The 288358-nt window shown below is 40.1% G+C and overlaps 4 protein-coding genes across 9 annotated transcripts; 2 read left to right on the plus strand and 2 right to left on the minus strand.

Moving 5' to 3' along the window:
• Positions 1-13660: 13660 nt before the first annotated feature.
• Positions 13661-78347, plus strand: camk2d1 (calcium/calmodulin-dependent protein kinase (CaM kinase) II delta 1). Of its 5 annotated transcripts, XM_029526830.1 has the most exons (20): positions 13661-13995; positions 16475-16569; positions 47030-47089; positions 49840-49894; positions 51576-51641; positions 54646-54718; positions 59564-59666; positions 61190-61273; positions 62361-62455; positions 62594-62716; positions 62823-62906; positions 63086-63128; positions 65217-65257; positions 68190-68249; positions 69675-69719; positions 71107-71155; positions 75413-75488; positions 75580-75674; positions 76141-76369; positions 76866-78347. In XM_029526830.1, the coding sequence occupies exons 1-20, from the start codon at positions 13934-13936 to the stop codon at positions 76867-76869; spliced, it is 1542 nt and encodes a 513-aa protein (XP_029382690.1). In that variant the 5' UTR covers positions 13661-13933; the 3' UTR covers positions 76870-78347. The 5 variants fall into 5 exon arrangements, with proteins under 5 accessions (XP_029382690.1, XP_029382693.1, XP_029382691.1 ...); XM_029526833.1 differs by lacking the exons at positions 54646-54718; positions 76866-78347 and adding an exon at positions 53114-53186 and having other exon boundaries at positions 16499-16569; positions 65217-65266; positions 76141-76373; XM_029526831.1 differs by lacking the exons at positions 68190-68249; positions 69675-69719.
• A 369-nt stretch (positions 78348-78716) lies between these two features.
• ank2b (ankyrin 2b, neuronal) lies at positions 78717-195592 on the minus strand. Of its 2 annotated transcripts, XM_029526828.1 has the most exons (52): positions 195377-195592; positions 148604-148705; positions 141967-142065; positions 139108-139206; positions 138783-138881; positions 137985-138170; positions 133877-133900; positions 131780-131878; positions 130595-130693; positions 130080-130178; positions 129099-129296; positions 128826-128924; positions 127920-128018; positions 127692-127790; positions 127384-127581; positions 125408-125506; positions 124771-124869; positions 123116-123313; positions 122807-122905; positions 122547-122645; positions 121529-121627; positions 121342-121440; positions 121114-121186; positions 116936-117077; positions 116592-116603; positions 115612-115699; positions 115232-115335; positions 114226-114264; positions 111947-112171; positions 110609-110707; positions 109063-109217; positions 108761-108972; positions 107970-108174; positions 107767-107863; positions 107423-107651; positions 106907-107032; positions 106649-106771; positions 105943-105969; positions 105725-105746; positions 98393-100405; positions 97780-97857; positions 97500-97631; positions 97256-97405; positions 96289-96523; positions 88671-96132; positions 87469-88353; positions 86390-86479; positions 84930-85013; positions 84680-84844; positions 82390-82578; positions 82147-82238; positions 78717-80989 (listed from the first exon to the last, which is right to left on the minus strand). In XM_029526828.1, the coding sequence occupies exons 1-52, from the start codon at positions 195461-195463 to the stop codon at positions 80764-80766; spliced, it is 16257 nt and encodes a 5418-aa protein (XP_029382688.1). In that variant the 5' UTR covers positions 195464-195592; the 3' UTR covers positions 78717-80763. The 2 variants fall into 2 exon arrangements, with proteins under 2 accessions (XP_029382688.1, XP_029382689.1); XM_029526829.1 differs by lacking the exons at positions 98393-100405; positions 105943-105969; positions 110609-110707; ... (1 more) ...; positions 116592-116603; positions 133877-133900.
• Positions 195593-246907: 51315 nt separating this feature from the next.
• Positions 246908-267368, plus strand: aco1 (aconitase 1, soluble). Its single transcript, XM_029526251.1, has 21 exons — positions 246908-247038; positions 248251-248370; positions 248474-248642; positions 248969-249106; positions 249196-249265; positions 249343-249526; positions 251457-251596; positions 251703-251874; positions 252041-252141; positions 252462-252578; positions 256697-256856; positions 256944-257079; positions 260183-260267; positions 260460-260616; positions 263056-263180; positions 263270-263374; positions 263736-263878; positions 264331-264478; positions 264783-264905; positions 266083-266268; positions 266362-267368. Exons 2-21 carry the CDS (start codon positions 248262-248264, stop codon positions 266476-266478), a joined length of 2685 nt encoding a protein of 894 aa, XP_029382111.1. The 5' UTR covers positions 246908-247038; positions 248251-248261; the 3' UTR covers positions 266479-267368.
• A 2013-nt stretch (positions 267369-269381) lies between these two features.
• On the minus strand, positions 269382-274004 carry paqr9 (progestin and adipoQ receptor family member 9). Its single transcript, XM_029526389.1, has one exon. It carries the CDS (start codon positions 273736-273738, stop codon positions 272578-272580), a length of 1161 nt encoding a protein of 386 aa, XP_029382249.1. The 5' UTR covers positions 273739-274004; the 3' UTR covers positions 269382-272577.
• Between the last annotated feature and the right edge of the window lie 14354 nt (positions 274005-288358).

Raw genomic sequence — 288358 nt, forward strand, 5'->3', positions numbered from 1 at the left:
ACTTACAGTGATTTGTATGAACAAGCCGGATCGTACCCATGGGAACCAGCATTTACAATACAATAGCTTGCAATAAAACACAAGTCAGGCACTCCATGTATTATGAGCTACAGCAAAAAAATCTGACATCAGATTCTTATTTAATTGCATTGTGCTGAATTTCCTGTCCCATGGGTCATGGGGAAAAGTTAAACCCTGGGAATTCACATTTGCTTTCAGTTATGGGCATTAGAATCTGTCATATGGTGAAAACTTAACACTTTTTTCCCTGTAACTGAGCTGTAAGGCAATACACCAATCCTCCTCACCGTGCCGCCTTATGCTAACAATGCCAATATGTGTTCATCAGAAATGATATGAAGAAATAAACCTAAAGACAGGTTTGATTAAAGTGGTCTGCAGGAATATGATTTTGGGACATTTTTCAGCTATGGTACTGTTCTAGGTTCTTGCACGATCAAGGTGCAAACTGGCCAAATCATGGGTAGCTAAATGGAAAGCTACATGACTCAAAGCATGACTCAGTTGGACCTGCACTGTGAAGTATCTGTCTTAAAGTCAATGAAACAGAGAGAAATATCAAACAGCAGCAGTCCAAAAGGATCAAAATTAAAGAGTCTATGAACACCAAAAATTTATCCAGTCATAGTATTATACTCTGTCCTCTACAGCAACTTGGCTGCAGTGGGAGGTAGCTGAGATTTATTTATTTTATTTATTTATTTATTATATATTTTTTTTGGGTAAATGCTTGTATATGAACATGGAACAGCTGCCCTCATGTTTTTTAGTGATGTCATAGGAAGTCATGCGAAAATAATGTCCTAAAATCAATTGTAAATAGATTCTGGTTCTATAAAGTGAAGCCAATGCTGCAGAGTGCTAAAACCTGTTTTCTATTTTAACTAATGACCATCAGGAGCGACTCCACTGGTGGTAGAAGAGAGACTTTATTGAAGTCTATAAGAAAATTCATCCAATTCTAAGTCATCTTCAATACAACGCAATGTTATTTTTTTTAAATGACGGTAAATGAAGGTTAAAAGAAATGAGACCATAAAGCAGGGGAAAGATTTGAGTGCGGCTGCTGTGTAACTTACAGACTTCATTATACAATCAGGACAGAGTACAGAGCAGCTCAGAACCAGCCCTAATTCCTCCTTGTGTTTCATAGCACAATGTGGTGACATCATAACTACAAACCGGAGGCTTCAAAAATTCACAAACTGATTTGTAACCTCATGGTGGATTGCCAAATGCCTAGTTAATGTATCCTTTTCCTCGCACCAGTCATAAGCATTCACATGTGCACAGAACAAATAGCACTTGCTGGAAAATATAAACGTATACTATTGTTATTATAGACCCACTGTGAGTTAGAGCAAATCTGACATTTATGAAAGCCCACGAGAAAGATTCAGGTGTCTGAGAGTAAATTTATGGAAGTCCCTCTTGGCTGGTCGTCTCTGAAGACATGGAGATTTCCTGTAATGTGCAGTTTCACCCCTTTGCAACCATAACTTCTCTTGGCCTTCAGCAGAAGTCTGTCACTGCCATTTTCTTCACTTCATGACATGTAACCCAGTTTTGCTCTACTGCAGGACCACAACCATAATATTATCTTATACCTTCTTCTTCCTGTCAGGAATTGTGTTCTTTTCCTGTCATCTAGTCTCTTGTTCCTTTCCTGCAAATATTCAGTTTCCTTTTCACTTTATTCTTGTCATTATTTTATAATGATTTATTCCTGCTTAGCTTTTTTAATCCCACCTCTTTTCTCTCTCTCTCTGCTTGGCTCAGCGGAGGTCCTGCAAAGCTTTTGCTCAAGTTCAGACCTGTGGAGTTAGGTTGATACACCAGCTGCGTTGGAAGGAAGGTGTGGATTTTTGACACAAATACACTGTTGTCCATCTATCACTTCAGCCCGCAGGCCTCCTCATGCCACCTCCATCTCAGAAAAATATCTGCCCTCTGCCACTTTGCTTCCCGATATCTGCAACAAATGAGATTTCATAGTAAAGCTTTAATGTCACTTTTTCACCCTCTTGTTGCTGATAATTGCTGATAATTGTTTGCTTGGTGTCAGGCAAAGAACATATCATAAGTTTCAAAAAGCTGGGTGCTCCTGATCAGAGCATAAATACTAAACAGCAAAAAAGACTTGGGGGCAGAATGATAAAAAAAAAAAAAGATAAAAAAAGGCCCAGCAGCTTTCCAGAGATGGTTCTCTCTTCCAATCCTTTATTCATGGCATAATTGAGAACATACCAGCAATTACAAAGAAACAGCCCTGTACTTATAAAGTATTGAAGTGTTTTGGAGTCAGAGCCAGGAAGTCTTTCCTCCTTAACATCTTCATTCTTTTTCCCCCCTTTTTATGGGCAATATGTAACCAATACAATATCCCATAATGGTTTTATAATCCATGAAAGGGATGTGACATATTGAGAGGAAGAATAAATCAAAACATTTACATACACTATCAGTCAAAAGTTTGTACACACTTTCTCATTCAAATGAATAGGAATGTGTGTCCAAACTTTTGACTGGGAGCATATACAAATAGCCAAACAATGATGGTGCAGTTAATCAGTTACCTCCTTAAACTGTGATTGTGTGGTCATGGTAGAGACCAAATCAAGAAACTGAAAATATAAATGATTCGGACATCCCTGCAACAACTTTTGTTTTCCTGTTGCCTCAGATGAAATTACAGCTTCAGACCTAGTGAACATCTGAAATATGACTCGTTCCTCCTAATTATTCAGCTGCACACATTCACTCCCATGCCTGATTAATATTTATAGAATAAGCATGAAGGCTTCCCTGCACTTGTCAGCCCGGAGCTATGTGTGCACCTCTCTGTGAGTGTTCAAACTGTGATGTGTGTGTGGAATTTATGCAATTTATGCATCAATCAGCATTGCTCTGGCGACATGATCCACGCTTTAAACCAGGTTGAGGGGGAGGTGAAGGTCCAGCTGTGGTCTGTCAACTCCAACTGGATCTGACACGGCCTCTGAGCACCAAGATTGGTTTATGAAATCCTGAAAAACACAGTTTTAACGTTGCAAAGAGAAAATTTTCAATGATATTAAAACTCTTCATTTTCTGATTTGATTGTGTTCATTGGCTTCACTTTCAAGTTACATTTTATCATGTTCCTGGCTTCGTTTGGTGAAACCTTATTTGGAGGAGCTGAGGAGGAATGAGGGTTGGATCTGACCTGCTCTGTACTGATTCGTATAGTCCGTCTATCAGACAATATGCCCCAAAATTCATCCCCTGCTTTATGGTCTATTTACCTCTGAATGGAACTATCATTTAAACAATGAACATCGTGTTGTACTGAAGACTTGAAATTTGAGTCAAAAATATAAGCTCATTAAATATTTACTGAGCAAGAAGACCATTTTCACGTCGACATCAAAACAATGGGAATGCTTTTAGAAACCAGTGCAGTCCCCCCTGAACGCCACTTGGAAAAATGTAGGTTTCAGTATTGGCTTCATTTTCAGGCCATCCTTCAGTTCATTTTCATAGACAGTCTATGATTGTGTTCTGTTCTTTAGCTGAAAGCAAAAGATCAGTATGTACAGTGCATTTGCTAATACAATTTATTGAAATGCCTAATTTTATTCAAATCTTGTGATGGTGGAATTCTTCAATTTAATTTCATCCACATCAATGTAGGAGAGAAAGGGAAACGGTCAGGGTTAATGTCAGGATGAGTTAAACAAATAGGATATAAAAACCTGGTCCAAGACCTCAGACTAGACTGAAGAGTAACCTTCCAACAGGTTGGCCAAGAAAACACTGGAGCTGGTAAAAGATCTGAAACTGTCTGTCCACCAACAGAGCCCGGCAGTCTCCTTGATCCAGATGTGCGAAGCATCATACCCAAGAAACAAGACCTGAGTCTTTTAGTCTCCAGAGAAGACAGGAGGAGTGGCCCCCTCCTGACAGCTCCCATCTGCTGTCACACCAGCCCTCTCAGCTGTTCACTGTATTGGCAGAAACCCAGTCCTCTAGAGAACCCCTTCTTCTCCTCTGCCAATAACGGAGAGAAAAAAATGGATAGATTTCAGCTACCAGACTTTAGATACATGCCAGGGTCTGTGTGAGAAATCAGAGGCAGTGAAAGATGGGACACTGTTTAGTGAGGTCATGGTTTGAGCCTCAGGAAGACCTTTTCATTCCCTCCCAGAGGAACGTGAAAGGCACGTAAAGCCAGGATACATTTTGTTTTACAATCAGGATAGATCCTGGTCCACAGTAGGGCTAGTGCCTGGTCTAGTACAGTCAGGACAGATCCTGGTCAGCACAGTTTACTGTGTCTTTTTCCTCACAGATAGCTGTTTTTGAAAAATCATTAATGCTATTCTTTTATTCTGCTTAAGTGAACTTAGACTACACTTGTATCTGGTATTACCTTTTCTAGGAAAACATTTTGAAATTATGTTGCAAAAAGTGTTGTATAAATAAATATTATTTCCTTATTAATAATCGTACTAATTCTATGAGAATTACTGACATTCTGTACTGAATCATTTATAATTGTAAGTTATGAATGATCTAAATAGATTTCAGTGAAACAATCATTCCTGTTTTGAACTATTTCAGATTCAGAAGGAGCATTAATCTGCTACCGCTTATCTGTTTCCAGCTCGTGGGGGTTGCTAGATAAATTCCCAGCTTACTCTGGGTGAGGGCAGGGTGCACCCTGGTCAGGTCGCCAGTCCATCACAGGGCCAAAGATACAGAGACAGACAGAGACGACCACTCACACTCACACCTATGGACATTTTTGAGTCACCTTTTAACCTAAATATGCATGTGAAGTAATATGAGACCATGGTGGGAGGAAACGCATGCAGGCACAGAGACAACATGCAAACTTCTCACAGAAAAGCCCCAGGCCCGGGAACCAAACCCACAATGTTCTTGCTGTGAGGCAACAGCATTAACCACTATACCGCTATGTTGCCCAGAGTGAATATTCAATCTGTCTTTTACAGTAATTATGCTCAAGTATTTAAACTAGTTTTCTGTCAGTGATCCTGAAACTCAGCGGTCCCCAACCTTTTTTGTGCCACGGACCGGTTTAATGTCAGACAATATTTCCACGGACCAGCCTTTAAGGTGTGGCGTATAAATGCAACAAAATAAAATTATACGATCGGCATAAAAACTGTGCTATTTTCTAAATGTCATAATAAACGTGAATCCACTGTGCACTCGTATGCAACTTTATTAGCAGCGTCATCGTAACATCCTCTCTGTCCCCTACCCTGAACCTAAATGCAGCTTTCTTTTTCATGGAAGTCACAGGCTCTTCTTCTGTCTCCTCACTGGGCCTTTTCCCCTTCACAAAGAAACTATCCTTTTTTAATCATTTCGCTAGCTTGTGGGTTTAATTTTAGCGGTAACGTATCACGTGACCGAGACAAGCTCAAGAGTGAGTCATAGACGGATGTAACGGAGAGAATCCGGTCATTTTTCAAAATAAAACATAGCTCCGATTCAGATAATAAATAAAACATAAATAATGTATGTTATTTATTCTTTCTGCGCCCGGTTCAAAAGACCCACGGACCGGTACTGGTCCGCAGCCCGGGGGTTGGGGACCGCTGCTGTAACTGACTGTCAAAGTCTGATGCTGTGCATCTGTGCAAACTTAACTGCTAGACCTGAGCCTAAGTCTGTACAAGTCTGTACAAACTGCTGCAGAAAGATAGCTACAGTGGGAGTAACATCCATCCATTCACACACATTCAGGACAGAGCCTAGTCCACAAGAGTCAGGACAGGTCTTGGTCTACTGTAGTCAAGATAGATCCTGGTCTACGATACTTAGAATAGATCCAGGTCTCCTACAATCAGGACAGGGTCCTGTCTACTACATTCAGAAAAGATAAATCCTGGTCTACACTCCGGATAGATCCTGGTCTATAGTCCATCACACACTTGCTGAACAGAGCACTTCTACACCAACATGTCTCAGGAAAAACACAGTTTTTCGACAAATGATCTACCAGATCAGAGATTGCCATCATAACAGGCCTTCAAAAGTCCCTTGTGTCAAATTCTAAGTGCACTTAGTGCAGAAGAACATTACTGAAACTTTTAAGGCTCCTCTCCTGCAGCCTTGTGTCTCTTCATATGAACTCCACATGCTGTCCGCAGCTCTTGCCAAGGCTGAGAGGGGGAAAATGTCTGCTGTATGTTACAATATAAACCCCCGTCTCCACAATCTCATTCCTCCATTGAACTTAATGACAGTGAGTAATATGAGACCACCTGCGATTCGGGGCTGAGGGCTGGGGAGGTAGGAGGGAGTGGTCTAAAGGAAGAGACATTTATGTTGCCAAAGTGCCACGCCTTCTGTATAACACTTTTCTGTATGGCAGAGATAAAGCAGTAAAGAGAAACTATGACACAATAATGTCTACACATTAAATTAAAATTTAGACTGTAAGATTATTTTCATTTTTCTGCAGAAAAAAAGAAGGACATAAGTTTTACAATATTTTTCTGTGAATTCAGTTTCATTCTTCAGCCCATAGAAGCACATACAGTATGTTTCTAAAAATCCTGTCATATTTAATCAATTGGTGTTTATCACTCCAACATTGTTTATACAGTTTTTCCCCTGAACTAGACAACAAACCTTGTCAAGACCCAATTTGTCAGCATGTCACTGACCACAGTCAATTCACTTAGGAGTCAAGATAAGATTTGAATCAGTCTGACCCTTTGATTGGACCATTGCTGTTTTTCTTCTTTGTGTTTATCCATTGATTGTCATCCTCTACATAGGACACTCCTATTGGCTCCAGAACAACCTCACAACACGTGTGGAACTTTCTGATGTTTTTTATTTTTTAATTATGGATTCCAGGGTTAGTGTATATATATACATATATACATATATATATATATATATATATATATATATATATATAACTGAACAAAATGCATATACATATATATATATATATATGCATTGTGTTCTTGTTTTATGAGCTACTATCCCCTCTTACAGTGAGTCTTTATTTAGTGGCATATAATTCACTGATGTGCCAAATCTGAATATGTGGTGACTTAATGTGATATTTTTTTTTAAATCACAACATTGGAAGGAAAAACACAAAATTTGCTATCTAGCTGCAGCTAATGTTCATAGAGAGAAACTGCTGAGGCACAGGTCCAACAATTAAGTTTGCACAGATGAACAGGGCAACAGTTTGCTGAGGGCACCACCAAACGTTCAGTCAGTTACAGGATCACTGCCAGAAAACTGCCTTTTCAAATATTTACACATTTATTACGTTTTCCTGTGGTAGTTAAGCATGTTTTATACTGTTTACTATTTGCACATGTTGCAGACTTTACATCACAGTATGGCTCATAACTCATAACCACAGCTTGTAATTGATTCACATAAATAAAGACTTGATCAATTAAAAGGTCAAAAATACTTGTTAGAAAGCAGTTGCAAAAAACTGTATCTACCTGTATGATCCTTTTTATAGTGAATCACTAAGCTGGAGGATAAAACCAATGGATGATGATGTTGAAGACACTCAGTGGCTTCCCATCGAAGCTTAGTACAACTTTAAGACCATGATTTGTCTTTGTATTGCATTGTTCTTTTCTGACAGGATTTATCCCTGCCATGAACCAGAAGTGGAGAAACAGTGCTCTCTTCCTGTCGTGTACCAGAAAGCAACCCTGCGATTTCACAAATCTATCCAACAGCTTAAAAAATATTCAGCTCAAAATGAATCAATTTGAATTCGTGGGATGGCGAGAGACTCAGACAATGTCATTTACAGATAAGCCACAACATTATGACCAGGTGAAGTGACTAACGCTCATCTCCAGCTCTGTAACTCTGTGTAATGTTCCTGGTCTGCAGTGGACAAGAAGGACATAAAAAAAGTGATCCAAAGGAGGAAAAACACTGATTCACTGAACCACAGACAGGGTCATGCAACTCTTTGATTGTCCTGGGGAGTGAAGACTGGACCGTGTGGTCTAATCCAACAAATGAGCCGCGGTTGATCAAACTGCAGAAGAAGTTCATGTTAGTTCTGATAGAAAGCTCTTGGAACGCACAGAGCTTCACAGTTTGTTATTTTTGGGGCTGAAAATCAGTGTGTGTATGTGTGCCTTACCTTGGGAAGACATGGCACCAGAGTGAATTATCAGAAGAAGACAAGCTGGTGGAGACCATATGATGCTTTGGTGAATGTCCTGCTGGAAAACCTTGGTTCTTTCATTCATGTGAATGTTACTTTGACACACAGCATCAACGTGGTTCAGACCCAGTCCAGCCCTTCAAAGAAACAATATTCTCCAATATCAGGAACAACGACCAGTTCAAGTCATTGACTTGGATCCAAATTCCTCAAATGTCAGTCCAATCGGACCAACAATTCTGATCCATGGAGGCGCCACCTAACAACTTCTGGGAGTTCTAAGATCTGCTGCTAATGTCTTGGTTCAGGTACTACAGCTCACCTTAAGAAGTCTAGACAGGATCAGGGCACACAATATTAAGCAGGTATACATGATGTTACGGCTGTAGCAGCCATCAACAATAATAACAATGATGATGAATTACTACTTCTATCAATCATCCAACAATTGGGTTTTCATATTTGACGCTGAAGAACTGAACCTGGTTCTGGCAGAAACTCCCTCTCTGGAGAGGGAAGGTGTGGCGTTTTAATGTCTGTGTGCAGTCAGTAGGGGGCAGCTGCTGCCAGTTTTAGGATCTACTTCTTTTCAGTCTAAAAATAGTTCATTGTCATAGTGATAGTGCTGATGCAAAGACACAGACACCTTCGTTACTATTCTCCAACAGAATGCAGCATTCATGGTTCCTCATGAATCATCTCAGTGTGCAGAGAACAGAATGAGAGCTCATGATTACTAATGCTGAACTGTGCACACCCAGAATGTGAACCACACCCACACACACATACACGTGTTACGATACAGACCCACACAGAGTTAACATTGGATATTCTGCTTTTTTATAGAGAAAGCAATCCTTATGAATGCCATAAAAATGCTCTATATTTATAAATATTGAGCATATATCTGTGATAACTGATAGAACAAGGATGAATGAAACTGTATCAGTGTACCTGCATTTAGATAAAGATAGAAAAATGTAAATATAAACTGCACGTATGAAGCCCGAGTGTTAGGAGTCACTCCAGAATGATGGGTTATGTAGTTTTCTCAGCCACTTTAATGCAGTTAGCTCATATGAAACATCAGTCTCACAATTCTTAGTGCAGTTTTTGCAGCAGATTATACTTTCCTGACACGCATCAGCATTTCTCACTGTGTTTGTGTCAGCACATGGAAGACATTCTCTCATTGTGTTAAGGCCTTTCTCATCTGGCAAATCATGAAAACAGTTTCTTATCCAATAGAGCAGGGGCGTCAAACTCAAATTCACTGTGGGCCAAAATCAAAAACTGGGACAAAGTTGCGGGCCAAACTCAATATTTATAGAAAAATGGACTCCAACTGTGCATCTTTTCCCTTCCCTCCAGATATGTAATGTTGAACCTTTTCATGTGGAAACAACTTTAGTTTTGCATAAACATTGAATCTGGAACAACCAAAGCTTCATATTATTAACACATGAGAAATTAAATTTGAAATAAAACATATCAGTTATATTCATTTCTTATTATGTCTCTCTCCAGCTGTAGCCTTTCAAGTTCCTATTTAATGTAAATCTTTTTTAACAGGTCAAGAACAAAACAACCAAAAGTAATAATAATTTCCTTCAATGAAAATTCATACCTTGTATAGAAAAAATATGAAGACAACATTCATTCAAGCCCAGTTTTCTCTGACTTACTCTGATGCACATTGGTTCGAGAACTGTGAGAACTATGGGAGAACTATGGGAACTGTGCAGCACCCACAGTCTCTTTCTTTGACTTGAGCGTGTCACTACACTGGAGTTCAGTCAGCTCCATTTGGAGGTTGGCTGTTGCACTTTCCACGTCAACCGAAAACGGAATACTGAGCAGTCCAAATCTGCGTTTCTGGGCTTCAAAATCGGCAAATCGCCGGGTAATCTCGGCGCTGGGTACGCTGAGTTTTTCAGCAAACTGTCCACTAGGCAAGACGGCGGGTGAGATAAGTTTGTCCGATGTGCCTGGTAGAATGGATTCTATATATTGTTAACAGAAAAGGAGCGGATGCTTAACGGTCTCGGCTGACGCGCAGACGCAAAGCAATTTGGGACTTATAGTATTTGCGGTGTATGCACTATATAATGGTGGGCCAGCTCTAATACATATTTGGTATGATCTCGCGGGCCAAATATAATCAGATTATATTTGCCAGATTTGGCCCGCGGGCCCGAGTTTGACACCCGTGCAATAGAGTGAAAGACGTCCCTTTCACATTCATCTGATCCTACATTGAATTTGTATTTTTGATAAAATCATTTTAAACAACTAAATAAGTGTTGAGCATGTCAAATACACACACACACACACACACACACACACACCCACACACACACCTGCATAGCCTGCTGTATAATATGTATATTAATTTACTGTCGGATTGCTAATTTGACTGTCTATTTTCCGATCCATCGTATGTTCTACGTAATGACCCACTGCATTGAATTTGGGATTGAAATGTAATGTTGAAACAGGAAAAACAATTTTTTTCTGCCGTGGTACTATTATAACTGAAGTTTGGTATTGTGTATCTCTTACGGATGAGATGGACTCAGTGTCTCTCATAGTCAAAGTAAATAATTAATTGTGTTGTTGCATATTTCTTTACTATACATGTCACAATATCTGCTGAATGACAGCTGTTTTCCACTTTTTGTTTTTTTTCCTGTCTCCTCCTCCCTTTCACCCCTCACACTCTGTCAGATCTGCCTGGTCTACTGGTCTACTATGCTCACCCAGTTCTCATCAGCAATCCGCTCTGTCAGTACAAAAGACCAGGTCCTGACATCCAGTGTCTGTCAGATGTCCTCAACCATTATTTCCCTCACTGCCAACTTCCCACCATCCAAAGACAGGCATGTTTAGATTAATTGGTGCCTCTAAATCACACTATATGAGTTTGAATGTGAGTGGTTGTTTATCTCTGTCTGTCTTTGTATGTTGGCCCTGCAATGGACTGGTGACCTGTTCAAGGTGTACCCCACTCTTGCCCAATGCGAGCTGGGATTGGTTCCAGCAGCAGCCGTGACCTAGAAATGGATAAGCGGTGGAAGATGAATGAATGAACTTCCTTGCAGGTCTATTAGACCAGATTATGGACTAAGTGGGGATTAATAGAGAAACAGTCAAGAATAATCGCGCAATGTTAACCTTGCTCTGGTGTCATCTGATGTCAGTAGGCTCTGTATGAGGAAGATTTCAGATTTTTTGAGGCTTGTAAATAGTTCATATAAAAGGTTTATTTGTTCTTCATTGTTTTGCCCAAAGATATTATAAAGAAATCGAGTTGGAGATAGATACACCATGACCTAATTACTTTGATTAGCCAGGAGCTTCCTGCTAATTACTGACCCAGTAAGTGTGTAAGTGTGTTCTCAGAAACTAGTCTGTTAGATCAAGGACATTCACTTCTGACAGCAGAGACCATTTTTGGTAGAAAATAAATAAGTATATTTACTCAAGTACTGTACTGTCTCTTTTTGCTCTATTGATATTCATGTGTTTCTGTGACATGACAGTTCTGCTTTTCTTCTTGTCAGAGTTCCTCTCACCACTGGAGGTATTTTCAGGTGATGCATTTAGATGATTTAGATGATGGTGCATTCCAATACACATATCATAACACTTTCAGTGGCCTGTTTTGCAGCTTTTACTTTTGACATTTAAAGTAAATGCTGGGAGAAATTATTTCACTGTGTGTGACACTGTTAAAATCAGCTTTGACGATATTGTTAACAGTCCGACAATAACAGATATGATAACATACAGTTGTGTCTTTCCCAGATATAGACAGTTAACAAATTAAAGGAAAATCTAAATGCGTTTCATTCTCTTGGTCTTTGAACTCTGATGGAGAATAAGCCCAATTCTCCCAAAAGATATTCCATTATTTGGTGTTTTGGTGAATCCAAAATCTTTCATCTTCCATGCAGTCATGGACACCTATCAGTCTGTTACATGTGTATCCACTCGTCTATGATCTACACAGTTAATCCATGTACCTAATCCCAGCTGTCATTGGGCCAGTTGGACCAACTAAACTTATGTCTTTGGACAGTAATATGCATTTTAATATTATTGATATTTTTTAAACAGGATGGCCAACATCCAAATTATAAACTGGAGGCTTCAAAACAGAATCTCTCAAACTGACAAGTGTCGTCACAATGGGTTGACACTTGGTTTGAACTGGTGGTCTTTGTTCTTTGTGTGGCATTTGCATTTTCTCTTGGTTACTTCAGGCTAATTTGTGACTTACACTTGCAGACATGAGTGTAAGATGGCTCTGTTGAAAACAAGTAAAACAAACATTTTACTGTAGGAGAATTTGGCATTTTCATTTACACAACACAAAAGCCTAAAAACCGAGTTTATACTATAATTTAGAAAGAAAATAGTCCATGTTACCTTGTTGCTACTGATAGAAAAATTTCAACAAGATAATTACACAACAAACTCCAACAGTGAATAAATGATGGTAAATATAAAAATATGGATGAAAGAGCAGCATGACCACGGTATTGTTACTGCAATTGTCCGAGGAGTGTTATTTCTTTTATCAGTCCAATATAGCACTTTTTATCTGGATTGGTTTGGAATGTGGGTGTTACTGCAAGTTTCCAGCCCAGCGGTGAAAGCTGTTTTTTAGGGTGTTAGTCTTGCTTTTGACACTCCTGTGCGCAGCGATCTCAAAAGGTGGTGACCAGGATGGAGGTTTTCCCTGATAATCCTCTCAGTTTCTGTTTCTGGACGTGGGGTTTTAATTTCTGCTCCTCTTCCCGCAGTTTAGCTTCCACTTTCTGCCTCTAGATGGAAGCCTTGTGCAGCTTTTCAAACAGGGAAGTGTTCAGAAGAAATTCAGTTTAGTCACCGTAAATAAAGCGGATGCTGAACGTGCCGGACCTCTGGTTATTTTACTTCCAAAATAAAATACAAGGCTAAAGTTTACCACCCAGCAAACCTCTGCCCAAAAAATATCGGCTAAAAATCAGTTAATAAACGAATACACGAATACACATGCACATAGTGTCAAAATTAGATGCTACACCAAGATGTCTAAACTCCAAAAGCAGTCGAAAAATCACCACCAAACATTTGCGTTTCAATATGGTCTCCGCTCGAACATCACACAAGGATCGCAGAACTTAAAGTAATAACAGCAACAATGAAATAAACACTCTGAGCATTTCAAATCATTTTATTCCTGACAAAACGGGTGGCAATGTGTATAGTGACTCATTCCTCACATATTTTTATTCCTTTGAAAATAGCGTGAAAAGTTGTCAAAGGAACTCTAATGAGATTTTCTTTTATTTATTTTTGCCTTATGTCGAGGTGGCTCAATTACTTGTCAGTAGGGGAGTTTTGCTTTGAAATCCGCCAACCGGATACGTTCCGTTGTGCACGAGCAATTTATTGACGGCGGGGAAATAATCCAAGTATCGACGCAGGAACAGCCACAGCAGGTCAACCCGTTCCTGTAAACTCCAGGACTACCCGGGTTCTGCGAGCAGGTACCGGGAGCGGCCACACTGAGCTTCCACCTAAGCCAGGAGTCGTCTCCACAATCCCGCAAACTCTGGCTTTGCTCGCCCCACCCCGCTAGAAAAGCGACAAGTGGCACTTTGGGACTTGGACTTGTGGATTTGTGGAGAGTATTAAAGCGACGTTCAGGTTCCCGAGTCAATTTCCGCTGCGCACCGTAACATGGCTTCAACGACCTGCACCAGGTTCACTGATGAGTATCAACTGTACGAGGAGCTGGGGAAGTAAGTTTCTTTCCTTCTTTTAGACACGCTAAATCCAAATGAGCAGTCAAATGGAAGAAAAAGCAGATCCAGCCGCCGCTGTTTTTTGGTTCATATCCCCAAGACGCTGAATATCCAACCTGTCAGCGTCCTTATTGGTATTTATGAATGGCTTTGTATTTATCGGAGTCCCTTTGACCCCACCGACACACGGGCACACACACCATTATTATTATTTAAATAATGTTTGGAGTAACAAGCCGAAATGTTTGAAATTTAGTTGGGAGGCAGCATTAAGTGTGTTTGGGGTGTGCTTATGAACTGTATAAGTACTATGACAGACAGTTAGCTCCAGCTGATATGGACCTCTGGATGAATGCCAGGCGAGTAAAAACAAGCAGACATTTGTGTGGAATTTGGTGAGTGTCATAAGCAGAGCAGGTCGGTCAGGCTCTGTCGGCTGAAAGCATGAGTGAGTGAGTGTGTGTAATACACTAAATGTGCTTCTAGATAATTTAGTTTGTTGACGTTTCCGCCCCTTTGTGCAGACAGGGAAAGGTTGAAATTCCTCAGTGGCCTGTCTGTGATTCAAACGCACAACCCTGCCTTCATATTTCTGTCATTTTTAAAATGCGCCCCAAATGTGCAAACGAAGCAGCAAACGATTTGGTCCACAGCTAGGTTCTACTCGGATTTCTGTTAAATAATCTTGTTCATTCTTATGGCGAAAAGCACAGATCAACCAAACACTGATCGCCCACTTTTGTCCACTTTTCATGTCCTGTCCGGGGTGTCCAGGGGGTTTTATAAATTTCATGAAATTTCATAAAATTCATGAAAATGTCCAGGTTTCACAGTTTTTCACTGGACGATTAAGCATTTGAGTAAACTTCATGTATTATTTTAGTATCTCAAGTCCTCTTTTTTGGAAATGAAAATATGGCTACGCTAACACACATTCACCTGACAGGTGAAGTTAATTACATGGATTATCATGGTACCTGCTAGTGGATATATCAGACAGCGGTTCTTAGGTTTGTATTGAAGCATGAAAATAGTCAAGTGTGAGGATGCGAGAGACTGGTATACATCATTGTACCAGGATAGAATGTTTAGCTGTTTCGCAAAGTGCTTAAATGACTAGGTAGTAAATTAAATATTGCTCTTCACCTAGTTCATGTGCCTAGAGAACAGGTTTGGAACTTATATGTAATGCAAGTTCCAAGCTTATATTCCATAAGTTCCCCAAGTTCAAATAATGGATCCAAAGACATCTGGGTTTACTGAATGTGTTACTCTTGTAATGGCATCAACATAGTAATTCTAAGCCTTTTCAAGGGGGCTGTAGAAATGCAAAGTGAGCACTCACATTGTCTCCTTTAAGAGTTATTAAGGAAGACAGTAGTGTAACTTATCGGTCACTAGGTTTACAGAGCTATGCTTTTCCCTGTCTGCAATGTAACAACTGCCTTTAGTAACTTTAATGCACCCTCCTTGAATTGTTTCCGAGTTTCTGTGATATCAGATTCATTAGAGTAAATAGACAAATCTGTAGTGGTTTATGAATAAATAGGAAACCGATAAATGTAGTGACATAAAAGCCTGCCAACAGGAGCCAATCCTAGCTGACTTTGGGTGAGGGCAGGGAACATCCTGGACATATTGCCAAATTACCACATGACTAACATATAGAGATGCTAACAGTCAGGCTCACTTTCACAGGCAATTAAGATCCACCAATCACCTAACCTGTATGCCTTTGAACTGTGGGATACAACTTGAGTACCACAAGGACCAGATGCAGACTCCACACAAAAGCCTGGTGATTGAACCCAAACTTCATCGTGGAAAAAGAATGCTAACCACTGGACCATTGTTAATAGATCACACAAAAATCCAATATTTCTCTTAAGCTATCATTAAGAATGGGTTTGTGTGTTTTGCATTGTTGTTTCATCAGTTCTGACAGATGCAGTCCTCCTGAAATATACTGGACACTAATGAAATCAGCTCCAATAACAGTGGCAAATGGACAAAAAGGGCAACCAAGCACAGGAAGATAATCCCAAATGTATATAAAGCAAAAAACATTACAACTCCACTTTCACTCACCCTTTTGTTCTAAAGCTTCTCTACCACACTCACAACAACACTGGATCTGTTAAATATCTACATGTTTGTGGCAGTGAACAAACTTCAGTGAGCTGAACAAGAACCCTTCATTACAATTGGGTTTTCTTGAACTGCTGTTTCCACTCTCAAGCTTAGATACAATATTTTTTGTTTGTAAAAAGTCTTTGAGTCACAGGAGATCAGATTGGAAGAGCTGAGAGCTGTGACTGAAACATTGTTGCTTCAGCACAGTTAAAAAAGAAATGCTCATGTCTTTGTTGATTTAAAAAAAAAAAAAAAAGCAACAAACAAAACCAAAAAAAATAAAAAATAAAAAACCCACACCATCACTGACTACCTTTTTTTTTTTGTGTGTGTGTGTGTGCAGAGGGGCTTTCTCTGTTGTCAGGAGGTGCATGAAGATTTCCACAGGGCAGGAGTATGCTGCCAAAATAATCAATACCAAGAAGCTGTCAGCCAGGGGTGAGTACATGAACTGCAACGTAGGGTTAAGCTCATGTTAAGCTGCTATCACACTTTGTTTTGTTAACTCTGTTGGTAGTGAGCTCCTGTCTCTGTAGGACGATATCTTTGTTTAAAATGCTTCCTTTTTTATTTTTGCCACGTCATCCTTTAACCAACTTCCTTTTTTTGTACAGTACTTTTTTTTTCTCATGCTTTCATTTTTATTCAAGTCATGTTGGTAATAGTAGGTTTTCAGATGCAAACCACATCTTACTCGTCTAGCTGTGAATTCACTTCTGCTTTCACACTTTGCATTTGCTCCCGCTTTTTCATGATTGCGCTCATCAAAGTGAGTATCAACATGAAGGAGGACAACGGCTCTTTTTGTGACTCATTGTCTGATATTAACTAAAGCCCCTGATTGCTGATGAGCTGCACATGACTCAGAGTTGGTATTCACATGAAAATACGAGGTAGTGAAGGCAGCATGGTGGCAAAATTACGAAAAATTCTTTTGTTCTTTCTCTGGTGTCTTTCATGCAGAGATTAATACAGATTCTCTTATTCCCTTCTCCTCACCTTTTATGTTCTCAACATCATTAACTGTACAGCACTCACAACAGCTCTCACTGTCCCACTGATTACTCCCCTAACCCTAACCCTAACCTCCATAAGATCCTAATGGGCTGCCCAACACAGTAACACAGAAACGGAGATGGGGTTGATGGAGCACACAGTGAGGGTGAGTGGCAGCAGATGTGGTAGCTCATGAGGGAGGCAGGGGGTTTTTCCTCAGTTATTTATAGCTTCACAAACACAACCAAAAGGGGAATAAAATGTGGTTTTTATAAAAGAAAGGTGTGACAGTGAAACAAAGACTAGAATGGAAAACAAGTTACTACCTTTATTTTTTCCAATACACATCTAAAGAAATCAGTTCATTTTTTGTGTTTTGTCGCACCATCCATTTAATGAAAGCATTACCCGCCACTTAAGTGGAAAGCTTTAAAAACTCAGCGTGCGTGCGTGTGTGTGTGTCCGTCCATCTCCATCCATCTATCCAGCTTCATCCGCTTATCTGACGTCAGGTCACGGGGGCAGCAACTTCAGCAGGGAGCTCCAGACTTTCCCTTTCCCGGCAACATTGACCTGGTCAGGCCGGCCGGCTGGTCAATATTATTTGTGTATATATATATATTATATTATATATTCCTCAATACTCTGTCATGTTATTGCATGGTATTGCTTTACACAAGTTCTCAACATGTCTACAGTTGGGGATCCCTCATCCATCTTTTGGTCTCACTGACACAATAGAAGCCCAAATGACTAGTTTGATTCCAAGCTGTAATCATTGGTTCTGTAGCTTCAGAGAGGAGCAATGAAAGGCAAGACAGGACAAAGAATAGGGCAGTTGTTTATAGAAAGGGAGGCCATGGTTGATTCCATGCTTGGATTGTTTTGGCCAAATGCCAACACCGAAGCCAAGCCTACCTCACCTGAAAAAGAAATTGAGTGAAATGGGAAGACAAGTAGAGGCGCGGGTGCATGTGTGCGCATGACTATTTGTCACCATTGCTGCTCTAGTATTTGTAAAAGGATAAGGCTGACTTTTCAAGACAAAAGAAAAAAAAAACTAAATCTTGATCCACAGAAGTGCAGTGAGGTAAGAGCTCCAATTTTTTTGGAACCTGGATTTCATTTTCATAGAAATGAACAAAATTAACAATAACAGCCTAGGCCCCAAATGAGCCCAAGGTATTTTGAGGAGAGAAAGAAGGTGCCCTGTAAACCACATGCTCGCTTCAACCCAAAATTTAATGCATATGTGAAACAATTGGCAACCTGTGATGCCCATCGGTTTATGAACCGTTGTTTTAAAGAGTCCAGGTTGTAGTTATGTCGCAATCTTGGAACAACGTTTGGAGAAGGTGGAACTGAAGAGGAGTGAGGGCTAAATCTGACCTGCACTGTACTATAGCTTGATTGGTTTGTACAGTCTGTCAGTCACAGCTCTTCAGGCCTTTTAGACTTCTTTGATTTGAAATAAATCTGAAAAGCTATTTCATTAAATACATTTCTTTCATTCAAAGTGAGTTTTAAGGTGGGCACTTGACTTGTGGGCACTGATTAACACTTCCTGCTTGTTTGTGTAATTTTTGTTTCATTCAATTAATGAAATTTGAATGATAAAGAAAGGAGCAGTATAATGAACTATTAGCATTTTACATTACACACACACACACACACACACACACACACACATATATATATATATATATATATATAAATTGTTCTTTTGAAAGGGTTAAAATTACTGTAAATTTTTACATTTTAAAAATCTTACGATATTGAAGTTAAAAGCAGTCCCCAACCTTTTTTGCGCCACAGGCCGGTTTAATGTAAGACAGTATTTCTACGGAGCAGCCTTTAATGTGTGGCAGATAAATGCAACAAAATGAAATGATACAATTGGCATAAAAATAATAAATATAATAATAATAAACGTGAATCCACTGTGCACTCGTATGCAACTTTATTAGCAGCGTCCTCGTAACATCACGCCAACAACAGAACATGAGTAACATCCACTCTGTCCCCTACCCTGAACCTAAATGCAGCTTTCTTTTTCATGGAAGTCACCGGCTCTTCTGTCTCCTTACTGGGCCTTTTCCCCTTCACAAAGAAACTTTTTTTAATCATTTCGCTAACTTGTGGTTTTAGGACAAGCATCTTGACATGCATCAAGAGTGAGTCAAAGATGGATGTAACGGAGAGAATCCGGTCATTTTTCAAAATAAAACATAGTTCAGATTCTGATAATAAATAATATAAGTTATTTATTCTTTCTGTGTGGCCCGGCCCAGGGGTTGGGGAACGCTGTTGTAGTGTACTGTGAGTCTGGCTGATGGGTAATGGAGAAGGCACACTGAACTGAAGGTCACATTCAGAGCGGGGAAATCCCGGAGTCACTGCCAGCACGACCACCACTGCTGTGTGATGAGAAATCCTAAACAGTAAGTTCCATCTCATTGGAACCTTAATGTGGCTGAAAACCTTGGCCTCACACCAAAGTGCTGTCTGGTATAGAGTACGTTCCTGCAGCTGCATTTAAAAACTTGCGATCAAATTTATCATGAGACTAATTACAGTCCCCTCCAAAAGTATTGGAACAGGGCAGACATTATTAAATTAACTTAAAGTGAATAACATTTAATATTTGGTGGCATAACCCTTACTTGCAATGACTGCATCGAGCCTGTGACCCATTGACTTCACCAGGCTGTTGCATTCTTCATTAGAAATGCTGTTCCAGGCCTTTACTGCAGCCTCTTTCAGTTGTTTCTCCCTTCAGTCTCCTCTTCAGGAGGTAAAATGCATGTTCTATTGGGTTAAGGTCCGGTGATTGACTTGGCCAGTCCAAGACCTTCCACTTTTTCCCCCTGATGAAGTCCCTTGGTGTGTTGGCAGTGTCCTTTGGGTCATTGTCTTGTTGCATGATGAAGCTTCTCCTGATTAGTTTGGATGCATTTTTCTGTAAATTGCCAGACAAAATAGTTTTGTAGACATCAGAATTCATTCTGCTGCTACCATCATGAGTTACATCATCAATAAAGACTAGTGAGCCCGTTCCAGAAGCAGCCATGCAAGCCCAAGCCATGACACTACCTCCACCATGTTTCACAGATGAGCTTGTATGTTTTGGATCATAAGCAGATCCTTTCTTTCTCCATACTTTGGCCTTTCCATCACTGCGGTAGAGGTTAATCTTGGTCTCATCAGTCCATAAAACTTTGTACCAAAACTTTTGTGGCTGATCTCTGTACTTCTTTGCAAAATCCAATCTGGCCTTCATATTCTTTTTGCTGATGAGTGGTTTCCTGATGAGTGGTATGGCCTCTATATTCCTTCTCTCGAAGTCTTCTTCAAACAGTGGATTGTGACTGTTGTTTTTTGGTTTATCTTCACAGCTCTCACAATGTTTCTGTCATCAACTGCTGTTGCTACCCTGGGCCGACCTGTTCGAAGTTTGTTGCTCAGTACACCAGTAGTTTCTTTCTTATTCAGAACATTCCAAACTGTTGTAGTGACTATGCCCAATGTTTGTGTATTAGCTCTGATTGATTTTCCCTTTTCTCTCAGGACCAAAATGGTTTGCTTTTCTCCCATAGACAGCTCTCTGGTTTTCATGTATGCTTAACAGAAAATGCAGTTTTCACAGGTGAAACCCAAGGCCAAAAACAAGAACTATTTAATGTCTCTGCAATCGATCTAAAAGGCAACAACTGAGCAACTAGAAACACCCATCAGTCACATGTTCCAATACTTTTGCTCACTTGAAAAGTGGGTGGGTTCAAAGAAAAGGTCATCTTTCCTGGGTCGTTTAACACATCTAGATGTAAAAACCACAAATGAAAGCTGGAATTATGAACTTTTGCGTCATATTCATCATTTTATCTGAAACCCAAATTTCTTCAGTATACAACAAAAACAAAGGAATTGAACTTGCTGTTCCAATACTTTTGGAGGGGACTGTACATTCTCATCTGTTGGTGAGAATCTGTGTTGAGGTTGATCTGTTTTGACAGCAGGAATGCATCTGCCCATATGGTAGTCTCCAAATGTGTCTGTTTGTACATCAGGGATGTGATTTGATAAGATATGTTGCACCTACTGAGTTGTAGTGTGCTGTGATGACACATTATTTGAGCCATACTGTCAGAATACATTAAAGTTCAAGCACAATACAAGGTCAGCCCTCCAAGTGGGATATAAGAAATAGGCCACTGATATGTAGATGGGGCACAGGTTGTATTGACCGGCTTAGGTACGCCCTCAGAACCAACGACTTTCCATTGAAGACTGATCTAACACAAATCACAGATGAAGCTCTTGACAGTTCCAAATGGCCCAGGAGTCTTCACAAATCGACCATAGTCTGCCTTTTGCATAAAAAAAATTCCAAATCAAAAACTAAGTGGTCAGTGTGTGCCTGTACTAGGGAAGAGAAATTGGTTTGCTCCTTACAAATTCCAACAAAACTCATAGCTTTATAGTGTCATACAAATGGACTGCATTTACTGAAAAGGCCGTTACTTTTCAATAGCAGCTTTTGTTGTAAATGGTGAGATAAGATTTGTTGTGGTGTTTCTCAAAACAGGATTTTTTTCCTGAATTGATTTTAATAACATAATAGGAAAGAGTTCAGTTATATTTTTATTTAATTTTATTTTTTTATGGTATGCAAGTATTAGCCGTCCCCCCTAATTTTAACATAAAAGCCCAGATCAAGGCACAGTTCCATAACTTGTAATCAAAAACCCACCCGGATGTACTGAACTGAAAGCTTGTCTTTGCTAACAGCACAAGCCTGAATGAAAGGGAAAACTAGGGCAGTGGTAAAATGCAGATCTAGAGATGCTTGGACTTGATAGAGTGGAAATGATTGCTTGACAAACCCACCAGGCTGTGGAAAAGCTGGCTTTGGTTCTGAAGCCAGCTATTCTGTCGTGTGTATTTTTTTAAATTTATTTTTTTATTTATTTTTTGCTTCTGGAAAATACCCGAGGCACACAGTGAACTCTTCATTCCCATGGTAACACAAGAGATAGAAAACTAAATATAGTCTTTTGGGGTAATATACAGTAGGCATTTAAGTACATTACAGTCTTGTTGCTGTTAATCGCCCAAGTGAATGATTCTGACATTTCTGTACATTTCATACAGCAGTGACAAGTTCTTGCTAGTATTGTGTTTAGGCACACAAACATACACACATTACATTACATGTGCAAACAATAGCTCAAAGATGTTGGGGGATTACCGCTATTTATGCCAGCTTTAAGAGCAGCACCAGGGATGCAATGACCTGACTGCTTGACCCCCTGCTTTGTATTGAGAATGGTTGAGCAATATCGAAAACGCACACACGCATGCATGTGCTTCTAAATAAAGCCATCTAAGAGGTGAGATGCCATGCCAGTGGTTGGTTTAGCAGTCGCTGTCAGGGGCTCAACACAACAGCCAGTACTAGACATGAAAGAGAAGGATCAGGGGAGCTATATTGTGTGGGTGTGTCTCTGTGTGTCATTTTATAAAGAGGAAAAGAGGCATTACATAGACCAACTGTGCATCCAGTCCACATGGTATTTGAATGCATCTTGTCACTGGATCCACAGCTCATCCCTCAGGTCCTGGCTCACCCATATGGCCTATGACTTGCATCACCAGTGACCTGTTCACACGGGCTCTGTTGACACAAACATAAGTGATGACTTTGCAGAGTCTAAGAGAAAGTCCCTGTGTATGTCACAACTTAAAAAATCTCTTCCTGCTCATGGTGTGTCTGCTGACCCCATTTGCTTGTGTCAAAGACCCTGCTTAATTGAATTTAATGTTTTACACCATTACATCATTCATTAATGAAAAATCCCTCCATGTAGCAACAGCAGCGCAGCACATTTTAGGTAATTTGTATTTGTCACCTTAACTGTATTGCGAGCTGAAAATTAATGGTAGTCACTCATGTGGTCTCTGAATTTTAATAACTTGAAAGCAGCTAAATGCCTCATGAAATAAATAATAAAATCAGATGTATTGGCAGGTTTTATATTTCACTTTAAACTGAGTTAAATAATGAGGTTAAATGTCGCCAGGCATATATATTTATATTTATCTCATATTTATTGGACCAATCAATAGGATCAATAGTGCTGTTATCAATGGAGGCAAAGCAATTAGTTGCAAAATGGACAGAAAATGTATGTCAACATTCATGCTAGGAGTGTGATTCCACTCAAAATTCAGAATGCTACTTCCACATAGATTTAGCAGAGGAAAAGGAACGAAAGAGAGGAGATTTCCCGACAAGTTCAGATTGTTATTTGCTGTAGATATTCATGCCATGACAAATGTACGTGTGTGTGTGTGTGTGTGTTTTTTTTTTTTTTTTTTTTTTTTTTCTTCTTCCAGGGAACAGGTGTATATCTTTTTTTTTTTTTCTTCCAGGGAACAGGTGTATATCTTTTTTTTCCTCCCCACCAATGCTCTCCAATTCTGTAAGTGAATTGATTTCTACATAGCCATAAAACCTCACTGACCCCTGACTGACTGAGCTGTGAGGCTTCTTACATTCCAAAGTGGAAATACAACACACCATATTAACTGTATTTTACTGAGTGAAGTGGAAGAATATGTTTTTATATTTGCAATCATTTATCACACACTGTCTCTTCTTCTAACTGATGCACAGCTGCTCATGATCTGCTAAAAATAGCTCATTAGACTGAGGCGAGGGAGCATGAAAAACAGAAATCAGGCTGTCATGTAATAGAGCAACTGTCAGCAGGAGTGAAGGACTCCCCTGTCCCTGGCAAAAGATATTAACATCAGTGCCCAACTAATTTCCCAATCAGTCAATCACGTAGCAAGAGAGATTTATTCCAGAATTACTTTAAAAAATGGCAATAAGTGGAATATAATTCTAGTTTATTCTAATGAAAGAATTGAGGACAAGAAGTCCAACCATTCCCTGGGTAATTTGTGTGAGACAACAATACTAACCACTGCCCCCCTTTACTGCTCTACACAAGGAGTGAAGAGCATGTAATATTTAGAAGATGGACAGTTGGATTTTATAAATGGCTGGAGCACAACAGTGAGAACTGACTGATCATAGTTAGTTGTTGTTCTGACACAAACCATTCTCAAAACTTTAACCAGAGAAATTCAACCAATGATAATGCTACAAACTTATTGGAACAAATTTTGCTTCTTCAAAGACAATTTCCTGCCCTCTCTGTATATACGCTTGCACTGAGAGGCAGTGAAGTTGAGCAGCAGCTTGTTCCCAAACAGGCTGTGCTGTCTACAAAGAAAAAAAAAAAAGGGAAATAGTCAATCAAAGCTTACTTTCTCTGACAGTGATAATTTCAGAAATAAAGATATGTGAAATAACAGCTCAGTTTTTATTTGTAACTAATCTGTTGTAATATGATTTCCTCAGATGATATGTTAAAGTCAAGATCTTAGAAGCAGCTTGTTAACATCACGTTTTAATGGACTCATGGACACATGTAAATTAAATCTGTGAATTTACTGCTCAGATGCATTAAAATAGTGTACAGGTGAATACAGAGCGCAGATGGCGCTATGGTATGAATCTTTTCAACATAATCCTTAATTTCACACATTGACCATATGTGGTCTAGTGTATGTAGGTTTTGAGCCTGCTTGCTTCTCTTGTGAAATGGATCTCAACAAACCTGAATAGTGCATTAAAACACTGATTGTGATGTACATTAGTGGGTGCTAATCTGATTTGTTGACTACAGGAGGCAGCTCATCTATATAAACTGCATCGTCTCTTTGGTGGAATAATAACACTGGATGGATTTATATGGATTAGCAGCTCAGTCTCTCACAACTCAAATCCTTGATAAAGTCAGCCTGTAGAGTGAGAGAGAGCAAAGGTCTCTTCATTTCACCTTTCACCTATGCTTATCCCATGTTAAAAATCCCACATATACTCACAACTTTAACAAAAGTCAAACCAGGGGCCTTAACAAAATTAAGGCTCCTGGTTTGACTGAAACAAAGCAGACCCACTTTGCTTCTGCTTTCGTCTGAGAGACTGTAGCTGGTGGCTGTGGTACACAGCCTAACATGAATTAATACCAATGGAAATCACCACGGCCATAGTGATAAAATCCAAATAATTGCATGAATTGCAGTTACATGAACAAACTGACATTTTTAGCATGAATCCATTTGCCTCTTTTGCGAGGAGTAGACCTTCTCTCTCTACAGTGAGACTTGGTGTCAATATGCAGCTGTCTTGAGTCTCTGATGGCCTCTGGATTGGATCTCTGCTTTTTTGCATGGGAAAAATATGTATGTGTATGTGAGGCCAATTCTCCAAGAATCATAGGGTAATTGTAACATAGGAGTCATATTGCTTACTATGCCTCTACTTTCCTGAATCCCAGAACCCTTTTTACTCCTTTTTCATTGGTGTCTCTACTGAAGTGCCAGATCCTGCTGCCACTTTGAAACGTGGAGATAAATTTGACTATTCCCAGTGGGCTTTACTCTAAATCCTCATTTAACCAAGTTGGCCAGCCACTTGAGAGACAAGCTCCCTGCTTCAATTAGGGCTTCTGTGTCTGCTAGACCGAGACTGGGTGCTCCAATCTAGGGACAGCATTTTCCAGAGGTGCTCTCTTCTGCCTTAATAAACCACTCTGCCTAGCTCTGAGATTACAAGGTCAGTGCCTCAGTGGCGCCCTGTGGCTCCCTGGAAATCCAATCCTTTCCCTCATTCTCTGCCCATCTCTTATCTCCTCACTCTGTAAATGAGAAGTAGGAGGTCATTGTTCATCATGGAACTGACACCTGAACTTTGAATTTTTATGCCAGTTACTTACAGTTATGCATGCATACATACATACTTTGTGGGTAATAGAGTAAATACCTGAATCCCTCAAGGGTTTTATCTCTCTCCTTCCTGACCTCCCCTCTTTTCAACATATTTTCTTTCTGTCATACCATCATACATTTGTTTATTTTTTTTAATAACAGCTACAGCAACAGCTTTTTTTCCTGGCTCTGAAAGAGGCTCTGGGGAGACATAACCAATCTGTCATTCTGAAAAACATGGAACCTAAACCTCTACACTGCAGCCCATCCCAGCTGTTTTTATCCAATTGTGTTAATATTAACATGGTGGAAGAGATTAGTTTATTTGTTCCTTAACTTTTCATCTTGTACAATTTCTTCATAACTGACAGGAGTTGCTGGGTTCTTTGTGACAGGGTTTCAACATATTGTTTCGACACACTGTCACACTTTGTATAAGGTTAGTATAAATGCAAATCTAAATTATAGATTTTAAATTACCTTCTTGATAAATGTTTAATGAAATTGTATGAAAGAGCAACTGAGTTTCCTAATTTTCTTTGTAATATATTTAAAGAGAGAGGAGGCAGTAGCATCCTGATGTGTACCATGTCTTCTATTGGCTCAAGCATAGACCATCTTATGGTGCTTCAATAAGTGGTCAGTGAGTTTGTTTCAGTTATTCATGCTCATGTGCAACCCTGAATGAAAGATAAACAGAGTGGGATGGTGGAAAGGTTGGTTTAAAAAAAAATAGACCTACTGGGTGCTTTCTCTGTTGAAAAGTAGGGCTCTTCTCAAATAGATTTCAATACAAGCTGTTTTTTTTTTTTTGTTTTTTTTTTTTTTTTATTTTATATCTACCACAACCATTTTTCTTTACTTGGGACCTGCGTGTTGACGGTGTTGCCACAGTATATAATGCTGCCATGGCAGACACATCTTTATAAATCCCTCACGTCCAGAATCATACCTGGGTAAGTGCTATCTCCATTTTGCATTATGGTAAAAGTCTTTTGGTCGATAATCCTGTCTATGTAGTAGTAGTAATAGTAGTAGTAGTAGGATGGAAGATCTATAAATGCTGAACAATTGGGTTAAAAATAATCAAAGAGTAGAAATTAATATTATGAAAAATATCCCCATTAGGTTGTGCTGTATTAGGTTTTAGATCCATCAAAAGAGGGAGCAAATTACTGACTGGCTTTCAGCATAAGGAAAACATCATGACGCACTTGTGGCAAATTCTACTATAAAGCAAGTGCATTCAAAATCTTGTGGAGAGGGGGAAGGGGAATTGGGAAGTAAAAAAATCTCTTACTTATAGAGGTTAATGATGTATTTTGGATCCACACTTCCATGAGGGAGGTTTTGTGAAAGTGAAAGTATGATGGATTAAAAACAGAGTTAATGTTAGAGTTGAGTGTTTTAGCCTTGGAGAGCGGTGGTGATGTCAGCCAATCACAAATAACCAGTGTGTGGGTGGTAGCTCTGTGAAAGTAGACTTTTTTTGGCCCAGCAAAGTTGTGTCAGGAGTCAGGTATTGGTAGCTCTAAAAGGTCTGATGCAGATACCAACACACTCACTTAATTTTGGGACATTTTCAGCCTTCATTTGACATGGACAATGGCATTGTAATGCACTAAATGTTCCATCTAGTCCATAGGCGACCTGGCAGCCTCCTAGTCTGGACTCATTATGCCCATATTAAGTTTAAGATTAAGCGTACTTTATTTATCCCATGGATGGAAAATTCGTTGCAGCCCTAACCCTAACCCTAACCCTGCATCAGCAACCACAGGTGTAGAACAAATTACAAGAATAGAAATAAGGAGTAGAAGTAATAGAAAAAATATAAAGTGGCAGTGATAATGATAAAATGACAGTCAAGTAGGGCCAAAAAAAAAAAAGTAATGTAAATATAGTCCAGAGTGCATAAGTTATAGACTTAGACTACTCAACCCCAAGAGTGCCTGCACACCAATTTTGTGTTGAACTTTAGCTTAACTGCCCAAATTTCAATGATCTGAGTGACAGCTGGTGTTTCATTTTTGCACTGCCTTACTTATGGAGATCCTTAAAATAGCATTAGATCAGCCAGTGGTGTTGACAGTTTTTCAATGTAGTAGTGGGTGCTTGGAAGTACATTGGGTCTCCAATAAAATATTTAATTTTGGATATTTGAGATTAATGGATATATTTATGCATGTTCAAAATGTATCTGAAATTAATCAAAGGAAATTCCCAATCTTAAAAGTTTATTGAAAAACAACTGTCACAGCAGCATAACATACAAAATTCAAATAAATTGCCTTTTTGAAGCAACCACAACCACAAGCGATGACTGTGTTGTTGTTTGTGTGTTTGATTTTTTTTCTTTTTCTTTTTTTCTTTTTTAATATCACAGGAGCCTCTTGCAGCATCACTGCAAGGTAAATTGGTTGCACCAGACCTTAAAAATCCTCAGGAGGTGACTTCTGTCATTCTTCCTAGGCCTTTGTAGAGTGTTTTGGCCATATGGTTGTTTGAGAGATTATCAATCTAAAGCCTCCCAGTACTTTGCAATGGCTGCTCCATGGCTATGTCCTTAATCGAGTTAATATCTCCTTTCGTCTTTATAAAAACATTGTCAATCAAATGATTGTCTCACTCTGGAGGTTAAGGGCTGGAGGAGATTAAACAACCTCCAGTCAGGGTTTCAGTATATAAGTGTTGGTAATACAGTGAGAAATTTTGTATACAGGTTAGTATGAGGGACTGTGAAAGAGATGAACTGATCTGGAGAAGTTCTGCAGGTATTTGCCAGATTCACTCAAACTATGTGGCAATCTCACTTCTCACATCAGCTTTTTTTACAGATCATGAAACTTAATGATGCAGCTGGTGAACCTGGCCTCTGGTAGGAGGTGTACTAGTTAGTTACAGTAGTTAGTAGATAGGAAGTAGTTGGGCATGCATTTTTCCATTACTGTGATTATAAGGTGAGCACTTTTCGTAACATCTATTGATAGCATAAGTTTAATTTCAATGTTGTATCTGGTTTGAAGTAAACACTATGCTGTGGCAACATGTTAGAGCTGGTATTCTGCCAGTGTGTGCCACATGATTTCTTAGAACACATATAAGATTTGTTGTGGTTTTTTTTTGTTTTTTTTTTTTTTTTTTACATGGCCTGATGATGAATACTATAATATTGACCGTGCATCTACTTTATTTGTATTTATTTGTATTCCAGTCTCATTTGCTGTGAATGCCACCCTGTTTGTTTGTTTATTTTTTTTGTTTACATCAATCAAAAGGATATTCAGTTTCACTCAGTTATTTACAGTCCTCCAAATCAGGTATTGTTTAAAATGAAATCCATTTTTATCCCAATTTATTTCACAATTCACGTTGGACAGAGATGATGATAATATAAAAAGAAAGTATAACTCACACTGGTCTAAAATTTACTTTTGGTAAAATGACAAATGTTGGGGCAGATATGAATTTGCGTCCTGTCTACCTCTCTGGAAGGAGACTCGCAGCTTAGAGCAAAAGAAAACAACTCTCCCATAGGTAAAGAAACTAAAGCTAACGTCGAGCGGACTCGATCACAACCAGGCCACAGACACAGAATCATCTCAGAGAGTGATTTTACCTTGACAAGCTACCAGGACTCCAATAAGAAAAAGTGAAAAAATAAGGTTGTGCTCCGCAGTCTTCTGATCACAATCATGTTTTGTTTTAGATTTCTTTCTTGAATGAGGTTAGTGTGGCTGAGGAAGGCAATGGAAGAGGCCAAGGATTTCATGTGTTTATTTTTGGGTTAATTTGTGACTCTAAATTGCCCATAGGTGTGAGTCTGAGTGGTTGTCTCACTCTGTATGTTGGCCCTGCGATGGATTGGTGACCTGTCCAGGGTGTACTCCATCCTCACCCAATGTGAGATGGGATTGGCTCCAGCACACCCGTGACTCGGAAACAGATGAGCGTTAGAAAATGAATAAATTAATTAATTCAAAACTCTGAATTGATATTTTTTTTCCACTCACATGGCCGTAATCATATTCTGTAAAGTTTGTTGTTTCTTGATGTGTGAATGGTGTTATTCTGTGTTGAATGTAAATTTCTGGTCCATGTCTCTGTGTTGTCTCCGACCTAAGTATATTAAAAAACAATGAAAGAGAAAAAGGAAAGAAACTATCCTCATCTTTTTAGATCAGCAGGAAGATCCAGTGTTGTTGAATAAATTAGTATCAGTACTGATTGATTTTGAATGCTTGGCCATGGCCTCTCTCATAGCTGCTGTGATGCTGGTATTTGCATTCATATATGAAATACAGTTTTGTTCTCCTTCCATTAGATCTGAGTCTTATGACTCGCATGTGTGATCACATTGGCTCCAATGAAGAATAATTGAGAATGTGTTGCACCACTGCTGAGATTTAACGCCCCCACTCGAGGGTGACTCACTTCTATAAATTGACTCAATGATCTACAAGAGGAGAAAAAATATGGATGTGTATGTCAGTATTCTCTTTCGTGTTGTGTATCTGGAAGACACTTGATACTTCATGATACGACCTGCATGCATCTCATTGCATTCAAATATACCCATTACTCCAACAGTTTGTACAGTGTGAAGAGTTTCGTTCTGTAAACTCTCCTCCACCAGTGGAAAAGCTAATTATCAAAAATGTGTGGTGTACATCTACAACATCCACACATATTTAATGTTGTTCCAAATTGCTGGTTGCAGTAAAAGTGCCACCAGACTACACACCACTAATGGTGAAGAACAAGTTGTGTTGGAAGGAAAGTGCAGTATTTTTCTGTAGCTCAAGTTCTCAAAGCTAATTTCTAACAGCTAGTATGGTAGCAGGAGGGTTTGAATTTTTGTCACCATTCTTCCCAGCAGTACTAGTTTACTTGTTACTAATCTGACCAGAAGTTGCTATCCTAAGCAAAGGCCATGTTGCCCTCTTCAGATGTGAATCTTGTTTTTTTTTTTTTTTTTTAACTAGAAGATATTATATTTGGAGGAGACGGGAATGACTACAGAAATGTATAATATCTTCCTCCATATTGTTGGTAGAATTACATTATAGGTAATGGAGGAACTATGCGAAGTAGACCATGCGGAATAAAAATACATATTCGCTGGTATTGTTGCATCAATGGTGAGTCCAGTGAGGTTGGAATGAATGGCTTTCTTTCTTTTTAGTTTAGTGTGATCAAATCATTGCAGCAGTAGCCGCAGCAGTAACCCAGCAGTTCTAAACACAAGAAGCAGCCTTTAAGCTAAATCAAAAAACTGTACAAAGATTTTTAATTTGTTATATTTTTGTTATATTTTCTGTTATATTTTTATATTGTGTTGTAATGAATGGGTCATAAATGCACCTGATACCTAGACAGTATTTTAGCTCACCCAGCCCTAACTGACATGCTGAGCCGCTGAACATGGTCTATTTCAGGACAAATTGAGTGAATATCTGCCCTGGGGCCAAATCCCACAGTAGATTTGTGTTTTTGTGTGCTTGTCTGTGTAATCCAGGGTTTATAATCCCAGTCTCATGTTGCTGTCGCTATATCACAGCCAGATACTGGCACACCTCCTCCTCGCTCACCACCACTCTTGATTATGTCCTATCCTGCCTTTGTTTGCCCTCAGTCTTACATCTGCCTAAAAGCCTTCTAGGGCAGGGTTCTGCAGACATGACAGCTGGGGGTTGGGAGGAGGAAGTGGTGGTCTCTCAGTGTGAGTTTGAATAACATTTCAAACTGTGCCATCATTGTAGGTACAGATTTTTCCATTTCCTTTTCTTAATTTACAAACTAGGCCTCACCACAGGTTTATCTGGACCCCAAATCGGGACCTCCCTGAAGTGGAATGTCCCCATTAATTTACCTGTCAAGACTAGAACAATCAAAAACAATTTTGGTAGAAGGTTTACCATTTTGGCTTACAGCAGCTTGGGTTCAAGTCCACCCCATGGTCCATTGCTGCATGTCCCTCTGACACAGATACACACTTACTCTCAGGCTGAGAGTGTGATCGCTTTCATCTTTAGTCCCATAGAATGAATCAGATTAGACTCTGTTCTAATGTAAATTTGGTGTGTGTGTGTGTGTGCGTGTGTGTCATGAACACACACAAACTTGGGGGATGGTGCCATAAATTAATCTCTTAGAATCTACGCTCCCCCTATAAGAGGTAATCCATCTGTTAAAGGTTTTACTGAATGTGATTTGCTTGCACAATGTAGAAAACGATACATTTATTACGCACCTCTGATATCTCTAAGTACTCAGTAATGTTTTACAAATCCTAGAGCAGGTTAGATGGGGATTAAATTCTATGAAGATTTGTGACAGAGTTATCATTGTGTGCAGTTGATAGTGTGAGCCAACGAGTTGTCTCATTGAACAAACTGTTTTCTCAGCTGAGGATGACTCATGCTTGTAGCACAACATCTTCAACGAACAACATAGTGAAGAGATTGTGGAAGAATGTGGCAGGTCTATCCACATCCAGTTGAGGACCTTGTTCTGGGGCAAGAAGTTCAGTCTGACCCACTGCGTTGTTGAATGTACACTTTGAACTCTTGCAGAACTGCTTAGTAGCTGAAGTAATAACTTGGAGACTGTCACTAGAGCAGGAATTAATGCTTTGCTTTTTTTTTTTTTTCCTTTTACACAGGTTATGTCATCAGAGCAATCCTAGCTTTGGCATAGAACGAAAGTTACGAATGTAACTACGGTTCTATGAATCCCGAATGACGGTGCTTTAAGCACGGAATATTCCCCTTTGCACATGCGCAGTTTGACTATTTATACCAACAAAGTCACCTGTGACCTCTGGATGACCCGGAGGAGAACATATCTTCCGGTGTGACCTGAGGATTGTTTCCTACAGAATCTTCTTGCGAGCACATGAGGATTCTGAGTGACAGAGAGCTCTGGCGGTCATTCGGGATTCATAGAACATTTCTGCAACATAGTTACATTTTAACTGTTGTGATGCCCACAAAGCTGTGGCATAAATGTCCTCCAGGGACATTCCCCTCAGGGCAGCCCATGATGTAGCAAGAACTCCTGAGAGAGTGGCACTGCACACCAGATGAGGAGACAGGAGACTTGCCCGATATGCGTGGGTGATGACATCGACAATTCAGTGGGACAAGCACTGTTTGGAGAGAGCGCAATCCCTGTTAGGGCCACTATAACAGAGAAAGAGCTGCTCAGATCTCCTAATGCATGCAGTCGCTGTAATGTAAGCCCTCAGGGCCCTCACTGGGCACAATAGTTCAGGTTTGTCCCCTCCATCTCCTGGAGGAGGGTTGTACTGCGCAAGCCGAATTTGCTGATTAAGACAGACAGGGACAGCACCTGAGGAAGGAACGCTGTGTTCGGCCACAGAGTGACCCCTGAGCCATCTGAATTCCACCTTAGGCACAAATCACTGACTGACAGGGCATGCAGCTCACTGACATGCTTTGCAGAGGAAATGGCCAGGAGGAATGCAGTCGTACAGGTAATCCACTTCAACTCCGCTTGTGCCAAGGGCTCAATTGGTGGTGCAGCCAGCCAGCCAGCCAGTGGAGTTCTCGTGACCCTCGGAGGATGCAATCTCTGAGCCCCCTTCAAGAAGAGGGACACAAGGCTGTGGCTCCGTACTGTGCGGTTGTCAACCCTTACATGTCGAAAGGATATTGCTGCCACATACATTTTGAGCGTCGAAGGCGATCGACCCTCATCCAGGAGGAAGTCAAGGACAGTTGGCACAGAGCAGCACACAGAGTTCTCATCACGACTCGTACACCAGTCGGAAAACAGTCTCCATTTATTCTTATATGGGAGATGAGTGGATGGTGCTCTTGCATTCATTATGGTGCTTCTGACAGGGTCTGCACAGAAGCTCAGCAGCGGCTCGGGCCCTCCAGCCACCAGACACACAGTTGGAGACGTCGTGGATCGGGGTGCCAGATTTACCCCGCCAGTTGGGGCAGGAGATGTCTCCTATCGGGAAGGCGCCATGGCGCACCTGCAACAGAGTCCATGCAGTAGAGGGAATCAGTTCCTCCCTGACCAGAAGGGGGCCACAAGCAGGAACCTGTGGAGTACTGGTCGAATCAGAGGAAGTGGTGGGAAGGCATACAGAAGGCCGTCTGGCCAAGGGTGAGCCAGTGTGTCCTAGCCTAGAGGTTTCGTCATCTCGGCCAAGGAGAACCACAGAGGGCAGGGGGTCGACACTTCTAAAGCCAAGAGGTCCGCCTCCGCTCTGCCGACGAGGTTCAAGATAGTGTGCACTACCTCTGGGTGGAGGTGCCACTCTCCTGCTGGAGGTTTCTGGCAGGAGAGAAAGTCTGCCAGACGGTTCCGCTCTCCCGGGAGATACATTTCCCGAAGGCTGAGCAGGCAGGGAGCTGCCCAGGTGAGGAGATGTTTCGTCACTTTCAGCAGCTGTGGAGACTTGGTCCCCTTGATGATTTATATGATTCACAGCTGATGTGTTGTCTGTCCGCACGAGGACATGCTTGCCCCTTAGGTTTGGAAGGAAGTGCCTGAGAGCTAGGTGAACTGCCCGCAGCTCCAACACATTGATACGTGCACCCCTGTCTCCCATGGACCACCGCCCATGGGCTGCCCTGCTCTGCCACACTGCACCCCATCCTGAGGGGCAGGCATCTGTCGTGAGAGTCTCCCTGCAAGACGGAGCGCAGCCCATAGGGACACCCCTGAGCATGTTCTTCTAACTGCCTCTGTCAAGTTTGACTGTGAAAGCCAAACCTGGCGACGAGCTTGAACCCGAATGGTCATCATTCATCCAATCAGTCTGGACATAAGGCCGAACGCTTCCAGTGAGGCATCACACAAAGTGATGGACTCAGCAGTCACATTTCCCTCCTGCAGTGAAGCTGAGAGGGCCAACATGAGATTCCCCATGCGACCAGCACATGCTCCAGCATCATAGGCCCTTGTGAGGAGATTGTCTGTAATCCGACACTGGGGTCGATGGCACCTAGCATCCCTTCGCAGAGCTTCATCCGGGGACACTTCAATGCAGCAATTGTGGGCTCAACAGATGGCATGCAATCCAGGCCAACTCTCACTGCATCATGCATGGCTGTCAGGGTCTGCCCATCTGCAGAGAGGCAGGAGCAGGCTTTAGTGTTCCTCCAACAGACCTGCAACTCCTTCAGGTAGTCCTCTGAGTGGGGGATAGCAAAGGCAGTGGGGGCCGGCCTGTGCCTGAAGAAGGCACTTGCTGGTGCTGCTTCCGCCTGCTGTGTTACATCCATATGCAGCCGCTGTAGGGCCATGCGCATGATAGCACACATGGAGCTGTCCTCCATTTTGGCCACTGAACAGCTGAGGAGTGGGAACCCTGCTCAGATGCTTGGGAACCACCCTCCCTCTGCTCTTCTCCGTAATCATGAAAGTGGGTAGCTCAAGCCGCCAGGGAGAGTGTATCCTCCTCAGGTATCAGCACTGGCATTGGAGGAAAGGGTGTTACCTCAACTTCCAAGCGAGCATAAGGCTCGCGAGCCAAGAGCATGGACCTCATCTGGGCCCTCAGCAGACAGCTGCTCCACCTTAGACGAAAGCCTGCTATCATCAGCCTTCCCTTTCTTCCTGGGGGCTTTGGCTGCCGCAGCCACTGCTCGACGCTTAGAGCGTCTCAGACAGTCCGGAGGTTGGCTGGGGGAGGTCACACCCATCTTTTGGATGTTCCACCTCTGCCAGTCTTGCAGTCCTTTCCGCCCAAGGTAAATAGCTGCAGTTCATGCAGGGATTGTCGGAAAGTGCATCCCACAGGTGCTCAGGGCCAACGCACAGGGGACAGAGGTTGTGGCCATCCTCTGTTTGTAGAGGGGCATTTCCTATCCTATAGGGGCCTTGCACTGGGTGAAGGGGGCTTGTACACCGCTTGTACCAGGCAATGGACCCAGTAACGATCAGTGATCACTCCTTGGACAACCTGAGCGTGAACACTATGGACGGGCCAAGTGTGGGAGCCGTATGCTGAAGGGAGGGAGCGCGTATGCTTCCTATACCAGCAGAAGCCCAAACACAAAAATTAATCAGCAGCACAAGCGGATACAAAAAGAAAAGAAGCCCCTGCACTGTGGCCCTTACCCAATCAGGGTTCAATTAACAGATTAACTTAACTAATTGGAGCGCTGACGTTAAAATTAACAAAAAGCGAGCCGTATGCTGGGGGGAGGCAGCGCGCATGCAGCTCGAAGAACATCAGCTCGAGCAACTAAATTGTATGCTGGGAGAAGGATATGCGAACACCATCGTCACCGGCAGGAAGTTAATAAGCAGAACAGAGTAAACTGCAAAGAACTAAGAATATATCTAGTCCCTCCCGGGAGGAATTAGGTGAGTGTATAAATACTCGAACAGTGCATGCGCAAAGAGGAATATTCAGTACTTAAAGCACCACCTCTGGTGGTCAGCAGGGATGAAATATAAATTATATATCCAACAGAGAGCCTGTGTTTTGTATGCGTTCAACCAGACTGGGAGGATATAAGCAAACAGTCAATTGGTTGAAGGGGGAGGGAATGGCAAGTGTTTCTGCAGCACTCAAGCAACGCTAGAGTAAAAAAAAAAAACAGCTTTACTTTGAGCAGTATAGCTCAACCTGATATCACAGTTGTGTTGGGTTCAAAGTAACCAGTGCTCCTTGCAATCTTTTGCTCAATGATACGTTTCTGAGTGGAAAGGAAGATTTGAGTGAATCATAGTCCTAAAAGGACTTAATGGCATTCATCACAACATCAGAAATATTTTTTATTATGTGTCAATAAAACTTTCATGAATTTGTGGAGAAATGTTGGTGGTAGCAGGGAAGCAGTGTGGGGGGTTTAATAGGTAGTTCGATAACGCTTTTCTGCAGAGACCTGTATTGTGGATATCTCTCAATGTTGCGCAGCACACAGTTTATTATGGGTGTACCTAACAGAATCTATATACATGGCGTGCATTGATGTAGAGAAAGTAAATGGTGAACATGCACTGTTTTGTTTTCCCATTAAGGGACAAGCAGATGCTCTTTATTCTTTCATTCATTGAATTCTTATTTATGATTGCTTTTGTTTTTTACAGTTTTATTATTGTGGCTGTCCTTTTGTATGTTGTTGTATAGGAATTTTTTTTTTTTTTTTTTTTTTAAACAAGTAGAGTTGCCCTTGATAGTCAATCGATAGAATGAAGATTTAAGGCTCTTCTGGCAAGTCTCTGTATCTACATACAATAGTGTTACTTTCCTTTGTCCTTCAACTTCCTGCTTATTGATACCTAAGCAGCTATTTTTAAATGAAATTAAATATGATGCACTCCATTGCATATCAGTGTCAGTTCAGTAATGTCTGATGTGTTGCTGCCTGTTGTTTGTGAGATGACGGGTACAGAAAGGAATGGAGATAACAAGAAAAAATTATGAAAGCCTTAAATGATGAATGTGTGAGGGGAAAAAAGTAAAACTGGAGGTAAAAGATGAAAGTGAGACATGCAAGAGTGTGTGGGTGTTGGTAAATAAAGGTCACCAGCAGGGGATGTTCTCAGAGCCATATATGCCTGGGGTTTGATAGACAGGTTCCATGCTGCCATATGTTTCCTCTGGGTGTTCCACATAAAAACGGAGCAAAGTCTATACAGTGTTTACAGGATTTGTCTGCTGTGGCATGATCGGTGATCCAGGCCTCCTCAGAAATGCCAGACACCAAATGTGGTGCATTGACTACAAATGTAAATATGATAGAAAATGCTTAATTTAAGAAACTATTATAAAACTATAATTCCTAAAACCCTCAATAACTGCAGCTTGTAGGCAAATTGTGACAGTAAGGAATGCATGATGTCATCAGTTTGGCCAGATAAAATGCAGCATGCAGTCCCCAGCTGTTTACCTTTTAAAGTAGTAGTCCTATGGCTGCTGTTTAGGCATGTGTAGACCTGCAATGTACATCATTCATGACAGGATGGCAGACTGAGAGATTAAGGTGTAGATGGTACAAAAACACTTCTCAAGTACCGTGGAGAAAACAACACACAAACTCAGGTGCTTGTACTACCTAAAATGATTTACATGGATACAAACACTTAGTTAACATGCCGTTTTCCTGTCCCGGTCTGGACTCTTCTAGACCATTAAAGCTGGACCAAGACATTAGCAGCAGTTCCATTAAGTCCTGAAAGTTGTGAGATGGAGCCTCAATGGATCAGACATGTTCAGATTTGGGGAATTTAGAGCCAAGGCAACACCATGAACTGGCTATATCTTTCAACTTGCCCATTTTATCTGTTCCAATACATTTAGTGTTAGGGTTAGGAGGTTAACCATAATCATACTCAGAGAACAAATGCTTTCTTCTAACTGCAGTGACCTCAGTTCAAAGCCAAACTATGGTCATTCCTCCTCTCTCTCCCTGACTTGCTTCAACGTGCTCCAACAAGTCCAACTTCTCCTCCAAATATGGTTTCTCTCTGACTCTGCCTTGCAGACATATAGCACTGCTTGGTGGACTAAAAATAGAACAAAACAATGAAATTTGTTTCAATCGTAAGTTTTCCAATTGCAATTGTGAGTCAAAAATATAACTGGCATAATTCCCAAATGACATGGTGCATTTAAAATGATCAAGTTTCTTTAATAATGATGTGCAACAAAAACAGCCCAATTTTAAAATGGACAAATGAACAAAATGTTATTGGTAGCCCATCACCATACATACAAGAAGCTTAACACTGTGGTGTTTTAGAACAACAGAGCCTCCAGTCCTTCAGACAGAGCCACATTGCAGCTGCAGTTATGATACCTCATCTCCCCTGCTCAGTGGTGATGAGGTGTGTGGCACCCAGAGGTGAAAGAGAAATGATGAGCTGTTAAAACAGTTTGACACCTTATCTCTATCAGCCTGCTCTTGGTCTGAGTCTCACTCAGGCAGCAGCCAATAAATAAAGGTTGTGTGAGTATGGTAAAATTCAGACATCATTAAAGAGACAAAAGGAGCTTTGCTCATTGTGCATTTCCTTGACCCTGGATAAAACAGCCAACACAGAAACCCAGCTGGCTCATCCCCTCCTCCAACTCTCCTATTCACAGCTGGCCTGTCCTCTTCCTGTTTACGCGACATTAGTTTCATCACATGAACAACCTAAGCCAGGGATGTCAAACTAATTTACATCGAGGGCCACATCAGCATAATTGTTGCCCTGAAAGGGCCACATGTAACTGTAAATGTAACCAAATGTAATGTATATTAAATGTTAAATCCTCAATGTTAAATAACTCAGAATTTATTACTTATTTTACAAATATTACACATACATTTGCATGAATGTAAAAAAATATATATATTTGCTAGTTGCTCTGTTATTATAACATAAATCAGTTTAATTTGTTAGGTTAATAAACCCACATTATTCCATCAATCAACAATCAAACTATCCAAGTGAATAAAGAAAAATATCCAACACCAGTTGACATTAATTTTGTTCTGAACTTTTTTGTCACGGTTGAGAGGGGCAGAATAATGGTACAACCAGCAATTGTAACAGTTTGTTGTTTTTCTGGAAAGCTAACTTTGCCTGGCATATTCAGCTCCGTGTTTGGTGTCAAAATGCTGACGTAGCTTGTACTCCGCCGCATAGCACAGAAGACATACTGGCTTTTCTCCTGGAAGCACAAACATGCATTCACCTTCCCGACTTTCATGAAACAGCCTTCCATCTGCATCAATTTTTCTCTTCTTGGACATTTTTGGATAATTTGTATTTCTCAATTCCAATTGTTGAAAATCGCATTGATTTGGATACACTGCAATCTAGTGTTGGAATGCTGCCACTTCACGGGTAACATAATCTGTATGTATTGTGGGAAAAGTGGTTTATGGTCAATGCACACTTGACTTATTTATTTTAAGACAATTAAAACTTTAAGCTCTTTCAGGCCACATAAAATGTTGTGCAGGCCACATGGGCCATGAGCACACACATGTTGGATGGGCAATCTGGCTATGCGTATTAAATACCTTTTAGAAAGCAAATCAAAGACTACAGAAATTACAAGATTCTGCATACAGCCAAAGCCAATATTACATTCATGCATTTTGGAAATCCTGATTTCCAATCCAGTCTGTCCACTACTCTGAATTTCAATGTAAAGCGTTTAGTCACTTGTCTGCCAGGACTTTGTGCTACTAATGTTAAAATCTGCCCTTCTGTCCTTGTCCCAATATATATGCACAGGAGTGAAATTGATTTATTTGTTGAAATCATGTCGCCTCCGCTACAATAGGTGGCGATATGCACATTTTTGACTTGTGACTTTGACTTTGACTTGTGATTGACCTATGACGTCACAGACCATAACAGTGGTGAAAAGAAAAAAAGACCGGTCATCTAGCAAGTTTGCAACTCAGATGTAAACTGGCAAATTTGTACATATCATACTTTCTGTTCTGCTTCTTTTGTCTGACCTCCTATGCTCTTTTGTCAGTCAAGCTAACATGTTTACATGTACTTTAAAAATCCAGTTTTAGTCGGACTAATTTGGTTCTTTTTAGGTGCCATGTAAACATATTGACTGATAACAAATATCCGGGCATTTGGTTCAATCAAACCTTTCATTTAAAACAGGTGTGAGACTGACCACACTTCCCCTTCAACAAGAGAACAGTTGTTCAGTCAACTGTAATTAGTTTCCGGTTATACAATGTGCAAATATGCATTTGCTACCGTACATAGATTGTACCATTGCTTTAGGTGGCTAAAAATAAACAAACTATACCAGAAAACCAAGTGTGAGTTTTGCAAAAATCACACAAATAACGTGAAAGGGCATGTTAAATATATAGATACAATTTATTTGTCAAGACATTTTCCAATGAAGACGTTTTGTATTTTTACTTGTGTAGCAGTCTCAAGTTATATACAGAAACAAAACATATAGTAAGTAAGGTTATAGTAAGGTTTGGGCTTAAACTAGCCCAAACATGGACTAAAAACCAAATCAGCTGATTTGTTGGAATAAAATGACAGAACAACGAAACCAATGATAATTGGATATGAGAAATTGCTTCACACTTTTACAAGTGCCACAGAAATGTTAGAGCTCATTTGTAGTTTTTTGGTGATCTGCTTTCCAACCTCTCAGTTGTGATGAGGTTTTTGATTCCCATCACCCCACTCCCCTCTTCCCTCACAGTCCAAGCACACACACAGCCTGAATCCTAGTCACATCTGCTCTTTGCTCTTGCAGCATTAGTCCATCTCTCTGTGAGCTAGTGTGTGTGCATGTGATGTGGTTTTCTGACATGAGTTATTTTTAGCCTCTTGCATTTCACATCTGTTTTTTGGGTTTTTTTGTCCACACTGATGCCCTGATAATACTGTAATACAGTAGCTGACAATCCAAGCCCAAGCACAACCCCTTCAGCTGCGTTTAAAAATGTGCTTTTGGCTCTAGTCATTTTTTTAGAAATTTGCCTTTGCATTTCATTACATTACTTCCACTGTTAACTTTATTCCACTCCATTTTTTTTTTTTTATTAAACCATAAATGCAACACCAGCTGTTTGATGGCTGAAATATCCCCTGTGGCTTTAAGTGTCCATAGGGATTTGGCTACAACTGAGCCTTAGTTGCACTGCAGCTCTTGTTGGATAAAGACCTAGAAGGTAATGGTTGAAGGTAGACATGTGACTGTAGGACAGGTCTATTATTGTACCCATTGAGTTAAAAAAAAAAAAAATCACCTGATGAGTCAGGTGTAGGTTCTTCTAGTTTAGTGTGGGTTTATGCCACCAGTGTGAGTCACGTAGTAGCTCCAAGATACCAAGGTAACCCTACCATTCCATGGGGACAGGGCAAAGTCATGAGTTTTGGGAGCTTGAACTTTTTTTGACCTTTACTCTTTCAGCCTTGCAGATTATGCCATGACCTGCTTTTACCTCATTTGATTGAGAAGAAAGTTGTCCTGTGCAACATAAAAAGGGCCCTCTACTGAATTTGTCTAGTAACTCAGTTCAAATGGCTGAAAATAAATCAGTGTGGAACATTATTAGAGCCTTGGTTGCAGAGCAATGACTAATACACATGGACAACAGACTGATCATTAAGAGGGAAGGCAGTGAGGTCTAAAGACACAGCAACCAGACGTGCTTCCTGCGAAATGCAATGCACACACAGGGCTGTGACTACCCATGTTATCGTCTTACAGTTGATGCATTTTCTAAGTGTCTCTTATTTTGACCTTGACTTGAGCCATACTGCCCTCGCTCCATCAGCTAATCCATAGACACATGCACACAAAGATGCACACATTAATGCACATATGTAGAATTGCATAGCTACAGATAATTGCATTTTGACAGCAGCCTCTTATAACAGTCCTTCCAATTACACCTCCAACTAAGAGTCTCCAGTGCATCTCCCACTCCACCAGTGGTGAATGATGATTATGATTGCTAATGATGATGATGATGATTGTTAGCTCAAGTGCCAGAATTGAACTGTGTTAGACCCACTACCCATCTGTGGGTCTGTACAATAAGGTTGGGCACATGACTTGTTTAGATGCCTCAAGTTATTATGTTATTCATGAGCTGGTGTGCTCAGGTTTGTAACGATGAACCGTAGAGGACACAAAGCTTGTGTGAGCATGCAGTGCCAGAAAAGGTTTTCATATTGTTACATCTCATTGCTACTTGACTAGTTTTAACATGTTAGTGAACTTGCACTGTGATGGGGCTTTCTACATCACTTTGCCTGAGCATCTCTTTGACGCACCTGAGTCGCCAAGTGTAGCCACTTGCAGGTTTTGGGCAACTTAATTAATCTGCTGATCCAGAACAAGGTTTATTGATTATTAGCAAGATTAGCTCAAACAGGTTATGTTGTGTTGAGCAGCAGGCTCAGAATCTGCTATCATTGCAATTCAAATTAAGATGAGAGAAATGCACAGAAAAGTTGAAAAGAATGTTTAAAGAGTGTTTTTGCATTTTTCCTTTACTTGGTGAAATAATATGAAGATATCCTGATAATGCGTTTGTTCTGAGATGACCTTGTGACACTAATGACTGTGTGGGCCCATTGAAGATTTATTTTTTGTTAAGTGACTCGAGCTGCAGACCATGGATCAGGAACCAGATGTGCTGTTTTATAGGACTGTGGAGGCATTTTATTTGATTAGTTGGCTGCATTGAAAATAGCTGCTGTCCTGGTTTTGCAGGGCCTGATGACGATGTTCGGGAGCTCATCTGGGTTTTCTAAATGGGCCAGCTCCAGAGTGAATCCCCACCAATGTCTTGGATTCATGATTGAGAAACATTAAGGGGTCAAAATGCCCTAGAAACTTTGTTTTTGGCATATGATTGAAGACTTGATATAACCGATACATGGTTTGTGTATGGTCATCTGACTGCTGCAAGCAAAACGCTTTGTTTTTACATGATATGTTGTCTTACTAGCATTATAGCCTGTTTAAGTGTATGGCCTTGGTGATTTACAGCTTCAGAGGAAACACCCTTAGTAAAACTGAAGAACATTCATTCATTCATCTTCAAAACCACTTGTCCGTGTTGCGGGGGGGTGCTGGAGCCAATCCCAGCTCACATTGGGTGAGGTCGGGGTACACCTTGGACGGGTCACTTGTCCATCACAGGGCCAACACACAGAGACAAACAACCACTCGCACTCACACTCAGATCTACAGACAATTTAGAATCACCAATTAACCTAAATGCGGTGTCTTTGGATAGTGGGAGGAAAAAGGAGTACCTGGAGGAAACCTATGCAGGCACTAGGAGAACATGCAAACTCTGCACAGAAGTCAATTAAATTAAAGTCTCTGTCAATTAAATATATAAAATAAAATAATATATTCAGTGACACCTGCATGAAGGACAAGTATTGTCATTTAAATGAAAGAATGAAGCCACTGTTGTTCTGCTTTACTTGTGAATCAAACCCAGATCCCACGGGTCGTCATTAAATATGTATTTAGCACATTAGTAATACACAAACGTCATAAATCATGAAGCTACTCTCCCCACATGAAATTCCATGAACTGGTTTAGTAATTAAAAATAATGTGGCTCTATGTTACTTGATATTAGATTGTCCACCTATACTCCAATATCAATTGGAATGTGAACCTCATGTTTTCGTGTGTGTCAGAATCAGTTTTGCCTGTGCTACTTCACAATGTGGCTGCTGGAAATATTTGACTTCAAAACCCAGACATGCTTCTTACCATTGGTGGGGAAGCAAGGCCAGTGTCTGTGGTTGGAGCTGCTGAGCGAGGCACTCTCATGCTGTAAATCCTGTTATGTCACAGATTAGCAGCCTGCAGGGGGTCGAGGGGGTTAAGTTTCACCTGTTGACCACTAAGATTAAGGCCCCTGTAAAGGCACATCCCAATGGTCCGATTAGTATTAGAGGCCTTTAAACCGAGGTGCAACTGGGAAGGTGACATGACATCTGGTTGAAACCAAAAAAGGTTATCAGGGATCAGAAATACTTTCCACTGGTAGATGAGGTTGGACTCACTGCTTATTGGACAACCAAATCCTAAATTGACAAAGCAGGAATTTGAAAGGTGCGTCAAACCAGTTCTTAATTTGTCAGCACAGGAATGTGACCTATTAACATCTTACAGATAATTGTAATGCTATTTTGACTTAAGAACTACATTTCATCTTCATTATATTTGACAGTGCGGCACTTTGCATAAGCAGCAAGTTCCATTTCAGCAAATACTGTTTCAGACAGGAAAACCCTGAAATGATGAACAACCTCTGCCTCCTCCACCCCAAACTCTACATATACAACTCTTTCTTTCTTTGTAGGCAATACTGCATATCTTAATTAAACTCATGAATTGCTGCATTATTAACAATTTTATTAATTAGATTAATTAGTTTTTATATGATCAACTATTATAACTTACTTTTTATTGTCCTTTTATTTTTTTATACTTAATTATGGAATTATTACGGTATTTGACTTATATGCACCTAATCTAATCTTTTCACTGCTTTGTTTGGTATGTCAAAACACTTTGCAAGCTCTGCTTGTTAAAATGTGCTATGCAAATCAAGTTTTCATTACAATCATCATTATGAGCACAGTAAAACTAACAGTAATCTCAATAGTTTACAGGTATTTGGTCTATAGCTAAACTCAAGAAGCTTACATGACAAATAAAACTGTTGTTTCATTGCAGCTTCACTTAAACCTTATCATTAGGATTCATCATTTGACAGTGAAAGAAACCAAAAAAACACTTGAACTGTAAACTCACCAACACTGCTTCTTGTTCAGTATGACCTGTATATGTGTAACCTATATGAAAGAGACAGAATATGGTTGAGCATGATTATATCTACTTTAAACCTCAGTAATGTATTTGCTGTATCGCTGCACTTTATCTTAAGATGACACCATCCTGTCCAGTCGTCACCTCAGCTCCGTATACAGTGCCAAAACCTCCTTTGATATGAATGAGTCAAACACATTTATGTTGTTTTATCTTTAATAATACCTTCTTTACCAAGACCTGGTTATGAAATGTCTCTTGGGTAAATTAGTCTCCATTAATCCAACACCTGCAAAGGCTCTTGATTAGAGTAGAAAATCAGGTGTGTTGGAGATGACCCCAGTGACCCCTCTGATGTCACTTCTGAGCCGCTCTGAAATACTTCTCCATTATATCCTAAAATGCTTGGTCTTATTATTCATATCTGATGCTCATCTTATTAAAAGATCATGCTGTAACCCTTACATTTTGTGGATTTCGTCTAAACGTCAGAATTTTTCTTGTTTTAGAGTTGGGCACAGATAGGAACTCCCTGCAAAGGCCTCCTCAATAAACTTCATCTTGACAACCACTACCCAAAAATGTCATCTCATTAAGAAGTAGATGCATTCCCTCACCATGGAACAGTAGAAACAGTGATGGAGTGGCAGCTGTGATTGAAACCATTAAGTGATTAATTGCACTCCCCAAGAGAGCATTTTCCCATAAGTAGGAGTTAACATTTACATACTCCACATCCTTGCAGGTTAGGAATAGCAAGGCCTATCAACAATGATCAAATACAGAACCTAGGTTGAATAACACAACCTCGCTATATAGAAATACAAGTTGTTTGATTTGGATGAGCTCTGTGATGGACTGGCACCCTGCCCTCACCTAATGTGAGCTGGGTCGGCTCCCACACCCCTCATGAGCCAAAATGTATACGTTGTAGAAGATGAATGAACAAATGCATGATTTGGATGTTCTGGCAATGGTTTCACAAAGTCGGTTTCAAGTTCTCCATGTTTTAACTTGGTTTTAACACTTTTTAATGCTCTCGTGTTTTGTCTCTTGTGTTGATTTCCATAGGATATTATAGTAGTTTTAAGACCAAAAAAACATCCAATTCATAATTTGGCTTTCACCATCTTAGATTTTGGATACCAAAAGAAACCATATTAGGAAAAGTGGAACTATGAGAGGTGACACAGTTTGTCAATAACATAATTAATGAGCATTGTCTTGTATTGAAGAAGACACGAATGAGACAATACACTTATCAGGATATCACTTACTGAGCTCATAAATCCTCTGAGAAATCTGGAGTCCATGGTTGCAAGATCACAACTTTAACGAATGAGCTCTGGTAAGTGCCTGTGTGGATCTCTGAACTGAGCCGACTCTGGGGACTCTGTAGTGCTAAGATGAGCCTAGACTCTACATAACCTGTAGATAAGATAAAACTCCACTCTGTCATCCAATCATGTTATAATACCAAGCTTATTACAGCGCAGTGAAAGTGGATTTATACAAACAACCTGTAAAGCTTTAGTAGACCAGAGAATTGGTTTATAACATATATATATATATACCCTACCATGCAGGTTTGAATTTTAATAGTTAACATGCTGTATTAGTAACTGGAGGCGTTTCAGCCTCTCCTTCAATCCATCTCCTGCTCTCAGTGAAAAGGGTTCCCTATGACTAATTTGTGGTTTGAAGAATTGCAAGCTGACTCAGCAGACAGATGTTGACAGATGTGTTATCTCTTTTATTCAACAGATCACCAGAAGTTGGAGCGAGAGGCCAGGATCTGCCGCCTGCTCAAGCATCCCAACATTGGTAACTAGTTCTCCCATTGTCTTCCCTGTGTCTATGTAAGTCCACCTTGCACAATGTCATGTGCAGAGCTGGGTCTGAAAACACACAGAGGTCAGCCACACATTTAATATTTATACTCAATTCCTCATAAGTGCTTTTGACAATTTCTATCAACACAAAACTGTGAAGAAGAAGTGTATTCTTCAATCAACCATCTCTTCTTGTACATAAAGGCCATTTGATCATCAACTGTATTTAGAAGTGATGTTTTTAGCAAGGCGCCACATCCAGCCAGTTCTCTATTTTACATTTTCCCACATCACACAATGACAGAATCAGCTGACTCCATCTTTCCTGAGACAGGTAGTTTAAGCAGTGGAAAAACCAGGTCTCTAAATTCCCTGAAAAGTGAAGACCCCTCATTCACTTCACTGAGGTCAGAGGTTCTGCTTGGCTGCAGAGCAACCATGCCAACACAAAGCCAGACCACAATATGACATCTTCTTGTGAGGTCCTACAGTGGTCAGTCATATGTTGCTGTTGATGATAATATGATAACTAATCTGAGTGTTAAACACATTTCAGGGGGTAAATTTGTATTTACTTGTACCTAAACTTACCAGGATTAGTCTTTTCAAACTTGGAGGAATTCCACACCTCAGACAGACAAAAAAGGTCAAACCCCTGCCTGTTTGGGCAAGACGTTAACCCTAACCTGCAGGTTTGGTAGAAACACTGCAAGTTCATAATTGTCATAGAACATAGAGATTAATTTGTTAAATTTAAGTGTAAAACATGTAAGTTCTGCTTGTAGCTATTTTGTTATGTTTCGTGTGTGAATGATCCTGTGCTCTGCCTTGGGTTAGGGTTAGACAGCATCGGATACAAATAGGCCACATCTTCATTGCTCCTTCCACCCCTCAAGCACATGCACAAATACAGCGAGACACGCCTCTTTCTTCCTTGCTTTAGAAGCCTCAGTCCTTGTATGTTATTGAAAATGAGATGAATGGGTGTCAATGACACAAGATGATAGGAGGCTATTTGCTTTTGGTTTACACATCTTATACCACAACTAAAAGAAAGCTAAAAGAAAATTTCAGCGCAACATGGTCATTTCTTTTTGAGATATGCCGTGTTAATAGATGGGTAGTAAAAAGACAACATGGGTGCTCTATTAATGGATAGCATCTCTTACACATGGGGTCCATAGAACCATGAAAATACTGATCAAATGAGTCAGAATTTTAATATTGACCCTCATATTTAAGAGCAAAGGAAACAAGTTGACAGAAGCAGAGTCAAAAAGCCTCATTACACCTGATGAGACCACCTCTCACTTCAAGAGTGATTTCTTTTTCATCACTCAGTGATTGAATTGTAACAGATGGCGTTGGTCATATTATTATTCCATTTGCCCACCAACCATTGTGCGGTGAGCCTTTACTCTTAATGATTGATGTTCCATATAATCAGGAGACAAATTAACAAAGACACAGGAGAATCCCCACTGGGATACTGCCTTATTTATTTATTTATTTTTATTTTTATTTTTTTTAAATCTCCTCACTCATCTCGCTGAATCAGAATAAGCTTTTTCCTGAAGCCCCTGTTTCACATCCATACTCTCACACCCGGTCACAGGGTACAACCGGTCTCTGTTGTTACTACCAGGGTCCGTTTTACTAACTTAGAAAACAGAATGCAGTTTATGAGGTATTCCATGCTGGCCTAACTTAGTCCTACCTCACTGGAAGACTACCTAAATTAACAGCCCAGCATTGCATTGTGCTGCCTGTTGAAGTTGCACTATGGTGGCCCTGAGCTATAACAAATCATGTTTACTAACTTGAGTGGTTGAGGGCCAGGGTGTGAAAAATTAAACCAGAACTTAACACAGATACCGAATCTAAAGCCTTCGATTCAGTGAATCCATGAAGCTCAGTAAGTAACCACAGGTATGAAATAACTACAACCCCAACACGTTTACAACCCACATCTATAAACCTGAAAATGAAATGAAGAGACGATGATGAATATCTATGAAACACCCAAGTAATTGATAAAGCTCCTTCACATGCCTCAGAAACTGCATATCCCTGACAATGTTTCTTTTGATAAGCCTCATGTATTTATTTATTTATTTGTTTATTTGTTTGTTTATCAGTTACAAATGATACAAATGTTTCAATCTAGATCATTCACAGGTAACGTAGTCTTGCATGAAATGTGAATGTAAACATGAAATGATTTTTTCCAAAATTCCACAGCTCCTACCTTTCCAGTGCCAAAAAATAGTTTTAAGAGTGGAAACAAATACAACAGGTAATAGTATATGTCCAGGAAGAAGCCAGATATCAGGTAACTAGAAAGAGGTAACTTCAAGAAGGAATGACTCATAAAATAAATACAGAAAGGGTCATATGAAGGCAAGCACAGAGACCAAATCCATGAGGAAGGGAGACCAGTCAGGATTAGACAGACATTCGCAGGAAGGAGGTAAGACAAGACACGTGAATGACAAAATAATACAGGAAGTAATTGAAATGTGAAATAAGGGAAACATAAACTTATGAGAGACAGCATCCTTTTTTTTTTTTTTTTCTTTCCTTTTTTTTTTTGAGCAATTTTGCTTGAGTAGTTTTGCTTCAATCAACTCTTGATAATTTACTCTGTTACCTTCTGCTGTTGTCTGGCATGCTGCCCTATGCAAAGGAGGAATATCTGGGATCATGGAGTAACTGTCCTTCTCTTCTCCTCCCTCTCCACAGTGCGGCTCCATGACAGCATATCAGAGGAAGGATTTCACTATCTGGTTTTTGACCTGTAAGTGCCTCACTTCTCATTCATCCACGTTATTTAACACACCTCAGCTGACAATCAGATTTCCCACTACTGAGGTATCATAAGTGATGAGATGGAAGGTGTTTTTGCCTTCCTTGTGGTCCACACCAACAAGTTCAATAAAACATAAACTATTGAAGCTGATGAAGCCACGTGAGGAGACAATGTCACAAGACCATCAGTTACAAGAACCCCAACAACGCCGAAGAACACACAATGAAATGTCTGTCTTTGAATTTACATACAAGTTGATTGGATGTTGAAAACAACATGCAGTCCTACACCACAGGGCCCTTGCACTACACACTGTGGTCTTTCTCAGACTCAGAAACTCCACATTAAACAAGAGACAAGACTAAGGACCATGGGTGTGAAGTGTTCGTTCCATTTTTCATCTCTATCAATAGCTAAAATACACACTTTACACAAACACGTGTGTGCACACGCATAAATCTTTGTGAATTTATCCTGTCATTTCCAGCTGCTGCAGTTCAACCCATTTCCTCCTCATAGCACTGGGGAACCCATCCTGCTCTCTGTGTGATGTGTCCGCAGATGATTTAAGGTTGATTGTGTTGAAATTAGCAACATCCTCCAGAATCCTGCAAATTCTAGCCATGTGTATTTTACACATTACCTTTCTGCTAGTGAGAATTAACAGAGTGAAGTTTTTCTTTCCTGCTCCAGAAGAAGCTGCAAAATTGATTTACAGTGAATAGTGTAGTTAGCATGAACTCTAGCAATTACAGAAATTGTATCAATTACAACTTGTATGTGCTGGAACAACTCTAGTAAAAACATTGGATATAAGTTGTGCTGAACAGTTTGACAGAGAAACTCCCCTGAGTTTTACACAGAGTTCAGTTTGTTTACAATGGGTTGGACTGCTCCGGAAGTCTGACAGAATGTCGCCTTCTGTGTTCAGAAAGAGGTGTCAGCACTTAACAATCAAGAAGGGGGAGGGGGTAATGAATCACATCACTGAGGGTTATTATGAAAAGAGCAGAATAGATACACTACCAGTCAAAAGTTGGAACACAATTCTCATTGTCATTCAAATGAAAAGGAAGGTGTGTCCTAACTTTTGACTGGTAGTGTATATTGCTGCCTAAATAGGAAAAAAAAAAAGAAATGAAACATGACAGATATTGTGGTGTGTTGCCACAAAAACAGCCGCTTGGAAGTCACACTTGACAGATGACATTTCATACAAGTCCACATTTTCATATTTTGTCAAGCACAGTCTTGTTTTTAAGTCTTGTTATTTTAGATGTGTATGGAACTCTTTTTGCTCAGCTATTTAAATCCCATATGAGAACTTTTTCTGCACAAGGTCAAACTGAATCACTGAATCAATCAAACATTTGCTCTGTTATCTGCACTTTGTCTGTTGCAGATAGTCAAACAGTTGGTGTTACTTCACTCCCAGATGAATGACTGTTCCTATTTTATATGACCAGACAATTGCATGTATTTGTGGAATGATTTCACCACCTAGCGTCTTAAGCATAAGAATGATCCTTTGACCAATGTGCTCTGAAAAGTAATTGTGCTACAACAACTTCATGCCTTTTTCTCTTCAGACATGGGAATTACTGTCTGTGTTTTTTCTGAAACCTTTGCTTCCAGTTTTTGTTTCTCATGGTGTTTGTTTCTCATCCAGTGTTACAGGTGGTGAGTTGTTTGAGGACATTGTTGCCAGGGAGTACTACAGTGAAGCTGATGCCAGGTCAGTGGGATGTGTTCACAGCTCTGATTTGCTTAAGAAATGTGTTGTCAAACCCATTTTTGGCACCACAAAGGCAGACAGAAGCAGAGACAATGAACAATCAACAAAATGATATCAATGCAAAACAGTTCCTCCACCCACCCATCAGTGTGTAAAACACAAAAATACATCCACTTATAAAGTGTTGTCTCTCGTTCTGCCTTTTTTATGCCTTTTATGGCCCAAATCCTCCTTCTATCCTTCCTGTTCTCCCTTTTTTTTTTTGGTTGTGGACTTGTTTTACCTTCTCTCCTGTTCTTAGCTGAATTTGTAAAGAAAAGCAGATTCATCCCAACACAGTATTCATAAGAGCCTTTTTAGTTTTTTGTTTCCATCAAGCTTGAATGTTCATTATTAATTGACAGAGCAGCTCTAGCTCATTTATGCAGATTCTAATTCATATTATCAAGCTTCTGGGTACTATTATTCAGTGGGTGTTACTGATTTTTCAGACATGACACTCTGAAATTGAGATCTGTAAGAGCTTTGATGACCATGCATGTGTTCTTTGTATATTGCTTTGTGTTAAACAGCTTAAAGGAACAGTTCAGTGTTGTCCTTTCTTTTCAATTTAGGTTTGTGAACATCTGTCAATCACATGTATGTCAGTTACATAGCTGTAATACGCATATGTGTGTGGTGGGAGGAGGGCATTAAAAAATATATATTGCCCCTGAAAGGGGCTTTATCATAACCACTGTCATTTAGCCCCATCCTTCATCTCCATAAATTAACAAGGTTAGTTCCATAAATTTCTGAGGTCCTTCTCTGTTACTCAATTGATACCGCTTATTCATAAGAGTTATGTGGGGTGCTGGAGCCAATCTAAGCCAACGTTCTGGGCAATGGTGGAGTACACCCTGGACAGGTTGCTAGTGTATGGCAGGGCCACTTGGAGCTATACAGAGACAAACAACCATTCACTCTCAACACAGGCTATACGGGCAATTTAGAGTCACCATTAAGTTGCCATGAATCCCTGACCCTCTGATTTTGTTCACAAGAGATTGTTCATTTTTCATAGTATTTTAGGGTGGTGTGTTCCTGCAAACAGCTTTTGCATGATCGATGTTTGAGTGGAATCAGTTGTTCCCAGCTGCCAGGTTGTTTAGTTCACAACTCTCAGTTCCATATCTCCCTGAGCCTCTAACTGTATGATTTTTGAGGTAGTGAAATACACTGAGTCATAAGACAATTGTAGAAGAGATGGGAACTAAGGCTGCTTGAGGGATTTATATGGAACTTGAGACAGAGCTAGGTTAGCTAATGGGCTCATGATTGAACTGTTCCTTTAAACCTTTGTAAATCAAGTGTTCTGGGTGTGTTGTGGCGTACTCTGTCTGCCTATTCTTGTTCCTTTGTTTCCTGACATTTACCTCTTCTCCCTCTTCCTCTCCTTTCTGCTTCTCGCCTGGTGTCTCTCTCCTCCACAGTCACTGCATACAACAGATTCTAGAAAGTGTAAATCATTGCCACATAAATGGCATAGTGCACAGAGACCTAAAGGTTAGTAAGTGACAACAGTAACAGCAAAAAGACACAGGCCTGCCCACCTGCGGCACCGCGCCTTGCTCCTCCGCTGCCTGATCAGTCGACTAATTAACCTTTCACAGAATGCTGCCTCCTTAAAAACCACCCCCCTCCACCAGACACCCTTGCACACTGCCATGACAGGAGTTTTTAAATTCCTACCTACTCCCTGGGCATTGTGGGCAGGTTGGCTGGAGAGGAGGTGGTAGGTCACGTTTTGCTGGAGGGGCTGGAGGATCTCATTTTGGCCGGCCTCTCCTGTATGCCAGCGCAGATAGTGCATGTAGCAGCCTTCAAATCATGCAGAGAACCAGCCACTGAGAGTCTGAGACCTGGGAGAGGAGGAGGAACAGAAAGTGGGGCTACAAGTTTTTGATATTTTGCAAGCCTTTTAAGTTTCAGATAAACATCACATTTAGATCTTGAAGTGATTGAGTCGATTCATAATGCCAATTACTTTATAAAAAAAAAAAAAAACTGCATTCAAAGCAGATTGTTATCCATATACATATTCAGTCAAGTTTTGGTTTATTTGAGGCTCACTTAGGGAAAACATCAAATCAGGATTTTGATTGTAAATCAACCTTCAGGACTAAATTCCTGGTATAGATGTGAAAGTTATTTCTTCACTATTCCTTAAGATAGTTTTCAGTCAGCATCCCTTTATTTTTTGATACAGTGTTGTTTCTTTCCTCTTGAGATGATCATAAATGCTAAAGTGGAGACTGATAGATTATTCCATCATTTGACAAGTTTTTTTGTTTTCAAGGGCCACTCTCCCAGATGGTCCTGTTTAAAAACATCTGGTGTGTCAGGCTGATGCAGTTACTAACTTAGTAAATTAATGTTGTTTTAACAAAGTGTGATTAAAATAACTGGGTCTGGAAAATCCAGTTTCTTTGATGATGTCACATCAAAGTTGTTGTTGTTGTACAGATATTTAATTTTTAGTTCAGAGAAGCAGTAAAGCCTGCTGATGGTTCAACAGTGATGGCCTGTTTCTGAGGCAAAGTCAAAGATGGCGACCAAGCTTTCCTTCAGCTTCCTCCTTAGTCTCTCAGGTCTGGTCTCCTGCTGGCCAAGAGCTAACACCACTTCTGTTTTGAGACTCAGGCAGATAATTGGCCATGTTGTGTGCCAGCCAATGACATAATTACATTGAATTCTTTCCTCAATCTGTCACAGCAAGCACCTGTATGTGTGACTGCAGTAACACATATACACATACACAAAAAGAAAAAAGTGAGTAAATGGTCAATTTCACCAAATTGCCCATTATTATGGTCTTTGGGAGGGTGTTTGCCACATTGCCATGCTACCGCCTCCTCTTGCTAACATGGCCAAGGGTCTCCGTGAGTGTCAAAGTGAGCTCACACAGCCAGACAGTGAGTGGTAGCTTGTCACTAACCCATGGACCCCTGGTGTTTGCATGTAGTCATTGCATTCAGCAGATCCTAGAGGCTGTGCTCCACTGCCACCAGATGGGCGTGGTCCACCGCGACCTCAAGGTAAGTACACAAGATGAAGATGTGAAATCAAGCTCTTGGTAACACACACTCCAACATGTCTTTACTGTGTACTCTGTGTGACTTTGTGTTTGAACCTACTCCACATCTACTCTGATGTGTCTGTCAGTTACATTTTATTTTCCAACATCGCTTGAAGATATTAGTTTTACCAGAGTCATGTCTCAGTAAATTATCAGATTCACACTTTGTATAAATAGGCACTGCCTTGTATTTATCAAACTTGGTCTCTAAAGAAGAGTTTTGTATGCTACATCAATATTCAAAAGATTTTATTACATGTTGGACAGAATAAGTCCATTTTAGGTTGGTTGATTGTTCCTTATCAGGGATGCCGGGGCTTGAGGGATTACAGTGATTGAATTATTTTTCCTTTATGTTCCTGACTAGTCTTTTCTGTGCCTGTTCTGAAGCATGTGAGCATAGGGAGTAATGGTTTTTAATCTAAATAATTTTCACTACAGATTCCAAACTTGAAAAAAGAGAAAAGTAAATCACCTGTAAGTCTGATAGAACTGACATGTTTTTAACTCATCCACTGAATTGCAACACAAATTTTGCCTAACTTCAAAAACCAAAGTGTTTTTACATTGCTTTACTATGCATCCACCACCAAACTGTCTACCAAATGGGCACAGATACACAGACTCACACAGGCCAAAATTACCCTGTCTTACTTTAATTACAGTTAGTATTTGAAAGTATTGAAGTATTTGAAAATATATGGAAGTATGGAAGTTTAAATGGACATAACTTTTCCATGTCGTTGCCTAAAGATGTGACTCAACATGTAGAAAGCAACTTTTCACTTAGGGTAAACAAAGAATGAGAGTTTAAATATCAAGATTCTTTGTTAACTGTTTTTGGAGAATAATGTAGCTCTGTGGATTGTCTGCGTTCTTCTAAAAGAGAGTTTAGTTTTGATGGAGAATGGAGCTGCAGTAAAAAACATTCTTGTACTGAGCTGTGAGGTCTGTGGTTCTTGATATTGAGTCGTTCTCATTTGCTGAGATGCTATTTGAGCAAATTTAGGTGAGGATGGATGTGTTACAGGTAGCTATAGTGATTCTGCCACTTTTAAGAACAATGCAGATATTGTGTTTCCCCACCTTTGGCATTTTGTGCCCTTTATTGTGTTTGAGCCTGATTAAATAATTAAATAATCATGCCTGCATGCCTTGCTACCTGCAAGATAGCAAAATATTCAGAGCACTGTACAGTATTGTCAGCATTCAACAAGTAAGCAGACAACAGTGGAAATGCTAATTTGTTGTCTTCATAGCAAACCCTAGCTATGATATCTGTGAGCTTGTGGAAGGCGGCTGGTTCAGTGTTTGCCATGTCTGAAGAATTTTGTAGACCTTAGATTTGTGTGCTGTTTTTTGCTTTTCTTCTTTTGTTTTCTGTTTGTGTTTCATGGGATAGCACAGAACCTTTGTCAGGTTTAGGCCATAAACTGAATATAAAGAAGAATATAAAGTGAAGCCACCCTTAAAAAGCCTTAAACCTGTATTTTATGCAATGACAATCCGGTGCCACCGCTCATTTTCAAAACAAGCCGGATTGCATTGAATTCTGTGTCATAGCCCGTCTCTTAGGCAGCAACAAAGATGGGAGACATAAATAGAAATTCATTCACAAAAGCAAAAGTTTATTTCCAAAATTGCTCAAACTGGAGTAAATGTGGAAGTCAGTAATCGGTGGTGTCTGCGTGTAAGGATGTGTGGAGATGTGTTGAACAAGCAAAAGAAGCAAAAATGTAGCAGCAGCCTTGCCTGTGTTCTGACCCGTCCAGAGAGAGCGAGTGAGAGCAGACAGGAGTGGAGCTTTAAACAGAGAGACATACACCAGGGCCTAGGTGTGGCTCATCCGCCCTGCTTCCTGCAAAAGAAGGAACAGCAGCAGAAAGGCAGAGACAACTAATGGAGGGGAGGGGTCGCCACATGCGTGAAAATGTATCTACTTCTCCATCTATTTATTAGCTCTTTTCCCAAATCTTTTCCTAGTGAGTTTATGGTCACAATGATGCCGTCTGAAGGAAAACGGACCAGAAGCAGAGTATGAATTTGGGCTCGGCGGTGCCAGAATTGACAGATTTTTGCACCTGCCTGAAACCATCAAGCAGGCCAGACTCCACATTGATGATTTTCAGAGGCCAAAAATTTCTTTGAGATAACAAAACTTTCCTGGTTATATTGGACTTGCTACATTCTTCTTCTAGAATAGACTTGTTTTGTTTCTAACTGTGCCATTTGTACTTTTCTAGTTTCTGTTTTTAATGTCATATTATGAAACACTTTTGAATGATGAAAGCTGCTTCGTAGATAAATTCTAATCAATATTATGAAATGTTTACTTCATGGTGATCAAGAGCTTTTGGAGTGTTCTCACTGCTGAACATGAAGTAGTCAATGGTCTTGTTTACATCTCTAATTCTGTTCCCAAAACTCTGATTTGCCAATCAAATGAAGTAGGTTTATCTCAGGTTTGCCCTACCGGCAGCATGAATTAGTTTGTATTTTGCATTCACTGACTGCACTCTCTCTGCATTCTGATTTGCTGTTGCCAGGCAGCTGTCACAGCTCAGTGCAGAAATAAAGAAAAAACAAATACATTTAAAACAAATATAGGAGGTGCAGATCAGAGGTTCTTTGGAGAGTGCTGTATTCATGATTTCATTTCTAAAGATAATGGTTTTGAGTAGTGCACACACACTATCATTAAGTTATTGTAATGTTTCTCAGTTTATGTGAAAGAACTTTGAAGCACTCTGAGCTTTAGAATGCTTTTCAATACCTGATGGGTGCTGTCTTAGAGGGTCCATCTTTATCTAGTGTCATGGTGTCTGTGTGTGTTTTTATACTCATCACCCTGTTAGTTTGACTGCATGTGTGGTTGTAACCTGAACAGCAAGTCTTACACCCACATTAGGTTGGAATTCAAGCTGTTGAAATATGTTAACATTTTAGTGATGAGTAAAAAGAAAAAGGAAAAAAAATAATTGAGTCATGAGCAATGCTAAAGCATCCTGAGTACCACTCACCACCACCACCTGTATGATCAGGCAGTGAAGCTTGTTATCAATCTTTAAGGGATCCATCTTTTGAGGAACCATCTGCAGTTTTGTTACAGTCATACTGGCAATTGTTAGAGTCAAGCGTATACCAGTTATTGTTAATGTATGAATACATTATACACAACCAATAGTTTGTAACTGCAACAACAAAGGAGAGGGGGGGCATTGAGTCTGATAACATTCCCAATATTCAAACGTTCTAACAGATCATGTGAAAGTCTTCTAGTTTTCCGTTGTGGTAGATGTGGCTGATGTAATTCAAACTTACTCTTTTTCTGAGAAATCATGTTTCCCTGTCAGTTTGTTCAGCCACATTATTCCAAATACTACTAAATTTCCCAGGAGCTTTTGCTGTTGATGTCATGGAGGTGGAGCATGAAGTGGGGAAAATAAATCAGGCCAGTAGAAAATGGAAACACTTTAGGATTGCAGTTGTGAACAAAACATGGAGCAGAAATTTGTACAATGAATCAGAATCTGAAGCCACAAGTTGGAAGATGAAGCTTTCACTACAATTCTAACAGAACATTAACACAATTTCAAGTCTTGCCAGCTAGCATTACTTCTAACCGTTTACATTCATATTTTAACCAGAGGAAAGTCATGTGTGTATGAGCCATGGCAACGCTCCAACTCTGACTCACTTTAAATTTTCCTTCAGGAAATGAATAAATTGTTGCTCAGGAATCAAAAGAAGCCAGAACAGTCATTTCTGTTTCATGATCAATGACTTCTTTGCTGAGGTTACTGCTACAACTGAGTGAATGTGTAGGAAAAGTAAAGAAAAATAAGTCAGTCAAGGAAAGTCATCTGCAAACTAAAATTAATTTTGGGTTATAACGTTACAGTTTATCATATCTTGTCAAATTTCCTTTTAATGAGCAAAATATTGCCAAAATTGAATTTATTTCTGAAATGATTTTTTTTTATGAATCTAAAATCTGCAATAATTAAATTAAAATTGCTTCACCTTTGTGGCCTGGTCATTTTTATTGTTAGGATTGGATGTTTGTAGTGAGCTGTGGCTGGAGGAGGCCAGGGGCCGGGGAAATTATGCATGATGCTGAGGAATGCACTACCCTCCACTCCCTCTGCCCTCCTACGCCTTGCCTTCTTCCCGTCCTTCCTCCTCCTCACACTTCTGACCACAGCATGTCTTCTACAACTACATAAATCCCAGTTCCCAAAAGCTGAACTAACTCCTCAAGCAACCAGGAAATACACACATTTTACTTAGTTACATGGGTTACAGCTGTTTTTCACAGTAGTAGTTGTTGTTTTGAATGATGAACCGCCTGATTTTTCCTTATGAATACAGAAAATGCCTCAGTGAATGACTATCTTGCTGAAGATGAATATGTGATCACTATGGCAAACTGGAATAGAAGAATTTTTTTTTATCAGATTTTCTTGTTAACTGATTTCCTGTTTGGCTAAATCAAGCCATCAGTTTTGAAAATGTCAGCAAATACGTCTTTCCCTCTTAGTGACACATGCTGGTGTACCAGACCAACTTTCTGCAGTGCTGCTGATTGAGTGGTTAGAGTACATGCTATGTAATCACAGACTCCTGTGTTCAGGTCCAACTTAGGACCTATGCTGTTGGTTGTTCCCCTTTCTCTCTCCTTGTTGACCTCTGTGTTGTCTATTTGCATATATATGATATGATATCCCTGTAAACAATACTAAAAATAAATATTCACTCCATCAGTTTTTGGTTCTTAGAATTGTTGTCCATGTCCTTACTCCAGCCAGAGAACCTGCTTCTAGCCAGCAAGTTGAAGGGGGCAGCAGTTAAACTGGCAGACTTTGGCCTGGCCATTGAAGTGCAAGGGGACCAGCAGGCATGGTTTGGTGAGTACATGCATTTGTTCACTTAATATTCAGTGTTAATATGTTTCACAGTTCTCGCTCACTAAACACCATGCTTTTGGTCTGATGTCAGTAAAAAACAGATGGGCACTATCAGGAGCTAAATAAAATCTGTACATGTTTGTGTGTTGTCTGATTAGAATTTATTGAAATAAGTGCTATGCAACTGTTAAATATTATATGGATTTTAGCCATTGTTGTTGTCTATTCCATTTATGGTGTACTGATTATAAAGGAACATTACTGTTCAACAAAACTCCTAATTTGAAGAAATTTTCAGTTCAAATTAAATTCAGACATCATTTAATTGAAATCATGACTCAACAGTCTATCAGAATCTTTATATGATTTGTTGCAGATCAGGAAACTCGACGGAACACTAATCAAATGTAATGATAAAAGTCCTATATATTGAACATAGATTAATGTTCATTGAATAAGGTGGTAGAAAGTTTTGGCACAGCTTTAAGGGAAAACTGGCTGCAGGATTGGAAAGATTAACATCATCCTTTTTGGGCAGACAGGTTGTCTGATCTGAATTATTCCCCTAGATTCTGATGTAGTTTTGTTATAGTTTTGTTAATTTTGCTTTCTTTCCTGCAGATTTTTTTTTGTCCGTTTCAAGAGAAATCAGATCAATTACTCAATATCATACTAGTGGAACTTTTTGGGGGTTGTTACATTAATCTAAATGAATGTTTCCAGTGAAACATTCTTGTGACAGTCATGTTACCATGTTTTGCTAGTGTTAAACTGTTGGTTGGCCTCAGTTTGAAAAAGTCCTGATTTACCCAGAATTCATGGCCTGCTGAAGTCATATAGTAAAGTGCTTAGTTGTCTGAATGTAGATATGATCTGAGATGATCATGCAGGTGCTTATCAGGAAAGTTCTTATTCAATGAAAACAGTTTGTTTTAAATGTCCTACTTAATGTCCTACCTAATGTCCTAAACACCAAAATCAATCTGCAGTTAATCCATTTCATCATTCAGAGCCTTTTTTCCATCACACCTGTCTGAAGGGACTAGGTGTGCCACTGCTCTTGGCTTTTCTATCGAGTCTGGATTGAGTGTGTATCAGGCCTATTTCTTTCCTTATTCCCTTTGGAACAGAGAAATAATTGGTCTGTTCCCTGAGCCCCAGCTCCATCTGAAACGAGCTCACATACTATCCTACAAGGCCACATCCCATTACCCAAAGGCTCTGCCTGTTCCAATAGACAGCTTTAGGAATTTATAACTGGGGTGGCACTGTGTTGGCAAAGGGAATTGTCCCATTGAAGCACCCATGCTGATATTTGGAGGCTGCTTTCTCTGCCACACTTGACCTCATAGACTTCACATTATGGGTCTGCTTATCCCCAGCTTCTGGGAAGTGTTTGGCTTCCAGGGGATACTCCTAGCAAGGTTTGATTTGACCTCAACACACATGAAGTGCTCAGCTTTAATCTTTGCGTGCGTGCGTGTGTGTGTGTGCGTGTGTGCGTGTGCGCACACGCTTTCCAGGCTTCGCGGGAACCCCAGGGTACCTCTCTCCTGAGGTGCTGAGGAAAGATCCCTATGGCAAGCCTGTGGACATGTGGGCCTGTGGTAAGATTTTCTGTTGACCACTTTCTCATTTCCTGCTTATTAGCAGTTACACATGGATGGACGTGGATCTAGACTCCATTAAAAAAAAAAAAAAAAAAAAAAAAAAAAAAACAGCATGAGAAAAATAAGTCACAAAAGTACAAAAATCTTAAGGCAAATTTTTCAGAAAAACTTGTTTCAAGTAGGTGAAGACATAATCACATATTGCATTTTTATTTGCTTCAGTTCTAGTGATCTAGTACAGAACCGGTCAAAGTCTGTGTTGCTTCTTAAAAAAATAATTCAAAAACATGTCAATAATTCGTACACTGATTATGACAGGGTATTATAATATAATACTAGCCATGTTACCTGACACTTTACAAGTTGGAAGTGCAAACAACAGTGAGACAATGATTCTAGATTTCCTGTTGCTGAACATAACATAATAAAGAGATAATTAAATAAAAATAATGAAGATTTAGGTAGAAACAGATACCTGATACTGTAGAACATTTACAAGCTATCATGAAAAGTTTAATACACTGAAAATTTTGTTTAACACCTGACTGAGTTAATATACTTTTAATGTCTTGTCAAATTGGAAATCAAATTTGAATTTTAGATTAATGGTGTTTGGCTCAGTGCTTTCTGCGTTGCAGTGTGTCTGTGGACCCCAGAGAACAGAGGGCTCTAACCTCTTGAATTAATCATGTCTGATGCTCATTACACATATGTCTGATGGGCCAGGCCACCTGGGCATGAGCTGTCAAACGCAAAGTCTAACAACACTCGTACTCCTTTCCACACACCTGTGCTGACTCACCCAGGGCACAGACAGTAGCCAGTGTTGTATTTGCAGTCAGACTCACTTTCTTTGTGAAATAGAGGGCCTTTCATCCTTTCCTGGCAGCTGCCCATCCAATCAAAACCCAACTTCTCTGGTAGCCCAGGCCCCTGATTTCTCTTCTTTACCCATTGACCTTTATTTTTAAAACTGCATGTTTAACTAATTTCTTTGTCCCTGTCTTGATTTTTCACTTCATTTTTTACTTACATGAAAGTCATTGTTGTCTGTATCTCTGTGTGTGCTCGCATGTATGTATAGGTGTGATCCTCTACATTCTCTTGGTGGGGTATCCTCCATTCTGGGACGAGGACCAGCACAGACTCTACCAGCAGATTAAAGCCGGAGCATATGATGTGGGTTTTCCCGTTCCTTTGTTATCGCTCTTTGTTTCTCTACCATGTAACAAAATGAGCCAAACAGCTTAAAGGGTTAACGGTAAAGGTTATGGTCGGTGGGATGGTGTGAATGGTTTGTGTGTCTTTTTTGAGCAGTTTCCTTCCCCCGAGTGGGACACAGTGACTCCAGAGGCCAAAGACCTGATTAACAAGATGCTGACCATCAATCCAGCCAAGAGAGTCACCGCCACAGACGCACTCAAACATCCCTGGATCTGTGTATGTCATTGTCACATGCATACACATGCACACACACTAAATCACAGCCCCCGGGCCCCAGGTAACATACCTTAGATCACACTGCTGGCTGTCCTTGTGATTATAGCAACGCTCCACTGTGGCGTCCATGATGCACAGACAGGAGACTGTGGAGTGCCTGAAGAAATTCAATGCCAGAAGGAAACTCAAGGTAAGCCACAACAGATGTTAATTGACAATCCCTGTTTCTCTTCAGGCAAATAATGAATCCCTTCATTATTGGAAATAAAGCGATGAAGTCATGTCAGAGACAGGAAAATGTTAACCTTTCAGCTTGTGTAAACTGCAGTCTGTTTCATGTTATGTCTCTCTCTCTCTCTCTCTCCACAGGGTGCAATCTTGACTACCATGCTTGCCACTCGCAACTTCTCAGGTAGGACTGAACCAGTTTATAATAGCAAGGGACCGCTAATGGCCTCTTTCCCTCCCAGTCCTGCCACTAGTATTGATCAGTCCAACATGGTGTCCTTGTCAAAAATAGACTTAGTCATGACTTTTTCCCTGAACTACGTCTTTGTTATATACAGTTGTGGTCAAGAGTGTACATACACTGGTATTTCAACAACTCAGATTTTTCTCTGATAGAGTGATTGGAACAGATACTTCTTTGTCACAAAAAACATTCATGAAGTTTGGTTCTTTTATGACTTGATTAAAGGCTAACAGAAAAAGTGACAAAATCTAATCTGTAAGTATAAAGTGCATGGCACTGTTTTGTCACTGCCACGATCAGGAAGAAAACGCAAGCTATCACCTGCTGCTGAGAGCACCAAACGTCACGAATGTTTTTTGTGACAAAGAAGTATCTGAGTTGTAGAAATAACAGGAAACTCAAGAGAGCCATGATATTATGTTCTTTACAAGTGTATGTAAACGTTTGTCCACAACTGTATTTACCAATAGTTTAAAATCCTGCTCTTTTGAGTGCGCCTGTTTTTCAAATGCTCTGGCCTTTAGAGCCCATTAAGCTCAATGTGGCCTTGGCTCTCAGCGGCTGTCAACAGAGACTGAATGACCACAAAAATCTATATAGTTCCATGTCCTGAAAGGGCAGAACATTCAAACTTAATCTCTTATTATTGATTCTTTCTTTTTATGGCAAATGACCGGCAAGCTGACATTTCTTAACTCATGTTCATTTGAATTATGGTAATAAACCTAACCTATCAGTCCTAAATCAATATCTGTATGCCTAGTATTGTGTAAACATACCCTTAGTGCTTACTCTTGTTTTTCTTCCCTCCTGGTCTTGTGTGGTAACTCGCTTGTAAGGTAAGACGTCTTCAGTGTCAACCTACACTGTCAGGTTTGGCTCTGAAGCATGTCATGTCTACTAAAGCACCAGCATACAGCTTTCAGCTGGCACAGTGCATCATTCAGTGGCCATGTTGGAGGAAAATGGGAACATTGCTCCTTTAGTAAATAATCTTGGTGACACAAAAGTACGGTGTAGTATGGGGTAAAAAAAATATGTATAAGAGATCATAAAGAACTACTGCTACATTACCCTTTGCAATGGCCTTTATAACTATAGATCCAAATCTATATGTTTTACGACAGGATTAAAAGGTGGAAAGTCATATGATGCATATTAAATGCAAGGATTGTGAAATTAAAATGCTAATAGATAGATGTATGCCTCAAAAAAACATCTCTGACCTAAACAGATTTAACATGTCATCCTCTCTTTAAAGTAAAGGCTAAAAAAAGCTGGCTCAGTTAAACTAGAAACACAAATTTCTGAATTTGATTGTCTGATTTTTTTTTTTTTTTTTTTTTTTTTTTTTATTATAGATGCAAATATAAACACATGCTGCCCAAGATATTTTAACAACGCAACATGCAAATTCTACACAGCAAGATTGTAAAGTCATGCTGAATCCTGGTAGTGATAGTATTTTGAGCTGCACCATTCAGTTTTCCACCACAGTGGCTGCTAAAAGATACTTGATGTCACTGAAAAGAGGCTGTTAGTTGATTAACTTGCACACGTCTATGGTTTGACAAATCCCAATCCACCCCTTCTCTTCTCACAGAGGATGCACAAAACCTGAAACCCTGGTTCTGCTCCTGCTTCCTTTACCAGTCATCTTCTCTGTCTCCAACTATTCTTGCATGCTGACTGAAAATCTGATGAAACAACCACCTTCTATTTAATTCAGCTCACTCCTTATGAAATAAACATGCTTTTGTGGTGTATTTGAGCAACACTGAGTTCAAGTGTGTAGAGAAAGAAAAAGAGACACGTCAAACTTGTATTCTGAAGCTGCTGCGCTCCCACTGTCTCCTATAGTTTTATCAGATGGCCCTTATTCATGTTCCACTGTAATGAGTCAGGAGGTTGTATTTCATAGGTTGCTATTAATTGGCTGCCCTTGTATGGACTGTGTGTGTGTGTGTGTGTGTGTGTGTGTTCCAGCTCACCGCTGATTTTCTTCTATTATCTTTTTTTTCCCCACAGCAGCCAAGAGCCTGCTGAACAAAAAGCCAGATGGTGTCAAAGTAAGTTCAGCTTCTTTCCTGTACTTTTGTTTCACATAGTGTAGTTCCCGATACCACATGCTATGTTTTGTGGTTGTCCACATCATTCCGCACCACATGAAAGTGACACCTTGAGTGGATTTCTTCAGATTCTGTACAAATGGTTCTTGGACTTGAGGTTGAACTGCTTAGAATTTTATGGTCAAAGGTCACTGTGGCCTCACAAACAGTGTTTACCCATAATTAAACAATTAATTTACTAATGTTGACAGTATTTGACATAAATTTCCTCATGTCTTCATAGAATGAAGACATGAGATTTAATGTGACATGATAATGGTCTGCAGAACTTTATTCAGTGCTCAAAAACAGAAGACAAACTTGAGTGGTGCAGTTGGATATTGACTCTGGGTGGTATCAATACTGAAGTCTGAATAATGATCATGAGGAGATGACTGCACTGGTTTTAGAAAGAGGTCAGATTGTATTGTGTCTCGGAAAATGGCCCAAATTCTCCCTTGATTTTTTTAGCTCAGTAAAGGGTTTCCTAATGAGTCTATGGTCTTAATCTCTGGATTAGAGGCTCCTTCAATACAGCATGACATTCATTTTTTCCCAATGATGGTCCCATTTAGAGGCAAACAGACCATAGAGCAGGGTATGAATTATGGCATGATTGGCAGTTTACAGTCATGTTCAGGTCAAATCAACCCTCACTGCTCCTCATCTTCACGTTCTTCTCCAAATGTGGTTTCTTCTGGGTTCAAAATACCAAGATGGCTGATGAATTATAAACTGGAGGCTTCAAAGTGGCAGTTCACAAAGAAATTAACAATACAGTGGGTTACAGCATGGAAGAATTAAAGATTAAAGTAACACTACTGTTCTACTGAGAATAGGGACATGAGTTATGGCAGGGAAATTAATCTTTCCCAAGGGAGCTTGACATATTTCCCATTAACGATCCACTCTGCATTGTGAGAGGTAGATGAGTGTAACTACTAGAGTCAGTGACAAAATTATGATTGAAGGGTGGCAGTCGGGCCACAACTCCACTCAGCTGTCAGAAAATGACAATAATTAATTGACATTGCCAGAGAATAAGTGAGCATGTGTGTGCCTCTTCTCTTTCCACCCTCTGTCTCTAAGTCAGGAGTCACCAACTCTGGACCTAGCATGCCCTGCATGTTTTCGATCATTCCATGCTCCAACACACCTAGTTCAAAAGATCAGCTCATTCTGCCATATTACCTTTGAATTTAAAAACAGGTTTGTCTTCCTCTAAAATATTTTAGCTTTGTTATCTTGGGGAAAATGCAGCACCTATTAAGAGTCAGTGGTCCCCATGCACACGTGAGATGTAGGTGTGACATGATTGCATGCACATTCATGTTCACTTGATCAATAAATGTATGTGTAAGTATGCATACATCATTGTAACTTGTCACCCCTTTTAGTGTGTGTATGTCAGTCAGACTTAGGTTCAATTCAATTTCAATGTTCTGGTCCAAGTGTACAGTGAGAGTCTAAATACCAATTAAGATTATCTGAAAGAGAAAGAAAGATAAAAACAACAGCAATGAAAGTTAGTTTTGAGACATGCAGCATGTCTCCAGCCTGACATTGAACGCTGGAGGCTAGTTTCCTTTTTTCCAAATCAAATCCTTTTCCAGTGCAGAGTACAAGCGATCATATCAAAATCTTCCCTTCTCTTCTGAAACATCCTATGAAGTAGTAAAGGTAAAGTAGAACTGCAGCTTTACAGTCATACAGTAGGAGAATCTAAGTACTGACATTTGACTTGATATTCTAACGTGTGGTTATGAAGCTGCTTCCTGTGTCAAAACTATTAGCTCTTAGTTATTTAATCATTGTGTTTATGTGAACACATTTTCGATAATACATACAAGAGGAAAAAAATCGCCATTTGGTTATTAATATTTATGTTTTTCTAATTTAGTCATTGTGGTTTACTTACTGTCAGCCTTATTTTTTCATCTTTGCTGAGTTTGCATATTCCATGTTAGTGGCACTAGCCCAAACTTTGCATAGTGACCACACAGTGGCCTAGTTACCAGCTTGCACCTCAGTAAGGATCTTTTCCACGTTGGACTGCTCCTTACCCACAATACGTGTACACACACAAACAAGTCCTAACTGCATATCATTTATCATAATACTATCTATTATGATGCTGGTGCCTTTCTGTAGAGTGTATGCACTATGACATCTAACATTGTGCCATACAAATAATGATCAAACACACAAAATTATTTAAAAAAAGTTTTTCAGTATGTTTCTTCACTTGACAAGCATGTAAGAGTTTTTTGACATAACTACACAGCCTATGGAAAAGTGTTGTTTTTATTTCTGTTTTACCATTTTAACAGGGAGAAGAAGACTGTTTAATTGCTAATGAAAAACTGTAGGTCTAGGCAATGTTAATTCAAATCAAATGGATTCCATTTATGGAGCATGATTAAAAATGATAAACAGCTAATCAAAGTGGAGTAAACATCCATTAACACCAATGAAATTTACTACAAATGTATTTGTTGGACAAAAAGATCATGTTGTGATTATTTTTGGTAGACTCATGATGTGGCATCCTATATCAGCTGGACTGGTTATTTTTCATTTTGTTATCAGTAAAAAAAAAAATGTATAGTTATATTGCAAGTTTTGACAGTGCTAATACCAAACAAGCATTTTCAAGGCAGACAGGTCTCTGCTCCAGCTTGGTTTATTAACTCACCCCTGTTACAAGCTGAATCAGTACTCCTCAGTACTGGATGGCTCTTCCACCTCTGACCTACTCCCTGACAGAAACTCTTGTGCACAGTTTTCCACTTTTCCCTCCACAGCAGCTGCTTCTGTTTGTGTATTAGCACTAAGGCTTGTCACTTCTGCCCTCTCGTGTCTATCTATCTGTATGTTCACTCTGTTCCTCCAGATCAACAACAAGGCCAATGTGGTCACCAACCCCAAAGAGCCTGTCCCCACTCCTTCTCTGGTACACTGTCTGCCTGCCTGCCCCGCTGCCTGTGTGACTGCATGACTGTCTATGTCTAAATATCCATCTGTCCAACTTTAAACGGCATTTGTCCTGATAACAGAGCTTTCAATTTATTGTCACTGGGTTGTGTAATGTGAACCATCCATATGCACACCCCTTGCTACATTGCTGTACATGGGCTACATTCTCCCTTGTTGTTGATGATGGCTGTAATGCCAATACTAGGCCATTGTATGCCAACACTCTTGCCACGAACACTGGCTCTTCATTGACACTTGTTCAGTTCCACAGCTCCTCCAGCTGGAGCTACATTTCTGTAGTATTTTCTATCTTCAATACTAATTTTAAACAGAACAGTTTTTCAGAGTTGAAGATAAATTGAATGAAATTGTATGAAACACACAGACACGAGATTGCCTTTGAATGAAAATTATTCTCTTTGTTTCAAAAGAACTCAAAGTCCAGGTAACAAGGCCTTTATCACTAATAAACACATCCCAACCTTGGAGGTGCCAGTCAGCCAATCACTACAATGCAAAGCAAGAATCACTGTCTAAATTGTTTTTGGGTTTTTTTTTTCTGGATCAGGTCTGGTCAGGGGTCTGCGTATTTCTATCAGGACAAAAACAACCCTGTTCACACATGGCATTCAAATCGGCCTCCACATTTTTCTGAAGAAATAACTTGTCATCAGATTTCAGTTCCTCCTCAACATGCAAATGAACCTGACTGGGTATCAGGCCTTTGGACCTTAATGTACGACTTCCCTCTCAGATGAATACTCATTGCATCTAGGGTGCGTTTACACCTGTACTTAGGCATCCCACTTTGTCATTGAATCATCTAATTCTCAGTTTAATGTATGAACAGGTCCTGAGAGTTCATCTGTAAATAAACAGTTTTATCACCATGGCTTATTACATCACCAGTGTACAACAAAAGCATGTACTGTACTTCTGTTTCCTTTGAAATTCCACTCTTTAGAGTGATACAGGTTTAATTTTGTAACTGCAATCTCTGTCTGGGGTGCATCTGAATTTGGGAATTAAAGGCATTAAAGCTGTAGACAAGATATTTGTAGTTTACAGCCTTCATATCTGTCTTTACTGTTTTCACCATCGTGTCTGTTTCGTGTCAGTTATTATCTTTTTGTCAGCACAAGTAACACCTGTAGGGTAAGGCTTTATATTCTTTTCCTGATGTTCAGGGAATTGCCAAAGCTGCCACTGTCATCCCATCTGTCCATGAAAGTTCTGTAGTGTGCTTTGTGATTCAGTTGTTCACCCAAATGGCAATCATTGATTTCCCACAATCACTACTTCTTATTCCATTTCCAAAAATACTCTTCTGTCAAACCTTCTTTCTAACAACTTCTGTTCTTCACCGGCATTTCTCTTCCTACTATTTGTCCTCTCGTATCAGGAGCCTCAAACCACAGTTATCCACAACCCTGCTGATGGAAATAAGGTATACAGTTGATCAGATACTAGTCTGTGGCTATAGTTAGCTACTGACACATGTGCCATAGAAAGTAGAGCCTTAATGTTGTTGCTGAAATGTTTGTGTGCCAATGGGTCTTCTTTAAGACCCATATTACAAATGAAAAATCAAAGGGACCATGGAGTTTGTAAAATATTGCATGCTATTATAAATTGTTGCATGGCCTTTAACTTAATGTTGGTCATCTGTCTTCACAATTCTGTGTGCTGCTCATTCTGGATATCTTTTATCATGTAAGAGCTTTAAAAATATCAGCGTAAAACAAATGTGTGTCATCTCATACGTGTTTGAAACTGCTGAGAGGCATGTGGAACCATTTTCATAACATCATAGTCAGATGTACAGTGGTATGAAAATTGGGTTATGCATGCTGTTGGAATATGACAAAGACCATGCTATACCATGGACACCTAAACTGTTCCAAGCCAAATCCTTAGCAGAGTATCCTGGAGTCCATCTAGTGTATCAACGTCATTTGCCTGTGCAGATGATCTTTATTGTATGTAATGCATAGGGGTATATGGCATGCTTGTATTTCTTGCTTTGTGGAGTGACATGATAGCGTTGTAGCTCATAGGGTAACATGACGTGTTTTTGATGTGTAGTATTTTTGCAGCATCATAATTCAGTCTGCTGTTTTGGCATAAAATTGGATGTATCTTTCTCTGCCATTGTGCCACAAATGCCAGGGGATGAAAAAGACAATCCAGTTTAGTGTTGTCAAAACATCTGGCTTAGTGATAGATTAATGATTTTAACAATATAAATTCTATGAGAAAGTACTAAACAGTGTTTATAACACTGTTAATAACAGTATCGAGACATGTTTTATTAGAGTAAATAGGTCTGGAAGGTCTTCAATGTTTATTTAATTTTTATGGTTAGAAGTTAAGTTTCATAGCAGCAATCCTCAATCAATTGTTTTTGTCTTGGTTGAGACACAGCAAGAAAATCGCTCTACCATCTGTTATTTAGATTTTCTCTCCCTGTCTCATCAACCATGTTTTCTCTCACTTAATTACATTTGGTATAATCTATCAAATACACATCTCTATCCCAGAAAACACCAGATAAGTATAACAAGCGATATTAGGTATAGTTATAATACAGTACAAATATAAGTATATGATAACAGTCATCGTTTTTAAAAATTGAGACATTTCCTAAAGCATTATCATCTTTGATCAAGCTGTTCTCACTAGAGATGATGTGATTGTGCTGCAAGTGTAAGATCATCTTGGAAAGTGCAAAGGAGGAGTGATGGTGGCAACAGAGCAGACTGATCTCAGAGGAACCTTTTGCTTCTCTGTCAGTCTGCTTATACTCACACGTTTTTTTATTTGTCCTTTCTCAGGAGTCCAGTGAGAGTGCCAACACCACCATTGAGGATGAGGATGTGAGAGGTAGGAAGGGTCAGACCTACAAATACAAACCACAGGATCACTCCCACGTACCCCTGTCTGAGTTCCGTCTCTTTGGCTCATATTGTTTCTCTGTTTTTTGTTTTTTGTTTTTTTCTAACCATATTTTTGACTGCACTCTTGTATTGGTTGTGTCTCTTGGATGAATATGCTGCATGTTTTGTTATTATGCATTTAATTATAGTCCACTATGCATGTCATGGCAAAGATCATGGATTATGGCCGGTTGAATCATCTGGGGGTACGAAGTATACAGAATTACATCTTTCAGTTATATTTTTATTTTATGTTTCTAAATGGAGATTTTGTGAAGCCAGAATTGAAGAGCCTTAAACCTGCTTTCTATCTAATGATGTGACGATGTATTGAAGTCTTGTGGAAAGTGGTCCTCTCCTCCAAATATATTTTCTTCTGGTTTCGAACAAAGTTGGCTGTGGCCATCAACCAGAAGACTTTAAGTTTAAGAGAGACTTTAACATCCGTTCACCGACAAATGGGTGACGACATGGCGTCACTACTGGATTATCTATAGATGTGCATTTAGAGTCTAAATGTACATCTATATAGTAAACGGGTAGATAATCCAGTAGATATTTGCATCTATATTGAAGAGCCAACAATGCCCAGAGTGCATGTTTTACTCATTATTAATCAAGTTACAGGTCCATCTTAAACAGACCAGAGTTTAGAAGTGCTCTATTTACTATAGCAGACAGGACAGACACATGAAGTGTGTTGTTGAATGAGTGTGTGTCTTTCTCTGGATGTTTTCTGAGATATTCATCAGAGCAGTGACCTTTAATAGAAGAGAGATTCTGTCAGACAAATTACATCAGACTTTTTCAGCATTTTGAACAGAGCTATTTCTCATTTGACCATTTCCTCTTTCCTGGAGCTCCTCATGTTCACCCCGGTGCTGCAGAATGTGTGTGCCACTGTGTGTGCATCCATTCTTCCAGGCTACACGCAAGCCCATTAAGGGACATGCCATTGCTCTTTACACCAGGCGTGTTATTCATGGCTGATAGGGTTGTAATTCCTCAATGCCTCAGTACCCTAATTCATCCAAGTTATGAAATTGCAATATTTACGACTGGTCAGTAGCATGTTGAAGACAATTTACCCTCAGTTTTTTTCTTTCCCACCAAACTTGAATACAACTCTACTCTCCCTCAATCAGAGCTCTAGTCTTCGAAGAAGTTTACAAATTCATATGAAAATATAAAATAAGTAGGACATCTTTCATTCCTTCGTGGAGTAATAACCAGACACAGGAAGTGGAATCAGTAACACTTTTATTTATTTTTTTTCTATTTCTTGCACGTGATTTCCATCTGTATGTTTGATGAATGGGGCAGTATGGCAGAATAGCAGTTGGCCCTGTTGCCCCACAATAAGAAGGTTGCAGGTTCAGTTCCCGGCCTGGGGCCTTTCTCTGCAGTGTGCATGTTCTCCCCGTGCTTGGTAGGTTTCCTCCCATCGTCCAAAGACATAATGTTAATGTTCATTGGTGACTCTAAATTGTCTGTAGCTCTGATTGTGAGTGGTTATTCATCTCTGTCTGTCTCTGTATGTTGGCCCTGTGATGGACTTAATTTCAACAGGGACAAATCAAGAGTTTTCGTACAAACCTTAATTGCTGTTTACAAGAATGAGCTTCTAACTTTCTCTGTGAGCTATCATTTCAAGAAATACATCATACAGCTTAGTCTTTTTGTCTTTGACTGATGTATGTGGTGATGTCAGACTTTATGAAAACAGAATGTCAGCAGGTGCTTGGAAATATTTCAGACGTTACCAGTCTCTTTTAATTAGATATGTTTTATTCACTATTTAATATTTTTACATTGTTTGAAAACAGAAGTGTTTTTATTTTTGAAAGAATCTGCACTGCAATACTACAGCAAAAAGATAAAGCTAAAAAAACGCTGACACTGGGCAGAATGTCATTAGCACCTTGGAAAGCTTTCATGGCTTAAGTGTAAAAAAAGATGTCAATGTAGTTTTACGCTGCTGCCCCCAAGTGGCCAAAAATATAATTAATACTGAGATTATAGTGAAAGTGGAGGACACATGCACTTTACTGCCTTTTGTAGCATTTGTTTAAGAGAGAGATTTCTCTTTTCGTGGCTTAGCTGTCGGACTGTTCCTTAAATGCTCATGAATGATGTTCAACACTCACCTTTCAGGGATCATCAATTTTTCTGCTCATTGGAACATTTCCATTCTGTCCAAATTAATTTGTTCTCAGCTGATGAATGCTTTAATCACTCTGAACAAATAACCATTTCCTGCTTGCTTTTCATCAGTTTACCATTTCATGTTTTCCTTTTCTCCATTTTCGTTCTTCTTGTCACTGTATGTCTCCTTCCATCCCCATCAGCACACCCTCCCTCCTCCAGCTCCCAAATCTACCACCTGAAGCACTTACACCACTTCACCTGTCACTTAGTGCCCTCACGCCCTGCTTCGCCCTCTTCCTCCTCACATTCCTCCTCGTCTTCATCCTCCAGCTGGTACTCTCCCAGTGTTTGGCCCAGTGCTGAGGAGTGCTGCCAGTACATCCTGTGGGCACTGGTGGCTGCCTACCTGCTCCTCTTCTTCACATCTTACTTTCTGGTCTTTTTCTCTGACCATTCTACTATATGCCACTGTGGTCCCTGCAGCACCCTCACGCAGGGGCCAGGCCCCCAGCATGGGGTACCCCTACCCAACATGGGCCCCACCAACTCCCAGTGTAAGTTCTTTGGAGGAAACTACAAGCTTGAGATCCTCCTGGTGGATCAGGTTTGTTCACAGGAGCTCTGAAGTTAGAAAATGTTGTGAACTCAGTGAATTTAACATTGTTCTTTACTAGAACTGTAATGCACATGGATGGGGCTGATTGCAGTGGTAGATAAATCAGCTAACTCTTGAAACATGTACAAATCCATTCTTCAGTGACATCCTGAGCAGAGATTTACCCATATTTATTGTATACTGACTTACATTGACTGGACATTAACCTTAAACTTGGCATAACTTGATTGATCATTGAAACATATTTAATTCAAATGTTATTTGCTGTGACCTTGTCTGTGCCATCACATGTTTAATGAAGGGAAAATTCAAAACACAGAAGGCTTGAATTTTAAAATTGGAGTCAGGCAACATGCCACTCTAATCTGTTCATAGATTTATTACTTGTATGAACATGAATGGATTTAATTATAGGGAGAGTGTCTATTATTCACACCTTCACTAGACATGGTTAGTGTTATGTTGTTATTTTCGGTCATTACACTTAACAGGCATAAAAGCTTCCTGTAGACAACTAGGCCAGTGTTCACAGTGCAGTGCTGTTGCTCAGCTTGTAGGTAGGTGGTCTATTAATGTGCCTGAGCTAAATATTTATCCCCAAACAACTGTCCAAACATGTGAAGGAAACAAGTAGCAGAGTTGTGTACAGTTTAGCATTGTGTGCATAAGTAAACCTATCTGGAAGGACTGCAGATCTATTCAGCAGAGTGTTTACTTTTTGCAAAGTCCACAGTGAGTGCAATAGATGAACAGTTTCAAGTGTGTCAGGCCTTTTCCAAAATTAGCCAATCAGAGCGGGGTATTCTGCTCTTTATCAGTGTACTTTGTCTTCCTATGCTACTGTCTAAACCATCTGCTAAGGTTTTGCTCATGAACAAAGAGGGTTAGTGTAAGAGGGAAGATGGGTGGCCTTTCAGCAGTTATTCTCCTGGTTCTGGTGTCAGTGGAGGGAATCAGGGCACAGCTCCCACCACAACAGACTGTCAATGTTCAGATCACTGGAAACAACTCTGGACTTGAAGCTGTGGAAGGTAAAACCGGGATTAGTTTGGTGTCTTGTGCATGTGTGTGTTCTTGTCCTTCATCTCCACATTGTACCTTGAGTCACACAACAGCACTTACTGTCTCCGTTCATTGTCTCCTAGCTTACCTACTTAGCATGAAAGGTAATTTGGATGTTGTCATGTGGAACCATGCTGACTAATATTCCTACCACTCTTCCCTTCATTCATCCAAGCCACGGTGGATTTGTGGTTTTGAAAATGTAACTCCTGATTTCCTGGACATCCTGATGTTGTGATGTTGGCTTGGCTCATCTTCCACATTGGTCCTTCTTTTAAAGCTACATTTGTGTCTCTTTTAATATTTTTCAGGGGTTTGTTTGTTTTTTTGTTTTTTTTGTTTTTTTTGCTGCTCTAATTAATATTGTCTGTCTTTCAGCTCGTAAGCAGGAGATCATTAAAGTCACTGAGCAGCTAATCGAAGCCATCAACAATGGAGACTTTGAAGCTTACACGTTAGTTCAGCTGCAATATCTGACATGCCTACACGTCACACCAACTGAAACCTCTGTTAATCTAATATGCTCTGTGGGTTTTCTGTTATAGAAAGATATGTGATCCTGGCCTGACATCCTTTGAACCTGAGGCCTTGGGAAACTTGGTGGAGGGTACTGACTTCCACCGCTTCTACTTTGAGAATGGTAGTGAATTTCTGTTTCATGTTTGAATAAGGCAAATGTTCTGCCACCTGTCCCACAAGAAAAAGACAAACTAAAGAGTTTAAATTAAGCTCCACAGGGGCATTAAATAAGACTGGAAAATTTGTTTTGTTACACTGTACATTCAAGTGTACATATAAATGAATATTAGTTTCTTGAGTAAAAGGACCAACAGATAGGCTGCACTAATTTTAAGGCTAGAGAGAGATTTTTTTTTTTTTTCTTCTTGATCTGTTCAAAGTCATAGTCATATTTTATTTCTGGATTGAATGAGTCATATTTTCCTAAAAAAAAAACTAAACTGATTACCTGCACGTTTGTCATCTGAGTCTGTTCTAGTTTAATCAAGTTGGACAAAGAACACTAACACAAAGTTGACCCTTAATGTTTCCTTTTTCATGTTCACTTTATGAATCACTCCATCCGTTTTTCCCTCCCCACCTTGTAGCTCTGTCTAAGGGCAAACAGCCAATCCACACCATCCTGCTCAACCCCCACGTTCACCTGATTGGGGATGAGGCTGCCTGCATTGCCTACATCCGCCTGACCCAGTACATTGACAGCAACGGCATGCCCCGCACCATGCAGTCAGAGGAGACCCGGATCTGGCACCGCCGCGACAGCAAGTGGCAGAACATCCACTTCCACCGCTCTGGCTCGCCCACCGTGCCGACAAAGTAAGGTCACCATAGCTGCAGCCTCTACTGTGTCCGACTTTGACTTTGCCGACTTTGACTTTGCCGATAGCGCATCTTATCACCCAGGTTAACCTGCTAGTGCTCACTTTTTATCTTCTGTAACTTGTTTGTGGTTGCACCATAAAGACAGCAGTCTCCTCTGACTTTGAGCTAAAGCTGATCAAAGCTGTTTTTCAAGAGCATCAACCCCAAGATCAATTTTCCCAATCTGCAAACAGGCAAACTCTTGTGGTGGTGGAAAAGGAATCAGTCACATTTTATCAGCCCTTTTATCGCCATAAAGAAAAAAAAGAATACGCAGTATCTTTTATATGCTTATGTGGGGAAAAAGCAAGAATCTCTTTGCAGTGGAGGGCCATTGCTGATGAAAGACAGATGTTGGTCAAAAAACCAGCTGTCGCCATTTTAACTCTTCGTTTATTATTATTATTATTATTATTTATGTATAATAATGAATGTGCTGTTTGTGTTCCAGCTGACGGGACGAGCTTTGACAAACACCCTCCAGCAGCCAGCTGACAAGATCCCACCTATCAACTGTCCATCCAGTCCCCACCCATCATAGCTAGAGCTCCACCCTCTCAGTGTGTTGTTTACATATTGTCGCTGCTGGACCTGGTTATTGTATGTGTGTGTGTGGGGGGGGAAGAGAGAAACCAAACAAGGGAGAAGTACTGACACAACATTTTGTAGCAAGTGTGTGTGTTCGTTAGGGGATTTTCTCATCCACGGCATGTTTTATTACTCTGAGGGTTCTTTGCTTTTCTGTTTTTTAGATCAGTATCTTTTTAAACAAAAGCTTTTCAGAGGAGCCAGTTGATTTGTTTTCAATTGGCTCGTCAAACCTCCAGCTTATATCTAGTGAATTTTTCATTTGAATATTGCACATATTTTGAGCTTTTGTGATGTTTTTCACCTTTTGGCACAATGACCAGTTTATCTCACATCTGCATTTTACTTGTATGTTTTCAGGACTGACATCTACTAAAGCTCACACACAGGCTTGTTTTGTCGGTGATGTGTAGGTTCTGGCAATTGATGTAAATCACCCTCTTTTTGCTCAATATTTAGTGATATCAATATGAACTGCGTTGGCTAATTTTACTGATCTGTTCTCTGGTTTGCTATTGACACCAAGTGTGTTTAATAATGAATTTTATCTACACGTGTTAAAGAAAGTATCCACTTAAACATGTTTTATTTTGTCCATCGCAGAGCAGCATGTGAAGAGTCTCATGTAATACAATATAAACTATAGAAATTTTAAAGGCCATTCTTACTCTTTGTAGTTAAATCGTATTTTCATACAGTAAGGTGTTAATTATGTGAATTTTATTAGCTGTTATATTTTTTTGTTGACTTTTTATATTGTGATATTGATGCTTGTCCCTCTACTTCTCAAATATTATTGCTTTCCTTCCAAGCCCTTTCAACATTGATTGGTGATTCCTCACTGTTTTACACTGGGCACCACTGAAGTAGAATGATCATGTTCATAAATTCAGCTCAGTTGTTTGTTCTGCATTGACTTTTGCGATTAGAAAATAGATTTTTGGCCAAAATGACTAAGAAGTAAATCACTGTTCTTTCTTCTTCCTATTATTCTGTAATGGTTGTGCAACTGTAGTTAAGGGACAGGAGGTTTGTTGGCATCACTTAGTGGTTTATATTTACACAAAAAAAGGAGGTTGAATTCAAGCATGGGAAAAGGAGGCAGTCAAGTTCGAAGATGACATCATGGGTGTTAACTGATTATATGTGTTCAGAATATTGGCTTTTTTTTTTTTTTTTTTGCTTTGATAAAGTAATGACATCACAGCCACACTTTGTTTTTATCTGTCTAAGATGTGCTAAAATTCCTGACTGGACACTCTGATACAACGTTACCATGATGGGACAATCCTGATGTATGTTTAAGAAATATCAAATAAAATGTGTGATTTCTGCCGATTGACAATGGTTTTTACACACTTGTTTCTTTTCTCTTCCTTATGAACACTTTGGTGTTCAGGGCGATTATTAACCCCTCTGATATTTACTCCATACCGTCAAATACCTTTCATCAACACTGAAGCAAACAATTGCATGCTGAGTCCATCAGGTAGGCTTGTTGAATATTCAGAAAATTTGCACCTTCTTTTGTTACTGTTTTGAACTCTTGGACAGAAACCGGCTTCCTGAATGCTGTGAAACAGTCAAGCAGGTAGAACCAGAGAGGATACTAAAGAAGTTGTCCTGAAAGCAGATGCTGTTTTTAGAGGTTTTATAATATTAGTCCTGCAGTGTTGAGAAAGAACAACATCACTTCACATTTGACACATGTACAGTTTATTGTTCTGCCATGTATACACTGCAGCTGCTATGCCTTGTTAGCGTTTCGTTTTGTTTTGTTTTTTTTTAATAATTTGATAAAGTCATACATGCCCGCATAGATATTTGCACTGTTATAATGGATATATTGTTATCACCAAGAAAACAACATGGTTTATCAAATCAACTGTCTCTTTATCATTTCTTTTATTCTTTCATTGAATCACACTCAAACTAAATGGCAATGTGAGGATTGTTTGTTACATAAAGTTTGGAGATGAATACCAAACATACTCTATAGTCTGAACACACATCAGTATTTTCCAAATCAGAATGTTGTATGTCTTTACTATAGATTTAGAAGACATTCTAACACCCAAACATACAGACCACTCTCAGCTTCAGTATCTGGAGGATACAGGAGTCACAAACAGACACCCAGAAATAAATATGGAAGTTCAGATGTGCTGACTGAAGACTGTCTTAGCTTGGATTCAGATCAACGATAAAAAGTCAGAGCAACAATTAAAGCAAAGCATCTAAACATTGTGTGATGACAACAAACTGAGGAGAAGTTATATTTTACTGGTGTCAACAGATCTGATGAAAAGCAAACCAACAATGTTCGGCGCTCCACTCTGTCTTCAAAAATATACAGTTTCTGTCACTTGAGGGAATTGAAGGAACTTTCCAACAAGGTTGGGGGTGTAGTTTGATCAGAACACTTTAGGTCCAGATTTGAATCAGAAAGAGTCCAAACATATTTATGAGGGAACAGGACTCAAATAAAACTTCTCATGGGTTTGATCACAGTCTGCCCGCCCTGGACAGAAACAAAGGATCTGGGAATGAACTGGACAGGCCAGTCCAGCTGTGGAGACAGTTTGGTCACTGGAATAATAGCAGGTAGGAGGGGAAGGGTCGGATTTGGCTCTTCTAAAGCCATAAAAACTTTCCATGACAAGTAAGCTTACTTTGACATGAGAAATGGGTGAAGTGTTAAATTTTAACACTAATTTTAAATAAAGAATGAATGATCTGATAAAACATAAATCAGTGGTCACTGTGTGATTAAACACCACGTGTTTTTAATGGTTTCTGGAAACAGGATGCTCAGTTTTTGTCAGTAGGAGACGTTCATTGTTGGTTCAGGCTGTTTCAATGTGGAATTTGTTGACAGTAAACATACAGACAACATGATCGTTGAGAAGGCTTCACAGAGGACAGTGACATGAAACGCAGCATGTTTGACAGTGAGACAGACGGGGGAGCTACGGCTACAAGAACAGGTGGGGTAAGTCAGCATAAAAACATTCCACGTTACTTCTTTCTCAATTACTCTTGTATATACACACAAAGATGGCAGCTCTGTGACGGATAAAATGTGAATGCATGACATGTTTGGACACAATAGGAAAAGGCTGATGCATTGGGAAGACAAAAGGTGTGACAACACAGCCTTTGTAAACAGGTCAACAGGTTGATGTTTGGCTTTAAAGAGTCCATGATGACATTTGTTCTCTCTTCCAGCTAATATTAATCTAATCTGTACAGTGGCCATTCTCTAGCTGAATCGGTGCATGTACAGCAGGTTTACAGGAACCCATGTATTAAATGCTTTGAATTTTTTTGACTTGTTATCTCCCCAGTCCCCATGTGACTTTTTCATCTCCTCTATATACAAATGTTTACAATAGTTCTTCAAGAAGAGGCCTGTGCATGAAGCCAAACGTCCAATATTGCTGCTCTGTGAATTGATCTGGCTCTGGTGGTCGTACCTTCACCACACAACAGCAGCAGGAAGGTGAAAAGACATGAAAATACTGAAAATATAATCCTGCAAAAAATTAAAGTTGCTATCTTTGGTCACAATAAGAGCAAATGTAACACAATGTGAAGGAAAGAAGAGTGTTAAAGCACAAAATACTGTTCCATTGTTGGACAAACGGGACGGAAACAGTCATCAAAAACAGGAAGGGGGTCTGGGATACAGATTTGACGAAGCATACATCACCAAAGGCTTCAGTGGAAGATGTAGGAAGGAGATCTGTGGAAGCAGCTACTTAGTTTAGGTCCTCCTCTTCCTCCTCATCGTCCTCTTCATCTTCCTCCTCCTCCTCTTCCAGCTCGTCTTCACAGTAGCGTTGGAGCAGGCGGTGCAGGTGCTGCTGCAGGGCGTCGGGCTGCAAGGTGTCTGGGGTGTAGTCCACACGCTCCAGGTGCACATGCTTCCCCTGAGCATCCTTCACCACAGTCCTCTTCTGGGTTCGTGACTTATGCATCTGGCTTCTGCAGAAAGAAAACAACCAGTTACCACAAAAATCCTCCTGGTGGGTCACCTGGGCCTATCACGTCACTTCCTGTCTACAGAGAAAAGGACTTGCAATAATTGTCATGAAATTTCTATTTAAATATTCTATTTTGAATTTGTGCACATGAGCTGTAAGAATTAAATCACAGCTTTGGAGAAAGTAATTACTGCCAGATTCAGATAAAGGTCTGCAGAAATGTGTTTAGTGTTTAGTTCAAACATGCTAATTGTATCAATTAGGTAAAACATCTGGAAATAAGTAAAGCAATAAATTGCATTTGCATATTTTCTTGTGAAATATTTTTGTGTTTTCTGTTTTTGAATGAAATAAAATCTAATAACAATGGGTTTAGTTTCTTTTTTTAACCCATTTTTGTTTTCCTGTTAATTAAACATTTAAACAAACATTAAACAAACTTAAAAATATGATCATGAAGTTTCCCATGATCTATTTTCTTTTGCACGAAACTTTATTGCTGCTCGTTTTCTGTCCAAGCAGCTTCTTTTTTCAAAATGTGATTTTTCACAATGATAGGTTCATTTTATAAAACGGTTCTGAATGAAATTCACAATAAACCTACAGATGAACCAACACACACACACACCATGCCACTGCCCACCTCAAATATTTCTAACCTGTTCATTTACTGCAATGACTTTAAATATATCTTTATAGTGGAATCAGAGGGGCATCTGCATTACATGTTCACATTCAAGCATTCAGGTTAAAGAGTGAGACCAGGAAGTAGAGTATCTCTTCAGCGGATACAGTATATGCTGGAACTGGACATGTCTCTAAAGCTGCTATGTGCTTTTAATCTATTTTATTCTTATTAATACACTACCTGTCAAACTTCCTTGGGCACACTTCCCTATTCATTTGAATAGTGTGTCCAAACTTTTTGACTGGTAGTGTATGTATAATGTGAATCTTCTTAAAATTAGAAAAATTATCAAAGCAGCGAAGAAAAAATCTTTTCTTTCTTTCTTTCTTTAAGCGGTCACTTACCTGAAAACGACAAGTCAAAGTCAAGAAATATTAATGTAATAACAACATGCAGCCATGCTGAATGCTAAAAATGCCCCTTTAAATACCAATGTCATTTCTACAACACTGTCATGCTGCAAGTCCAACCTTCTAACCACAGAACCGTCATCCTGCACAATCTCTTTCTCTACTACATGAGGCAGAAGAGCGTTCCCAAAACCTCCAGCATAACTCAAAGCCTATGGAAAAGAATGAAGGAGGACAGGAATCAGACTTCAAAAACAGTGAAAATGATCAACAGATGACGCTTCCAAAGATACACGTGCATTCGCACACGGCATTTTCTTCAGACAGATACCTGGTTCATGTTTTTAGTCTGGACACACTGACCTTCTCAAAGTCCTCTCTGGCTGAGGGGAGATCTGCAGCCAGCAAGGAGTCGCCCGTCTGTTTCTCCATCCTCTTGCCTCTCACCACTGTCGTCTTGACAACTTTGCTGACCTTTCGACCCTGGACTGGCTCCATCTCAAATTCAGAAGCTGCAGTGGAGCAGAGCACCAGGGGCTCCGAGAAAGTCAGCTGGAGAGAGGACAACATGTCAGGGAACAAACAGGTGTGTGCTCTTTAAGGAAAACTTCCTTAGTTTGGACACTTTTGCCTTTTTGAATCAGTCCACATTCCTATGCACTTCCACAGTTTTCCTGCCGCAACACCAACTTCAGGACAAAATGTTCATCTGCTTTCTGGTTACCATGGTAAGGACTCTCAGTGGACTCTGGAGGTAGTTGCAGACTAACGGCGAGCCAAAGGGTTGTGGCCTCGGTGGTCACGGAGGCAAGGTAGTGGGCGTGGGAGAGGCTCGGAGAAGACGTGGAGAAGGACTTTTGGTCAGCACCAAAGCTGTTCTGGAAGACTGTCAGGCACCTCAGGTGGGGAAAGCAGGGAACCATCTGAGCCGTGTACAGCAAGGTTGGGACGTTGCTGACCTCAAATGAGCAGATAGTCGGACGGTGGAAAGAACACTTTGAGGAACTCCTGAACCCAACATAACCACCCTCTAAAACAGAGACAGAGCTGGAGGATGAAGGGGGCTCATCAGCAATTTCCCTAAGACAAGTCACTGAGGTAGTCAAACAACTCCACAGTGGAAAAGCCCCAGGGATTGACAAGACCCATCCTGAAATGTTGAAGGCTCTTGGTGTTGAGGGGCTGTCATGGATGACACGCCTCTCAACATTGCGTGGGGGTCGGGGGCAGTGCTCAAGGAGTGGCTGACCGGGGTGGTGGTCCCACATTTTAAAGAAGGGGACCAGAGGGTGCCAACTATAGAAGCATAAAGCAAAGTTTTCGATCTTCAGGTCAATTTTCGTTCCTACCCTCACCTATGGTCATGAGAACTGGATCATGACCGAAAGAACAAGAATGCAGGTACAAGCGACCGAAATGAGCTTCCTCAGAAGGGTGGCTGCCTTCTCCCTTAGAAATAGGGTTAGGAGCTCAGTCATCTGAGAGGAGCTCAGAGTAGAGCCACTGCTCCTTTGTATTGAGAGGAGCCAGTTGAAGTGGGTCGGGCATCTGGTTAGGATGCCTCCTGGGCGTCTCCCTTGGGTTCCAGGCACGTCCAGCGAGAAGGAGGACTCGGGGCAGACCCAGGGCCAGGTGGAGAGATTATATCTCAACTTTGGCATGAGAATGCCTCGGGATCCCCCAGTTGGAGCTGGCCAATGTGGCCAGGTAAAGGAAAGTCTGGGGCTCCCTGATGAAGTTGCTACCCCCACAACCCGACCTCGGATAAGACGATTAAGATGGATGGACTTCAGATTTCCTCCTGCTGGTTTTGTCAGCAGTAAGATCAGTAATAAATACAAGAGAACCAGTTCAATTTGCAGCTTTACGTGCTGCCACCATTACACTATCACACCATGCTTTACTGATGAGGTGGTGTGCTTTGGATCTTGAGTTTTGCCTCTCCATACGCTTCCTATCGTTCTGATATAAATTGATCTTTGTCTAATCTGTCAAGAGGATGTTGTTCCAAAACTGCAAAGGCCTTTTTAGTTGTTTTTTGGCAAAGTCTTATCTGGCCTTCCAGTTTCAGAAGCTCATCAGTGCCTTGTGCCAACTGTGTGAAGGGGTTTTTCTTAACAAGGGAAAGGAATCTTCTGTTATCCACTACACTTGGTTTCTGGCATTTTGGTGTTGTGGAGCCCACCAGTGCGTTTTTTTTTTTTTTTTTTTAAGACTGTACCGAGTTGTTTATTTGGTAACGCCTAATGTTCTTGCTAACTTTCTGATGGTTTTGTTTAGATTTTTCAGCCTGATGTGAGCTTCCTTCACTGACAGTGACAGCTTTTCAAATTGAGAATTTACCTCCAAACAGAAATACCACACATACACACATTCTAGACCTTTCATCTGCGCATTCTAAATAAAATAATGAAAAATATAATATTTGTTGTAATTCCTACTTTATTCACCTGATTTGGATGTAAATACCCACAAATTAAAACTTAAAGTCTTCAGATCTTGATTGTTTCATTTCAGTGTATTTATGTATGTAAATATTTACATTTTCTATCTTGTGTTCAGTTCTCAGTAAATGACGAACTACATTCAGACCTCGACAGTTAGAAGCCATTCTTGTCAGTGAATATAGGCAGTAGCATTTGATGCCTCTCACCTCTTTTTGATCGCCCTCGCTGCGCAGCATAGTCCTCTTCACCACTCTGGAGACGGTGTCCCCCTCCTCAATCTGCACCATCTCCTGGTGAGAGCCCTCGATGGTCACTTCCTGTGTCTCTCTGCCATCAGCAGAAACACATTTGCGGATCACCTTCCGTGTGATCTGGTGAATACAGAGAAAAGACTTTTACTGTGAAAGCTGTAAACTGGTCATTTTACATAGACTTTCAGAGGAAACGGCTGCTTACTTTCTTAATGACCATGTTGCCGTGCTCATCTGTGTACTTCTCCTCTGTGACGGTCTGCGGCGGGATGTCAGGTAGGTCGTCAGCCTATAAAAGCACAACGCACAACTGTCAATTCAATCACATTATCCTGCACAAATGGACAAAATCTCATCATGCTGTTTACATCAAATAGACAGTTAAAGGCAACACACATCACCCAGCTTAAGTGCGTGTTGACCAAAACCAACTCTGAAGTTTATTTAAAGCCACAGTGTGAAGAATCCAAATGATTAAAGCACAATTCAGGTCATTCTTTTTTTGGCTGCATTTGTCCTCATATTTTAACACCACATAGTGTCAACATTTTCTGAGATTGATGCAGTTATAGTCTTACATCTAAATATTTTATTATTTCAGCACGTGTGACCATCACCAGCACTCCCTGGAAGCTAGTTTGTTGATCTTTACTGCGTGCTACACCTCAGTAGATATCAGGGGGAAATAAAGGACAGAGAAAGTGTGGAATGGAAGCAGGTGGTGCTGGTAGGAACTGGTGGAGTGAAGGATCCTGTGCTTTTCCTGTCACCTCACTCAGGATTAAGAGAGTCCAGAGGGTTTGTCTGGATCTCTGGAGAGATAGGAGTCCAGGTAGGTGAAGGTGTCCCAAGAGAGGAGCTGAGTCAAAGATACGGTACATAGTGTTGGGGTTTACAAGACAGATCCAAAGATGCAGAGGGCAAAAACAGGTCTGAGGTAGGGATGGTGCAAAATCTAACACTTGGATGTTTTATTTTGCTGTGACACAGATTGCTCAGGAAAACAGCAGCTCAACTCAGTCAGAGACAAACACAGGACTGCTTAAATTCTGTACATGGTGGAATAATCACACATTGGGAGATACCTGGAGAACCCAAAGGAAACCCAGTGATGACATGAGTAAACAGTGAGACAAGAAAACACATGGGTGTGATCAGACAAGAAAATGATGCACAGTCATGGCCAGGCAGGACCATGACTGATAGTGATGGAATAAGAGAGTGGTGCAGCTAATTTTAGGCAGGATTCATCAATTCTTCATGATGTGACCCAACACGAGCAGGCAAGTGACACCACACAAGCATGTGGGTATTTGGGACAAGGTCCCAGGCCTGCCACTGTGTGTGGGGAAGCACAAGAGGCACCAAACCCTGGCAGCCACTTTCAGGTCATTGATAATGTTGCGTCCAATGGGGGTTAGGGGTTAGTGGGGGGCTGTCAGAATTCTTCAGAGTTCTTCACTTTATGGCTTTCCTTTTCTGAATTGAGCTACAAAATTTCTAAAACTGAGAAAGTAGAGTGACACAATCAATAAGCAAATAAGCACACAAAAGGTTAAATGTCATGTCAGGTGCGATCTGTATGACACATCCAGATCAAGACAAAGTAAACCTGTGTTAGCCACCGATCCTCCATCACTCCACAGCCTGGTCATGCTTGTTTACCTGGATGATAACTCTGCGTCGCACCACCCTCGTAGTCAGAACTTCCTCCTCTGAGCTATCCGACAGCATCCCTAGTTCCTCTGCTATCTCCTGGTCGATAGCACACAGTCCTCATAGGTCAATACAACATCTCTGCACTGTGACTCTGCTCTGCTGCTCCCTCCTTTCTCTTTACCTTACTCTCATTTTCCTTTGCCAAAAAGGGGTTCTTATTGAAATGGCATGAGGGAATGATTTTGCAATGTTTGTACACAAAACCGATGTGAGATGAAGAGAAAGCATAGTTGTGTAAGAACATTTAAGTGAGATGGTCATGCAAGGATGGAAACGGTGTGCAAAATATGAGCATGGATGATAGATGCCAACGACAAACACACTAAATTGACCAAATAATCAAATGTTATGTTTTCCAGACATTCACTGTTTCATGATTAATGTTCATCACATTACAAGACAGAAAACAAAGAGAAAAGGTGCAATTGATTGTAGTGAATGATTACAAAATAATCAAAGCTAAAGCTAAATAGCAGGATAAGGCTTGCAGCTGGCAGTGAGTATGACCTTCAAACAGAATGAGAAAAACACAAGAGGTGAATCTTTGTACTGTCAGGAGATGATGAGATGTAATCTGAAGATGTAATATCATGTCATCTTAACATCTAGCTAAAGGTCCCTTTAACTAATAACTCTACTCTGGAACCCCTCTGTTTGACTGTCAAAGGGGATTTCACACAATGATGGGGAGGACAACAAGCACAACTCAAACGGTAACAATTATATCAGTTTGATGTTATTGAATATTCTCTTTATAGTAGTCACAAGTGCTGATTTCAATACAGCCTGACAATAATGTAAACAGCTTTTTAAATATAGCAGCTCATCACGTGAAGTTTAATTCGCTGTGTTTGGGCATTCATGCAAACAAAATCTCTAACCAGCCTTGTTGAGTACATAAAGTGCACATTTATTTAATTTAGTTCAATCCTTCAAGTCCCTCAAGATTCCAGACCACAGCAGCCAGTCTAAACGGAACAAGACACCAGCCAATGCAGGGTTATGCTCATGCTAAAAATTCTTACCCTTCCCAGGGAGTCGTCATCATTGTAATACCCTGCCTGATCTCTGGAAGGAAGTTCCTCACACTGCAGCGGGAGGTCGTGCTCTATTCGACACTCCCGTGAACCCTCAAAATCGTAAGCAAAGTCGCAGAGACTTTCACTGCCAGAGGAGAAACACTTGTAGTCTTCCACTTGGAGGAAAGGGTGAGCGGTGTACTGAGGGCTCCCTTTCAGTAAACCCATATCGGGGCTGCTCCCAGGCGCTGGGGAAGGCGGCTCAGAAATGTGATAAGTCACCTTGTGTTTTGGTTTCAGGTCTTCTGGTTCAGAGAAGTCAGATAAGGCCTGTCTGCAGTCAAAGAATTCCACATCTGAGTCAGAGTCCTGAGGAGACTCAGAACTGACCTTTAGTTCCTCTGATTCAAATTCTGACACCGTTTTCTCAAATCCTGAGAGGACTCTGTTAAAGTCTGGGGAGAACTCAAAGTCCTCTGCAGTTTCGGACTCCCTCTTGGCAGTGGCTTCAGTCCCAACCTGAGCTGAGTCACCAAAGTCTGGGGAAGTTTGGCTACATTCAGAAACTCTCAGGATCTGATGTCCTGAAAACACTGCCTCATAATCTGGAGGCACGAGAAAGTGGCTTGACATGGGTGAAAAAAGCTCACAGGGCCGTGCTTCCTCAGAGGAGAGGCCCAACCCTGAAAACCCGTAAAATGTATGAGACTCCTTGCAGAATGGCTGCTCAAGTGAGGGCAGAAATGGAGGAACAGTTCTGTCGGTCGTGTACGAGCTCAGTTCAGGAAGCTGCAGGGGAACTGATTTGGTTGGCTTGTCATCAGTGAACAACACCCCTACTTTATCATGTTCTGTTAGAGACTGTGTTTCTTCTGCTGTGTCAACAAGAGCCTGCAAGTGAAAGTCAACATAAGCTCAATAAATTCACTTTAAATTGGCCGGGGTGAGGGGGGGGGGTGGTATGCATCCCTGACATGATCATAGCATTTTATTTTACATTCAGTCTCAACGTGCAACCTGACAAGCAAGTCAAAGACTTAGTAAATCCAAACAGAAGGAAGAGGGAGTAGTAATGTTAAAGTACATTTCATTTTCTTACTGCTTTATTATTTCATTAAAATGCATCCTTATGTGTCACGCAGTGTTAACAGTTCACCAAGCATCATGTTATGAACTAGTCCATTCTACGGTCATGCTCTCACTCTTACCCCCCGAGTGCTTTTCTTGCTCTGTTCTCCAACCTTGATGTGCAGTCCCTTCTTTTCTTTTCTTTTCACATCCAGAGCTTTTGTGAAGTCTTCCTCAAAAACAGTGGTAATAGATCCAGGCTTCAACCCCTGCTGCATCCACTTATTGTATGACAAAACTTCTGGTTCTTCTGTCCTTATGTTCCACTCAGGGATGTGTCCATCCTTAGACAATGTCTGGCTAGTTTGCATCAGATTTTTGTTAGGTATTGATGAAAGCTGCTCTTGCAACAAAGAGGGTGCCACATGACTGAAAAGTTTTGGTTTGGTGACCAACTTGTCATTATCCTCACAGCAAAAGCTCAACTCTTCCTCTGAATCAACACTCTCTGGACTCAATGGTCTGGGGCTATCATCAATCCAACAATCAACAGGTAAAGCAACAAATTCTAACTCTGATGACAGAGACACTGGCGAAGATGATTGGTCACAGGGGCTACAAACCATAAAATAGGACGACAATATTCTCATGAACTCAGGCACTGGTGAATCGGGCAACAGTTGTCTGAACTCATTAACAGATGAAATGGATTCAGGTGAGGTTGGTCTCTCAGTGTGAGTGACCCTTGAGGATGTGCTCATGAGCTCACACTCTGACTCTGAACCCCCTGATTCCAGCGGTGATGACGGTGATGACAGCTGTGTTGTCCTGCAGTCCTCCAGCGACACAGCAAACTGATGGATGGGAGAGTCCGGAGAGAGAGACCTGTTCTCGTTCAACTCTGGCATCGATTCTGGAGATGATGCTCTTGCATCAGCCATTACTGACCTGTTTATTTCATTTTGATCCAGTGGTTTATGATCAACATCAGATGCTAAAGTTTCAAGTGAAGATGAATTAGGTGACATGGGTCTATCGTCTGTCAAGGGTTCTGGTGAATAATAGAGCTCATCATCTTCTGTGTTAGACACTGATACAACAGCCCACTCATCATCAGAATCTGGTGTTGCCCCACAGGCAGATAACTCAAATGTGTACTTGGACTTTCTGTATGGAGCGGAAAACAAAGTACGTTTAATGGCTGGTTGACGTGATTCTAAAACAGGGATGTCAGATACGACTCGTGAAGTGGGAAGAAAGCCACCATCAGTTGTAGTAAATTTATGAATCACCTCTGAGGATGGAGCTTTGGCCCTAGTAGCTTGTTCATTTTTATCTTTTACCTCATCCTGTTCATCATTCAGGTCACTCCTGTCACATTCCACTGTGTTACCAATAAACTGCATGAACCCTGTTTTGGTGTTAAATGTTCCGCCAGCATATTGCGGACCACTTACTTGAGAAATTAACTTCCATAGTTCAGCATCATAAATGAGATTATACTCAGCTACCATAACAGCGGATTCCTTAGATGATGGAGGTGCCACTGCTGTTGATAAAACATTGCTATCAATAGTCACTGTGGAGCCAGTTGGGGTTTTGAATTCAGTTCCAAATGATTTTGGTGGAAACAGTAACTCTCTATCTGACTCAATAGACTCTGGTGATGCAGACCTGTCTCCTGCACAAAACACGTCTACAGTATGTGAAACATTGTCTGAATCTGAGAGCTCAGTTGTTGATGTATCTCTTAAAGTCATTACATTTTCAACAAATGTTGATCTAAAATCAGGTATCGGTGATTCATTTGGCAGGTATTCATCTGATCTCTCAGACTGAATTGATAATGTTCTCATACCAATAACTTCTAAGTCAAATGAATGCCTCTCTTGTTCTTTTGAACCTTGTCTGTCCTTAGTGCTATAATTCATTGACATCAATATTTCACTTAAAGAGTACTCAATATCTGATTCCACAGACTCAGGCGAGGCTGATCTGGACACAGTGTCCACAGTGAGACTGTCGGACAGTGGTGGTGTGTTTTCAGGAATGGGTGAATCTGGAGACAGAGGCTGGTACTCATCTACAGATGCTGCTGAGCCAGGTGATCGTGAGCTGATAACTATGTATTCCATATCTGAACAGAGTGAATCAGGGGATTCTGATCTTTCTACAAAAACCGTTTCAGGTAAACCAAACATCAATGGTGTGAAGTCAGGTACAGGTGAATCAAGGGAAAGTCTGATTAATTCTTGTGAGTCAGGAGATGAAGGTCTGCTCCTCATGAATGTTGGGAGAAGGAACTCCCTGTCTAATTCTGACAACGCTAAGTCTGGTGAAGTGGATCTTAAGTCTGGACGGGATATGAAGTGCTCTTGCAGCGCCTGTTTGAATTCAGGTATGGGTGAATCTGGAGAAAGAGGTCTAAATTCATCTCCAGAAGTAGCTGAGTCTCCAGGAGATGCTGCTCTGTTCTCAAATAGCCAGGGGATATGCAAATCAGTCTCTAAATCCTCATCTGAGTTTGCTAATTTAGGTGATGCAGATCTATAAATTCCTGTAAAAATTGGAGGTTGAGTGTAGGTGTAATTAGGTACTGGTGAGTCTGGCGACAGAAACAGATATTTAGAGAAAGACAAGACTGATTGCGGAGAATCTGATCTCTCCTCAACTGCAAACAGCTGAAAAATAAGAGGAGCAAATTCCATATCTGATTCAATGGATTCAGGTGATGCTGACTGACAACAACTGGCACCAAGATGGGGAGTGGGCAAAGCTGGTGGGAACTTAGGTATGGGGGAATCAGCAGAAAGTATCCCGTATTCAGTGACTGATTCTACTGATGATGGAGACAAAGGTCGGTCTTCAAATAAGAATGGAAAGGGTAACTCCATTTCCACCTCAGAATCAGACAACCCTGACACTGGTGAACAGTCCCTGTCCTGCATGTAGGTGAGTAAGGACTCTTGTCGCACCAGTCTTAGTTCTGGAATGGGGGAGTCTGGTGAAAGAGCTCTAGATTCATTCAGAGAACCAGTTGATTCGAGAGAAGATGATCTGAAATTTGACACTAACTTGAGTGATGTGGGTGAAAAAGGCCTGTACTCTGAATAAGAATAAGGTGACAGAGGTCTCTTTTCAACTTCTAGTTCTACTGAGTCTGGAGAGGATGGTCTGTATGTATCAGGTAGGAAACTAATCAGAGGAGCAAACTCTACATCTAATCTAGCTGATTCAGGGGATGCCAACCTTGACCCAACAAATGCTGGAGGACATTCAACTACTTCTGGAAAGAATTGAGGTATGGGTGAATCAGGAGACAGTCTCTGGAATTGACCTGCACATGCCACTGAGTCAGGTGATGGAGGTCGATGCTCGTCGGATACTGGTGGCAATGACCCATCTTCATAATCTACGTCTGAAAAACAAGCTGACCCAGGTGAAATGGATCTGAATTCAGCAGGTGAGAGAGCTGGGTGAAGTATGGACTGCATGAAATCAGGGATGGGTGAATCAGGTGAAAGTGCCCTGAGCTCATTTTCAGAATCATGTGTGAAGGTTCTCCCTTGTGTCTCCATGAAGGACATTAGATCTATTTCAGTGTCTGACATTACTGATAGAGGAGTGGCTGACTTACTATGTGCGACTAACTCAAGTGATTCTATACCTTGACTTCTTCGTGGTGATGTAGGATGTGGTCCACACTTGTTAACCGATGCATTTGAGTCAGGGGATGATGCTTTTGTTTCTGATGTTAACATCAGTGATTTAGGTGACACAGACCTTTGTTTCGTTGCAGCTTCTGCTGGAAGTGCCTTCTCCATTTCCAATGTGCTTGCAAAAGCTACCTGTACATAGTGTGGGTCATATAGCGGCTGAATTAGGTGGTTTGTTCTAAATGTTGAACTTTCCTCTAACACGGAGGCTGATTTGGGGGAGTCCTCTGAAATTGAAACCTCACATTTGGCATCTGGAAGTTCTGGCTCTGGTGAAGACCACCAGGTCCCAACAACAGCTGTAACTGATTCAGGTAGTGCAGGTGTGAAGTCCAGTGTAGGAGAGTCAAGTGAAATTTCCCTGTTTTCATCTAAAGATATGGGGGAACTGGGTGAGGATGCTCTGATTTGTAGAACCTGGTCTGATTTGCAGAACCTGGGGAGGCAAAGATCTGCTTGTAGAACATCTGCATTGGCTGAATCCACAATGTCCAACTTCACACTATCCATACTCTCTGTCGCTTCCTCCACAACATACTCTGTTCTAGTTCCGACATACTCAAAAACCGCTGTTTTACTGTGAAATGTCTCTCCAACATAGTGATGATCATATATTTTAGAAATAAGCCTCCACAGTTCAGCATCATAAGCAAGTCTGTAGACAGGCACCCGGATTGCCTTTAGAAACTGACTACTACCCCTTAGTTCTCTTGCTGTGGTCTCAGACTCTGGATCTGATAATAGTGGCTCTATTGACACTGACTTATGATAAACTTCAGATGGTCCAGAGAAATTGTTTAGGGAATGTGGAATAGGGGGATCTAGTTGTAATGCTTGGTGGATGTCTGCAGATCTCCCATAGTTGAAGAAATCTTGTCTGAATGATTCCACCCTGAGTGACTCTGGCGACACGGACCTATACTCTGCTTCAGAATCAGGTGAAAGTTTTTGGCCATTCTCTGATTTCAAAGAAGCAATTTCATGTCCACCTTCCTCACCTGAATCAGCTGTATAAGACTCTGTACTTGTTTCAGCAAACTGAAACACTCCTGTTTTACTCATGAAGGTTTCTCCAACATACTGTGGATCACGGATCGGAGAGATGAGTTTCCTGAGCTTTGCATCATATGATAACCTATAGACTGACACTGAACTTTGACCTGGAGATAAATTTACAAACTGAGGTACAGAAACCAAAGACTCTCTGGATGTTTGTACATCTTTCAGGACATTTGTTGACATTTGTTGGTCATCAGATGCCTGATGAGATAAAGTTTGATCAGATACATCTGTCTCTTTTTTGTGTGTTTTAGATTTTAACACAGATGATTCTTCTTGATATTCTGTAATATCCTGGACAGGTTCCTGATCATTATTCATGGGTTTATTTGATTTTACCCTTCTAGATTTTGTCTTTTTCCTTACTAGATTGTGTCTGTCCTCTGAATTTCCTACATCAAACAACTCATGGATTTCTTGAACTACATCCGTTGATGAGACCTCAGCTCTTGCTGGTGGTGTGATAATATCAGATGGCCCATCACAAGACACAGCTGATGATGATAACTCAAAAGCTTCATTTTCATCATATTTCTTGGGAGTTTCTTCCACAGATATTAATAGAAAAACATTTTTTTCTCCATTTTTTAGCTCTAGATCAGAAACTACATCTGATTTTTCTTCAAATGTCTTTAAAATACAGGTCTCCTCTAAAGCCATAGATTGTGTTGTGTGTACAGGTTCCATGTCTTCCTCAGGAGGATCTTCATCTCTTACTGAGCCACTAGAATCAGATGATAATGGAATATTCTCAACACATGACAACACCTGTACAGTTTCATTCTCCCTATCTGACTCTGACTCTCCTACTGAGTCATCATCATGCTCAGGTACTAATTTCTCTGGTGCTTCTCCTTCATTGTCTGTATCAAGTACTAACTGCTCTGGAGATTTTGGTCTATGATCAGTAGGTGTCAAAAGACACACTACATGTTCCGATTTTGAGAATGGGATGCTATGTTCAATTATAGGTAGAACAGATTCAGGCTTGTTTTCACATGAAACTGAAGAAGGAGATAGAGCTCTATTCTCATGGCTGAGTGATGCTGCAGATATTGAACCATACTCTAAATCTGAGTTTATTGACCCCGGTGACATGGATATTTCCCTGCTCATTGTAATGGCTGAGTCAGACAAGGTGAAACTAAACTGAAATAGTGAATCAGGTGGCAAAGCCTTGTACTCATTTGAAGATGCTACAGATTCTGGGGATGAGGGTCTGTCTCCTGTTTCAAAGTCCACATCTGATGGTGCTGACTCAGGTGAGGATGATCTACATTCGCAATCTAGGACAGGGTTGTCTGTTGGAAGCAGATAATGTAACATGATGGACTTAGGAGATGACAATCTCATTTCATTTAAGTCAGAGAATAGACTCCCATGCTCAGAAGATGTAAAAATCCACTGTTCAGTCTCTAAATTGATAGACTCAGGTGATGATGTTCTTTCCTCTCTATCAAATATGACTGAGTGTGGTGAGGTGGATCTCTCATTGCTGTGATCACTATCTAGAGATACTGGTTGTCCAAATGGTCTTTTATTTGAAACCATTGGTGCTAATGGCCTTTCCTCTGCCTGTAATGTTAACAGCATAGAAGTAGCTCCTCGTGCACTTAGTAATGATTGCCCCTGAGCTGATGCCCCAGCAGAACTGGTTTCCCACGGTAAAACAGTGGGGGGGAGGGGAGACAAGGGCCTAAACTGAGGTATCGGAGAATCAGGCATGAGAAAATTCAGCTCATTTACTGACAATGTTGATTCAGCTGACGAGGTCCTACTCTCTGCCAGTAATATTTCTGCATCCATTACACATTCAGGTGCAGATGATCTGTGATAAATTAAACTATCAAGTTCACAAAACGTTTCAGATGTGGATTCGAATGAACAGGATTTATATCTGGAGGCTTCAGTGTCAGGTGGAAACTCTCCAGAGAGCACCACCTTATCTTCAGGATCATTCTGTCTTTCCTCAAAGGTGGAGTCACGTGACACCTGAATACAGCTGACCTCAGAAAAACCTGCTAGTTCTTGAGAGGATATATCAATGTCATCAGCGCCATCCGTGTCCCCGGATATTTTGGCCAAGTAAACACCAATTTCCTGCTTAGAGTTTGAAACATTTTCAAGGTCAGCAGCTCCCTCAACTTCATGGTTCCAGATTCCTACTTGGGTTGGATCTTCGTGGGATGCAGTAGTATTTGTAACAGACACATCCTCATTTTCTGAATCTGTCAGTTCAACCGCATATCCATAAAGGACTTTATAGAGTTGAGACAAAACGTCATCCATGTGTGCTGAAGCCATTTCTTTAATCTGTGTGGGCGCTGTTGTCGTGGTAACAGAAACAGGAGGAGGATCCTTTTCAGGGACCTCATCAGTTTCCGTAAACTCTATGGACAGTTTCCTAAAGTCCTGCTCAACTTGTTCACACTCAGTTAAGCTATCTCCAAAATCAGTCAGAGACAGTGGTCGGCTTTCACATACACCTGTTCGAGAGCTATTGGATGACTTTCGCCAAGGCAATGGTGACAAATAATAAGTATCACATAGAGATTGGGGAGTCTGTAGACACTCCAAGCTCCACTCCTCTCCTCCCTCTGCCCCTTCATGTCCAGCAGGTCCTTCATCATCAGGTGGTTCAACAGCAGGGTAAGGAGGAAGGGGAATTTGGGGACTTAACTTGGGTATCTGCTTGTACATGGGGTCTACTGCTTGGGACTGGAGGTTGTAGGGAGAGGAGCTGTACAGTGTGAAAAGAGGACTTACTTGCTTAAAACTGCCTGTTTGTACCAAGTCCGTCAATTCCTCATATATTTCTTGTGATGAGCTGAAAAAAACAGAAATTCAATATTTAGTGACTCTTTTTAACCAAAGACAAAACAACAAGCATTTGTGTCACAGTTAACAAAGAGGGTGTGTTTTTGAGCTATGTGCTGCAGTAGACCAAGTGGTTGTTGAAAAGTTAGCAATGTGAACAACTTACTATGTTGTTTCCAACTCTTTTTGTAGTTTATCTTTCTGGGCAATTCTTAGAAGACCCGTTGCTGTGGGCTCTGTCTCCCCTCGGCCTGTTGTGTTGTGAAGTGATGACAAACTGGAGGACAGGTCCTCTGCTGACACCATAGGGACCTCTTGACCTGAACCTGGACTCTTACATGTGGGCTCTGTGCGCCGACCTGGCCTAGGACTATCAATGTCTTCATGTAGGGCAGAGAAACCTGGCACAATAAAAAAAAATATGAATTATTAATACTACAAATCAACCTTCTCTCAATACTTTCACTTTGATAAATCAATTATAGAAATATTTATGTTGTTACTGGTAAACAACAATGTCTACTTTGCTATTTCAGTCAGATTGTGTACTAAAAGATAATATCTTTGGCAAAATATCCAAATAGATATCTGTTTTGTCACAGGAAGAGTTTAAAGGAAAGAGTCTAGATACAGAGGTGATTTGTCCATTGTGAAACATAAAAAAAAGGATATTTTCCTTCACGCTAATGATTAAAAATGCATTATCTGATCTCACTCTGGTGCTACAGAGTCAGATGTCAGCTGCCAATATTTTCATGATTTTCAACTGGGTTCATTTATTAATTTTCTACCGCTTATATGTGTCCGGGTATCGGGGGGTGCTGGAGCCAACCCCAGCTCGTATTAGTTGAGGGCAGAGTCACCATGGACATGTCGCAAGTCCATCACAGATCCAACATACAGAGACAGACAACCACTCACACTCACACTCAGACCTACAGACAATTTAGGGTCACCAATTAACCTAAACATTATTTCTTTGGATGGTGGGAGGAAACCCACGCAAGCATGAGGAGAACATTCACACTCCACACAGAAAGGCCCCAGGCCTGGGACCCTCTGACTTAAAACATTACACATAGACATAACAACCAAATCATCCCTTTACTGAAAGTTAACATGGTCTTGTGCACCTTCACTGTGATCCAGTGCAATGGTTCGCTCAATTTCTGCATAAGTGTGTGATGAAGTCTCCTCCTGAGTGGATTTGATTATCTTGGTTTCAATGAGGTGAACAATGTCCATTCGGTTGATTTTTGTCAGTGTTTTGATCAGCGACATTTCTGTTGAAACAGGAAAAAAAACATAAAAGCTCCTCCTCAAACAGTATATTCTACTAGTTTCAAAAGCGACAACTGCAGATAATTCATCTCTAACCTGTGGCTCGCTTTCCCTCCCCCTCTGCCCAGAGTTTCAGAAGGGCATGGCTTTGGTCTTGCAGTGAGTTAGGGTTTTCTGTGCTTATCAGGTTGATTCTCTCCTCACTGAAGTCCAGTTCTCGTGCCAATTCTGTGTTGAAAAGAAGAAACAGTAATTATCATGACATTGTACAGATCATTTCAAATATCTAAAATTATGTTTTTTCAGAACCTCCAAAAATGGAATAGTAAAACAATGTGATACTGGCAGTCTGATCAATGTCATTGAGGTGTCTCACCCATCCAGCTGAAGCCCAGGTGGTCAGCTATAATGGCCAACCGTTGCTCTTTTCTTTCTTCTTCATCCTGTGGGTCTACTGCAAATACCACCAAACATCCATAAGCGGTCAGAGCCGCAAGGTATACTAAATCAACATTCACAACGAAAAACCTCTCACTGGCTTTCTTGTTTTTGTACTACTGACTTTGTGGATAGTTCCTTTATCAAATAAATCAGTTGTAACTTAATGAATAATAGTCATGTAAAGAATAGTTGTGATCGATCTTGAAGTGACACTATGAAAAATAAAATTCGCTCTTAAAATGAACAATATAGCACATGTGATTGTGGTTATAATTATTTACACTTTGATGTTTAATGGTTTTAGTCGCCAAGTTTTTTGAGCAAGCTTCATAAAGCCTTTAAGTCAATCTTGAGATTTTCTGCACACATACAAGGAAAGAGAGACATAATCACAAACACAAACACAAACACAGATCAAGCAACACAGCAACATGGATTCTTCAGCTGTAATGGGACTTGCTACAAGAGACAGAGAGGCAGCACCTTTACAGCTACTGTACTAAAGAGGCAGAAGAGATAGAGAATAGCCCCTTAAACTGGGGGGATACCTTGACTTTGGACTTTATCATCTGGGATTCGCTGCATCTGTGTCTCAACAGGGTCGTCCCATAGTGGTCTAATGGGAAAGAAGTCTCCTGAGGGAGGGAACTGCATCTCAGGAAAAGTTTCTCTTTCTATGACTGATGGATCAATGAGACTGCTCTCATCATCTGAATTGGCAGCTGCAGCCTCTTGTTCTTTCTCTGCCTCTGCCAACTTTGCCACAAGTTTTGCTGCTTCATCACTTATCTCTTCAAAGAACTCAATGGACTTTTTGCGTGGCCCACTTTTCTCTTTAGTGGGTGCAGGTGAAAGAGACGACTGACCACTTTTGTCCCGGATTGGCAATCTGGATTGGAAGCCTTTAGTTTTTGCTGACCCAGCACTCAAGGGATGACCCTGTTCTTTTTTAGAAGATGGCCTAGAAGACTCCCCCTCACAGAAGCTCTTTGCTTTGGAAGATGGTATCTTGGTTTTGACTTCCACAGAAGGACCTGCATCTGTCTCAGATTTTCTCCTTGCAACCTTTTTTACAGGGACTTTAAGTTTTTTGTCCTGAGTAGTTTCAACACGTTTGACAGAAGAATCAGGCTTGACAGTGCTGGCCTTGACAGGAATTTTAGATTTAGATTCATATGCGAAGGAAGAAGAAGGTGTTGCATGAGATGGAGAGTGACTTGTAGATTTACCACCAGATTTCATTTGTATTTTGACTGGGGTCTTTTTGATGCTGGAAGAACTTTTAGACTTCCCTGTGGGTTTGGGAGGCTCAATCACTGACTGCGGCTCTTCTGGAGAGGAATCAGAGGACTCCTGCCCCTGCTCAGAGTAAACCGATCTAGTGACTGTAGTTTCGGCTGTCTGCACATTTGTAATCATTTCGTCAGGGCAACTTGTTTCTAAATCTAAGGATCCTTCATCAACATTTTTTTTTTTTTTTATCTCTGGACTTTCAGGGCATGCCTGATCCTTCTTTGCAGGTTTGGCTGAAGCTGAAATGCCCATTTTTGGAATTTTTGATTTGGATGCATCAGCCTTACAGGGCAACTGATCACCTTCAGGTACGGGCTGTTTCTGACAATCAGTTGTTTCCTTTGATTTTTCATCTTCCTCAGCCTTAACTTCTAGTGTTAAATTGAGGCCAACTTCAGGTTCTGCTGCTGATCCCCAATCTGCTTGTCTGGTCTTTTCTAACAGAGGCTCCTCTAACGGCTGCTCACCTATCTGGAAAAAGGCAAAGCCCCCCTCTTCCTCATATCTCCTCTTAGTCATGTCAATGGCCCCACTTCGGGTCATCTCAAAAAGTTTTCCTTCTTGGAACAGAAAAGGGTTGGGCTCACTGGTTGGAGTACTCTCCTCTGTTGGTGTTCTACCAGGTGTTGTGTCAGGAGTTGCTTGGAGAGACTGACGGTCCACCGCCAGATTCAGAATCTTCTGTTCCTCCTCTCTGACACGAGCTGCAAAGGTGGCATCATCTTCTCGCATGGCAGACCATGAGTCAGTGTCTACTTTTGCAGTGACACCTTTTGACTCTGTTCTGGGAGGTTCCAATCCCTCATCATCCTCCTCTGTGTCATCGTACATACGGACCTCCGGTTTGAACCTGTTCTTTGTTTGATCTGTTGCCACTGTAGCCCCAAGGCCAGCCTCTGGTTCTGTTGTATGCCCTGTGTGATCTCCTTTCACTTCATCTGTAACATTGCTACCTTCTTTTGGTGTAACAATGTGTGGCTTACCACCTAGCTCTTGACTATTTGCATCATCTCCTTTGTTTTCCCTTGACTTCATTAAGCTCTCCTCCTTTTGCTCGTCAGTTCTATTTTCAGTGTCTGATGTAACAGCCGTCTTTTTGGCATAACTGTCTTTGTCAGCTTCTACGGCTGGTGAAATTCCTTGTTCCTGTGCAGTTTCCAGTTCTGATTTTGTATGATGCTGGTCTGAGACAGAGTGAGGTCCCTCTGAAGTAACAGTGGGTGTTGTGCTCTTGACCTCTTTGTTGTGGGATCCGTCATGCAAACCTGCTGAAAAAGGAGAGGGAGGTTGTACTTTAATATGGGGATCAACAAAAATATGTAACTTTGAATCCTTTGTGGGTCTACTGAGCCCATATTCACTTTGTCCAACCTCCTCACTTGTGGGCTCTAACATTTGATAGCTGTCATTCCCTACTTTGGCATCTGCTGAAGGAATGAAATCTTTTTTAGTTTTCTTTTTGCTCTTCGCTTCTTGTTCCATTTCATCAAATGTTTTTATTTTGGCTGCCATCTTAAACATTTCCTCCTCTGGAGTGACTTTTGTCTTAGTTCCATAGCTGTCTGATGTATCCTCTTCTTCGGGGTCTTCAGGGATGACAGCCGGTTTGTGTGGAACAGAAAGAAATGAATGATCAGGGGATCTGGGGTTTACCTCGTAACTTACCTCTTCAGAACTGGGAGTATCAGGGGAGAGGGGACTCTTACCAGAACTTGTCATCTGAGATGTCTGCTCACAACTGTCATCATCAGCACTAGCTTCATGGTCTCGAAGCAGCCTACCACGCAAGGCATCATGAGGGAATTCAGTAGTTTTGGCGAGCTCTGGATGGCTAGATGGTTTACTAGGTGGACCTGATGTGGACGGGAAAAAAGGGTGGCTCTTTTGCTCTACAGGGCTGCTCTCTAAGGAGTCATGGGGGGGTGATTCCTTGGTTGGACTAGGTTCAATAGAGTCTGGGGACTTATGGGAGGAGTTTTCTTCCATGAGAGGACTACCCTCTAGAGAGTCTCTGTGGCTTATTGTCAAAGAGTCATCAGCTAATGGACTCAGAGCCTCCGAGTCTTGCTTTAAATGCAGTTCTAAGCTTTCATGAGGCTGAGAAAAGGATCTAGAGGCTGGAGAACCAACTAAAGAGAATGCTAGCTGACAATCAGGGCTCTCGTCATCACTAAGAAATGTTTCTACAGTCTCTGAAACTCTCTTTGTAAGCTTTTGGGGTTTGGACAGCTTTGACTCATTCCTCTTAACCGTTATAGACTCACTTGTGGTGTGGTCATCTGCAGCCTCGCTGGAGGAGAATGGTAGGGTCAATTCTGTAGATACTTGGTCATCAGTAGCCACTACACCAGAGTCTCCAGAGTTCTCTGTTTCTTTAATTTCTGTTTCGGCCGCTGAGGCAGCCGGTGCCGAAATTGTGGATGCCTGCTGTCCAGTTTTGGAAGAAAGACACAGACTTTCAGGACTTGTGCCTGGAGTGGCTAACCCCTCATGCTTGAAGCTGTCCTCAGAGCTAAGATGAGGTGTTCCATCTCCAGAACTAGCACTTAGTGACTCTGCCACACCCTCATGTTTTAAGCTGTCAGAGCTGTCATCAAGTCCACCATTTCCAAAGTCTACGGTTTCTGTCAGCGGAGAATGAGCAGCAGCAACTGCTTTGGTTTCTTTCTGTCTTTCTTGATGACTAGTATCTTTTTTGTGAGGTTTTGAATCCAAAGACATTTCTTGCTCTTGAGAAACACGTGAGGTTATTGCTTTTGTCATGGATTTTGACTGCATGGTTTCCGATTTTGTGGTTTTCTCCAGTCTTGATGTGGCAGACGTTTTGAGCTCAAACAGCCCAGACTTTCTCTTTGAGGGGTCCTGCCCCGTTTGAAAAGCTTGCATCAGCTCTTTAACTGACATAGTCTCCTCAAGTTTTTCAGATTCAGCTTTAGGTGATTTAGGTGGACCCTGTTTTAATTTAGGGCTTTCTTTGGCTTTGGGAGGTTTGCTCATAACAGGCAATTGTGACGACTTGCCTCCACCTAGCTTTTTGCTCTTTTGTTCTGCTTCTACTTTCTGTTGTAAAGCTTTAACTTTCTCCTTTATTGACCCAATGGGAGTTTCTTCAACCACTGGGGATACAGGTGATGCTGGGATAGGGGCTGTAGGCACACTCAGAAGATCCCCTGCCTCTCTTGACTCGTCAGCCTGTGCCTGGTCTTTCCCCTTCCTTCTGACTGGCTTTTTAACATCACCAGCAGAGGTTTTGTCTTGCACTTTGGTTGGAGTGGTTAGTTTTGTACTTTTGCGTAACACGTCAGTGAATCTTTCTTGGTTGACTGGATCTTTTTTAACTTTTACTTTGGAGGTAAGTGGTGAATCCAGGAGGTATTCTTTGAGGTCACCACTGTCCTTTATGGCTTTAGGTCTTGGAGCCCCTCTGTTAGCTCTACTTTCACGTAAGACAGGCTCTTGAATTGCTAAAGCTGCCATTTTTTTGGCTTCTTCAATCTCACTATCTGAGAGGAGAACCCATTCTTCTGACATTCTAGCTGCTTTTGCTGCCTCCTCGCCCTCATATGTTCCACTCCTCAGTATCTCACTGACTTTCTCTAGGTCCTCTTTGACTTTTTCTAAGTCCTTCTCCATTATTTCTAATGGTTCTCCAGAAATGTCCTCAGTCCCTTTCTCTAAACCACACCCTCCTAAAGAAGGAGATTTCTCTGTGGAATCTGCAGTCAAGATGGCAGTCATTTTGATCAAATCTTGTTTCATCTCTGACACGTCGGATAGAAGGTCTGGTTCTCGCATCAACTCTGATTTCAGGACTGATGTATCCATCTCTTCATCTTCCATATGGAAGAAGAACAAGTAAGGAGCAAAGAAAATCAAAATTTAAATGAAAGGAGACAGACACAGAGAATGTGGTCAGGACAAGATTGGAGCATAGTGCAGGGGATCATAGAACAAAAAATTCACAATGGGCTCTACATCAGGTTATCAGAGGAATAGGGCTCTGAGGGCAAAATTATATTGATGGCAGAGGATTTGAGCTGAAAATAACTTGCTTATACACTCACCACATCCACACTCACAAGACCAAACAATATAACAAATAGAGTGAAGCCAGAGGACAAAGAAAAACATACAATGGAAGAAAAGACAACAAAGAAAACAACGCAACATCAAAAGAACTCATGACTGCTTGGATGTTTCACAAAGGTCAATGTGATGAAAGGTGAAGATGGGTTGAAAAGAACTCAGGATGCTGGTCTATCAAAGAAAGCCAGTGATAACTGAAATATCGTACTGTAATTTGCCATTATTTTCACTACAAAATAAAGCAGATAATTTCCTTTCACTGAAACTCAAGATGAAAGATGATACCAGGCATACAAGAGAGCAAAATCGGGCAGGTATGGAAAGTTTTTTTTTTAAATATCTTTGCTCTCTAGTCCGCCTTGTGACTTAACACTTGAAATAAATGAAATACAATGCAAAAACACATTTAAAAAATCAATCAATCAATTAATACAATAAAATAAATAAATTGATGAGTTTGTGAGAGGACAATCCAAAATCAAAGCACACCAAAAACGAACAAGTGAACTTTCGTTAAAAATCCATTACATGTTATCTAACAGACAGACAAGCACACGCATACACATGTATCTAAGGCAAGTTATTTTCATGCAAAGCAAAGAGGGCGTGCTGATGGGATGGTCCTAGTGGGGAGTGAATGGAGTCAGTGAAAAGTTTAAAACAGTAATTAAATCCATTTAACGTGGATAAGAGATGCTCAGAATCAAGAGCAGTTTGTTAAGATGTAAGATGTTTGCTAGTATCTATAACATGTATTTGACATGAATCTTATACATATAATTTCTTCTCGGAATACACAGAATTTAAATCATTATATGATTTTCTCAGTTGCAACATTAATAAGGCAAAGAATAGACTAGTTTTCTCTTGTCTCTACTTTTCTGAAAGTGGGTGCGAGCGATTATGCTCATACCCAGTTTCAGGAACTGAGTGTAAGCCCACATGGGCATGTGCAACCTCAGTCACACATGCCCATGTGAATTTTGGCGACTGATGTTGTAAGCACAGCAGGTCGGCAGCTGAGTCCAGGTCTGCTCACATTAGCTCTTTGCATCTCTTTAATTTGATGGCTACTGTGTGTGGGAGTAGTATTTATAAATCCCATAAAAAATATAAAATTGGTACTAACGTTTCCTTGATTTTACCGATACTGTGTCTGCCTTAATGCCATCACAAGTTGTATTTTCATATATACTGATAGAAATGTGTATGAAAGTACAAAAGGGTTTTGGTTTGTTATCTGACCCTGGTGTAAGAAGGTCAATATTTGAGCACTGCCCCCCACAAGCTGTAGCACTGCACCATTGCATCAGTTCATTCATCTCAATACAAGCGCATTTGTTCTGAGCCACCAAAGGGCAAGCACAACTGTCATGATGAAAGTGGTGTTCTGACACATGGCTTTAACACGTCATAGAAACGTCACCACACTATGAATGAGTCAAACACACACATGAAAATGTATGTAAAACGTGTCCAATCTCAAATTGTGAATGGGTGAAATTGAGGAGATTAAGGCACGTGTGAGATCAGAAAAAAAGTAAGAAGTGAAGTTAAAATCGTCAGGAGAAACAACATTGATATAGGTAGTTGTAGGCAAGGCGATTTGGTTTATCAGACAAGACAAAAATACATGACGCTTAAAGGGCTTTGAGTTGATGTATATGGGCTACAGTTAAGCTAATGGTACAGATGAAAGTTTAAGTGGACCAGTCTGGCTATTCCTCTGTTCAGCCATATTAGTTTAGCATGTATCACCCACACATTAAGATCACTGCTGAGTTAGTTTGTTAATTAGTTTGTTTAATTAGTTAATTAATTAATTAATTATTACTATTTTCAATAGTAACTGTGAGGGATGGCTGGTATATATGAGCTATTTTTGTGGAAACTAGATCATCAGACATTCAAAAAGAAAAACACAGGATATCTTTGAAAAAGGTTATTCTTTACAGTCCAGACACAGTGACATCAACTCCATTCACTGTTACTGTATCTGAGTGTAAATGTGGTGGGACAACCTTTTAATTAGCAGATCACTTGCCAAATGTATTGAACCTATAGACTGACTTCAGTCCAGTAAGCTTACACAGTCCGCACAGTCAGCTGCTTCTTAACCTCCTGAGTGAAGAGGGAGCGTGACCATGATGATGTTGGCTATTAGCATGAACAAAGTGCATTTTTTACTTCCTCCTCCATGGTTTTGAAAAGGAAAAAATGGAAGTGCAGAGGCTGAGGACACACCATCTAAACAATGGTCAAACAAACAAAACTACACACAAGTGCCAAAAGGTATACTTTCAATAATTTGGTGTCAAATGAAGGATGGACAGCACGCTTTGCTGCACTGCTTATTCTGCTTATCTCTGATGTGATGTTACTGGTCTATTAATGAAAATAAGGCATTTGTTAGCTCATCCACCCAATATCATCACCAGCCATCCCCAGTAATTATTTAGTTAGAAGTTCTAACAAAAATTAGATTGGAAGAATATTCTTACATTTCTCCAGCGTCCTGCCTGTCTGTAAAAAAAAACATGGGACATGGATCAAAGTTAGTCTCTTACCAGCTACCAGCTTTATGTTTCAAATTATTTCAAATATACTATGGCTGTACAACTGCTACTCTTGGGAAAAGCACACACAGGACACATGCAACACAACAGCAAAAATGAGCTAGTTAGTAGAAGAGGGAGAGGGATGCGATTGCTGCTTTTACCTCTTCCTCTTGGTCTGAATCAGACTCCTTTTGAAAGCAAAAAGCAGCGAGAAGCAGAAAGATGTACAGATAGAAACAACAACATTAAAGGCTAGAAAAAAGGCAACGCCAATGTATGGTTAACATGGCAACATAGACATAAACAGGTCAGTGTGATTACAGGGAAAGCCAGAGTACTGAATATAAAGATCCTAAACTGTTATCAAACTGGATTGATTTTGTGTCTTAACATTTTGGCATGAAGAATTTTATTTTATTTTATTTTATGTTTTTCTCTGGTCTCATTAAAGTCCTCCAGCTAATAATGTTGCTAAGCACAGTTGTGACGTTGGTTCACGTGCACACCTGTTCACATGTACATTTCACACTCAAGAAATCACCAAACTAAAAAGCAATGATGCTGACTTCTCATAGCATTAGCACTATTTGCAACTAGGGATGTAAAAAAATGATATAAGAATTGAGAATTTACATTCAGTGATATCGAATAACAAAAAATGGGTTACTCTTTGTAATAATGTAGTGAGCACGGAGTGGCAGATTAGTGTAAATTACAGAGGAACAGGCCACACTGGCTCAAGATTAAAGTACAGTACAATTTACAAGCAACCAGAGCAACTACTAAACTAGTTTTACTGACAATAACTAACAAGACAGACCACAGAAAGGCTCCTGTTGAGCCAGACTACAGTGTGGTATTCCTCACCTTGCAGTATGACGGGAGGGTGATATTGAGGTTGCATATGGCATTTTGGGTGAGTGACCTGTAGTTCCTGGGTTCTTTCATAAAGGACAGGCGGCCACACGGCTCCTGAGTGTTGTCTCTAATCTGTAACATCCAAGTAGTTCAGCATCAGTCAGCTGATTATCAGAAAATCTCAGTTATAAACAACATATAAAAGGCGGAATAACCTGCATTTACACAGCTTATGTTTTAAATTGAAGAATAAACCAAGGTACTAACTTTGATGAAAAGTGCTAGTCTGTTCTCCTTGAAGGCAAAGAAGCTGAAGAGATGATGCTGGCCACTTTTAGTTAGGGGAACAAGGTTTCCAAAGCAGTCTGCATAGATAGGTTTTCCTTCCAGGACCTGAGGAAAATAACAGTGGGGGAACAACAACATAGAAGCAACAAAGAACTTTGCTGGCATTCCTTTTTTTTTTTTAATTCTAAACTTTTTTCTGTCTTTCAGTTTTCTGCAGGATTGGATGCAGTTTATAGGAAATCTAGGATGATCAGTCTCAGTCTCTAAGTCCTATCAGTTATGGTTCTATATGATAACATCTACATAAATTCAATTCACTGTATTCAAGGTTAAGACAAAAAGTGAAAAGAATTGAGAGGCTTTAAACTAAAGATAAGATACAACAGTCATTTCAACTCCAAACTGTTGTGTTTTCATCATTATTTCTTTCAATGCAATAAATATGGGTATTAGCTGTAATGGGAGAGACATTCCTCCTCCACTCTCCTTTCTCACCTCTATGTCTCGGCTGCGGGCCACCTCTGTGAAGTTCTCCTGCTGCTCCAGGGTTTTATCAATCTTGTCATCAGTCATGCAAAAGCACCGGAGACGAGCTTCAATGGGGTCATGGGTCTTTGCAAAGATAACAAACTTGGCCATGTATGGGACGCAGATAATCTCCCGGTACACCTGAGTGGAAAAGTTGACAGATTCCTGGACTTGCCGACAGTCTATGAGCCAGAACCTTAAAGTCAAAAGGGTAATTGAAAGAACCTGTGAGATGAGACTGACATCTGAGACACACAGCAAAAAGTATATAAAGGAAAATAAAATCCACCTCAGTAAATCATTTCTGTTACCTGGCAGACACATTGGTGGTGAAGGAAACACAATCATTAATAAATGTTAACGGAGTGGTTCCCGTTATATCCTCCCACTGGGCTGGTGTTGTTCCACCTTCATGGTGAAATAAATGAAAACAGGTTGAAATATTAAGGTGTGTGTTTGTCTTTGACTTTGCTTTTAGTTGGTCTTTCCCCTTGATTAAAGTGCTTTCTCTAACCTGTGATACTACAGAGCAGTCGTAAGGTGGGTGTGTCTCCTCCAAAACCATTTAGGATGGAGTCAGAGTTGCTTTTTGGTACAGGAATGGTCATGGTGATGGGTTTATGGAACTTCCTTCTCCGGGGCTCCAAAGTCACAATGGGGCTGAAAGTGGCCTTGTTCCCTAGGCTCTTCCTCACGACATCGATATTCACTGGCTGTGCCTGAAAGAGTAGAGTAGGACAATTTTTCCCATAACCTTCAATACAATCTAACTTCTTTTTATCTCCTAATAACTCCTAATTGTTATTGGTAGAACTGAGGTTTAAACCTCTTCAGCATTGGCTTAGGGTTAGGGTTAGGGTTATGTTTCGTCTACAATAATAAAGGTGAAAACTGATAAAGAGGTAACTGCTAACTATCCACCCAAAAAAGCAAAGTCATTTTTATTCACACTAAGCAGTGGATTTTACATTTTTTGCATTTTGTGGCTTTCCCTTTTGGATTGTTTGTCCACTGCTTTTATTACATCTGAAATATCTTAAAAATCACTGATAGGACTGCCATGAGATGTTATCCAGAGGAATACTAATGATGATTATCCTGTACAGGTACTATTGAAAAGAGCCGCTCATTATTCGTCTGGTATAGTCGTTAATCAAACTTTGGCATATAGCAAATTAGCTTATCAAATGTTATTGACTTAAACTCCCAAGTCCTAACTTCCCAGAATAACCCCCAAAATTCTCACAATAAGCAGAGATTGACCAGTATGATGAGAAAAATAAAACAAAAAGGTAACTCAATTACCTGCAATCCAACCCTGATCCTTTTGGTAAGGGCCCCCTCAGGAAAAACTGCCTGGACCTGTGGCACAACAGTGCTGCTCAGGATACCACCCTCAGGACCAATCAGATTACTGTCCTGCTTGATGCGTGACACCACTGCAAAGTACTGTGGAAAATCTCTGGTGATTATGCGGCAAATGCGCTTCCTCTCCAGCTCCTCCAGTGTGTCCAACTCTGGAGGAAGGAAGAGAATGGCTGTTAGAGACAAACAAGTTCACTATCCCCCTCATGATGCCATCTAATTTGACACCATCAGATACTGACCCTCATCCATCCCATTGAGTATCTGGTTGAGCTCCTCCTGGGTGTGTTCACAGTGATGTTCCTTCCAGTTTTCCCCTGTCTCACTCCTTAGTATCACCAGCTCCCGCTCTTTCCCTCGCAGGGCAGCAAAGTGGGGAATCTCCACAATGACAGGACTGGGGGATTAGAGGGCAGGTAGCATGAGCCAGTGAAAGAGATGAAAGATATTCAAACTTGATCAAGTGGACTGCAGTACTGGGACCAATAATCAGCATCAACATTTTAATTCATCTTTGTTTCTACCCCTGTCAGTACTAAATTAGGATTCTTTTAGCTCTATGAATGTTGATTTCCCAAAACCCTGGAAATGTCTCTATTTCATCATCTCAGCGTAATCATCAGAGTGTAACCTTGTCTCAGTGTCTAAACCAATGTAAAAATTATCAAAAAATAAATAAATAAACTGAATGAAGTTACTTTGATTGCAGCTGCTATTAAAATAGAGTTGCAGTTCATTAAAACTTGGTTGGGCTAAAAATTAATTGTTGATATGGATAACTTTGCAGCGTACAGCCTCTTTTGTATACATTTTCAACATCCAGGCAATTTTCAAAGTTTGTTTACTGAATTGCTTACCTTTATTATTCACGTCATTTGAAATAATTTATCATTAAAGATAAATTTTTAAAAGTTCATAGGAGGTATCGGCAGCACAATTAGCGTCTTAGTGTTTTTATGTCTCAGTCTAGCTGGAGTGAGTTAGCCCACATAAGAAAAGTTTTTGTAGATTGTCTTTACTGCATAAAGTTTTAAAGTACTTACCCGCAATGCATAATCATAACAAGATAACTATAGCTACAACAAATACCTAAAAGAAGCATGCTACAGTACAATCCAGCTTGGGACAAAAACAGAAAGGCTGATCTCTTCATGTGATATTTAGATGGTTCTTTGGCTGGACAGTGCATGATCTTATTTGGTGAAAAAAAGTGCAGATAAGAAAACTTAACATATTTTTGGATTGTAATTAGCTTTTAAATTTGTGTTTTCCAGCTACAATCTGAAATAATTGAAAGAAAACTGCCCAAATTTATAAACATTAAATTGCATTTGTGACTTACATAGTCCAGGTAACATTTTTGGGAAGCATGCTTTTAGCCACATTGATTTACAGTAGGGGTTAAAACACAGAGACAACCAATGAAGTACACCTTTAGGTTGACTTGTAACCAAGCTCCCTAAAAACCTGCAGGCCACACAACCATTTAAATATCACAAAAAAAACTGAAAATAAAGGAAATGATAAAGGAAAATGGAAGCATGAAAACTTACACACAGAAATGAAAAAGGCTAAGCAGGAAACACTCTAAAAAATGAAGAACAAATGCAATTTCTAGAGGGTAATAGGCCCCAGATGAAATGGGAAGCAAGACCATTGCATGAGCATGACAACACAACAATGTGTGGACACGATCACATCAGATGGCAGGGTGTAAAAGGGGAAACACTGACACCGGCATCCATGAATTGTTTCATATGCAAAACTGTTGGTTTCTCTCCACCCTACCCAAGGAATTTGGTCCCAGGTGGGCCAAGTTGGAGGATTCTGCTAACCAGACTCTCTCCCTCATTTAGAGGTGGAGGGGCACTCGGGAGGTGGAGTTTACTGTGTGATCAACCAAGTGTCCATATGCAGCAGTGAGAGAGAAAAAGCACAGACAGTGTTTTGGTTGGGGGCAAAAACAAAGACAAAAACAAATGTTGTATGTCTGTAGAGACCAAACGTGTACAATGATTTAATGTTTCTTGAGTTCATTCATCATTTTTATTCAGTGACATATATATTTCAGAATGTCCTTGAATTAAATTCTATTTTGAACACATCTCTCATGCTTCTATTCATGTTTTTGAAAGCCAGAAAGGACATTATTACTGTTGCAAATATTTGATGTGGTGTTACCACAATGGAGCAGAACATCCAAGAACAACATTTTGAGGCAACAGTAGTTTATGGAGTGATAAATAATCCTCAAAGAACAGAATATACTCTTTACAACAAGAGCAACATGTTTCCGCCTTTTTGACAGGAAGAAATGTCAGTGATGGGTATTTTATATATATAAAAAATGAATGTTCTACGTCTGCAGAGACCAAAAGCGTGTGTGTATATATATATATAGGACTACTACATTCTTCAATATTACCAGCAGAGGGCAGATATTAAGGCTACATATCAAATCAATCATGGTGCAATTTATTGGAGGTGGAGTTAATTAGAAAGGCTTTTGCATTAAGGATGGGGATACGGTTAAAAAGAGTGACACTGCAGCTGTTATAAAAGCAAACAGGGCATGCTGAAGAGCAAATATTAAAAGATCCCTGGCGCTGGGAGAAAGCAAGAGACAGTTTTAGTAAGGCAGAGGCAGAGGGAAAAAATCTGAACAAAAAGGGACTGCAAGTTGTAAGCATCTTATTTAGGATAGAAATCAATCAATAGCCTGAATGTAGAGGTAGTAGTACTGGATCTGCATCTATAATAAACACTATTTAAAGTATTTTTTTTTTCCATTTATTTTGGAAGGTCATGGCATAACATTTCCAGAAATATCAAACAAGATTTAAAAAGTGAAGAAGTTTAGCTACCAAAATTATAATTTTTCAAAGCTACTAAACTACTGGCTAAATAATGCTATACCCTCATCAACTTTCAGTGTGTTTACCTGCTGATGTCAGCGCGTTTTATATTTAGCACTTGCTTTTGCTACCTCTCCATTTTCAGTCCTCTGTGTTTACCAACAAAAACAGCATTCATTCATTCATCTTCAGCCGCTTATCTGTTTCTGGGTCACTGGGTCATTCATTCAATCACCCACTACCATAAATGAATGAAAACCTGTAGCCTTACCCAAGGAATTGGGCTCCTGAGGGCCCCACCTCTATGAGCCTGCTGGCCAGGCCTTCACCCTCAACCATTGGGGGCATGGTAGCCAAACGGTGCCTCTTCACCAGTCGGCATGTCACCCGTGTGGGTGCACTGCACTTCCTGGGAGGGATGATGATGCGCAGGCCATTGTGCCGGCAACCACGCATGGCTCCACCCCTGGCATCCACCATGAAGCTTACCAGGAAGCTGGGATGGAACAGGAAGCATTTATAAAATTTAAACTTGTATATTATTATGCCCATTAAGTGATGAAAGTATTGACACCAATGGTGCACCTATCACTAAATTGAATTTTATGAGTTGCTGTATAAATAATTTATGTCTTAAATTACAAAGAACTAAAAGATGAGATTGAAAAGGTCATCTCTGATTCTGGAAAAATTATTAATACAACCTTTACGCAAGGTGCATTTTCTTGGTTTTTAAAGAGCAGATCAGTGGGGATTTTTTTGTAAACTGCTCCATGAATGCAGCTTTCAAGCCAACTGAAAGTGGCCTGATCAGCTGCAGTTCCATGACAAAAAAGAGAATTACACCCCGTAATGGAGACCAAGTGGCAATGTCATCATCTTTATGTGATCTGACTATTTTGGTGTCTCTCTTCTCATCACTGAACAGACGCCATTACTGTTTTTCACTTTCCATCTTCAGAATCTGTGACGTCACTCCCCATGCAAGGTGCAAAATGCTCTATGTACATGATTGTCACATCTGGATGGGGGTGGGTGGGATTATGGGTTTGATGAGTTTACACCATTGCATCTGGGTAGTGGCTTCACTGGAGCAAACACAGCAAAATTTACGAAAGTGACAAAAAACATTCGTTATTAAATTCAGCAACTCGCTCAGTGAAATTGTTAGAGATGAAGACAGCTCAGTGAGGCTAAGAGGTGTGGTGAGAGTAGGTGCTAGGTGACTGGGGTTCTTCTGATTATAAAAATGGATATAGAATCGGGATCTGAAAAAGTGGAGCCAAAAGTGAAGAGCCTTTAAGCTGTCTAATCACCATCAGGTGGCAACTCCACTGAGTGTTAAAACTCTATATTTGTTTTGAAATCAATGCAAATAGTGCTACATTATCAAATGTCTTCCAAATTAATTTTTGGCCTTAATCTGTAGTTTCAAGTCTTCTTCAGTACATCTGTATAAGTTCTCTGTCATCCAGGTAGTAGTTCTCTAAGAAAACCTCATATAGGGCAACTGGACTTGGTTGGACAGCATGTTCATTTTTAAAATGATGATCCCATTTAGAGGACAATGGCTTTGGTTATTAGGGGGAGGATATATGATAACACTTTCTTTCAGGGCAAGGAAAGAGAGGGAGGTTGTTGTCTGCAAAATGGTCTGGACGTTTCCCAAAGTAGGACGAGACATGAGGGGGTCCGTTTCTAAAAATGTTGCCCAAAACATCAATATTACCAAAATAGAGAACTTTGAATTATATCATTATTATTACACTATTTTTACTTACCATTTTTATTATTATTATTATCAACGCACTTGGTTGCATACATGTGCAGCAAATAGAGCTTGGACCTTGGCGAGGGCGGTCTCTGCCCTCACCACTAGGTGGTAGGAGGCAGGATGGCAGCGCCCGGAGGCTGCAGCCGACTGTCTCTTACCCTTCCACGCTCGACCTGGCGCGACTCATGTTGCAACAACACACACCCATAAGGACTATTCAGGCAACATTCAAGTTTAGTGTACGTACACAAACAAATGTATATGTACATTATATAAATTCTGAAGTGTGTCATTATTGCGTTCAACAAGTGATAATTGTGACAAATTAATGTAATTGTGTGAGGGCAAATGGGTGTGGAGAATTCCATTGTGCTTATGTACAATGACAATAAAGGCTATTCTATTCTTCTATTCTATCTATATAACATTCTGTTATTTTCACCATTATTGCTCATTATGTTGCTGATGGAGTACAGAAATCTTATAAATCATATAATGTGTCTTTACAGTCACCAGATCTCAAATAACTAAATGCGTTCCAGGTAATTCTGAGGCAGCATGTTTCACAGCGCTCTTTGGTTTTTCTTTTTTGCCACCTGTCTGTTCATCATAGTGACACCAATGGGTGAAGTCCATTGAGACATTTACAGGACAGTGCTGGTTATAGACAGGAACATACACAAACACCTCTCCACCAGGAGAGCACACTGTGAGGGGAGGAAGACAGTGATGAAGATGGGGAGGAGTATGATGTAAACCAAGGTGCAGAGGGTCACCTGCTGTGGTCTCCATGTTCATGGCACGGAGAGGAATGGCTAAAAACAGCAACCACATCAGACAGACAGAATCAAATGTCAGGCAGAGACAGTTGAGGAAGAACTTTCTCTTGCTTTTGTCCAGCTGATAATTGAATCAGCGTCTGCTACTTTTGCCAGATATGTTGAGGAAGAAAACATTTGCATAAAATTGTTAAAAATCTTCAAAAATTGTGTGATGATACCTCAGTGAACAGAAAATGTATGTTTGCCTTTGTTAGTTAAAGTAGTTAGCTTTAGTTAAAAATGTTGATCCAACTTTCTTTCCTAGAGTGAAGAAGCACAGAAACAACAATCATATTACCACTGATGAGCAAAATGCCTAATTTTAACACATATAGTTAGAAAAAATACATGCTGGAACTATTTCTTGAAAATGTTCTTTCCACCCAGCCCTTCTGACTGTTTCCAGCTATAGTATAGGTTTCTTTATGTTAACCTTACTCCAGGCTGTTCCAAATAATCATATTTCCTAAACTGCTGTTATTAAATGTATACTTGTAAATGTATAAATGTATACGGAAATTATTTCGAAAAAAAAATTATATATATATATATATATATATATATTCTGGAAAATCTAAGTATCCTCAGGTTTCAGACAGAAAATAAAATTACAAGATAAATCAAAAATGAAGAGATAAATGGATATTTTTAATTCAGCCACAATATAATTCCAACTGTTGCCTTTTAAAGGAAGCATTTTGCTCCAGGCAACAGGGACAAAACAGATCACTGAAACACATATTTTACGTTTAAGTTTACCAACTAATTAGGAAATTAACTACTTGAAACATAGCAGTAACACTTTATCAGGACCCTGATAAGAGTGGATTCATTGCTCATGCATTTTCATTACTTTACAACAAGTTTAGGTTAATGTCTGCAGGATTTTTTTCATTTAAATTTTGTATCAGATTACGTTGGGATGAGGGCATTTTTCTACTCAGTCTTGGATTGGACCTACCCGGAGTGGATGGGGCTCGATGATAAAGCCACATTGTCCAGGTTCTCTGTTCCCCAGCTCAGTCTGTATGAATCCCTCTCATTCTCTCTTGTGAGTGAAGAAACCTGGAATGAAATACAGAAGCTTATTATTATAGATTTATTATAGTATAATAAGTTAACCCGAGAAAGATGCACGCCTTCAGTCATTTAGGTGAAGTCAGAGACATCAAAGATTTTGACACTGTGGAACATGAGCTGAGCTGGCCTTTTCTGCTTTGACTGTCTTATCTAAATTCAACACTAAATTTACAGATTTGCTGGCACACACACAGGCTTCTGTAAGAAAAGAGCTGAGGTGGATTCCACCTGCAGTGTCTGTGACTGTTGATCACACTGTACCTGGTGGCTTGTGAGCATCTCCTCCATCAGGCCCTCATGTTTCGGGGAGTAGTAGCTATGGTGGGTTGGGGTGAAGGATCTGTCTGAGCTGCAGGGGAGAGCAGGAGAGCAGTGAAACCGGTGAAGCTCAATGCACACTATTATAACACAGATAACACCAGACAAGAAATTCCTTAAGACAAAGAGGAAATAAGAATAAATGTCCACAAGAAGAGAAACTCACTAACAATTATCAAACGTAGTTGATAAATAGTATGGAAACACTTTCAGGAGGCTATATCTATATATAGTATATCTTATTTTCTTACTATATAGTATTTGTTCTTTGTTGAGGATATTTTCACAATGTGGAAAATATTTTGATGTCACAAGAGTACAATTATCATTGTCAGAAGTTGGGAAGAGAAAAAATTATATTTGTTGAGCCCAGGGAGTTTTTTCCCAAAGAATGTACTGAAATTAAATATTGAACACATACATAACCACATCTAGAGAGAAGTGTATGTAGTAAAAAATATGTTAGCTTGTATATTTAGTATTTGTTGACTGACTGATCGCAGGAGGCTGCTGCTTAAAGTCCAAACAGGACCAACAACCAATTGTATGTGTAGATTGTCGCAAATGTTTGCATGTAACCCTGAGCTGTCAGGTTTCCTTCACAAATTTGGAATCAGTGGTGTTGCACTACACAAGTTGGGTCATTACACACAGGCTGGCTATAGATCAAAACTTTAAATCTTTAAGTTAAAACAATAGCAATGTTGTTTTTGTACTGAAGCTAACACAAAGTAAGACAAACATAACATCAAGCTATTTGATAAGAAATAAAGTAATTTGTGACGTAAAGTCAGAAATCGCTTATTCCTATAAAAAAAAAGACTAAAATATCCAGCTACAGACAGACAGCGATGCTTAATCTGATTATTACAGCAGTGCCGAAGGTTTAAAAGGCCAAATATGTGACCAGCGTCAGCACATACCTTTGCATTCGACTAAAGAGGCATGACAATGAAGACCAAAGATGAAAAATGAGCAGGAGATGTTGGAAAAACATATACACATGATCAAATACAGGCAAAAGGAGACGTTTTGTCAGTTTACACAAATACACACGTTAGGTCAGAATTCAGTAAATACTGTATTCATAGGTAGACAGAAACAGGAGTCAAAAGAGGGAACAGACAAATTCAGAAAGATAAATGGGTCACACATCAGAATTACTGCATATGTTGTAAATCGACAATCTGTTTCATGCGGTAGAAAATGTTGTTGTTGTTATAGTTGCTTGTTAGCAAAGCTAAACACGAATGGTTGCGTTATGTACCTGTCAGTGCGTCCCCCCTCCAGGCTGAATCGCAGGTAGTTCATCCCATCCAGGTACTGTCCAGGGAGGGAGTCGTCTCCCAGCTCCCTCAGGTCCTCTGCCCTCAGATACTCTCCTCCGTCACCTGTCATTGTGTCGTCACCTTGGGAGAGCAGACAGAGGGTAAGAGGGGAGTTCATGAAAAGAGTCAAAAGAGCACTCATGGTTCCGAACTGTTTCTCAGGTCACTTCTAATGCATGTTTATGCAGCACTTACATGTTAGCACAGAGTGAGTTGAAATATATTTAAACTATTATACTATTATACTCATACTATTATATATAATAGTATCCTACATCTGTACACACCTCTCACTCCATATGAAAACTAACCAAAAATTGTCAAAGTTGATTTTAAATTTGGTGTATTTGTTAGAAAGTTAATTTAAATTTTTCTGTTAAAAGAATATGACAAACTACTGATAATGGGTTAAATATATGTGAAAGTCCCCCCCTTTACAATGTAAGTCAACCTTGATTCTGTAGAAGTGACTGACAACAGCACACTGATTTGAGAAATCCCTCCAGAGAGTAAGGTTCAGTAGCTCCATCACAACTCAGCATACTGATCATCTGTTTCCAGACTCCACAGGATTTTAGTCATTCAGTTTTGATTCCAGTGTGTACAGTAATAGTCAACGCCTTTGTTGTCTAACACTAAACAGATGCATGTCAGAGCAGCTTCCTCTATGGACTTGATCGCTCTGCATCACAGCAGTATAACTCTAGCACTGCTCTACTACAGCCGGGGTCAGCATCGCTACTGGCTGCAGATTCACCTGGACCATCATGTGGTGCTTCTAGGGTACACTAAGACTCTCACTCTCAGACCCATGAACATGAAAAATTAACTTAATGTTATAACAAAATCACATTCATGGCACATTGATATTTATGAATGCCCTATATGTAAAGTAAAATCAAGTAATAAAGGAATAAATATAATCTTTCATTGTGACTATTTTAGCACCAAAGTAAGTTGGTCATCACTGCCACTTCAGGAAACTTTTCCCATGTGGTAAAATGATTGGCCAATCTACAATTTTTTTTCTCATTGCCCTTTACTCTATCTCAGACCTCCATACATCATCCCCTGTTAATGCTATCACAAAAACACTGCCATGCCACCAGGGTCTAGAAGTATTCCAAGGATCATAAAACCATAACTCACCCCACTCAGTAATCCAGCCTCCCCTACCCCCTTCTATCTCATTGTGCTGCAATAAAACACATTTAATCTCACCACCAGCTTTCCATCTGCATTTTTGTCAAAAGATTTTGTCCAAAGCTTTAACGCTATCTTTTGACAGAATGTTCATCCTCCAGTAAAATTAAAATTTGGAGAATCAATACTCAGGAGCAGTGAAGCTGCTCACTAAGACATTTCAGTTTCATTCGTCCACAGGGGAACATATGGTGTATGTGGGCCTGAGAGTGCTGTTTTGTGTTTATTTATTTGTTTCTTTGGTTGTAGCAAGTGACATTGTGGTCAATGCAGGGTAGCCACTTTGGCCCAAGTCTGGCTGAAAGCTAAATGCTAGGCCAACAGAACAAGCGAAAAACATACTGTAGTTCGACTGAGATGCTCTGATGCCAAAAGCATACTGGCTGTTAAATGCAGATGCAACAAAGTCAACATCTTTGTCCTCACTCCTTGGATACACAGTTTACTAAATCATAAATACTCATTTCCACATCAAATTAATTCCATGATGCTCATGCTTCTTCTGAGGCTTTTGTGTAAGTGGTACAGCCAATAACAGGAGGGCTTGAGTTGAGTTTAGCAGCATTGCTGTGAGTTGACACTGTGAATAAACTCTTCTCAGGATTAGTTTTTCTGTCTCTCTTTGTGCTTTCTTGAAAATTCTTTTCATGGAACCTAAAAAATATAGCTTTCTACAGTTGTACATTTTATTCCTCCCGACATTGTCACTTTGTAAAAACCTGCTTGTATACAGACTAAACAAAGAAATGCAGTGTACTTAATTAAACTGCACTGGCCTCATCAAGACTCAACTCAAAACATACCTGTTCTGCATTTAACTTGTAGCTCCAACATTCATCCCGTCTATCTGATTATTGCTTTGTCTTTACACTCTCATTGCTATTCTAAATATTATGTTATTTATGTGTTATTCTTTTGCACCTAACTTTTGTATTTGAGCACTTTTTGATATGGACCTTTGCACTTTTTGTCTCTTTTCCACTGTTATCTGTCTGTAAAGCGTCTTTGAGTCCTGTCAAAAGCGTTCTACATTTGAAAAACCGTATTTTTCGCACTGTAAGGCGCACTTAAAATCCTTAATTTTCTCAAAAAATCGGCAATGCGCCCTATAATCCGGTGCGCCTTATGTATGAATTGTTGTTGTGCTTACTGACCTCGAACCAATTTTATGTGATACACTGCGCTCAAAAATCTGTCAAAATGTTTTAGTGTGACTCTGGTAAGCGACAGAGCCGCTCCGCTTGATAGATTGTCGGAGCATTCTCAGCTGACACAGGGACGTTGTATTAACGTTAGTCCTTGGTTGGATATGGGTTGCAACGTCAGACAACGTTAGATATCTAATTCTGTAGTGCTGTCAACCAACCATCGTTCAACATTTAATCAATGTTACCTTACTACAACATTAGGTTTTTAACGTAAACCCAATTTTCAAATCCATATCATAAGCCAATTATAATCAAATGTTGGGACACAACGTAGTTCCAACGTCACACGAACTTCAGGTGTTTGCTATGCTGAAAACGATAAACCAATCAGAGAACAGTACGCAGTACGCTTACCTCCACCACTTTTTTGTAATACTTTTTTGTAGTACGTACCGTGCGTCGCTTTATATACATTTTATCATGCGTCTAATAACCCGGTGTGCCTTATGTATGAAAAAAGACCCGTTCATTGATATTGATACGCCTTATATTGCGTTTGTATGGAGCAAAATGGCAAGACCAAGACACAGATGCAACATCAAAGCACTACTGACTGACACAAAGGTTTCTAAAAAAAAACCCACAACACTGCAAAATTTCCATTTTCATAACCTATTTCCTTTTTTTTTTTTTTTTTTTGTGTAACCAGGATAATCTTTTTCATTTATTTTTTTATTACTACCTCTACCCCCTGGATCTTAGGAAGAAGTCCTAAGATCACAGTCATAAATCTAAATATAAATATGATGAAACTTCACTATGATGACCACCACTTGTGTCCAAATCTCAGCAGTTATTATTGCAGAGGTCACGTTCATCATGCATAACTAGGCATGGGACGATATGATCATTTCATGTCTGGATTATCCTGAGCTACAGTAACAGCAGTTCACACTGTTATTGCAATACTGCTGAAAATATGCTTTAAACTTAAATGTGAAATGGCTCTGGGAGGCACAGTAGCTCACCTTATAGAGAGCGTATAATTAAGGATCAGTTGTAATTGCCATACACTTTGCTGCATGCTACCCACTTTCTCGTTCCCTCATACTTGACAAAACCCTCCCATTTATCCAGACTTGGGACCAGCACAAGAGTACCACTGGTGAGCCTTATGGCTGGGGTTCCTCGTCAGGGAATCAAACCCTGGCTCCCGCATTCCACGCGGATATACTTACCACTATATTAACGAGGCCCCCTCCTACCTTCACTTTTCTGTTACCTTAAAAGACAAAAATTTATAAAAAAAAAAACAACAAAAATGTAAACACTATGAGCATGTTCTTTCTCACATATTTCCTACATTATTCAAATTTTTGAACTAGTTAGACACAAGCCATTCAGTGTAAGAGCACCAACAGTTATACCTACTCACTATTATGTTCATCTTCATTAGATGGTAAAATGATATATCGTCCCAACCCTATAACACCCCCTTCATAAAACCAGCACAGCAAGACCATGCTGAATACCTTCCATGTCCAAGGTGTCTTCATCATCAATGGCTCTCAGTGCTGAGGGCAAACAGCAGATTTGCTCACACCCAAGATTTTAGACTTGTGTTTGCAGACATTTTAGGAAACTGATATCTGTTTCCACACTGAGCTGGCACAGAGTTGATGAAGCTGGTAAAATTTAGTGACACAACCTAAGTTGCATGGTTACGTGGCAGTAGTTGGGCCTGTAGAGTGGGCAAAATTACTCACCTTCTTCATCGGAGACATCCAGTACTTCAGTCATGGTCTCCGGCACGTTCAACTTGTGTTTCTCTGTCACAGTCTGGCAGAATGGCAATATGTGGGGTGGGGGCAGGACAAAACATCAGTTAAGAATCAGTTGCACCACATCTAAACCATCTCCCACAAAAGATGAGGGTGCACACAAGAGATGTCATTCAGTTAGATGTGTGTGTGTGTGTGTAAGATGTGAGGTACCGTTGTGGTAGTGATGATCTCCTCAGTGACCACCCTCAGTGTGTCCACCACAGAGATGTAGCCCAACCTCCGGGCAATTCCCAGAGCAGTGTTACCATTCTGCACAGAAAGGCAAAATGAATGAGCTATGTGTGTCAGCGCGTGTGTGTTTGACTGCATGTGTTAGTGTCGACGAGGGTTTACGTACCACAGTGATAGCATTGGGCTTGGCACCATGCTGCAGCAGGACATTGATGATGTGTGTGTTTCCTTGTTGGGCTGCCTGGTGGAGCGGGGTGTATCCACTCTGGGAAGGATTAACAACAACAACAGCAGCAAATGTAAATTTCTGTTTGGGCTATAATATGGCTTTAAACTTCAGCTCAACCAAATTACAGATAAATAATAAGGTACTGTATACATCAGTAGGCTTTACAGTTTGTCTGCCTCCAGACAGACAAAAGTTCATTCATTACCATTATACTGGACTGGAGACAGAAATCTTACTGGTGAATTTCTCTTCTATGTGTAAATGTGTTTGTAATTTGAAAGAACCAGATCCATAAATCTTGAGACTATAATGATTCCATCAATAAACAGCATGTGGACGATGGAATTAGTCCAATTCAAGAGCCATTTCACCATAAACTTCAGTGTTTCTTGTCACGTTTTTCTCTCTGTTTTTCTTTGTATCATCCATAGCAAAACACATTATATTATTATCAACCATACACATCTTCAGAGATGTAAATCAAATCAAAATATATTTAAAATTTTTATATCATATTTTAAAAATATTAGCATGATACATTTTTAACATGCAGTCAACATGTATGTTGAAAAAATACAATTATGTGTGGAAGTTTATTAAAACCATTTAACATTTAACAATATTAATAATAAATCCTTATTAATGTCAAATCTGTTTTAATTATTGTCTCCTAGACATACATACATATATATGTATGTAGCAATTTCTTATTCTACTATACATAACTATAACTATACATAGAGTAATCACATGTTTGTATTTGTATTACATATTTTGCAGGTATGCTTTTATTTTATATGTGCATATCCATTTAATAAATTTTTATATATACACAAAAATTGGTATCTATAAGTATATACATTTTATTTGCATATGGACAATTTATGAAAGGCGTAATGCCATTTATGCATTTTCTATAGTCTGATTGTTTGAATCATCTGACTCAGTACTGTACCTTAGTCTTAGAGTTGACACTTGCTCCATTCTGAAGCAGGAAGTTGACCATCTTAGCATTACCATAGTGACATGCTACAATTAGCGGTGTGTATCCCAGCTGTAAAACAAAAGCACACGTGATTGAAAGTAGAATACCAAAACCTTCAACACTGAGAAACACTGTAAAAATACTTTTATCCAGTATGATAACTTCAGAGTGGTACAATGATGTTGTGTAAAGCTGCATGAAGAAAATAAAATTACTGTGATTGCTCATACTTTGGTCTGTTGGTCAAGGTTGGCCCCATTCTTGGCAAGGATCTCTCCAACAGCCACTCTCTCCTCCTGGGCTGCCAGATGGAGGGCAGTCAGGCCGCTCTGCAGGAGGGACACACACTAGTTCATTCACAGCAGCTACATTCAGACCAGAGCCTGTCCATTCTGTCTTGGCAAATTATATAGTTCATCAAGAGCTTAGAAGGAGATAGATTTTTCCCTGAAAAAAGGAGGCTCACTAAAAACACTTCATGTTTACACTAATTTCTCTTGCGTTATTTACTGCATTATATACCCAGGTTTCGACATTACCTTTGTGGGGATGTTGATCTGAGCTCCCTTGCTCATGAGCAGGGCAGCCATATCAGCGTGGCCCTCCTGGGAGGCCAGATGGAGCGGAGTGACACCCTGCTTGGTCAGGATGTTGGTCTCGGCTCCGTACTGCAGCAGAACTGTGGCAATTTCCATCTGGTTCTTCTTCGCCGCAATGTGAAGAGGAGTGTATCCATTCTGATTCATGACGATGACAGAGGAGAGAGAAATGGGTGTCATTCTAGTGCATGGGTATATTTTCACTGTCCGCAGACCCAAAGCAACACAGAATGCATCCTTTTAATAAATGTTGTGCATCTCTGGGCAATAATTCTTTATTGTTGTCTGGAAACTATTAAAATGCATCATTGAGAAACACTTTTGCACTGTATGACTCGTTTCTTCATTAGACTGAACACACAAACTGTAGTTCTTTTGCAATGCTACATCTTGCTGCCAGAAATACTTCCTAGAGTCAAAGCACACTGAAATATGAAGTAAATGAAAGTCGATCATTCCTTACCTTACCTAAGAATGTATAAATAATCTATATGGTAACACTGCTTTCCCTTCAAGCTGAGGACTTTTCACATGGACACATGAAAATGCTCTATTCGTAATTTGCTGAGTCTGTACTCACTTTTGCTAGGACTTGTTGGTTTGGCAATCTCTGCTTGGTTGCAAAAACATGCTGGGGAGTGTTGTGAAACAAGTCCAAAAAGGCATTGGTGTATATCTTAATGATCTCAGCCAGGTCTACCAGGTGAAGGAGACACATTTTTCCCTGAAAAAAGCCAGGTCTACCAGATGAGGTGTATTCAGAGGGCTAATACCATCCTGGCAAACCCTCAGCATCCTCTTTTCATAGAGTTTCAGCTATTGCCATTCGGAATGAGGTGGGCTTTTCATAGGAAGGAAAAGTCTAACAAATACCAAAGATCCCTTGTACCATCAACTGTTAAATATGTAAATCAGCTGTGACATTGCATTGATGATGTAAAGTATGTTTTCACAACTATGTTTTAATTGTACTATATTCAAATTGTATTTTATGAAGGTATTTCGTTGCGCCAACTACTGCTACAAAACAAACTGGCCCTTCGGGACAATTAAGATTTCTATTCTAATCTCGACAAAAGTGTGGATATGATGATTGTAAAGCTGAATCTGATTATATAATGGGCATCTTTTTTCCATAATACATGATTATTTTCTGTGTAAACTAGGGATACATTGTGTCTGTGTCTAAGTTTTACTATTGAAAAACATTTAAAAGTACAGACCATAATCTCTTTCAGAAATCTGAGCTAATAAATCAAGTGAGAAGATTTTCACATGGACTTCAATAAAATCAGATTTCTTTTCCTAACCAGATTGTCATTGGAGAGAATAAGGGTTAAAGACCCTCTGGCATTGGCTTCAATTTACAGACCCAGAGTTTATATATAATTTGAGTGTAATCCTGAGGAGAAGGGGGAGGGAGTTTGAAGCTGACTATAGGACCACATTGGAAATATCTTTGTGGCCTACTGCCTGCATTACGCAGTTGTTCAGCTTGCCTGATATGATGGTTCATCTTAACATCATAAGCATGGTGTTCCTGCTCCAGGAACAACCTCTCCAGTCAGCACAGGGAGTTTAGTTTGGACTCTCACCTTGGCCATGGTGTGGGGGGACGCTCCTTTGTCCAAAAGCAGGAGCGCAACCTTCTGGTTATCATAATGTGCTGCAACATGAAGGGGGGTGAGGCCATTCTGTAATGGGTGGAGGGTGAGCGCACAAGAATTAAATTGCAGTTAGTGCACCATGAAGCCACTGAAGCTACAAACACACAGTGTTAAAAGTGTGTTACAGGTTGAGATGAATTCGAGTTATATTGGACTGCAGAAGTTGGATGGATTACTGGGTGGATTCTTAATATGACACAAAGAAATATTCAAAGAAAAACAAGGAATCTTTATTTAGAAAGGCTTCTGTTATCAGTTTTGGGTTTCCTGGAAGAAATAATAGTTAGTTAATCCAAACAAAATATCAGCAGTGGTTTTTCAGACTAGTCTTACCGGACCGCTCATCATCAACTTAAGCTCAATACAGAAGAACAGCAACACACCATTTAAATAAACAAGCCAATTCCCTTTACATTGAAATTGTTCATTGATACCTAATTTACCTCTATAAACCAATCGGCATGATTGCATTCATAGTGTACAGATCATTTCTTACGCTGTTCTTATGCTGATAAATATAAATAGTAGTGAAATGAAATGGCTGATAAACATTTTTGGTGCATACCTTCCCAGCAGAATCAGGTGGAGCTCGACGCTGCAACAGAAGTTTGGCGACATCCAGGCTTCCATACTTGGAGGCAACATGCAGCGGAGTAAACCCTTTCTGTGGGGACACACAATCTTGGCATTGTTTAGCTTCATCTTATATGCCATATTTCTCATTATAATCAGCCACTACCTGCTGAATATTGTATAGGTCCACATTTCTGTCCACATATTTTTTACCAAAATAGCCCTGTAATGCTCTGTGTGCTCTAACATTTTTCTATCAGAACTTCTCAGTGCTACTGTAACCAGATAATAAATTATTCACTTCACCTGTCAGTGATCATATTGTTATGGCTAAGTGGGCCACAGTATATGCATCAAGACCAATACAAAATTCTGACTTGCAATTAAAACAACTATCTATATGTTCACTGCTTTCAAACCTTTAGTCCATTCCGATCCATTCCGATATCATGAGGGGACACTCAAGCAGTTTCTCATTACTACCTGGATTCAACTATAATCTTCTCCAAGCTTTACGGGACATAAACTCATTATTAGGACTCAAGGGAATGTGGATGGGGTTTATTTATTTATTTATTTATTTATTTATTTATTTATTTATTTATTTATTTATTTATTTTCCTACCCTACCGGCAAACATCAAAAAAGAGCACCTAGCCTGCTCATGCAGTACTTAAATATGAGATGCAGTGCTTTAACATTAACTCCAGTTCATATTGAAGCCAGAAGAGGGGGCACTGTAACTGTCTAAAACTGAACCAGTCTGACGGCTGACTGAAAAAACATGACCAGTGTGTTTATGGCTCAGCCCTGCCCATGGAGGGAGCTGTCCTTTGTTTGTCAAACACTGGATTATATCTGATGTAATAGGTGCTTGAAAGAAACAAGAAAAAAATGGAAAGGGAGAGAGGGAAGGAGGAGAGGAGGGAATTTTTTAGATTGAATGATAAAATAAATGTCATCTAAGGCAAATCAAGGATACTGACTCTAATGAACGTTTGTGTATGGCTAGAAAGTGTTACTTGCATAACAACAACTTTCACTGGTTTGGTTGCTATAGAGAGAGCCACACCCTTCATCCCCAGAGAGAAGAGCCAAGGAGAGAGAAACCAGGAAGAAGAGAGAACAGAAGCCCCTAACGATGTGACATCATACAATGCTTTGTCTCACCCTTGTATGAATAAATATAAGAACTAATCTGCTCAGGAGATGATACAGATTGAAAATGTGCAGCCTCCTATAGTAAACACCTTCACTGCAGTAATGATAAACCACTTGATTTAAGCTTCATGCACAATTTAGAGGACAACAGTACAGCTGTAAAGGGTCATCAATCATTCATAAAAATTGGGTCAACAACAGAAACCTGCAGATGCAACCACAATGTATCCTCTTTAGTCAGGCTTGACGAATGGGCATGTTATGTAGACTGTGACTCTATAAAGTTTTATGATTATTTCTAAAAGACAGCGTTGGTTTAGTGCTGTTTTACTAATCTCAAGAAGTACTCATCTTGGGTCAGAGTACAGACACATAAGGAGGATCTAGCCAAAGAATTGGTATCACTTGTATCACAGGAGGAAAAATCAAGCCTCTTTGAAGCCTAAAAATGGGTCAAGGTATTATTTATGATTGTAGAAGTGAAGTATAACACCCCAGGAGTATGTCTTTTAAGAGCTTAGTTGTTTTGTTGCAAAAATTATTTGTTTTCATGCATTTTTTTGTCTAAGTATTACAGAATGCAGCATAGACAGCATGACCGTTTCTTTATATTGAGCAGTTATTTCTTTTTGAACTTGAGTGGCACCAAATAATGTCAAATGTGCCATTTTTACCAGGAGTGTGAACCAAACTGACTGTTTTCTTTAGTGTGGCCCAACTAAATCAGCTGGAGGAAAATATAATTAGATTTCTCTTCCTAAAGATGGGAGTAGAATATTGAAACAGGTATATAACTCCCACATCTACCTTGGTTGCCAGTGAGTGTGACGCTCCAGCCTCCAGCAGTACAGAGGCTGTTTCCACCTGCCCCTCCCTGGCAGAGATATGGAGGGGAGTATAGCCATTGGTTGTGGCAGCATCAGGATGGGCCATGTGTTGCAGCAACAGCTGAACAATCTCTGTTTTTCCCAGTCGGGACGCAATATGGAGAGGAGTCTGGTCCTCCTACATACAATAAAATTGCAGACCAAGGGAAACTTTCACTTTTAAATTGTAGTTTATTCCATATAGTGTCAAAATCTTCAAGTAAATGTGCCAGAAAATACTTGTCTCACCCGTGCTCTGGCATCCACCATTGCACCATTTCTCAGCAAACATCTCACCACCTCCACCTGACCCGCCCTGGCTGCCATATGTAATGCCGTTTCTCCTCGCTTGACACACAACATAAAGCATCATCATGGTCACAGATGTCACTGCAGACATTTGTCTCTGATTTAAGAGTCAGTGAGTCGTTTGAGAATTTACTATTAAATAATTGCAGTTTCATTCTTATTACTCACGATGTTGCTGACATCAGGAGAGGCTCCATTCTGCAAAAGCAGCAGAACGATGTTCAGGTGACCCATGAAGGCTGCAACGTGAATGGGAGTCAAGCCAGACTAGACCAAGAAGGAGAGATAGAGGAGGTGGCCAGGTTAACATGTCAATAAGTATGCCAATCAAATGTATCAATATACAAAACACAAAACACTATAAGAGTAAAAGAAAACCTTCACTCCTACATTATTAACTTGTTCAAAAAAATCATAATCCTCCCTTCATGTCTACATACAGAACTTAATTGTTGCAATTTGACATAGGTCTACATTGTGCTTTTGTTTTGAGTACACTTTCTAATTTCCTACACATTCCCGAATGTCAGCCCTATGATAAGCAGTTAATGAAACTATTGTTTTATACAAATATACAGACACACACACACACACAGCCAATACCATGTCACAGGCAATTCAATCACAAAATATACTGGTTAAACACTAATAAATAATAAATGATGTTCAGTTTAGCAAATTAACTATCATATTTATTTTCACTTGTGGTACTCTTAGATTTACAATTATCTTCTTACCATTCAGATGGTTGCTTTAACTCTGTATCTTAACATTAGCATCAGATGAGCTTTTTGTAAAAAAAAAAATTGATATGGAATCAAAATTTAATTTGAATAAAAACATATTATTTGGAATCAAACAAAATGTCAAGATTCAGTATTTAACAAATATTATTGTTAAATTTTTTTTATATACATTTGGGGAGAGAATTAGAGATTAATCTCTTTACTACCTAGACTTCCTATTACTCAGATGTATGATAACAAGGGTACTTGAACCTGAGTTAGTTGACTTGGAAACCCAAAGAATCCTGAATATTTCCGCAGATTCATGTGACTTAGGTCTGATAAGTACCTCTGTAATGGCCTGGATCGAGGCTCCATATTTGACCAGCAGCTCCATCACCTTTACTCGATTTTTCTTGCAGGCTATGTGCAATGGAGTGAATCCATTCTGTCAAGGAAATGCATGCAGTGAAGGTTATGAATGCAGAGAATCTTACATGAATTCTTTTTCTGACATTGTGACCACAAAAAACAGTTAAATATATTGATATTTTAACCATCTTTGTTACAGTTTGTCCAGTTTTCACTAGAGGATTGTAGAGTTACAAGGAATTTATCGCACCAGGGCCCGGGCATTGGGGTTGGCCCTCTTGTCTAGCAGCAGTTTGGTGACTCTGTAATGACCGCAGTGTGCTGCCACATGGAGTGCTGTCAGATAGTCCAGTGTGACATCATCAACAGGTGCCTTGTGCTGCAGCAAATGTTTGACGCATTCAACGTGGTCACCTTGTGCTGCCATGTGGAGAGGAGACAGCCCATTCTAGAAATCAAAGAGGTGCCAGTAAGTTTGATGGCGATGAAAAGGTAGGATGATATTTTAGGATACTGAATAATTGAAACCATGAAAGAACCCTCTCTCAGACCAGGTTCAGTTGGCCTCTTAAAGCATAAAGCAGATATAAAGTAAGCTAAAATAAAGCTAAAACGAGAGCGAACATTCAACTTGTCAGTGTGGTTTGATTTCGAACGAATGGTAACATTGAGCTGTGTCTACTGGAGGTATAAATAGAAAACAGTTTTCTAACTCATTACATAATATGTCAAATGTGTTTGATAATCAAAACAGATGAATGCAGCCTAGGGCCAGTGTTTTGTTTTTAGTTTCATACTGTTGAAATTTTGTATTTCACACTGAAGTTGCCCAGATGAAAGTGTTAAAAATGGTTATTTTTGACTTAAGTGGACAAGTAGACCAGACACATAGAGTTAGAGCTATTGGCAGGCAGGTAGGTAGGAAGATAACATAGTAATAAAAAATATGTAGCAATAAACAACAGTCATTAACTTAGTTCATGAGCCACTTCTCAGTTCTTAGCTCCAAGTAAACTGATTAATACTATTTATTAATACTACATTGTTTTGAATGACCTCCATTAGTATAAATATACAAAGAACGTCTGTATGGAAATATAGAAATTTAGGCATAGTTAAATGTTGTTGTTTGCCAGTACCACAATAAGTCACTTTCACTGTGCATCTGTCTGTCAGTCTCTGTCTGGGCTGACTCTGAGCTCAGGTGAAGGTGAATGGGCATGTGACACACCTTTGTTCGGGCCAGTAAGGGTGCTCCTCGCTCCAACAGGAGCTCCACAGCTGTGTCATGCCCACTCCGAGCAGCACAGTGGAGGGGTGTGAGACCATCCTAGAGAAAACACATACAGTCAATCTATAAACATGCTGTACTTAATGGGACTGGGCTAGATGCTTGAGGTTGAACAGTGACCAAGTAGAGTCAAGTACAATACGTGGCCAGGTCAGTGGCTTAATCTCCACCTCCAGAACTGAGTAAGTGCTGTAACACAGCCACAGTCACTCATGCTGGGTGCTGTTTGTATGTGTCTGACTCAAATCCTGGTGGCTGGTACTTAACAAAATATCACCAGGCAGAGTTCATAATTTAATCGACTGACCCACAGCTGAACTTAAAACAGCACTGAGTTTGAGAAATTGTCCGGCGTAGGTGAAGTGGCAGGAAGCGATGTCTAATGATATTCATTCTACAACTCAGGCCTCAGATATGAAAGCCTGGTCCCAATTCTGATTTTTCCTGGTACTCACCCTTGTTTTAGCATCAATCTGAGAGCCACGGTCCAATAAAAGGCGAACCATATTAGTGTTGCCACGCTTGGAGGCCACATGGAGTGGAGTGATCCCATTCTGCAGGTAGGAGACACATGCATTTTACCTTAGATACATTTATTCATAAAATTTTACTGATAGTTTAATCAAATCCACCACAAAAATATCTGAAAATTTTTATCTAATAGGGTTAGAAACTATCAACTATCAAATTATAGCAATATATATATGAAACAATAATTAAGCCTGTTTTGAAATCCAAATTTCTAATTCATTTAAATTATATTCTAGAATCTTTAAACACTGGTAAACACGGTAAAATTGTTTAAAAAAAACAACAACATTATTTTGTTCAAACTTTGGACCAGTAGACTCTGACATCTGATGCTATCTTGTCTCACAAAGGCAATGGGGCTCTCTCTCTCAAACCTTTTAACCCACATGGGGTTTTAGATTTCTGCAACTTAATTTTCAGTAGCACAAGCAATCCAATGAGACTTAGCACAAATGTGTGTGAGTGTACAGAGTGCTCTATGTGTCTTATAACAAGAGCTATTCTTGTCTATGTTGTTTGCATAATTAAAAATAGGACATCTGAATTTTTTGTAATACTAATCAAGGGACAGATCTGATACTGGAAAAGGTCTGACCATAAGTGAAAGTAAGCATTTTGGACTTCAAGCAGTTTGCCCTGTCTACAAATCAAGTATGGCCTTTTCAAAGCTATTTGCCTCAGTTAAAAACACTATCTGTGTTGTGTGTTGATCCACGAAAAGAGGATGCCACTTGAGTGTTATCTTGGAGTCTGTGCTTGCAGATCTTGAGCTCATACACAGTCACAAGGCTTGGGAATAAGAGGAGACAACCAGGAGCAGGTTGAAACTGAAACTGAAACTGAAACTGTTTTATTTTAGATGTACATCAACAGATTTGTCCCAGTGACCACAACAGACAAACAGACAAGTCTTCACCACATGAAAAATAGTCTAAGTCTTATTGTAAGCTAGCGTTGTACTTCCACTTTGGAACTGCAATGATCCAATTATACATTTATGTCTCAAAAACTGATTCAGCCATAGTTCAATTTGTTTATATAAATCAACCTGAAACCTATCAGTTGAGAGAGCTAAACTCCTGTGTGTGCCTGTGTGTGTGGTATCCTACCCTTGCAGTGAAGTCAACTGCTGCACCCCGGTTCAGCAAGAGTGTGGCCACATTGACATTCCCATAGTGGGCAGCAATATGAAGAGGGGTGAATCCACTCTAAAAGATAGATGGTAAAAGAACCACACAGAAGCAGAGACAGATCAGGCTTTTACTTCATGTACTTGAACTTTGACCTGCGATTCCAGACCTTTAGTCTTCCCAGCATGCAGTGTTGCATTAAGCATTACAGGTGAACAAAACGGAAACTGAAAGTAAGGAAAATGTAAAAATTACAGGAAAGAAATCTATTAGAAAATATTCACTATATGAAGCATCCATACTCACAACCCCACGACACTCAAACATATCACTTTCATGCAGGATTTTCAACCACAGACTCAAAGATTAAAGAAAAAAATTTTTCAGCTTCAAAAACCAACTTGAAAATAAAAAGATAAAACTAAGTGGGAGAAAGAGACATACAGTACACACAGACTGTCACTGAAATTGACATGAAGATGAACAAACCATATTAGCTACCAAAAAATCAAATTATAGTCAAATCATACAGTGGCACATATAAAATAGGGAACATTTCCCATCACCAAAGTGCACTATGTTAACTGTATGTCATCAAAGTACTGAAGTTAGCAATGAGAAATATATGACAAAAGTTAGAGATTGCAGAGCAGGTTGGAGGAGTTGTGAAATTCTTGCCTTACCTTGCCGTTCTGTAAGTGTGGTCCGATTTAATGTGAAAAAGTTGTTTACAAAAGTGTGAAGAATACAGTAGCTAACGTGATGGTTTAAAACTTTACACAGTCAAAAGCTTAGAATGGTGCAAATTAAGTTGGCATGGAGTCAGCATGCTAATCAATGCCAAACTTTGGCCAAGCAGGTAGTGAACATTAAAAGCTTCAAGCATCAAGTATTTGAAATACTTGATTAGGAAGCTGTTACATATAGGTAACCAAGGTTGCATATTCTTAAAAAAAATATTTAATTTCAGATTTTGTATTTAACATGTATGGTATAGAATCTAATTTGCATTTTAACTACCATGTTCAAACATGCAAACATACTGCCAAAAAGAAAAAGAAAAGAATTCTACCAAATATTTTGGTTACTCCACAAAGGCAAAACACTTCAATATTTATTCTAACATGATAACATGGGTTGTTTAGCTGAATTATGCTCTAATTTTACCTTCAATCCTATGAAGATATAATAATTATCAAATGAGTGAAGTTTGAATTTCCAAAATTGCATATGTTGTATATTGTCTTCTGGGCTAAGAATGAAAACAAAACTAATTCCATTAATTCATATCATTATGGCAGTGTTATCCTTAGGATATTATTTATGGAAAAAGGTTCCATTTCATGCACATTTTACATTATTTATTTTAAAAATGGAAATATATATTAGAAATTGAAAATATCATTAAAATTTGATTTAATGTTTTCATTTTTCTTTTGGCAGTGCAGAATTGCCACAAACAAGGAAAGATATTGCATTATACTTGTCATTTAACTAATGCAGAAGTAGTTCGGAGTGCATCTTTAGAAATCATGCATTACAACATAAACAGACAAAATACAATTCTCATAAATAGATGTTTCCAAATTGCATTAGCACATTATTCATCAAACTAAAACCTTATGATGGGAAATTTAATCATTTAAAATAAACCAATAAACCTTACATCTTGATAAAGATGTTTAGAGACAATTATAAATGAGCTTATGATCACATATGAAAAATGGCATTTTATGAGGCACGGACAAAATAAAAATTTTGAAAAAAAGCATGAAAATACAGACAGCGAGAGTATGAATAATAAAATCCTAAGCCATAAAATAACATAGATTGTGTGGTGCCTGAGAGCAGGACACACAGTAGTGGTTATGCCATTCCTATCAGCCATGCATGGTGGCTTCGTATCATACCAAACCAACAGAAATTGTGAGAACTTAAAATGAATCAAGATAGTTTACTGACACCATGCAGTGCTGTGGAATTGAAAGAAGGGAATAAATAGTGGAAGAAAGGACAAAGACAGAGGGATGGAACTTTGTAGCGGACCTGTAGAGAATTAAATGAGCATTTGTATACCTCAGTAGTCCTATTGACCATCATCTGTAGCAGAATGAATGAGGAAGGAAAACATGTGTTAAGTTAGGTTATTATGACACTTTATATATGATTGGTTGATGCAGCTCAGCAGCTCAGAGGAAGCTTTGCTGTTAAGATACTACACTGGCAAGTGACATGGCTGGAATGGATCACTCCTATTTAATGTGCTATGCTAGCCCAGCTAAGTTCAAACAGAGTAAGGCCTCTTTGGGCCACAACTATTGAGAATTGTTATTATCTATGAAAGTGATTTGATTTTGAAATTCACTATTTTAGTAGTGGAAAACTTTATTGTGACAGCCCAGCATCCAAAGTGTCTCAGTTTTTCCCAACCATTAAGGAACAATAATAATTATATGTGGAGTGATCTAAATGAATGCAAAACAACACAATGTATTGCAAGTGGCAACAAGTTTAAGATTAATTGATGAAAGTACACACATTGTCAATATGGCTGAATGTGTAATCTGGTTTAGTTTCAACAAGACATGGTGATTTAACATTTGGACAAGGTTCTGGTTTATTTACATAAATTTTTGGGTTTCATTTTTGGGATTGGGTCATCAGTTCTAACCCAAGCTGCATGAAAGCCAATTTCTGTAAAGTGCAGTTTCTTAAATGTTCACTTGAGGTTGACTTTAGCAACAACCCACTGAGACATTCCCTATTTTGAGGTTTGTTCACCTAAAACGGGACCATCAATTAAAAAATAAAAGACATACTTGAAACTAGAAAGTCAGACCATTAACTTAGTAGAAAAATACTGCACTGCAGCTACTTAACATCCAGGCCTGTTTAGTGCATTAAATGGAGCATCATATTCACTCTTGCCAAGTCACTTAAAGCCATGAGCCAGTACAACAGTCACAACTGAAAACCTGTGCTCCTTGATGGGTAATTGTGAGTTCTAGCCAATACCGGATCAGCTAACTCCCTTCCCCTACATCCCCCGCCAACAGTAAATCAACAGTATTAACATCGTCAACCCCTCAGTGTGCATGCAGTCTTTGATATTATTCCAATTCAACCTGCAGATAGGGGCACACTCCATGCAGTGGACAGTGCTACATTTAGACACCAGTGTAGGCGGAGGTGATGGGCGAAGTGTGTGAGTGGTAGCTTTTGAAGAGAGATATGAAAGAGGGAGAGACCCAGTTAGTGACAGGACCAGCAGGGACGTGGCAGGCACAGACACACTGAATGCGAGAGAAGAGAAGAACGACAAAAATGCATATACAGACTGATGGAAACACATGATACAACTACAAGTGTACAACTACATCACCACAAGATAGTTCTTCTGACTTAGTAACTAAGTCATACTGGTATTATGGTAGGGGCTTGTTGGGATTTTAACAATTCCCATTCCTCTTACCAATTATTGGTATATATATATATATATACATATGTGTGTGTGTGTGTGTGTGTGTGTTCATAAGTCTTTTTTTGCAAGTCAAGTCTCAAGTCTCCAAAAACATAAAGGTCTCATGTTTCTTCTGGTTGTAATGAGCGTTCTATCATCTATCATCCCGAGTAATGGTAACCCAATATACCTGTAACATTAACGTTACGAGTTCAACAATAAACCTGTAACCTGCCTGTAAGCCGATAGTAGAACTGTATTTCTTTATTTAACGTAAGCCAGTAAATGGTGGCAAGCGAACGTAACTTCACCCGTCCATTTTTGCCATGTCATGTCAACGCCACACAATGCAAACAAGTGTGACAAACTAACAGTCACACATCTTTTCAAATATTCTGTTACAAAGCTAGTAGCAAACTAAGTTAACGTTACATAGCTGATACTAAGCTACACATGTTTGCTAACCGTCCACAAGCGCTAATGTGACTTCACGTAAGTTACCGAGTTTTATTGTGACTGATAAAATTTTAAGTAGTTGCTACAGCATCCTTAATTTGCAGTCTGCGCTTCTTTTGTTGAGACTATCTTTTTTAAGTTTTTATAACCAAACGTAATTACAAAGGGTAACGTTACAGAAGCAGCTGCAGGTCACCATAGTTACCACCAGCTGAGGTACGAGTGCGTGAGGCGCGCACTCGATGCCTAATATGGCTATTACCGTGACAAAAAGGAGGTAGTGACATTAACCTCGTCAGACGTTTCGGTTTCCTCAATGTTAACACGCCAGAATAAGAAAACATAATGATTGTTCACGAGTCCAAGTCAAGTCTGAAGTCTCTGAAATGTGCGACTTAAACTCAGTCCCCATCTCTGCTGCCAACAATCTAATATCCGTTTGCGGGCACCGTCAATTCAAAAGTGAAGGACCCAGTTCAAAAAAGAACCAGTAGGACTGTATGTAAGCAGTCTTGCTGTGATTCCATTTACTATCTTATCTGGATACAACAAAAAAATGGAATAACTGGCTCTGACTCAGTAATATTTTATAACTCAATTGTTAATAGAAGAGTGAAGGAAATGTCACATTTTGCTGAACTGACCATTCAGTCAAGACGATTTTCTAAGAAGTTTCCCAAAGTCTCTGACTCTCCCAGTTCCTCTCCTCTGTCTCCCTGTCCTCATCCTGCAGGTGATGAATCATCACTACCCCATGTTCCTGCAATGGCTGCTGCTCCCATATCTTCATGAATTCCATCCAGCATAATTTCTATGAACTTCATGCAGCATGTGTTCCTTCCTAGACCTGTTTTGAAAATCCCCTCCTCCTGCTCTCATTGTCTCCCCACTCTGCCCCCCCCCCCCTCTCTTTTCCTCTCAACCCAATCTTCAAGGCAGATGGCTGGCCCCTCCCTCCTCCAAATCCTGAGCCTTTATAACCAACAACTCAGCAGCCTACTAATAACAGAAATATTAATTCTTGATTGAAGCTGTCATGCTCTGTCGTTCTTAAGTCAGATGCTCTATAGCTGAAATAACAGTGGTGTCAGTGGCATGGAATGAATGGTACTAAGTTCATTATATAAGACTAGCTGCAATTTAAATTCCATGTAAATGTTATAATTATAAGTATTTCCATATCTCTGGGTTGGGATGAAAACATTCCTTGTCTGAATGGCGCAATGTCATTAAACTGTCCTGCTTAAAAAAAGCCAATACATTCCTACTAGACCGCATTTTAATGAGGCTCTAAATTTCCTGAGTCCCAGCAACTTTGGGATCCAGTAATAGAGGTCTAAATATGGTCTAAATGAATAATGTATTTAAATTTTGAAAGGATAAGGGTCATATGCACTGATCAGATGAGTATTGGACTACCAGAGTCCACTCTCTGTCCTCTCATTTCCTGTTTTTTCCACTGTCCTGTGCATTTAAGCCCCAAAAATAACTATAAAAAGAAGGAAAACAACATGTTTAGTTAAGCTAAACAGTGTGAACTGCCTTCAAATCCAGTATAATTTTGAAACCCATATTGTTCAGTTCAACCCAGGACCCAAACATCCATCCAATCAGGTTTTTAGCACAAATATATAAACCACTGGAACAGAGGACAAATGCTTTGCTTCAGTGGGTAGAAATTTCCCTACCACAAATGATAACAACTCAGACAGAAAAATCTTGAGCTTACTTGACCGGACAGGACAGGAACACCATCACTATGGCTTGCCAGATCATCAGAGGGTAGATGTTATCTCAAAGATGTCATCACATCCAGCATTATTACATCATCCCTACATCTGTAGCTCAGCCCAAACATGAACATTAGCTGCCAAGAGATTGTTTGTTACCTACTCTCCCACTACAACCTTTAAAGGGTGGACTGTAATGAGAGCAAATTTTTTATCAATATAATCATTTAATTAAATCTGGATAATGTTTCAATAGCAGATCTAAACAAAGTATTTCAATCAAAAACACTGGCTGAACTCCATTGTTTGCAAACCAAAGTCATTGAAACCAGTAAAAGTAACTGATTGACTGGACTTTACCTTCTTTCTTCATTCTACACCTCAAATATTGTCAGATGCTATTTGACAAAATACATTAGAGCCACAAAAGAACCACTCAATTTAACTGGAATAATTTGAGCATGGACACACTGTCACAAACACATAACATCACATAAGCTTGACCTCCACACATGCTCTGAGAGTGCTATGGTCATACTTTGGACTGGACATCAGCATTGTGGTCGTTCTGGAGAAGCAGGGCAGCTGACTTGGTGTCATCCTTGCGGGCAGCAATGTGCAGGGCAGGCAGGCGGACCTTGCCTTTAGTATCATTCTCCAGTAGAATTGAAACCACCTGGTTGTGGCCCTGTTGGAGGGCAATAGCCAGAGGGGTGAAGCCGTCCTGGATGAAGCAAGGTAGAGAAGGTTGAGGACTAATTAAGAAATCTTTCATATAGGAAATACCCAACCTGTTAGAAATATATTTCAGTATGACTTTTACAATGAATTCTCGAATATCAAAAGAATGAAAAACCAAATAAATTGCCTGTGGAGAGCTAGGTATAACTGGGACAAAAATTTGCAGTTAATTTGTGTTAGTTTCAGAGTCATTGGCAGGAAAACTTTAAGAATTGTTCCTTCACAAACATTGTTTGGTTGGGTCTCTAATTAATCCATACTTTAACAAATTCCATAAATAGTTTGGTCTAAACATTCTCTATGTGTAAAATGCCTTGATGTAATTTTGGTATGATTTGGTGCTATATAAATACATTTGACTTGATTTGATATTTGAATTATAATGACATGACAACAATGTAGTGGCATTCAAATCAGTGTACACAGCATAAATGAAAAATTAGTCCATGATTTTTGGCAATAAATAAATAAAAAATTCAGATTGCGTTCGGCAAATGCTGCTAATTTTATTCAGTTGTGCAGCTTGTGTGTTTAAATGAGGTCTTTCACACCTTGCTGACTGAGAGCATGAAGGGTTAGGGTTTGCCAGTGATACCTCTGTAGCAGTGCTCTGGTTGCCTCCATTTTCCAGAAGGTATCGCACAACATCTAGGTGATTCTCCTGGGCTGCCATGTATAACGGAGTGAATCCATTCTACAGGACACAGGCAAGTACATTAGGTTAATAGATAAATTACTGATCATTAAAGTCTCACCCACATCCACCGCACCCACATGTCATCAAGAGAACATGGCCCAAAATAAAACAGGGCTCTCTATTATAATATTGATGCTGAGTAATCCAAGATGTGCTATCATCAGTTACTTTTGGAGAAGATGGCAACATAAAAAACATCAAGATGCAGGCTGCAAGGACTCACCTGAGACTGTGCATTGATATCAGCTCCTCGCTTGACCAGGATTTTCACAACTTCAGCCTGACCAGCCAGAGAGGATATGTGAAGTGCTGTGTTTCCTTTCTGGAGGAAAACATGAGAGAACAATCAGAAAAAAGACTAATTTCTAACTCCACATTTCACACTTTATATCTGCATATTTATGTAATCTGAATCTTATTGGTGTCAATTAATTTTAAACCGTACAGATATGCTTTGCAATAATAACTAGCTCAGCATGAATACACCATCAAACTAAAACACACTTTCAATATCCTCAAGTGCAATTTATGTAAATGGTTTCCCACCAGTTATTATTCATACTGCACCTGTTTTTCATAATCTACTGGAAAAAGCTAACAGGATACAAATACATTATGATAATGTGTAGGCTTGTGCCAAGGTATGAGGTACAGTAAACAGAACTTCGAGTAGAGATCTGGCTGCATAACTGAAAAAAATATTCTGAACAGATATTGCATAAAGCAGGAAATATTGAGACATTTATTGATGTATTCTCAGCCAAAGTTTGTTACTGCAGGAAAAAAGTAGAACTACCTCTGACATATGGAAATATTTGTATTGTGTTCATTTTCACTGCTTTACCTTGCTATTAAATAGTCCTTGCACCGATGGTTAGCTGTTGATCAATAAGTGTTGATCAACAGTTGACACACTGTGGTTACATAACAAAAGGCTTTTTGAGGGTTAGGGTTAGGGATAAAGGGGTGAAAATATTCTAAACATGAAGTGCACTAAAACTAATGTAATTTTTTTTTTCTTTTTTCTGACGGACATTCGAAGCAGCTCAAAGGTTCAAAAGGTTTGTGTAACACCAACTCCTTGATAATTTATAGATGGAGATGATTCAGTTTTGTGGCTCCTATCCCATACAAGAGGAGCTGCAGTCCAGCTGCAGTGACTCCAACAGCTCAACACAGGCACAACACTTATGTTCAGAGTCACAGCTGGAGGCTTAAAGGAATAATCGGAATTGTCTTAAATCTCTGTTCATTAATTAACACAAATCATAGAGTCCTGTTGCTGTTCTATGGACACCACAGAAGAGTCTGCTACGCCATCAACCTGAACTTTGTCAAAAAGCAGCTTGACTTGTCACAGTAGTGAAGGGCTGATAAGACTGTGGTTGGTTGAACTGCTTGAAGAAAGTGCAGCTCTGTGTGTAGTGTAAAAAGTTGAAAACCCCACCCAACACGTGGAGCATCAGGATCTGGATCTTTGCTGCTTCTGGACTTGGAACACTTTGCAACATGTCAGGATTGTCAGGATTGTCACAGGAGTTTAAATCAGTGATTAAATCCAACACTTCCTTGATCCACTAGCACAATGTTGTAAAATTGCTGTGTTCAATTAAAACCTGAAAGTTTGTAATAGTTATTATAGTTAATAGTTTATGGACACTGTTTGACTACACTTTATCTTGGTGATGAAGCTCAGATCACAGTTCATGACCAATCAAAGCAGGAAATTAGGTCATTCCAAAGGTTTCAGTAACTTGTTCTTGCCACTGTAGATTATCAATGGTCACACCATGGCAGCTCTACTTAGTAAAGAGTAGGGACCTTCTCCAATTGCAGGACTTGAATGGAGTGATCAGGATTGCTCCACTGTCCATATCACTTTTCTTTAGTGCTCCACTTTCTCCTCAGTTTAGATGTCAGTGCATGTGTGGCAGTATGGACTGTAGCCAGCTTTAATTAGTGCAGCCGTTTTAGCCTATCTGTGCTGGGGGCGCTGTCTATAAAAGCAGGTGGTTGTGCGCTCCCTTGCCTTGAAGCTTCCGGGTTCCCCTGCCTTCCCCTGTCGCCTCACTTGATTGGCTTGCCTTTGGGCCTCTCTCCCTCACCCTGCTGTCAGCCAGCTGCTGTTTTGCCTTTGTTGTTTTCTGTGTAGGGCGACTGCTTTGACTTCCGTGGCCGCATCCACTCTAATTTTTTTTTGTGCTATCACTTTCGCTAGCACTTTCGTTCCGGTCCTACTGACTCTTAACATCGTCATGCGTCATTACCCAATACAATTATTTCCAAAACTCCAAAACTGATGTTCCCTCTAGTTCTTGCTATATTCATTTTCTTCAGCTTGCTATGGTGCAGTTCTCACCAAAACAGGATTCTTCTGCAGTCAGAGAAACATTGTAATGTTATAGCCATTATAAATCATTCAATAAAATTAAGAGATATATCACTGCTGTCTGTCAGTCCATCTGCTCTGTGAGGGCAGATTTAAGATGTGCACATTTTCTTAACAGCAAACTGTTTCCACTGTCTGGAAAAAGTAAAAAAAAAGAAAAAAAAAAAGAAGCTAATTTATCAATATAATCAATGTAGTGTCTTAATTATTAATTAATAATGTCTTAATTAATTAACGTCTGCTCCTATATTACTCTGCTCCTGTACAGCATAAGCAATAAAATAAGTACAGCTTGCCATCATTTAAGAGATATAATCTACTCAGTAATCTAAATGACAGTTGGCAAGGGAGCTAGCTTAAACTCAGCTGGCATACTTTAGGAAAGATACATTATTCCATAGTGTCCAAAAAGGTATCATGTAGAAATCGAGAGCACCACAACTAACAATGTGCATGTCATGTTCAAATAAAACAACACAGGATAACTGCAGCTGGCAAAGTTGGAACTGACTAGGTTTATAATGTTAGCGACTGCCTAAGCGCTAGCTAGCTCATGTTCTGACTCTGTTTACACTGAACCAAACTGTAATATGTTCATGCTGTAGAAAAGGGACTTTAGTTTCTGTTGTCATTAAATGTCTGTTAGACAGCTGAAGCTCCCCTTGCTCCCCCTCATGTGATGCTCGGCCTAACCTTGGTGGCTGAATCCACCACCGCTCCTCTGTCCAGCAGTTCTTGGACCAGGTCCACGTGGCCCTCCTTGGCTGCCAGGTGCAACGCATTGAGTCCATTCTGTAAAGAGACAAGGGAGCAGAGATTAGCTCTATTCTGTAGTAGGTGGGTGGCTCTTGATGATGTATGTGCGCATGTGTGTGTGTGCCCCTGTAAACCTGCAGGCCTAGTAATGGCCCTGGCACAGCGAAGGGTTTACCTCTGGATTTACCTCTGGATTTACCTCCAGGTCAGTAACTATCTGAGCCATTCTCTGTCTTTCACTCTTACATGTGGAAGGACAAACTCAAATACCAAAGCTGGCATGTTGGCTCAGATGTTGTGCAGGTCAGACAAACATCTTATCTGCCCACTCTACGGAGCTGTAGACTGAAATATAACTATTCTTAGTAGTCTTATATTGCTCAATGATGACTGAAACTAAAATTACTGAAGGAGTAGAAGTAGATTTTTGGTGTAATTCATAAAAAAAAAGAGAGGGACAAAAGAAAACCGTTAAACAGTTTCTATTTTTGTAAAATCAGAACACTTCTGCCACTACGGGGAATCGAAAGCTGAACACATTATTTCACATCATATTTTTAGTGTGACTTAATCAATTTCTTGCATTATTGAATACAAACAAACATAAAGTGATATTCCAAGTTCACTTTCTCAAGCAAGGGTATGAGGAAAACTGAAGCTAGCCACCGCATAAGGAAACCCAGCCAATGTATAAACATATGGCCTTACAAAGAGGCTGACTGAGACTTAAATACACAAGCAGGCAAGGATAGTTGTACTCAGGTGGCACGCATTAGGGTGGGGCAGACAAATAACAAGGAGGGAAATGCAAGACAATAATAGGAAGAAAGAAAACACAGTAGGCACACAAGGAATTCTAAAAAATCCTAATTAGCATAAATAACTAAACCTTGAAGTCCTGCCTCTAGGTTTATAAATGTATACAAAGCAAATTTATTTGTATAACCCATTAGCATACATAGCATCAAATAATAATAATAGAATGGGCATAAACAGAGGGAAAAGGCCAATGGCTAATAATAATCAGAGTAAGATTAAAAGGTTCAATAAAACACAGTGGACAACAGAGCAGCTTTTAGCTTCTTCCTAAAGCCAGTTAGGTTTGGCCTGATTTGATTTGATCAATTGGGAGCTGTTTGCAGCAGTGAGTAGCTCAGTGACTAAAACACGTCACCCTCTTTTTATTTAACTCTGGTCCATTAGGTGACCAGCTACTGCAGATTTGGAAGTCTTGTTAGGCTCATTTACATTGAACATCTCATACATTTAAGGCCCAGACCATTTAAAACTTTGGATGAAATTCTTTATTTGAGTCTAAAGGATATAATGGCATGAAAAAGTTCCTCTGAGTCCTGGTTACATTTAAGGCATTTGACCCAAGCTGTAATTTTGAGATTCCAAAATGCCAATGATTACATTTTAACTTTGAAGAAATGAAGATCCCTCTTAATTTTTATACCAAGGATTGAAGTCTATAGTGCTCGAGACAAATTGTTAAGCTTCAACGGTCCCACTAGAGTCCTAGGGTCCCTACACAGGTACCTTGTGGGATCCCAAAGAGACTGGATGATCGTTCTAGAGTCATCTGACTGTGCTTGAGCTTTAATTGTCCTTTCATAGATGGCATAATTAGCAAGGCAATGCCATGATTTTATTTTACTCAGTGTGATCAAGGCCCAATTTGCATTTTCTTGAGACATAAACTAATTTGGACTTATGTAATACACCATCGTCAGTTATGTCTTTTAATCCAATAGTGTACAGCAGTTAAACCTGAATAAACTAATAAACTATAATAGAGTGGTCATTGTCTATTACTTTGTTGTAAATCAACACTTGAGTCATTTAAAGGCATAAACTACATCTGTAGGTCATCCATGTAGTTAGAACTGCCGCTTCACAGGGTTGGAACCTGTGCTGAGTTTGTATGTTCTCTCTGTGGCTGTGTGGATTCCCTCCAAGTTCTCCAGCTTTCTCCCACAGTCCAAAGACATGCAGGCGAGGTTAACTAGTGTTTCTGAAATTGTCTGTGGGTGTGAGTGTGAGTGTTAATGGCTGTTTAGAATGGCAATGGCAATTGCTGATTGATCCAACATAATTGCGATGTATGTTTCACAGTAAACTGTGTCTGGCTTTTAGGGATGCAGTACTATATTTTAATATCCTCACTTAGCGTTGGAACTTGAGTCCAACATATAGTACTTGATTATTCTTTTTCTTCAGGTTGAAGCACAGTCAGACAAACACAGCTTTGTAGCATGGGTTCTTCATTACCAATTTCAAAAAAGCAGATAGATGAGCTTCAAAAATAATGACCATCTGTGAAACCAATGTGAAGAAAATATCGTTTGCCTATGGAGCAAGCGTTGAAAGCACTGGGTTGACTGAAGTCCACCATTCCCCAGTGTCACTTTAACATGGTTTTTCATCTCACAACAATCTTCAAACAGTCATTTTGAAGTAGTACCTGTCACTGTGCTTCCATAAAACACCAGACAGCTATTTTTCAGCTATGATGATCAGATGGCAGAGAGGAAAAATTCCTCTTGTTTCTCCCAAAGGACTACTGCAGAAAGAAGTTTGATGACGCATATTCTTCACGTGGTCAGGGAAGAGGGGTCTTATTCAAAAGTATACTAAATGTACATTATTCATTCTGGGCTTTTTTTTTTTTAGGATTTTGTGTGTTTCTTGTTTTTCTTTAACACATATTTACTAAAAATAGAGCACAAACATCAAATTTTCTTTATTTTATCAATAAAACATAAGAACCAATGAAAAATGTCACACAGAAAGTTACATACATATTTGGACAAAGCTGCACAAAGCTAAGGCCTGATATAGTTTTGTGGTCTAGGAGTAGAAAGAAAGTATATTTCATAGAGCTGACTGTGCCTTGGGAGGATTTAGTTGAAGAAGCATATGAAAGGAAAAAGCTCAGGTATGCAGATTTAGGTAAGGATGCTGAGCAGCGAGGATGGAAGGTTAGGATTTGTCCAGTGGAAGTAGGATGTAGAGGGTTTGTAGCAAGATCTGCTGTTGCTTTGTTGAGGGAGTTAGGAGGAAGCGGCCAGAGGGTGAGGAAAATAGTGAAGGAAATGTCAGATGAGGCAGTAAGATCTAGTCAGTGGATTTGGGTTAGAAGAGGTAATAGTAACTGGGGGCCCAGCAGGGGGAGCTCTTAAGATAGACAGACTCTAGGGAGAAGCAGAGGAAGAAATCCAGGAAGGGGAAGTGTATTTAAGTGGGGGTGTGGCCTGTTTCACCCCCTTTGCCACCATGCGGTTAGTCCAGGTGAGTTGGCCTGTGTTGGTGTGTTGATTTTACTTGAATATAGGATCGTTTAGATGAGGTTAGTCGCTGAATCTGCTAGTGTAGCTTGTACTGCCTCCACTTCCTGCACCCTCTATACTCTCATGCCCCCTACCCGAACCAGGGTCTGTATCCCATCCCTACTTTTATCTCCACCTCTTCTATTTCTCCCTCCTACCCGAACCAGGGTCTGTATCCCCACCCCGCTTTCACTGGTGCACTTGGTGAGAGGTTAGAGTAGTTGACAGTGGTGTTGCTTGAAATAGTTCTTTGTGTTTGTGCCTTTTTGACACCATGCGGTTAGCCTAGGAGAATTGGCCTTTGCTGGAGTGTTGGCTTTGGCTGTTCAGGTGAATTTAGTTGCCGAATCTGCTAGTGTGCTAGCGTAGCTTGTATTGCCTCCACTTCCTGCACGCTCTATACTTTCATGCCCCCTACCCGAACCAGGGTCTGTATCCCCACCCCGCTTTCACTGGTGCAGTTGGTGAGAGGTCAGAGTAGGTGATAGTAGTGCTGTTTGAGATAGTTGTCTTTGTGTGAGGAGTGGTGATGGCTGGCATTAGGGGGTGACTCTGGGACGCCAGTGTTCACAGTCTAGCCTTCTGGAGGTGTTGTGGGCCTAACTAGACGAAACATCAGTGAAAGGAGGTTCCCACCTGATGACCCCAAAGACATGATAGCTATCACCGCTCACTGGCCTAGTTGGATATTATCTGCAGGGAACATAGAGCAGTGTGAAAGTTTGTTGCTAGGAAGGTGATCACTGAGTCTGGTCCATTTTTTGTCGCACAAGTTTCTTGTGTTTCTCTAAAAATGGATATTTCTAAAGCTGACTTACGACACGACTTACTACAAAGTGTTGATCCTTCAGTTTAAGAAAAATAATGAACTTGTCTCTAGCATCATGTAAAAATAATGCTCTACAGACAGTATGATTTATGGAAGGCTTAATGGGGTAAAATAGTTTAATTTTGTTACTTAATTACTTTTGAAAGCACAAATCACAAAAACTCTGAGATTCCTATTCATGTTTGTAGTCCCAATACATATGCCCTCCATTCAGTTTCAGGAAGTCATAAATCCCCTTCATTATTCACCATGCCCTGTCACACGAGAAAATGACTGCTCCTAGCAAGTTGGAAATATCATTAGCAGGGAGACAAGAATGTCCCACTGGGAATAAAAAACTTTGACTTCTGACTTGCCAGACCAGGACTAGTAGTCCATCAGAGTAATGGAGTCCCATGGGTGTCAACTTGTATAGCCATTTTGACTGACTACATAGTGTTTTTTTTTATCTCAAGTTGCTGTATATCATTAACCACCAAGCTGAGCTCACGGCATAGAAGTGGCATTTTAGTATCAAAAAAATAAAAAATAAAAACACATTTCTTTTCAAGGCAACACTGAGTTTCATACAGTTGGCCACACATGTGTTATGACCTTCATACTAAATTAAAAAAGGCACCATGCCCTCTAGCAAAGTCCTTATGATGGATATTAATTGCAGTATCAGTGGCAGCATGGTGATTTAGTGATTAGCACTGTCACCTCACAGCAAGCTAATTCTGGGTTTGAAGCTTTTCGATGTGCAGTTTCCATTTTTTTCCCTGTACCTACTTGGGTTTCCTTCAGGTGGAGCAGCTTCTTTTAAATTGCCTGTAGGCACGAATGATGGATGGTTGTTTGTCACTATATCAGCACTGTGATAGACTGACAACCTGTCGCGGGTGAACCTTGCTCTTGCCCAAAGTCAGCTGGGATTGGCTCCAGCCCCCAAATGACCCTGCAGGGCTAAGTGGTATAGATAACAGACGGCTGGATCTACTTTCCGTTTTGCATTTCATGCCCCTTTGCCCTTAGCAAACTGAATTATGATATGGGTTAGGTGATATGGTGATGTCAAATGTCCAATTTTGCTAAAGAACGTTTCTCTCTCAACAATGACAAATTAGCAAATGCATTCACTATAAAAATCTAAGAACATGCAAACTCAAATCAGACAGGTCCGAGGCCTAGCATCCAACCAAGAATCTTCTTTTTATGAGGCAACAGTGCCACACAGTTATCACCCAGTTTAACTTCTAACAGATGCAGAAGGACATTGTCGCACACAGAAACGGCAATCCACATGTAATAATTACCACAGACATTACAAAGGCCTTCATGATTGACATGGGTACTATAATTCTGCAAAAACAAATATCAAGACAAGACCAAAGGAAACTCATGATCTTCTTTTCCCTCTGTGGATGCAGTTTATTTAGTAGTAATGTGGTTGCAGAACATTGAAGACTTCAGCATTAAGTAAAAGAAAATGTTGCTGCATTTTACAGAAAAATTAAATAAAAAAGTCACTCTTTGGCAAACCTAAATATTCTTATTCTGCATAATATCTGGCATTTCTGATGTTATTTTCTCTTCTCCCTAGCTGAGAACACAAATTGTGTGTTTGCAGATTAAAGCTGGATAACATGGCATGACTTCATACATTCTTTGTTTATTAAATTTTTCACTTTTGAACATAACTTATGAACCAACTCTGTGAAATACTAAGGGAGTCAGTGGAGCATCTAGAGACTAGTGGGAACCTTCCAATCGGCTTTCATCATCAAAAAATCAAATAAAAATAAAATAACTTCAACTTGGTAAAAACCTTACTTTAAATAATTTCATCCATCCATACCTCTTAGGGTTTTGGTCTTATAACCCAAGTTATAAAGTATAGACTCCCTTCAAAGCGCTTTCCTATGGAGCTGTTATTTAGTATTCTCATCATTTTGATACTTTTAAAACCATTTACCTACATTTTAGTTTTGTTCAAAAAATCAGCTGGTGGCATGTCAGGAGACTTTTGGGCAAACCTTATCTTTTGTACTTCTCACTGACAATGCTCCGATGTGACCCCTGTGAACTGATGCTTTTCAGGGAACGGGACAGAGAATCAATGCGTTCAGTCAACCAATCAAACAGACAGACCAAGGCAGACAGACACATGAAGGCACTAAAGGCTCAGTCACATTGTTTTACTCAAAATTATTCTCCTTTACAGATTTCCTACTGAAATGCAGTTGCAAATCAGCCAATGGTTGTTAAAGATGCTGGGAGCGCTATAATTGTCAGCACCTGGGGGGCTTTTTCTTCATGTAGCAACAGGTTTGTGCTTCACACGTTTATAAAAGTGTATAGTCTATAGTTATTTTGGTGTTTGACTGAGTTTTATGTGTTGTGTGACAGATGAATGTAACGATCTGCTTCCTACCTGATTGCAGGTGCTTATATCCACTCCCCCTTTCAGATACTCCAGAACCTTGTCAATGTTTCCTGCCCTCGCTGCTCGCAGGAAACTGGTGTTACTGTCCGACTGCCAGAGACAGAAAGGAAATACATTTTCAAAATTGATTCACAGCAAATATTTAAATTTTTTCATTGGCTATCACGCAGGGAATTCACCACTGGGCCCATTTAGTCACTTTTTCAAAATGTAAGTTCCCATTTTTGATAGTCTGATCATGAACACACAACCCAAATCTTAGAGCCATCAAATCATTAGTAATAAAACACAAACAACACAAGTATACAAATAATAAACAACTCTCCCTGAAATCAACAGCTTTAGATTCACTGTTCAAGCTAAAATTTAAAATTCAACTCAGAAAATAATAGCAGGCCAAAACATTCAATCAGTCCCAGTTCACTCCAAAATACCACACTGATCCAAACATTTATATTTAAACAACCAACCACCAGCCACACATCATACATTCCCATTTCCTGCTCACAGGAAAATGTCTATGAACAACCTTAAGAAACGTACAACTAAAGAAAACTATTTTCTGGTGAGAAAGGATTTTCATTTTGCTGTAGATATAATGGTTTGACTATAACCCAAAGTATCCCTAGTTCAGTTTGCTGCTTTGCTCATGCTAATGTCACACTTACACGAAATAAATGTTGATGATGGCTTGGCTACTTGGGATGGTGACAAAGCCTGAAGGGGCATTTACTGTAACAGTGACTAAACCCTCATTCAAGAATACAGTCTAAAGACACATATGCACACCATTGTTGTTGCTAAATTTATACTTTTTTTTTCCACTTTATTCAAGTGTTTATTCTTGTATAAATAGGATAGTGAGTCAGTGTATTAGCTGTGTCATTGTTCCATTGACCCCCAGTTAGCATTACAACTTACCCCAGCAGGGTGGTAGCTTGTAAAAAAAACTTCTTATTTGATTTGAACTCATATTTTCTGAGAGTTCAAGTGGGTTTTATTTGTAGCAAAAAAAATGTGTTTGTATCAAAATTTTAGAGATGCACAGTTTCAGGTAGAACAAAAAGTGTGAGCACCATTCCCTAAATGTAATTCAACTTCATGAAATACTTTTTTACAAATTTACAAATTTTTACAAAACAGCTTTTTCTGACAACCTAAATTTGTTCCCTCTCAGGTTCCATAAGTTAAGCTTAATTATCACAATATAATTTTAATTTTCTATTTTTAAGTAAGGGACTAAGGAAATAAAAAACTGTTACAGAAAAATGTAACAACAAAATGAAGTGCAATATTTACATTTAAGTGAAACATTATGCAGAAAAATATGACTATGCACAGCACAAGTATGTGCAAATGTTTTGGTGATAGTTTGATCCTGGAGGTGTCCCAGCAGAGTGAATGACGAGTTGCAGTCTGCTCCTAGCAGCTTTGGACAAGGTGGTGATGGAGGAGGCTGAGGATGGAGGTGGATTTAGTGGTTTGTTGTCCAAGGTCACCTTAACAGCCCTAAGCAATTGGAATTTATTCTGTATAAGGGAAAGATTGCATTGTTTGTAAAAATTGTGCCGTTATGATTAGGCATCTAGCAAGACAATGTTGTCCCTGGTTGGGTGAGGACATGTCCCCTGTTTGTTTTTGGATGCTGAGTGAGCTGGAAACAGACCAGGACTGTAAGGAAGCAGAATGATTCAGCATTTTCCTCTTGATGCCTCCTCTAAAGCTAAACCCTGACTCACTCTCAGCTTGTTCAACGCTCCCAGCACTCTGCTGCTTATGTGGAAAAACACTGTGCTGTATTAATATTCCAGCCGAGAATTGGTTACTGATTGTCAAGGTCATTATCATCCTCTGACAAAAGCTTTATTTTCTCTAGAATGTGAATGAATGAACCTAACAGCTGAGTATACGGACTGCTGGATCAGTGCTGCAGCCTGATGCCCAAATTAAAGAAAATGTAAGTGAGTGAAGTCAAAGAGGTGAGAACAAGCGATTAGAAAAGGAAGTGAGCCAGACGAAGTGTGGTAGATGAAGAAAGCTTCTCATTGTTGACAGAAATGTCAAAGTCCATCACCTCCAGTGTCAACCTGCTCTTCTGTATCAGAAATCAGAGAACAGGATGCAGCACTGATGATGTATAAAATGAGCACTGACACTGCAGACACACTCACACAGTTCTGGTCTGATGTTTGTGGCTGACCTACAGTCATCTCCTGTCTGGCTGCTGCAGAGAACTGCACTGCATCACTCACACTGCCGGAGTTTCTGCAGCACAGGCACAATCACCTCAGAGCACAATACTCCCTCTGATCATTTTAGAAAGGCCACATGTTTGAAGGTTCACGGTAAAGGAGGTTACTGATTTACATGAACACATTATGAGATGTAGAGTGCACAGTTTTAATGTGCTGAGTTGTCAAACAGAATTACATTCTCATTCTCCACATTTAAAATTCAAGTTGCACCTTTAGCATTGCCAGATTGCCAGAGCCCTGGAGGGAACCACACACTTCCTGCCAACAAGGTATTACAGTGTACAACAAATTTGGTTTGCTGTTTTGGGATAACATGCAAACTCTGGACTTGCTTCATTCTTGCTGTGGGGCAACAGGAGTACACTTCAGATGAAGGAGGGGGCAGAGGGGATTTGATAAATTATTTGTGGCAGTGGAGTTAACAAATTTCCTGATGAAACCAACTGCAGATATCAATCCCTTTCTTCGGCCTTTCCCTTTAGCAATCTCTCTACTTAGATATCTTCTGTACTTATGAGCTTCTTGTCATTAGAGCTAGTTCCTGCTTTGAGCTTTGACAACACACATCCTGATTTCTTCTGAATCTTTTAATTTGGCCTCTGGGTTCAATACACTCACACTAAAGTGTCTGATCCCTTAAACTGAACCCCCCCATCAAGAACCTCAGGAGATGCTTGCAAGTGATTTGTTGATCCTTAGAGGATATTTTGTGTGCTATTTATAATTCAAAGTGGTCTTTAGTGTCGACCTTATCCCCAAATTAAATCTTTCTGTGGACCAGCAGTAGTTCTTGCTGTCCTCATCCCCTAAGGACAAAGCTGTCCCCCAACACATTTCGGATGAATCCTCAGGCCATTCATCCACACCCCAACATGAAGGAACACCACGAGAGATGTCTGAAATAACTCCTTTCGTGAACTAAATCGAATCTTTACCATATCTGAATCATATGATCACAAAGTTAAACCACAAACATTTACATTTTAACATCACTGACTAAGAGCCAAATTCAATAAGGCCATGTCTCAATAACTGAACTACTGTGCGTCACACTGAAGTGTCTCCATAAATTCTTACATTGTGCTGCAAGCCATTTGCATTGAAAGTGTTGCGCATGTGTTGTCAAATTAAGACGTAGTGTGTTGAGCTGTCAGGGCCACCATAGTTGAGTATGTGTATGCAAATGTACCATATCTTTATTGTTTTTCTTGCACATTTTCTTGCAATTTTAATTAATTAAAATTGTTCCAGCTTCTTCTGCCCTCTGTGTCACTGTAAATTATCTGAATCCTTCTGAGATCATGAAAAAACAAAAGTCTCACTCACGATAAAATGGAAAACACTACGCTGCCTTAGTCCTGGAAGGACTGGTTCATGCAGCCTCATACATGTTCTTACAGAGTTAGCATTGTTTTCGAGCAGCACTACACAAAGCAGCCATTACCACAATCAAGCCTGTCTGATCATACCCTCACATTCCCCTCAGAGCTGCCGACTCACATTATGCAAGACCTTGCCCTAATCATCTCTCAGTGAGTGGCACATTGCTATAGTGACACTTGAGCCAGCATGACTCTTAGACAAGTAGGGCTTTTCAATGGAAAAAAACTTCCCATTTGAGAAAAAGGGATCCTACAGAAATAGTTTCATAACTCTTGGACATATGGCGCTTAGTCTGTTTGTCACTCCTTTTGAATGGGGAAATGTATTGAATTGGAAGAGCAGATCAGGAAAACTACAGTCACATGACTGTCATGTTTGGGTGAGTCAGCCAGATATAGATGCAGCAATCACAGAAGTGCATTTTAAAGCTTTCAAAACAAAGTTGGGATGAGTGAAATACAAATCAGTGGTATATCTTTCATATATAATCTTCTGATCTATCCATCTCTGTTCCGGCTCATGCTCCTGCAAGAGTGTGGAGTGCATCAATAATGCAAAACCATGCCCATATCTGTCCCTAACACACACACTGTGAGAGACCAGAGCCCAGACTGGGACCATCCTCAAGCACAGTGTACAATCACTGTCCTCTCTGGAGGTTGCCATGACAACATGGCTCTCTGTTTGAGTAGCCCTTGCAAAGTAAGGATAGAAAGGAGGGCAACAACATATCACTCAAGAGAGCAATTACTGCTAACAAAAGATCTCATTCAAAGCCCACTTACTAGCTTGTTCAAGGCATCTTAACAGCCATAGGTAAGCAACCATGACAACAGCTGTTTGACAGATTTAAATGAATGTGAGAGAAGGCCATGAGATGTAGTAGAAAGCTGTGGAAAAACATAATGATTTGACTTTAAGTTTGATTGTTTTGTCAAATTATTAATTTGAAGTTCATAAAAAGACATTTATGTTAAAATCCCACAGATGCTTTTCCATAGTCTGTGTATTAAATTGACCCTCTCTCTCCTCAGCCCAACATATTATTTAAATTAATAATGAGCGCTCCCTTTTAGTTAACTTACTAAAGCACTCAGTGAGAGAACAAAGGTTACAGGTGTAACCTAATATCTTCACTGCACACATTTTATAAATATGGGTGGCTGAATCCCACTGGGCCAGATGATGTAAATACTTCTTTAGTCACATCACCTATGGGGGCTGTGCAGCAGTTACTTATATAAGCACTTGGCACGCTGGTGTCTTCAGTTTACCTTTACTAAATGATGGTGAGTCAGAGTACTAGGATTACACTTTATCATGTCTTCCATACGTATGGCGAGTAAGACAAGCCTAAAAAGAATTTCAGGGGGCTGAATGGACATGGATAAGCACTGAAAACCACCTGCATGTCCTGAATGTCCTATTCATAAATTATCCTATTAGAATTATAATATTCCAGTTGTTACAAATGGATTATCAGCTCAAAGTTTTTGTGTTTAAGCAAAACTAATGAAATAAGTCGTCAAACAATAAATTTAACAACCTAAACAAAACTGATAAGTTATTAAAGAAGCAAAATGCGTGAATAACGCAGAGAGATTGGCACAGAGATGTCAGATAGAACTTAGAATTCCCTTATGGCAACGAAACAAAATTAACTCTGGATGTTTGTTTGAGTGTCTTCAGAACCCTAAAATAAAATCAGGGCTCTATCATCGTTTATCATCTAACATTTTTCATGAACAACGTTAAAACATTTGTTTTTGATATTACAGTTTAACATTCAAAAAGTGTTTTTGTTATCTAAACTTCTGAGAATTTTTCATATTAAAACAGGGAATAAATAAACTGAATGGTGCAAGGTGTCACGGTGGAACAGTTGTTAGCGCTGTTGACCCACAACAAGAATTTTATGGGTTCGGTTTCTGGGCCTGGGGCCTTTCAGTGCAGAGTTTGCATGTTCTCCCCATGCTTGCGGGTTGATAATTGACTCTAAATTTTCCTTAGGTCCAAGTGTGAGTGTTTGTTCATCTCTGTCTGTGTCTGCACATTGGCCCTGTCATGGACTGGCAACTTGCACAGAGTGTACCTCACTCTCCCCCAATCCACGCTGGGATTGACTCCAGCACCCCCTTGACCCAGAAACAGATGAGTGGCAGAAGATGAATGAATGAATGAACAAATTTCAAGTAACTGGAAACTTTTTCCAACATTCTGAATTAAAATACTACCTGAGGCCTGTCTTGACATTGTCACTTACATGCTTTCACCAAATCCCCTGATTGCTCAGATTTGTGGACTCCAACATAAGTTAATCTCTGAGTGGGGGATTTCTTGTCTCCCTTGTCATTCAGTCTGTTACTAGGCACGTCCCCTCTACATTTTTGACAAGCGTGGGTTTGGACTTGATGTAGATGGTCAATGCAAAGCTTCCTTGCTAATGACTTGGTGCTACTCAGCAGACACACAAGATCTGTGCTACCCAATACAAGAGCAAATTTAAATGAAAACTGCCCCAATTTAAATTTCAGCTAAAAATATGTATCAGTTTGAATTTTGCCAAATAATTTGAGATGGTCCACACGCACAATGTACAATTTATGAATATCAAGCCAAGTTCAGAGCCAAGTTCCAGTATTTTCCCATAAAAGGCATCGGGAAGGCCAACTCAAAAATGATCCAGAATTCAGTCAAAATATTACTGACCCACTAGCATATAATTTTCTATTATGCTGCACAATAAGGATTTGTGAAGACTCCAGTTTGTACCAGCGATATATATCCCTAGTAGCAGTACAGCAGTGGCATGCTGTTAAAGTCATAACACTGCCCTTCAAATTAGCCACATGGGTCCACATGACCCTGTGCAAAGATACTTTAGGAACAAAAACGTCACACTGGCGTTTAAAGGCAGAAGAGAGGGAACAAAACCCCATCCTATCACTGACAGTAACATATTAATTACACACACACACAAAATTCAAACGTTTAGCACCTGGGTTATTTGTCTATTTTTAACAACATCTGCTCTGAAGTTGTAATCATGAGTCCAATGTTTTGTACACAATACAACAATGTCTCACTTCCATGCAAAGGTAACTGATGTGAAAAAATCAGCTTGTCAGTTACAGCGTCAAAGAGTCCTGTCATCATGACACTGACCAAAATAACAATAACTCAAGATTTAAAAATGAAAGCAGACTTTTTCTTCCAGGTCTTGTTTAAAACAATTATTAATCTCTACAAATTTCCTAAAATACCCCAAATAGAACAGGTCAAGAGTGTTCCAGTTACCTGAAATTGCCATCCTTATTTGAATTCTTACCAAAGTTAACAGAGGCTGTGCAGGAAAATGCTCGGCACAGTAATAGTCCAGTGAGGGATTCTGGTCCAAGTTGGAGAGGCTGCCGGTAGTCCTCAGGCCCTTGTCTGAACCACACACTTTACACATAGCCACATTGCCCATGATGCAAGTTTATCCCATTAGAATGTAAAATAGCCTAAATGAGAATTAAATGAGTCTCTTTATCTACTGTCCTGTGACTGCTCCACCTACCCTCCCCCTAAGGACCTAACAGACTACCTTCCAGAGGGCAGAGCCCTCAGTACTCACTAAACCTAAACTTGTGTTTAGCCTAAGCCTCTTGTCCCTGTTGTACCAATAGAACAGACTTGTGTTGTGTCACTACTCTCAACACAGTGCTAGCTCTTCATCAGTGCTAATCCCAACTCCCTGATCATTGAATATCATTGCCCCCCCCTTCAAACCACCTCCCATCCTGGCTATTTTTACTCCCACCAGGCCAGCTATGCACAAAGAGGGAGAGAGAATAGAGAAGGTGGTTGGCTGTGGCCAAAACAGAAAGGGGGAGGAGGCATCACATACATACTGAGCAGGACTGATATTAGATAAATGTGGACAAATATACAAAGTTTGTCAAATGCATATAAACGATCCACACACACACACACAAAAAAGATTGAGAAAATTCCCATGTAAAGCCTTTTTAGGTTTTTGGCACCTTTATGTTTAAATTGATTAATTAATTAATTAATTAATTAATTCAATTAAAAATAAGGTAAATGAACATGTTTGAAGTATTTGAAATGTAGAACAACTTAGGTATGTAACTGTGGTTGTATTTATCTGTGGCATTGATATGGTATTTAACAAGCCATATGCCATGTAAGTATGGGAAATGGTTTCTTCAAGGTTATATACAACCAATGGAACCTGTGACCTTTTCCTAAGTGCCTAAAGCACTCACACTGAAAACCAAGCTCAGCTCTGATGTATATTGAACACGTTATAGTGATGCTCATCGGGACTGTGTCCTACATAGTTCACGCTCTGTAGCATTAAAATCATGGATTTTGATGGTATATACTAATAAATTCTACAAATATCCTTAGTGGTAGTATCGGTGGTTGTATGATTTGACCCCTGTTGGTGACAAATACTCACAGCACATCATACATGAGCCCAGCCCTGTCAGTGACTGCTCTCCACCTCGTGTGTGACTATTTAATAGAAGCAGGAGTCTTGTTTTGCTTATACAGATCTGTGTCAGATTGTGTGCCAGAGCAGGGTTGTATTGATTCTGCTAGACTGAATTTAAATTAAAGTCACAGCCCTCTTCGCTGCAATTGATCTCTTCTCAGAATTAGCACTCTGCTGTTTAATAGAAGCTTTAGACGTCAGGTCCTTGATTATTCCCCATGCTTGTGCCTGCCTGTTTGTTTGTATTCAATCTGTGTGCTGTGTGTGCCCTTGCCTGTTGACATCAGGGACTTAATGTCCCCATTTTCCTCGCAGTCTTCTTAGTCATGATGCAGACAATACTTTTACTGTTGGAAATATCAGCCAAATAATTCTCATTCACTCAGTATGTTAGCGAGGGGAGAAAGACTCCTCATTGTTGAGCATCACATAACCACATGAGAAAGCAGCTTTGGACTTTTCTGTGAATGAATGAATATAAACTGAGTTCGCAAGCACAGTTTAGTCTCACACAGAAATTCTTAGATTTTCCACAAAAGGCTAAATAAGAATAAGGAAAAATTATCTACAATTTTCATTCAAATTCATTCTTTCCGATTTGAGTAAAAAGCTACAGTTTGGAAGGATAGTCTTTCTCAGAGTAATGCAATTTCTGGTGAAATACTTCACAAAATTAGGTAAAATGAAAGAATGTTAAAAAAAAAAAAGGCCACTGAATGAGCAGGTAAACTTTGCATCCTCAGAAGATTTAAAATATGTGATTAACCCTGATCAGAGGATTTGTAATCTGAGCAACTGATCAAAGACCATTTTAAAATACACGACCTACACCAATCAGGTGGACCGTTCATGACCTTTAGCAGCACTTCCATCTAAGATAGTGGATGAAGTTTTCAGATGCAAATGTAAGGCGAGAAGACTGACCTGCGTCTCTTATTAAAATATCTGGTCATCCAAACTGTAGTGGGCTGACAGGGGGTGTCACATTTCATGAAAGTATCGTATAAGTGGAAGCATGCAGGAACCCCCAACACAGCAACACACATACACACACAGGCCAGTGAGTTGCACTGATCAGAGTTAGACATTATATCTGTAAAGGGTGGGAAAACATGGAAAAAGGGAGGAAAGGGAACAAAGCCATGTGACTGACAGCAGTGGTTGATCTAACGCTACTGTTACTGTTTCCTGCTGACTATATCTCAATAGAGGTTACTGAATAATGCTATATTTTAGTAGGTTTGCAATGCTTTGTTTTTACAGCTCAACACCAGAAAGTGCTGCTTTGTCAAACTTCAGCAGAGGCTGAAGAATTTTCAACATGTTGACAAACTAGAAAGGCCAGAAGGTTAGAAGGCTACCAAAAAGCAGCACATTATGCTCTAAACCCATCTAGCAAAAGCTAAATTAAAGAAAAATCACACTGTCAGTCAGCTGATTTACGGAGTGACCTGATGGCAAAGTTCGAGTATTTGATCCATGAGCTCCCACTTTGCTGTTAGCTGTACAGTTCTCAATTCTTTTGGCCACATAATTGTTGTCCAATAAATATGTAAAATGCCACCAAACGTTATTCAGTAAAATGTATCCAAAGGTAACAATCATTAGCCACTATTAGCTACTGCTAAGCATAAAATAAAATGAGCAGGTTTGACTTTTATCTCTGATGAGTTAATCTTTACATTTGGAAGGAGCAGAATGACTTGTGACTTGCACACTTAAATGCTAACACAGTCACACTTTTGCAAGTACTCTCATACACACACGCACATCATTTCAGTTCAGTTTAGCTTCATCTCCAGCCACAACACACAATTGGATGTGGCCTTCAGCTCTTTGTTGCCTTGTAGGCCTTGATGGTTCCATTAACCTTTCCCTGGATGTGATTTACTTAATGTCTTGTCCAATCTCCTCAATGAAGAGCAGTCATCTGCTTACACCTTCATCCAATTAGAACAGCCAATGGACAGGGGGCATAGGTGTGTCTGTATGTTGGTGTTTGATGAAGGTCAAACCTAGCATGGTACAGGTAGACCACATAGTTATCTAAACTCAAAAGGCTTAAACAAGAAAGTTACTATTTTTTAGTCCCCACAGATATCTCCTCTCCCATCTGCTCCCACACAAACACCCCCACTCGTTCACGCTCGCTCTGTGGGTTGGTAATCCCCTGGGTGGGGCAGGCATTGACAACAAATGCTTTTAATCTGACTGCGAGCATGTGGCTCATTGGCTTGGAGAGAGAAGGGAGGGGGTTGTCAGGCAAAACCATTTGTACTTGTGCTTTATGTTGTGGGGCTAAATGCGATGACATGAGGGTGTACAGGAAGTGAATGAAGGGATTTAGCAAAGAGGGGAAGGGTGTGATGGATATTTTCATTTGAAAGTTGAGGGGGTTGTGCTCTAGCAGCTAAACACTCCTGGAACATATCCCACCAGCTAACGCTAACAGTTAAATCTAATCAAAACCAAAACTGGTAGATTCATCTAAATCAGGCTCCATGATAACATAACTGAAAAAATAAAAAGCATGAATTATAAAAGTTGGAGGCCAAGTTGCTATGGAAACGCAGATATAGAAAAAGGTTTGTGCATAGATTTTTCTTGCAGAAAATAGCTTCCTTTGTGTTAAATCTCTGTGAGATCGAATGCTGCAGACTGGGAAGTGAGAGAAGAATGATGTGTCAGATGCCTCTTTTTGATTGACAGCTTGAATTGAGACATGCATTGATCAGGCCTCCTTGAATAAAACACAGAGCTGGGGAAAAAAACGTTTTGAGGCAACATCTTTGCTGTTGTTGTTGTGATCTACCCACATTATAATCATATCATGTAATACTCATTTGGTAACTTAAAGTATGGAGCATGTTCGAGGTCTAGGGACACTCCCTATGGACCACAAAACTGATGACGGCATCTTCAGGCTTCTTCTGCCATGTAACTCTAGGCTAATGTTGGTCATACTGCAGAGAGGTAATCAGAGCCAGTGGACAAGATCCCTAAAACACGACCAGCAAGGAGAGCAAAGGGCAACAATTTCCTGCTAGAAAGTGTGCTCAGACTGTGTGGGTATACCATGCACCTTTCTGACATCTGAGTACAAAGCAGGCCTGGCTCTTAACATTCTTCTGCCTGTCTTTTGCATTTTAGTCAGGATGCAACCACAACCAATAATTGATGCATGGCTGTGCACATTATTCATTTGTTTAGTTTCTCATGTGAGGAAAACTCCAGTGACTTTGACCTTGAAGACAAGAGTAATTCCACTTTAATGTCTGGTTGGTACCGGATGGTATGATGGGGCAGATGTTGGAGAATTAAGCAACAGTTGTAGTCCTGCAGCCTCTGTCAAATATGTGTGTCCCATCAGAGACCACTGCTGCAGACCCCCTGGTGAGGAGCAAGAGCACAGCTGGCTGCCTCAGACATTAACAGTATTTACAGTGACAGCCATCCCAAAAATGACTTAAATTCAAAATGTCCATATATTGAAATTAGTTGACATATTTACTACTAGGTTTTTCACCTTCTGGGATGTTATTTAACGCCTGTTTTTGCTTTATCCAGTTTCTTCCTTCTGATCATGGATAGACCAACATATAGACACTAACAGAAGAAAACAAATGCAAAAGTAAAATACTGGGCTCAGATTTAGTATAGTTTAGTTTATTTTTTTTACTTAAATTATTCTTTTCAGAAAGGTTTTATTTGCTTGAAAGGAAGCTCATTACAGATGATATGAGTCTTCATGATATAAGCTTCAACCAAAGACAAGACACAACAGACTCAGTCCCTGCATTCTGTGCTCAGCGAGTCACACAAATGATTTACAAATGCAAAGACACGCATATTCAGTGATGTCCAAAAAAATAATGAATTCATTTCATTATTATTAACAGTAACAGTAGGGTAACAGTAATATCACACCTCTTGGTGGAAGCTCGCTCTTCCTGGAGGTCAGACTCAGTTGACATTAAATTTAAGCTGCTGTCCCTCAGACATTTGGTGCCAAAGCAAAAATGAAACCATACCCCTCTAAGAAATTAAAGCTACATGCGTTAAATCCATAAAATTACTACTATATTTATTCATTCTAATATGCATACACCTATGTTCATCCATTCATCTACATCTATACCACTTATCCATATAGCAGCTGGAGCCAAGCCCATCTGACATAGCAAATTCAGATTCAACACAGTTAAAACCCTGGGTCTAGGGCCTTTCTCCCTGTTCCTGCGTGTGTCCCCTCCAGCTTTTCCAGCTTCATCCAACAGTGTCGAGACATACCTGTCAGGCTAATTGGTCCATAGTTACAATGCTTATACAAAGTCACCTCCCTTGGATGTTTCAACCTTTAATTGCTTTTATAAATGAGATCATGGTCAATATAATTGTGCTATTTTTTTACTTTTACAAATGTCAGTGAATTAAAATTATATCAAGTAAAGTAAAGTATTCATCCCCTTCAGGTCAGCATATAAAGGATATACTTTTGGCTGCAATCCTTGCAATGGGTCTGTGTGGATATGTCTCATAAGACTGGCACACCTGGATAATGCAATATTTCTCCAACATCTTAGGGGGGTGAATAATTTTTTGGGTATTATCAGTGAGCCTTAATGTGATAATGAGATCGACAGGAGATATGTCCATCTTCAACCAGTGTCAGCTGGGATCTAGGATCCAACTGTGACTAAAACAAATAAGAAATTTTACTTTGAAAAAGGACTGTCTGGATGAACTGTAGCCTTTTTTCACAAGTTACCCATTTGTTTGCTTCCCTCCACCAGATGTTAAAAAGCAACCTGAAATATTGCACTACTTTTCAGACATATCCTAAATTAAAGAGCATTACATGGTAGTAAATAAGAGCAACACAGACTAGACTTCACCCAGAAGACCTCCTCCTTTCGAAGAGACCAGAAACGTGTGGAGATATAGTTTCTTCACATGTACCTTGACAGACTGTGAGCAGAAGTGCTTCTGATGCCAAACCCCAAAAGGCTAAAATTCCAAAAATTTAGTGAGTTCCATTACGACCTACAGGTAAAGCAGCAAACACTTGACTTATGTAGAAAATGTGGGGGCAGATAGCTGTTTTACAGGAGGAGCTGTCGCTGGGGCTCAACTCCTTTGGGTGATTTTCCCCCCTTGCATAACTAAGCCACACAATCATATGCTATACAGCACTGCACTTCCAACTTCGGACAGCAGTGTGTGTGACAATCACTTCTGCCACACACACTGCATTGGTGACATGAGTTTGGGGATGTTTCATGTTGGAAAAAGCATGAGACCATTGAGGAATGTGACACCTTCAAGAAGACAAGTGCAACAATTAATGCAGCTATAAAACAGTCACATTAACCACACTGCCCCCACACTTTAAAGGTTAGCCTCTGCTGTTACTCTCTAAAGTGGATTCTCCCTCTCTTGGTTTCCATGGTGACGGGATTGGTATCTCTTCCGAGCTGCAATGTCCCATAGCGCCACAGCAAGATTATAAATGCTCTAATCCAGGATTTTGCCAATCCCAGTTCAGCATCAAACAGTGGTGCATACTCAACATTTATGTACAATCAGAGGGGTGTGTGGCAGTGGCAGAATTAAGGTTTTGAGATGATGGGGTGGGGGTTGTTATCTAATGTTTTCTTTAGTGGAAGTGATGGCCTTACAGACAAAGTTCATATTTTGAATATTACGGATAATATCACAGTATAAACAGTTATCCACAACGATTACTGCAGTGGAATGACTCAAATACAGAAATAGTTTTTGAACATAGACACAGAGTGTACAGACATTCAGTCTAATAATCCACGGATCAGAACTCAGATCCATATATAGGATGGAGGGAGGTGAGGGGGGAGGAGGAGGCAGAGATTAACATCGCAGCTGCAAATATTTCCCCTTAAATTGCATCATCTGAGCATCAAGCTGTGGCCTGTGATTAGATGTAAAAACAAATAGGAGAATGGCTCTGTCAGCAGGATGGCTACATAATATATTTCACCACAGAAAAAGAAAAGAAGAAGGTAAGGAGCAGCAGTGTGTCATCCAATGACTTTTCACATGGAGATTGAACTCTTTGAAAAACAAACAGACTTCCAAGCCTCAAATCTCAGGGCCTTCAGGCACCTGCAAGAAGTGGGTGTTATGGCTTAAGCACTGTATAAAATAAGAAAGGAAAAGGTTTGTTTTAGGGTCTCTTTATTCCCAGAGCTACAGTATGGAACATTAAGGCCCAAAGCCGAGCATTAACATTTTGGGGTCAAGGACTCAAGCAAATTAAAAAGGGGACATACCTTGTAGTTATCACAGAAACATACTTTATTTTTTATTCAGCATAGCACTTGTAGATGTTTAATAGTGACTTTCCATACACCTCAATCTTAAGCATTGACCATGCTACATTTATCACGGGAAACAATAAAAAAAAAAAAAAAACTTGGCCTGCAAATAAACCACCAACTTTCTGATTTGTGGATGTATGGTGAATATGTGTGATATGTCCAGTTGTCAAAGGCAAATTGAGTTGCCAATCCATCTGCAGTCACATATTTGAATTGGAAACAAGGCTATTAAAAAGAAATCATCCACAGTTTCAGTAACTCTTTCCATGATGGTGTGAATTGTAAAAGGTTCCAAACGTTGTCATTGACCAATAGAATCTACAGTAAGTAGGACAAGCTCTTCTTGGGTTCCTTGATGCTGCTGAAAAGATTTTGATATTTGCTGTTGTCAAAGTCCTTTTCAGCTCTACAAGCTACGAGCAATTATTCATTCCAGTAATTGCAGCTAAAAGGAGAGCATGTACAAACAGAGTGCCCCTTTGAACAACACACACATACATAATAACATTTTCAACCAGTAGAAAACTTCAGTCCCCACAGCTTTTAAAAGTCTGTGGAGTAAATATTATGCCTAGAAGCTCTTTTGAATCACTTCCATTTAAATTTGCTTAGCAAAATGTATATCTAGCTCAGACGTACAACAGCTCTAAAGTTCTAGCTGAGGTCTGTTTACCCAGAACCAAACAACTAATGCTCTGAAAAGGTCCAGGACAAATGACCATAAAACAACCATGATGAAAATGGGGAATAATTATTAAAGCATCCAACCCTAACAGCAGATTAGCATCAGACAATTAAGCTCCTGATATTTTTGTCACAGAGGCAGAAAGAGGAAGAAAGAGGTAGAGAACAGGAAGACCAGAGCAGGGAAGATTAAATGGATTATCTTGTAATTGTCCAAATCATTATAATTGTGCAAGTCCACCAGGACTGTTTTAACAACTCCTGTAGGTCATAAATATGAGAGCCAAACAAGTTCGTGAGGTAGGTTTTCACTCATACAGCTGCCACTGTTGTCAAGGCAACTGCCTCTGGGTGAGAAATTACATCCTGCTGCAGTCGTACACACGGACTCTCCAAACACACAGATTTCAGGACTGCGAAATACTTCACTGTGTTATTGGTTCGCATGTACATCAAACTAAATATGTGTTTGTACAGACACTGACTTGTCACTCCTAAAGAAGAGTAGGACAGGACCTAAATAGCTGTCAAAGGAATTTTGTGCTTATCTGAATCATTGGCTTCTCCTTAAAGGGGTTATACAGCAAGAGCTTTGTTATTAATGATAACCACCAACATTAATTGAGCTCATACATTGGTGCCCTGGGGATAGGTAAAAAAAACTTTGGAGTCTAATCTATTCAAATTTACGGAATACAAGCTGTCTCTCTTCATCCATGTGGTGTTTAAATGGGAACAATCAGGACTGTGGACGCGTACATGGAAAGAATATATGGAATAATACGGAAATAGTGTGATATCATGGCCTAATACCCTGAATGACAGGCACCTGGTGCCGGCTGGTAAAGAGGCTGACAGGGACAGTAAAATTTCCATGAGCCTTTAGCCCCAATAGCTAGTTAAAATTCATGAGCCTGAAGAGCATCATGTTGTGAATAGCATAATTTAAATTATATTTTTATAAACTTTTAAACTATCATAATTTGAATATAAACTATTACTAGTTTGTTGTTGCTTGTAGCTGGTTGCTTATTTGTTATCCAGAGGACTAAGCTAAGGTTGGCTAATGTCAGCTAGTGTCCCTTTTATTGCAGGACAAAACACGCTAGAGTCAAAAATCAACAATGTAACACTCTAACATTATCTAATGTTAGCCACTGTTGAAACTGTGCTCTGTTACTGGAAGAATGCTTTATTTCAAAAATTACACTGTGCTGCTTCGATTGATAACGAAAATAAGAAAAATGAAAACTGCTTTATTTTACAGGCTGTTTTGTAGGTGCTGTCACGAAAATCTTATTATAAAGCTAGAAAGCTGAACTAGACGTGCAAGACAACTATACGTGTTGTCTTGGCTGATTCAGAGCTGACAAAAGGCAAATGTGCATTTTACAGCTCAGTAGCATGTTGCTTTGCTGTAGATGTTAAGAAAGAGGGAGAGGACACAGATGGAAAGAGGGGAAATGACAGGAAACATTTTTGTGAGGAAGAGATAGCAATCCAGGAGAGTCAAAGATGATGTATTGTATCTATATGTATTGTACCTGCCATGGAGCTAGGTGCCCTTGTCAGCATTGCACTGCAGTGCACAAGCACAAGTTGAATGCAAGATAAAGCAGAGTGAGACAGACTGAGAATAAACCAGCTCATATAAGGAGAGTCTAGTCATAGTTTAGAGACGCAAATCCGCCTAATTCCTCATAAAAAGGTAGTTGTCCCTTCTACGATATCTGCATGTGCGCAGCATCTTAGATTTGTGCTGCAGTACGGCGTGTCAGCTGGTTGAAGCTGTCCTGCAGTGGTATCAGCTGAGCTCTGGGCCAAAACACATAATTGGAGACATGAAGCTATTAAGTGAGTCTTTCCCTGTACAACTACATGTCATTTTCCCAACATAGTTCAGAGTTTACAATCTATCTCAAAAATAAATTTGCTTTTCTAACAGTAGAATAATAAACGTGACCACCTTGGGTCCAGTATAAGGCTTAGTGAAAATGTATTTATTTGCCAGACTGTGAAGTTGGACTGTTTACCTAAGAAGGAAATATTGAATACCACACAATAATGACATATTAAGTACATTGTAGAATGTTTTAGTAGATTTTTTTGGATCTTACAGATAACGACATGGCTTCATTTGCGTATTTCCATAGGCTAGGCCAAATACATGACCCATTTAATACTTTTTGAACAGTTTACAGACAGTTCATCGTTGCATCTGCAATCTGACATCACAGATCAGCGTGCAGCCAAAGAGTGGCAGCCAAAGTAAAGCTTAAAATTTTTAAACACCCACACATGGAACCAGATGAAACCTCTACAACATCTACTACTGTATGTCTTCCTGACTGCCAGCGCAGTCCATAAAACAACAACATCAAGCTATATAGAGCTGTGGGATGGGCACTGTGCACTAAATCAGTCCTCTTCTTTAGGGCACAATTTTACAGTGAGACAAAGATGGATTCAAGCACAACACAAATTTGATTTGAGTATCTAACTCTGCGGATGCCCATTAATTATCGAGTGTTTAATTGCACAACCACATGCATGCTGAGATGTGCACAAGAGAAAGCATGTTACTAAACTTCCTCTTATGTTCTGTCCAATGCTGCCATGACTCCTCTGTGGAACAAGCTAAGTTGCCCGTTTATGAATTCAACCTGCAACATTTTATTTATTCATGCAGTATAGTTCCACACTTCCATGCTTTTTAAAATGTTTCCTCATTCACAGAGCTCTCCCCAGTTCACTGCGAATGTTGCCCTTCATATCATTGATCTTCAGAGGTCACTATATTTCCCCTAAAAACCTCTACAGACAGCTGTTGGTCGCATTGAATGAAAAACACAATAGGACAAGTTCATTGGGCACTGTTTACTGTGATTAATACCAAGAATAAATGAATAGCAGCCAAATAAAAGTGTAAACATGTAAGAATATAATACATGACATTTACACAGATCCACTACACCACTACATTATGACCACTAAGGTCAGATTCAGATTTATTTGTATAGCGCCAAATCATAACAAAGTTACATCAAGGCACTTTACATATAGAGCAGGTCTTGACCAAACTCTTGAAGTGAATAACATTGTTTGGTAACCATGGTATGTGTCAGTCGGTGGATATATCAGGTAGCAGGTGAACTTTTAGCCTGTGGTAGATGTTGAAGTAGAAAAGATGGTCAAGGACCAAATTCTGATGTGATGACAGAGTCAGAGCATCTCGAACACAGCAGCTCTGTGGGATGGTCCTGGTCTGCAGTGGACAGGAAGGAGCTGTCAGAAGTGGTCAAGGAAGTAAAACCACTTCATCACTGAACAACAGACAGGGTCAGGAGTCAAGATAATGCATGGGAGGAGGGGTGAAGACTGGACAGTGTGGTATGATCCAACAAAAGAGCTGCTTCAGCACAAATGGCTGAAGAAGTTCATGTTGGTTCTAATAGAAAGCTGCCAGAACACACCGAGCATCACAGCTGTTGTATATGGGGCTGAGTAAGTGTAGACCAGTCTGGGTGTCCACGCTGTCCCCTGCCCAACACTGAAAGACCCAACAATGGACACATTGGCATCAGAGCTGGATCACGGAGGTGGTTTGAGAAACAACAACCAGTTCAAGTTGTAGACTTGATTTCAACAAGTCTGGGCTGTTTTTACAGCAAATGGGGTACTTATACAATATTAGACACATGGCCATATGTTATGGATCATTGGTTTATGTCCCTATATCCAGGGGAATATTGTCATATACTATATCACATATAAAACATTACAGTAATTTTCTGAATTATGAGGAATTACAAGCGAGAGTCACTGTAGTTGACTGTAAAAAGGGGACGTTTCTTGCTAAACTAAAGAAGCAGTAAGAAATGTAAACCTGGAGGCTCTGCAGCTGTTTCAAACCAGTTTTACACTATATTCTTACGACTATACACACTAGAGTGCCAGCAAAGTGAAAATCCTAATCTACTGCAGATGGAGGTTCTAGGTTTTGGTCACCCTGCAATGGATGTCTGCAGGAATCAAACTGACATCATGTTTACGATAGAAACTGTGCATCAATGCTAATGCTAACAGGCAGTCCAGTTTTATGTTTTACATTTCAACAACAAGCCCTGCATTGGCAAAGCCAAGAACTTGGATACCCAACAATCACCATTTACTCAGGGTTAATTGTTTTCCAACAGGGGTGACTGATGTTGATAAAGCTGCGAGCGGACATCAGGAATCATGTCGTTGTGATGTAAATGTCTGCCCCAGGGCACTTTGCTGGACAATCCACCACACTGAATCTATTAATCACCTTTAGGTTTGTGTGTACGTGGGTGTGTGTTGAGTGGTGCAGAGAGAGATGGCATGCCAATAATCTAATGATATAATCTGTCTTGCATTTAAGTCAATTATGGCATAAGGGGTTGGGAGCACTTGGCAGCCTGTCATCTAATTGGGCACAAAGGGCATCACTAGGCTTCAGCTTTGAAAGATGTTATTTCGATATGATGGTTGGTATTAGAACACCACCATCATTCTGAGGGAACTAGTAAAGGCCCATGTGTTAGAAGCAACGTGGCAGCGCAGAGATTGTATAATGTTAAAAATTTTTCCCAGTTATAGTTGTCATTCTCTCCTTCTCCTTCATACACTGTTTGGATGAACTACACTGACACAATTATGGCTCCTTAAAGCAAATTTCCTCTATGTTTTATGAAACATCACATTTTGCAACATGACATAGTGATTCTATTCACTCTACTGGACCAATCACTTTCTAATGTCATCCTCCTCTTTCTTTAAAACATGTTTCCATGCAATGAATCAAGTTGGACTGAGTTATTAAAACATCTACCAGGTACAACCCTTTCCCTGACCATGCTCTTCACCACCTTTCAATGGCTCCAGATTAATTTTAAAGATTTATTGCTCATGTTTAAAGGTATATTTGACTTGTTGTATGCCCAACACATGATTGAGATCTGCTGAAAGAGGCTTACTGGTCAACCAAAGGAAAAGACTTTGTGACTATGGGTGTTTGCTATGAGACCCCCAACAATCACCACTCAACTAAAAGTGACTCATTATGATTGATGGGAAAATAATATGTACCTTTTTTTTTCTTTATTTTAACAAGGACATTTATGATTAATGTGTAAATGAAATAATTTAATCCTTAGAGAGAGACCTCCATTCACTTTGTGTTGGCTGGGTTGCGTTACACAACTGAAATCAATTATTCTTGGGCCATGTTTCCTTTGCAGTGATTCCCACTAAAACCTATAAATATATGCTGTTTTCTTTAAATATCACAAGTTGGAATTTGCCCATCTGCTCTGCACAAATCTACCTCCTCAACCAGGGTCCCATCTTATGCTAGCATGTGCATTCACTCAGTAAATCGAAAGTTTGCTTGCATGTCACGACAACAGTAACCCTAAACAATGCTCAAAACTCCTCATTAAAAACGTATGTTGGGATAAATCTCTTACATAGAAATCACAGACCATAAAGGTAGTGTGTCTCAGGAGTACACCTCACTATGTTTGATAAGAGAATACAGACCCATGCGCAAACTAATGAGCCAGAGACCAGTCTGTGTGGGTGCATCTACTGGGAGCAGCAAGAGCATATATTAGTATTTAACGCGATACGTGTGTGTGATAGTTCGAGATGAGTGACAGCAACAGTGATTGAGAGGCACTGATGGAATTGTATAATCATTCATTTCACTGTGGAAGGTGCATGATGACAGCTGAAGATGAAGGTCCTTGGGCAGTGGACAGCACGAGATGAGGACAAACAGGGAGGGCAGAGGGTAATCATTATGGTCATGTTCTGCTGGAATCACAGCTGGCAGTGATCCTCATTGGGTTTGTGGATGACGGTGACACCAATCAAGGAGCAGGTTAATGCTTTGGATCATATATAAAAAATCATTTATAGATAAAGAACACAGTTCTTTATCAAGGAATGCAAAACAGTTTTAAGGTAGTCATTTATATATATATATATATATATATATATATAAGTGACCTTATAACCGTTTTGTCATTAATAGTGCCACTAGATGATGATGATGAGGGTGAAAGTTGAAATAATAAAAAATGAAGATATGGGTGATCTTTGATGATGTCCCTGCAAATGCTTCTGCATATACTTCCTTGATAAAGAACTGTGTTCTTGAGTCAGTCAGTAAAGGTTATGTGACAGCTTATCTGACTATTGATGATGATGAAATTGAGAGATGACTAGCAGTGGGATGAGGTAATAACTACAACACTGATTGTTAACAGAAAGCAGGAAGGGAGGGAGAGGTGGGTGATTCCAGAGAGTCATCCAGGTACCTTGCGTTTGCGTTCAGCCCGTTCCCGGGAACGCCTCCTCCTCTCTCTGGCTTTCTCCAGAGCCTTCAGGTCCGGAGGTTGGTCCATCTCAGACCTGGCCTTCTTAATGTGAGCAGCAGCGTGAGCCATGGCTGCCCTCTCACCGTACACGAAAAAGAAAACTAAAGCCTGGGGATCACTTTCAGAAGTCCTCTCAGGAAGCTCACCTCATTGGCAAAGAAGCCTCTCATCAAAGGAAATAAGCCCCCACCTCAGCAGCTGACATTTTTTATGTCCAAGGACATATTGTCATGAGATGATGAAGATGGGAAGAGAATAGATGTAGCTCTAATGTCCTCTAGTCCTCTAACCCACCAGTTTTCCCTCACCCGTGCAGAGAGTGTTTGTTGCAAGCTTCTGTCCCTGCTGCCTCATAACTGCATCAGAGGCTCAGATAAAAAGACAAGAGGGGTGGGCCAGTCCACGCAACCAAGAGGTAAGATAGGAGACCAATAGAAAAGCTCAGAGACCAGAAAAAGACAGAGAGGTAGGAGGAGAGCTCCACCCCTCCCTTTTCCACTTGTGCTGCAGATAGTATGGGGGCATAGGAAGCCTCGGATTTGGCTTTGTCAAGTACATGATTTCCCTACTCATCAGACACCAGAAGGAGAAGGGAGGGAGGGTTGTGGGGATAAAAAAATACAGAGTGGGGGAGGGGTTAAAGAAAACAATATGCACAAGGGGATACAGCAAAGAGAAGCCACAGCGAGTGTCCTTTTGGAAAAAAAAGCAAGAAAGGAACCACTTTTACTGAAGGGAAGGGGGGTTAAAACTTTGCCTATAGTCAGTGTCTTCTTCCAGATCAAACCCCCCTGTTAATTAGTCTGAGATGGTACAGTCTGCCAGTGTGACTGGGTGATTTTACAGCTCTAGAGCAGATATATACACAGCACACAACCAAAAGAAATCTGTCTATTTTCATGTTTGTGTGTCATATAACTGCCACAATGCGACTCTAAGGGGGACCCAAAAAGCAGAAAATATTTGTACCTGACCGCTACAAACCATATCACATCTGACCAGTTGTGTTTTGTTTTTTTTGTTTTTTTATACATTTGTAGTAAGGCATAATTGCCTTTAGGTTATCTTGCGTGATGTAGTGTGGGGTAAATAGCTACAGCCTGAGCTGAAATCAAGCAGACCACAACCTCCTCCATTTCTTCATATAAATAGCCTACATAAGCAGGCAGGGAAGGAAGGATGAGTGTTACTGGGGCTCAGCTTAGCAGCCTCCTGTGGAAACGGTGACTCTGTTCATCATGTCATACAATCCCTCTCCATGGTGCTGAAATCACAGTCTTTCAAAAGAGCCAGCAGTCAGCAAAAAAAAAACAAAAAAAAACATCTATCTGATACAATTAGCCAGTGTATCTGCCACTTAGCATCCTCAGTCATAAAGCACTATGTATACATATTGTACTAATTCAATAGCATTGTTAGTATCAGTGGTCTATTTCAGACAATGTTTAGGTAAGCCTTCTGCTATCTGGCAAGCACATCAAACACTGACACTGACCAGCCAAACACTTCAAACCTTTGACTGCTTTTTTGGTTGCTGCTTCTGTAGCCAGAAACTAACAATGTCCTTTCATCTAAAATGTCCTCATTCCAAGACAGTGTTCATCCTTTGGAAGACCTCACCCTTTTTGGTTTTTGATACTATGCCCCCCCCCAATGGACGGACAAAACATTACACTTCATTAAAGGTGGAAAGACAGATGGCAAGCCCAGGTGCTTATAGAAGCAGCACAAAAGCAACACAAAGAGTCAACAAACCCATAAAACTCAACACTAAAAGGTATGAATCCACGACCTTCATGCTGGGAGAAGACAGTGCTATACACTGCAATACCACCCCTAAGGAAGCACAAAATCAAACATTATCTCTCTCTTCTAAAAACTTGGCCTTGTCTTACAGCACCCACTCCTTATTTGGTTTTGATATTATCAACTTATGACACCATCAGATAATTTCAGACTGGGGAAACACTGAATTAGTTCTCTTTCCAAATACTGATACTAGTATCTTTGAGTATCAGTTAAGAAGTGATCTGATACTATTGTACATCTGGGTCCATTTTGTGGAAGATGTGTTGAGCAACATCATCTGGACTAAAATATCATATTCCTGTGAAGTTCAGAAGTACAGTTTTCCATATTCAGTGTGTGTACAGTCTCTCTGCATTTCTGCTCCACATCACTTCCTACCACCACCCACCCCTGTTATATAGGTCTATGAACACAGATGGCTTATGGCCTGGTCACTGTATAAGAAAACACAAAGAACAGTCTGTCATCAGAATGTACTCATGTGCATGTTTGTTTCTAATGATGTGCTATAGTCTGTCTCATGTAGGCTACAGGAGAAAAGAGCAACAAAAACATTGACGTGTGGGATGCTGCAACCCAGAGGATTACATGCACTGCAACCTAGGAAAACACATGCAGAGAGATAAAAGGCCTCCTTTAATTTTTACAGCACATGTGGTGAATAGTAAACACATAGCAGAGAAAAAGTGTTTACAGTGGATGCACGCACACACACACACACACACACACACAAAAACAATAATAAAGAGCTTTTGGGCTTCCTAATTTATTTAGCCTCGCTAAAAGAAGGAAGACCTTTGGTTCAACTTTGGCATAGGAATCAATCTTTTTTATCATTATTATTATTAAAAGCCAAACACATCAGACAACCCTATGTTTTTTTTAAATGGTTCCTCTCACGATAAATCTTCTGGACTTTTTACAGTTGCTGCTTTGTGTTTGAAGGTGGAAAGGCTATGATCCTGTGTTTCCTGCCTAATCTTATCCCAATCTTCCCTAACAGAAAGGGAATTATATCAGTAATCTTCTGAGGGTCTCAGGGATTAAAGAACCTCTAGCTGCTTCTGCCTTCCCAGTAATTCTCAGCTCTGGTTAGAACCTGCACAAAATGCAAAATGCTGTTCACAGCTTGAGGAGTATAACCCTGACAGAAATGTGACCTCTGAGCCTCAAAGGCTCAGGAGTTGTTAGCTCGGGTAATTGGTTCAGAGGAGGCCGGAGCAAGGGATGGCCGAGTAATACAATTATGGGGGAAACCTGCCATTGTGTTCACAAGTAATGTGTGCTGTAATGTCAATACAAAAGCAACAACATCTGAACAAGGGATTGCTCCAGTTTCTAAACCTGAAACACAAAACTCTAGTCTTGCACTGATGTAGGTGTACAGGATACTATAGCTACTATACTATACTACTACAGCTATAGCTACAGCTATATGGTCATTCTGACCATATAGCTGACAACTGAGGCTATAAGAATAAATAGGATGGCAGGTGGGAGTGTCTGAGTGTGTGTATGCATGATGACAACACTAGTAGATTAACCCTTAGGGCCATCTGGTTGCCTCATCAAAAGCACTCAAACACACACAATGTTTTACTACTCATCTGAAGATGGCCTCTTCCAGGTGTTTCAACTTTTCAATAGGAGGAGCATTCAGAAGCACGTGCTGCTGCTTCCTGTAGCTGAAGGACTGGCTCAATTGTACCCACAGTAAAACAAGGATCTCAGTCTTACTGTCCATCCACTGCAACTTACCTAAAGGAAAACACAGAGAATCTTTGATACATTCACAGGATTATTATGATACAACAGTACAAGCTTCAGTTTTATAGGACACTGGTGGCACTGCATGTCTGCGCCCAACAGCTATAGTGTTTCACACTCAATTCCAGTTAGTCACGAGATGATGTATAATCAGCAGAACAGATTCCTTTTTGTCTATGTCTTCCTGTCTTTACTCTGTCACTACAATAAACTCAGAGCAACTTCTCCTCACTCTGAGATTAGAAAAGTACAGGACTGATCTCAGCAGCTGACAACTAGCTCTCTGAATCAGACTGTGTGATTTGCTGTGATATCACCCACTGGAGAATCGATGGAAAAACACAGAAGTAAAGCAACAATCGTCCTGCAAAAGATTCACACAGATCCAAATCTGAAATAATTTCACTTATTCATTTATCTAGTGAAGTCAGTGTCACACATAGAAAACCAGGGCTTGTTAGAAATAACTAGCTCTGTAGTTGTAGTTCTCTTCCGTTTAAAAAGAAAAGCTGGACGTCTCCAGGTCTCTGTGGAATCTACTGCTTTACATTGATAAATAAAAAAGTTAATATTAAAACAGACCTATATTTTCCTCTATATAAAAAATTTTAAATCTGCTTATACACCTGCTTTTAATAAGAAAAAATAAAAACAAATGAAACACATCAACATCTATCCTTAGACTGTATGGAGCTTCACTTGCAGTTAATTTACTTGTAATATTTATATATATTTATCTATTGGCAAAAATACAACCACAAGCTCCAGTGTTTTTCTGTAACAGTCTTGCATCACTTCATATAATTAACCATGTTTACAGGTTTAGGTGCTTGCTCATCTTTGCATCTGAGATGAAGTCACCACCAGTATGTCAGAGAGACACAACAAACACCTCTCCAACCTCCCTTAGGCACTGACTTTCCAACACATACAAGTCCTTCAGGGGGGTATCCCTTGGGTAAAGAACAGACAAAGAGGCTCTGCCAAAAAGGCCACGCTTTAGCCTCACCAACCCAACCCACCATTAAGAACACCTTCATTATCACAGCGCTCAGCTTTTGTCAGTGTTATCTGTTCCCATTGTGTCTGTCTGTGTAACGTATTGTTACTCAAAACCATTTAGACACAATCCATCACCTCTGACATGGCAGCATCAGAGAATCCAAATCATTGGGGGTTGACAACAACCCCCACTGATAGTGTGTAGTAGTGCATGTGTATGTGTCTATACATTTTGCATGCATCAATGGTTGTCTTATTTAGAGGTCCTAGAAGAGGGTCTTTGATTTATTGCCCCTGCCCAATCGGCCAAGTGACTGCTGCTGCTGCTCAGATTAATCTGTGATATGCGTCATTATGTTAGCAACATAACATTACTAATACCAATTGAGGTTTCTTTTAAATGGTCTGATGGCACCCATGGGACATGCAGAGCTCTGTCTCACAAAGCATCAGATTACAGCTGTCACTTAATGTATCTGGGATTAGATGACAAAATAATTCATTCTTGTACTGTTGTTATTGTTGCAAGTTACTGTGGTTTGAGCTGATGACAGCGTATATTAGTTTAGTTTAGGCAGGAAGGTTTGTGTCAGTATTGTAGCCTTGAATGACGCCTGCTGCATGCAGAATTTACACTCAGGAGATGGCCAGAAACACAATATTCTCCTTTTTTTAATCTCTGATTTGGTCTCCACCAACCCCTGAGGAAAATATGTGCCTATTAAGTTGCTATAGACTCCAACATGTTTACTTGGAGACTTCCCTCAATGGCAATGGCTATCTAGCCCTGAGTAGTTTTTGGGTGTAAACCTAATAAAAAACACATCTTTCTGTGCCCTTGACAATGGTCTTTCAGTTGAATCGCTATGTTTTTCAACAGTTGATTGCTAATTTTGTCTCATGATGTGTTGAATTAGTTCATCAGAGGTTTTCCAACTATAAACAGCTGCTTGCTGCTCTAATGGGATTCATTATTGATAAGATCAGCTGGACTGATCATAGCAGTGTATTTAAAGGTCATGCAGCCAAAACAATGAGATAAAATAATATGATATGACAGCAGGAGCTTATTGAATCAAAATGAATCGATGATGCATAATTATTAGTTATTAAGATGCTTGATGACCTAATTCCTCATAATGTTTCAGTCTTCCTGTTTGGATTAATCAATGATGTCATTGCTTCACTTTGCTCATAATAATAATAACAGTAATAATAATAATAATAATACATTCTATCAAATCAAACACAGCTCATAGTGACACTCCCAGTACAAGGGGCTGTTAGCCATCGCCTATTGCCTAGCAACAGGGGTGCTGGGCATATTCAACGGCTGGTGGAGCAAGGGGAGTTAAAAAGCTCTCCCTGGGCTGTGTCTGCATTCTGGAGAAACCAGTCCTTTGGGCTTCATTACCACAACCTGCTCTCACCTAATGAGCTCCCACAATGATACAACACACACACTGAAAAATGAGAGGTTGCATGGGTGAGTGTGTGCAATGCATAGGGCACACACTCACCCTAACTGCCATTATCTGAATGTCAGATGTTCTGGGTGGACTGCTAAAGATCATTGCTGCTGACAATAGAGTGACGGAACACAGAGAGAGAGATAGAGAGGGACAGAGAGCACCAATGGTTGGAGGGAGTTGGTTCATGAGTGCCCCACCCCACTGAGCCAAATGAGCCATCCCAGAATTCCCCTAAGGTCTTGATGACATCATCAATCTCAGCTGCCCTAGCCGCTCTGAGAATTATTCATTTTTATAGATGCACACATCTTTAACATGCTCCAGTTTCTACTTTAATGCAGCATTAGAGGATTGTGTATGACTAATGAAACACAGCCACCAACATGGTTGCTCATGTAACATGTCTGTAGATGTGTGATCACTCCCCTGCATGCCACCACTGATACAACAAAACCTGGATGTACACTTACCTAAGTCGCCAAAAATTTTTAACATGTAATCTATTTATACATTTTTACGCAAACACACACGCACACACACACACACACACACCTCAATAGTTCCTCAGGTTTTTTTTTTATTTTTGTATACTCAATACCAGTAAACTTTACCCTGGTACATTCTGACTAGGGCAAAGAGTCATATGCCCACCGTAAGTGTAAATATCTGTCCTCAATGATGTCACTCACTGGTTTGTGAGCTGCAATTCTGAAGTCTCTGCATTATAATTTGTAAGTCATCATTTTTTTTAAACCAGTAGATACCATGTGTGGATGAGAAGGTCAAATGAGGGCTGGATCTGGCATGCTCTGTACTCTATCCACATGGTGACCTGTCAGGCAGTTCGCCATGTGTGGCACATAAATATACCAGTGTAAAGTAGGTATTATATGTTTTTTACATGTATAATCTGTCAAAACTCCTCCAAATATACTGCAGTCATAATATAATTATTTTTCACAGGTTGTGTATTCAATGTCAACTAAGTATGTGGTGTGGCCATGTTTTGCTTCCAGACTCAATGCCTGAAGTATATCCTACCCTCTGCCATCCCTTCCCCAATATTTTTGCAAAAGTAGGACGAGAAAAAAACAAGTGACAAGCAGTCACATTGTGCTGCTGCTGCCTCGTAAGCACAACTGCAAGTCAAGTGTTGCACACTGATGCAAAGACCTGCTTAAATAGCCTTATAGCTTTTGTCTGGCTAATGAGGCTCAGTTTTTAATCCAGGGAGGAAAAAAATTTAAGCAGGGAACCCTGGTTATGGAGGATTAGGGGGTATAAACTCAGGAAGAACATGGTGGGATACAATCCCAATCCCACCGTTTGCACCGTGCAAACACAAGTCATTACATCCAGACTGCACAACATCTGTGCACTCAGGAAAACAAGTGACTTCTAATGCATAGAAATTTGCAGAGAAGAAGTAAATGGTGTAAAGAAAATGTATTTTTGCATTGTATATTTTGATATTGATATGTGTTGAATGCAGAATTTACAACAAATTCAAATTAGAAAATTTTATAACAAAGTCACATTTCTTTCCCAGCACTTTGACAAAAACATCTGTCACACTTCGTAAACTTAATATAGCTCTCAATTCAATTTTCAAACACGCCATGCAACACGCAACACGTTTCGCACTGAATGTGCAAACTCAGGCCACTGAACTGATCAATAAAGTTTTCAACCAGTTCAACTTCTCCTTTGTTTAAATGACATGTCAACAACAGAGCATCCACACAGATAACAAAATAAACTCAGCTATCCAGTTGATGTCAATGAAATGAGAGGCCGACATGTCAATCACAGCTTACCTGGGCTGTTGCTCCCACTACCATGCCTGTGCTCATGGGTGCTCCCAAAGAGGCCTCAACACCCCAGATTGAACTATATCCAATGTGTGTATGACTCTGTGTTCAAGCTAAGACGCACATGTTCATGATGTGTGTGTGTGGGAGAGATAGAGAGAGATGGAGAAACAAGGAAGCGCGCAAGCGCAGGACACTCTTGCCAACTGTGAGTGGATTAGTGCGTAACCTGCTGGAGGTATTAGCACACTGTGGCTGGCATGCAAACACACAAACACACAAGTACGCACACACACACAGATGCGTGCACAAACTGAGGGGCGTGTGCATTCTGAGAAGGGATTATGTCGACAAAAATAGAGGAGTCTTTTCTAATGACCTAGAATCACAATGTTGCAAAAAAGAGACAATGGAGGGCCGGAGTGTATACAAACACTCACTCACACACACACACAAACTGGCAATATGAAAGTACAACTTGCTGTGCATACCCACACACAGCCCCACTTCTGACTGTTACCCAGATCTGGCGAAATTACAACTTGGACAAAGCAGTTTTCCTTTGTTTACAGTGACCTCTGGTGGTGAGATATTTCTCCTTGCTCCATTGATATACTGGTGTACCTCAGGGCACTGTAACATCAGTGCTGGATGTGGAAACAGCTTCAACAAGGCACTTCTGACTACACACTTCTGTTCTAGGGCCTCCAGTTTATAACGTGGCCAGCTGCTTTTTTCTGTAGCTGTAGAAACCATATTTGGATGAGAAAGTGGAGCTGAGGAGGAGTGAAGTCTGGATCTGACCTGCTGTGTACTCTATCTTGATTGTGTGATATAGTCTGTTAATCACACAATAAACATGCCTGAATTCATCCCCTGCTCTATGATCCATTTTCCTCTAAACGGGACCATCATAGCATGGCGGCATAGTGTGAAGCACTGACCTACAACAAGAAGGTTTGCGGGGCCTTTCTGTGCAGACTTTGCATACTCTCCCTGTGTTTGTGTGGGTTTCCCCTGGGTACTCCAGTTTCTGACCACCATCTTCAGACATAGGACATATTAGGTTGATTGGTGGCTCTAAATTACTCTGTCAGTCTCTGTGTGTTGGCCCTGTGATGGACTGGTGACCTGCCCAGGGTGTAGCCTGCCTTCACCCAATGTGAGCTGAGATTGGCTCCAGCGCCCCCAAGACCCAGAAACAATTTGCATTGAAGAAGACTTGAAACTAGAGACTGAGGCCATAATCTAATTAGGAAAATATTTACTGAGCTAACAAATCAAGCAAGAAGTTGGGTCATTTTCACATAGACTTTAATACAATATGCCCTCTGTTTAGTATATAACAACTACATTCTACCAATGCTGTGTTGTTTTTATTCTTGCTAACCTTTGCTTCAATAATCTCATATAGAATGTTGTTATATAGACACAGTCAGGATTGTCATCATGTAGTGAACAGGTTGCTGATGTTGCTTCACTTTATTGTGATGAGTGTGGAAAGTAAACTGTCTTCCATATTTCAGCAACAGATTAATGTTCAGCCAACCTGTTTATAATCAAAAGCCATGTGCTCTGCACCAGAGAATTTATAGGCTTTATAAAGCTTGTTGCAGCATCTGATTATGGCTGCATCTGGAGTCAAACTTTCTCGTTTTTTACCGTTTATCCTGAGTCGCAGGGTGGAGAAAAACTGACCAGTAAAAACATAAGAAATTTCAATTAGAGATATCTGAGTAGCTCATATCAGATATTTGCTAAATGTGACAGATATGGTTTGGCCGAATAATGTTTATATGCTGTGCGTTGATATAATCCATGCTGTACAAAAGCATACATGAAAAAAGTAAAAAAGCAATCAAGAATTAATAAAGATCTATCTACATCTGTCTCCAACGATCATCTCTTATACCATAAATCATTGTGGGTGGAAACGTAAAGATGACCATAAAGACCATTAGCTAGAATGTAGGATTAAGGCAATTCAGCGTTGATGTCACTTTATAGACCAAACTTTTCAGTTCAATCCCTGAAATGAAGCCCTGATCATTTGTAAAAGATGTATTTTTACACTTAGATAGTGTATTTAGCCGTAAGAACAGGCTGTCAAGATTTTCCATCTATAGTTTTGTTTTTGTGGAAAAATTATTGCAAACAATAAACTGAAATGTTAAACTGAAGCTCCCTGAAGATCAAGCCCTTAAACGACATAGTCTGTGGTGCATTTTTTTATTATCTTGTTATGAAAGTAATGTTAGGGGTTAAGAGATTAATGAACTGCAAAGAAAGAATGCTTTTACAAAATATGAAGTATCAGTTTTTTATGATAACAATAATATCTCCAACACAACACCACCAACCTAATCTTGCTGCACACTTCCCCCAGCAGTGTGCTCTACAGGGTCAATGTACTGTGGACCGTCTCTCAGCAGGTGCCGCCACAGCCAAGGCACCCTCACTTGTGTCAGGTACTCAGTCAAAATAAATATATGAATATAGAACAAATTCAGCTCTATTATATTGGTAGAAACTACCAAGTCTACACAGTCCGCAATGTCCGCAGTAGGAGGCTGCTGTAACCTTCAGTATGAATAAATGCTCAGTGATACAATTTTTTTTTTTTCACATACATTATATGCAATGCAGGTGTTGCTCAGGTACATTTATACATACAAATACACATGTATCCTGGATGAAGTATTGAACAATGGATGGAGGCCAAGGGAAGAGGTGGGGAAAGGGATAAATGGGGATAGGATGATGATTATTCACCACAGCCTCAGGACACTAGATATGGGGGTGGGGGCTTCTGGTGAGGATATAGAACAGAGAAGCACAGGCTCATTACACATCACAAGAAAATTTTTCCATATATCCGTATTGGGGGGGTTGGATTACCCTACATTCACACAAACCATCATCTGGATTGTGTTGAGGCAGCAATGAAATGGTAAAAACCACCTGCCTGTTTCAGTCAGTCGTGCTGATCGTAGGTGAAGGATGCAATGATAAATATCCCATGTTTGATTGGACATGGGGGGTTGAAAGTGACTTTTCAGGGATTCAGGGACCGGAAAAAGAGACTAAAAGTGAAATTACGTAATGTGCTTCCAATTCAAATTGGCTATTATCTGTAAACCAACTGTGAATTGCTACACTGTGGCAAAGTGAAATTTTGATTAAAAAGTTCTTATAACGCATAGATAAATATAATATATGCTGGCTTTGAATGGTTACCTCTGTTGCTGCAACCAGCCACTGGACTGGACAGAACTGGCTACAGCCACGTCAATTTCTAGGGTTATTATTGTGACTTTGTGGGAAAGATTATTCCAACCGATCCCAATAAAACAGCTGATCAATCTTAAAATTCTGAAGTCATCTTTAAACTGTTTACCCATGTAACAACCGGACTTGTATTTGCTTTGTGATATTGTGCATCTCTCATCTTAGTAACCCTAAGCCAAATCGGGAGGGGGGGGGGGTTGGATATATCGGCAGAGTCACAACCAACTCAATATGGACACAACGCTACACAGATGTGTAGTTTAGATCAAATGAAGGCTGCATTCAGATGTTGGTGTGAACTATAAAAAAAGTCATGTGATACTGTAGTACTAATAACTGAGTTTCCATTGGTTTAAAACTCAACATGAAAACTGGATAGAGATGACTGCAGCCACACCTAGGTCATTCATATAGATTTCTTGTTTTGCTAATTCTAATTGTTCTTTGAAATATGATAATTCCTCTTGAGTCCAATTTGAATTTGAATCTGGATTCAAAGCCTCCATCTAGAAATCAATTGGATTTTGGTTAGAACTAGTGTAACATTCACTCATGAAAAATCATTGAAGAGACTGGCTTAAAGTCCAAATTAGGTGGTTAATGTGAAAAGTAAACCCTGCTTCTAACTGACTGTCTCAGTCAGACCAATTAAACTGTCTGTAACTTAAGGCGGTGGAACAAACTCCTCACCAGAGCTCTTACCCTCTGATCCCGCAACTGTATTTGATTAAATTCTAATCTGATTCTTTCATGTGAAACTGACACTGACCAAAACATCAACAAATATCTGCAAAAAACAGAGGACAGTGCACATTTGTCTTTCTTTTTTCTCTGACGCTTCTGAGGAGCTGGAAGGAGCTAGAAGAATGCGAGGTACATTGGAAGGTCTTGTGTAACAATACCATCTTTCTGTGCCGATGAATGGCCTTTGTGCCTTTTACTCCTGCTGCTCAGAGAGCTGTCATGTATCCAGTGCTGCTTTCACATGTATGACAGGCCTTGTCATTTGAAAATTGGCCTCAATTCATCCTGGGCCAGGCGCTTCCCATGACTTTCACCCTGTGACACGTACAGATTCTGGAATGTGAACCAAACACATGTAAACACTTCAGCTGCTGCTGTAACCTAATATCTGATAGAATTGATGTAGGGTGTACTTGTAAGAAACCATTGTGTTACTTACAACTCAGCCCCTTACACTCTCTTCCAATTTCCCTTCCTTTGCAACACAATCTCAATCTTAAACTAATGCAAAGAGTTTCATGTATACAAGACAGTGTTTCCCACCGAACTGACTGAGGTCCTCCTCCCATCCTATCTCCTACCTACATGTTCAGACCCACAGTGGACCCTAAAGACCAGGAGGACTGTCCATTTCCAGCTGTCCGGGCCTGCTTGCGTGGTGTACTCCGGTCTTTTTGGTACCATCCGTGGGACGTGTAAGCGGTGTTGGCTGTGCTCCTTGGTGCATCGGCTGAAGTGCTTCAAGAAGGATATTGTCTGCTCTTCCTCACCTCGAGACAGTGATTGTGTTTGTGGACCTGTACATTAAGCAGTTATCCAAGGCCTCCAGCCCTGGTGAGGTCGCTCTGTTTTTTTCTATTGCTGCTACATGTGGATTTCAGTCTTGCCTGGTTGGAGCAGACCGTAATTTGTATGTGTCCATACAGTTATGGGTTCGTCGCCCCACTACAACTCACCTTTGGTTTGGTTAATTTCTTTTCTCCTATTTTGTTCAGCTTTTATAGGTTTTTGTTAAACAATTTCTTTTGTTTAGTTGGTTTTGTCTATCCGCTGTGGGGTTTTCTTGCTCCTCCGGGTCCAAGCCACAGCTGCTTTTACTTTGTCTTCTGCATTAATCTTTTATGTTTTTGTTGTATTTGTTTTGGATTTAATTAATGCAGGTTTATTCTTTTTTGTTTGTGTGCATGTGAGTGTGGGTTAAGCCAAATATCTTTTAACAGTACCACATATCTGCCTGAGTGTCTTTCTACAAGAGGTATTAATTTAGTTTCCTTTTCTTTCTCAGGACAGGAGCTTGTGCAGCGCACGGCAGACTCCCCTCGATTTGGCGTGGCATGTGGTGGTTTGGTTTGCTGTGATTTTCTTTGATTTGAACTGTTCCTTCCGATATTAGTCTGTTTGCCGAGCCATGTAGTAGCCCTTTTCCTGCCTTTTTGTTTATGGTTTTCTATCGCAATTAACAGTGTAGTTTCTGTGGGTACGCAGGCTGTATTTGCTAACATCTTTATGTTCCAGTGAACTTTTAAATAATAAATATTTTATTTTTGGAAGTCCATCTCCCGTCCAATAAATATTTGGTGTAACAAACCTGTGTGACCTGCAGTTACTAAGGGTCCTGTGTAGTGTATTTCCTGGGATGCTATTCCCCACACTAGCTAGAGGCTAGCTACGTTGAAGACATTTTTAAGTATTGGCCAAAGGACAGTTTTTCACTGCTATTTAAGTCATGATAGAACTGCTGTGCACTGTGCTGTGGAAATTCTTATCTCAACACCAACATGACAAATATAAATCTGCTGTTAAAAACATTTTTTTTTTACAATAAACAAATGAATTGTCACGCTGCTGTTTTATGTATTACACAGTTTTGTTTAGTTTTTTTTAAACCAAAGAGTTACAATGGAAAATTTTCCTCCAAAGCAACAAACTGTTCATGAGTGAAAACAATGAGTTGCATACATGTGTGTGTGTGCGCGTGTGCCAATGGGATTAGTAAGAAATAAAAGGTGATGGTGGTGGTGAGGCACAGTGAATGGACCCTGCTACACAGCTGAGCTAACTGGATTAGGCCAACCACTGTGGGCTTGACTGTCATTAAGGTATCATGGCATCATGTCTTCATGCCTGCAAATACACAGATGGGCTGTGAGAGGGGGGAAGCAAAAGTGTACAGAAGGATGTTAAAAAAAAAAAAAAGCATGACGATGAGGAGCTAGAGATGTGAGTGTAAGGCTGATGGATCAACCAAAAGATTACATGGGAAAAAAAGCCAAAGTAAACCTAAATGTTGCCACCTTGAGGGCCAGGCATTCATAAAAACATCACATGCTGCGCATTGTTCTTACAAAATGCAGTTTATAAGGCAAAAGACGTATAGCTCCACTACCTGATTATTTACGCTGCATAGAAAAGTATATAAGTGCATATGGATCCAGTCCAGATCCACAGGTTCATTCTTTTTCTTGTTTCTTCTTTCTGTTCTTCTGGTTTCAAATAACCAAGATAGCTGACAGACTAATAACAAACTTGAAGCTTGAAATCAGCACCTCACAAACCAATGAACGCCATCACTTGGGGTTGCCATTTTATTGGAACACGCCGATATATACAAACAATGTTCATTTTGAGCTCCACAACACACCTGTACAGTGTTGCGTCTGTGTCTTCAAGGTTGCGAATTTGCTGAATTAGCGTCTGTTGTTTATGTCACTACACTCAGCCTATAACTTTATATGTAGTGGCTGAGGCTTTGGCAGATAAAGGGACAACCACAGTCTGATGAATACACTTGCCAAGACACACGAGTAAAAAGGAACTAAAGCAGCACACAGACAGCTTGAAGTTTCTGATTCAGCTCAAAAAATTGCAGATAACAGCAGAAAATAAAAAGCAACTGTACTATCCAGAACAGACCAGAGTGGCTCTCTAAGGCCCTGCGACTATATCTTCCCAGGTCTTCAATCCAATATAAAAACTGAATCTCACACCAAAGCAACTGAACAAATCCCAAGTGCACTCTTCAGCCCCCACCGAAAGGTCAATCTTCAATCAGGAAGTCTGGTGAGCTGCTGCAGAGGCCAGAGCCACAAAATGAACATTTTTTGATGCAGGGTTGAGGGGGGGTGTGCAGTCTCCATGCCTGTGGTCTGTTGTAAGGCTGAGGTCAAACACTCACATTCACAAGCATGATCAGACGGTGATTTGGTGGGAATGGTTACATCAGCTCTGTAGCACAAAGGCCGACTGGGTAACAGCCTCTTAACTCCCTTTGACTCTGCTCCTGAGTATCTTTATTCATGGATTTTTATCACTTTAGGCCTTGAGCTGGTTCCTTAGTAACCTAGACGACTGCAAATTTCTAAACAAATTATATCAAACTAACAATATACTAAGTTACTGAACAATGATGAACGGCAATTTTTGAACAAATTCAAACGATACAAATTTCAAGAGTCTGTTATTGAATTTTTATACTGAATAGATGTCAGCTTGTAATTGGAAGCAATGCGTTCAATCACCAACCTGTCTAACTGGTAACTACTGAAAATACATGGAATTACTAATATCTCTTCACCTTTTGCAGGAGGGAGGAATGATGAACAGCTTGTACATGCAATATCCTGAATGAATTGTCTGTAGTTTTAGAAGTAGCTCTTCTAAATCAGCTAAATCTCATTTAAGAACATCAAATGAAAAAATTTAGATTTGAGCCTTCCCCCTGTTTACAAAAGACAGATGGTAGGTTAACAGCCATATGTACACACTGACTGTCTGTGCATTTAATCCCCTGTTGATGTCTAACGTTTTGATTTCACTGAGTTAATAAAGTAAGAGAAGCTGAATACACTTTGCTTTCTTGTTAACTTTGTGTACTGTAATCACAGAAAAGGAGGTGAGGTGAAGTGTGGCATGACACAGAGTGCAGAACATATGTTTTTTGTCTTGTGTCCTTGTATTTCAAATTGTCTTATATTTACAACAGAACCAGCTGCTGTCTTGGGACAAATAAAGTTGAAACTGAGCCAAACTGAACTGACCTGAACTGATTAGAAACGACAGGGCTCTCTCCACAGCCCTGAGGATCATGCAGTCATGTTACATGAAACTGCAAAAAACTGCTGAACAGCAGGCAAGCAGAGAAAGATAGAAAATGTTCCCTTATGGGACTTCTATGGACGCTCATCTGGCTGAAATGTTTCCAGTCCAGCAATGATTCCTTATCCCAAAATTGTTTGGAACTAAAAACCATAAAAAAAGTGTCATATTTGACAATCTATGTCTAAAGTTGTCTTAGGTCATTGGAGAAAATCCCAGGTAGCAAGTTTGTCAATCAAATCTCAAAAATTACAATTTGTGTCATTTGAGGAAAGACGCGGGTCAAGATGCGTGCAAGGCAGAAGGTTTGAGGATTAGCACCTCTAAATATGAGGCCATGGTTCTCAGTAGGAAACCAATGAATTGCCTTCTTCAGGCAAGGCTACTCCAAGTAAAGGGGTTCAAGTATTTCAGGAGTCTCGGTCTGGATCTGGCTCAGACCCAGGACCAGGTGGAGAGATTACATCTCCTTACTGACCTGGGAGTGCCTCAAGAACCCCCATTTAGAGTTAGCTGAGGTTTCTGGGGAAAAGGAAGTCTGGGGCTCCTGCTAAACCTGTTACACCTGACCTGACTTTGGATAAGTGGTTGAAGACGGATAGATGGATACAGGTCAAGTCTTAAGTCCTTTTGTTGTTGGCCTTATTGCCCAAGATGTTTTCAGATCTTGGCATTTGTATATTTTTCCTTCATTTTTCCAGGTAAATTATATAAATGTATCCCTAGCTTAAGTCTTAAGTCATGCTTTGGACTTTCTGTGAAGATGTAAGGGAGCTGATATTTTATTAGGATGTGATTGTCAACATTATCTATATGTCAAGCAGAAATAACACTTTATAGCTGCAGAGCCCAAATGACATTTGTATTAGGTTGGATTGTGGAGTATTCAAAGCCATATTTTTTATCTGTAGTGAAATGAAACCAGGCTATTTAACCAGTAATTAAGTTTGCAAACCGCTATGAAGAGAACTAAGCCATCATATTATGAACAAGGTCTATGTTTAGGTCAACTTCAAAATGAATGCTCTCCAGCATTCAGCTTGTTGCTATTTATTCTTCTTCCTCCATCGAGGCATGATAAACATGTATAGCCTCCTCAAAGGAATGTCTCAGACTGTAGTGACATGAAGCCTATCTGTCTCGTTCTTCTATTCTCCTTCTCCTTCACATTTGGCTGAGCCAACAATTTCCCCAATTTCCAATCCATACATCTTCCCCCTTATTCCTAACATATGCATCGCAGCTAAATCTCTCCCAGTACAGTCAGTCAGGTCTACCAACCACACCCATGGATCAAACAAGGTTTTTTCCTGCTTTAATTGCTTTTCCTGTTCGTTGGCTCTTTTGATCCCTTTTATTTTACCCCATGCCATTCACACCACATAACAAATTCTTGCAAATACACAACACTAACACCACTCTTTCTGCACACAACCATGAGCATAACAATGTCTCAAAGCTGTAGTTGCAGTTAGAGCTTGGAGCAAAGCTTTTTAGGCTTTACATGAGCACATAATTCAGCCATTAGGAAGTGGAAGTTGTTGACTTTGGATGCTTCTTCTAATATATCAATACATACAAAAATAACTAATACAAAACAATGAACTGTAATGCAAATTTAAAATGAAATTGTGTTACAAATTACCACCTAAGGAGAGACATTGCCATGATGTCTTTTAAAGCATTCCATTCTATCGCTCTATCATCCTGGTCAGGTGGGAATGGATGGATTCCTCTGATGTTCCATTTCAAAATAAATTATCTGGTTTGACAACAGGTCTCAAAGAGCATAGACATAAACTCTATACACACGTTCTATCCATTGTCCTTCTGGAGGCCACTTCACTGCTTTTAAAAGGATTTATTATTTTATCTAATGAGTTTATGGTCTGAACTCTTCTTCAATACAACAATACCAGCCTACTTAGAGGATCTGTATCTGTAACAGATAAACAGTGAACTGTTGAAAAAAAGAGAGAGCATCTCAGATCGACCCCTTAGTCCTCCTCAGCCCCATCTTCTCCTCTGAATATGTTTTTTACAGTTAATGACAGCCCGGTTGTCTTAGGACCTACATCAACAGTGAACACAACCCTGCATTGACTGACAAATCCTCACCAAAAACCTAAACTGATTAAATCTACCCAGGAAATAAAGTATTTTAAAGCAATGTTGGAACCTGTCCAGCAGTTTTGCCCATCTTCTAGTAAGTTAGAGATTAGAGGAAGATTTAGAGTGATGGAGATAAACAGTAGTAAGGCAAGAAACACAACAGGATTTTGTGTCTGTGAATTTGTGCATTACTTACTTATGGAGAAAGCACATATTTAGTTTCATTCATCAGTCTTAACCTTGAGATTTCATTGGATGGAGCTGAGCTAATGCTAAAATACCCATAAAATCTACTCTGTTACTGCTGTATGAAGAGTATGACTTGTAGTCAGGCCTGACAGATAAATAAACACCAAGCAGACCTGTCTCCAGCAAATGGTTACTTAATATGTTAATATGTTAATATGTTCTTAATCCATCTTGGTCAATAATATGGAGGATGGGAAAGGATAGAATGAAGTCTATAAATGCATTTTAAATTATTACATAAATTGATTAATTAAAATGGGAAATAAATACTTAATTGTGTCATTAATTCATTAAAATACCAGTTCATTTAAAGTAAATACATATAATTATTTCACTGGTCCTGTTGCAGTGCTTCAAGAATTTATTTTATCTGTCAAACTCACCCATCAAAGTCAGTGGGTTAGGGTTAGCATGGTGGACCCACAATTTATGACCTGACCTGTTACTTGGGTAAAACAGTTTTAGACTTCCGAGCCCTTTCATCTGCTCTTGGAGGTAAAAGCAAACAGCACAATATTTTACAAAACAACACTAAGTTTAAATGCCGTTGTTATTTAAGTTGTGTATGCCACAGTATTAAGAAGTCTACTAACTAACCAGCTAACATCAGCAGCAAACTATTTACTGAATGCAGTGCTTACCATTAACAATACTTTCCTTGCTCTCCGCCATGTTGAAAGGCCAAAGTTTATCTCATCTCAGCAGCACGGGTATCATAAAAACCTTCCAGCTTTCGAGTGGAAATTACATCTTGAGTGGGTGTTCATGTGCAATTTTGACATTGGTTTTTGGTATTTACCATAATTTTTATAGGATATGAAGGCAGCATGAAATGTCTATCACCAACTCCCCAGAAAGTTGAAGCACATCTTCTGTTGAAAGACTTGTAGGCTTCTGACCAAAGCAATCGATGAGACCAAATTCACGTTAGCCCCGCCCACTGACTTTGATGGGTTAGGGTTACGCTGCAACACAGGACCATGAAATTATTATATATATTTTTACATTAAATGAACTGGTATTTGAATTAATTATTGACACATTTAAGTAATTATTTAAATATTTATTTTTATATGAACCCCCCCACCCCCCACACACACACACACACACGATCAAACATGCTCACTTGGTAGCTTTTACATGAGTAATTTCTTAATATGTATTATTCTGTCAAGCTCTAGGCAGATTTTCTGTTATTGTGAAGAAAGGTTGAAAAGACACATCAACATCAGAGATTAGCTCCAGGCAAGTGACTCCAATTCCATCTCATACTACAGTCAGAGTGGGAAGTTATTATCTTCTTCACACACAGCACAACTCTGGCCATAAACTATATTTATAGTCCAAAAATGGAAAATAGAAAATTGTTTCATTTCAGTCAGAGAAAGTGGAGTTACGACCATGGATCATATATTCCCTCCTGTTTACAAATACAACATAAAGGGAGCCTTTGAAATTTTTTAAAGAACAAATGCAATCCTGATGAAGTCAGTTAACACGTCAAATAAGGTGTATATCATTTCATTGAGTGCATTTCAAAGTATATCAACCACAAAGATTGTGAATTAAATCAGCCGCACAGGCAGATTGAGTTGTAGTGTCTTTTAAATTTCCTCTCATGTCAAAAGTGTGCCTGATGATAGGATGTAGTTCATAGCTGCCATGGAAATTTAAACCAGTTGGAGTAGAAAAGAGTGACACATGGTTGTGTGAAATATGGCTGACAAGGGTAGGAATATAAAAGCAAATCCACTTTTGTATTTAGGTATTCCCTCCTGGGAAAAGACTAAGTTGTTAGAGTTCTCTTTATATTCATGGCCTTGTGCTGTATTGTGCTGTATTACTGTCAACTTTTTTTGAGGAATCGTCTTAGTTAAAAACTAAGTTCACGATACTTGTTGAGAGCAAAGTTCTTTTCTGGAAAATAAAACCTGAGCTGGGACTGAGTCCAGACCCAAAACCCCTTTGGCCTGGCTTAACAACTTGCATCATCTGAACTGGATAGGCTCCATTGATCCAACTCCAGAGGAGCTGCTAATGGATAGATCTTCTCATCAATAAATAATCCCTGGCCATCCATAAGCGAGATGAGAGATGCCTGTTTGGTGTCGGGCTGTGTTCTCAGCCCAGAGCTTCATTTCACCTGTCACTCCTCATCAGTGTGCTGCTAATGCCAGCTCAAGGCTCAGTGACTCACTGGGTCTGGCAATTTATCAGGGAAATGGTCAATTTGGATAAATTAAATTTCTCTTGATACCGAATTCCATTGGAAAAAACTGTAGCATGACATCAAGACAAGCAAGGAAAGAAGCATCGACTGCATAGACAGCAATTAGTACAATACTGAGGAGGAAGTTATATCCCTCCTTTTATGTGAACAGAAGCCTTTTGCCCCATAAAGGATCTGATGGGTTTTTGCATTTAAGTAATTTTATGGCTTGCAGCAGGGTCTGTTAAGTGTGACTTGATTTCCAGCCTCCGTAGTTTACATTTACAATTTTTGTAGTCAAGGACTGACAAAGACGACAGCAGTGTGTTGGAAAATTCTGACTTTTCACTGTTCTGCTAGTTAACCCTGGTTACTGTGACCTTTATCGTATGTTCACATAAACTTAAATTGCTTGCGTAATCCTGTCATATCATTGTCAGACACAGAGAAGACATGGACTAAGTGTATGATAATCAAAGAGAAACCAAGATAGTGATGTCAGCAAGACAGATTGTTCGAACAAGTATGACAACAATGACGTTAACACCATATGTTTTATCCACGAACACCCTTTTTAAGAACACTATATAAGCTGTATGGTTTAGAGCCCGAGGCTCTCTCACTGACTGACTGTTCATACGGTCTACGGTCTACAGTACGTATGTGAGTCCATTCACTCTTTAAATGGTTAATTGACAATAATCCTGTGATCTTTGATACAATAATTATTATTTAAATATTTTCAGTCGTAATGATGCCCGCAGAATTTTAATCCGAGATACAGGGGAGACAAAACACTTCTGGTGTCAATATGAATGTGTAGAAGAAAAGTAGGACTTTCTAGCACCACTTCATTGAAAACAGCTGAAGATACTACTCCTGTCAGTTCTCCAGTTTTAACCATCACTACCACTTTTCCTGTTGACTTGCTAAGCACCCTGAGACAACCCTTGGTCCAAAGCCACATAACCATTATCCTAAATCCTGAAAGGAACTACCTGTTTAACAACTCAGACAGTTATTTGCAGTTCTTCTTCAGAGAGGATAAATCAGTGCAAACTGCAGTTTTTTTTTTTTATTTTATTTTATTTAATTTTTTATTTTTTTTGGGGGGGGGGGGTTTCAACATATGCATATATAAGGGTAGACATCACTTCCACTGCATGGTTGTAATTGATGCCTATATTTAGCTTTAACTAGTCAGGCATTGCAGGCAGAATGGCGGTATAGTGTTTAGCACTGTTGCCTCAAAGCAAGAAGGTCGTAGGTGAAATTCCTGACATGAATGTTTGGGTTAATTGGTGACTGTAAACTGTCTTTAGCTCTGTGTGCGAGTGTGAGTGGTTGTTTTTTCTGTCTCTGTATGTTGGCTCTGTGATGGACTGGCAACCTGTCCAGGGCACAGCCCATCCTCACCCAATGTGAGGTGGGACTGGCTCCAGCACCCCCCACTGCATGGGAACAGATTAGCATAAGATGAATGAGTTAATGAATAGTCAGGCATTTCTGGCATTGATGAAAATGAGCTGAATATTTGAGCCACTCAAAATGATTAAACACTTAAGTCAAGTTGTCTGTTTTTGGGCATCAAAAATCCCTTGATGGTCTTACATTTAACCAGTTTGCATCTTTCTTGATAGCATCAACTAAACTATTTACTAAACAGCAATACACCCCACAGGTGTTCAGTCTGAACATTGGATGGGTGGCTGTGGCTGCTTCAATGTTCAGGTGACAGCAAAGGAATTGTATTGAGTTCTATGCATACAAACGCTGATGTTTTTCTCATCAAGTAACAGTAAGGTTTGAAGTTTTCTTGAGAATCATACAGCCAAACAACAGATTCCTCCATTTGTAAATATATAGAAAGTAGAAACTGGACTGATTTACATAGGGTTTAAAATCCCTCTCTGTCTGATGAAACAAAACACCAACATATATTTTGGAAAGTGCCCTCATCCTCCAGGACAGAAAGGTAAAAACTTGAAACTCTCCTGCGCTCATCAGAAAATTAAACCTTCCTCTTCATGGTTCCTCACCTTGAAGGAGATTATACAGTGCATGAGCATGGTGTGTATGCTACTGTCAGGCTGTGCCTCAACCCCTTTGGAGCTTGCGGGGGGTGGCACTTTTAATTGAGGCAGTGGCAGATTAAAGCGCTTAGGGCTTTCATGAAAATGCCAGAAACACACTGTATTAAACTAAGGATTTCTATCAGCTGAAAACATCAACTCAAGTTTGTGTTTGTGCCCAAATATCAGTGGCAGACATAAGCCCAAAACCTCACTTTGAGTCAATTGCCCTGCATATAGCAAAGATCAGCTCCCATAGGTTGCAAGAAGGGCGTGTGTTTCAGCGCTCCAGTGTGCCTATCTAAACATGAGGGGGAGGGAGTAAATCAATAATTCATTCATTGATTCTGAATGCCCTCCTGCTGCCAAATGCTTTGCTTCTGCTTCCACCAACAATTTATTTCTGTAAATTCAGCACTGCTGACTTGAACACCTGCCTTCTTCTGAGAAATTTTTATACTCCACTCTACTAACACAACAGTCAAGCGTAAAGCACATTTCTGAGCACCAGCATTTACCACCAGCAGAGGTGCTGTGCTTATCATTTACATTCTTTGACAGTCTGACCACTCAATAAAGGAGGCACCTACTGGCTGCAAAATCTATTTAATCATAAACACCATCAGTTTTAGGCAGTGTGATTCTGGTCATAGGGGTTTGACCACCATTAAAACCCACATCTATTTTTTGCATTGCTAGAGGAAGAATCTTGCCTGTGCCAGTGTTGGCTACACAAGCAGCTACCCAACATTAGCATATTTCACCCAACGCTAGGGAGGGTGCTCATTAAAAAAACCCGCAGACACGCCCTAAGGCAGCAGGCATTCTGGCAGATAAATGGAGGTGTAGCTACATGCTAGTTAATGAGCTGTTTTGTTTTCTCTTATTATGTCTTAGATTCAGGGTGGGTACTGTGAGTGCTGTACAGAATTTGTTACTGAGAGGATAATTGGTATTCAGACTATATATTAAAGTAGTGGTGAAATGTTAGAAGGAGCCATGTTGTTGACAGGTTAGTGTTAGAGATTCTCTAATCAATGTTGACAAAAAAGGACTCAGTCAAGTTTGAATATTTTGGAGCGTCACACGTGCAACACACGTACAGCCGGTAAAATGAATAAAGACATGTTTCAGAGGAGATGAAACAAGTCAAGTCTGTCTTCAGCTACAAAGGTACGACAATCTCTGCTCAAACTTACCCATGTACCTTCAGTTACATGAACCTAACCAAACCGGAAACATAGTGATGATGAGAAAATTGTCATTTAAACTGAGAGACTTGTTAATTATGCAGGGAAAGTAAATACAAAATGGATTTAAGCAAATTGTAATGTTTTTGTTGTTGTTGTTTCAATAAAATTTTGATCTGAGAGTTGATCACAACATGATCAAATCAGAAAGGCAAGAAAATGCATTTAATTCTATTTTCATATATTTCTACTAGTTGGTGAACTTTAATCGTGCTTGATGTAGTTGTTAAAATACAGCAGAGATCAATTATGGCATTTTCAAGTTTTAATCAATTTGGTAATCATGCAGTGCCCCTTTTACCCTTTTTTTTACTTTTCATAACATGAAGAGAAAAGGATTATGATCAAAATATGGACTGAGCAGAAAAGTAAAATATGTCGGTTCTTCAAAATTGCAGCAAAAAATAAATGTTGTGCCAACAAATATATGATGAATACATATACAGCCATACAAAAATATATGAATATCACAGTTCATGAGCTGGTGAATATATAGACTCAGACAATGAATTAGCAAATTTGCTATTTAAGAATGAAATCAATATAAATTTAACCTGGTACTATTTTGATGAATTGATAAATTATAAATGGAGGTTTGTAGGATGTTGTTTTATAAACTAAACAATTAATCAACAATATATTATAACAATCAATAATCAGGTAGCATTAAAATGTGTTAATGATGTTTTATTAATAGCTAATGCACTGCTGAATGATATTATACATCATATTAGAACTAATTCCCATCTCTTTATGAAGACAAATGTGAAATCTGAGACACAGGAAAGTGGGTGTGTGCTCATGATGGTGGCTGTCAAAATCGAAGAATAACCAGTAATATGGGTGACATGTAACATGAGAGTTGCAGTAACAAAATAATTTCAGATTTCTGTGTTTAACCCCATCCACAACAGGAACACAAAGAGCTAGCGGAGCAGGGACCCACCCTGATAGCATGTGAGAGAAGCCTCCGCCTACTACTCACCACCTTGTTCACAACAACAACACACTGGCAGATAGACAAGAGGAGAGGGAGAATACAGGGAGCAGAATGGATGTCAGGATGCAGTGGAGGAGAAATGCATCTGGGGGGAAAGAGGTGAAATCAGCAGAGAGCTCCCAGCTTTTCTCCAATAATGCTGCAATAACACTTTTTATCTTTTCATAGGAACAATAGGAAAAAAAATAACACACACTTATCCTTCATTATTCTTCTGTTGCTCCACCCAGTTTTCTTACTGGGAAGCTTCACACTCACTCTCCACCATGTGGCTCTCCATCTATTCATTTACCTTCTTGGGTCTCTTTCTCCTCTGTCCCAGCCCACTGAGGCGATCGCTGGGGTCCAGCCTGTAGTGGGAGTGGTTGTCCTCACTCATTCTCTCCTCAAAGCACAAACCCTTTTCTTTCCTGTTTATTCCTCTTTTCCTCCTTCTGTTCTTTCTCTTCTTGTCTGGTGTGTTTCGTCCTCTGCAGAGAGACGAAGAAAGCTGACCTCTCTCCTCTCTGGTCCCCAGTCTCTGAATGTGCAAGCTGGGTAGAGGGGAGAGTGGTCGGGGAGGGAGCAGGGAGGGAGGAGGGAGTACAATGGTGTTGCTATGGCAGCAGCTGCCACCACTGTTTATCTGGAAGCCTTATTGGCAAACCAAAATAGTCAGCACACGCTCACACACACACACACACACACTTAGCAGCCTTATGTGTGTTACTTGAACACTTACTTTGTTCTTTTGAGAAAAAGTAAAATGTAAGTTAATATAATCTCATCTTGGTAAAAGATACAATGAGAGAGAAAACCAAATTAAATATTAATTCATCATTTATTCTTCATTTATATCATTCTTCATTTAGTCCAGCTCTAAGAAGATGGATTGGAGAAAAAACTAAAAATATAATTATCTTATTCACAGATATCGATAATAGCTAAATTATGTAGAACTAATGGCATCACACTCCTCATCCTCCCTGGGAAAGTCTACTCCAAGGTGTTGGACAGGAGCATGATTGTTGAAGCTCAGATTGAAGAGGAGCAAGGCGGATTCCGTCCTGGTCGTGGATCAACAGACCAGACCTTTACTCTTGCATGTATCCTGAAGGAGGCCTGGCAGTATGCCTATCCAGTCTACATGTGTTTTGTGGACTTGGAGAAGGCGTACGACCGGGTTCCCCGGGATATATTGTGGGAGGTGCTGCGGGAGTATGGGGTGAGGGGGTCTCTGCCGAGGGCCATCCAATCTCTGTATTCCCAAAGTGAGACCTGTGTCCATGTTCTCAGCAATAGGTCATACTTGTTTCAGGTGGGGGTTGGCCTTCGCCAGGGCTGTGCTTTGTCACCAATCCTGTTTGTGATTTTCATGGACAGGATATCAACGCTTAGTCATGAGGGAGGGCTGCAGTTCGGGGAGCTGAGGGTTACATCCCTGCTTTTTGATGATAATATTAATATGATTATATCTCCACAGTGGCCTGGGATCGTCTTGGGATCCCCCAGTCAGAGCTGGCCAATGTGGCTGGGGAAAGGGAAGTTTGGGGTCGTCTGCTGGAGCTACCCCTGTGACTAGCCCCGGATAAGCGGATGAAGATGATGATGATGCAATGAGACAAAGCGCCATGTCCCCCACTCAGCTGTGTAACAGAAGCCTGCATGTTATGTTCTTGCTCACCAGATTCGGTCAATAGACTTCAGCCAGTGAGGATTACACACCCAGACAGAAACACACAGCAAATCCACTCCACCTTATCAGTCTTTGTTGGCTGGAAGCAGCCAGGTCTTAAATTCATTTATCCACAAGACCCTCCCTCACACACATACACACACACAATAATATGAAAAAGCATTGATTGTCTGTATTTTGATGATGACCCTTGGCTCTCCTGCTCAAAGGAGGTCAGAGCAGCCAAATATTAAACACTGAAAAATTGACTCTTCTCTCACTGTGGTCTTTTTCCCTCACATACTCACAGAAATGATGAATGTTTAAATGAGACAGAGTCAGTTGACAACACCAACATTTGCCCCTGTCAGCTACTTGACAGCTCCTGCTGTGTGACAGCCACTGAGGTGAACTGAGGAGACAGTCACAGGGACAGACACACATTTTTATCTCTTGGGTGAAGCCAATGTGTGTTTGGAATCAGTTCCATATAGATCAGGGATGTAGGTCATGAGTCCAAGTCCCTTAGTTCAAAGCACAGCCTCCCCAAAATTAAAAACTTATTTTTTCAATTTTGTAATTTCCTGTAAGTTCATAATTTTATATATAGAGAAGTAAACTGAAAGGAAAATTCTGAGCTATAATTGAGTAAATGTAATTTTAATATCATTTTATATTTCTGTTGGTTAGTAAAGGTGCATTCTCTCCAATGACTTTCAGGGGGGACTCCACAGACTGTTGAAGAAGTCAAATTGTATTAAATTCTATTGGAAAATGTTCCTACTTCCCTCTTGATTTTTTTGCTCAGTAATTGTTTTCCTAATGAGTTTATTGTTTCAGTCTGTAGTTTCATGTGTTCTTCAATGTTTGTAAATACGGCAACCTAATGGAGAAACCACTCCCTACTAAGTTCTAACGTCTTCAATTATAGTTTCCAACAGTTTGAAAGAAAAAGAAAAGAATGAAAGCTCAATGGACAGAATAAGGCATAGACTTCAAACAGCACTGGTTAAAGTCTCCAATGAAATTCTAATGGCTTCAGACAATGGATCAGCCTCCATACTTCTTCTAGATTTCAATGCTGCATTCGACACCATAGATCATAATATTTTACTACAGAGACTGGAACATGAAATTGGAATTAAAGGAACTTCACTAAGGTGGTTCAAATCCTACTTATCAGATAGACATCAGTTTGTTCATGTTAACAACAGCTCCTCCTCATGTACTGTAGTCAGTCATGGAGTCCCGCAGGGTTCGGTACTTGGACCAATCCTCTTTATGCTTTATCTGCTTCCTCTAGGCAACATTATCAGGAAACACAGCATCAACTTCCACTGCTATGCAGACGATACTCAGCTGTACCTATCAATGAAGCCAAATGAAGTCACTCAGATAGTCAGACTGCAGGCATGTCTTGAAGACATAAAAGTCTGGATGACTGGACATTTTTTACTTCTCAACTCTGACAAAACAGAAGTTATTGTACTCGGCCCTAAGCACCTCAGAAAAATAATCTAATAATCTATAATAATCTAATCATCTCCTCAGTCTGGACGGCATCACTTTGGCTTCCAGCTCCACTGTAAAAAACCTTGGAGTAATTTTTGACCAGGACATGTCCTTTGTCCCTCACATAAAACAAGTTAGTCGGACAGCTTTCTTCCACTTGAGAAACATTAGGAAACATTAGGAAAATCAGAAACTCAGGATGATGCAGAAAAACTAGTCCATGCATTTGTAACTTCTAGGCTGGACTACTGTAACTAATTCAGAACGCTGCTGTACGAATATTAACAGGAACTAGGAAAAGAGATCATACCTTTCCTGTGTTAGCTGCTCTTCATTGGCTGCCAGTAAAATATAGAGTAGAATTCAAAATCCTTCTTTTAACATATAAAGCTCTTAATGGCCAAGCTCCATCATATCTCAGAGAGCTCATAGTTCCTTACTGTCCTAGTAGGCCACTCCACTCTCTAGATGGAGGTTTACTTGTGGTTCCTAGAGTCTCCAAGAGTAAATCTGGAGGCAGATCGTTCAGTTATCAGGCTCCTCTTCTATGGAACCAACTTCCAGTATCGGTCCAGGGGGTGGACTCTTTCGTAATTTTCAAGACCATGCTTAAAACTTTCCTGTATGATAGAGCTTATTGTTAAAAAGTTAAAGTCTACTACTCTACTCTTTAGCTATGCTGCTATAGGATTAGGCTGCTGGGGGAAGGACTGAGCTTCTCTCTCTTTCTCTCTCACTCTCTCTCGCTGTCTGTCTCTCCCTGCCACCCTCTCTCCCTCCCTGTCGCTCGCTCTCCTTTCCTCCCCCCTTGCATGCGCTGATAAGAACCATCCTTCTCAAAAAACACAGTTTCACCTAGTTCTAAGCATTTATACTGCATTTACTAACCACGTTCTGCCAAAGTCTCTCTCTCTCCCAGTTCCCAGTTTCTCCCTGTCCTCATCCTGCAAGTGGTTACTCATCGCCATCCCATGTTCCTGCAACGCCTGCTGGTCCCATATTTCATGAATTCTGTACTACAGCTCAACTCCATGAACTTCACGCAGCAACATGTTCCTGCCTATACCCTCCCCTCCCTAATGCCTATCTCAGTCTCTCTCTCTCTCGCTCTCTCTCCCACTCTCAACCCAGCCGGTCGAGGCAGATGGCCGCCCCCCGAGCCTGGTTCTGCTTGAGGTTTCTGCCTATTAAAGGAAGTTTTTCCTTGCCACTGTCACCAAGTGCTTGCTCATCGGGGGATCTGTTGGGTCTCTTTAAATAATTTTATAAAGAGTTTGGTCTAGACCTGCTCTATATGTAAAGTGCCTTGATGTAACTTTGTTATGATTTGGCGCTATACAAATAAATCTGATCTTGATTTGATTTGATTTGAATACAGCAGCTCAGACACAAACAGGTGACGTCTTTGAGTGTGAGCAAGGGGAAAAGTAGAAAAAAATGTCAAAGTAAATGAGGCTGCCCCTTCATCATTGCTCAAATCCAGCAGTGAGATTTTTTGAATCATTCAGCAAGGAAATCTTTGTGTGAGATACAGATAAGCATGAAAAGTATATTTAAAAGTATATGTTTTTTTACAAAATATCAAAGCACATTTAATTGATATCAGCAAGATAATCCATCTGTCTGTCTTTCTTTAAAGACTTTACCGGCAGCACTTTTGCAAATGCAGGAGGCCACGCCCACATGGTGGATTGATGGACATGCAGCAGGTGCATACAGTTAAGAGAAAAGGAAAAAAGAGGATGGCGCATTCTGACCGGAGCAGGCTGGACCGGAGCTGAGCTAACAGGATAGAAACACCATCATTACCATCAGCTGTGTTAATTGTACACCTTATTAACACAACACCATCTGTTGCATATAATTTGGAGCAGGCTAACATTTGCATCTTTCCCGAGTGTCACAGAGGAAAAGGCACTGACTTGTCCCCACATCCAGTCAAGCTATGGAAAAAGCCTTTTCATCAAAATCAACTCGGTTAATTTTTCAAGCTATAATTAATTGATTACAACACAAAATAATAAATATAATAAAAAAAGCAAATGAAATAAAATGAAATAAAAACTTCCTGGAAAGCTACTCCTTCTTGGAAAAAACCAAACTGCCGGTAATGACCTCATGCTGCACTCAAGTGTGTAATCAAAATTCATCATGAAAATTGTATCTCCCTGATTGAATGAATTGGTTTACATTTAGGATTAAGCCCTTCATCATCACTTCTCAGCATTTGTGTAACATGAATACACTAATGAAGCCATTAAACAAGACCATTCACTATCAATTTACTCACAATAGCTGCAGTTTTTTTTAAAACATCATCTATTAACATTCATCTACTACTTTACATTTCTTCAACTCTTACATATAAAAGACTTGCACTTCCACATTATTGCAAATCACTAATCATTGATGAGCTGATCATCTTCTGTGTAATATTTCCTTATTGTCGAAAGTGCAGCATTCTATGTGTCTTGGTCTGAGATGTATGGCTCAATAGCATATAAGTACAAGATCTTTAATTCGATCATAATATTTTCCACAGAAAGATGAACAGAGCCAAAGGCCTGATCACTCAAATCACAGTGAAGCAAGAGAAAGTGTACTGTTAACAAATAACAGAGGAAATTGCGTGTGATTCCTGATGTTTCAAGTACGATACTAACAAAAGGCATATATGCAAATTATTTATCCATTTGCGTTTACATTTACTAAATAAAGACTTGTAACTTCTCAAAAACTTTGAATCTTCTGTCCATTATTTGTTGGGTCAGGCATTATAAGGTTAAATGCATTCTGCCTGTAAGATACTGCATCTACTTTACAAATCACTAATACACAGATTAGCCAACATTGTGACCGCCAGCCTAATATTGTGTCAGTCCTTCTGTTGGTGCAAAAGCAGCCCTGATCTTGAACATCTGCACTCCTCTAGACCTCTGAAAATGAGCTGTGGTATATGAGTCAACACTGAAGCAGCTGGCCCTTCAAGTCATGGAAGTTGTGAGGTGCAGCCTCCATAGATCAGCTCATCCCACAGATTCTGAGTTGGACTGAAATCAGGGGAATTTGGATCCAGTCAACACCTTGAACTGCTTGTTGTTCCTCAAAACTCCTGAACCATTTTTGCAGTGTGACAGAAAGCATTATCCTGCTGAAAGAGGCCACTGACATTAGAAAATACCATAAACGGCTGGACTTGGTCTGAACCAGGTTTAGGCTGATAATGCATGTCAAAGCAACATCCAGATTGATGACAGGACCGAAGTTTCCCAGCAGGACATTGACCAAAACGTCACGCTGTCTCAACTGGCCTCCTTTCTCCTAAAATGCACCTTGATAAGTGACACTTTTCCCAGCGGTCCTCATCTATTCTTCCGTAGTCCATTTCTGCCCATTGCAGACACTTTTTGGATCTGAACAATAAAAATCTGCAACCTTGACCACTGCCTATTTGCCAACAAAAACACATGACACCATGACAACTGAGTGTGTGTATTCATTTGTTGGACACAATTCAGTGAGCACCACAGAAAAACTTTAGATTTTATTGTGTTTATTTATTTATTTATTATGTTTGTGAATGCTGAGCAATTTCTAATGAAGCTCAGTCAGCAGTTATACCTCCCCCTGTCTGATGTTTGATGTTCCTATTAGTGCTAGTTAAAGTGAATGTCCTCCACTGTGGGTCCCATACACCCAGTTTAAAGGCACAAATTTTATTGACCATTTAAATTATTGGATGGCTGCATTGTACACATACACTCTGAGCAAGCATTCCATGACTGTGTTTCCCTCCCCTTCTCTGACTCCCCATACACTCTCTCTCTACTATACACTGGCAAAAAAAAGCATAAAGTGCCAAATGGTTGCATCAAAAGTCTAAAGTCTACATGGCAACACTCTGACTTCAGTAAGTCTTACTCTGCTAACCCAGTGTAAAAAAAGAGTCAAATAGACATTACACAAATGATAAATACGAAGAAGCCCACTCCTCCATCACACCCCACCAATTGCTTCTGCCATCTGAAAGGGTCCAACGAGTCCTCTGCCTGAGGGAGCCTTACAAAAGGGATTCCCTGAAATTTACCAAAACTTTCTAAACTACAGCACACAGTGAATGTGCTGTACTTATGGTGTACTTATATTTTCCTACTACTGTACCACCCATTGGGTTGGTGACAATGCAGCATTGACATTATCTCCTTCACTTCTGTGACTGAATGAAGCAGCATGGCCACATGATGTGATTAGTTTTTTCTTTTTTATCAGACATCTAGCTTTAGGTTTGTTTACCTGACATGTTTCAACGTACATAACTGCCGTCTTCCTCAGAGTGTCACCAGATGTTATCGGTGACACATCTTATCAGCTGATGTTTCTGAAGGCGTGACTTTCCTGTCTCGGTTGACAGGTCAGTCATGCCTTCTGCAAGATGGCTATCCCTGGATCCCAGTCATCCCAGTTGATGGTCTTCGGGCTTCGCTTTCAGAGCTCCATGGCCTCCCTGATCCAGTCCTGATGTTTGTTATCTTCTGTGCGGATGACTCTGGCGTTCCCCCATTCCATAATGTGATTTTCTCTTTTGCAGTGGTGTGTTATGGCTGACTTGTAATTTTCCTGTTGTGCCTTTTCTTTTATTGTTCGGGTTTGCCTTGTAGCAATCTCCTTTTCACACTCTTTCTTCTGTTCATTTTTCCTTGTGGTGAAGCTCCTCCCTGTCTCCCCGATGTAGGTTTTATTGCATTGGCATGGAATCTCATATATGATGCATTTGTTTTCCAGATGTATTCTGTCTTTGGGATGAACCAGGATCTGACGGAGTGTTGTGTGTGGTTTGATGGGTGTGTTGATGTTGTGTTTCCTCATTACTCTTTGGATGCGTTCCATTATTCCTCTGATGTATGGTAATGTTACTACTCCCCTGCGTTCTTGTTCTTCTGTGTTTTGCATTAGCAAAATTAGCAATTAGCAAAAAATAAAGACATCACAATCCTTGCCTCCAACAGGCAAAGGTAGAACAACAGTTATCATGGACACCCATGTCTGATAAAAAAGAAAAAACTAATCATATCTAATATAAGACATAATGAACGTAATCAAGCGATGTCCACATGGGACTTAGGAAAATAAAGTGAAATTGCCTGAAAGATGGGCGTTGTCTCATTATGCACTCATAATTAGAGAAGGAAGCATCACAGCCATGAAAACATACAACAGTAAAGAGCAGTGAAGTTTTAGAACAGCGAATAAACCTTATGAAAAAGTTACATTCACACATTAACAGTTACACAATCTCCCATTTAAAGGCCGAGAACCAGCTTAACCAAGCAAGTGCACACTAATAATGTGTGTGTGAGTGTGTGTGGGTGTGTGTAAAGCTTAAACAAGGGAGTTCTCTGTTTTCTCCCTATTAAATGAAAACACAAAGACCAAGATTCTTTGCTTTATGACCTGAAGGAGAACCCCCCCCACCCACACACACACACAGAGAGGCCTCAATGACACTGACCTGGCTTGACACCACTTCCATCGGGATGCCTGACTGTGATATATTGGAGGCAAAAAATTGTATTTTACACACACACACATACACATACATATCTAGACAAAAAGAACTCCCACATTCCAGTGTCCCTGAATGCTTTTCATCCAACAAACACACAGAAACACACATAAATTCTTTCCAGCACAATCAAAGTGATTTACTAGCCCACAACTGACATAGCAGTGTCCTGAAAAGTGACTTTGAGAGATACTATTGTGGACACTTCTGTCACATCTGAGACAAATATGATATGACAGGCAGGAAGAGCAGAGCAGCAAAAAATGCAAATAATGCGGTTTTTTTTTTTTTATTATTAGCATCATTAGTAAAACAGTAAAACTCACATTTCAGTCTGTACCTCTGTATAAGGTAGGTTATAGGTGAAAACAAATCTGTTCTGTGGCTGAGCCTCTGTTATTTTCTTTCAGTAACACTTCTATATTCTCAGAGAACAGAGGCATTATCTTTCAGGAAAGACAATGATCATGCACAAATGTGGATTACCCAAAGGGCACATGGGCCAAATGCCTCCATGCCTCACAACCATAAGGCCCTTGATTTCAGTTTTAGATTTCAGTAGGTTTAAGCCTACCACCCAGTCTAGTGTCAAAGCAAGAAGTTTCTAATTCTAGGTAATGAGGAGTACGCCCACTATGACACTTATAAAATAACGAATGTAAAAAGTCTTACAGTCCCGCAAATATCCTGAATTGAATCACATGAGCGAGCACTGGTCGGCTCTGAAGAGAGGAAGTTTCAAAAGTAATAAATCTGAGACAGAAGCATTCACCAGACCTCTATAGACCCTCTTGTGTGTGCTGCAGGCTACATTATGCTCTACCAGCATTACAGCACCCAAAGTGTGGAAGATGTGATGAGAATCACAGAAGTTATAATGGTAGCAGTGCCTGGCGTGAAGAAGGAGGTTTGATACTTTGACCAGAGGGACACGTGTAGGGCTGCAGGTTCTGGAAGCAAGCAAAAGGAGCTTGCCCACCATTAAAGATGGAATAAACCCCCACACCTTAGTCTTTTGGTCCCACTATCAAATTGGGTTCATTATAAGCTAGCAAACCTTCAGAAAATCTCTCAGGATTGCATCATAAAGTATAACCTACTCTTTGTGTCCCCACCCATTGTACCCATTGGTGTGAGCCACATGTTCCGTCAGCTAGCTGGCAGAAAAGGAAGCGTGAGTTTTTGGCTGAGTACTAAGCTGAATATTTCATGAGAGGTGGGGAGGGGGGCGATTGGGTGTTAAGTGACGAGTAAATAAGGGCTCACAGTACTGTAATGTGGCTCTTATGAGGATTTCTGTGTTTAAAAAACTGTTGATTTTGTATTTTCAATCTACAACATCCCAGTTGATAAGAGCCTCCTCAGGCTCTAGAGCCTATTGAGACACACTCCTCGGGACTGAGTGGAGTCGTTGGAGCCCCACAGGTCCTAAGGTGAGTGTGGACTCTCGTCTACATGAAGTGAGCCACAGCAGTATGAGCAAGAATTACTGCTCCTTGTTAATGAATCCATTGATATAGAAACTTAAATGTTATGTTCTTATATGTTTTAATCTTATTATATTTAAGCTCACATAATTTCTGAATTTTAAGATGGATAAATGAAATCTGTTTAAATCTTGAATGCTTCACTTAATTTTCTTATCTGTCTACTGATCTGCTTTCTCTCTGCTTTTCAAAAAAGCTTTTCTTAACTCTTGTTCGGGAACAAGAAGTGATTTTTTTTTATGTTTATTTTTTGTAATTTATGTGAATTAATTTTTTGTCTCTGGTTTTGAATAAAACCTGTGTAAAGTAAATTTACATTGCATGCGTATTGTGTTTCAGCAGAATAAACTTGATTGGCTTTATTGTCTCATTGGATGGCAGTTCAACACAGAACAACAAATCAACAAATTGGTAAGCTTCATTTTACTTACTGTAGTTGTGCACTTTCTGTGTCTGTTGCTGTGCTGTGTCACAAGGCCATTGACAGCTGCTGATGACCTGCACTGGACGGCGGCTAAAAAAAGCAATGATGAGTGATTGATCAGGCTAAACAGGCTGATCCATAGCGTGACGATGTTGCATATGATCTGCCAACATGCTGTGACTGATGACGATGGCTCAGTCATCTATTGACCCTTCTCAGAGAAAAGAAGGGGACAGTTGTAATGATAACCATCTGTGATTCACAGTAAAACAATAATTTTCCCACTAACTGTACCAGCTTTTTGTAAATTATATTTTAAATTATATTTTATAAAGCCCATTTTCATAGGATGAGGCAAACAGGTTTGTGTGTTAAGGGTTAGGGTTAGGGTTAGGGTTAGGGTTAGGGTTGGCTGTTGCTCCACGAAGGTTGTCAGGTTTGTTACCACTGTACCATTGATCCATCTCATCAAACATCAATGACTTTATCCAAACTCCAATTTAGGACCAAGTTTCTGATGAGACTAACCAGTCATCAGACATAATCAAATCAAATCAAATCAGATTTATTTATATAGTGCCAAATCATAACATTATGATAATTTGCATATAGAGCAAGTCTAGACCAAACTCTTTATAAACTGATTTAAAAAGACCCAACAGATGCCCCAATGAGCAAGCACTTGGCAACAGTGGCAAGGACAAAACCTCCTTTAAGAGGCAGAGAGAGAGAGATCAGAGAGGGAAAGAGAGAGAGTGGTACGGAGGGGTGGAGTTGATGGGATAGCGATGATTCACCACCTGCAGGTTTATCAACAGTTAGTCCACCTTTAGTTACCAAAACATTCCCAATTCTCGAGGCCTGGATTCCACCAGACCTCTGAATTTGAGCTGTGGTAGCTGGACAATTATGTTAGCAACAGAATCTTTAAGTTCTGGAAGTTGGGAGGTGGTGCTTTCATTGGAGCCGTTTGTTCAACACACCCCACAGAGTGGCAGGGAGCATTATCCTACTGAAAGATGCCACTGCCATTATTGTTTCCACAAAGTGCTGCACTTGGTTTGAATCTTGGTTTTTCCTGCTTCACTTCACCAGTCAGCTCATGATTTTTATGGCTGCTCTGTTTATCAGTGCAGCATTTAGAGACTCTCGAAATAATCTCATCTTTGATTAAATCAACTCTGGCCTCTCCGAACTCTCCCTAGACAGAAATGGGCCTTTCTCTTATTACAAATTGTTTAGCTACCTTTGACTGGCAACATAACATTTGGAGCATCTTGCGGTTAGTGGAGAGTAAGCTGCGTTCACTGTCACACAATAATGGGACTGCACTGTGTGTCTACACACAGTGTGCATTTTCTCTCCACCTGGACTCCCGCTTTGTCACTTTCTCCCTTGCCCTCAGAAACGGCGTTGCTATAGTAATTGTATCTAAGTGAGTAACCATAGCAACCACGGAGATGCTTTTGAAGGCATAGTGGTAGCTGCTGGTTTTCAGTGCTGGAGATCAAACAGGCCTGATGTTGTTAGAGGAGGATGGTGGAAAAAGAAGAGAGCAGGCAGGAGAGGGAGAAAAGAGGAAGGACAAGAGCAGGAAATGAGATGGGGGAGGACATGGAAGGAGTGATGAAATAAGGCAGGGATAAAAGAGTGAAGGGGGAAGAACAATGTAGACAGTGCCACCCTGTCCATATCCTCTTCATCCAATATTCACATCTCATGGGTGTATTGCAGAGGTCATGTAAAACCACTTTTCTGTTTTAGTCAGAAGAGGTGGCAATGAGTAGCCATTTCACCCATGGTATTTTAATTCAATACTGGGTCTAATTGAAGCCAATGGCCTCTAAATGAGATAATTCTCTGTCAAGTTACTGTGGGAGAGAAAGAGCTGAGCATTTACCCACACCCAGTCCAGGTCAACACAATCACCGGTTTCACTGAAAGTTAACGCTAAAAAACCCTAACCCTAACCCCTAACCCTAACCCTAACCCTTTTGCTTGTCTCCACATCCTCCAATGTCTAACACTGAGATTACTCCAAGTCAAAGTCTTAAAATTGAGCTCTTATGGGGATTGGAATCTGTCATTATTTTTGGTCATGATATTTTATCTTATAATTGCTGTGTCAATTTTTACAGCCTCAATCAGCATGCTATATTGGTTATTTCAGAAAACAGAACATTCAGTGGCTGATCAAGCAGAGCTGCTCATCATTGATCCTCAGTCCCATGGAAAGTATTAGCTGGCCCCATGGGCCTTACAGAGCTATGTTCATGGCGCATCAGCGTCATCAGGGAAACATTGGCCTTAATTAAACACCAACTTTGTCCAATCACCGAAAAGGCTTCTTTGTTCACTTGACTTAAAAATGAACATTTTACTGTCTTGCGTATCTTTTTTTTTATAATGCTACACTCAAAGTTCAAATTCCAAAAAATTTTGAACCCTTAAGTGACCAGCTCAGAAGTCTCTTTAGTTCTTCTCTTTAGTTGAATGGTGACAAATAATTAATATATAAAACCATTCAATTATGGTGTGAACACAGCATCAATGATTTTTAATGCAAAGTTGTTTAAGCAACTTTGAACAACATAAATGTTAAGCAAAGTTGCATTTTAATTTTGTAATTACAGAAAGAATTGGGCTTCTAACTTCTACCAGGTGATAGCTCCACCATAAGAAATGTGCCATCTTTCAGTGTTAAGTTACTTTGAAAAGTGGAATGTTTTAAGATTGAACGACCCAGCTGTCAGATTTTTTCTGTTTATGATTTATATTTCAAGATTATAAAAGACGAATTGCTGATTTTTTTAATCCTCACTACCCCTCCATGTCATCGAATCCAAATCCACAGTCTGCCACACAGTCATGTGTTCCTGCATGCATGAACAGGATTCAAGAACAGGAGGATCAACGCATCTTTTTCAAGTTGGTCCAGTTTCAAGGAGAAAAGAGAAACCACCACGTCTTAGTTATTTTTACTCTGAATCAGATTTACAGTCACAGGTGGTGCTGTGACCATACTGTCAGACCAGGGGAGGTCTAACTGTATAGCTACCCATCTCCAAGGAAACCCTCACCTAGGTGTCTGTCTGTTGTCACGGCAACAGAGTGAAGGGAAACATTGGAGAGGAAAATACCAATGGAGAAGAGGGGGGCCGGAGGAAGGCTGCGATCGAGATGACAAAGACAGGCGTGGTCGCACACGCTCTCTCAGCTGAGACCTTATTAACACCTGATTATACATAAATTAATGAGCTGATGCAGCAGGGAAGAAAAAAAAAAAGAGAGAGAGAGAGAGATGCACCAGAGTATGTTACTGTTTGTATACTCTCTCATAGCCAAGGAAAACCAAACTCTATGATAAAAGATGTCATAAAGATGGTGCCCTCTGATGGATAATGACAGGAACTACATGGTCAATGTTACTCAGTTGTGGTTTAGATTAGATTAGATTAGATTAGATTTCCTTTATTGTCCCACAATGGGGAAATTCACATTGTTACAGCAGCAAGATAACTTAAGAGATAGAGAAAAACACTTCAGAGATAGAGAGAGCACAAAAAAAAAGAAAAAAACAAACAAACAAGCAAACAACAGAGACACACAATAGCAGGTAGTACTACTCATAGCAGCAGTTGTAACTGGGTGAAGTCATTCAAAGTGTTTTACAAGTAAAGTAAATGCGCATCTAGGAACAAAGCCTATATATGCAGTTCAGAGAGATAACTGGACATGGTTCAGGTTCTTCTGACCTTCTGAGACTCACACATACACATACACATACTATTGTAACTGTACACTGTAAGTACTATTGGCAGCAGCTCACGACACAGAATATGTCAAAGTGTTTTATCAAAGATACACACACACACAAACACACAAGACACACAAACACACAAGACACACACACACACACACACACACAGAGACATGTACTGTCCATGTTAATAATAGCAGTTTTCCATGAATAAAAGTGAGAACAGAACATGGATAAGAGCAGCAGCAGACGTCAGGCATCAGCTGGTACTGACTAGGTGTTGGGTTACTAAGGCACAAACTGAATCACTGTGAAATTAGCTTTGACCTGGTTGGATAGGAAGTTAGGCAGAAATGTAAGATTAAATTGTGTCAAAAGTCAGTTAGTTACTAAACTGTCAGAAACCAGAATTATTCTTGTCAGGGCCTTTAAAGGAAGAGCTTTTTTTCAGCAGATCATAACTTTGATAATATCTTGGAATACTATGGAGACCTCTGCCTGTTCAAAGAAGTCAAATCTACTGTGCATCCGATTTAAAGACTTCCCTGCTCCTCTGAGGTTTGCAGAGGTCTTGTAAAAAATTACAAATTTACAAAAAAATTTACAAAAAAAAATCTTCTTTAACCTAACACTTATTTATTTAGAATGATTATTACAGTGAGTCTTTTAGAATAGATGTGATGATTCCAAATAAGTGGAGATTTGGTGACATTTTTAAAAGTTACACCTTTAAGGATAAAAACTTTTTTTTTTAATCTGATTATTATTGAGCAGTTTTGAAGCACTTAAAATTTGTATGTTTCATTTGTAGTGTCCTGCACCCAAGAATAAAGGTTTAAACACTGAGACGCTCCTCTCACAGATCTTAAACTAAACCTAGTGACACTCCCTGTCCACTTTCAATGCACTTCTTTACCTGATCTTTGTGTGCTTTGTCTAATTGAATTGTTCTTGTAGTTTCTTTTACTTTTAAACTATGTGATTAAATTTTGAATATTTCTTAACAGTCCTAGGACTGACCAAAACCTTTGCTAATTTTGATATTAAGTCTCACAAGTTGCTGTAATTATAATTTCTTCCAGTCTTCTTGATCAAGGTTGATATTATAAATGTATTTCCAAAGTAAATCACATATAAACCTATAAACATATAACCTCTGTGTAATTAAAATATTTCCCCAGTCACAACGGTTTACAAGGACCTTTAAAAATTATTTATGAAACATTAAGAAGAAGCAGAGTGATGAACCCAAGAAAGTGAAAATCTCAAAACAATGATTGTGGTTTGGGCGGTCAAATTATTTCAGCACCAACTCCAATAAGAAGACATGCCAGTGCTGCCCCCTGCTGTTATCACGGTTAGCAGAGTGTTTACTGTCATATTAATTATGGATACTTCAGACAGGATACACACATACAAACATATGATGACTCTCTGAGGAAATCTTCATAAAGAATGTATGAATCTACTTAACAACTCAAGTGAAACAGAGCACCCTTAATGCACACACTCCTTCCTCAGCTGTTTGTATGTATGTGCATATGTGTGTGTCAATTGTCAAAAGTAAAACACAGCTCTCAATCTTTATTGATTTTCATTTGAAGGTGGAAGGCTTAGCGCAGAACAGATCTTTCATGATTCCTCATTTATTGCTCCCTTGGCTAGCTTTATAATAATAGTATTAACTCAAAGCAGCTGTAAGTGTAGGTCACTGGTGTATGTTAAAGCATTGTCAGTACTGTGTCTGACCACTGTAACCCTTTCACATGAACTCCAGTCATGATACAGATGCAGTTGAGGCAACTTTAGGAGAGGGATATAATGCGTTGATGTGTATTCACTGAGTGTCATCATAATGTCATTGATCTGCTGCACATAAGTAGTTTTAGACTACAGCCTGAGCAGAAAAAAATCAACAGAGGAATATATCAGCTAACATTATCTGATTGCAGGATGTAGGTCCATCAGTTACAAGGTATCTGATGGTGGTATAGTGTTGTTGAGGTTAGTGTGGACACCATACAGGTCCAGGTAGTCCAGTTTCCTCCCATAGTCCAAAAGCATGCAGGTTAGATTAACCGGTGACTCTGATGACCCCTGTGCATCTCCCCCATTCTCATACACTGAACCTGTGTCCCACTTCTGTCCCTCTCCTACTGTAGTTAGTCTGTGCTCCACCTTTCCCTTGTTGTAGCAGTCATTTTTTTCCCCCAATGCACTTATGTCTTTGTGTAAGCCCAGAGGACAGAAACAGTGACATAAGATTGGACATAAGAAGTCTCTTATGTCCAGTCTACAGGCGCAGTTGACTTTATTTTAACATCAGTAGAAAACTTTAGCCATTTCTTGACCTCAGTTCCTAAGAAACAGTTTTGTCTAATTTAAGTTCAAATTTCACTTCAACACACCTTTTTTCTTTGCCTGCTCTGATCTTCACAGTAAGATCCAGAAGAAAATTTAATTGACTTTAAAATATATCTGCACAAAAAGTTTTTCTCAGTCTTTTCCCTATATAAGATGGATTAACATCTCAGATCTTGATATGTTCTTTTTTTCTTTATTATCTCTTGAAGGGGGCAACAGAGTGGCATAGTGGTTTGTGCTTTTGCCCCACAAGAGGGTTGTAGGTTCCCGGCCTGGGGCCTTTCCATGTGGAGTTTGCATGTTCTCCCTATGCTCGGGTGGGTTTCCTCCCACATTCCAAATACATGCATGACTAGCTTGATTGGTGACTCTAAATTGCCCATAGGAGTATGTGTGAGTGGTTGTTAGTCTCTGTCTGTCTCTGTGTGTTGGCCCTGCGATGGACTGGCAACCTGTCCAGGGTGTACCCCGCCCTGCCCCAATGTGAGGTGGGATTGGCTCCAGCATCCCCCAAGATGACGGATAAGCAGTAGAAGAATGGCGTATTAGGAGAAACACAGTAACTACAAAATAATCACCTGATTTCTATCAAACCATCAAGACACTAATGCTGTTTACATGTCTCAGTGCACTTTTGGACATTTTGCAGCTAGTGTGTCTTGTTTCATTTTCCTTTGCATAACTGTCTTCTACTCTGTTTTGTTCCTTTTCATTTCATTTCTTTTCTGTCTCCCTGTATCATCCCTCACTGTGTGCTTCAGCAGCTCAGTCAACTCTCTGCTGGTCACATTAAGATGTATGTGGAAGGTTTAGTGTCTGCTCCCTAACAGAGTTACATTCTCTATCTGACAGGCTGGTCTGCCAGTAGAGCCTCACCAGACACACTAACTCAATACAGCAGACAAACAAATTCTGCCTGTGACCATGAAAAACAAGGCTGCATCAAGAGGACAACCACAGTAGCAAAGGTCAGACTGCAGACTTTGCAGCGGACTAGGAGATGATAAATCGAAAAGACAAATGCCTTTTTTGTTTTTCACCTCCAAAACCCCCACTCATATGAAACACCATAAGTCAACAAGTGGCCTGGCTGAATTTTTTAATGGCCTGTAAGAAATGTATGTGATATGAAAAAAAATAATTGCTATATATCTCTGAGCTGTGTTACATCTGACCTAGGCATATTGTACAATTCGTCCTTTTTAAGACATCTAGTGCTGTGATTGGCTGTCAGTCACTAGCCTCCTGTTGGAGGGCCCATGAGCGGGCCACTGCTAAACTGTTGTTTTCTAGCAAGTGAACAACAAGCCTAGAAATGTCTCTCTCCATCCTAAAAATATGTCGAAAAGTTGCCATTTCCAGAGCAGATATTTATTTACTTTGGTAGTCACAACAAGTAATATGTTTATTGTATTTTTACTGTGCAATGATACCATTTCTGTGATGAAGGAGTACAACGTGAAGAGGCACTTCAAGTCAAATCACAGATCGTTGTTCAGCTTTCATTTAGCATTTATGAATATGGATCTGTTTTAAAAGCTCCTTATGTATGCTTGAAAGTGTTGTTACATACAGACATTAATGTTAGTCCGGTGGCTACAAAAACTGTGATCAGGGTTAATTAATATTCACTAAATAAATAAGAGTAAACTATACATAATAAAAAAGACTGTGCTCAGTTTGGAATCACACTGGGTGAATTCACCAAATTTGAATAATTTATTAATTACCATTTACTCAGTTTTTTTTTTTTTATATATATATAAAATCAGCTGAGAATCACTGAGTAGAATTTAATTATGTTTATCAGGAAAGTCAAAAGTGCAGAAAATTGATACATTTTACTCATTGGGAGGTCGTAATTTTAACCACCTACAATCCCGCCCCTGGCATTTTTCATCACACGGACATCAAGTCTGAAAAATCAGAAAAGCCATGTTAATTGACGCTGCCCACAGGACCAACCCAGAACAACTGGTTTTACGGAAAGCGAAGTGGTACAAAATTATTGACAATTTGCGTGAGATTGCAGAGAAAATGAGATTTCCCTGTTTGTTTGATCATCTGTTATGGAATGTATATGGAAAAGAGATAATTGCAAATTTGCGATTTCTTAGCTCTGACTTCATGCCTGTTTATTTGTTTATAATTTTTATGAGTAAATAAATACCATTCTTTGTTGCTGAATTGTTATTGTGTCTATGTAACAGTTTAACTTGTTGATCATCACAATGACAATTATGTAGACCTATAGCCTATTTTATGGGCCAAAAAGCTGTCCTTGAGGGTAAGGAGAACCAATAACCCAGATAGCAAATTGAAACTGACCCGCTACACATCTTGGTACCACAGCTCACTATACTGGATTCAATTAAAACATGATATTTGTTAATTAAATCCAGTGGGTTATGAATTATAGTGTGTATTGCTACAGTATGGCTACTAAAGTGTATGTTGTCATATAGTCATATATGTCATAAAGAATATAGTCTCACAGAAAAAAACATGTGAACAAAGGGATTTTCCACTTACATCCATTTTACTAGATTCCCAGCACTCTTCCCCTGACATCACTACAGTAGCATCAACAGAAAAATTGAAGGTCACATGGTGTTTTTGCTAGCTATTTTTTGCCTTCCTTTCTTTCTTTTACTTCCCTGCAGAGCAGTTCTCTCTTGGCGCCTTTGGAATTAAATAGTAAACAAATTAGTTAAAGATACACTGTATCAATTAACCAACAAATTAAGCAGATCCCTTATTTCCTTTGCTGCAAAAAAAGAAGGATCAAACTTCTTTCAAATGCCAGGCTTTTGATGTCTGTGGTTTGTGTCTTAGTTTACAACTTCTCACGTTACAGGTTATGGGGCCAGGTAAATGATGTGCTAGTGTCTGTCAGGTTAGTATTATATGCAGCTATACTAAAAACCTAATATATGTATTACAATACTCCCCTTTTGTCCAATGCACCATCACTATTGTACAATTCTGCAGAAGCTTCTAACTTAATTTAAAATAGAGTGGAGCTCCTGGGTGAAGAAGGAGTCAGAGCAAGGAAGGGAAATGACAAGTTTACTGCTAAATGATCTGTGGACAGGCGGCATGGCAGTGCAGTGGTTAAGCACTGTCTCCTCACAGCAATAAAGATATAAATCAGGTTGATTCTGACTCTAAGTTACCTGTAAGCGTGAATTGTTTTTAGTCTCTATGTGTCTCTGTGTGCCCCAATGCAACCCTGCACAGTGGTATAGATAATGGATGAAGAAAAGCATTAGGGCTCTGAACCTCTCCATGTCGCGTTACTCTCCTCACATTTGATAAAAGACTACAGTCAACATACCAGCGTTTTGGTTTGCCACATTGTTATTGGATCAAAGGATTCCAGTTACTGTCTGAACATTCACCTGTCAGAGATGCTGAGACACATCTCAGCTGCTGCAAAGCATAGAGGAAATGAACAAGGGCCTGCTGTCACACACTGTATTTTTAGATCCTTCTGTTTAACGTGACAAAAACAAGGACACTGTCCTCTGGGGAGAAGACAACTCCTGCAATCATAAAAAGTTATTGATTGAGACAAAATTCACCAATAAGAAATTAACAGTGATCGGTATCAGTAATCGGTATCAAATATTTTTTGCAAAAAGTAATCTGTATAATATTGAATCTTAAAAGTGTGGTATCGTCCATCACTATTGTGAATGTCCTGTACAAGTTGAGCTGGTGGAGTTGGTGCAACAAACTTATGCCAGACAGTCAAGGTGACCAAATTATTGACAGCTGCGGGAGCAACCATTTCCATTTAGACAACTGAGCACACACTTTCTCCTTTAGCACCTCCCACTTTTTCCTGTGGAACCCCTCAGTGCCCAGACAAATACCCAACACCTTTATTCCTTCTCTCCCCTATTCAAGTCCTTTGAGCAAAGTGGGGACTTCACAGCCTATCCATTGCCCAATCAGAAGAACTTTGCTCTTGGCCCAAACTAAACAACTGGCCCAAAATGGGACAGCACTGTCCTATCCCCCACTGTACAGGGATTGGCTGGCTCAGTCCTGCCCCCTTTTTACCAAACACTGTGCGTCATTATACAAAAGACTGAGCCAATCCACATCCCCAACACTAAAACTAAAAGCCCTAAGTGCAGAAAACAAATAAGAGTGTCTGAGCTTTTATTTTGTTATTGTGGTTGAGTTTTGGTTCCTGTTTTGTTTGTATTTTTACTTTTCTTTCAAGAAGAAAAATCAAGAAAAACAATAGCTTTTCAAAATGCCAATATGTAAGGACAGTGAAATCCTAGACAGGTCCACAATCTATCGCAAACCATCTAGAGACAACTTGCCATCGAATTTCTTGTCACTAATCAATTGACTGTGATTGGACTGTGGCAGGAAGCTGGAGAACCTGGAGGAACCACAAATGCAACCACAAATGCAGAGCCTGCTTGTTGTGAGAGACTGACATAGGCGTTCCTAGTTGTTGGGGGTGCTGCAGCACCCCTAAAATTTAAGAGATTTTTTTATTTTTTTTTACTGTATGTACATATTTAATAAGCGGAAGAAATGTCAAAACCATATACAGTATATGGTTAAAATGTAATATTTTAACAACAAAAATACAGCAGCACCTCCTCATGCTTTGAAAATGGTTTGATCCACCCCATCCCTCCCACCTCTCCCTATCGACGGCTCTGAGCACTTCATCTACAGAGAGCATTAACAAAACCCTTCAAGAGTGTGATGTGATAGTGCCTGGCCTAAACCAGGATATGTGACATATTTCTTTACTTATACCACTCAATACCAACACATTATGATCATCACCAGTCCTTATTTGTGCTGCACTGAGCCGTAGATCACTTTTTATGTTGTTAGGTAGGAGTTCACTACAGGTGGTAAGTCAACATCGTACCTTAAGCAGGATGGCCTCTCTTTTATTATTTTATAATTTATTATTAGTATTATTATTTTGGAGATTTCAAACACTTTTTTTCTATGAGAAGTTGATTTTTATTTATGTATTTGTATTATATAATACAGACAAAGGAAATCCTAGAATTGCCCCTGGGCACTGATATCATTGATTCACAGATTTTATCTCTATTTTGGAAAAACGTTTTTTTTTTTTTTTTTTCTGGTGCATAGGTTAATAAACATTGATTAAAAATGAAAACTATGAAAACATTTACAACATTATTTCACAAACCAGAAGATCTTATTGAGCCCAAATGGCATGAACAGTTTCATTGCTTGCCCCACATAGAAGAGAGTTAGACAGACAGAGCAGCCAGAAGTCACACAGGAAAGGAAGCATGGTGTTGTGCACACACTACACTCTGTGTTAAGTGAGACATATGATTGGATTACAGACCCCTGCAATAGTACACCTAGAGGTCACGCCTGCCAGCCTATGGAAGTATGATTGTGTCTAAATTAAATTATTAGAAATGTGTGTTCCACAGTGATAGCACACAGAAATATAAGTGATTTAATGATTTCTTGCTCTGTGTCAGATTAAAATATTATCAAAAAGTGAAAAATCTGATCTGAAGTCATGTATATAGAGAGTGAATTCAGTAAGGTAGGTTCAGTAAGGAATTCAGTAAGGCAAGCTGATGAATGCACACATGGGCACATACAGTCAGTTCAACACAAGGAAATTTTTTATTTTTATTCAATGTGAAATTATTATTTTTACCCACATGCAGGCAATTGTTTCATCAGGCTAAGAAATAATGCAGGACAAGCAGGATAAAGGAAACTGACAACAGTAGACACACACATGCGCAGAGTCAAGTGTATTGAATATTAATTAGCTTTTGGAAAGACGTCCAAATAATTCTGTCAGTTTTGCAAAAATCACATAAAAGCTGAAACAATACAGCCAGAGACTCTACCAGAGAGAGTGTAATCAGAACTTATCTGATATGAGGAGGATGCCCAAACTAATTTAACAAAATACGAAGAGCAGCAAGGAACACACTAATACAACAAAGCCTCCAGCAAGACCAACAGCATCAAAACAACACAGGAGGCAGTAAGGAAGGAATAAAGAGAGAGAGAGAGAAAGAGAGGGATGGAAACTAAAGACAGGACCATTGAAACAAGAGACTGCTGTACCGGGTACTGTTGGTTTGTAAGTCAACATGATGTTCAGTCTATAATTACATTGGGGTTTAAATGTTTTCTAAGCTGTGTGATGTCAAGTCCAAACATATTAAGACATCTTTCTTTATCCAGAATCAGATTAAATATTCATAATTTGTGTGACATTCAGTAGTAATTTGTTAGTGTAGGCTTGAATTATGTTTTGATTTTCAATTAAATTCCAATAAATTTTTTTATTGTATTGAAAAATTTCTTAAGATAGATTGGAGTGTAGTAGTAATAATAAATATATTTAGAAACATTTAAGGAGAAAAGATAAAAATTTAATTAATTCTGATCATTCATCCGAGGTCAAGAATACATTTTTTTCCTCTTTTTTCTTTTATTTAATAAAATCAGGATCAAGGCCAAAAAATCAGCTGAAAATGTTTTTTCCTGAAAATTGCTCAGTCATAGTATAAGTGATTAGACAACTGATAATGAAAAAAGACAGCTACATTTCACTTCACAAGATAAACCAATGTTTAAATGAAGTTGAACTATATTATAACTTAAGAAATCATAAACTCTAACATGAGGCATGACATATATTGTGACAGAGAACATCCAAACTCCACACAGAAAGGCCCCAGGCCCAGGGAACTGAACCCAGGACTTCTTGTTGTGGGGGTACAGTGCTAACCACGATGTGGCCATGCTGCCCTGCTGCTAAAATGTTGATCTAATTTCTACTCAGAATTTTTCGGTTTAGCGGATGGAAAGTTAGGATTTGTCCAGTGGAAGTGTGATGTAGAAGATTTGTAGCAAGATCTGGTGTTGCTTTGATGAGGGAGTTAGGAGGAAGGAGACAGAGTGTGATGAAAATAGTGAAGGAAATGTTGGATGAGGCAGTAAGATCCAGTCAGTGGATTTGAATTAGAAGAAGTAATAGTAGCTGGGGACCTAGCAGGAGGAGCTCTTAAGGTAGACAGACTCTTGGGAGAAGCAGAGGAAGAAATCCAGGGAGTGTATTTAAGTGGAGGGTGTGGGCTGTTTGAGCCTCTTTGAGACCATCGAGACCTCATTGGGACCTTTAGGAATTGGATACATCCCTAAAGGTAGTCCCTCCTGGAGGAGTCGTGGGCCTAAATAGACGAAATATCGGTGAAAGGAGGTTCCCACCTGATGACCCCAAAGTCATGTCAGCTATCACTGCTCACTGCCCTAGTTAGATATTATCTTCAGGGCACATAGGGCAGGGCGAAAGTTTGTTGTTAGGGAGTTACACACTGAGTCTGGTCCATTTTTTGTCACACAAGTTTCTTGTGTTTACTCTAACTTTAGAGCTGCCATCGAGTTGGGGGTGAATTCCATGCCTGAACCATTTTACCAAATGAAGCTACAACAGCTATTGTAGTAAAGTCCCCACCTCTGGAGATTTTTTTAATTCAACCGCAATTGCTTTAAACAATTAGACACAAAACATGTAACACTGTGAAATGGAAGAATGTGGATTAAATTTAGGTTTTGAATCCACAATTCAATCCAATCAATCCACAGGGGGAAGGCTCACCCAGCCACACCCACACTCAACCACTCTCTCCAGGGTAACATTTCTAATTTCGGCCCTTAGTTGATATCATGGAAATGTCTTACAAAATACTGTAAAATTGCGACTTATGGCCCAAGTTAGCTTTTGCTTTCAACCACAGACAGATTCACAAAAGAAAGGAATTTGAATTTGAGTATTGAACAACTGAAAGTCAAGGTTACTGTGCGAATGGCAGTAGGATGGAAAATAGTGGTTTACAATAACTGTATTATATCAAGTGAGGAAATAAAAACAAGGTGATTATTTGAAACCTTTAAATCTTGTTACAAACCAAATTGACTTATGGGCTGGTGAAGTAATTTGCATCGAAGACCTGAATAGAAACTGTCAGTAACCATTGTAAGTAGAGTAAGTATTTATGTAAGTAAATAAATACTAGTATTAATACTAGTATTAATCATAAACTGCAGCATCATTGTTTTCCTTCATTTTTCTGTCAGCTTTCCAGTGTTTATGAGCAAAAGTGATATTTATCAGACAAGAGACATTAAGAATAAATTGCCTCAAAAATCCTTGTATTCAGCTCATCCTTATTCTTGAAAGAAAAATTATTCCATAAATGTTTTATCCCCTTTAAAAAAGTATAACATCAACAACAAAAATAATAACATAAAATAAATTATATTAATAATAATAATAATAACAATCACACACAAAAAATTCTCTGGTAACTTCAATATTCTATCATTTCTATTGTTATATTCTTATTGCTCAGACTTTTGTTATGATGCATAATACAGTTGGTGATGAGGATCACATTGAGTGATTAGGTTAGGATCCACATGTAGCTACTCTAGCTACAGCTTGTAGCTGTAAGGGAGGAAGTAAGCAAGGCTGATGATAACAAATAATTCTGGATGAATTAAATGCCAAAAGGCCCTCTGGATAAATCTCCAAAAGGCCAGACTACACAACACCCAACCAACATCTTTTTTGATCACCTGCCACAAATAATTTTCATACAGTCCTTTACTGTTCCTGCCCATATTTAGCATTGGAGTCATTTGTTCACATTTCTTAAATTGATTTTATAAATGAAACAGTGCTGAGGAGAAATGCATGAAATCCTCAAATTCTTTTATGCATTCACTGAACAGATATTTCCAACATTTCCTGCCAAATATTATTGCCTGTACCCACACACAAAATGACACAAACACACACAATTCATTACACACACTGGCTGATATCCACATGCAGTTAGAAAGCAAAACCAGCTTGGCTGTGTGTCCTTGATGTGCTTATACAGCATCCTCCTGACGGGCCCCACATCAGTGCTATTGATCTGCTATGTGTTAGATGACAGCGAGAGCAATTCGCTTGAATGAGGGTTCAAACCTAGTCACTCCTTGGCCATGATAACCTTCACCTCAAGGTCTGCTGAATGACATTCCTTCTTCACTGACATCAAGGAGCAGAAGGCAGTGGAAATGTCCTGATAGATAGGACATGGATGAGTGAGATGGGACAGTGGAGCAGTGACAATTACAAAATGATGTCCAGCATCAGTAGAAGTACATGATCAGTGCATTAATAAAAGACAACCTTCTATCTACAAGACTAGATATGTAAATTTGTCCCCTGCAAAGGATTCTGCATCTTATACTAATGGGTATATACTTAAATGGTGATAATGGTAGAAACAACAACAATCATCTTGGCTTGGCCTTAAGTTCTGTGGAGTTGAAGCTGGATCTTAAAAGTTCCAGTACAACATATTTAGGAGCATGTTTAAGACCTTTTGGTATTGAATGAGTCAGGTTTGTAGTAACATATTTATGGAGCCAGACTAACAATCTTAGAAGCAACATTGTTTCAACGTGGGAATTGGAATGATGGACTGAGATTGGCATGCATTTGGAGTAGGTAATGCTATGACAACTATGATAGTGTTCCTTCTCCTTTTAGGGAGGTCTGAAGATGTTCCAAGTTTGGCTCTAGTCCTGGTTCCCTATTAGTATTGCACTGGAAACAGGATCTGCAAAGAGTGAGTCAATCTACTGATTTTCTGTGTGATGGTCAATGATGATGTTTATTTGAAAAACAACCCAAGGCAAGTTCTTGTTTGTGTGTATGTTCAATTAAAACTATTCTAAAATATCTAATATCTAAGGTGTTTGAGTATTAAAGGGAATATTTATGCAGTTTTCTACAGTTGAATATGGTTTCTGTGCAAGTGATTTTCACAGGAGCTTCAGCCATTTTTGTGTTCACAATAGATGAGCTTATAAGCAACAGCTTCTTTCCCATGGCAGAATCACTGTGCCTCATCCAACAATGTTTGAAACGTTCCAAAAGTTAGAATCTGTTCATAACTCTTGGGATATCTTGTTTCTCCTTTCAGCTATATTTATTTAGAGGTGGTGTGTCAGGATAGGAAGCAATGGGAAAGACACAAGAAGAAGTGACTGAGTATGAATTAACTGAACAAGGAATGTGGTTTGGCTGAAGACCTCTCAATGTAAGTCTGAAATATTTCCCCTTGGGCAAAGAAAGTGTTTATCTTGTAGCTTTGTCTTTAACCTTAAGATCAGATGGTTGTTGACTTCTGTCATGCTTCAAACTATTGTCTGTACAACTGGTGGTTTGGGGTGTGCTAAAAGCTTCCCGTTGCTTTTTGTCTGAACAAACTTTATGGATCATAGGAAAAATGGTGCCAAGGTGACATTAAAACTGCAATACCTAGTTGAAGGCATTTAAAATCCGGTAAATCACACTCCTTTAATCCAGCACATGCACTACAGCCAAAGAGCCATTGGCTGTTGGCTAGGAAACCTTGAAATTACACAACTGCAACACACAAATAAAATAAAACTCACTCAGGAGGCTGTGTCATTATGAGTATGGACACACTATAAATGTGGAACATATACCGGGTGAAATACTACTTTTTTTTCTACACTGAACAAACACCTTAAGAACATCTCTGTGGATAACACTCCAGACTTTCCAGTACCACTGTTTATTGGCATTCAGGACACAAACGCCCCTATAAGCACACAATCACACAATATTTTGTCTGGAAAACTGTCAAAATATGTCTAACATTTTTACTGGCTCCATCAATTTCTCTGTCTGCTCCTTCAACACCTGTAGCTGCCTCATCAGGGACTCTATCTGCTCCTTCATTGATTTTATCTGCTCCATCGGTGACCCTGTGCGCTCCATCAGTGTTGCTTACCACTGTAACACTGTGCCATCCTTGCAATGTGCAGTGTTATCAGTATTTTTAATTCGTGACTGATACTCAACTCATCCTGAGAATAATTAGACTCAGTGAGTCTAAAAAAACAGCACCACTACAACAAAGAAAACAGAAGTTATCATTGCTGAAGAAGAACATTTAAATCATCGCTCATCCTTGATCCTTCAATCCATAGAAATATAGTATTGTCATAATTCAGACCTAGATTTTTACAACCATGTCAAGACAATATCAGCCAATAATCACCTTAGACATTAGAGGTGATCATTGGCAACAGACAACAATAAAAGTTTTACTATTTAAGCAGTACAGAATAATAAATGGACAACATATAATTATGAAGAAATGCAAATGCAATATGCCAGTCAAACTATTCCATTCAACACAAACTAAACATTCATTCAAAGGTGCAATCCAACTAAAGGTACACTGAACACAATTTTAACTTGCCACTCTCTCTGTATCTCTAAATGTTCATAACATGAATGGTCATAAGTAAAGTAGTGACTGTACTGATCGGTGAACTCAAACAATACATTGTGTTTCTCTTAACATTTCCCCAAGGGTGTCACCCATACTCCTGGGTTAAAAAATGCACTGTCAACTGATGTTTGATGATGGATGTGTCATTTTGCCCAATTGTCTGGCCGCCCTTAATTTGTGTACTGAGCCCAGCTATTTCCCAAGTGACTGGAATCATCTTATGTTAATTTTTTGACTCTGGAAATAAATCCACTCGTCACTAGCCTGTTCCTGCAACAAATGTTCGGGAGTCACACGCCACGTACCCCCCACCATATTTTGGTCAGATGGACTTATGTTGAGGATTCCTTCTGCAGTATGAGGTGATGTTCTCTCAGAAACCTCAAGCCTTTGTCTCTGACAGATCTAAGCTACAATACATTACATTACAGGGAGGGCCCTGGCTTGGGCTGAGGCAATTTTTTTTTCTTCAAGCTTTTCCTTGGAATTGGTTCCCTACACTGTTTTCAGTAGATTCAAGTCTGTTTTTGATCATCCCAACTATAAGGGCTCAGCTTCGGCTTGGCTCATGCACCTGCAGTACTCAACCTATTAAGTTGACTTTTGGACCCTAGCCGCTGATTTTGGATGGAATGAGGCAGCTTTGAGAGCTGCATTTACCTCAGGGTTGAATGAAGCCTGTACGCAGCAAGCTTAACAGCTAACCTTGAGTCTTATTTCACAAGCCATAGATTTGGATAACTGTCAACAGTATTGCAGCTCTGACAGTGGGGGCCACAACACCGGGAGGGCCAACCCACTCCAACCCACTCTGAGGTTTCTGCTTCCCCGTCCCTCCGTTTTCAGCTTCCTGCCACCCTAAGTGTTTATCAGACCTCCCTCCCCCTGCAGGATCTGTTGGATTCTGGAGCAGAGGACAATTTTCTTGACTCACAGGTGGTTAAGCAGTTAGGCCTAAGTTGCATAGCACTTGGTGTGTGTGTGTGTGACGGAGCCGGTTACACTGATCCTATCTGGCAATCACGAGAGCTAATTAGTTTTAAGGTAATCTCTGCGCCTGCGACCCTACTTCTGCTGGGTCTGCCCTGGCTCCAGTTACATAACCCCCATATCGATTGGTCAGCAGGAAGAATAGTTAGCTGGAGTACATTCTGTCATGCTACCTTCAGTCAGAATCTTCAGTAGAATCTTTGGGTTCTCCTGACCTGTCTAACATTCCTTCTGAGTATCATGGCTTGATAGAGGTTTTTAGTAAGGAGAAGGCTCGGTCACTTCCCCCTCACCGACCCTATGATTGCACTATTGATTTGATCCCCGGGGCCCCTCTGCCCTCCAGCAGGCTGTATAACTCGTCTAGACCAGAGAGGCCATGGAGGGGTACATTAATGAGTCCCTGGCAGCAGGTATAATCCAGCCGCCCTCCTCCCCTCTTGGGGTAGGGTTCTTCTTTGTTTCTAAAAAGGATAGGACACGCCATCCCTGTATTGACTTCCGTGGGTTGAATAGTATCACCATTAGAAACAAATACCCACAACTTCTTCTCCATTCGGCTAAGGTGCTAAGGTGTTTTCTAAATTAGACCTTAGAAATGCGTACCACTTAGTGCATATTCAAGGGGGGGACGAGTGGAAGACCGCATTTAATGCCCCCCTAGGTCATTTTGAATACCTTGTGATGCCTATCGGTCTTACCAATGCCCCTGCAGTTTTCCAATGTGCTCCGGGATTTCCTTAACCATTTGTGTTTGTATACCTTGATGACATTTTGTTTTTGTTTTTTTTCTCCAATGACCTTGACGAGCACGTCACCCACGTTAAGTAAGTCCTGCAACGGCTTCTGGAGAACAAACTCTTTGTGAAGGCAGAAGTGCCAGTTTCATGCTGACACTGAGTTTCCTGGGCTACATCATTAAGAGCAGTGAAATTGCTCCAGATTCAGCCAAGATTCAGGCAGTTACTGATTGGCCCACGCCCAGTAAACGTAAGCAGCTGCAGCGTTTCTTAGGGTTTGCCAATTTTTACCGTCGCTTTATCAAGAACTATAGCCGAGTAGCCACTCCCCTCACTAAACTCACCTCCCCAGCGTCCTGCTTCACCTGGTCTGAGGAGGCTGGACTCACTTTTGCTAAACTTAGGAAGCTGTTTTGCTCCACGCCAATTCTGACCCAGCCTGATCCCTTGAAACACTTAATTTGTTGAGGTCGGGGGTGGGGGCTGTCCTGTCACAAGGTTCTGACGTGGACAGTAAGAGGCATCTGTGTGCCTTTTTCTCATGTAAACTGTCGCCAGCAGAGCAGAATTACGATGTAGGCAACAGAGAGTTGTTAGCAGTTAAGCTTGCACTCAAGGAATGACGCCACTGGCTGGAGGGGTCTGAAACACCTTTTAGTCTGGACAGACCACAAAAACTTAGCATACATTCAATCGGCTAAACTCGCCATATTTTAAACTCAGGCTATTCATACTGTCAGTTTAACATCATAATGCGATCAGAGCTTACTGATGTAAAGTTCTTTTTTTCAAAGCCAAGACCTTGCATGACATGAAAAGAGCTGTCTGATCAAATGCCCAATTGTGTTTTTCGGTGGGAAAGAGTGTGGTCTTTGGCCCTACGGCTGACTATTGGTGGACACTGACTGCTATTCAGACTCATTACATTAATTGAAGAGCTTCCAGTTTGTACTTTATTCTACCAATGTTGTGCGCTGCTTTACACGTCCTGTTGGTCCTCGTGCACACAACAGACAAACACACTCACGCGCTGGCAGCTACAGTAACTTCATATGCAACCCCAGGAGCCTCAGATGGCATGCCATCAATGTGACACATGCCCACGGCCAGCTGCCTGAGGCCTATCTAAATAGTCTCTATGAGCCCACACCACTGCAAATATGTCATCAATGCCTTCAGAAAGGAAAGGAAAATGAAAAAACCCAAAAACTGTTGCCCAGAGGTGTAGTTGAGGTTAGCTGTAAGGAATCAAAGGCCAATGTGCTTATCACTCTAGATCCACAGTGTTAAACTGGATTGATGACATTCTGCAGAGCTGTAGGAGTGATGCATAACTCCAAGGACAAAGACACATTATTGCTTAAAGTCCAGGCCAGAGCTTATGGGATCACAAAAAGAGACTAAGGATGAAACTGAAATGAAAAACTAAAGTCATGTTAATACTCCGTCTCCGGGGACCATCACCTTATCGTGGTGGACACTTTGCATGTCCCTGTGGATCTGGTTGTTATGCTGCATGTTGTCTGAAGCTTTGTGCTCCTGAAAGGGTCTGCAATGGCAAATTGGTCTAAGGTGAGGGGCCAGACAAAGAATGGTCCACAAAGACCCCATGAACAACAGAAGAGGGAACAAGAGGACCCTGCCCAGCCAGGAGTGGCAGACCAGGGTGGTTCCGTCCTGGTTGTGGAACAACAGACCAGTTCTTTACCCTTGTGAAGATGCTGGAGGGAGCCTGGGGGGTATGCCCAGCTGGTTTGCATGTGCTTTGTGGACCTGGAGAAAGCATATGATCTGGTCCGCCAGGAGTTCCTGTGGGGAGTGCTGTGGGAATATGGGGTGAGGGGGTCACTTTTGAGGGCATGGTTCTCAGCAGGAAACCGATGGACTGTCTACTCCGGGTTGGAAATTCGTTTTTGCCCCAAGTGAAGGAGTACCACGGGGTCTTGTTCACGAGTGGAGAGACTTTGGACCGTGAGATTAGCCGGAGAATCGGAGCAGAGGGAGTAATACTGCACCGCTGTCGCTGTATCGCACCGCTTTGACGAAAAGAGAGCTGAGCCAAAAAGCAAATCTCCTGATCTTCAGGTCAATCTTCGTTCCTACCCTCACCTATGGTCATGAGAACTGGATCATGACCGACGGGTACAAGCGACCGAAATAAGCTTCCTCAGAAGGGTGGCTGCCTTCTCCCTTAGAGATAGGGTGAGCAGCTCGGTCATCTGAGAGGAGCTCAGAGTAGAGCCGCTGCTCCTTTTCATTGAGAGGAGCAAGTTGAGGTGGTCCGGGCATCTGGTTAGGATGCCTCCTGGGCGCCTCCCAGGCACGTACAGCTGGGAGGAGGCCCTGGGGCAGATCGAGGAACAGGTGGAGAGATTATATATCCACTCTGGCCTGAGAATGCCTTGGGATCCCCAGTAAGAGTTGGCCAATGTGGCCGGGGAAAGTCTGGGGCTCCCTGGTGAAATTGCTGCCCCCACGACGTGACCTCGGCTAAGCAAATGAGGAGGGATGGATGGATGGATGGATAGTGGTTAGCACTCTTGGCCCACAATAAGAAGGTGGTGGGTTTGATTCCCTAGCGGAGTTTCCATGTTCTACTTGTGTGGGTTTCTGGTACTCGTGTTTCCTCTCACCATTCACAGACATCAAGTTTGGGTTCATTGGTGACTCTAAATTGTCTGTAGGTCTGAGTGTGAGTGTGAGTGATTGTTCCGTCTCTGTCTGTATGTTGGCCCTGTGATGCACTGGCGACCTGTCCAGGGTGTACCCCGCCCTCGCCAAATGTGAGCTGGGATTTGCTCCAGTAACCGCCACAAACACAAAGCAGATAAACAGTAGAAGATGAATGAATACATGAAAAATGTTATAAAATGCAGAGTCCAATGTTAAAATTATAATATATGAAAGGAAGCTACTTGCTCGACAGGTGGCATCTCAGCGTACCAACCTGCCTTCTGTTTCTGACCACGGGTTCAGCCTCGGCGTCTCCAGCGTCTGCTTGCTCTCCTTGTTTCGACTCTTCTGCCTGGCCTCGACTCCTCCGCAGCTCGCCGCTCATCGATTCGTCTGCACCTTCAGCTGATCCGTCTGGCTCCGGACACCAAGTGTCGACGGCTTCATTCAAAGAAAGCCTTTTCCCGTTTCTCCTGGCCACCGAAGGACAGAGTTTTACGGGTCCGAGGGTGCATGCCCCCCTCCTCGGTCCCGCAGCCAGGTTGAACTCATCTCCGTTCTCAAGCCAGATAGCCAGAGACAATTTTTGGGCTACCAGCCTGAAATGTGAACTGAACGCTAAGCTAATTCACCTGCTAAAACTCCTGTTTAACTGCTGTGAAAATAAGTCATCACCAACTGTTCCTGAGCTCTGGATTGCTGCATTTGGGTTCCATACACATACGTCACACTGAGGTTATATACAGTACAACTTCTGAAGGAAAGACTATGACTGTACTTGTCTCTCTGATGTGTCCTCCCTGTTTAATTAATCTGGCCTCATGCATCATCATAGCCCATGGTTGGTTTGTCAACAGCTGATGTGGAAGAACATGTAATGGGATTTGTGGGGGTCATGATAAGAGAAACATAATGCTGGCTAATGCGAGGACTCTGGGAACGAACTGAGAGTGAGAGCTTAAAGATAACAGAGAGAACATGTGAGGAAGGAGAGGAGGAAATCCCCAGTAATTCAAAGATATGATGCTATCACTCCAAAGACAATGAGTCAGAGCTGTGAGTGCAGAGCCACAGCTTTAGGCTGACTGAACACCAGCATGATACTGCAGACTGAGGTAGGTCCATCTGGCTTTAACCAGCTGAGCTGCACATCTGTGTGGACTGATGCCTGGCTGCCAGGAACCCATCACCCTGCCATACGTGGTGCACAGCACGCAACAGAAATCTGGACTGTCCTCTGACTACTGAGTATTTATAGTACAGTCAAAGGGAAAATGTAAGGTTTACTTTTTACTGTTTATTGTGAAAGACCAATTGTAGCAGTAGGCATGAGTGTGAGTGTAAATGGTTGTTTGTCACTATATGTTGGCCCTCTGATAGACCAGAGTGAGCCCTGCCCACTGAATCCCATCAGCTGGGATTGGGTTCATCCCACCCCCTACGCCCCTGATGGATAAGCAGTACAGAAAATAAAATGAGATGATCCTTGCAAGAGCTTTTCAATGACATAATGGAGATGACAATTTATATATATATATATATATATATATGCCTTGTATTATATACAAGGTCTATTGATAATTGTTGCTTTAAGATAAATGCTATCATTAGGCGGATGCAGTAATTGTCACTCTTGTTAGCATATATCTGCAAGAGTTATAAACTGTTTATATCATTAAACTTAATCAAGTCAGTGAAAAATCTTAGAAAGATATACAACAACCAAAGACAATACACTAAATAAATCAAACAGGTAAAGTGCAGGTTGGCTTTCATTGTCATCTGAATGAGTGACACACGTCTGTCACCCATGAGTTTGATCTTCACTGCTAATCTGGATGATATCACACAAAGTTATTATTTTACTTAAGTGCAATCCCTTCATGTAGTTCACATCAACAGCACCACAACATGTGGAATGTTGTTTTCTGTGCATCAGCAAAAGAAAACAAGAACATCAACCTTTTATCAGGCAACAGTGACAAAAAACAAACTGCTGTGAGTAAGTCAGCAAGGTTTATTATGTTGAGACACTAAGTCTTCATTATCTATCAACTTACAATATTCCTGAAACATTAATAAATTACACAGACAATATTTTGTAAAACTACGTATGTTAAGATATTAAGTTATAATCTTGAGAAATTAAGTCATTAATATGAGAAACACATCATTATGAAGTACTGCTATTTTATGATAATTAGCTGGCTTTGGAGAGTTTCTTTAAAAATGTATACCGAAACAGTTACTATTTACCTGTTGAACAATGTAATCAGTGACATAATCCAAATACCACGATATTGAAGTAATGTAACTTCATTACTTTAAGATTACTACAATACCAAATATGATAAGAAAGACAAAAGAAAACAAATATCAATGACCCACTGTACACAACAGAACAATGCAATTTTATAATACACTGAAAAAAAAATCACATTTAGGCTGTAGTTTATACTCCTACAATGAAAGTCTTGACCACATAGTACAGTTAATTAAGCAAAAAAAATAAATAAATAAATAAATAATCAGCTTCTTTTAAATGGCAGACACAATACACTCTGTTTTAGTTCACAGTATGGATCTGCTGCTTATTGCTGCACAGTCACGGAGCAAATACTTCCAGTTTATGGTAGCATCTGACATCCAACAAAGTTTTGAAAGCCCCTAAATATCTTTCAGAGGAAGCAGATAATATGATAACTAACATTAACTGTAGCTAATATTACCAGTCGTTCTTGTAAATATTTCTTTAAATCTCAACATCTCTCCAGTTTTAAACGAACAAAATGAAATAACATAAAATGCATTAAAATTGTAAGGCTACTAAATCATAATTATACAGTCACTTTTTCTTGTATCCTAATTAAATAACAATATGTTTTCTGTTACTCCCAAAGCCTGGTAATTTGTTGCTTAATTTGAGAAGTAACTAATTATTAATTATTAATCAGCTCAATAATTTGTGAGAGTATTTTAAATTAATTTTGAAACATTAAGTCATTATGAGAAAGTAGCATCAACAAAGTATCTTTTTTTTTTCAAATTGTAACTCTTATTTTGATTATTTTAGTTTATTATTATCTATCAAGATATTGAGTTATCCAAATAACTCCCTATTTAGAGGTAGTCATGATAAGAAAATAACTTTATTCAAAGTTTTCTGTTTATTGACAAGGTGATATTCCTGCAGAATGTAGTTTTTTCTGCGACTGAACTGGCCATTCCAGTCAGTTCCCTTCAGTTAAATTTGAGCATTGTTGGCAAAATACAGCATAGCTAGCAAACTAAAGATATGAAAAATCAATGATATGTGCATGTGCGTATCTGCACTTGTATATCTGACCTACAGGAACCAGAAAGTAGATGGCTGCGGTGACATTGCAAAACTGAAAATATTTTCATTCTTTTCCTTTCCCTCAGCAGTTTGTGTCTGCATGTATGTGCATGTATGTATGAGATACTGACTGAGGCAGGCTGACTGAATGGCCTAGTTTGTTGAGGCTGGTAGGCAGGAAGATGAATCCGATTTTATAGCCATCTAGTGATTACTGCCAGCCATAGTTCATAGATCGAAAAGCATAAAAAATTAGCAATCCTGCTTTATTGCTTATTTATATAATGGTTTATTTCCATAAGCCTTTTTTACTGTGTATCACTTCCTTCTAATGCTCCAATTGAAACTGTTAAAAGTTGTGTATTGTTAACCTAAACAACACAACTTCATATATTTCATTTTAAACTGTATCAGTGGGAGCAGTTTAGGCCTTTATTCATCTTGTACCACTATCCGTTTCCGGGTCACGGGAAGTGCTGGAGCCAATACCAGCTCACATTTGACAAGGGCGGGGTACACCCTGGACAGGTCGCCAGTCCATCACAGGGCCAACACACAGAAACAGACAGAGACAAACAATCACTCACACTCACACTCAGACCTACGAACAATTTAGAATCACCAATTAACTTAAACAGGATGTCTTTGGATGGTGGGAGGAAACCGAAGTACCGGGAGGAAACTCACACAGGCATGATGACATGCAAACTTCAAACAGAAAGGCTCCAGGCCGGGAATCTTCTAATTGTGAGGCAACAGCGCTAACGTCTATGCTGCCCTGCTCCCCTTAAGCCTTTATCCCATGAGGCATTTTGACAATGACACTACAGGAAAAATATGAATTCTTCATTCATGATTTAGTGATTCATTGGTGTTATTATGGGTATGGGTCATGTCAGATTTATCATTTTGGGTAGTAAATCAGTTTCTGAGCGACCATGATTTTTTTTGGGGGGGTGCAAGAAAATTAGATTTGGAGGTCCAGCCAATCAATTTCCAGTGCTCTCCGCAGCAGGAACAGGCAGATTGGTAAGAAATGAGGGAAGGATGAATGTAGCCAAATGCAAGAGATTATGGTGCTGGACACAAGTTGGCTTTGGGACAAGTCCCGGCTGCTCTTGAGTGGCTCAGCCAATGTCCAGACCTGAGACTACCTAACCAGACCATCTGTGAAGGCACCTGAAGATGCAATGGGGGTCCCTATCCAACCTGATTGAGCTAAAGTTTCTGGTTAAAGGTTAATACTGTTTACATTGCCTAACACAAATCTGAGAAGAATTTGGTTTCCATCAAAGGTTAATCGTGAACTCCCTGCAGAGTAAAACAATGAGAAGAAAAGCTGTAAATCAAGCCAAATAATCTAAAACCTGTCCTAACCTAAGTCATATCACCTGAAGTGCAATTGCTAACTGTAGCAGTTCAGTGGTTAGCACTGGTTTGGGCCTTGACACCCCAGCCTGAGCCTGTCTCTATGGAATTTGCTTGACCTCTCTGTGCTTGTGTATTTTCCCTTCAGGTTCTGTGGACAGTCCAGGTTAGGTTGTTTAGTGGCTTTAACTATTGGTGTGAATGGTTGTAAGTCTGGATGTGCTGGACTTGTCAGGGACTAAAAACAAGTTGTATACATAAAGAATGGATGTGCAATGAAGTTGAAGTTGGCCTGTAAACTACAATGGGGTATGATAACAAACAATTAATCAAATCAAATCAATTTATATAGCACTAAGTCACAACAAAGTTACACATACTTTACACATAGAGCAGGTCTAGACAAAACTCTTTAGGGAGTTCTTAAAGAGACCCAACATATCCCTCCAAGAGCAAGCACTTGGTAGCAGTGGCAAGGTAAAACTTCCTTTAAGAGGCAGAAACCTCAGGCAGAACCAGGCTCAAGGAGGGCATCCATCTCTCTGGGTTGAGAGAGGGAGATATGGGGGGGGCAAGGAGAGGACAAGAGAACAAGAACAAAAGAAGATGCCATGGAAAATACAAACAGAACATACAGTGACTCTAACTTGATAACATTAAATGTGCACCAGTAAATATAAGCACTGGGGAGAAGAAGTAGATAGTGGTGTACTCGCTCATCCCTAGTAGATACAAAAAGGGATAATCCCCTTCCTCATTGTAACCCCTTCACCCTGCCATACACCAACCCCTAGATACAAAGTGGAACAGGGTTTGGGTGAAAATAAAGAATGGGACACGATTTATTTTCTCTTCTCTCCAACTACTGGATAGATTCAACAACTGCTTACCACAACAAACTTCCAAGATGCTGCCAGTAAACATAGCATGTCAATGTGTCTGTGAGAAGTGACTGAACCATAAAAATAAAAAAAAAAAAATTAAAAAACAGGCACAAGAACTGCAACATTTAATAAGCGACTCAGTTACAAATTTCATAGTATTTTGATTTCTACTCAAAACTGTATTAGCTTTGAGTTAACTCTGCCATCCTTGGTTGATACCAGACGTACAGGAACAGGGGAATCATGTTTCAATCAGCGCAAAACAGAAAAGGTTGGATTGTTTACAACATCAATCACATGAATAAATGGATACCACCAAAAGAAAACTGCAGAGCTAGTGGTGCAGTAAGTGCAAGCAGTAAGAAGTTTTGCAAATGTGTTGAATTTTAGTGAAATTTCAGATATTGAATCCTGTCAAGTCATTAAGTTTTCTATGAAGAACAGAGCTCTAAATACATGGGCACAAGACAGTTACGATTCTCATAATTAAGTTAGCCATCCTCTTTTTGTACAATGCTGTGTTTCATGGCACATTTCAACCAGCAACTTTTAACACAATAAATCTAATTGAATTGTAATAAATAAATAAATAAATGTAAAATTCTTACATACAGCACGAAGGAAAAACTTCCAGTCTCAAGTTGTGATGTGGTAAAATCCAAGAACAATCCAGATAGAAGTTATACAGATTGGGGTGAGCGTGTTTATGTCATTTCAGTATTTTGCATCAAAGGGCACAGGAGCTCATTTGTCCAATAGGATACTGCAACTGTGGTTGAATGGAAAACACTGGCTAATAGATAACAGGCAGAATGTGAAAGATTGTTTTAAATGGGAAGACTGACAGTTGACATCCCTGCCTCTCAGCCTATTCTACCTCAAGTCTGAGGTTATTCTTCTTTATCCTGACTGATAAAAAGCTAAGGGTAGAGCAGTGGTTTCTTCTAAGACTCTACAGGATGCAGAGAAAACCATGGCCAACAGTTTTCCAGGCTACTGGTGCATATATTGTTATTTATTGTCACAAAGGCCTGAGCAATTAAAGAAACTCATATATATTACTGTAATTATTTAATAATATCATTTTAATTATTACACCTAATCTCAGCTAGTGCCACATATAGAATCTAAATCTGTGGGGAACATTGTCATGGCACAAACACTGCACAACACACTACTATCCACTATCCATGCGAGCATATCAGCAAATATCATGTAAACAAAAAAATTATCTCATCATTTTATCAGAGGTTCAGAGTGGCAACACTAAAATTTACCATCACATACAGCTGACACAAGATATGATGACCTAATGACAACTGAAACTGGCAGTAAGGTTCATGTTATTCTGGGTCACTGACAGTGGATCCAGTGACAAAATTGCACAACGAAGGTAAAGTAGCAGGAGGGCTGACTATCATGCTGTCCAGTCCGGCTGATGACCAGTCAAATAAGCTCCCCAAGTTAGCTGTTTAGTAAGTAAAAATATGTCAATTGTATTGAATTAAATTTGTGCCTCTAATGCAGCACAGGCTATGATAAATCTTCCATTCAACCTACCATCTATGTTCAGGTCAGTGTTTGTCATATTTTACTGCTGCTCAGTGGTCAATTTAAATTTCACACAAGGTCATGGTGAAAAAAGAAAATTCTGCAGCTGTACTACACCCTGTGAGCACATACACCAACTGTTCACATTCACATTCACTTCTGAATTCCTGTCACACCAACCATGCACCCATTAGGACATCAGAGCCGTCAGACTGGTGACACTGACACCACGCTACACCTGTTGTGAAGGCATCAATGTGAAGCAAGCTGTAAACAAATTGACCTTTACAAATACAACATGGTGCAGTGGCTGAATGTCAGAGCACTCCATGTTGCAGAAACATATATCAGATCTCCTGCGTATGATTCACCTGCCTCACACCATAACCCGCAGTTTCACAGACTGCATTTCTATTCTAATGAGCACAAGGCTGGGATTCTAAGATGAGCCATGTTAAAGCATCGAGTAGGAAACATCCTGCAAATTCTATTGTGGTAGAATAAAATATATTTTCAGTACGTGGCAAAAAAATAAAATAAAATAAAATAAAACAGTTTCAGGGTAAAACGCATTTGAAGTAACAGGCAGGAGAACTTCATGATTTTCCAGCAGTAATTTGAACCACGCAAGTGACACATTGAGGGAACCGCCTTCCCTGTCAGACACTTAGGTCTCTTTGTGGGACAGGCTGCGTTCTCCGTGCCCTCCGTTATCACTGACGCTGTACTAAACCCCCTTCAAATGTAATCCAGTTCACTGCTCCTTTGGCATTACCAAATAATAGTGACAGGGCATGACTCAGGCGTCTGTAAATGTCTGTAAAAATCGATGTGTACTGAATGATGCAAGTTGCACATATATCACAGTTAGGAACTTTAAGAATGGCTCTAATGCTACCACTGACATGATGAAAGAACAGGATAAAACCGCTAATAGTTCAACCGAATTAAAGATCGAGAGTCGGTTAAAGTATTTAGTGTTGGCCGAAATAAAGAGCGATTTCTGCTGTGTCAGGGAATATAAAGAATACGCAACGGATCGCACGCATCCCTGTTTATGTACCTATTTAATGTTAAATTCATATATTTTCAAGAAAAGTTTGGCGTAAGTTAATTGCACGACTCAGAAGAAAGGAAAAAGCGTGTACCTGTCGGGTGGTACAGAGCTCCTCGTTCCCTGTGGGTGAAGGTGTCCCTCCTTCGAGCGATGCTGGTGTGACCGGAGAAGAAGCCATGTTCCCCAGTCAATCACGCACTAACGGCCGCTCCCAGTGTCACTTCGCGCGGTGTCCTCCAGCATTCAGGCCCGCTGCCGCTGCTGAGAGGACCAGTACCTCTAATGGTTTCCTGTCCGAGCACAGTGACCCTCTGTCCGGCTACACAGTGGAGGCACTGTTCCTCCTCCGTACGGTGCCTGTATGTTTAAAATCCCGTTGTCCAGTCCAAGCAGATGACGTTTCTCTTGGTTCTCACACTCATTCTTTCATACACACTCTACACTAACACGCTCTCTCTCTCTCTCTCTCTCTTTTATTCTTCGTCACACTCTGCCTCTCTCTGTCTTCACTTTCATTCCAGTCCAACGTGCAAAGAAATACACTAATTTACAAGAAGACTTCGTGCACAAACTATACTTCCCAGTCTCTTTTAGTTTAGCTCAGTGGAACATTTCATTGCCGTGACATGTTTTCAACACATTATACTCCCCGGTGAATAGTTGCACAAGTTAACTTCATTAAAACTCTTTGCTGAATCCATTCTATATACATAAGAAAAGGTGCCAGAGTGTGTCAGATGACAGCAGCATATTCCTGTGTCCTCGAAATCTCACCCATCAATGTTAAAATTTGTCTTGGCCTTCCCTATCATCTGGGAAATTTATCTACTTACAATCAAAGTGCCTTGCTCCCAAGGGCAAGAATGATGTGATTATACTGGGGGGGGGTTATCTAATTTTGACCCCCCGTGCAAATTACATCCTTGCTTGCTCCTATTGTATATGACCACTTGTGCCGTAAAGCACATAACGTAGCTCAACTCAAAGCTTCCAAATTAAATGAAATCTCTGATTAAACAATAATAACCATTTCTTATTTCTTGCGACATGTAAATAACATTTTAGCTGTAATTATTTGTCTCTTTTTTAACCATGAATTAACTTATTTATTTATTTAACTTAACAGTGATTGGCAAACATGATTTCCACTGGTTTCAAAAACCAAGATGGCGATGGCAAAATTTCAAACTAGAGGCTTCAGAACAGCAGCTCATAAACTATTATGTTGTTACAGAGCGGGTTCTCAGCATGGCTGTTACCATGCTGGTGACCTCTACAAATTGTTCATAATTGTGCTTTCTTTTTTGTGTTCTCTAACTATTGTTCATAAATGTAACTTCAATTAACATGTGTGACTACTGCAATGTTTTAATTAATCAATCCAAAGCAAATTTATGAATAAATAAATCAAATCAAATCAAATCAGATTTATTTGTATCGCACCAAATCATGACAGAGTTACATCAAGGCACATTACATATAGACCAGGTCTAGACCAAACTCTATAAAATTTTTTAAAGAGACCCAACAAATCCCCTGATGAGCAAGCACTTGGCGACAGTGGCAAGGAAAAACTTCCTTTAAGAGGCAGAAAACCTTGGGCAGAACCAGGCTTGGGGGGGCGGCCATCTGCCTCGACCTGTTGGGTTGAGAGTGGGAGAGAGAGCGGGAAAGAGAGAGAGAGTGAGATAGGCATTTGGAGGGGGGGTGTAGGCAGGAATATGTTGCTGCATGAAGCTCATGGAGTTGAGCTGTAGTACAGAATTCATGAAGATGTGGCAGGTGCTGCAGGAACATGGGATGGGGATGAGTCACCGCCTGCAAGATGAGGACAGAGAGAGAGAGAAGAGGAACTGGGAGAGACAGAGACTTTGGCAGAACATGGTTAGTAAATACAGTATAAATGTGTAGAACTGGGTGAAACTGTGTTTTTTTTAAGAAGGATGGTTCTTATCAGCGCATGCAAGGGGGGAGGAAGGGAGAGCCCCGATACTGGAAGTTGGTTCCATATAAGAGGAGCCTGATAACTGAACGATCTGCCTCCAGATTTACTCTTGGAGACTCTAGGAACCACAAGTAAACTTTCCATCTAGAGAGCGGAGTGGCCTACTAGGACAATAAGGAACTATGAGCTCTCTGAGATATGGTGGAGCCTGGCCATTAAGAGTTTTATATGTTAAAAGAAGGATTTTGAATTCTACTCTATATTTTACTGGCAGCCAATGAAGAGCAGCAGGAGAGATATGATCTCTTTTTCTAGTTCCTGTTAATATTCGTGCAGCAATGTTCTGAATCAACTGAAGGCCTTCTAGAGATTTGTTTGGACATCCAGATAATAATGGTTTACAGTAGTCCAGCCTAGAAGTTACAAATACATTGAGCAGTTTTTCTGCATCATCCTGAGAAAAGATGTTTCTGATTTTCCTAATGTTTCTCAGGTGGAAGAAAGCTGCCCAATTAACTTGTTTTATGTGAGGGACAAAGGACATGTCCTGGTCAAAAATTACTCCAAGGTTTCTTACAAGGTTTCTTTTTCTGGAGCTGGAAGCCAAAGTGATGCCGTCCAGACTGATGAGATGATTAGATAGTATTTTTCTGAGGTGCTTAGGGCCGAGTACAATAACTTCTGTTTTGTCAGAGTTGAGAAGCAAAAAATGTCCAGTCATCCAGACTTTTATGTCTTCAAGACATGCCTGCAGTCTGACTATCTGAGTGACTTCATTTGGCTTCATTGATAGGTACAGCTGAGTATTGTCTGCATAGCAGTGGAAGTTGATGCTGTGTTTCCTGATAATGTTGAACCCTGCGGGACTCCATGACTGAGTACATGAGGAGGAGCTGTTGTTAACATGAACAAACTGATGTCTATCTGATAAGTAGGATTTGAACCACCTTAGTGCAGTTCCTTTAATTCCAATTTCATGTTCCAGTCTCTGTAGTAAAATATTATGATCTATGGTGTCGAATGCAGCACTGAGATCTAGAAGGAGAAATATGGAGGCTGATCCATTGTCTGAAGCCATTAGAATGTTATTGGAGACTTTAACCAGCGCTGTTTTGTGCTATGATGGGCTCTAAATCCTGATTGAAACTGTTCAAACAAACTGTTCCCCTCCAGATGTTTGTGTAGTGGTTTTGCTACAGCTTTCTCAATGATTTTAGAAATAAATGGAAGGTTCGATATCGGTCTATAGTTTGCCAAAACATTTGGATCAAGATTAGGCTTTTTAAGCTGGGGTTTGATGACTGCAGTCTTAAGTGCCTGAGGTACATAACCCAGAAATAAAGTCAGATTAATCAAATCTAGAATGAACGACTCAATTAAATAAAAGATCTCTTTAAAGAGGCTAGTAGGTAATAGACAGGTTGACGGTCTGTATGATGAAACTATAGAAGCTAGCTCTGAGAGATTCAGAGGTGAGAGTGAGTCCTGATGTAAAAGAGGCGTTGCAGCTGATTCAGGAGTTGCTGTATTCAGTAGGAGATTTTTTTCTAACATAGGCAAGAGCTGATAAATTCTTTCTCTGATCGTGAAAATTTTATCTGTAAAAAAGTTAATAAAATCATCACAGCTTAGAGCTAAGGGGATCACTGGTTAAACTGAGCTATGGCTCTCTGTCAGCCTGGCTATAGTGCTGAAGAGAAACCTGGGGTTTTTCTTGTTTTCTTCTATGAGTGCTGAGTAATATTTTCTTCTAACGCTGCTTAGAGCTTTTCTATATGTTTTTAGGCTATCTTTCCAGGCTCTGTGAGACTCTTCTGACTTACTGGAGCACCAATTTCTTTGGGAATTATACCAGGGAGCCAGCCTCCTCAGTTTGAATACTTTCTTTTTGAGAGGGGCGGCATTGTCGAGATTTGAATACAGTGTGGCCATTCTAGTCATAAGGTCATCAACCTGTGTATGGGAGAAATCCTCATTTGAATATGGCATTGTTGGGAATGATGACCAAAAGTTCTCTTTAGCCACATTTAAATAGCCCATTAAATTAAACTCAAATGTAATAAGGTAATGGTCAGTCAGGAGAGAGTTTTGGGGAAGAATCGTTAGCTTGTCAATTTCAATGCCATATGTTAGAAAAAGATCAAGGATATGATTGTAGAAGTGAGTGGGTTCATTCACATGCTGGGAAAAGCCAATTGAGTCTAGTAGGGAAAGAAACCCAGAACTAAGGCTGTCGCTTTCTACATCAACATGTATATTGAAATCTCCCAGTATAATGATTTTATCTGTACTGAGTACTACCTCTGATATAAACTCAGAAAACTCTGATAAGAATTCTGAGTACGGACCAGGTGGATGGTATACTGTCAATAACAGAACTGGTTTTTCACCTTTCCAGTCTGAGCGGGAAAGACTAAAAGTGAGGCTTTCAAAAGACCTGCAGCCAGATTTTGGTCTGGGGTTGATTAATAGGCTTGACTGAAATATTACAGCCACCCCCCCTCCTCGACCTGTGGTACGAGGGATATGAAAGTTAACATGAGTTGGGGGTGTAGCTTCATTAATGCTAACATACTCATCCTGCTGCAGCCACGTTTCAGTTATACAAAGTAAATCAATACGATGATCAGCTATGAGATCATTTACTAGTAGTCATTTTGATGATAACGATCGAATGTTCAACAGTCCACATTTGATCACAGTGTAATTTGAGACTGACTTTGTGGCTGTTTTAATTTCAGTTAGGTTTTTGTTTCTAGCTCCACTTCTGTTTAGTTTGGGTTTATTAAGCTTTCTAAATTTAGGTGGTCGGGGGACAGACAGTTTCTATAGACCTAAACATAGAGAAGAGACTATTCTATTCTCGGCAGGTGACCGCTCTGATTAAACTGCGGCTCTGCCTCCTGGTCTCGACTCGGAATTGTCAGGGTTTTGGATTTCTAATAAAATCGGCCATATTCCTAGAAATTAGTTTTTGGGGCAACACCTCGACAGCCAGCGGTTAAACGATGACAAGCATCTGAACATGTCATCACTGGTCCGATTGTGGAGGGGGCAGGAGAATACTACAGTGCCCTACATCATTTTAGCAAAAGTACACACCGATTCCGCATTCATTTTTGTGACTTCCGACTGGCCAAGTTGGGTGTCGCTACTGCCGATAATAACAATATTAGCGTGTTTATGTTTGCCCTTAGCCAGCAGTTTCAGATAAGACTGGATGTCGCCTGCTCTGGCACTTCACTGTGGTCGCCGGTGTCGCTAACTTCACGTTCTTCAGAATAGAATCGCCAATCACTAGAGTCGGCTTCTCAGCGGGTGTGTCGCTGAGAGGGGACAACCTGTTGGAAACGTGAACTGGTCGGTGGTAAACCGGGGGCTGCTGCCTACGACTATGCCTCTTGTCTCGGACAGTCACCCAGCTTCCCGGACTAGATCCCAGCTGCCGTATGAGCTTGTCTAGGTTGGTCCGCACTGGCTAAAGGGGGGAGGCTAGCTAGCTAAAGTGCGGAGCTGTGATTCTGACTCATTAATTTTCGCCTCCATTTTACCACCATCCTGCATCTATGACAAGAGGTGCTATCATAAAAGGAGGCAGAAGAATAAATACACATGTGGCACACAGAACAGGAGAGGAGAGGAAGAGAGAGTGGAGAGAGAGAGTGCTAGAGGACATTGCTAATCGGGTAGTTTGATTAGCAGAGAAGCAGAACCGGTTATAATCTTTGGAGAAAGGAGAGATATTGATTTTTAAACCTAGTGTTGGTGTGACAATAATTTGCTGTCGAATTAGTCGAGTGAATTGGGAAATAATAGCAGAAGAACAGTGGAAACAACACACAAGATAACACAGAGCACAGCAGAGAGCACAACCGCCAGTGACCGGAAATGACGCAACACAGTAGGGATTCAATCCATTCCCATAAAGGAACTGTAGAATGAAAACTAATAAATGTGAACTAAAGAAAATGAAGAAAAATATGAAAATTTAAGTTCTTTTGAAATATATCTCCAACTCCATAAAGAGTTTTGTCTAGACCTGCTGTATATGTAAAGTGCCTTCATGTAACTCTGTTATGATTTGATGCTATATAAAAAAGATTAGATTTATCTTTCTGACACGCTCTATTACTGTGATCCTTCTTCTCCCAGAGGGATTTGAATGTCTGTGTTTCCAGGATTCAAATGTGAAGGAGAAATTTGTAATTTCTTGGTGTTTCCCACAGTTTTCTGTCTCATCATCTTCTATTTAGTTTCCCCTTATTTGCTTCAGTCATTCTTTACCATGGCCCCAGTTCATCAGCATATTTATGACAAGTATGTCTCGAATTAGTGTCTGTTTTTTTTTATAACATGTTCTATTTGAATTAAATGCTGAGCTAATTGAATTTGTCTGTTCAGTGAAAAGTTTAAAGCATTCTACTTAAATCTTGATTGTGTTTCTGTTTCCCATTGCTTGAAGTACTTTGGATATGATTTCCTCATTTGTTCCATTGCAGATATTTTTAACTGGGTCAAATAACTTTGTGAGAGTCAGAGTCAGACTCTTTCAAGTGGTTCCAAAGTTAGGTTGTTTTTTTTTTTGTTTGTTTGTTTTGTTTCTTTATTTTATGAACTTAACTTAACTTAATGGTTGAATTTGTAATGAGAATTTAAATAATAATGAAACAGAAACTGAATGTACATTAATATTTTGTCCGTTCACAGGTGAGATGAGACAGTGTTCAGGTGAAAACGATTTTATGTACTTTCCTCCACATAAGAACAATTTTTTGTCTAAAAGGCCTCTGACAAAAAACCTCTGCTGCTCCTTCATTATCTTATTTGGTCCAAGTTTCAGATGGACAGACCAACAAGCTGCTAAGGCTCTCCAGTTTGTCTTTTTTTTCTCCTCCATGTATATGTAACTTAATGGCTACATAAAGTTGCAAGTCAAATGACAACTACATTACCACAATAATGTCAGCTAACTTGCTTTTCCTAGTATTATCTGTATGTTTGGGGAATGTTGCTGTTGCTTGTGTGAGCTAGGGGTTCTAGATACCTATAGTTCAATTGCTTTGGTCTGCACCAGGCAGAAAAATGTTACAATTTGGCAAACAGATGTTGGTACGTCTAAGTTAGCATGGAGCAACAGTTTTGTGTTGCGCCTCTAGGGCTGATCCTTGCCTGTTACATTTTATGTCTGTTATTTTCTGCAAACAATTCAGTTTCAACATGAGTCACAGCTGTGACTCGAAAACAATGTCATGATGTGCTGAAGCTGCATTGTACGCCACTTCAGAGAGAAGAGACGTGCCCTCCTCCAGAATGACAATTTAATCTCGAGCCATTGATGAATAAACAAATGGCTCAACCATGGGATCAACAGGAAATAAAATGAATAATTTTACCCACACTTCAGAATCCCCGATATCCACATTGCATTAAACCAGACTGTTTTGGTCAAATTTGTTTTGGTTGCTTTCACACCAGAAGAACCTGAAGAGACCACCCCTTCAGGGAGGTCTCAGACCAAGGGACCGAACGCGTTTAGTGCCCACTAAATGCTGTTGGTGCTGTTGGAGTATTTGCTTTTGGTCTGTCGGTAGTAACTATCAGTGTGCAAACTACAACGTGGCTGTCTTGGGGCTCACTTATATTGGCGGGGGCAACGCTTGTGCGTGCCTCAGAACACGGACTTACTCACACCACATCCATTATTACTGTACGCCTATTTGTGTAGCTAGCATCTGCCAAAGAACTCACATCTTGCTGCTCCTCAGAGTAATTTGTCTTTGATTTCTTTGTAAATCCAAAATTTGCAAGTAGGTTTTCCTGTTTTCTTTTAGACATGATGACTGCAAAACATGGCAGTAAGTGTGATTTTGCTCCCGAATTTGAGCAGGTCCAGTGGTTCTAGCACAAATGGTCCAGAGTGGGTCTTTTTTTTTTTTTTTTCGTTTCCATGTCTGATTTAAAGCGACATTTAAGACATAGGCCAACATCTTTATTAAACTGAAATAGTGATGAATCATCCTTATGCACAAATCATACATTAAAAATAGCCTTATTTTAAATAGGATCCATGATTATGACAATACAAACACTTTTATCCATCAGTGAACTCACAGCCTTTACAAAAATTCATGAAGCAATGATAGTTTTGCCAGATTTATTTTGTTTAAGTTATTTAGCATGTGATGTTTGTGTTGTTAAATGCATCGAGGTCATAAGTGAGACCTTAGCTCAACCAACCAAATCTGTCCATTCATAATGTTTTGGGAGAAGTAACTGGTTCCTATCAGGGTTATGTGTCTGGGGGTTAGTGTGATCTGATTGTGGTCTAAAATTGGACTTTGCAGATAGACTGTAAATGCATTCATGTATTAAAAATGGAGGCAATTGGTTGCATAATCAATCTTAACAGAGAAAGAAGCAAATCTATCCAGGGAGTTTGTTTCTGTTCTTCAGCAATGTATAACATTCATTCATTCACTCATATCGTCTTGGGAGGTGCTGACGTCAATCATATACAAATTGCATGGTAATGCGTGGTAATGATTCAGGCACCATCTGATGTAACAAAACTACCTAATTTTGCGCCACACACAGATACTTAAGCGTTGTCACAAAAACATATGTGGTTTTGGGAAGTGGCTAAGACAATCTGTAATTTGTCCTATTTGAAAATTTTTCTAATTCACCATATTTAAGATTTTAAGATATAAACTGCAACCTAAGTATTGATCTTTCGAAGTGTAAGACAGAGCCTGTCCTATCTATTTAAAATCAAACACTGAATTACAACTCTGAAAATCAAATTACCTTAAACCATCAGAGCTCAGAAGGTCATCTGATCCAGAGGGAGGTTACAGCAAATTTTACCCATACACACCCATGGGTGATATGTCTCCTGACTCAAGCGCTGACCAAATGGGTTACACTTGACAAATTACAGTGGCCTGTGAAAGCTAAAAGGAAGATGGATGATGAATTATTTCTGAGTGAAGGAAAAGCTCAAAGACCAAAAGGTTACCAGCCCAGCTAATTAGAAGAAGATGGATCGGACAGAGATGTAATGCTTTCTCCCGGACATAGTGAGGTTGGCAGGTGAATCTCATGACAGGATTTTTGTATCCTCTCATGGTGTGTAGAGTTATTAGTGCGTATCCATGAATCTACAAGCAGGCATAGAGGTTACTTTTGCACAGGGCAGGAATGACTCAGTTCACCTGTCAAGGAACATCACAGCTGGGTGAAAATCTACTGCATTAGTACACATGGACGACAGTGGCTCCAGGGGAGAAAGAAGGTCTCTGATTCATTTTTTGTGTATTAGACCACTGAATTTGTTTGGATGAAACGCTGTGAGAAATCGCAATGGAATGAAATAAAAATGGTTTAGTATCATTATCGTTTGATTTGCAATGATGAAGATTTCTGAACACCCTACTAGGATAATCTGTTCTTTGAAATGCACCTACAAATATGTAATCAGCATGGATTCTGTTTAAGTTGTGTATATGTGCAAACCTTCAGCAGAACACAGAATTTGAATCTCTTTTTACTGACTGACAATTTGTTTATGAAATTACAATGACAATTATGTATGTGAAAGCATCTCAAATCGATGTACAGGCAGCTTTTCACAGCTAAATGTCTTACATCTCTCATGTCACAGTTACGTCAGCACATTCTGTCAGAGATTCATTCCTATTCCTTAAAACACACCTTCAATCTTCAGATAGCCAATCACAACCACCTGCCAGAGCCCAGCCTCTAATGACATCATGGCCCGTGTGTGTGTACATAGTGTCTTGCTAGTGGAGGCTGCCCAGCTAAATGGAAAAATGTGTTCCAGTCATATGACCTGACTGAGCTGTCACTCACTCTGTGGCCTTGACACAAAGGACACCTGGTTTGGTTCCTGTGTTTAAAAAAAAAAAAACACACAGACATATTTGCCTATTTATATACACACAAGCACAGTGATTATTATGATATTATTATGATATGATAGAGATATTTTAATAGATTTTTCGATGATTGCATGTCCACTTTATGCTCATTCAGATGGGCAGAGTCACAAACATGACACATTTTTTTTTACAAACAAAAACACGTACAGTTTGAACAGACAAACAGTATGTGTTTAACAGTATAACACACGTGTAGGGCTGTATATCGGCATATATGTATATCATCACATACACACACTACACTGACAGTATTCAAGAGACTGAACTAAAGGTACATAGGACAATCACAGGAAATGACCATAAATCACTGAAATTTGCTATGTGGCATCATATTCTAGACACAGTAAGGACATGTATGCAAAATCCAAAACATGTTAAAACCAGTTAACCAACAGCATTTATAACTCTGCTGCAGCAGCTCTACCTAGTGGAAAGTTCGATGAAGAGCTCTATGACGTGCCATATAAGATACAGTACATATTTTTTTGTAAACAAATTCAAGTAAAAACCGAGATGATTATTCTGCTGTTTGAGAATCTGGTTAAGAGGCCCAGAGGTCAAGATTGTATGTTTCTTAAGGAATGTAAAGGACCATAATCATAACATGGCAGGATTTTGAACCAAATTTTAGGAAGAAGACAGAAGAAGAAGAAAAGAGAGAAGAAATTGGAAATAAAAGAAAGAAACATTCATGTTGTTTCTAGTTGAGGTGTCAGGTGGGAAGAGGGAAATGTGAACTCCACACAAAAAGCCCTGGGATTCAAACCATCATGCCCGTGGGGTAGCATTTGCAATGACTTCAACTTAAATGAGATTGTGTGAGACACAGGACGAAAAGCAGAATAATGAAAAAGGTCATGGGAACTCAGGGAGCAACTATCAGCCACTAAAAGCTAACATGTTGTCAAACTAAAGGTGGAGACTAATTCATGCTGAGGTGGGGTGATAATACAAAGAGCACAAGCTACGTCTTACACTTCTTAATGTGATAGAATTAAAGAAAACAACGTTTGGTTGAGGGGACAACGTAGGAGTAGGCCGAATCCAGAAGATGGCATCATTGCGGATAGTGGGACGCTATGTAACATTAAACACCACCAAAGAAGAAGATGTTTGCCATTTGCCACTGAAGAAGAAGAATAAGACGCAGAAGAAGTCGGAAATACGCCATTGCACTGGGTAACATCTCTGCCGCGACACACAAGTACGTTGTACAAGTGGAGATTTTTTTTTTTTTTTTTTTTTTTTACATTTTATCAAGGTTTCAAGGAGATTTATTGAGCTGTCCCAGCAGTGTAAGGTTAGTAACGGAGCCTGTCTTCCTGCTGTCATGCTGAACAGTGGAGCCATTACCTAACTTCCAAATCTGACACGTGTATTTAAATTTAAGCAATTCTGCCATTTGCTCTGGCCACGTTACATCAGACAGTAATGTGTGTCTGTGACATAATTTTGACTTTACACTTTGCAGCAGTCCAACATATGCCTTTATTTCAGATTATGGGAAAAGTATGTGGACGTCCAGGATACACAGCCCCAGTTCACCTTTCACACAGATAACATCTCTCATGAGGAAATTACTTGTAGTCAAATTTGTTACTCTGTTCAGTTTGTTTTCTGTATTTGTAGCAAGGGTCAGTTTGTTGAGCGCTGTCCTGTTAAATGTTTCATCAGGTTGCGAAAGGGTTTTAATTATGTAAGGTTTGTAAAACGGGGACCAAAAGTTCACTGACCCTCAGCTATACTATGCACAGTTAACTCACACCACTGTTGCAGACTGGATCTTTTAATTAATACATACTCATTCCGTAGGCTTCTAAATGGCAACTTTTTAAACCGCTGGTACCTGTCCATTGGTTGACACCTGGTTAATATTAAAAATCAGTAGGAGGGAAAACCGGTGTCACAGACTGTGGCCTAATTGTTGGTGATTTGAGTAATTTCAGATACCCTAGATTTTCACACTCCACCATCTCAATGTTGTATAGGTGTAATGGTACACTAAAGTCACAGTTTGGTATGTACTTAGGTTTCCAAATCACAGCTCAGTACATTTTTGGTGCAGAAACAATCAAAAAAAAGGAGTAATCTTGAAAAGGGAGTATCCAAAATATAAGCCACACGGTCTTCTTCTTTTTCTTCACTAGCTCCCACCATTTCCCTGCTCTCTAAATCGTCTTCTGTCTCTCTTTTGTCTTTCCTCCCTCCACTCACTCACTGTTTTGGCAGGTCACTTGAATACCTGGAAGATGTCGTGATTATAGTCCCGCCCACAACTCAATGAAATATGATTGCCTAAGACACCGGTCAAACTCAAACTCATGCTCACATTGACTTGAATTACACGGGCCTTCGTTACAGTCCACATTTGCAGTCAGCTGTGTTTGAATGGTAGAAAGAAAAACTAAAGGTTTTTTATTTTTTATTTTTATTTTATTTATTCCACCTCTGGTTTATTTTTTCTGCCATATAAAAACACTTTGCTTATATTTCCTCTTTCAAATTTATTCAGAGACATAGAGGATGTCCGAGCATGTGATTAATCCTTTTCAACATATTGTTGAGCCTTTGGACCCATCAGACCCAGAGCAGAAGTTTTACAATCTCTCCAAACTTGGAGACAACAGATATGGTAACAACACACACATACTCATTGTATATTAATTCTCTTTCAATGTAATTGTATGGTTTTGGGAACACATACCCCAGAGGTTCTCTATCCATCTGTTTGTCAGACCATCTTCCATTCTCCATCCGGGTCCTCTTGGAGTCTGCTGTCAGGAACTGTGATGAGTTTCTGGTGAAGTACTCAGATGTGGAGAGTATCCTCAATTGGAAGCAGACCCAGAATCAGACTGTGGAGGTACCATTCAGACCAGCAAGAGTCATCCTCCAGGATTTCACGTATGTCAGCACTATCTTTATCAAATAAAATGTATTTATATAGCGCCATATCATAACAGAATTAAGATCTGATATGTTGTTAATGTTCTGTTGGGAATAAATATGGGTTTGTGAGATTTGTAAATCATTGTATGCTATTTTTATTTAAATTGTACACAGCGTCCCAACTTTTTTTAGAATTGGGGTTGTATTTATTATTTAGTTGCTTTATTTTCAAGTCCTAACTACCTGCATATATTACCCTCAGTTGACAGCTGGTGTCTAAATGATGAAAGTATAGACTGGGCCTTAGTTTGACTTGCTCTGTCTCTGCACTCTTCTTTCAGGGGTGTTCCTGCTGTGGTGGACTTTGCTGCTATGCGTGATGCAGTGATGAAACTAGGTGGTGACCCTGAGAAGATAAATCCAGTCTGCCCTGCCGACCTTGTCATTGATCATTCGATCCAAGTGGACTTTAACAGAAAGTAAGACCAGGTTCTTCAAACTCTTCACCATAGCACAATTCTTTCAGCTCCCTTTGTCAAGGCTTTAACTATTACAGTCTGTCCTGAAGGTCTGACAGCCTTCAGAAAAACCAGGATTTGGAGTTTGACCGCAACAAAGAAAGATTTCAGTTTTTAAAGGTAGACACTTTAATGTCTTTCTTTTGATTTTGTTGGCTTTCCCCCCAGCCTTAAATGTTTTTTTCTGTGATTCCCAGTGGGGTTCTAAAGCCTTCAGGAACATGAGAATCATTCCTCCTGGTTCAGGAATTGTTCACCAAGTCAACCTGGAGTACTTGGCTCGGGTGGTGTTTAACTATGATGGCTACTTCTATCCCGACAGTCTTGTGGGCACAGACTCACACACCACTATGATTGATGGCCTTGGTGTCCTTGGGTGGGGTAAGTTTGTCCTGTGGGGTGTCTGGTATAACGTTTTCACTTATCTTAAATTTATTTCCTACATCCCCACTAAGTTTTTGTTTTAAAACCAGCAAGCAAATTTCTTTTACTTTTTTTAATTTCCCATCTTCATTTCAGTTTTCAGAACAGAGCATTATGGGAAAGCTACTTCAGTTTGAAAACTCTGGGGGCATGTTGTATTCTGGACTAGACCTTAAAACCAATGTGTCATGTATGATTGAAATTTTCCAGACATCATCCAGGTTTGTACGCAAGTACTTGTAAGTACTTGTTATAGTTTGCACAATACCTACCAAGCTTATCATAGAGAATGAAAAGAGTGCTGCAGCCACCAACAGAAATGAACCTCAAGACTATGGATGCTCTGGATACTGGAATGTTTATTAAAATTTTTAATAAATTTTTTTGCAGCTGTCTGAAGTGCCGCTAATATATAACCAATTTGGCCAATAACTGAAACCAACCAAATGGCAAATGCAGACATAAAACACAAAGCTTAAAATAACGTGATAAGCATTGCTTATGCAAACTATAACAAGTACTTTAACATACCTGGATGATGCTCTCCCTAAGTTAACCATAGCAATACTACCAACCAGCAAAAATCTGGCAATTTTAACAGGCTGCAAAAGAAGCATAACCTCTGTCTCGTCCATCCATGTGACATGACCAGAGTAGTAGCAACTTTGGTTAGCTTTATCTGTTTGTAGCTAGCTAGCAACAACTCTGCATTTCGGATAGAGAAAGTGGAGTAATGACTGAGAGGACAAGTTTGGTATAGGCATACTTTTCACCTGTGGGCGGGAAACAACTACTGCAAGTACAATTTTTCTGATAAGAATTGTCATTTTGTTTGACTTTGTGTAATATTTTGCTTACAAAAATCACTGAAGGCATTGGTATCGATTAAATATGCCGAAAAAGTAATCAGTATTAGTAGTAATCTGTAGTAGTAGTATTGAATCATAAAAGTGCAGTATCACCCATCCCTACAGAGGGGAAATAGTTTTAAAAAATCTGTTTTCTGAATTTGTTGAATATCACATTCCTGACATTATATTTTAATGTGAATAGGATTCCAAGATATTAAGTAACCCTCTTTTAAATATTGACAGTTGATATGCACGTAACCAGTGCTTGAAATACTTTTGTCAGCCAGGTTGCCTCATCCGCACTTCAGGTTGCTCCACTTCCAAGTTATCGATTTCTTCAAATCAATACTATTAACCATTATCTTTTCTTCTAATTAACTACTTATGTTATGTTGTAAACAGCATATTTTATTCAAAAATGCTACCTTCACATCTCTTCAGACTCTGAGCCTGAAGAACTACTGCTTCTGCTCTTCTACACTCAGACTCAGCAGGCCTGTCCCTTGCCCTCCTTCTGTATGGTCTGGTCCTACTGTCATCAATAGACCTCGCCTTCTTGGCACCGCTCCTTGTAGTGATTGGTGGATAGTTAATTGAATTTGACCCGTCAGCGAGCTCGCTCAGTCCAGGAGCAACATCAAAGTGCTGCCGCTGTGGGAGCAGCATGCATCTACATATCGGTGCCACTTCTGTGGGTCATGTTATGTGCGCTTTGTTCTTGTGTTTGCGGATCATGTTCCCGACTGGCTGTTGCACAGCTAATGTTAGCAGCTGGAGGAAAGTGGCATCCCTACTGCAAAATTTATAGGTAGTGCACTGCGCTACCTGAGTTTAGAAATAGGTTACACCAAGCAAAATGTGATTGCGCGTTGTGCAACTTTGCCACCGGGAATTTCGAGCACTGCAGTACACAGAGTAACTTGAAGAAGAGTTGTAGCTCCTCAGTTGCAATGCAGCACCAAATGTTGTTATTGGCCAGTTTGGCTTTTGCAACCTGATCCTAAAATCTCAAGTAAGAGTTGCTGTCCAATCTCCAGGTGTAGGTGGAATTGAAGCAGAGGCTGTGATGCTGGGACAGCCAATCAGCATGATCCTGCCGGAGGTGGTTGGATACAAGCTGTTTGGTAACCCGGAAAAGTTCATCACCTCTACCGACATTGTCCTCACTGTTACCAAAGTAACTATAATCAGCTGTTTTCGTGCTACTTTTATAACAGGTCATCCTCTTTAGTTGTACTTATTGTTATTAAGATTGTGTTCTTCCTCTCTTCTTGCCCTCTCAGCACCTCCGTCAAGTAGGGGTTGTTGGGAAGTTTGTGGAGTTTTTTGGTCCAGGTGTTGCCCAGCTATCCATTGCTGACAGAGCTACCATCGCCAACATGTGTCCAGAGTATGGAGCCACAGCTGCTTTCTTTCCTGTTGATGATGTTAGCATTCAATACCTGGAGCAGACAGGTAAGTGTGCTTGAACTGTTGCACTGTGGCTGAGTTACCTGCGTTTCCCTAGCAGCAAATTACATTACACCATAAATTTGTTGAACCAGTGCTCATCTGCACAATTCTTTCAGAATTATCAATGTTCACCAAAAGTATTAATTGTGTCTCCTTTGTTTTTATTCAGGGCGAGAAGAAAAAAAGCTGGCCTATATTACAAAGTACCTGAAGGCAGTTGGCATGTTCAGAGATTACAATGATGTGTCTCAGGATCCAGATTTTACTCAGGTCAGTCTCAACCTTACTGTAAAGTCTTATTTATAATCAACAAGATTATTAATTGTTTTGCATTAGTAAAATCGTTATCTTTGTCTACACCTGAGACTACTTTAAGTTTCAAAAGCCCCTCGGTGGAGTCCTGGAATGGATTCCCATGGGGGAGCCAGGGCAACAGTGGAGAAACCTGAATGTGGGTGATGGGGAGGAACAGTCAGTCTGATTCAAATGCAAACAATTAAGTTTTATGATAGCCATTAGTCATGGGCCAGCAATGCTGGAAAACCTGGTTTGCAACAGCTGGTGCATAGTGATCTTTCCCTGTCTCTCAGGTTGTGGAGTTGGATCTGAGTACAGTGGTTCCGTGCTGCAGTGGCCCCAAGAGACCTCAGGACAGAATTCCTATTTCTGACATGAAGAAAGACTTCGAAACCTGCCTGGGAGCAAAGGTAGGTCTCACTACAGTCTCTATAGCACTGAATTGGCTGCATCGCCAGTCCGAGTATGTATACCAACAATGTCACCTGTGACTTCTGGATGACGCGAAGGAGACCATATCTTCCGGTGTCACCTGAGCATCTTTTCCTACAGAATCTTCTCACGAGGATTCTGAGTGAAAGAGAGCTCTGGCGGTCATTCGGGATACATAGAACAGTAGTTACAGTACAGGCCAAAAGTTTGGACACACCTTCTCATTCAAATGAACAGGAAAGTTTGTCAAAACTTTGGCCTTTACTGTACATTAGTAACTTTCATTGTATTTCATCCCTGCTGACCACCAGAGGTAATTCTTGAAGCACTGAATAACTCATACCAGCACAGTCACAAAGAATCCGGAGTACAAACCTTCAGTGTGCAGAGCCAGAAGCCGCGGCACAAATGTCCTCCAGGGACACTCTCCTCAGGGCAGCCAACAACAACAACAACAACACGGAGTGGCACTGCACACCAGATGGAAGGAGGCAGTTGCCTGACATACGTGCACAATGATGCCAACGATCCAGTGGGGCAAGCGCTGTTAGGGTCACCATAACAGTGAGAGAGCTGGTCAGAATAGTTCAGCTTTGTGTCCTCTTTCTCCTGGAGGAGAGTTGTACTGCGAATAGGCTAGATAAGGTGAGCGCAGGACAGCACCTTAGGGAGGAATGGTGTGTTTGGCCACAGAATGACCCCTGAGCTATCTGAATTCCACCTTAAACACGAGTCACTGACTGACAGGGCATACAGCTCACTGACACGCTTTGCAAAGGAAATGAAGATTGCAGTCTTACAGGTAATCCACTGCAGCTGCACTTGTGCCAAGGGCTCAATTGATGGCCAGCGTAGTGCAGCCAGCACCAGTGGGAGATCCCATGGTGGAGTTCTTGTGAACCTAAGAGGATGCAATCTCTGAGCCCCCTTCAAGAAGAGGGACACAAGACTGTCTCCCTACTGTGCTATTGTCAACCCTTTGCTGCCACGTACCCATTTAGTGTCCAAGGAGACCGGCCCTCATCCAGGAGGAACTGGAGGAAGTCAAGGACAGTTGGCACAGAGCAGCACACAGGGTTCTCATCAAAATTCGTACACCAGTCAGAAAACAGTTTCCATTTATTCTCATACTGGAGGCACGTGGATGCAGTCTTGTGTCCATTATGGTGCGTCTGACAGGGTCTGTACAGAAGCTCAGCAGCAGTTCAGGCCCTCCAGCCACCAAACACACAGAGACGTCATGGATTGGGGTGCCAGATTTGCCCCGCCAGTTGTGACAGGAGATCCCTCCTGTTGGGAAGGCACCACGGTGCACCGTGACAGTCTGTGCAGCAGAGGAAACCAGCTCCTCCCTGGCCAGAAGGGGGCTACAAGTAGGATCCTGTGACCTTCTTGAAGGACTCTGTGGAGTACTGTTCGAATCAGAGGAAGTGGAGGGAAGGCATACAGAAGGCTGTCCGGCCAAGGGTGAGCCAGTGTGTCCTTGCCTAGAGGGCTCATTGTTTCGGCCAAGGAGAACCACAGAGGGCAGTGGGTCGACACTTCAGAAGTGAAGAGGTCCGCTTCCGCTCAGCCGAAGAGGTTCCAGATAGTGTGCACTACCTCTGGGAGGAGGCGCCACTCTCCTGCTGGAGATTTCTGGTGGGAGAGAAAGTCTGCCAGACGCTTCTGCTCTCCGGGTTAGATACATTGCCGGAAGGCTGATCAGGTGGGGAGCTGCCCATGTGAGGAGATCTTATGTCACTTTCAGCACCTGCAGGGACTTGGCCCCGCCCTGATGATTTATATGATACACAGCTGATGTACACACGAGGACATGCTTTCCCCTTAGGTGTGGAAGGAAGTGCCTGAGAGCCAGGTGAACTGCCCACAGCTCCAACACACTGATGTGTGCACCCCAGTTTCCCATGGACCACCGCCCGTGGGCTGCCCTGCTCTGCCACACTGCACCCCATCCTGATTGGCAGGCATCTGTGGCGAGAGTCTCCCTGCGAGATGGAACAGAGTCCATAGGGACACCCCTGAGCATGTAGGCCTTGTCCCTCCATGGGGTCAAGGCAAGGACAGCCTGCTGTGATTCCCTGAGCTTCCTGCACCTGTGCCACTTGGCGTCCAGGTGAAAGCTGTTCAGCCATCTCTGCAGGGGGCGCAGTGACAACAAGCCCAGAGGAAATACACCTTAAATGGGTGTTAATTTGCCCAAGAGGCGAAGGAATGTAACATGGGTCAGCTGGCCGCCCTTCTGGAATAGGGCAAGAAGATGCAGGATGTCGGACATCTTCTAGTCCTCCTTTTTAAACAAGGGATCGACCAACCCAGTCTGCCACTCCTTTGATACTGTTCCAGACTTCCACGTAATATTGAAAAGCATAACAGCCCCTCAACTCCCAGAGCCTTCAACATTTCTGGATGGATCTCATCAATCCCTTGGGGCTTTGCCACTGTGGAGGCAACCTCAGTGACCTCCTCCCGGGACATTGACACTGATCCTCCATCATTCTCCAGCTCTGCCTCCACCCCAGAGGACATGCCAGTTGGATTCAGGAGTTCCTCAAAGCGCTCTTACTTCCTTCCGACTACCTCCTCACTTGAGGTCAACAGTGACCCATCCTTGCCATAAATGGCTTGGATGTTCCCCCGCGTTCCCCTCCTGAGATGCTGAACTGTTTTCCAGAAACACATTGGTGCCTCCTGAAAGTCCTTCTCCATGCGTTCTCCAAACTCCTCCCACACCCGCTGCTTTGCCTCCCTCACCGCTGAGGCTGCAGCCCTTTGGCCCTGTCGGTACCTTGCAACCGTCTCAAGAGTCCCCTGGGCTAACATCTCTTGGAAGGTCTCCTTCTTCAGTCAGATGGCTTCCCTGACCACCGGTGTCCACCACGGTGTCCGAGGGTTACCGCCCCTTGAGGCACCCAAAACCTTGAGGTCACAGCTCCCCATGGCAGCTTCGGCAATAGAAGTTTTGAACATTGACCACTCAAGTTCAATGTCCCCACCCTCCACAGGGATGCTAGAAAAGCTCCGCCGGAGGTGGGAGTGGAAGGTCTGTTGAACAGAGGCCTTCTCGAGATGTTCCCAGTTCACCCGCACAACACATTTGGGCTTGCCAGGTCTGTCCTGAGTCTTCCCTCGGCACCTAACCCAACTCACCATCAGGTGGTGATCAGTTGACAGCTCCGCACATGTGGCCTCAGATCAGATGACACAATCACAAAATCGATCATTGACATTCGGCCTAGGGTGATCTGGTACCAAGTACACTTTTGAGCATCCTTATGCTTGAACATGGTGTTCGTTATGGACAGTTCAGGGCTAGCACAGAGGTCCAACAACAAACTACCGCTTGGGTTCAGATCAGGCAGGCCGTCCCCCTATAGGACTATGGAGTCTCCTACCGGAGCCCCATACAGGACCCAATTCAGGGTCTCAAGAAGGCCGAATACTCCGTCCACCGGGGAGAACTCCAACGTAGTGCTGTTCAGCTGGGGGCTTGTGAGTATCCCCTCACCCGCCTGGCGCCTCACTGCATGAACAACTCCAGAGAAGAATAGAGTCAAACCCCTCTCCAGGAGTAGGGATCCAGAACCAAGGCTGGGCGTAGAAGTAAGCCCCACCAAACCCTAACCCTTACCCAATCAGGGTATAATTAACAGATTAACTTGACTAATTGGAGCATTGACGCTACAGTTAACAAAAAGGGAACTGTATCCTGGGTGGAGGCAGTGTGCACACAGCCTGTACCAATATACTCACCTTATCCCAGGAGGAAAGTGAGGACACTGCCTTATTGGTGAGAGGTCATCTCAGGTGACATTGTTACATACTTGAACTGCGCATGTGCGAAGGGGAATATTCAGTGCTTAAAGCACTGCCTCTGGCAGTCAGCAGGGATGAAGAAGTCACCAGAATGATGTAGTTGTTTTTGGGTTTGGACCGGAGCGAACCAAGATGGCTGAAGAGCAGCAGAAAACAGCAGAAATAAAATGCATCAAAAAGGAGTTTTCTCGTATGGAATATCATATTACTAAATGTCTTTATTGTCATTTTCACTACTTCACAAAGTAACTAATTTACTTCTGTGTGGTGTTATATCTAGCAAGGTTTCAAGGGCTTCCAAGTGCCCCCTGAGCAACACAGTACTGTCGTGCCCTTCCAATTCAATGGGAAAGAGTACACTTTGAGCCACGGCTCTGTGGTCATCGCTGCCATCACCAGCTGCACTAACACCAGCAACCCTTCTGTTATGCTTGGAGCAGGTGTGTATACGTATCCAATGGCATTGCTCGAGTATCACATCATGGGATTTTTTTTTTTTTTTTCAAACCTCAATGCTGCAATTTCAGGACTCCTTGCTAAAAAGGCGATAAAGCATGGCTTGAGTGTGAAGCCATATATAAAGACCAGCCTATCACCTGGCAGTGGAGTGGTCACCTACTACCTAAAGGAGAGTGGTGTAATGGAGTACCTCTCTAAATTGGGGTAAGGTTGATTCTGCTCTCTCTTACTTGCACTGGTGGGGAGTCGCTCTCTGGGTTTCCTAATAAGTGTGCTGGTATTGCTCTTCATTTGCAGTAGCTTCCATATAAGATTACACCACATCTGCCCTTCCTGACATGGAAACACAGAGTGACGCTGACTGAACAGCACACACATTGTCACTGTCAGTCACCTCCTTATTATCTGCTGCTAGCCAGAGAGAGGGGGTTGCGGCTGTAAGTTAGCAAAGGTTTACACAAATTAAGCAGCACACACAGCATTTTACTATTAGCTTAATGTTAGCACACTGCTGTTCTTGTGTAAATCAAAATGCATTCAACAGAAAATTACTTCTTTTTTTTCCATGTTTAACAATGTTTTAACAGGTGGTTTTGATGAAGGATACTAGTAGCCTTTTCACTTGCAAATGTTTTGATGATACAGAGCAGTGGCGAACCATGGCTTTTTAATTACAAAAACTAATGAAACAAGCACCCGTTAGCCACTGATAATGACTGTAGCTGCTATCTTAAAAATGCTGATGGTAGCCCTTGCTAGCTTGCACCAATCCTGGCAAGTCAGGTAATGGTCAACCTTTTTGGATAATATCTAGTTTTCCTCAAAAGGCAATCTTGAAAAACGGTGTATCCAGAACACGATCTTCTTTTTCTTCACTAGCTCCCACCATTTCCCTGCTCTGTCTCAGTCTTTTGTCTTTCCTCCCTCCACTCACTCACTGTTTTGGCAGGTCACTGGATTTATACATGTTCTCTTAGGTATTTGCGAATAACCAGAAGATGCCATGATATGGTCCTGCCCACAACTCAATGAAATATGATTGGCTAAGACACCGGTCAACCTCAAACTCAAAAGACAAAATAGGTAAACTACAGTGGCATGTGTGTGTCAAGATGACGCGGCTTCTCGGGGGATGTTGCGTCACATGCGTCACACTTTGTTTTAAGTGCGAGTGATAGAAAACATGCATACTTGTTAAGTGCTTTATAAATGAGATTAAAATGTATTTAAGCGGAGTTCACAGGCTGTCTCATTTGTATCTCATCAGTGAAACAATACTTATGGTAAATGGGGGAAGCACCTGCAAAGAGTTTGGGAATGACTGCTTTAGTATTTCTTTATTGAAAATGTATATGAAATTAATATTAATTATGTATAGTGTCAAGGTGTTGTGATGTATCAGTTAATGTTAATTCACTGAAGAGTTACGTTACTTGAGGATAGTTTCACATTCATAGCTAATACTGTTAGCTATGAATGTGAACTATGTTTAGTACTGTTCACTGAATAGATACAGTCATGGGCCTAACATTATGAAAAGTGTAGAAATGCATTCTTAAACACTTAAACACTGAGTGGTCCACTCAATCGGGAGACAATAGGACATAGAAGTCCACGGTTCTGTGAAGAACCTCTTTCTTCCTTCTGCAGGCAATAGCTGAGAGGTTGCTGCTTTGCAAACAGCTGACTCTCACAGATCTGGAAAAAGTGTTCAGGCGAACACGGGTTGGGTCTCTCTCTCATCCATTGAGGGTGAAACTCTAAAAAGGGGGAATAAGCACGTGTACAAGTCACTTGCGTTGGTGCTCTAGCTGATTGAAAAGGCAAACCTTCTCCCAAGCAAGAATACCTGACAGAGGACGAGATTAGTTTGCAGCCCGCGTTTAAAGAGGGAGTGTCATCATGGTACCGTTATCTCGACTCTGTGTTGTAGATGCATCTCTGCCAATCAGAGACGAGAGCCTGCCACCTCCTGGTGAGCTTGCACTCATGCAAACTGCAAGTGATGAGTGGAAATGGAATTTGTGGATGGATACAACAGAAAGATAATGTTCATTCAGTCCCTCTGGTATTTTAGCATCTGTTCACATCACAGTGGGAATGAAAATAAGATTTATTGGTCAGCACTAAATATACTTGTGCCCATATGGTGCCCATATGGTCTTAAAATGAGATGTGCCGAGGACCTCTGTTGGCATATTGGTGGTTTGTGGCAGTAGAATTGGATAAAAAGCACTATGATCTTCAGTCAGTTGCTCAGTGTTTAATGAGATTAAAATGAATCTGTGATGTCGGGTGCATTTGCTTGTCACAGACAACTAGAGCGATCTGCTGATTAGTTTTGGGTGTTTGAAAGAAAGGACAGCACACAGAAGGTTCAAGCATTTTTAGTATCATAACCTCATTCATATCCGGGAGATCACATGACACTGTCAAGGCTCTGCAGAGAAGCTCATTAGTTCCTATTAAATCATCCGTGTGTGTGTGTGTGTGTGTGTGTGTGTGTGTGTGTGTGTGTGTGACTGTGTGTGACTGTGTGTGACTGTGTGAGACTGTGACTGATTTAATGTTAAGAACAAGACGTCACATGCCGGACTGTGAAAGTAAAAAAGAAGAGGTGTGTTAGTATTTATGATTTCAATGTTATGTCATAGTACATTGGAAACAGGCAGATGTGTCACCGCAAATGCATTGTCACTTCACTGCCTACCTCTGACGACACTGTCTGCCAAGTTTTTGTTTTGTGAGAATGAACAATTTACATTTACATTCCCACCTACGATCGATTTGCATGTCTTTGACTGAAGTCAGAGCACCTGGAAAGAGCTCGAATAGGGAGGACATGCTAACCCAGAATTTTTATTCTATGAGGCAGTAGTGCTGACTACTTTGAAACTGGGTCAGAACCAGTGACCTGCTGTGGGAAGGCTGTGTTGGAGACTGTTTGGAAAAGCAATGGAAAAGGGACATCTGTCTGTAGTATAGCAGGAGATTTTAGGAATGTAGTCATTTCTTTGTAGCTACCAGTTTTGCCCTTCTTACAAAGCACTGACTGGAGCAGTGTCAGGTGGATTCTTACTTGGTAGATATACAACGATTTTCTAAAGTTATGCAGACAGTGTGGTGGCTGAAACCAGAGTGCTGACCATATATTTTTTTGCTAATGTTTATGCAGTATGCTCAGTACATGCAGCACAACAGCAAACACATGTATACATGGACATATATGTACAGATAACCTCTCTGCAGTCAGGTGAAGTTACTATGCAGTTTCCCTCAAAAACAATCTTCTTGTCTTGCCTGACAGGTTTGAAGTTGTTGGCTATGGCTGCATGACGTGTATCGGCAACAGTGGGCCGCTGCTGGAGCCGGTGGTGGAGGCCATAACAAAGGTAGGAAGGGTTCATATTAGCCATTTCCACGGCCATATCACATGATTTCACCTCCTCCCCTTCTGCATACAACACTGAAGCCACTTTAAATAAGCTCTGGTCTCTTTGTTTTTCATGTCATTTTAATTTGTACAAAGTGCTTTAAAAGCTAATTTATTTCTCCTTGCACACGTGCTGTTGTATGCATTTTAGGGGCATGTGATTGCTGCAGGTGTCTTGTCAGGAAACAGAAACTTTGAAGGGCGAGTCCACCCTAACACCAGAGCAAACTACCTTGCCTCTCCGCCACTGGTCATTGCCTATGCCATAGCAGGCACCATGAGGATAGACTTTGAGAAGGAGCCCATTGGTAAGTTTTGAGATGAAGTGAACCCAAAAAAAATTGAGAATAAAACAGAATACACATTGATCTAGCTCAGCACAGCCAAATGATTAAACAAGGACAATGAAATAATTTGTGAACTAAAACAAGGAAAAAAAAGGTACATCCTCAAAGTAAAAGCTAAATATTTTTAACATGACCAGCAGCAGGTGCATGGTCCAATCTTATCTGTGCCACCCTGAGCAGAGAAGATCCTGCAGAGTTAATCAAACACATTTGTCTATTTCCAGATCTTAGCTTGGAATGTTGGAAAGTCTTATGGAGGCTACTGTAGCTATCACATCTTTCAAATTAGTCTCTGGCAGGAGCAGAGAGACTTGAGACGAGAGGAGAGCTTCATCAGTTGTCATCACCCTCAGCTGACTGCATGTCCTGCTGGTTTTGCCCACTTGAGAATAGCTCTGCCAGTTGGTTGTTAATATCTGTAGTGTAGTAGTGTTGTGCTGGAAGAATCCTGCACATCATATGTAGGAAATCATGTTTGTTATTTTCCGTAGTTAAGGTCAGCAGACAGCAGATTGCCAACAATGTAAGGCTTCGCACCAAGACGTTCCTACTGTCTGAAAAACAAAAAAAATCCCCAAACTGTCCCGCAAATGTCCTACAGCTGCCCCAAAATCGCTGGAAAGGGTTACACTCTCACAATCATCCCAGAACTCTCCTACAAGAATTTCAAAATTGTCCAACAATGGTCCCACAACTTTCCCACGATCGTTGCCAATGACAAAATTTTTCAATACTGGGCCTAAACTCGTTCAGCATGATGAAGGGCTGATGCCAAAACAATTCCCAACTGACGTTATTCCCTGTTTACTTGCAGAGTGTGATGATCATTAAGGGAGGGCAAATCTAAGGACACTATACACTGCTCAAAAAAAAAAAAAAAACAAAGCTAAAATGACACATCCTAGATCTCAATTAATAAACTATTCCAGTTGGAAATCTTTATTCATTACATAGCGGAATGCATTGAGAACAAAATTACAAAAATTATCAATGGAAATCAAAATTAGCAGAACGTTCTCCACAGCGTCTCCAGACTCTGTTATGACTGTCAGGTGTGCTCAGTGTGAACCTGCTCTCATCTGTGAAGAGCACAGTCTGCTAGTCTTGGTGTTCTCTTTCAAATTCCAATCAACCTGCACTGTGTTGGGCTGTAAGCACAAGCCCCACTTGTGGACCTTGGGCTCTCATACCACCCTCATGGAGTCTGTTTCTGACAGTTTGAGCAGAAACATGCTTATTATTGGCCTGCTGGTGGTCATTTTGCAGGGCTCTGGCAGTGCTCCTCCTGTTCCTTCTAGCACAAAAGAGGAGGCAGCGGTCCTGCTGCTGGGTTTTTGCCCTCTTACGGCCCCATCCGCGTCTCCTGGTGTACTGGCCTGTTTCCTGTATCTTTTCCATGCTGTGACTGAGACTGTGCTGACAGATGCAGCAAACCTTCTTGCCACAGCTTGCATTGATGTGCCATTGTGGATGAGCTGCACTACCAGGGCAAATTCTGTGCCTCATGCTACCTCTAGGGGTGAGCACACTGGCAAAATGCAAAAGTGACCAAAACATCAGCCAGAAAGGATGAGAACAGAGAAATGGTCTATGGTCACCACCTGCAGAACCCCTCCTTTATAGGGGTTGTCTTGCTAGCTGCCTCTCATATCCACTAGTTGTCTGTTCCAGCAGGTGAAATTGATTCACAATCAGTGCTGCTTCCTAACTGGACAGGTTGATTTCACAGAAGTGTGATTGACTTGGAGTTACATTGTGTTGTTTAGGTGTTCCCTTTATTTTTTTTTTTTGAGCAGTGTAGAAGAATAGTACATCTATGTTAAACAATAGCATAGCACCACCATTACAACTCTAAGATGATGAAAGTTAACAATGTGTTTTTCCATTGTAAAGCTTGTGTTGAACGCCACTGAACGGAAACTGCTCAGCTCCTGCAAAGCAGAAAACAGGCTGCCGGTGGAAATATTCACACATTTCAGTTCAGCTACAATGAGACGCCTTACTTTACTCTTTTCAAACAAACTGATTCTGTCATGGAGTGAGTCTGACTAGAGGCTTTTTGTGTGCAGTCTCCTCCTATAACCCCCATGAGTGTGCGTTCACAGTGACCACACACCATCCCACTCGCCACTGCAAGTAAATTTTCTTCATGTGGGTTGCAGTGACGATTTACTCAACTGAGTGTTTAGAGCTCATGAAGTCGAGTTCAGTCTTTTTCTCATTATTTGTGTGGCATCATCAGATTAACCATGGTCATAGAAATTTCTGTGTATTTACACCTCTCTATATGACCTTTTGTTTTCACACTTTTCCACTTCACAATAACTAATAACTTGTAGCAGATGACAAAGCTTGTGTTGTCAATCACTTGTTAAGTTTCGGCCTCTTTGTCTTTTGCAGCCATAAACCCTGATGGCAAAGAGATCTTTCTGAGGGACATCTGGCCCACACGAGAGGAAATCCAAGCTGTGGAGAGAAAATTTGTCATTCCATCAATGTTCAGGGAAGTCTATGAGAAGATTGAGGTGTGTTAGCTTTGGTCTGTATTTACGCAGTTTGATGTAGCTGTAATGGACATTGCTGATGTTGCAAATACTGTTCTGTGTTGTTTCAGAAAGTGAATGAACGCTGGAACGCTCTGGTTGCTCCCTCGGACAGTCTGTATACCTGGGATCCCAAATCAACTTACATCAAGTCACCACCGTTCTTCAGTGATTTGGTAAAACAGCAAATCACTGCATTTTAGTAACTGTGGCTTTCTGTCACTGCCAAACAGGAAAATGAATGTCCAGGACTCTACTGAGAATGAAAGGTTCAGAAAAAAAAATTACATTATATAACATGAAGCAGCATGAGGTTGAATGTAAATAAAGACTTTTAATTTAGTTATGTGCTTAGAATTGTTATTTTAAGCGTTTCTTAGAGAGCTGCACAATTAGTCCAAATAGAATTAAACAGAGATTGAAAAACATACACAAAATTTACAGCCTTGGACTTCCATATTGTTAGCATCAGACAGTGATATCATCATATTGTATTTTAATATACATAGTAAATTCTGTGTTTTCTCTTCATATCAGACCATGGACCTGCAGCCCCCAAAGTCTATAACTGACGCCTATGTGCTACTGAACTTGGGAGACTCGGTCACCACAGACCACATTTCTCCTGCAGGCAACATTGCCAGAAATAGTCCTGCTGCTCGCTATTTGACTAACAGAGGGTGAGTAACCTCACCGCTTCAGCTGTAGTAGAGCTCTGTATGTAGGTCGGCAAACAGGATAGACAACTCTGACAGCAGTGTGATGCTACTGCAGATTTGTAACTTCTGTTCTCATATTAATGCATCCCTTGATTTTAAAAAGAGGCTTGACCCAGTTGTAATCATGACTATTTAAAATCACCGTCAAAACTGTCTACAAAAGCTGGAAGAGAAAGCAGCTTCAAAGAGATTCCGTTAACCAATAAACTCTCATCATCATGTGTAAAACCTGAGAGGAAAGGCTTTAGAAGTCAGTTAGTGTGTTTGATGATCAGAGCCCATCATGTAATCATTTGTGTGAACAGGAGGTTTGATGGGTAGGTTCAGCTCATGGTCTGATGAGTTGGAATGGAAGAAACATAAAGTCAAGGAAAATATTCCTAAGTCATTCCTTCCTGATTGTCCTCTGACAGTTTGACTCCTCGAGACTACAACTCGTACGGCTCCCGTCGAGGTAACGATGCTGTGATGGCCAGAGGGACATTCGCAAACATTCGTCTCTTCAACAAGTTCCTCAACAAGCAGGCACCACAGACCATCCACCTGCCGAGTACAGAAACGGTCAGCATGTAATGCCTACATCCCTTTCTAGATGAGCAGGGGCACTGCCATGTAGTTAAGTTAAGACTCCAGATGAAACCTTGTTAATTGTGAGAGAAACATAGTAAAAGATTAATCTCTTGATATCATCAATCTGACATGAATCTGTCCAGATTGATATTTTCTGCCTCAAGAACTAAAATCTACATCAACTTATTTTAATAGTCAGGTTGATTTATGTTGAAATTAATTGTTAAGACTCGAAAATGTGTAAAATGGTGAAACTGTTCGGCACATTTTTCCATTTTCCCCTCTGTGTGTCTAGATGGATGTGTTCGATGCTGCAGAGAGGTACCAGCAGTCCGGAGTCCCTCTGCTGATCCTTGCAGGGAAGGAGTATGGTTCAGGGAGCTCCAGAGACTGGGCAGCAAAAGGACCCTTCCTGCTGGTGAGAATCACAGATCGTCTTTTTGCTGTCAATGAATAGACAAAAATTAGTTCGAAAGATACTGGACCAATAATATCCTAATACCTCCAGCCTTATTGGATATTTTTCATAATATCAATTCTGTCCTGCTGCTGAAACCGATACTCTCTACAGTGTCAGGACTGCTGTTTAGTGGTAGCATCAACCAGAAAAACAACTACAGTAATATCTCAGCAGAATAATTCAAGTACGTAATTGTGTACAATTTTAACAAATAATCACCAACCCATGAAAAATGTCAAACATCTAATTCTAAGGTATCAGACTTTGCAGCAGTCTTCACAATTATGTTGAGCAAGGTTGACTAGGTAATGTTACCATGGCAACAGAGGATGCAGCAACTCAAGAGTGCTTTTTCTGAACTCTATGTTTGTGCCTGTGATGATGTTAAGGTTAAATGGGATTTTAGAAAAATTCCACCACCATGTCAGCCCATCTGCATACGAGGGGACGCCATTGAGATTGAGGAGTCTGTCTGGAACTGGTGCTATGTGTTTTGTGTGTTTGCTGCTGGACATGGAATTTCCCTACAGGCATAAATAATGTATCTTCATCATTATCATTATAGGGGGGAGTTGGCATTTTGCCCCTTTGCCTCCACTGGTTCATTCCTGCTTCCTCCTGCAGTCCAAATACTTGCAGGGTAGACTGTATATTGTCAGTAGGTATGAATGTTAGTGTGACCATGGGTGATTTTGTCTCCATGTCAGTTCTGTGATACACTGGCAACATAATCACCGTGTTCACAGAATCAGCACTTGGACGGATAGTCATGTTTCCATGTTAGTGGTTAATGAATCAATAGTGTAGTCATACATCCATGTCCTGCCTGTTCTCCCCCGTCTTGGGGTATGTGAAGAATTATGGAGTGTAAACTATCGATAGCTAACAATCCAAGTATATAACACTTCCCTGAGAGGTTTCTGCCTCAGATTGGAGGTGACATCATACACAGAACACTGTGATTATAATTCCTCCTTTCTCCTTGAGCTCAAGCTTCAATAAGCAACCTCAGCATAAGGCATCCTTTATTCCAGTCCTCTTTCTTCACCGATGATACAGCTTATGTATGGGACTTTGTGGCTTTGATCACGTGATCGGTCTCCTCTGATTTTTCTGAACTTCTTTGTACCTGCAGGGCATTAAGGCAGTTCTAGCAGAGAGCTACGAGCGGATTCACCGCAGTAACCTGGTGGGTATGGGATTGATTCCTCTTGAGTATCTTCCTGGAGACACCGCAGACAGCCTGGGGCTTACAGGCAGGGAGCGCTACACCATCACTATCCCCCAGCAGCTCACACCCAGGATGACTGTCGACGTCAAGGTGGGTGAAGGACGTTTTCTCTAATATTAGGGACATAATTCTACTCTTGGTGTCATGTGACCCTCCATGATGTCCCCCTCTGTGCCCCCGCAGCTCGACACAGGTAAAACATTCCAAGTGCGGATGAGATTTGATACCGACGTGGAGCTGGCATATTTTCACCACGGAGGAATCCTCAACTACATGATCCACAAGATGTCTGAGAACTAAAAGCGACAGCATACGCAGACAGACGTGATTAATTTTTATAATTGCTAATACAGTAGTTGACATAACACCGTCCAGGATCAGTACAGACAGCTGAACACCACACTACATTTTCCCATCAATGTCAATGGGACAAGGAATACTCTGTTTTGAAATTGCTGCTACTTATCATGTTTGAAAGACACGGCAGACCTGAGGGAATTTGCATGTGTTTGAGATGTGAATATTCAGTCAGGATGCTTGACTTAAACACACCATCTGTAATCTGTGGACTGTTTCCCTCTCATGAGTGATTATTCTGGTTTCTTGCAACTGGGTCCTTATTTTCTCTTTAATTGTTGGTACCACATGAGCACAGTTTTCAATCATGTGCTCCTCAACCTTTAATAACACAAATGCTGTCTTTCATATGCACACAGGTGACGTGATAACACATTTCAAGCAAAGGTTTTGCACTACACACTAATAAAACTGGATTGAAATTATTTGCCTTTAATACACTGGAGACTGAGCCTTAAATATTTCCCAGAGAAACTTAAATCCAAAAATAGACTAAAAAGATAGTAGTGAAGGCAGCATATTATGCAGGTGTCAAACTTTTAATAACAGGACACACACAAATCCATCACAAGCAACTATCATCACAATGATGAAAATAAGACCCATGTTGTAATGATAGAATTTGTTTTTAGGAATGAGATTTGAAAACCTGCCTGTCCCATCCTCACATTCCAAATCTGCTTTTTGTCTACATGTGACCTTTATGTCATCAGTTGCCTTAACTTTGTATTTGAGCATCTCAATTGTTTGTCCTAAAACACTAAACTTCTCTAGACTGAATCCATGAATCCACAAAATATGGATTAATAAAAAGGCATGATCTTTTTATTTCACAAGCTTCTACTGTTCCTGTAAAGATGCACCAACACAACATTTCTGCCATGGAAACAGTCACAAAGCTTTTCAGAAAAAAACAGTTTAAAAGGACTCTTGTTCAGTACCTAAAAGTCTGAATGCTGCAAATAGTCTGTGGGCTGACTGGATGCTGCTCTGCTCTCTGAAGTTTGAGAGTAAAGTGATGTTTAGTTTTGTTTTGTTTTTTTTTGTTTTTGTTTGTTTTTTTTTACTTTCCAGCTGCTTGCTTTCAATTGTTATTTCTAGTTTGAGATGACAAGAGGAAGTGAGAGCCTTGGGTCTGGCTCAGTTTCTCATATATCCTCCTGATGTCGGGCAATCATTGAAGCCACCAGAGGGAGCTGTAAGCAGGTTAATCAGTTCACAGAAGGTCAGCTGAATTGTGGCAATCACTCATATAATTTTATTCAGACTAAGAAGACAAAACACCTTAAACCTCAAACAATTTTGAATGTCCTCCAGTTGGAACCTGAGACCTGGAGCTCCCGTTGACCTTTTAGTTAATACATGTTTTTCTTCTTCGAAAACACTACTGGCACATTTATTGCACATTCTTACCTGATCTGCAGTGAAGCCGCACTCACGTCCCTCAAATGTAACACATTTTGGGTTAAAGCATCTGACTGATCAGCAGGTTAAATACTCAGTGTCCTGAATTATAACTTTCTTTTTTTTTTTCTTTTTTTTTAAGAAAGAAGAAACAATTAAGGCGAAGCTTCAGCATAGAATCAGTTTGACTAACAGCAGTATCAGTCACTGTCTTTCTCTTAGTTTTCTTATTCATTCTTGATCATCCTGAATGCAGTTATTGGACTTGCTCTTGCTTATGTACTGAAATTGTAATTCTTATGAAATTAACCAGAATCTTGCAGTTGAAATTACTGTGCGCTGTGAGCACTCAGTGACTGTATGAGGCTCCGCTGGAGGAGGGTTTTCTCAGAGCGGCTCATGTTTCACCAGCCGTTGTCTGTGACCCAGAGTAAAACGAGACAGAGGGTTGGAAAAAGCCGGTTTGGCGGAGGGGGAGGGGTTGATATAAAAGGCCACCTGCGAACATTGCCCATGCAGGCATAGCCCTGCCAAAGTCCAGAACCCCTACAGCATGCACTCACTCACACACACATATGCGTATATGTGTATGTGTATATGCGTGTGTGTGTGTATATATATGTATATGTATGTATATATATATGTATATATGTATATGTATGTATATGTATATATGTATATGTATGTGTATATATATATATATATATATATATATATATATATACGCAGTAAAAGCTGAAGGCCTCCTGGAAAATTCAAAAACTCTGAAAACCAAAGACTTCCATTCACTTAACCCTTGATGTCCAAAGATTCTGTTGGTCTGGAAGATGTTCTGATTGCTAATGTTGGCTGGTTAGCATGGCCATTATTTGAATTTGTGCTGAGTATGTGTGTTGCTTTCCTGGTAACTCATTTCATGTTTAGTTAGCATGATAGCACACAAATAGTATGCTTGAGAATAACTTTAAGGTCCTTGCACTTGAGTACTTTCCACTGTTCCCATTCCACTACTTGAGACTAATCCTCTCTGCTATTTGGCATCTTTACTGTTACACAGATAGAAAAAAAAATGGCTGCATTAGAAGTTGCAAGTAGACTAACATTTAGCTATAAAATAATTTTTGTCATTGGGTCAGTTTCAGTGTCTTCAATTATTTCAAAATGTGTTGGTTAATTTGTATAATTTATATAATTATTCCTACAATTTATTCAGATTTGACAATGTGGAAACTTCATATTGATGTCAATGTTTTTGTGTGACACTGCTGTTAACCATTATGTTAGCGTTACCAAAATACAAATGAAGTTGAAACGAAGCTCAGTCATACATTTTACTTACTTTGTTTTAAACATCCCTTAAAAATGCCCTCTGTGTTGCCAGTTTGGCTAAAAATTTTGTCTTCCTCAGCGTAGAGTAAGAATGACAAACTATGAGCTATATCTTGAAAAACCCCACCTTATAAAATGAATAAAGAGCCACAATGATTTACGTTTCTCAGCATATTTTATTCAAGAAAACCTATATTAATGTTATAAATGCTATTCCATATATCAATAAACATAATGTGGAAGGGTGTTCACTTTTTCAGCTTAAACAGACACGGTGTACTTCAATCAAGCTACAATAACTCATCATTTAAGTGCATGTGTAACGTAATAGTGATATTCATCAGTCACCCCTGAGTATGTCACTAGGTAAGATACAGTAATCTCTAAGTGTAACATTCACACTCTTCACCCAAGGTAGGTTCAATTCTGAAGAGGAGGAGGGGTTTAAGTCTAAACGATGGTTCTTCTCAGCGACAGACACACAAATGTGTTGAGGTTGAAACATCACTTTAAGACCAGATGCAACATGATCCCTTTGACTATTTAACAGAAAAACCTGAAATGTGCTGAAATGATGCAGCTCTGCAGGGCTGGCAATTAAAGGAACATTGTGAGGAGCTCAAAGAAGATTTAAAGTGCAGCATAACAGCTAGATTAAAACAACCACAGTTATTTACTCATTACAGTGTTGTGCATCAACAACTCACCTAGAATCTCATCATTTTGTGCAAGTGAACGCATCAAATGTGCAGCTAAGAGCCAATCTAACAGACTGTCAGTATATCATTTTGAAACATTTTAGGACTATCAAACACAAGTTATCAATAATGTAAATGTGATGTATAAATGACAGCTTACATTTGGAGATATAACTATCTGAGAAATACTGCTAGAAGACAAAATTACCTGGGAATAACATGAAAACACACACCCAAAAACCACATTATCCCCTAATTAATCTTCCTGGTCCATTTTCTTGATGCACATTAACTCAGAGCAGAAATTATTTGGATAATTTCCTCTTCCCTCATCAGGGAGGTCACAGCAGCAAAATGTGACACAGGATGATAAAAACCACAACAATTTGTGGCAGGAACAACAGTTTTCTCAAGCTAAACAAATGTCTGAATGCTGTGGACAACATCATGCTAATAACAAACAATATGCAGATGTTATCTTACCAAGTTAAAATGATGCATTTGTTACACTGTCTTTTATATAGACTCTGCCTATACACGAAAAACATGGGGGACATTTGGAAAATTCATGGATAAAATAGGTTTCCTTCATAAACTGGATTTATAGCAACCAAACCCCAAACCTGAGCCCCAAGTGCAAATCAGCACACTGAAGTGGGACCTGCAGAATTTCAGTCAAGTGGATTGTAGAGAAAAATAAGGACAGGAAAACAGATTTGTGCAGAAGTTATGATTCTACAGCAAAAGCTATAAGGCTAACCTTGCATCATGCAATTAAAAACTGAATTGGTAGCTTCTGTGGTGAAGTTAGTTTGAATTAGATGGCAAACTATAACTCGGTTTGTCCTTCCTTGTGTATTGCCATTCTGTTTGATTCACACACCAAAGAATCAGTATCCATTACACTGAAACACCAGGAGGTCACTAAACACAACCAACACTGTTTGCTTTTCTACCAACTCGGAAGAAAAAAATGCTCCATTCACTGAGAAATAAAGACCTTTGATGTTTGTCTACTTTGTATCTGAGACGTGAATAGGCTCGATATCTTTTTGTATGGATATAAAACCTAATAGGCAACATAAATTTAGAGCTTAGAAATTTGCTTTTCCTTGTACAAAATTACAATGGCCATTTCAAATTTGGGATATTATGGTTCATCTTCTGATAAAACATTTTCCAGAGATAGTAAGAAATGCCAAATTTAATCTTGTGTCATAAGATTTCAAATCAACGACAAGAGAAGCAATGAGTGTTGTTACATGACCGCTGTTTCTCAGACTCAAGACTAGTGATAATACACAGTTAAATACAAACTTGAACTATTAACCTTACCAATTGAGTGCAAAACTATACAGGAAGTTCCTGATGACATACAACTATAATATTGCCATGATTGCAATTATCATTGTTCTAAAGTATGGCTTTTGCTCTGAGAGGCTGCCGTACAGCACATGGCGTGAAAAGCCGTCATTGACATCCTGCCCATTCATCAACAATGCCTGTCATCAAACCTCAACGGCTGCTCAGATCTTTTTATAAAGACAGATTCTACTAACAGGAGATGCCAAGAAAAAGATATGCCTGTACAGAGATGGTACCACCGGCACGAGCTCCAGAAAAACCCAATATGCATTTCATTCAGATAAAAAAATCCTCCGATTTATATCACATTTATAAGAACTAGAGAATTAAACAATATTAATGTTTCAGATCAATGGAATAAAAACCATACAAACAGTAGATGTAGTAGCTGCACCATGGAAACAGCTCGTATCAAAATATCTCAACAGCACATTTTGGCAGAGAAAATCATGCTTTTCACTCTTACCTTAATGATTAAGGTTAGAGCATGGCTTCTTAATGACAGGCCAGAGGCCACTGGCCCCTGAAAGTGCTTGACTATAAGACTGACAAAAACTCTCTATTTCTGTTACATCAGCAAGGTCACCACACTTCCTGCTGCAAGGGCCATTTAGTACAAGGGAGGAAACAAGTGTGCAAGTTAGAGGGAGAGAAGCTATGGCTAGTAAAAGTCAGACAAAGCGTTAATTGGGTGCAAGTTCAACTGAAACCATTGTGGATATTTTTAAATATATTTTCTTCAGTTAGACAAAAGGGAAGTGCTCGAGCAGGAAAGACGCAATAGCACAGAACTCACTGACAACTTCTGTAAATGATCTCGCTGAATTTTAAGCCACATTACCCCAATGTCACATGGGGTGTGTGTTATCCTTGGTAACAACACTTTTTCTCTGCCCTCTTGTGTACAACGCCATAGAGGTAGTTATTGTCCCCACTGCTCAGACATCCTGTTGGAAGATACTTTAAAAGCACAGGGCAAACCACTGGAAAGTTTTTTCAGTATCCACTCAAGTAGGCAACCACCCTTTGGTGAGCTCAAAATATAACCCTTTAATCTCCTGTTGTCCCCAATTTACTCTCACGAAAGCTTGAATATTGTTCCCAAAAAGAGTTGGAACATATGAGGAACTTGAAATCCAACAGGGAGTATAGTTTCATTTGTGCATTTGTGGCATGGCTCTGTATGCATGTGCAAATCTTCCTTACAGTTAACATGATTAAATAAGCAAAAAAAAAGTATGTGTGATCAGTTACATTTCAGGTGTTTCTTGGGGGGTTCCTTTGCTAGTTGGCCTCTCTGAGGTCCGTAGATGCAGTTGGCACGCCAGGAAAACCACACGATGATGGAGATGATGGTGGTCTGGAGGAGGAGCATTACCCCGTAAGTGGAAGCTATGGTAGGTCCAGGTAGATGGGATAGGGTGGCAGGGGGCAACAGCAGAGTAGGGCTGAGCAGGATTGCCCTCACCTCAGCCTTGATCATCTGAAGCTCATCGAGGATAGACAAAAAAGTGCAGCAGTGGAACCACTGGTGGCTGTGCCCCCAGATGTCAAAGCGGCCTGGGGCTAGCCGCTCAGGGAATTTGCTGATGTTGAAAATGCCTGAAACCAGAAGCCAGAGGCAGTGGCGGTAGAAGTAGGTGGGCATGGAAGTGGAAGCAGCAAAGGATGAGGAGGGGCTGGAATAAGGCGATCTGGTGAGGAGGCGATAAAAGACAGGTGTGGAAGACACAAGGAATGGGAGGAGGAAAACAAGTGTTCGGATGACATATCGATGCCGTCTCCATCTCTGGCGGGTATTGCAACAAGACAAGACACAAATGATTGCTACAACACATGCACACGGGATGTAGAAGGTCTCAAAGAACACACTTAACTCTGGGATTGCATACAACGATCTACTAGCCCCTACACAGTCATGTTTCAAGTCTATGTGGGGTCCATTATTGCCTCTTGTCTCCACTACCCCTGCCTGAGGGTGGATGTAGTAGTAGTATGCCAATGATGATCCAACTGTGTAGGCACTGATAGTGCCATAATCCACAAAGAAGCAGACTTCTCTTACCACCAGAGACATTGAGTTGAGCAGGTGGGCCATACTGCTAGCCATGAGCAGACAGAACACCCCGATATAGTAGTTCCACAAAGGATAGAAGAACGCGGCATCACCATGTGGTGCACCCTCCCAACCAAACACCTCCACAAAGTAGTAAGAAAAAACAAAAACTGGGAGGAAGTGTGTCCAGAAGTTGCCAGTTTCATTGGTAGGCCTGAATGCTGAGAGTAAGCAGTCTCTCAGACTGTAGTTTGGGAAACGGTAACCAGTAAGGATAAAATTCTCAATAACTCGTGGCGGCACATCTGTATGCCTCAGAAGAGGTAATTGCTGACCGCAGTTCAGGAGCATAATGTTAACACTTTATGTTACTGACAGCAGAAATTCTGTGAGGATCTGACCGCTCCTGCGAAACACTTCAGTTTTTATTGCTGAGCACAGCATAGTATGTAATTACTTCCATACAATGTGTTCTTCACAGGTGGATAAGGCATCTCTTGCTCAAAAACATCAACAATGATCTTCCGTGGACCTTTGATCCTTGCTTCACTGCCAGACTGGTGAACTGGAGGGTAGTCTAAAGACCAAAGCTGGTGTATAGGATGAGTGCAGTATATAAAAGACTCAGCCTCAGAATTAATTTCCCTCTGGCTTCCTCTTTGGCCCTGGTACAGACCCCCCCCGCCCCCCCCCCCCCCCCTCACACACACACACACACACACACACACATCCGAAAAAGATTGTGCTGTTGATCTTCCTCCCTTATTTTGCATAGGACATGGTGTGCGCGGACGCCTCTCTCCGTTCAGTCATATGCACATTCACGCATGCATAGTTCTGCCCCAAGAATGAAGGTCATTTGCTACTGTGTTACGAGGTTGAACAGTTCGTCAGTCTGCGTACAGTCGAGATGTCCAGGAGATGCGTCCGTTTAGCTCTGTTTCTATTTTGGTCATGGCCAAGGCTACTATGTCAGGCTGCTGCAGGTCCCTTTGCAGGTTCCGTTGCGATACAGGTCGCTGCTGGGGAGAAGAAATCCACCGGCGAGAGAAACGAAGTGTGACGGTGCTCGGTCCCTTAACTGAAGGTCATGTTTAAAAACGGCTTCCTGTCACCGGGGATTTCAGCGAAGCTTCAGTGGCTGAAAGCTACACTGAGCTGTGCTGCCGCAAATGCCGAGTCCCGAGCCGGCCGGCCGGCAGGCATTTCACCGAGACAGCGGGGAGGACGAGCGACTGTTTGACAGGTACTCGCTTCAAGTTCCACGAGCAATACAACTACTCGTCCGGTTGCGGATTTCAAAATAAAACCCGGAGGTTGTGACATAACATGCTTTAGAGGTCATGTTGCTAGTTTGCACAGGGTAGGAGTGAATAGACTCCTTTCCCTGGGCCTGTGTCAAATTCAAAATGACATTACTGGCATGTCCAAGTTCAAGGCATTGTTAAGGCATAAAGTAAATATAAAGATTTAGAAGGCTATTGTAAAAGAATGATTCAGAGTAACATGAATGTATATTTACATACACGTGATAGTGATACACTCATATATAATGGAAATAGTGAGAACCCCTAGTTGTTTTAGCATTACCTTTGAGTGCCCAAATACAACCAAACGCCATCCATGGTATCCTGAAATGACCTCTGGAAGGATATCAATAATATCCTAATTACATTGGTTTGTTCTTTTAATATCCTTGTATTTTGAATCATTGTATTGAAACTACAAGCATATCTAGGAATTTACCGCAAATTAAGACGAGGGGTTCAAAAAGCCCAGAAATCTTTTATTTTGAAGATAGACTGCCTTCATATCCGATCTTGCTCTCGCTCACCGGGCACCTTGATGAAACTGACTAAGTGCCCAACTGATTCAAACCATTAACCATTTTGTCGTCTATCATTCTTTAGTGTTTGGTTGGTGTTTGTTGTTGTCCTTGGCAGGAGGCGGGAGACGCAGAGCCAGGCCCCATGAAAACGGAGGAACAAAGCGGGCCGTTCCGTACCGTGCTAACAGACTTTCCGTTATCTGCTTTAAATGCAAAGTTTTCCCCCTCTGAGTAATCCTGTGAAGGAAGCACTCTGCCCCCTCCACTATGAGCCAGTGCATTTCTCAAGCTTTTAAAAGCTTTAAAAGTGCCTTCCCCTTCCTGCTGTTTCTGAACCAGATGACTGTGTTTCAAGTTAATGGCTCTGTACCTTAGAAGTTATCCCTGTATTATATCTATATCATTATTCAGTCCGTGTTCAACAAATACTACAAAATATGCATTTAGTTTGGCGCCTAATCTAATTTCAATGTATCTTTGTGGCAGAATTTTTCTATCTACCTATCAAATGAGACACCTAATTTTATTGATAATATCTATAACGAAATGTGTTGCCGCCCAACAATCTAAAAGGGCTGGAACAGAAATTGAGGTTAAGAAAACCTATTTTCTTAAGGCTTTGTTTTACAACATTAGATAATAATGAAACTGCTGCCCACAGACTAGAAGCCCTTCTCCTCCGTGTCCCCCTTCTCTCTAGCACTGACCACAGTGGCCAAATGTCAGGAAGTCTTTGAAGCAGCAATCTTTACAGGATGGGGTGGAACTGGGAGGGATGGCCATTTTCCAAATCCTCCTGAGGAATAAGAAGCAGGCCACACCTTAGTGTAAAGAAGTGTGGGACATGCCCTACAACATGCTCTTTTAATCAGTGTTGACAGGCAGTAATGATTTAACGGATGAAGAGACAGTTCCTGTTGGTTGGATGATTGATTACATTACTGACCGACAGAAAGAGTTAAATTTGACATTTGACACACTTAAAGTGAAACATTATACTGTGCGTAGGACTGTTAGGACGTTTCATAGAGGATAAAACTGTACGGTGTTGGTCAGTGGGAACATTTCTGCAAACAGCAAATTATTTTATTTTTTACTTTTATCAAATGCGCTTTTTGAAAACCTTTGGGTCCCTGTGTGGACCCTCTTTTGTTTCCAAGGACTGAACCAGATTTGTCTTGACTTTCTGAATGTGAAAATGTATTGCTTACAGCTTGCTTCATGTGTTAACAAGACAAAAAGACTTGTCAGATTCCTCACAAATATGCTGCAAGTTGGTCACTTGACTTGTCATGTTTTGCAGTAGTGAAAGTACTATCTTTAAATGTTCATGTCCTCCAGCAATGAAAACAGTGAAAACCTCCCCCTTTCACTTTTTATATCCTGACAGTGGAACATTTTCTGTCTCAGAAGCTCCCTAAGACACTGACAGCAGGGTTGTCAAGGGTTTACTGTGATTTTTGCAATTCTACTGTATACTACAGTATTTTTCAGTTTAGTAGATTACTGGGAGCATAGTGGCCAGAACTTATAGTTTGAAAGTCAAAGTTCACTTCCTCCTTAGCTATGCTGCTTTAGGCTTCAACTACTGGGAGAAGCACTGAGCACTTCTTACTCTCTCACCCTTGAATGCACCAACATACTACTAACAATGTTTCCCTGAAGTCCTCTGTCTTTCCCAGTTCCTCTCCACTCTCTCCCTGTCCCCATTCTGCAAGTAGCGAATCATCACCACCTGCAATGCCTGCTGCTCTTATATTTTGGTGAACCTAATACAGCATCATATTTTCCTGCCTGCACCTGTGTTGAATATCTCTCCCTGAGGATTCTGCTTCTTAAAGGAAGTTTTTCCTTGCCACTGTTGCCAAATGTTTGCTCTTGGGGGAATCTGTTGTGTATCTTTAAATCATTTATAAAGGGTTTGGTCCAGACCTAAATCAGATTAAATTGATTTGATTTAAATTACAGTTTTCAATGTTTATTCTCTTTTGGACCAATATCCACTAAAACAGCAGCAAAGCAGCAGCCAGTACAAAATGTATCCTACTTTTTCTGCTACTTGATGAAGTGGTGAAGAAGTCAGGGTTTAAGAAAACTGAAACAAATACTGTACTGTAATTCATCCCTTCCGGTGAGGTGGCTAGATGACTAGAGGTAGAACTTGTTCAGACACGTTCTGCACGAGACAATAAACCAATGACCAAATGTCCAAAACACTGTGTATCGTTAAGTCTGGTGACCCAAATAATTTCACCCAGGTAAAACACCAGTCAGTTCCAATGTCATCCAATGTTTAACAAGTTTCATTCATCATTTCCATACAAACGCTGCAACACTGACATGCTGGTCTATTCCCTAAATGGCACTGTCAAACTGTTCACTCCCCTCCTCACACACCTGCTGCTCTTCTGTGACTTCCCTTTATGCCCTTCTAATTACAATAACCCACCTAGTGGTCAAACCCAAATTTTGACTCCAAGAAACATGAAATTTGAATAAAAACTTTGTGATGTGTGTTCATTTGTAATTGCAAGACCAAGAGTACAAAAAACTTGAAAGGTTCATCTGATATGCTATTAGCAGTCCATACAGAGAATATATATATACCTGAGTATTGTTAGACAAGGAGACAAGGGTAGGGTGGAATTCTTCTCAACATCAGCCATGACATTATGTATGGCCTCCATGCAACCGTGAAGCTCTGCTTTGCTAACCCTCCTATAAATGTTTCTAAAATCTGATGGTCTGTTCAGAAGTGGCCCTTATCCAAAAAAAATGTAATAAAACTAAATATAGTTACTGCTGAAGATACTGCAATCACAACAGCCCGGAGGAAAATTTTGCTGCTCAAAGCTTGCGCTTCTATAGTTCTGGAGACAAATTTGAGATTCTCACCTCAGCCTCATTTTAGTTTATGTTTTGTCTAAAATGTTTCTCATATGTTTCTCCTAAAATTGACTAGGAGAAATAGGTGAGACTGGAGGGAGTCATATTGGAAACTTAATGGAGATACCTTTCTAATCTCAATTCATTGTTTTTAATTACTCCTTCATTTCTCCTTTGGAGAAGAAAATGAGCAATACTAGAGCTACCACGGAGCAATACGAGTCTCTCACACACCTTACAAATGATGGAACAAATAATAAGTTCCATGAGGTTCTCCATAAAATTGTTACAAATTGTTACAAGGATACAGACTAAATCATCAAATCAAATCAAATCAGATTTATTTGTATAGCGCCAAATCATAACAAAGTTACATCAAGGCACTTTACATATAGAGCAGGTCTAGACCAAACTCTTTATAAATGTATTTATAGAGACCCAACAGATCCCCCGATGAGCAAGCACTTGGCAACAGTGGCAAGGAAAAACTTCCTTTAAGAGGCAGAAACCTCGAGCAGAACCAGGCTCAGGGGGGGCGGCCATCTGCCTCGACTGGTTGGGTTGAGAGTGGGAGAGAGAGAGAGAGAGAGAGAGAGAGAGAGAGACAGGCATTGGAGGGGGGGGGGTGTAGGCAGGAACATGTTGTTGCATGAAGTTCATGGAGTTGAGCTGTAATACAGAATTCATGCTATATGGGATCAGCAGGTGTTGCAGGAACATGGGATGGAGATGAGTCACCACCTGCAGGATGAGAACAGGGAGAGAGAGGAGAGGGACTGGGAGAGTCAGAGACTTTGGCAGAACATGGTTAGTAAATACAGTATAAATGCTTAGAACTGGGTGAAACTGTTTTTTTTTTTGGTTTTTTTTACTAACAGACCCTCTCCTCCCACCTAATGGGATTTATCATTTAAGTCTTTAATTCTATAGCAAATTGCAGATGAGCTGCAATTTCCCATTTGGGACGAATAAAGTGAAACTGAAACTAAACTGAATCTTAATCTACTTTATTATAATTCAACAGCGTTTAACGAAAAGTACAATGACAATTTTTATTTAAAATAGCTGTAATAACATTAAGGAGAACTCCGGTCCAGCCACGTTTGACCCCTGTATCATTTAGTGTTGGGGAAGCAAAAAAGTCCTGAGAGACACCACTGTGCATAATGAACTCATATAGTGTAGAAACTTTGTTTTTGATGTAGTCACTCACCTCAGATAAATCTGTTCACGTCCAGAAAAGACATTACTAGCCAATTGTAGGGAGTCTGCATTTCCAGATGTAAACAGTTGACTCCGTCAAAAACACACTGTTTCTACACTATATGAGTTCAACGTGCACGGTGCTTCTTGGCATCCACCTCCTTGTGGACAGTTCCAATGAAGTCCGCTCCGGCATTGTAAAACTTATAGTCAGACCACCTTGCAAGCACCTCTTCTCCAGGCTTCAGATCTTTGAGGCAGGCGATTGCTTTCATTTGTTTGTTTTTTATATCACAGGCATGAAAAACTTTGGCTGTGGATCCGTCCTCGAAAGTCAGGAATACAAATTTACCTGAAAATGAACACAGAGTAAATCAGTACAGTATCTTTCTTTCTTAAACATGCTACTATATTTTATTGGTCTCAAGTATAATTATTAGACCTTAGCAAAGCTAAAAATGTATCTTTAGACGTCAACTAGAAATTTACTTTATTCAATTTACATTTGCTTTGCACTTCTTTTCTCATGCAACTCTATTCAATTAAATTTACAGCACTCTGTATTCTATGTTTTCACTTTGGTTTTATGCATTCTATTTATTTATTTAATACATTTTCTATGAAGCAGTTAGTGCTGAAATTCTTGTATGAAAAGCAATGTACAATATATGTAGGCTAATATACAAATTAAGTTTACTATTATTATTCATGTATAAGTCAGCAGGATAATAAACTGTGTGCAGCTATGTTGTGGAGAGTATTTTATCATTTTAGATTGTTACTATGTTGTTAGAAAATATTGTATTTATATTTCAGCATTGTACTGTATTTAGCTTATTTCTGTTCTTTGTGTATTTTTCACCTGGAGCTAATTTGTCTCAAATATTTTTTGAATAATAGGCTGCTGAAATGGTTCAGTAAATTGTCAATACATCTTGAAGAATTAAATTCAAAAATCTGCATTCAAGTGGCAACAGAGTTTCTGCAGGTAACAACTAGAAACCTATAATCACTTGTATAATTTATTGAAATAACACTTTAAATAAATCCCCCAGCTTGAAATATAGTGGTAATTTGATTTGTCACTAAACATGCAGTTTCAAGTGATTTTCAAGTTTCAATTTCATGTGACAGAGAGCTGCAAAGCTACAAAGATGTAGCTTACCTTTATATATCTTCTTTATAAATTGAGGTTATTTCAGTTAGCTTTGCAAGTGTACATTGCATTTTCAGTTACTTCTTCAGTTTTATGAAGCCTTTTTTATGCCTTATTTCAGTTAACCCAACAGAAATTAATTTTAAACATTCATTATTTCAATATCATCATATTTTGTTTTCATTAACTATTAATTAATAACCTTGTGTTGGGAAGATTACTTTGTAAATGTAATTGTTACAATTACAGTTTGAAAATGTAATAGTAATGTAACAATCACTTTATCAAAGTAATGTAACTAAATACATTTGATTACTTTTTGATTACGTCTCTAAGCTACTTACCTCATACCTTTGAGTCAATGTTTATCAACTGTTAACATTTTCACATTTCACATCACAAGTAACTTGTTACTCCACAATCCAATAATAAAATGGTTAAAATACACATTAGTAGTGATGATTACTATATGCCAGTAGTTTTCCTTTGTGCATTTTAAAAATGTAAAACAAATAAGTTTACCTAATTTTACCAGCTTATTAATGTTACAACTGTGATTGCTTTCATTATGATTATGATTTAGTCTGTAATAGTAACTCCCATGCTTTCAAGTTACTAATAAATCGCTGTATTAATTTTACAGTGTTTTATGTGGTTCATTATTAAAACTGAATTATGTGCAATGGAATACTTAAAATTTGTCATAGAAAATACAAAGGCAAAAGTCCTTCGCCTTACACATTTTCAAGCAAGTCATTCTACATAATTAAAAAAAATGTGGATTACAATAAAGTCAGTCTGAGAATTCAAAGAGTGCTTGTAGAGAGCTCTTCACTTGCTCTGTTTGAGCTTAGTATGAGATGCATAAACTGAAGCTGGGATGAGCATAGAATGAGTTCATAGAGAGAGCTTTTTGATTTCTTTGCCTGAAATCACAAATAGACACACTAGTTGAGAAACTCTGAGAAATATATTAGAGCTTATTGAGATCTCTTCTAAAACTTAAAAGGAGCCTAAATTGAGATTTAGTGCATCTTATTGCTCAGGAGAAAAGACGAGGCACAGGAGCAATAAACCTTATTCTCAGTTTGGTGTCAAACAGATCTCATAGTTGTTTAGGAGAAGTAAATGAAACATTTTTGAGATCTCTTTTCAAAATTTCTTTTCCTCTGGGAGGACAAGTAACTGATCAGTTGCTTTGTTTACAGTTGACTATAGTAAGCAAACGAGACACATATTTAGGGTGGTTGATATGTCAATTGCCATAAACTTGTTTACCAAGAATACGATGTGCATATATTTAATTTATCTATCCTGCAAAGATACGTTCACAAATTTGACCTGGGCGGGTTTTCAGTCCACTGTACTTGTAACAACTTCAGAAAATTTTGTAAAGTTCAAGCTTAATTACTGATTAAGACTGAAAGTGTGAAAGAGACTGAAAAGTGTTTGTTTGTATGATAGATACAATTCAATGTACCAGGTGATACACATCAATAGATATATTATTTTGGGACTTCATGTTCTGTGACATTTAACATTATCTTATTTTAAAAGGTTTTAACAAGAAACTATAACTTTGAAGTATAAATCTAGTAAAGATTAAAGTAAGATATTAGGCTGTTTTATAGATTGTTATGGTAGTTCAAGTATAAAACAGGGAAAACGTCTTTGTTTATCTCAGAGAAGAATGGCTAACATATTCACATGCTAGATATGTTAAATAGAAAATGAAACGTAACAATTTGGTTTACACGTCAGTAATTTAGTTAAGAGTACTCTCGTTTGAAAAATGTAAACGTTTTGTTTTGTTTTTTGTCGAGAAAAACTAGGGTCATTTTGTTGACTCTCATTTAGTTACAGACCAGTTTTTCCATAGACATATTTACCTAAACGCCCGCACTGATAGGTGAACAGTACGTCAAAGTCACCGCCGTATTGGATGAGTAAAGCATCGGTGCAGAAAAGATGCCTCAAATCTGTGCTACTTGGCGTTGTCGCAACCTTTCTACACCCCAAACCAAATGTGAGAGCATGACCTTTAACAGGTAAGACTTAACAATTACCATTGAGAGTATTGGCCCATAGACTGCATTATTTGGCGTTTCTAACGTAGTTTTGAGAGCATAATTTGCCGATGTTGTGGAAAACACTAAGGATTCCCGCCCATTCATTCATTTATTTTGATTTATTCTGCTCATGGTAGTATATATTTTCATCAAAATACATATACAGCTAATAATTTAACAACTCAATTTACACATCCATTGTAGGAAAGGAACAAGAGGAAGAACAATCTTGTATGTTAACTCTTCTTCAAAACATAAACAATGAATTAGCGCGGTCAAACCCGCCTTCATTCTTATTTTATTTTTTTGCCCCAGACATTTTAGTGAGATTGCTGTAAATTACTTGGCTAACTTTTGTTGTAGCCAATGTGTCAAGGTGTTGTTAATCAGTCAATTTGTACTGGCTGACAGAGGCAGAGGATGTGTTTGGTCTGGGTGGGCACAATCAGGAAACACAGTGTGGAATCGACAACCATCACTATGTGCTTATGTCACTAGTTGTTTCTGTGTTCCGCCCCACATAGCCAAACTCAACACACAACAACACAAGAAAATAATGTGTAAAACCATTAATTTTAAATATCATATGCATTTACGTTTTCGGTCCCTAACTGTTTGTCAAGTCTAGCAGTGCATATGTGAATGAATAAATGAAGAACACAAATTAGATTTTTTTCTACACAATATAGATTTTTAGAAATGATGGTAAATCAGCTGTCATCTGTTTGCAAACTGCTGATAATTACTTATTTGTCCAACCACAAGCTTTTAAGATACATGAAGTTGCATTGTATCTACTTGGCAGAAAGTATAACATTTAGTAAATCGTTTTATCATGTTTACTTTTAAGATGTCACCAGGAGAGGGAGAATGGACATGCAGCGATTTAGACGTTCCTCTGTTTGCATCAGATGTATTTGTGCCAATTTTCACCACACATAGTAACATGTGTAAGTAACATAGTAAGTAACACATTGAAATTCAACATCAGAACTTACCGTAATATGCAGTATACATTTATGATATGCCTTAGTTTAAGATTTAGTTTTTTGCTCAACCAGTCTATTCAATCTATTTTTCTCAGGCACTGGATGATTTTGGCAGAAGGGAACATAGATTCACACACCATCGACCTGCTAACCAACATGGTTCATGCAGTGATAGATCAGATGAACTTTTCAGTCCTGGAAGCTGTAACACCTCAGGTTGTTGCCTGGGAACAGAACAATGACATCAGTTGCACGGAAAAAAACTGGTAAGTCAACAGCTTCCAAACATTTTTTCTTAAACAGTTATCTGAGTATTTTCCATCAGATACTTGTGTCTGTCATTAGCTACCAGGGTTGATTTATGTGTTAGAATGGAAAAACAGGGGCTATTCCACATAAACAAACTGTCTGAGTTGCTTGCAGCAGAGGTGACCAGGATGGTGAACCACCAACTGCATGTAAGGAGATGGAAAAAGCAGCTTTCTGCACAGATAGAAACATCTGAGTCCGTCACTCTAGATCTTGTTTACCATGTCACACATATCCTGAAAGACGCAATAAAATGTATTGCTCCATCTGAAGACGATAATCTGAACAGTAGCTGCTCCAAAGAGAATGACATCATTTGTACATCAGTCAGCTGTACACCAGAAAAGACCTTGCAACTGCCTAAGTCATCTGACAACCTAGAAAGTAATTTCTTAAGTTGCAGCAACAAAGTGGTGGTTGAGGCCGATGACATCAGTGAATGCACCTCAGACATGGAATCCACAGACCCTTCAGTGGAAGAGGACAACTTTTTACTCATTGTGGTTCTTGGGAAGCTACTGTAGCACATTGCTGAATCTACCAGGACATCGGCATATGAGGTTGACTTTAATCAGATGGTGACACGTCTCACAAATAGGACTAGAAGAAAATTAAGTTTAAAACATTTAAAAAATCCACATCCCCATTTATAAGAAGCTTTGCCAGGAGTTTGGATCTGCAAAGCTGGTGCAGGCTGCCATAGTGTCCTCTGATGGGACTTTTGAAGACGCACTGGTGAAAATTTTAAATTCCCTGCCACAGATCTCAACAAGAAGAGCGACCAGCTGGGTGACTAAAGTGAAGAGGTTTTTCGGCATGAGGACCACAAAGGTTTCTACAGTCTTAGAGATGAGTGACGAGAGCCATGACGCTGCAGTGTCACCCCCAGTTTTGAGGAACCAGAACTCACCCAGCATTAGCATATTTTCCACCATTGGCAGGTTTCTCAGGAAGAATTTCTTCAGCTGCATTAACGATGGATCAGAGAATCCCTAGGAACAAATGAGTATCATGTTCCTCCCACTTTCCAAAAATATGCAAATCAGTTGTAAACCACTAAATCGTCCCCAAGCATCTAGATTTGACCCCAAGGTTGTCCATAACCATACCCCCCTCTAGATGTAGAAATGTTTTTGTCGTCATTTTAATGGGCAAACTGAAAGACAATTCATATTTTTTTTATCATGTTTGTCAATATCACAGGCTCTACTTTTAACAATTCAGTCCACACTGACTTTGAGATGTTCAAAGAGTATTTGAGTGGCTGCAGCCTTTATTCTCAGAGCAGCTATAATAACGTCTGTGTACGTAGGACTCTGTTGTGCACTTTCTTCTGGTCTACTTCCAGGGTATGCGGCCTCGTATAGTTCCAAGCATCAACTCCACAGCGACATTCATTTCCATTGCTGACCATCAAGTAACTTCTGAGGTAAGTTGATTAAATAGCAACCTCTTCTGAATTGTCAACTGTATATATTTTATCAGAGGTTCTTTATGATGCATATACTGATATTTATTTTTTTTTTCACAATGGTACATCTGGTTTCAACTTCAACTTTCTCCTGTTTTTGTGAAATGGCCATCTTCAAAGTGTACCTGTTGGTACACTTGTAAGTTCATTTTCCATTGCACTTCAAATACAGTCAATGTCATAATTCTCTTCCCTTTGAAATGCTAACAAGTGATGTCCTCTGTGAACATTACTTACATGACATAGTTTTTTGTTATTGCTGGCCCCTGTCATTTGCAGGTTTTGATGATTGACCATTGCCATCCACCTTTTCCTGCGCTCATGGTCCGTGGGGAAGCCATACATGTGCTAACCCTCCTTGGATTGATTGGAGCATCCAAATGCTGCCAACCATGGTATGACCACTGATCTATAAAAAGTTAGTTGTAACCAATGAACCATGACAAAATTGAACATCATCTGTTTGCACCTATTTTGCTTCATCTGCTTTTTAGTGTCCAGGACACAGAGGAAGAGGATGTCTCCACATGCACACTTGTTCTTGATGTTTTCACTCACTCACTCACTCAATCAATAGGAATTACAAGCAAAATCAAGGAAATCCAATAGACCAGTTATGGAAAAAAGAGCATTTTAATCATCTTGCATTTTAAAATATTTTTTTTCCCATGCTAACATGAATGTGATGCTGTCTCTCCAATACTTAAAAATGTATCTAAGTAACACTTATACAGAGCTTTCAGTCTTCACCCTAGCACTCCAAATGTAAAACTGACATTTATAAATATGCAATAATGCAATAATAGTCAAACAAGTACTTGGGTATGTGATTTTATTTATATTTACCATGAAATGTTGCAATCACCGCTGTCTGTCCCATAGAAGAAAATGACAGCGCAGTGTGTGTTTGGAAGTATACGGGCTAACATGAACCATGTTTCCACCCCGCAGTGAGCGTGTTGCAATGCTTCTCTCTCTCAGGCACTGACCCGAAAGAGAGAAATGTTGCGACACGCTCTGATCTCACTGCGGGGTGGGCACTGACCCGAGAGAGAGAGAAGAGAAAAATAAATAAAGTTTTGTGACAAAACAGCCCTTCCTGTTTTAACCTTTCCTTCCAGTTTTAGCTTTTGTGGTGTATTTAGAAAAATGGGAAATGGTCCCATGCTTACAAGTTTTACCATATTAACAAGCACTTAGCTTAGCATGCCAACATTTTCCACATAGTGTTACACACTATCACATTGAATTTAATACATGATACTTGTTAAAAGTTCTTTGTGAGCAGTCAGTAAGTACAATGCATGAGAACCGAATTGCAGGATGACCTGGATGTTATGCTAAGAGACAATATGAAATAACTCACCTTAACTCAAAGTTTCTATCATGTTTCACAGCCCAAATCTAGTGCTTCGGTTTAGTCTTATTGTAAATGTGTGTGCGTGTTTGAGCATGGTAAAAGTATGTCTTATATTGTCCACTCTTAGATGGTGTAAAAAGGAAGCCAGAGTTTGTCTTGCTATAACAGTGAACTAGTGTTTGAAGATTCCCCCAAGTGTGTGTGCTGATTCACATATTTTAAGTAGTTTTTTCCTTTGTACTATGTGTACAGGACGGTCGGTTGTTTCTGAATCACATCCTTATCCCACATCTGTAATACTTAAGCAGGAGTATGAGATTGAACTATTCTCAGAAAGAGAACTATAGAACTATTCCTCTAAGTATATTATGGCTGATATGGGTATAACTTCCTGATAGTTCAGTATTATAGTGGCTTCTTTTAAGTCTAATCTAAGAAGGAAGACTAACCACTTGACCAGAACTATGGTTCTCGTTATGACGGATTTCCCTCCATCCCAGTCTTCTTCTTAACACAAAAATGGCCACAGCAGGAATAGCCACACAATTGAAATAGTTGAGACGTGTTGAGAAATGGAATGTCTGAAGTAGGGGTGTAACGAGTGCTTCAGTACAGGGTGTTCGGTACAACGGCACACCATGGCAATGCTCCGTTGTTGTTGAGCTATCCTAACAACCTTGTTTAGTATGTAGCACCGACCAGCCTCATTGAGCTTGAGCTACCAAAGCAAATTGTAATTATTAATCTCACTAACGACCCAGTCTAACGTTAGGCTTTGGACTTAAGAAGTGAAAACTACATCTAATTCAGTTTTAGTTCAAATGCATATTTTACATACTTTTTATTTTAATTTCTTAAAGTACTTGTACTTTGCTTGAGCTTCTTTTTGTCATGCAACTTTCTCTACACTATGTTAGTCATTGAATTACATCATCATGACAGCTTTAGTACATTAAAAACTGTGATTTTTGCCAATATGGTATAAAACACAACAAACATTTAAAGCCTGATGTTTTATCATACATTGAGCAGTTCAAAAGAAATTGGAGATTTCATGGATGTATCATGGATGTATGTTAATTTCATTAGAAAATGACAGGGACACTCATTAAAAATATATTTGGTAGACAAGAACTTTTTATAAATTTGGGGTTATGTGTTTTAAAGATCTATATCGCCCATACAATTGTTCTAATATTGATAAAAACCTAATCAGAGATGAGGGAGAATTGTCACTTAATTGTAGTATCCATTATTTATTTTATTGCTTTGCATGTGCTTAAGTTCCATGTAACTGTCCAGATACTTATGCAGGATACAGATAGAGATGAGGCCTAATGCCTGTCAGAGTTGGTGAGTGAGGACAGTCAAATCAAATCAAATGAGCAGAATGGATGCTTAATAAATGCTTTATTTGTCATTCACACCATGAAGACCATGAACACCATGTCTTTCAGTTTGCCCATGAAAACGACAACAACTGTTGTGCGATATGACATGCATGACTTGGAACACTTTGAATCCAATGAGCTCTATTAGTTCATACAGATACTTCTGTCAAATCAAATTAAATGAATTTATATGGCACCAAATTATAACATATGAACTTATATGGCACCAAATCACAACATAGTTACGCCAAGGCACTTTGCACATAGAGTAGGTCTAGACCAAACTCTTTATGGAGTTCTTAAAGAAAC

Source organism: Echeneis naucrates, chromosome 18 (assembly GCF_900963305.1).
Source record: "Echeneis naucrates chromosome 18, fEcheNa1.1, whole genome shotgun sequence".
Classification (NCBI taxonomy): domain Eukaryota; kingdom Metazoa; phylum Chordata; class Actinopteri; order Carangiformes; family Echeneidae; genus Echeneis; species Echeneis naucrates.

Coding starts and splice junctions, on each gene's coding strand:
- camk2d1 (XM_029526830.1), top strand. CDS start 13,934: ATGGCTTCAACGACCTGCACCAGGTTCACTGATGAGTATCAACTGTAC. Junction 62,717..62,822: donor TCAAACATCCCTGGATCTGT/GTATGTCATTGT, acceptor TTGTGATTATAG/CAACGCTCCACTGTGGCGTC. Junction 68,250..69,674: donor CTGTCCCCACTCCTTCTCTG/GTACACTGTCTG, acceptor CTCTCGTATCAG/GAGCCTCAAACCACAGTTAT.
- ank2b (XM_029526828.1), bottom strand. CDS start 195,463: ATGAGTGAGGACAACCACTCCCACTACAGGCTGGACCCCAGCGATCGC. Junction 121,628..122,546: donor GTGTCAACTCTAAGACTAAG/GTACAGTACTGA, acceptor AATCCTTCCCAG/AGTGGATACACCCCGCTCCA. Junction 86,480..87,468: donor ATGACGACTCCCTGGGAAGG/GTAAGAATTTTT, acceptor GCTATCGACCAG/GAGATAGCAGAGGAACTAGG.
- aco1 (XM_029526251.1), top strand. CDS start 248,262: ATGTCCGAGCATGTGATTAATCCTTTTCAACATATTGTTGAGCCTTTG. Junction 249,527..251,456: donor CCTTGGTGTCCTTGGGTGGG/GTAAGTTTGTCC, acceptor TCCAATCTCCAG/GTGTAGGTGGAATTGAAGCA. Junction 266,269..266,361: donor GGATGACTGTCGACGTCAAG/GTGGGTGAAGGA, acceptor GTGCCCCCGCAG/CTCGACACAGGTAAAACATT.
- paqr9 (XM_029526389.1), bottom strand. CDS start 273,738: ATGCTCCTGAACTGCGGTCAGCAATTACCTCTTCTGAGGCATACAGAT.